Here is a 241435-nt window from a genome sequence, read left to right as displayed (position 1 = left end):
GGCAGTTTGAACTTTCCTAAACTAGTGACCAGGCTTCACAGCAACTGGGGTCCCCAGGCGGCACATGCCACCCCCACGCAGGGCCATGCGCTGAGTAATGGGATGGCGTGTGCCAAGGCAAGCTCCCGCACTGGAGGAAGCGGCCCATGACTCAGGCTCTGACTCAGTGCCCAACCTGGTGGGCACAGGCTGTGCTGGTCAGGGGCGCACTCCAAGGAGGTGGGGGAGCCTGAGCATGGGCTGCAGGGCCTAGTGTGGGGCCCCTCCCACCTGTGCAGCTTCCAGCATGGCTTTACAGAGCACCCCCTGGGCTTTTGCCATTTCGCTTGGTCCTGGTAAAGCCCTGCGAGGCAGGAACTCGTTCTCCCCATTTGGCAAAGGAGAGGGCCGAGAGCAGGAGAGGTACCGGTTTGACCCCTGACTTCCGCCTCGCCGGAGGTTATGTCTTGCTCTGTCATTAGTTATGACGCTGAGCCAATTGCTCCACGGCTCCCAGCCTCTCCCCAGAAAAGGAGGTGGGACATGATACCCACTCCCATGAGGGTCCAGGGAGCTAAAGGTCCAGCCTGGCCCTCAGTAGGTGCTCATTTATGCCCCCTGCCTTCTGAGGACCAGCATGGGTCATTTCCGTGGGTCCTGCTGAGGTCATTGGCCTGTAAAACAGGGATGTCCTCCTCATGCAAAATGGCTTTCCAGGGTCGGTCCTTATGGGGCCCGCACCCTGCCACAGCTTTCTTTGACCTCTGTCTCCCTGGATAGTCTGATCTAGCCTCCTGGACTTGGTCCGGGAAGTCCTGCCCACCTCCAGGCCCCACCCAGCCCAGCAACCAGCGCACTGTCCCCTCCCTCCCTGTCTTCCCCTCCCCCTCCTGGCCTGCCACTTGGGAACAATCTTGCTGTTGTCTTTGCAACCTTCTCACTGGCAGAGAGCAGCGTTTGGAACACAAACTATTGTGTTTGTGGGATTTTTATTCACCTGTGAAACTCGGTGCTCGACAGACAGGCAGGCGTGAACTCTGCCTCCAGTGCAGAGCCCCAGGTGAGTGGTACCCCGCCTCAGCCCTGGGTTCCTGGGCAGCTCTGTCTGTGAGTCTGGAGTTACAGCACTTGGCAGCATAGCTGATGAGAACACTAAGTCCCCTCCACCCCCATAAATTTGTATTCAGGCAAGGCTTTGGGGGAAAGTAATAAAAATGGGGGAAAGGTAGCTCAGCACGTCCAAACGAGATTTCTCATTACTTTGAAAGATGAACTAGGACCTGGGTCTGTAACAAAGAGAATGGATCGTGTCCTGATTAAGATGTCTGGAACTTGGAAAGGGCACTGCAGCCTCAGTCCTGACCTTCACAGAGGTCCCCAAATACACCAGGCTCAAGCCCAAAGCGGCCTGCCCAGTCTGGGGTGGCTTTCAGATCCCCCATTAGCCTTGCCCATTAAAGAGCAGGCCCCGGGCCTCCCGGCCTCGGGAAAGGAGGGGAGGGTGCTGGGAAGGGGAGAGTCTGCTGCAGGGGCTGCAACCAGCCTTGGGGCCGGTGACTCCTCTCTGGACCTCGGCATCCTCTCTGTTGGAAGGCGAGCATCATTCTGCCTACACAGTAACCCTGAGCATCCTCAGCGAGACGGGGCAGGCAGCCCGGCCCCAAACCCGCTCCCAATAAGTGTCCCTTCCCCTCCTGCCCCTGCCACACCCCGCCTGGTCATCTGGTGAGTGAGGCTGGCTGCCGGCTGAGCTGCTGATTGAGTCCAGGATGCCCGCTTCCTGCCTGTGGGGGCGTGGTGCTCAGACTTGCCCTGCGGTTTTCTCTGGAGGTGTGAGCGTCTCTCCTGGGTCCGGTGGAATCAGACCATGTTTAACAAGGAGTCATTTCTCAGCCTGGATGCGTCTTCTTCCCGGAGAAAGGTCTTGAAGTGCCTGGTAAACAAGGTACAGAAGCAGCTCAGGTCGTTCCACGCGCAGCTTTGGCGGTGACACCAGCTACATAAAAACGATAAGGGCCATTTATCTTCCGTCGTCGGAACTTGAAAGCAGATTCTTAGGACTGTGACTATAATGTGTTAATGGAATTTCTGTTACCTGCAGCGACAAGCAGCACCCTGCCTTCCAGAAGCAAGGCCTCTGGGGACCACAGTCTGTAGTGATCATCAGAGAAGCTTCTCCAGGCTCTTACCTCAGTGACCAGGCTGAACAGCCGTGGGGGCCCTCCCTCCCCGGGGCTCCAAGTGTAGTGGCCTGCCTGGCTGCCCGTCTGCCTCCCCCAGGCCTCCTGTCCCTGACGGGCTCACTGCTGCTCCATTGCCATCTGCAGGCTGAAGCCCACCTCGTTCTGGGACAGTCCAGGCCTCCCGTTCTCTGTGCTCAGGCCCTGAGCCAAAGAGAACTGAGCTTCAAGTCCTGAGAACTCTGCCTCCTAAATGTGTCTGGTGTCCTTCCTCTGCCACCAAGACCACTGTGCCAAGTCCCCTCATCATCTCTGCCCTAGGTACCCCCCCGCCCCCACACTGACACCACAGGATGACGTTAAGTGAAAATGAATCTGACCACATCAGCCTCTCACCGGTGGCGGCTCCCTAGTGCTCTCAGAATAAGGCTCCCTCTCCCTCATGTCAGCTGCCCTCTGCCCGCTCTTCCAGCCTTCTCTCCGTTCCCTGTCTCAAAAATCCATGCTCGCTGCAGTACCCCACACGTCTCACGGTGTCCCCTCCCCACCTTTGCACATGCTGGTCCCTCGGCATGCGCTCTCCTCCCCAACTCCCTGGGCTTTCCTGGAGAGCGCCTACTAGTTTTATAAGATTTATCCGTGGCATTTCCCCCTCCAGGAACTGCAAAACCCCACCCGCTCTCAGCACACTGTGTCATGTCATTGCCAGTTTTGTATCCATCTGTCCCCAATGTCCCAGGAACACTAGCTCTGCCCCAAATCCCAGCCTATGAGGCCACCTGGCTGATTCGCCCAGGGCCCCTGTTGGGGGGTGCAAACGGACTTCCACCTAATGGAGCCCCCCAACCAGTGAGAGACGTCTGCCCGGCAATGCCTGAGGCTGTGGCACCCGCAGCAGCTGGGACCCTGAAGGAAGGAGACAGCCTGGAGGGCTCCCAGGTCCCCGAGCCCCCTGCTCATGGTCCTGCTTTGCTGCCTCCCCCTTGGAGACAGGCCGCCCCCGAGGGGATGAGGAGCGGCGCTGGGCTCCCTGCTCAAGGCACAGAGGTTTGAAGCACATCTCCTTGGCCAGCAGCCTCTTCTCCCAGATCCCACTCGGTGACAGGCGCTCTCAGTTAGCATCTTCTTATCCACTGGAGAGGGCCACTCAGCTCCCAGAGTCCCCATCCCCTCAGCTCGCCCACCCGAGAGTCACATCATTTTGGTTTTCATCACTTTCCCATCAGGAGGGCCTGGGGGAGGACCAAGTGGCGCCAGGATGCAGATCCAACTGGAAACCCCTCAAGTCTTCGGGCAAGTGGGCCCCAGATTCTCAGGGCCCATGAGGGGGCGATGACGAGGTCCCAGATGGGGTACCTGAGGACAAGGGTCGCATGTGTCTTGAATGCTCCCATCTTCCCTGGAAGTGTCCCTGCACTTGTCATGATGATGGGCGGGGGCGGGGAGTGGTCACACTGGGAGAAAACTTTTTTATTTTCTAACTTACATAAGCCCTGGCCACAAAGTGCCCCTGTGAGACACGATGTCCTCTGTTCCCACACTGCAGAGCCTCAGAAGGACAATCAGCCATGCGCCTTCCAGAGCGAGGCTGGTCTCGTCGCCTCTTCCTCATTACCCTTTGGCCTCAAGGGCCCAGCAAAGAACTGTGGGTGCGGCAGCGGAGGTGCTCAGAGCCCTGGGGGGCTCTCAGGGGTCAGGGCACTGCCAGGCTCCAACGACCCAGGGACACTCGGGGCCACCCCGGGGCGACACTATGCTGTACAACCTGGTCCTTTTGAGCGAGAGCACCTGCCTTGTGACCTGTTCTGTGATCCTTCCTTGTCTCAGAATGCTACTGTGCAGCTCTGGCCCTCCCCAGTGATAAGAAGACAGAGGGATCTAGGGCCACACCGAGGATGGGGGGCTGGACCCGAGCTTCGAGGAAACCTGGTAAAAGTGTGTGTGGGGGGACACAGGATTTGAGTCCGTAACATCGCGTTGGAAGCAGCCACGGTCCGGTGATTAACAAGTAGACTTGCAGCAGAGACTGGAGCTGAAACCCTGACTCTGTCATTTCTTGGCAAATGACGGCCCCTCTTGGCCTCAGAGTCCTGATATCAAAGGGGCACGGATCGTAGTGACCCCTCACAGGGCCTGGGGAGGACTGGGTGACACTCCCAGCACAGCGCCCGGTGTGGCGAGTGCCCCTGAAGGCTGCTGTCAGCGTGGTTCTGAGGATGGAGAAGGGGACAGCTGGTCTCTGCTCCAGAGCTGACAGTCGGATGAGGGAAGATTTTAGTCAGCGTTTGTTGGATTGGAAGGAGCAAACTTCTCTCGAATTAGTTTAAATAAAGTGAATTTGTTGTCAGGACCCAGGGGGCCCTCCCCGGGAGGGAGGGAGTCTCTCCTGGCCTCCCTCTGGGGCGTTTGCCCTCAGCCGCGCACCTCTCTGTGCCCCGGCTCCATTCTCCATGCTGCAGGCAGTGCTGTTTCCTCTCTCCATGACTTTGCCTCGAATGTGGCTTTAGATTGTTTCTCAGCTCCACCTCCAGACTCCCAAGGCCGGTGCCATCTGCCCGACATCTCAGCGTCTCCAGATTCTCAGGACAGAAATCCGATCAGCCCTTGTCTGATCGGGGTGGACAGGGGCCGGTCTCCTGGGATGGAGGGAGGAGTCCCTTTGCCACTGGGAGCAGAATGAGATCTCTTTGGAAGGTGTGTGCATGCGTCTCTATTACAGACAGCAAGATACGCAAACTGTTCCTAACGGCTGTGGGAGCCCAGAGGAGGGGCGGAGGCCCTGCCTGGGGGTCCCAGGAGATTTCGCAGAAGAGGAGGATGTAGACCCGAGTCTACAAGCTTCCAAAGGCTGGGCCAGGCCTTGTGTGAATCCCCAGCATCCAGCACAAGGCCTGGCCAGAGAAGATAATGAACGAATGAGTGAATGAATGACTGTCAAGACAGGGGTGAGCTTGGCTGTGAGGCCTGCATTGGAGCTTGTGGGCAGGGGAGGGGAGAGGCTGGGCAGGGCCAGCACCGGACACCCAGCAGGCTGCAGGGCTCACCCTGTGGGGAGCAGAGAGCCAATTTGTGGTGTCCATGGAGGCCTTGTGACCTTCGAAACAGAAATTCCACTTCCAGGAATTTATTCCATGGAGTTACACAAATACACCAAGTTATTTACTGTAGTGTGAAAGCAACCTAAATTTCCATCAAAATGGAATTGAAACACTGTACCCCGTGTAACACTCAGACAATAGGATTCCAGAAGCCATTAGAGAGAGTAAAGTCCATCTGCACGGCCTGATGTGAAAAGAGCTGCAAGAGGTATTGTGAAATGAAAAACTGCCTGGGCGGAATCATTTGTGTAAGAAACAAGGGGGGGTGGGGGTCGGGGGCGTGACCTCGCACAGGTGTAGAATGTTCCAGGGCAAGGGGCTGGAAGCTGGCAGGGAAGTCTAGTTTCCTGAAAATCCTTTTGTTTTTGCCCTTTGTATTTCTGTCTCAGTTTAAAAAGCAGTTATTAAAAATGGAAAATAACAACAAACAAAACTGATTTAGCACCTTTCTGGCAGGAAGGAGCAGGTTGCTTGCTAATATTGTGATGAATCTTAAAAAAATTGCCCTCCAACATAGAGGTAGGTGACCTTGGTCTAGACGAGGCCCAGGCTGAGTTGGGGCGGTGGGGGGTTGGCCCCCACAGGTGGGTCCAGGAGGGAGTGGGCGACGGGCTCAGGGCAGTGGCTGGGGGAGGGCGGGAGACAGATACGCTGAGCCACGGAGGTCTAGCAGGGCCTCGGGAGCATAGATCAGAGGACTGCAGCAGAAACAGCCGCACAACATGGGCGGTCAGAATAGAATCACATCAAGATAACAGTTGCTGTAATGTGCGGCAATCCATCCTGAGCCTTGTGAGGAGCTGGGCCCTTTACACATGTTGTCTCCTGGACTCTGAAGGTGGTGGGCCCTGAGCTCTGTTAGGATCCGCACTGTACAGACAAAGAAGCTGAGGTTCGAGCCAGCGGAGCAAGTGCTCCAGGTGACACAAGCAGCAGGCAGAAGAGGGGAATCTGAACCCGGGACTGTCTGGTGCAGTCTGTGCTAGTCTCAGAGATGTGGAGGGCCCAGACTCACAGCGGACACCAGGGTGAGTAGGTGCAGGCAGCGTCTTGTCTCAGGTCGCACATAGGGGCTGGAGCCAGCTGCGGCCTGCCACCTTGGCCAGCCTGGTTCTGGGCCTGGGCCGTGTAGGACCCCGGAGCTGGCAGCAAGGGGCCTGGGGGCTTCTGGGACCAAGAGCTTTTGTTTGCCTCACCTGGTGGGTCCTCAGGGGCCCACAGGAACACACCCCCACCCCACCACCTCCAGACCTCTGTGACTAAGCAGCACGGAGCTGATAACTGACACCCCCCTGAGGCCTGCTTAGCAGGGTCTGTGTCCTGCTCCATCTGGAGGCCTGAGACCTAAGGCAATGCCCTGCCTGCGTGTGGCCTGGGAGGTGGCGGCTTTGCTGAAAAGGTTTGTTGTTTCCTCTCAAGATGTCTTCACCAAGCAGAGGCATGGGACGTTATGAACTTGACCTCTAGGTGCCCTTGAGCAAGGAAGGATCCAAAGGAAGCGAGGGAAGGGTTTGGGGAGAAGGCCTAGCTGTTCTCTGCCTGTGAAACACTCACCCTTCCCTACCCCAGGGCCACTGGGGGACGGTGGACATGTCCTCACGTGTCCAGCAAACACGACTGCAAAGGCGGACTTGGGAACTGCACACTTGAGCTGGGCATTTGCTATGGAATAGGGTCAGAGCACAAGCTGGCCAGAATTTGGTGAATTCATGATTTTTAATAAAAGTAACTGTAAAGCAGGATAAGCCAGAGTCCTTTTTATTCTTTAGGGCTTTAGTGAGTTTCCTGCACAAACGTGTGGGACCATCTGCCCACTCCCCTGCCCGTGGCCACCCCACCCCGTGCGAGGCCTGGGCATGGTCCAGCAGGGATACTTAGTATCATTTATTCTTGTTGGGGGGGTTGGCTGAACTTAACATATTCAACCAATATTTCTTGAGCACCTATTGCGTTTCCATCCGTCCTAAAACTCCACCTGGTGTTTTACACACATCACTTCTCATAATCCAAATAAGAAGCCTGTGAGGTCATCACCCCATTGTATGGGTGAGGAAATGGAGGCTCAGAGAGCTCAGGAGATTTGCCTAGGGTCTCAGGCAGGCATGCGGCCCCGCCGGGGTGTTGGGCACACCTTTGGGCCTCACCTGGCTCTGCCACGCCTTGAATTCCTCCCAAGGTTTGGCTGCCTTCTCTCTGGTGAGTCCCCCGGGGCTGACCCAGACAAGACACAGCCGGGAAGTCCTGTGGGCCGGATGCTGCCACACCAGCCTCTCTGTGCTGTCCCAGCACCCAGGGCCGTCCAGACCTCTGCTGCACACAGCAGCCCTGCCTTCCCCAGAGCATCCAGCTCCTAGATGGAAGAAATAGGTTCAGATCCTGAGCCTGGGACTTGCTAGCTAGGTGAACCTGGAAAGGCGCCCCCCCCACCCCTGCCTCAGTTTCCTCATCTGTCAAATGTGGGAAAGAACAGTCAACAATTGAGTGAAATAACAGAGTTAAAGTGCTCAGCATTACGCCTGGCACCTGGAAGTGCTCAGGAAACACTGAGTCCTTGTCACTGTTAGGACCCTTCTTGCTGGAAACAGAGCGGAGCAGCCCACGAGCCAAGACCCCCAGGGGCAGGCAGATCGACATGACAATGGCTTCCCCAAACCTTTGAATTTCTGGCAGAGACGTGACTAACCTCCTGGTCCCCAGGTCCTGGTCACATCCATCCTTCCCCGCCTGTCCTCCCTCATCCTGTCAGGTGCCAAGCCCTGGGGCACTGTGTCCACATACCACCCGACGTCCCACCTTCCTTATGGGCCCAGTTCCATGGCAGTGGCTTCGGGGAACTGTGCCTGTCCCTGACTCAGGGACTCCTCGCCTGGCCTTTTGGATAAATGAGTGTGAATGCACACTGTGAGCGGCCTGGCTAGCAGGCAGGCAGGCGTCCCTTTTGCAGCTCTTGGGACTGGCTTGAGGATGCAGAGTCAGTCTGGGGCAGCTTCTTGACTAAATACCCTTGTTCAACAGCCAGCTGGTATATTTTGCACACCAGCTCCTGTCCTCAACGCTGGGGAGCAGACAGCAATGAGCAGGGAGAGGAGGCCCCGCTGTGCGGCTCTGCGGCACGCACCATGTGCAACCTGGCACCGGCTGCCGGGCACGTTTGCGTTCCAGTGGGCTGGAAGGCCGAGGAAGGCAGGGATGGTGTGGTGGACATTTGTCATTCACTTTGGCCACCTAGACCCTGTCAGTGCTAGGTCAGTGTGGCCGTGGCAGTAGGAACCAGGGAGCCATCCCCAGGTGAACTGTGGGAACTGTCCCATCTCCCCCAGAAGCGTCCCTTAGCTGCCAACCTTAGAGGAACTAGATTTTATCATTGTTAAGGAAAGTGGTAAATTCCTTCTAGAAACCAAGGCTCAGAGAGCTGAAGGTGCTTGCCTAAGATCACACAGCTAACAAGAAGGGCCAAGTTGATGCACCTCTAAAGCTCGGTGCTTGGGAAGGAAACACCTACTGTCAGAGGAACAAGCCTCTAACCAGGACATTTCAGGCTCCTCTGCAGCCTGCGGGGAGAGAATGGCTCTCCATCCCTCAAATGACACCCTAGAGCTCTCTTGGCAGGCTGGGCCAGCCAGCCAGGCTTTCTGCTTCATTGGAAAGCCTCCGCATTCCCCACTGTACCTGCTCTGTGGGCCCGAAGCCTCTGAGAACACATCTGTTCCCAGGAAGCGCTCTGTGACAATCCTCCATCTCCACTCGCCCTCTCTGCCCTGAGGGAGGGAGGTGACTGAATGTTCCCATTCTTCCTGGCCGCTGCCCTTAGCTTCATCCTCTTCCCCACTCCCCTGGGTCTGTCGTCAGGATCTCACACGCTTCTTGACTCTCCCCCCTCACAGACATTTCCTGGCTCCTTATTGCCTGCAAGAGAAAGTCCAAACTCCCGTGTTTATCTCTTTCAGGGTCTCACAGATGGTGCACCTGCCTGCTTTCCAGAACATCTCCTGTCACTCACCAGCTGGCCCTTCCCTGCAGACATTCTGCTCATTGATGCATAACCTGGGCCCTCTATGGAGTGTGCCGGCCCACTTCTCCACGGGGTGAGCTCAGCCCTGAAGACTCAGCTCAAACAGCACCTCTTCTGTGATGTCTTCCAGGATTTCGCATTGTCTCCCCATCCTGGCAGAATTAGTCATTCCACCCCAGCACAGCACAGCTGCCTCTAGAACAGTCCATTGTATGGTAACAGGGTGGACCTGTCTCTAGTCCGCCCCTCAAGGTCACAGACAAGGTCACCTTCCTCATGGTGTCCTTGGTGCCTCGCCTTGAGCCTGGCACTTAGCAGAGGCCCTCAGGAAATGTCACAGTTTATTTAAATTCAGTGAAGAAATATCTTGGCGCTCAGGACTATTGTCAGTACTTTCCTATCTGAAAGCGGTCCAGGAGAATACAGGGTGGGCCAACATTCAGAGTCCTGTCTCCAAGGAGGGGTCCCAGCCCTCCCAGGGAGGCAGCAGCAGCAGGAGCCGGAGTCTGAGCTTTGTCCCAGGTCCCAGCCGCACTTGACCCTACCCTGTGGCTGGACTTCTAGAGTGCTCTCCTTTCTCGTCCTCCATCCCACCCCTCCAGCTGGGCTGTGGAGCAGCATCGTGATGAGGCAGGACTTCATGGGGTCGCTTTCTGCCTGTGCGACTCAGCCAACAACGGCTACTGTCACATCGCTGGCTTTCTCCGGCCCAGGCCTGGTGTGGTTCTGCTCCAGCCTCGACGCGGTCCCACCTGAAAGGTTTTAAATGCCAACAAGAGATTCCCTTCTGTTATGTTTTCCTCGGGATCATTCCAGTCTTGTCCTAGAAAAGGCCTGGAAGGAGTTAGACTCGGCGGTTCACAGTCGGGGGACTGGGATTGTGGTGGGATGTTTTCCTCCTTCTTTCTCAAGGTGTTTTTGAAACGAGACCATATTACCCTCACCTCATCCGAGCCCCTGCTGGAACCCTGATGAATGGATAGCGGTGGGGAGTGAAATAAAACAGAAAAGGAAACATCAGCCTTAACAAACAGGAAGTTCTGCCTTTACCATCCAAGACTGGGTGCCGTGGGGTGGAGGCAGCAGGGGGCCTGGCTCAGGGGAGGCCCTGGGTCCGAGTCCTGCTCCTCCCCTCCGAGAGTGGCCCAGGGCAGTGCCTCAGCTGCTCAGAGACTCGATCCCTCACATGTGAGATGGGGTCATCACGTTTATCTCCAAACCTCGTTGCGGATCAAATGAAATAATGTGCGGAGAAAACACTTTCTAAATAAAAAATAGTGTATAACAACTAGCCATTGAGGATCTTTTACCACTAAAAAAATGTGTGAGATAGTCATACAGTGGAATATCACTCAGCCTTAAGAAGAAGGAAATTCTGACACATGCTATAACATGGATGAACCTTGGAGACATTATGCCAAGTGAAGTCAGTCAGTCACAAAAGGACAAATACTGTATAATTCCACTTATACGAGGTCCCTAGAGGAATCAGATTCATAGACAGAAAGTGGAACAGTGGTTGCTGGGGCTGGGGGAGGGCAAAATGGGGAGTTAGTGTCTAATAGTCACAGAGGTTTAGTTTGGGAAGAAGAAAAAGTTCTGGAGACAGATGGGAGTGATGGTTGCACAACGATGTGAATGTACTTAATGTCACTGAACTGCACACATAAGAACGGTTAAAATGGGGCCGGCCCAGAGGCGTAGCGGTTAGGTTCATTCACTCCACTTCGGTGGCCCGGGGTTCGCAGGTTTAGATCCCTGGCGTGGACCTACGCAGCGCTTGTCAAGCCATGCTGTGGCAGGCGTCCCACATATAAAATAGACGAAGATGGGCACAGATGTTAGTTCAGGGCCAATCTTCCTCACCAAAAAAAAAAAAAAGGGGGTAAAATTTATGTTATGTATATTTTACCACAATAAAAAAAAATATCTGACAGCCACTTTGGAAATGGAAAATGGAGGGATGGAAACCTACACCTCATTTCCAGAAACAAAAGGGGTGTGTATGGATTTCCTTTATACGGGTGACAAGTAAAACAAAGGGAAGTGAGAGAAAACTTTAAAAGGCAGGTTGCCAGCCCACGAGGCTGTGGTTTTAATAGCCTCCAGGTCCGTGTCCTTCACTTCGGAGAAAAGCTGACATCGCGTGTGACATTTCTAAAGGTCAAAACCAAGCAGAACGTCAGCCCACTGCCTAAATGTGTGATAATAGCAAATTTAAAAATTAATTACAGGGTCTCTCCTGCTGACACCAGGTGCCGCTCAGTCGGTGTGGAGCCGGGCAGGGCCACTCAGAGGTGCCACCGTTCTCGGAAAGCCTTTCACTGTCTCCTTCTATTCTCAGGAGCAGCTCAGCTCGGCTTCGTGCCATTGTCCCTGGACCACAATAAGTTTTGAAATGAAAAATGTTCTAATTGGACACAAAGGAGACACCTTCCGGATTCCGAGCCCAGACAGGACTAAAAACTCCACTTAGCTGAGGGCAGAAGGAACAGCAATTTGGCGAGAGTGTCTGGGGAACCGTGAATCTTCTTCAAACTCGGTAAGCTACACGAGCACCTCCGAGACACAGCAGCGGTGAAACAGGTAGCGGGCAGGGCCGAGGGCAAAGAGCACCATGGAGCACGGATTGTAGCCTCTGGTTTCCATCTGTCATCTGACTTACACGTTCTCCCAACCACCCTGTGGGTTGTTGTCATTATCTCTGTTTTCCAGATAAGTGATGAAATACCTACAGAGGCTAGAATAGCCTGCCTGAGGTCGTCAGCTATAACAGGTTCTCCTAGCTGCAGTCAATCCTCGCTCTGCCTGACGGTAAGGAGCAGACGGCCTAGGTTCCCTTCCAAGCTTATGTCTAGGAGGCCTTAGGTTAGTGCGTGTCTCCATTCGCTCATTTCGAAAATGGGGATAATTTCTGTATCAGTCAGTACGGCTGATCAATGTATGCCAATCAACGCACACTCACACTACGTGTCTCTGCTAGTTATCCGGGGACTCTGCTCCGTGTCTCCTCCCTCTGGGACCCAGGCCATTCCACGGCAGAGAGCCTGTGACTTGTAACATAAAGGCTTCAGCCACATGTTTAAAGTGACGTGGCCACATCTAACCTCCAGGCGCTGGGAGGTGCAGTTTTGCCTTGTGCTGGGGTGGGGCGGGGGGAGGGGAACCAGGCATATTTGGTTACCACAGTATTTCCCCTGCTTGCTTTCCTAGGTTGTTGTCAGGATGGAGAGAGGGAATTGTCTGTGACACACTTTGTAAAATATCAAGTCCTCTACAGATGTAAGTTACACATGTAAAATACAAATGTAAATTACAAATGTAAAATACTACTGTATTATTTTTGCTGTTGTTACTGATATTAATAATCCTTCCCGTCTTTCACACTGTCCAAAAATCAGCCGCGACCATCAACCCAAAGGCATGGGAGGCGTTCTCTTCCCATTGGATAGAAGATGCTGGGCAGACCGGCACTGTGGGCATGCTGGCTGCCTTTGACTTCTGGGGTACCGACTGTCATTAGACTTTTTTCCTCCTCTGCTGAAGTTTCTATCATTATCCAATCCCAAAGCCACAGAAGCATCAGAATTTTAATAGACTTGGGCCCCAGAGCCTGATAGCAACACTTTATGAGGCACAGCTACAGATGGAAAGTGCTGGGTCTTTACACCATGACATGAACACTGTGGCTTTTAAACCATTCGTGGGTCCTCAGGGCCCTGCAGGGGAGGTTGGGAAGTTTCTGGAAAAACCTTCAGTGGTGGGGTGCCTGTTTAATGGGTTCTGTTTTGCTGCCCCTGATCCAAAATTATGCCATAGGTTGGATATCAGAGCTTTAGAAGAAACTCATCAAGAAAGATTCCGACAACCTTGAAAAGTTTCCAAATGTCTGTCCTTGGGCTTTATGCTTGCAATGCGTTCATTTTTTCCCTCAGCCCGGGGCCCATCCCTCTGCAGCATTTTCTTTTCCTTCTCCTTCCTAGCTGGTGATCTCTTCTGATCTTTCTCACTGCTCTCCCCTAGCCCTACCCCCACCACACACACGTACACACACACACACACACACACACACACACACACACAGAGCCCTAGGTTCCTTCTCTTTGCACTTCTTCTCTGATAGGAGGTGTAGTGGAATGCAGTTGCAAGAACACGCCTTTGGTTTCAGGCAGACCCATGTCTACCTGCCTCTGACTCGTACTGGCTGTGAGCTCTTGGGCAGTTCCTTAACCTCTCCGAGCCTAACTTCCTCACCACAGTGTGGGGAAGACAACACCTCGTTTACAGAGCTTGGTGTGCGACTATGATGAACGTCTGCCTTTCTGCCCTCCCTCTCCCCCTCCCACTGGCCACCCTCCTTCAGGGCCCGCACCACCTTCCTCTGCCCTGGCAGCTCACCACACGGGGCCCTGGCTCCGCCCAGCACCAGGAGGGTCTTGCTCCCTAAAGTCTCAGCTCTTCAGGAGCCAGGCAGCACCTTTCTTGGCTTTCTCGATCCAACTCCATCAAGGAGGACGAGGGAATGAGCTGGAGCTTGGGGCTGGGGTGGAGCGTGGAGAGTCGGCAGAGGAGCAGCCCAGGAGCAGCGTGAGGAAGGAGGAAAAAGGGGATCCCAACAGTCCAGCTCAGGGTACAGGCTGTGTCAGCTTTAAGAGAGTAAAGGCGAAAACAGAGTCCCTGGTTATTACTTTCCGTCGTTTGGGTTGGGCTTCCTGCCTGGGGCTCCACTCAGAGGGTGGACCGTGTGGGTCCACAACTGAAAGAATGACCCTCAGGTTGATGTTCAGTCCACTGTGTGCAGCTCCGTCCCCGGCATGGGTTCCTCCACGGGCTCTGCACGTGCTGGGCACTCAGGAAACCCTGGTTGTCTCTCAGCCCCCTGGCTGCTGGCTCCTCGCTCACAGCTCCCTGTGGCTGTCCACTCAGGAGGGTACCGGGCTCCCTTTCCTCCAGGGGCTTCCGGCTTTCTCTGATGTCACCTCCCAGGCCCGCCTTGCTCAGTCGTGCCCAGACCCCCTCCCAGCCTTCCTGGAAGCATTGGAAATCTGGACTTGGTGTGCTTGGACCGAACTTGCAGCCTCTTCAGGGTGCCATTTCTGCCTCTCCCTCATCTTCCCCCGCCGGCTCCCAATAGACCCCTTGCCCTGAGACCTCTGGCAGGAGGGACCACGCCCCATCCTGACCCGAGATTTGAGACTCTCTCTAATTAGACCTGCTGGGCCCTGGTCCTGCTCCCCCCAAATTTCTGGCCTCCTCAGCTCATCCTTTTGCTGTCTCTAGGACATCTGATGCTAAGAGGCCCCTGGTAAGGAGATGCTCTGGGACCAGGAGGTGGCTGACTCGCATCACCTGGCTGGTTCTTGGGGCATGGCCCCTCTCGAAGGGGTTCCAGAACAGGCTGATTCCTTCCTGGGTGGGTGCTAAATCCTCCAGTCTGGCTTAGGAGGGCTCAATGGGCGTCTTCTCCATGGCTCCTTTGACCCAGAGGTGGTCTCCACCCGCTATCCATCCCCAGAAGGATTCGCTTCCCTTCTCTACATCCCATAGCAGGCCCTCCCTGTGGAATCACGGAAATGTCAGAGTTGGGAGAGGCCGCCGAGACCATCCACCCTAAGGCCCTCATTTCACAGCTGGGGAACTGCGTCCAAGGCCACACAGCTCAGTGGTCAGTCAGGGCCAGAATCTTCCGATTCTGATTCCCAGCCAAGGACACAGGCCTCCTCCAGCACCGTGTCTGCATAAGTGGCTCAGTGGTTTGCTCTGCAGTGAGCCCACGTAGAGGACTTGCCCCTAGTGTTGGCTCCCCACCCTGCTGCCCACCCGGAATCCCCTGGAAGGCCTCACCTTGAAACTGTCGTGCTGGCTCACAGTAGGCCAGCCCACCTGGCATCCTCCACGCTGGCACAGAGGACTGCCTCTTTGAAGGAGCCAGGTGTCTTCAAACCTCCCAGATCTTTAAACTCTAGAATCTCTCGGACCACAGAAGAAAAGATGCTCTCATCAGGAGAGGCATGAGGGCGCTGAGGGAACCACTGAGCCTTGTCTCCTATTTCAGCTCAATCTGAGCCTAAGCTCATTGTGTTACTTAGATGATCGTCTCCCTCTCTTCCGCACGCAGGTGTGGCTGAAGTTAGATGTGCACACTATGTGACTCCACTGTTTGCAGGTGGTGAGATCCAGGTCCCCAGAGTGAAAGTCACCCTGAAAGCCAGGCCAAGGTCAGCGGCTGCCATGCTTTGGAGGCAGAGCTGACAGCACTCAGTGTACATGAACGGGATGAGTTTTAGCCCCTCCCACACTGTGATCTGGGGAGAGCTTATTTCTAAGAGTGAAGCACATCTCCAGGTCATCAGAAAGCGGCCGCTGTGAAATGTAATAGAAAATTGGGTGTAATTCTGGAAATTGTAACACGTCATGGAGTGACGCTGCACTGCGAGAAGTTTCTGGGAGCCAATGAGGAATCAAAAAGGAGACTCAGAAAGAAAGATGGGGTGGAGCTTCTGCAGCCCCTCCAGGGGACGGGGAGCTCAGCCTCTGGTCTGGCTTTTGTCCTATCCCGATGGTTACTCTTTCTTTCTAGAACAGCTGTGTCCTAGACTCCTGCCGTGCCCTAGACACCATGCTAGGTTCTGGCGACACTGAAAGCAAGAGACTAGAAAAGGGGCGAGGGTCCCTGATTCTTCTCCAGCTTCCTTCTACCTGGGTGCGTTCAGGACACCCTGGCCTGATGGACTTTCCTTCTGTTCCTTAAATATCAAGCTCATCCCTGCCTCAGGGCCTTAGTACACACCATCCTCTTTCTGCCCAGGATGCCACCTCCTTATATCTTTTCATGACTGGCTCCTTCTCATCATACAAGTCTCAGCTCAAAGTTACCTCTTTGAAGGGGTCTTTCTTGATTAGTCTCCTGCACTCTCCTGTTTTTATTTACTCTGTTTTATGTTCTTTACAGCTCTTACCTCTCTCTGGAACTCTTATTCAGTTGTTTATTGTCTGCACCGCACCAACTGGAACGTAAGGTCCATGAGAACAGGAATCTTGCCTGTCTTATTCTCCACTAGATCCTAAAAGCTATCCCAGAATAGCTCCTGGCACATAGTTGGTACCCAGTAAATATTCATTGATGAAGAAAGTTCCACAGACTTCTATTGAGCAACTACTCTATGCCAGTCACTTACTGCCAGGCACTACAAAATAGTAAGTAAACTGACAATTTACTGTGCTGCCATACACACTTATTTCATTCAATCTTTACCAGTGCCTCATTAAGAGGCAACTGCTATTATTTCCATATTATAAACTAGAAAAGGGAGACCACAAATGTAGATAACCTGCGATCATAGATTATATTACTGCTGCCAGTTATTTGCTGCCAGAGTTCCTACTTCCCCGCCCACATGACAGCAGGCTTGGCCATGTGGCTCAAGTAACACCTGCCAGAAGTTTTGAAGGTCATCGTGTGAGCCACCATTGTTCCTTCCCCTCTGCCACGAGAGCAGGTCCCCAAGGGGCCGCTCCTTCAGCTTGGATCCCAGAAGGAAGACAGCTGAATCAGAGTCTCGGCCAACCCGCAGCTGATGTTTAACCTCAGTGAGAAATACCCCACGGTGTGTGTAAGCCACTGAGGACCGGGGTTGTTTGTGACCACAGCATACCTTAGCGAGCACTGATTCATACACCAGTTACAAGAATTCCGAGAAGGGAAAGCTTTCTGGGGAGGGCACAGATGTGGTTAGCTACAGGTGCCCTAAAGAAGAGGCAGGAAGATGCTGGGCAGCAGTGTGCTCAGGCAAGTGTCTGGCCACACACGATTTCCCCTGTGTGGGTTTAGAATCACCAAGAGGCTGGTGTATTGTTTTCCTGAACGGACACCCCCCAGGTGTACAATCGGACCCCAACCTGCCTCTCCAGCCTCGGCTCCCCCCTGCTTTTCTCTCTAGTCTCCCGCGTCTTTCCTGTCTCTGTGCTGTGCCCACCACGAGAGCAGGCTTCTGGGAAAATGATCTCACCTTTCCAAACCTCAGTTTCCCCATCTGTAAGAGGGAGGATAATGAGGCCTCTTGGGATTATTTTAAGGATTAAAGAGTTAACATGGGAAAGTCCCTTGTCCTCCATAGATGTTTGTTGAATGAATAAACAAAAGAATAAATAAACACTTGAAGTCTGGTGCCAAAGAATGATCTGGATTATAAAACAGTCTCTTTTGATTTGGGTTATTACAAATCAGTCTCCTCCAGCTTGAGCACATCTGGAAAGCTGATAAAGCCAGCATTTCCGAACCTACAAAAGACAGGCAGCGGCCACCCCGGCAAGGGGCAGCCCTCCCAGGAGCGCCATTTTGCAGCAGGCTACAGCCTTGCCTGACTGAGGCAGGGATGGGCAGAGAGTGTCAGCTGGAGCCCGGGAGCAGAGAGATGCCTGCGCCGCTGCAGCTGCTGTCCTCTGAATGCTGCTCCTCGGGACGTGGCTCCCAGGAACAGGGCAATTGATTTCTGCATGGCAGACACAAAGGCCCACGCAACGTGGGGCCTGGAGAGACACTGTGACAGTCAATCCATGCCAGGCATGGCGTTCGACCTGTGTCCTTTTCAAAGAAGGCAGCCCACCGGTTGGCTTGGTACCCCTTGGTGGATTCTGAAAACCCAGGCACTGAAAAATGCTTCTCCTTGTCAACTAATTAGGCCACAAATTCAGCTCGAGAAGCACATATTTGTTGCAGAATTGTTTATATAACAATGTGGGGTCAACAGAAAATCCCAGGACTATTAAGATATGTGGGAGATGGGAGAAGGGAGCTAATATCTAAGGGAGCATCTACTATGTGCAGGGCATCTGTAGACATGTTCTCATTCAATTCTCACAATAACCAGGCAGGGCGGGTGCTATTAACTTACAAGGCAGGTGAAGGAACAGAGGCTCGGGAAGGCTGAGTAGTAGGCCGAGGGCTGCAGAGTCCAGAAGGGGCAGAGTCTGGACTCGGATCAGCACTGACCCCCAAAACCATGCATTTCCCATGCTGCCTCCCACAACTCCGCACAGCCTCCGAACAGTTGAAAGGTAAATATGCAGAGAGCTGGCCTTGGCTTATGGTCTGTTCTCTTAAGATCAGGACTGGATTGAGCCAGGTGGGTGCCTGGGGAAGCACCTGCTTTTATTGGAATGTTTGTTCCCATGTGAGTAGAGAAGAGGCTGTGTGTGGGAAAGGGGACTGTTACGGGCTGAACTGCGTCCCCTAAAAAATATATGTTGGAATCCTAACCCCAGTACCTCAGAATGTGACCTTATTTAGAAACAGGGTCTTTACAGAGGTAATCAAGTTAAAAGGAGATCATTAGGGTGGGCCCTAATCCAGTATGATGGGTGTCCTTATAAAAAGGGGGAATCTGGACACGGAGACAGGCACACAGAGGGCAGACATGTGAAGACACAGGGAGGACGCCACGTCAAGGTGGAGGACTGGAGGGAGGCATCTCTAAGCTAAAGAATACCACAGATGGCCAGCAACTACCAGAAGCCAGGAGGGCAGCCTGGTACAGACTTTTCCCTCATAGCCCTCAGAAGGAACTTTGATCCTGGACTTCTGGCTTCTAGAACGGTGAGGCAATAAATTTCCGCCATAAAGCCACCAAGCTTCTGGTGCTTTCTTCTGGCAGCCCTAGGACACTAATATAGGGACCACGGTGGTGGCTTCAGCCTCCCCACTCTTGTTGGAGCATTCAGCTCTGGCCCCCGGCTGGGACAGACCACTTCCTCAGCAAAAACAGCTCCACTTCTGTTGGAGGGCTTTGGTGATGTCTCCATTTACACCAGTATTCCCACTGAAAGTCACATCACAGCCACCACCCCATCCCAAGGGAGCTGTGGGAAAGACACTGTTCTCATCTCAACCCGTCTCATTTCCAGCACTGCCATGCTGCCCCAGGGGCAGAATGATGCTCCATGTAGACAGAGGGTAGGGTGCATGGCAGCAGGCTCTGCACGGGCCAGCTGCAGAGAAAGAGGGAAATCACAGAGAGGCACACCCTCACTCCCAACCCTGTCCCATCCCCAGGATTATTTTAAAATTCTTGAAAATTCAGAATTTTAATTAATGGATCAATTGCTTATTAATATTCAAGCATCTCTATTTTATTTTCCCATGTGGTGAAGGTGATGGGCTAAGAAGCTGGCACATACTGCTTCTGTTCTAGTGTTAAACAGCAGAAGAGCTCCTGCTGCAAAGCTCGGCAGATTAGTCATTGAAATTCACCCTCTTAACGCATGTCATTTAGGCGTCTAGATAAAATCAGAGAGACCACCACCCTCTCCCCGCTGCAGCTCATCTCAAGACTGTGAGATGTTCTGGTCTTTGTGTAATATTGTTTCTAATAACTTTGGCTTTTTAGGGGAAGAAGCGGAGATTAATGAGCCACATGAAAACACTAATTTCCATGTATTACAGATGATGAAATATGTTAATGGCTTAAACAAAGCTAATCTACAAGAGTAAGAATATAAAAGACAGGGGCTGGCCCGGTTGCGCAAGCGATTAAGTGCGCGCGCTCCGCTGCGGCGGCCCCAGGTTCACCAGTTGGGATCCCGGGCGTGCACCGACGTACCGCTTGTCAAGCCATGCTGTGGCGGCGTCCCATATAAAGTAGAGGAAGATGGGCATGGATGTTAGCCCCGGGCCAGTCTTCCTCAGCAAAAAAAAAGAGAAGGATTGGCAGATGTTAGCTCAGGGCTGATCTCCTCACACACACAAAAATAAATATATAGAAGACAATGTTAAGGGCAGAGACTCCGTACTGAGTTTTTGACAGCTGATTAGAATCCCGACACTTCCCTGTGCCTTAGGAGAGAGACTGGAGGCAGCACAGCCAGCCAGAGGAGGCCTCTGGCGTCAGAAACCTGGGGGAGGCTGCTCAGAGCTGTGTGACCTTGAGCCAGTGACTCAGCCTCTCTGAGGCCCCAATCCCTCATCTGCCTAGCTCTCCAAAGAGCCATGAGACTAAATAGAGGTGTGTTCAAGCCTTCGCCAACTGTAAAGTGCTCCACAGACATCAGGAACATTCTGGGATAAATAACCAGTAAGCACAGCGAATTTGTGTGCTGAGTTTTTCCCTTTGCAGCTTCCCGAAATACTTTAAAAGAGGAAAGCTACAGGCCCTGGGATGAGGCTTCTCAGCCAACCCCTGCCTACCAGGCAGGTAAAAGAGCCTTCGGACCTTTTGTTCCTAAGCCGCATGCTATTGTCATCCCTAATGAGGACAGCGGAAGGCAGCTAATGCAGCCCTCCCCTTTAATAGCGCAGTGACAGTTTAGAGGCCGAGGCCGCAGGGCCATGCTCAGCAGTGGTTCCCAGCAAACAAGTGACTGAGCTGGTGCGGCTCTGCCCACACAGACCACATCGCCTCTGACGGCTGTGCTCAGCCGAGGAGCGCAGCTCACAGAAGGCCGCCTCCAGCTAGTCCCCTCTGAGCTTTTGCGGAGAGGGCTGGGAAAGCCCATCCTCCCCGTGGGGTCTCGTGGTCTCCAGAGGCTTCTGTGCATTTGGGGGCACACACGTGGATCTTGACGGAGAGGGTGGAAGGCGCAGCTCGTGCATCTTCGGTAAGGGCCTCTTGCCTCATGAACATAAGGAAGTTTTGGTTTCATGTGTCCTGACAGCCCTGAGGGACTGTGCCCTCTTTCATGGTCCCCAGACGGGAAAGTGTGCCTACTGGTCCCCGCCTGCAGGCCCTGCTGTGCTCCCACTGAGGTGGAGGCCACACCTCCCCGCCTTCCCTCGCAGACCCCCTCCCACCTCTCTCAGCCTCGAGTCAGCTTCTCAGTTACGTCCTTTCCACCTTTCCCCAAAGGCTTTCCAAGTGCCAGCTGACGCTGGCTACAGTGGGTCTGTTACTGACTTGCTGTTCTGCCCTGTGACAGGCAGAACTCTGAGCGGGGGCTTTTCCCACCTCCCGCTCTACTGGGCCCCCAGCATCAGGTGCGTCCCATTTGTTTCCCTATCTTTTCCTAGTTCTCTTTATCTTTGGAATTCGCGCTTTTCAAGCTGTGTATTTATTCTCACATTTGGCTTAATCTAGTGTGTTACTGTTTCTAGTCTGCTCCTTTCTCTGTTTTCTGTGTTTTTTTGTGGGGGGATACAGGCGGAACAGACAGATTTAGGGTTAATAAAAACCAGCTCCCCTGAGGTTGGTGGCTGCTCCCTGGGACTTATACACAGGGGTGTGGAAGTAAAGCAGACATCCATCATTCCCGCCAGGGATAATGAAACTAACCGCTAAGAGACAGCACTGAGTAAGTGCTCCCCATCCTTTTTTTTATGAAGCAGGAACATGTTACTGTTATATGTAACTGAATTCAAAATGAATTTTTTCTTTAGTTTCTGTCGGCTGTTTCTGGGTGGTGCTGTGTAGTTCTCAAGTGCATATTATATACTCCAGAGGCAGAGACTCTCCACGGCTAGGGTGAACCAGTGAAAACAGTCCCCAATTAAAATGGTGTATGTGTGGCTACATGACATTTCCCAGGTTTAATTAGGTGGGAGAAAGAAAAATTGGGACAGTCTCTTCATCTCCAAACCAGTGCTTAATACGCTCTAGCTGTGCCCCAGCCTCTGCTAATTGGGGTCTATACATGAAAGAGGGCAAGGAAGGGCAGGGAGTGTGGGTGGAGGCAGACAGCTCTTCAGAAACAGGGCGACCAAAAGAAGAAGATCCAGAGGGTCTGGGGTGGCAGCTTCAGCCAAGCGGTCCTAGGAGTAGGGGGTGACAGGCTGGAGAGCAGGATGGACCTGCCCATCTTCCCCACTTTTTTTTTTTCCCAGAAAGATTAGTTATTTATTTATTTATTTATTTTTGTGAGGAAGATCAGCCCTGAGCTAACATCCATGCTAATCCTCCTCTTTTTGCTGAGGAAGACTGGCCCTGAGCTAACATCTATTGCCAATCCTCCTCCTTTTTTTTTCCCCTTTTTCTCCCCAAAGCCCCAGTAGATAGTTCTATGTCATAGCTGCACATCCTTCTAGTTGCTGTATGTGGGACGCGGCCTCAGCATGGCTGGACAAGCAGTGCATCGGTGCGTGCCCGGGAGCCGAACCCGGGCCGCCAGTAGCAGAGCACACGCACTTAACCGCTAAGCCACGGGGCCGGCCCCCTCTTCCCCACTTGCTTATCTCAGCCAACCGCACTACCGCCCACCTGGCTACCTTCATCTTGAATTGTGAGGCAGTGGTTACAAGCACAAGCTCTACACCAAGATACACCAGGTTCAAGGGCTGGCTTTGACCCTTCCTACTACGTCTGTGACCCTGGACAGGTTCCTTAACTTTTCTTAGCCTCTGTTTTCTCATGTGCAACATGACAATACTAGGCTCTTCCTGGTAGGGTTGTTGAGAGCGTTAAAAAGTGCTTAGAACATTATTAGCATTCAATAACTGTCCACCATGATTATTATATTATTGTTACTAGTAATAATAAACCAAAATTCTGGAGCTCATCTTTGACTCATTCCTCTCTCTCACCCCCCCATTTTTAATAAATCACCAGGTCCTAGAACTTCTCTGTTTTGCATTTGGCTCGTGGTGTTCTGTGTTAGGATAAGAATGGTGTGGCATACACTATAGGGGACGGGCTCTCCACTGCAGCACAACTGAACACAGAGATCGTGGTAGTTTATCATGGAATTTTATTGTCTGAATAGCTACCAATGCCTACAGCCATCCTTCTGCAATAACTACCATATCTTTCAGAACTTTCTGCACCATCAGCAAAAAAACAGAATTTGAAATTACCAAACAAAATCATCTTGCAAACCTAATTTCTTCTGAGCCAATTTACTCTTTTCTAAGCCTGCCTGCTGATAAAAGGTGGCACATATATTCTGGCATAACAATAATATGCTTGGCTTCCTCAAATTACATGGTGTTCTGCAAGAAATAAAAATTTCTCAGTTCCACATATCTAAACCCTTTTATCACATCTCAGAATCCACTCTTCTAAAAATAAAGTGAAACCTAGAAAAACAGTCCCCAGTACACTGAATATGTAACTGATTCATAAGGCTGTTCTCAGGGCTCCCTTTCTCTGTAAAATGAAGACACACAAAAGAAGGGACTCCTTGCAGAGAAACCACTGTCACAACCAACTCATTTGGTGGGAAGATGAGTCGCCAAGGTCTCCAAAAACTCTTTTTAAAGTCTATTTTTATCAGTTTGTGAATGGATTTTGGAAACCCTTTAACCTCCAAATTTCTATGACACTTTATTTTCAATGTGCTCCATTTACGTGTCGCTCAGCCTTTTTCTTTTATTCAGTCTATAAATGCTGCCAACCGTCACCTGCTGTGTCACCGCATCAAGCGCTCACATTTCTGACCCAGAGTTTTGCACATCCTGTCCTCAAACTCACCTATTTCTCTCTTGCTCCCAGCTTTCTGTACATGCTGTTCTCTCTGCCCAGAAAATTCCCTCTACTTGCTTGACTGACTCCTGCTTATCCTTCAGGATTCAGTTTGGACTCTATTTCCTCCAGGAAGTGTTCCCTGACCCCCAAATCACAGCTAGTCATCACTCTTCACCAGGCCCTCCCATGCCATCCTGTGCTCCCCAAATTCAGAGACTCTCCAATTACCCATTTCTCTACCTGATCTCCATTAAACTGTGACTCTGAAGACAGCACTGCATCCATCTTGTTCGCCACCGTGTTCCCAATGTCTAGCAAATTGCCTCCTCGTAATGGGTGCTTAACAAATATTTAAAGAATGAACACATGAGTAATTTGACAGTCAGTAAACTGTACAATATTTTTATAACTGCCTTATAATAAGATCTTCAAGTTCCAAGAAAAATACTTAAGAGAATAACATCTAATGAAGTATTTTTATTCTGAGATAATTACAAAGTCAGTCAGAATATACCCACTCTTAATTTAAGCCAAGTTTGTTCTATTCATTTAATGGAGTTGGCTAAATAGAAACTCAAATAAGTGCTTGTTAATTATGCTAATTAACAAATGGCTGAATTAAAATATATGAGCTATGTAAGACCCAGTTACAATCTGTGGTTCCTACGTGCGTGGAAGCAGCACAGAGAAAGTGAGGTAGCTTCTCAAAGGGGTGGTTTTTGTTGCCTCAGTTATTAATGGGGTTTCTCTGAGCAAATTTCCAGACACCTAGTTCAGAACCTTCTTGTGAAGGGGCGGGGGGAGGCAGCCGTCTCCTCTGGAGGTTTTTGCTTTTCCACTCTTAGCAATGTATGGCTAAGAAACGTTATAGCCAGTACAACAAGGAGATATTGCATCCTACCATCCCCTAAGGGTCCATTGGTGGATCTCCCAGATGTATGAAGAAAGCCAACAGATGACGTCTTCAGATTTCATCCTTATTTTACGCTCTATTTTATTTCATAAAGAGGTTTACTTGCCCAATAGGTCATTAGTGGCATCACTTCAGTAATCCTGGAATTCATATTTTAGCTTAAGTTACTTCCTTAGATAAATCCTCCCTGAACTCCTTCACCAGGTCAAATCCTACATACCCTTTGCCAGAACCACTAGCCTTTTACATTAAAAAAAAAAAAAAAAAAAAGAATTGGATTAATCTATCAAATTTCTCCAGAACTCTAGAACTCAAGCTCTGTGAGGACAGGAACTGTATCTGGTTTTGCTCACCATTGGATCCCCAGGGCCTGGTACAGTCTTTTGAATAACAAGTACTCAAGATAGAGACCTGATAGGTAAAAGATCACAGAAGCCATTTTTCTCTAAGGGCATTTGTTGGGTTCAACAAATTCCAACTTTCATTTTGATGACCTTGAAAGGTGATAGGAACAGAAATCACCTCACACAAGGTGGGAAGTCTAACAAGAGATGCTCCTTCCACCAAGTGGAACCCCAATGGCTACCCAGTAAGAATGAATTGGAGATGAACCTTTATGAGGAATTTAAGTCTGGGATAATGTGCATATTCTAGAAAACTTCAAGCCATGACCTTGATTTATCTAGCCAGTATGGTGGTGCACGAGCACCAGACACTTGGCAGAAGCAAAAAAACAAATTCTTGTATTAATCATACAAATAAATTTTCAAGTGTCATGACCAGCACGTAGTCAAAGATAATGAGGTACACAAGGAAACCTAACATCACGAGCACAAATCAGCAAGACAACAGATAACAAAAATAGACCCACAAAAACTCTAGATGTTAGAATTATCAGAGAGTCTAATACACTTGGAAATTAAGAAATATACTTCTGAACTTCTTCATGATAGGAATTAGAATATATTTTGAGCCAAAGGACAATGAAAATATTACATACCAAAATTTCTGGTAAAATGATGCAGGCACTTCAGAAAATAGTTTGGCAATTCCTCAAAAAGTTAAACATAACACTTATCATATGACCCAGCAATTCCACTCCCAAGTATATGCCAAGAGAACTGAAAACATACATTCACACAAATGTTCATAGCAGCATTATTCCTAACAGCCCAGAAGTGTAAACAACCCAAATGTCTATTAATTGATGAATGGATAAACAAAATGTGGTATATCCATATAATGCAATATTATTCAATTATAAAAAGGAATGAAGTACTGATACTACAACATGGATGAACCTCAAAAACAGTATGCTAAGTGAAAGAAGCCAGATGCTAAAAGTCACATATGATTCCATTTATATGAAATATCCAGAATAGGCAAATTCATGGAGAGAGAAAGTAGATTAGTGGTTTCCAGGGGCTTGTAGGATGGGGAATAGGATGTAGCTACTAACAAGTATGGGATGCCTTTTTGTGGTGATGAGAATGTTCTAGAATTAGATAGTGGTGATGGCTGTACAACCTTATGAATATACTAAAACTACTGAATTGTACACCCTAAAAGGGTAAATCTTATAGTATGTGAATTATATCTCAATTTTTAAAAATTTGTGGGTTGCAGCTATATAAAAAACTTATAGCCTTAAATGCATATATTAAACCATTCTTAATAATTTGCTAGCAAGAATACTCTCTAATTTACTTACTATTTTTACTAGTAAGAATTTTATACTAGTTTGCTTGCTATTTTTACTAGTAAAGACATGCCTGAGACTATCTGCAAGAAGCATTAAATTATAAAAAGTAATATAACAGATTTTTAAAAAACCAAGTAGAATTCTAGAAATAAAAAATACAATAATTGTATGAAAAACCTGATAGGAAGGTTTAACAACAGATTAGACACAGCTGAAGAGAGAATTGGTTAACTGTGTGCCTGTCTGTCTGTCTGTCTGTCTATCTATCTATCCTATCTACATAATGTGTATATTGACATAAACATGTTTAGCAAGAGAGGGAGATAAGAAAATATGGCAAAATGTTGAGAACTGGTGATTGTAGGTAAAGGGCATATGCATGTGCAATGTACAACTGTACATTTGAACATTTCTTTCAACTGTTCTGTCCTAAAACTTAAAAACTGGTAAAAAGGGTAGCATTTACAACAGCATAAAAATATCAAGAATGAAGGATTAAATCTTTAAAAAAGAATAGAAGTCCTCCGTGGGGGAAATTATGAGTTTATTGAGAAACATTAAGAGAAGACCTATATGAACACAGAGATATACTAAGTTCATGGACTGGATGGCTAAACTTATAAAATTTATAAGAATAGACCTATTTAAATGTAGAGATATACTGTTCTCATGGATTGGAAGATTAAATTTGTAAAAATGTCCCCAAATTGATTAACAGATTTAAAGCAACTTTGATCAAAATCTAATAGGGCTTTAGAAAGAACTTGACAAGGTGCTTCTGAAATCATATGGAAGAGAAAAGTGCTAAGAACAGAAAAACACTCTTGGCTTCCAAACACCACACACTATTGTTTTGTTCTTACCTCAGTGGTGGCTCCTTCTCAGCCTCCTTCATTGGTTCCTCAATTTCTTCCTGGTCTCTTTATATTAGAATGCCTCAGGGCTTAGGCCTTCAACTTCTCTCTACTATTACACTCATTCCCTTGGTGATTTTGTCCAGTCTCATAGCTTTAAATAACAACCAATTACTAACTCCCAGCCTCCACTCCAATCTAGACCTCTCTCTCAAACTGAACTCTTATATCCAACTGCCTACTTGGCATCTCCACATGAATATCTAACAGACATCTGAAATTTAACCTATCCAAAAATGAATGCCTCAAAATTTTCTCTATCTGTAACCGTCCTCATCTTGAAGTTGATGGCAACTTCATCTTGAAGTTCAGTTGCTCAGTCCAATATCTTGAATTCATTTTTGACTCCTCTCTTTCTCTCATATATTTTATCTAATCCATCAGCAAATCCCCAAACTAATGACTTCTCACTTACCTTCACTATGCCCACCCTGGTTTGAGCCACCATCAGCTCTTATCTGGATAACCGCAGTAGCCCTCTAACTGGCTTACCTGCCTCACCCCACTCCCGGCATCCCTTGCCCCACCAAGCCAAAGTGATCATTTAGAATATAAGTCACATCATGTCATTTCTCACCCTAAACTCCTGTCATCATTTTTATTTCACAGAGGAAAAGCCAAAATCTCTAACAACGGTTTTCAAGAGCCCATATCATCTGGCACTGCTCCCTGCTTTTTCCTCCATGACCTCAAATCTCCTACTCCTCTCCCCTTTCCTCACTGCACACTGGTCTCGTTGACATTCCTCGACACATCAAATATCCTCCTACTTTAGGGTCTTTGCACTGACAGTTCCCTCTTGTTCTTAACCCAGTTTGTGTGATGAAAATCAGTTTTGGATTAGGAGTGACACCCAGGCATTAGAATATTTTTTAAATGTCCCATATTTCTTCAAAATAATCAGGCTAAATACATAATTTAGCCTTTAGTTGGTAATTATTGAAATTGAGTGATGGGAACATGGACCCCCTTACACCATTCTCTCAAATAAATATAAAACAAAATAGAATCTTCTCTGGTGATTCTATGTGCAGCAGGGCTGAGAAGCCCTGTTCTATCATCCCCAAACTAGATCACTTGGCCCATAAATATAATAATTGAGACATTTCTATTTGAAGGGCTGTCTCAGTAAATTAAAAAGATACACATACAATGAAAAATATCAAATTTATTTTCTGAAATACAAGAAAAAAACAGTATGCATTTGAATTCACTTTGCAATATACATTAACAATAAAAACATCTGTTTCATATCCTACTTGTCTCAACTTAACTCCCAACCAGCTGTGGCATCCACAAGAAGAGAAAGAAGATTTCTGGCCCTTGGTTTGCAGAACCTGAAACTTGACATGAGAACATGTGACATGTATACCCCAGACTCAACCCATCTCAGTCAAGGCAAAGGCTTGTTAACAATGAAGCTCCATAGAGTTGAAAAATAAAGGGCTTTTTACTGCCTACTTATCCAAAAGATCTAGAATAGTCACTTGCAGTTTGAGGTCTTACCACAAATTTCACTAATGTTTAACGTACTTTGAGGTAAAGTACAGAGAATGAAAAAATAAATTCTCTTCAGTTTCAAATGAACTAATATTTAAATATGAAGATATTATCAAAGGGGAGACTTTTTCTCTTTAAAAAATAAACTACCCAAATGAATTTATTGGTTTGAAAGGTACTTGTTAATAAACCTGACAAGGAAAAAATCAAACCATCACTGTATTTTTGCCATAGTAATGAGAATCTATACAAGGTTAACTTCTTAGTCTTTGGGAAGTGGCATCTCATGAGTTCTATCAAAAATAGCTATTGAGATGATTAGATTGGATCTGAGTTCCCCTCAGAAGACTGGGGAACCTGCAAAGACTTGCTTATTTGAGGACTAGTCCCATTTATGCTTACCAGATGGCTATTGATGGCGTTAAGTTCTTGTAACACCATGCTCAGATCTTCGTGTAATTTGACTATCGCATTTTTTACCTCCCCTAGAAGAACTTCAATGGAATTGTTTGCTTCAGGCTCCCTAGGCAGGCCTTTGGTTGTCTGAAAACCAGAATAGGACACAGAGGTGAAGTGGCCTACATTTTGGGTGGAAAACTCTATCCAATTATTGCTGGAAATAAGACTTGTCTTCTTTTGTGCAGAATCAGAATTATCTGGAAGAATTTCCAGTACATTGAGGTTGTTGTTTTCTTCTTCATCAGAAGACACTGGGCCCCTAGGAGCAAAGGGGTGATGAGCCCTGGCTGTCTTATCTTTATCTTTAAAGGAGGCAGAAGAAGATTGTTGATGGGACAAAGTCCAGAAGGAAGGTTCGGCCAAAATCGGGGGTAAGAGATGAACTGATTTCTCTGGTGAGGCTGAACCAGGAGATGACAAGGATAAAGCAGAAAAAGAGGATGTTCTCTCAGAGGTCGTTGAAACTGAAACATATAAATGAGAGAGAAAGATTATGCAACACACAAAGGAGAGTAATAGCTAAAATAATTTTACAATGTAAAATCCTGGGGGCCGGCCTGTGGCTTAGCGGTGAAGTGCGCGTGCTCCGCTACTCGCAGCCCGGGTTTGGATCCCAGCGCGCACCGACGCACCGCTTCTCTGGCCACGCTGAGGCTGCATCCCGCATACAGCAACTAGAAGGATGTGCAACTATGACATACAACTATCTACTGGGCCTTTGGGGGGAGGAAAAAAAAGGAGGAGCGTTGGCAATAGATGTTAGCTCAGAGCCAGTCTTCCTCAGCAAAAAGAGGAGGATTGGCATGGATGTTAGCTCAGGGCTGATCTTTCTCACAAAAAAAAAAAAAAAAAATCCTGTCTGGAAGGTCTCAACATAAAACAACTACTCAGAATTTCATACATTAAATATTCATAATAAGCCTAAAAAAACCCCAAAGCAGGAAATAGATAAAATCTAAAGATGTATTATATGTCAATAACACCATGGAAATGAAACTAAAATAGAATTATCAATATTTATCTTGACTTGCAAACTTTGCCCAACATATTTTTACACTACACTTACCAGAGAAAGAAGAAAAGTAAAGTATTATACCCTATTCTACTGACCGCCAGCATTTTAAGTTGGCATTTAAAGTAGAAAGTCTGAAAAACCCGTAACTTAGATTCCTTCATCTTTTTTTTTCTACAGAGAATATTATGACAAAATGAACATCCAACTACAAGTACCCAAAAGTTGTGAAACAAATCTTTTTCTCTCCATGGTCAGATATAGTCAAGACTGAAGTGCAACCCATCTGAGATCCAGAACACTTTAGCACATGTACAGATATAATTATTTTTTTCACCAAGAAACTATAAGTAAAATAAAAAGCATTCTAAACCTGTTTTCCATCAAATTAAAGATTTGATAACATTTTAACTTCCTTTCAGGCAAAATCATATTAAATCTCTTCTTTCACACTTCATTCTAAATCATTACATTCCAAACTGTGTTCCTTAAGATGTAAAAAGATGTTTTGTGAAAACAGGGCTCTGAAGTCAAATAAGACTGGGCAATTGCATATGTGCTTCCCATTAGGAGATTAACAATGTTCATTAGCACATTTAAAGCTCTAAGAAATCTATAGTAATTTATTCAAGTGTTTTCCAAACTTTCTTGGACACAGAACTTTTTCTTGTCTCCTTGGAATATCTATTTACGTTTGTTTACGTATTAGGTGGTACAAACTGGCAAAATCCAGTTCTAAAGTCTTTGCAACTAACTCTGGACTTGCCACTAAAAAAAAAAAAACATTCATTATAAGTCAAAACAGGGAAATTAATGCTTAGCACTCAGCACATATGACTTACCTGTCTGTACTATTTTATTTGTTTCACATATTCATGTCCCTCTAAACTAAACTGGACCTCCTGTAACCATGGTTGGCAGCTTCTATTTTCTGCCTCAAAGCTCTCTGAGGCCTATCTCCAGTTCTCAGGAAAAATTCTAATCATAAACCTTTTTTGGGGTGAAATGAGTATTCTCAGCTGATGCAGCAGCAGGACACAGAAAGGAAAATAGGAACTTCATCAGCACATGGTCAAGGCAAGACACATACACTTAAGAATCTAGTTCAGGCTCATCCAGGCTGTGCTTGGATTAAAAGAGGTCTGACTGTCACGGGCAGCCAATGACGACAGCCTCAACGTATCTGTGTCCCGAGTAACACTGCCACACTCTGAGCTGGGAGTGCCATTTGGACCACAGCTGTCGTCTGACAGGTCCCTTCACCATCCTCCTTGGTTTACTCTCATTTTGGAGTAGCCCATTCTCCAGTAGTGCATTGAAAAAGGATACATGAGAAGTTTTGAGAACTTGCGTGTCTGAAATGTCTGTATCCTACTTTTAGGCTTAATAATAGTTTGGTTAGATAAAGAATTCTAGGTCGGGAATCCTTTTCTTTCAGAATTTTGAAGGCAAAATTCCACTGTCTTTTTGCTCCCTGTTTTGTTGCTCAGGAATTGGAGCCATTCTAATTCTTATTCATTGTATATAACCTGCTTTATCTCTGAAGTATTACAGAATTTCCTCTTTGTCCCCAGTACTCTATAGCTTCTCCACGTGCCCTGAGGGGGACTATTTTCATTCACTGAGGTCAACTGACTGTCAACTGACTTTTTTTTTTGCTGGGAAAGATTCACCCTGAGCTAACATCTGTTGCCAGTCTTCCTCTTTTTTTTTCCCTCCCCAAAGCCCCAGTACATAGTAGTATATTCTAGTTGTAAGTCCTTCTAGTTCTTCTATGTGAGCTGCTGCCACAGCATGGCTACTGACAGACGAGTGGTGTGGTTCCGTGACTGGGAACTGAACCGGGGCTGCCGAAGTGGAGCACACTGAACTTTAACCACTAAGCCATCAGGGCTGGCTCAAAAGTCAACTGACTTAATCAGACAACTTGTTTCCTTCAGCTTTAGAACATTTTCTTGAATTCTTTCATCAATTATTTTCTCCTCTCTGTTTTCTCTGTTCTCCCTTCTGAACCTCCTCTTGTTCAGATGTTAGATCTCTGGGGCTAGTCCTCTAATCTTCCTATTTTTCTCTCCATTTTCCCTACCTTTGTTTTTGTGCTCTACTTCCTTAGAGATTTCGTCAACTTTAGCTTCCAATCCTACCACTGAGTTGTTAATTTCTGCTATTATAATTATATAGTCATTTGGGTGGGTCATTTGTTGGGGAACCACTAATGTCAATATCTTTAATTCCTTCCTCTGAGGGGGTTAGGTTCTGGTGAGAACAGTTTTCCTATCTCCTGCTGAGAAGGTAAGGATCTGGCTCCATTGCGCTGGGAGACTAGTAGGGAGTGGGGCCTGGAGCTCTCAGCAGTCAGTATTTGGTTTGCATGTGGTCATTAATCCTATAGTGATTGTTACAGGACCCACATGCTCAACTATACCTAGCACCTCTCATTTCAGAGACCATCCATCTAACTTCTCCAGAAAACAGATCTCCAGACTTCTGCCAGAGGTTGTGGGAGTGGGTGGGTATTCAGGGCAATTGTTCATGTGTTTGGCAAGGAGGAGAAGTCTAAGGATTTAACTGCTTTTCAAATAGCTGTTCTCTAGTTCTCTTTATTTAGCACCACCCTCCAATAATAACATGTGGAGTAGGTTTTATACCCTATTTTAAACAAGAGGCAAAGGAATCTCAAACAGGCTCAAAAATTTTCCCAACATCACAAGGCTAAAAAGCGGCAGAGATGAGACTCAAATTCAATCTCTGATGTCACAGCATATCATCTAAACCACCACGCTATACTGTCCACACCATTCCACTATATTATCATTATTTCTACTCTATTACAGAATTGTTAAATTCTCGGTATAAAATTTAGAAGGCAGGCAAGCAGGATGGTGAGGGGACTTGACATCTTATCTATAAGGAATAGCTGATGAATATGCAAATATTTACCCAAAAAGGGAGAGTGGGAGAAAGGGTGAGAGGCTCTATTTAATTATTTGAAGATAGTCACAAAATCTTAATAATATTTATCTTACATTTCATATACTGTGCATGAGTTAGAACTGGGGTCAACAGGTGCAAGTTATAGGAAAACAGATTTTAGCCCAATTAAAAAAAGAAAATTTCCAATAGTCATGGTTTTCCACACACGAAATGAGCTGCTTTGGGAAATGGTGAGTTTCTTGATACTCATGGAGCTGATGCACAGCCTGAAGGACCATTTGGCAGGAATGTTTCAGGCAAGATCTATGCATCAGGTGACGGAACTATATGTCTTTAATGAGAGTCTAAGATTCTAGGACCCAAAATATATCTGTTAGAGTACTAAGAAACTATTCTAGGAATAGTTCACTCTGGGTCTAATGATTTAGTAAGATTGATTTAATAAGATGATTTAATAAGAAACACTTAAGTAGGCCAGGAGGAAAATATTATTTGAGACAAATATTAATACAGTGTTATCTTACATATTTAAAGATAACACAGTTATGTTAGTCACGTATATATGATATGATTAAAATACCTGGTATTTAACTTGATGCTCGTGGTTCTCAAAGTGTGGTTCCTGAACCAGCAGCAGCAGCAGCATCTGGGAATTTGTTAGAAATGGAGTTCTTGGGCCCCACCCCAGAACAAATGAATCAGAAACTGGGGGGTAGGCTCTGAAAACTGAGTTCTGAGAAGCCTCCAGATGTTTCTGAAGCATGCTAATGTTTGGGACGCTGCTTTCTACTGTATGTCCACCTATCTTTGCTTTGTAGCTACAACTGCTGACTAAATAGCTTATCATTGTTTACAGTTGTGCAGCTTTGATTCCTAGGCTCCATGATGCTTTTGCTCATAAAAGCCACTTCATCTCTAATCGCTGCACGCCAATTTACTCTTGTTTCCAAACACGCCACAGCTGTACCAGACACTTCAGGCTGCACTGCAGGGCGCCTCTCCCTGCCTGTTCAGTTACCCGTCTCCGGCTCACTTCAGAAGTTATTTGGGCATCTTGTTAACATTCATCTCCGTCATGCAGTCTACCCACCAGAGCTGAGATGCAGCAAATACTGCAAACAGGCTGCAATAAATGGCTGTATTTTAAAATTTCCTTGTGTGATACATGCATGCCAATTAATGCTGCACTTGTTTGAAGATAGCACTCATAAAATTATTCCAAACGCTGATGTGTTATCTCTAACATTTTATATTCATGAATAACACTGGACCAGTTAATTACTGTATTACAACTTTAAACTTAAAAAGCATTTAGAAGAACTGTGCTGCAAAAATAAAATGACAAATACATTTCTAGAAATATTTTAAAACTCTCTTTAGCTGTAGCTGTAGATGTAAATTCTTTGTGAGCAGCAGGTCTTTGGTCAACTAAACACTTTTAACAGTTCATTGTAAAACAGAGATTTTTTTTCATTCTCTGATTCATCTCTTTTCAGTCTTCCTAGCTGATATATAATGACTGTCAAGTTAACTATACATATGAATTAAAATATTCTGATTTTGTTCTGTGGTTTAAAAATGGTACAACTGACACAAATATTCATAGCAGAATTATTCTTAATAGCCAAAAGTGAAAAGAACTCAAATGCCCATCAACCAATGAATGGATAAATAAAATGTGTTTATCTATACAATGGAATACTATTCGGCCACTAAAAGGAATGATGTACTGATACATGCTACAACATGGATGAACCTTGAAAACATTATGCTAAGTGAAAGAAGCCAGACACAAAAGCCACATATTGTATGAGTTCATTACATGAAATGTCCAAAACAGGCAAATCCATAGATTTGCAGATTTGCAGAATCTGCAGAAAGCAGATTAGCGGTTGCAGGAGTTAGGGGGAGAGAGTAATGGGGAGTGACTGCTAATGGGCACACGACTTTTTGGGGTGATGAAATGTTCTGGAATTAGTGGTGGTGGTTGCACAACTCAGAGAATATACTAAAACTCATTAAATTGTACAGATTTTAAAAGCATGCATTTTACAGTACATGAATTAGATCTCAATTTTAAAAAAATGATATTTGCAAATTTATTTATTTATTTATTTTGGTGAGGAATATTGGCCCTGAGCTAACATCTGCTGCCAATCCTCCTCTTTTTGCTGAGGAAGACTGGCTCTGAGCTAACATCTGTGCTCATCTTCCTCTATTTTGTATGTGGGACGCCGCTACAGCATGGCTTGATGAGTGGTGCATTGGTCTGTGCCTGGGATTCAAACCTGTGAACCCCAGGCTGCTGAAGCAGAATGTGCGAACTTAACCACTACGCCACCTGGCTGGCCTCGAAAATTTATTTTTAATGTCATTATTATAAATAAGCTACATAAAAGAAACAGATTTAGGAATAACATAAGGTTAGAAAGAAATGCTAATGAGTCTGCCTCTAAATCACTTTTGCTATATTTTTAATGGGAAAATTGGATTAATGGACTAAAGATGAGTTTTCTCACTTACCTATGAGGCATAAACTTGGTTCACTGAATTTAAAAAATCAAATCAGTGTGTCTTTTTGCCTGCACAACAGCAGGCAGGAGCTGTACAGCGAGAAGAGTTGCCAGGGGCGGGGCGGCACCTTGGCTGTGACTTCCCTGACAATGCTCTGCTCTGCACAGTGCTCTGAACCAGCCTGACCAGCAGCTCAGGGTTAGCTGAGACGCTTTGCAGAACTGTTTTCTATCATTTTCCCCATATCTTTTAGGAAAACTGTTAATTGTTCTGGCTCTAAAGCCTTTTGTAGAAAAAAAGGAAAAAGGCATGGTTAATGAGTCTTTTGCGTGTGTGTCACGTTTGGTTTCTTGCCCTGGCAAAGGTGAACTGAAAAACAGCTGTTCAGAACAGCTACTGCCGAGGGTCAGAGTGAGAAAATGGAACCAATGAGACCGGGACAAAGGATGGAGCCATTGAGGATGCCACCACTATCCCAACATGAGAAAGCAGAGAGTAGATGTTTTTCCTCCAAAAAAATAGAAAGTCTAGTCCAGTGCAGTCTAATACCCTTACTATAACTGTGGCTTATGAGAATATAATGAAAACTGCCAGCCACCAGATCTGGCTTCTAAGCATCTACTAGCTCCTTTTTTCTTTTCAGTGTGCATGATAAACTATATAATGACCTAAAAGAATAGTTTGAGCTACAGATAAGTAATTTAAAATTTAAACGGAGGAGCAGAAGGAATGGGCTGTTCTCGGGACAGGGTGATTTGGCATCAAAAGGTCAAAGGAGGTTGCTGCATTAAATCCATTCCTCTCATTCACTAAAAATATTAAGGTGTATTAAGATGGCTACCTTAGACAGCCTCCCTGATATTTGAGATCTGCTAAGATATGAGTGTGCAAGTATTTTTTAATTTGCCCAGCTCATTATCTCCAGACTTTATAACATCAAACCTTGATCCTTCCTACAAACAAATACTTCTTAAAACAAAACTAGGAAATAGATACTATCTTCTCTATCCTCCATCATCCAGCATCCATGGAGACGAGCCATCCATCCCAGCCTCATTTCTTAAATTCCTCAACCACAATGACCTTCAGCCATTCCTCTGAGGACTCCGTAGAAGACATCATCACCCACAACGGCCCTCCTCTGAACTCTTGTTTTCCAAGATGACTTTCCTTCTCGATTACTTCCAGCCCTCCCATTCCTTTGAATACATCTACATTTTAGCCTCATTAAGACCATAGATCCAATGATCCTTTTATTTCCTCTCACTCTATCAATGCCCACCTGGCGCTGCCTCCTTTCTTGTCCAGTCTAGAATCCCAGTATCCATCACTTGAACCACTTTCTTGACACCTCCTTGCTGCTGTGTTTTCTGCTTTACCTGTTGCTAATTCCTAATCCAGGAGTCAGCAAACCTGTTCTGAAAAGGACCAGATAGTAAATATTTTAGGCTTTGTGGGACATACAGTCTTGTTGCAACTACTCAGCTCTGCTGTTGTATCACAAAAGCAGCCAAAGAAAATATGCAAAGCAATTAGTGTGGTTGTATTCCAATAACACTTTTTATTTACAAAAACAGGCAGTGGGCCAGATTTAGCCGAGGCTGCAGTATGCCAATCTCTGTCCTAATCCTATTTCAATGCAAATATCTATCTTTTTCATTCCCGTCCCCAGGCTGCTCAGCACCACTGGAGGAAGTACAGGACCCTGCAAATCAGGACCACGACAAATGATCGCGATTTCCTCTTCTGGTCCTCTTGGTGTCTCATCAGCTCCTTCTTCCACTCTCTAGAGTGACTATTCTAAATCTTTGCCAGTCTCTTCACAGCCCTTATACCACTCTAAACCCTCAGTCTTGGCAGGTGACCTCAGACAGTAAGATACTGAGGCTGTGATGTATGCATCGTGTGTCACACACAAAGGCTCAATACATTTAAATTATTAAAAACAACAAAACCCTTCCCTCACATTTGATACATCCTCTCTCCTCCTTCCTTAGAGACAGGCCTTCTTTCTGTTCTGGATTCTAGTCCGCCTTCCCCAGATCATGCTCCATCTTGGGCTATCTCCTTCTACCTCGCCCTCTCTTGTCTCCTATCTCTCACCTAGTTTTCTTTCCTACCACGCCTCTGAAGTGCTCCCTGTCTCCAGTTTCACCCCACCCCCTAAATCAATCCTCCACATTCCCTGACAGAGTAATTTTTCTAAAACACATTTATACAGCCACTTACCTGGCTTAAAACCTTCAGTGACTTGCACTGTCTTCAAAATAAAGTCCATACTTCATAACCTGGCACACATGGCTCCTCACCACCTGGCCTGGCTTAATTTTCCAGTGTTTTCTTCTATTCCTTCTTCATGCATACTTCCCATTCCTGCTTTACTAAGCTGCTTTTAGTTCACTTATTAAATGTTGAGTACCCACTATGTGCTGGGCACTGTGGTTGGGGCTGGGGTTACAATAATAAACAGGGCAGATACGGTCCCTTCCTCATGAAGTTGACATTCCACTAAGGGGGGGGGGCATTAAACAACTTAATGAATATGTAATTATATTTAATTAGAATGACAATAAGTACCAGGAAGGATAATTATAGGATACCAAGATAGCATACAGTTGGGGGAGATTTGAAATAATCGAGGGAGCCAGAAAATCTTGAAGAAGGGATGTTTGAGCCGACCTCTGAAGGATGAGTAGGTGTGAACTAGGGAAGGGGTGGATCAGAGTGTTCTGGTCAGAGAGAACAAGAGTACAAAGGTGGTCAGGCAACTTGGTTTATTTGACAAACGGAAAGAACACCAGGCTGCTGAGAGAGGCAGAAGGGAGACTGAGCAGGATCTTGAGGAACAGGGCGAGCAGTCCTCCGTTTAAGTGGGGAGTAGCAGCCATCAGCCCACTCTGGCTGCTCTAGGGAGAATGAAGTGGAGCTCCCCAGAATCTCTTTGGTCAGTCACAACTCCATATTATTGCTCGGCCTGGATGCCCTTTCTGGAAGGACAGGAGTTTACTTGTTCCTGAGAATAAATGAGAAACTCCGGGGTTCTTTTGGAAATAACCAGAGGGGATTTTGAGGGTTAGGAGGGGGCTGAGGTCCTACAGTTCTGAAAGTGGAACTAAATATATGGGCATTAGAGTAATAATAGCAAACTGTTATATGGCACTTACTGAGTACCAGATCCCACTCTAAGCACTTTATGTTTGTCAGTTCATGGAGTCCCCACAGCAGCTCTAGGTGGCAGTGCCACCACTCTCTCTGTTCTATAGATGGAGACACTGACATGCAGAGGGTCAGGGGCCTGGCCTAAGGTCACACAAGTAGTGGCTGCGCTGAGATTATCAACCCAGGCAGTGTGACTCCAGAACCTGTGCCCTTAACAACTGTGCAATTCAGCCATTCTCTGTGCTATGTTGTAATATGTATTACAGCTGCATATGTTTTAAAACCCAAAATACAGTATTAAAATTTTTGCTTTTAACAGTCATATGTATTTTTAAAATTAGAATAAAAAATAAAATATATAGTATTTTATATTTACCCACATATTTATAATTTCCAGTGCTCTTCATTTTTTTTTTTTTTTTTGCACCAGACTCACCAGGGTCTTCCCCTCTATGTATAGTTTAGTAGTCAGTCAAGAACTTGGGAAAAGTTTATAAACAGAATATGGGATTCACCCCTTCTGAGTCTCCCTCTCTTTTAGGATTTCCCTCATAACTTTCTAGCTTCTCTGCCAGCACTGAACTCTCTCTTTTGACATCTCAGGCCATGTGGACTGAATAGTACCTTCAGGGTCTTAATTGCAGCTACTATATTTTTCAGCTCTGGAATTTTCATTTGATTCTTTTTTTTTATAGATACTAGTATTTTGATGAAATTCTCCAGCTTTTCCTCTGTTTTCTTGATCATATAAATTATAATTATTTTAAAGTACCTCTCTTATAACTTCAATATCTAGATTATCTGTGGGTCTATTTCTGTTGTCTGTTGTTCTCCTGTATTTCTGGCCATTTATTCATTTCCTGGTATGCCTGGTAATTTTTTGTTGAATGCCAAAAACTTTGCATGAAAAATTGTAGTGGCTCTCAAGAGGATTTCATTGTCTTCTAGAAGACAGATGTAATACACGGCAACCACTTGGCTCTAGTTGAAGCTGGGTTTCAGCATTTGTGAGGACTGTCCTATTTCTGGTTTGTCTTTACTCCTAGAGTGCAGTTCTGATGCTTAGGGTGTAGCCTGTCAGAGGTCCCAACTGAAAGTATGGAGTATTTACCAGAGCCCCTACAATCTGGCATCTCCTGAACTCCAACCTCTGTCTCCTAGCATCACAAGATCATCAGCATCTCTTCCTAGTATGTTGGCCCCTTAGAAGCTGCCTCCCATTTAGTTTCTTGGCATCTCATCCAGAACATGTGCAGCTCAGCAGTAGGCAAGTGTTTCAGTAAGAAATTACACAAAGACTTTAGGACTTTCTTCTCTGTGATTCCCTCACTCTGGAGTGTTGGCTCCTTGAGTCCCTGCCACCTTGGAAGCCTCACACTCCAAGCCTATCCCCCAAGCTCAGTGAAACTGTGGAAAGCCCAGCCCTCTGATTTTCCCTCAGCTTCTATCATCCTGCTCTGCTAACAGGCAAATGATCCAAGGTGGGAAAACTGAGGTGAATGTGGGACCAACAAAAAGTAAACTAGTTTTCTACTCTCCTCACATCACTCCTGACACCAAATGTGTGTGTTTCCCACACCAAGGACTTCTCCCATTCTCTGTGGACACCAACTGGGTATCCTACAGTTTAACTTGATTCTGATGCTAACTACCTGGAGTTAGTGCAGACCCCAGAGATTAAGGGCTTAATCCCTCAAGATTGCCCCCCCTTCAGACACCAACCACAAATCCAGGCCTCCTGTATTTCTGACCTGCTGGCTATAAATCGAGGGATCCCATGGTCCTCTTCTTGGGTTCGATAATTTGCTACAATAGCTCACAGAACTCAGGAAAGTGCTTTACTTACTCTTACTGACTTATCATAAAGGATACAATTTAGGAACAGCCTAATGAAAGAGATGCATAGGGAAGGTATGGGGAAGAGGCACAGGGCTTCCATGCCTTCTCTGGGAGTGCCATCCTCCTAGAACCTTCATGCGTTCACCAACCTGGAAGCTCTCTACACCCCACTGTTTAGGGTTTCTATGGTGGTTCTATTACACAGGCGTGATTGATCAAACTATTGGCCGTTGGTGATTAACTCAACCTCCAGCCCCTCTCTCCTCCCTGGAGGTCAGGGGGTGGGGCTGAAAGTTCCAACCCTCTAATTACCTGGTTGGTTACTCTGGCACCAGCCCCCACCTCATTAGCATAAACTCATCTCATTAGCATAAACTCAGGTATGGTCGGAAGAGGCTTATTATGAATAACAAAAAGGCACTCCTCTCACCCCAATCACTCAGGAAATTATGAGAGTTTTAGAAGCTTTGGCCAGGAACCAGGGATGAAGACCAAATATAGATTTCTTATTATATCACATTACCACAGTCCTTTTCCCTAGGATCTTGAGCTATCATGCGTTTTCTACCTTGGTTGTCTTACAATGACTTCAAACCAGCTTTTAATGGTTTTCCAGCTTTAACCAGTATTTTTGGTGGGAGAGTTAGACCAATACTATCTACTTCATTATAAGTCGAAGCAAAAGTCCTCCTTGCTAACCGGTTTTAGAGGAATTTCTTGCCAATTTTTATAAATAAGCATATTTGGTACACAGGCAGTGGCCATAAACTATTTTATTTATCTTTTTGTGATATTTGTGAAAGAAATGAACTAAAAGTAACAACTTCCCAGGGGTCAGCCATGCACATAAGCCATCAGAGTCATCATAACCAGTACTAATTGGTTTATACATCAGCAGTCTCAGCAGAAAAGTTAATTTGGTAACAAAACTAAGAATCAGTTTTAGTTTTAGGCTATTCAATTCCCCAAAACTCTGGAAAGGGCAGTAAGGAGAATCTTATTATTCACTGACCTTACTAGCACCAAGGTAAATTTCTTTAACCTCAACATGTTGGCTTCCATTGTTTGTAGTTATATGGTAATTTTGACCTGAGTTTGAGGCAGTTTAAAAGATTTATATTAAAAACTTTATATTTATATGAGCTAGTAAGCACTATTATACATAAGAACCAATAAAACTACTTAGTCTTTGAAAAATGCATGAGCAAACAAATTATTCTTTTACTAATTAACTTTACAGAAGAAAGCATAATTATAAAATGTAGAATTTAATAACTGACAGATAACAATCTGGAATCTCAACTGGCTTTATCTTTTACCATCCAGTCTAAACAATATTGCAACGCTCTTAATGTTTTATAAGACAGAAAAAGGAAGAGATTCTCCAACCCAATCAGTACACAGCCCTTTTAAAAAAAGGCACACACACACACATATATATTGTGTGTGTATACATGTAACCACGGGCCCTCTAGGACCAGTTCAAACTGACCCCATCTTATCAACAGAAGGTTAAGGTTATTTTTCAGGGGCAAGCCAAAAATGCAAGTCATGTAGCGAGAGCATACAGAGGAGAAAATCTTGATCTGAAATAACACCCAGAACCAAAGATTCTCCCCCTACTGGAACCAAAGATTCTCCCCGCATTGACCAGAACTTGAAACTCAGACTCTCATCAGAAGCGAGTGGTCTGTTGTCTAGGAAGATCTGGTGTTAAAGCCCCTTCCACACCTTACCATAAATGTTTAAAGCCCTCCAATCAAAACCTTCCCCGCCAGTGATTCCACATACCAGCCTGTTCCCCCTAACCTCTTAAATTTCGCCCCAAACCCTGGGTCAGGGAGACAGATTTGAGAGCCTTGCTTCCTGTCTCCTTGGTTATTGACCTCACAATAAAGCCTTTTCTTTCCTCAAAAGCCGGTGCCATGGTGCTGGCTCCTGTGCGCATCAGCTGGCAAGCCCTTGCTCAGTAATATACACACCAATATACATAATAACCAATTCTTTTTCACATACAGTAGTGTAACCTAGATGTCTAACAGGAAGCTCTTATTTAATGCTAGTTCTTTCTAATTTGTTCTGCATCAAAAGTGCTCAGAACTTGTGCTTCAATCAAGCACTCGTAACTTACAGTGATGAACTGTCTATTAGCCCTTTAATAAGGGGGGCACTTTCCCAACCAAGAAGTACCTCTATGGCATGGACATTTTAATATCACTAGATGGAGAGTGAAAGGAGGGGGGAAAAAAAAAAGCAGACAGAAAGCAGAGGAAAGTAAAAGAAGAATGCTTCAAAACAGGCTTTTAGGTTGTGATTTTTTTTGGTAGACTCACCCCATGTGGTTAAGGTCTTGAGGCTTTCCTCCTCCATCTGAACGGCGCTGGACTGTGTTGGTTTCTGATCGTCCTTATTGATGGCCATCTCCTTCACTGGGTCAAATGTTTTGAATGAGGGAGAGACATAGAGTGTCTCTACAGAGCCCTGGTTATAGAAGGTAGAATCTGACTTTGATAGCCTTAAATTAGGGCTGATCAACTCTTCTTGATTTGATGGCCAAAATGCTGGTAAAGTTGTCAATGTTTCAAAACTTTTTGCAGCTGACTGTTTTGCTAGAGGTGTTTGCAAAGGGTTTTCCATTACAGTATTTGTAATGGTACTGTCTGATTTCTTGTCGAAACTCGCATTTGTCTGCAGAGATGGGCTTTTTTCTGAGAGAAAAAAGGAGGGAGGAGGCACAGCATCCATAAAATAACAAATAAGAACTATAATCAAACACTAAAACTGAAAATACTCTATTTCAAACCTGTTGCAATTTTAATAAATCAGATTTTTTTATGCCATAACAGAATCCTCTCCTATTTAGTCATTTCTACTTTCTTCCTATGTTTCTATTCTGTCTATTTAAAGCATTCCCAAGCTATAACTCATGCACTAATCATTTGGTGGCTGCCTTCTCTCTCTCTCCTCACTGAAGCACAAGGCAAGGAAAGCTTCAAATAACTGGTCTTTAAATATTTCTTCCTTTACCCACTTATCTGTCTCTGAAACCACTATATTTTTAGTACCTTCAAACTTTCATTTTCCACAAGGTAAACTAGAGAAAATATGCCACATCATACTGGTCTATCCTTACAGAACCCCCAGCTATAAAAAAGTCTCTTTCCCCTGAAATAAAAAATGTCTTCTTGCCCTAGTGTCTATACCATGCTTATGAAAGAAAATCACGACTATAGGTAGCAGCCTAATTCTAAGAAATCCTTTGTCTACATGGGAGAAAAGAAGCAATCTTTCAGGGCCATTGTGATGATTACTAAAATGTAAGTTCCATCAGGTCGAGGATTGCGATATTGTGATTTATAAGAAAAATACATATTGGTCTGGACCAAATATATATGAGAAACATATTTTGGTCTTCCTCCACAATTCCTGACTCACAGCTCCCAAAACCCTTAGAATTTCTTAAGTGTTCAGAGTGACAAAGGTGTCTCCTGTTACATTAATGAGGTGATTTTTGAACCCACCTAAGGATGGTGGTGATTAGAGGATTGGAACTTTCAGTCCCACCCCCAATCTCCAGGAAGGGGAGAGGGCCTGGAGGCTGAATTAGTCGCCAATGGCCAGTGATTTAATCAATCATGACTATATAATGAAGTCTCCAGAAAAACCTAAGAGGACAGGATTTGGAGAACATCCAGGCTGGTGAACAGGTGGAGGTGCTGGGAGAGGGGCCAGCCTGGAGAGAGCATAGAAGCTCCGTGCCCTTTCACCACGCCTTGCCCTATGCATCTCTTCCATATGGTTGTTCCTGAGTTGGATCCTTTTATAATAAACCAGTACTCTAGTATGTAAAATGTTTCTCTGAGTTCTGTGAACCACTCTAGCAAGTTAATCAAACCCAACGAGCTGGTCTTGGGAACCTCTGATCTTACAGCCAGTTGGTCAGAAGTACAACCTGGGCTTGTGAATGCTGTCTGAAGTAGAGGGGTGGGTTGTCTTGTAGGACTGAACCCTTAACCTGTGGAAACTGATGCTATCTTCAGGTAGATAGTGTCAGAACTGAGTTGAGTTGTAGAATACCCAGCTCGTGTCTGAGAATTGTTGGAGGTGTGGGGAAATCCCCCCACACATTGGAAATTAAGTCTCAGAACACCCAATTTAGGGATCTTTGTTCATTTTATTCATTAATATCACCACGGTACCTAGACAAAGTACCTGGAATATAACACACAAATAATATTTATTAAAATAGAAGGAATTGAAAGAATTGTAAGGGATTGAAATTTAAGGCGAGTCTGATATAGGAATATCTATTGAATCTATAAATTATGAGCCTGGTCCAAATTTCTAGATGCAAATTGTTATCAGCACTCTCAGTGCTAGGGCTTGCTCTCAAATAGTTTCATCTGAAGTTTGATATGGAAGGAAAGAAAATTATTTTTAAAGAGATAGAAGAAGTCATGAAATTAGAAGCATAACTAGGTGAGAGAGGGCAAAAGTAATTATATCATTTGAAGCTCCCCAAAGAGAAGCTGATACAGGAATTGTGTAATTCGCTATCAAGTGTTTATGTATCACAATGTACATCATGACACACCTCCTAAGGCACACTTACATGTTATCATCATCACTTTCAGGCTCTGAGTTATTAAAGAAAAGCAAATTTTCTTTGACTCTAAAAACCTTCCTTTCCATTTCCATCCACAGTTGGAGGCTAGCCTGGGCAAAAAAGCTGCTGGTATATCACAGAATTCAAAAGTTCAAGAAACTTACATCACTATCTCTACCAGGAGTTCCATTTTTTTCCAACCCTCTCATCTCCAAACTTTTTTGTCTTTTACAACTCAATTCAAGTATCACTTCCTCTACAAAGCTTGCCCTGATCCTTTTCTTTCCTCAACCTACCCTATTGTCTATCTTACCATATCCTGTTTGGAGGCCTGGGAGTAATTACGACACTTCATCATTTATTACAAGTCTGGCCCCTCCTGAAAACAGCCTCCTTGAGGAGACCGTCCTTGGAGTCATCTCTGTATCCCAGCATCTCCCAGGGCGATTCCCATAGGCTGTGTTCAACAAATGCTTGTTGAGCACAAGGACGAACCAAAGCACAGGATAAAGAAGTAATGCCTTTGTTTTTTTTAATTGAATATAGTTTAATACTTATAACGATTAAAGGAAACAGAAAATTAGTAGATGAAAGTAACTTCTAAAATATTCCTAATTTGTATAAATCAAGTTATATCTCGTCGGTAAAGGTTCTGTTAAAAATAGTAATACATTCGCAGTAGCATACTAGACGGATGGTATTCCAAAGCGCATGTGTACATCGCCATATTCACATAAAAGCATTCCTTACAAGTGGATTTCAGTCAAGTATTTTTCCATTGACTTTCATTTTTGTGTGTGTGTGTGTGAGGAAGATCAGCCCTGAGCTAACATCTGCCCATCCTCCTCTTTTATTGCTGAGGAAGACTGGCCCTGGGCTAACATCCATGCCCATCTTCCTCCACTTTATATAGGACGCCACCACAGCATGGCCCAACAAGCGGTGCATTGGTGCACGCCCGGAATCTGAACGGGCGAACCCCGGGCCACCGCAGCGGAGCGCGGCGCGCGCACTTAACCGCTTGCACCACTGGGCCGGCCCCAACTTTCATTTTTTATGTGAGAAAAATGGGGAAAAAGTCTTTCTATAAGAAATGAAATTGTCTCAAAATTTAGCAATATGTAAACTAAGATAATTCAGAATGATAATGACTTTCTCATGAAAGTATTCATAACACTCACTAAATCTCAAAATTGGGATTTATAAAGTCATCGGTATAGCCATCATTTTAATGTTTAGTAGAAAGCTTAAAATTACAAAAGAACATTGGGCCGGCCCCGTGGCTTAGCGGTTAAGCGCGCATGCTCTGCTACTGGCGGCCCGGGTTCAGATCCCGGGCGTGCACCAACGCACTGCTTCTCTGGCCATGCTGAGGCTGCGTCCCACATACAGCAACTAGAAGGATGTGCAACTATGACATACAACTATCTACTGGGGCTTTGGGGAGGAAAAAAGGAGGAGGATTGGCAATAGATGTTAGCTCAGAGCTGGTCTTCCTCAGCAAAAAAAAGAGGAGGATTAGCACGGATGTTAGCTCAGGGCTGATGTTCCTCACACAAAAAAAAAAAATTACAAAAGAACAAAAACAACTTAAAATTCAATGAAACGAACCAGACTGAAGTCACCCTGTTTCTATCGACCCCCTTTCCCAGTAGTCCCAGGAAGAACAGAATGCAATTGTCTGGTTGCTTAGACTTTTTTTTTAAACTGATAATCTTTTTAATGAATAAAACACTATGATCTAAAAGAAGAAAGCACAACAATGAATCAAAATTGATTCTAAAGGCACAGTAGGATTATCTAAAAGAGAAAAATGCTTACTTAAACAGAAAGCTGAAGAAGACTGAAGATTTGAGAAAGCAAGGTGTACTGGGTCTCTATGCCATCAGCCTTGCTCCACCTTGCTCTTTCTATGCAACATGCTAAACGAATCCTCTTCAACTCAATCTCTACTTTAGTTATTATAGTTCATGTTCAAAAATCCTTCAAGAACTCCCTCTTGTTTCAGTGACAAAGTCTAAATTCCTTGGGTTTTAAAGGCCCTCCATTGTTTATTTCCTATCCACTACTCAACAGGAAACTAACCATCAGTCAGGCCATCTCATCATTCCTCATATACCCCATGTTCATTCAGGTCCCTTTATTTTCATTCTCCACGTTATATCATGTTTCTTTATCTTTATTACCACTGATTTCTCACTCTGCACTCCACCACTGCAACACCGTCCCCATTCTCTACTTATTTAAATCCTACCAATTCCTCAAGGCCCATCTCAAATAATTACTACTTCTAGAAGCTATTTCCAATCATGTCTTTCACTCAATCCTAATCCTTCCCTCCTCTGAAATAATAAATATTTATTTCTTGAACTCATTTTTTTCACCTAATTTTTGCTGTATAGAACCTATCACACATCATGTTAAGTTCCTGCATTCTGATTTCATAGCCTCCACCATGCTTTTGCATATAGGAGGTATGCAAATATTTGTTAAATTTAGTAATTCCTTAATATGAAAATTATCTAATATCAATTTTATGTGTTGACTTTGTATATAACAATGTATACTGTATTTGAAGCTTAAGAATAAGAATGCTTAATCAAGAAACACTTGTTGAGCACCTACTGTTTGCACTGGACTGCATTAGACTCGGGAGAAATACATAAGTGGAAGTCATAGTTCCTAGTGTCAATGAATTTAAGAGCAAGGGTGGATTTTATATAGATAGATAGGTAGGAAGGAAGGAAGGAAGGAAGAAAGAAAGAATATATATACATACTTGCATATACAAATATATAACACAAAAATATATGTACGATAAACACATAAAAATAACTAATAATACAAGTTACCAGTTCAATTTTACAATGTCTAGGAGACCGTAGGTTCTCAAGAAATGAGTGAACATAAAGAATATATTTGTTAAGCAAATAGGTCTTTTTCACAGGAAAAAAAATGTGTGTATTTCTGTACAAATTTGTATAACATGTAAATTGGACATGTTTCAGTTTGGGTTCCCCCTAAAGCAGACTCTGAGAAAAGACTTGGATGCAGGTAGCTGATGTGGTTGCTGATCCCAAGAGCACAAGTGAGGGAGTGGGAAAGGTAAGAGAGAAAAGGGACAAAAGCCAAGAGAGTGCACTAATGACCAGATTACTAATGTGGGCAAACGAGATTCAATCCTGCTGAGTGCCTCAGAATTGTCCCCCTTTCAGGAACGGGGAGGTGGAATATTTATTCAATGACTCTTGCTTTCACTGGTTGAGAGTTGCCCCTACAAGCACTAAATCTTTGGCACTTCTAGGCTGCCCCGCACCTGGGCTGAACAAGTCTCAGGGCTCCAGAGAAAACTCTCAAGTAGAGAAGCAGAGAGACACAGGCACTCTCAGCATACATGGGAACTGGTCACCAGGACTGCAGCTGTCCTCAGAGGTAGGCCAAGAGAATATGGGGTGGGGCATTAACAGCATTTGCTAAAGGATATATTAATTTATTTCCTCTCCTTCCCAAAACCCCTGAAATGACAGAAGTGGAATAAAAAAAGTATAAACATAGAAGGGCAAATAGAACAGGAGAGAAGAGAGGACAACAAAAGATAAGAGATGTCAACAAATTGTTAGAAAAGAAAAAGTCGATGGAATGAAGAAGCAAAACCCTAAATACCTGCAGAGGGAAAGCGAATGTGAAAGAAACCGATTCTCATCACGGAACTCCAAAAAGTCTCAGGAATGAGAGGATGAGGTACTTTGGAAGACTGGGAACTTTATGGATCGTTATTTTGGGGAAAAGATCTCCATTTGTACAAAAAATAATTAGAAACATTTTTGTTGCTTGGCCGTTCAAATACACGTAAAAGAATGTGTATGGATGCTGAGTAGCCAATGGATGGGCTGTATCCATTATTAAGCTAATGTCTGTTAGCTTTGTGATCCTGGGCTGGGACACCACAAACCACATTTCTGCTTTACCGGCTAACTTTTTGTTAGGTTCTGCCAACAGGAGGTATTACAGAGAGATTGGAAGGAAGGTTGGAATAGGAAGAAAGGACTTGCACCTTCCTGTTGGCTTCCTACTCCTGATGAGCACCACACTTGCAATGCTTCTTCACTCCATCAGCAACATTCTTTCTAGTCTGCATTTTTCCCAACTCTTGTAGAAGCAGCCTTATTATGTCCCCTTAATAACATTAGTACCAGCCAGCCAGAACCCTCTTCTAAGAGGCCCAGGTCACAGAGTTTTGGGCCACCACCCCACAGAGCCTTTCCCCCAAGCTGCTAAATTTTATAATTCCAACCTCTTCCCTTTGCTCCTCCAGCCCTAGGGCTGGTAGTTTATCCCTGCAGTTGCTACCTCCATGATATCTTGGTTATCACTTTTTAATATCTAATCAACATCCTTTATATTAAATTCTCTCTATTGTTTTATATTTTTGTAGTAATGGCAGAGTAGTTCCTATCAGACCAATTCTCCTGTAGACAGCTAGAAACTCTAGATAATATATGAAATACCAACTACCTGAAGGTATAGGAGAGTGACCAAAAGCAGGCAGAAATGGAGGGGGTCAACACCTGGAAGAAAGGAAGAGCGCTGGGTGAGTCTCCTGTTTTTCCAACTCATCACCTGAGTTCCAGTCAGCTCTACACTAGGTGCTAAAATTTGGCTAAACCTACAGTCTCACTGGCTTAAAGATCCAGAGGATGGGGTTTGGAGCTACCACAGCACTGGAAAGTAGGTTGGGAAACCCAGTAAAAAGAAAGCCACAGAGGAAACCACACCTACTACCATCATAGTCAAACTGCTGATAACCAAACATAAAAAAGAAAATATTCAAAGTATCCACAGAAAGATGATACATTGCACAGAAGGGACGAATGATATGAATGACAGCTGACTTTTCCTCAGAAACAACAGAGGCCAGAAGACAGTGGAATATATATACATATTTTAATGCTGAAACGAAAAGAAAACAGTCAATGTAGAATTCTATATCCAGCAATGATATCCTTCAAAATTGAAGGCAAAATAAAAATATGTTCAGATGAACAAAAGGTAAGAGAATTAACTGCTGCAGGCCTTTATAACATGAAATTCCAAAGGAAGTACTTCAGGTTGAAGAGAAATTATACCAGATGGAAAGTTGGATCTTTGAGAAGGAATGAAGAGTTACTAGAAATGAGAAATATGAAGGTAAATATAAAACATGATTTTTCTTCATAATTTCTTTAAAATATATGTGACTTTAAAATTATATAAACTGTGTATAAAATTATAACACTGTGTATAAAGTATTACAACAAATGTATATATAATTTATACTACAACTATAGCATAAATGATGGGGTGGTAAATTAGACCTATACAGTTCCAAGATTCTTACACTTTATGTGAAGTGGTGATACAATGGGACTCCAAAAAGTTAACAATATACAATTTAATCCCTAGAGAAACCACCAAATTAATGCAAGGAGATATAACTAAGAAGCCAATTGATAAATTAAAATGGAATTCTAAAAAATATTGAATTAGCCCAAAAGAAGGCAGTAAAGAAAGAAAAGAGGAACAAAACACAGATGGGACAAGCAGAAAGTAAAACAGTAGACCTAAATCCAACCATATCAGTAATTATACTAAATGCAAATTACAAAGCATAAACTTTCTGACTGCATAAAAAACAAGATCCAATTACATGCTATATATAAAAGACAGATTAAAAACAAAGTCACAGATAAGTTGAAAGTAAAAAGATTTAAAAAGATATACCATGAAACAATAAGCATAAAAAAGCTGAGTGGCTATATTAATATCAGATAAAATAGGCTTTAAGACAAGGGGTATGACTAGAGAATAAAAGGGGCATTTCATAATGACAAAAGATGCAAGTCATCTAGAAGATATAAACATTATGTGTGTGTATATGCCTAATAACAGAGTTTCAAAATGTATGGAGCAAAAACTGATAGAATTAAATTAGACATTGGACAAATCCAACTAAATCACAGTTGGCAATTTTGATACCCCTCTCTCAGCTACTGATAGAATAGACAAAATATCAGGAAGGATATAGAAGACTTGAACAACACTATCAACTATCTTGACTTAATCATCTGTAAAGCACCACACCCAGCCACGGCAGAATACAGATTTTTTTGCAAGTTTGTAAGTACACATGGTATGTTTACCAGGATAGACCACGTGCTGAGCCATAAAACAAGTCTCAATAGACTTTAAAAGCTTGAAATCTTATATTAAGTTCTCTGGTTACAATTCACACTTGGAATTGAATTAGAAATAAATAACAATAATATACCTAGAAAAAAACCCCAAATATTTGGAGATTTAAAAACACAATTCAAATACCCATGGGTCAAAGAAGAAGTTCTCTAGGTTAAAATAAATGGTGTTGATTAGACTTCCTCTTCTGGCAAAGACGGAACAGGGACTGGATTTACCCTACTGCTCGAAACAACTGAAAAACAGGACAAAATGAATGAAATGGCATTTCCAGACATTGCATATTAGGCAATGCAGGACAGTGAATCCCAAAAGAGGGAAATAAACAAAGCGAGCCCTAGGGTTGTCCCAGTGTACTGCCTGAAGAGAGTTTTCGGGCTACAGAGGAGGAAGTGGGAACCCAGGCAGAGCGCAGTGGTGTCCCTGAGTTGAGGAGCTGAAGCTGGCAGTCTGTGGAGGCCAAGGTGACTGGAGTTTGCAGGGCAGAGTACCAGAGAGACCTCTGGAGATCTGCTGACCAGTGCATGCAGGTAAGGAACTCCCTGAAGCCAGGGCAAGCACCTCCCAAAAGGAACAGTAGGCGTGATGCTCTGAGCTCACATGGGTTGGAGTTCACGCTCCCACCAGCCAGAAGAACACTCGTCATTCACAGGACACCAGTTAGAGTAACACACTTTGCTGATGGGAACATAAGATGGTGCAGCTGCTTTGGGAAACAGCTGGGCTGACCCAGCCATTCCACTCTTAGGTATTTGCCTAAGAGAAAACAAAGTGTAAGTCCTCACAAAGACTTCTTCATGAATGTTTATAGTAGCTTTATTTGTAATAGCCAAAATCTGAAAACAAACCAAATGTCCATCAACAGGTGAATGGATAAACAAACTACAGTATATCCACATAATGAAACAGTGCTCAGCAATAAAAATGAATGAACTATTGATACGTACAACAATATGCATGAATTTCAAAATAATTATGCCAGACAGTGAAAGAAGCCAAACAAAAAAGTACCAACCATATAATTCCATTTACAGAAAATTCTAGAAAATGCAAACTAATCTATAATAACAGGAAGTAGATCAGTGGTTACATAGGGACAGGGATGGGACAAGGCAGGGAAGGGCAGGTGGGAAGGATTACCAAGAGCATAAAGAAACTTTTGGGGATGATGAATATGTTCATTATCTTGATTGTGGTTGTCATTTCATGGGTATATACACAAGTCAACTTATCAAATTATACAATTTAAATATGTGCATTTATTGTATGATAATTATTATCTCAATAAAGCTGCTAGAACCATAACTGGTGAATTTCTTTGTCTCTTTACTGGACTCTGGCTGATACAGTGTTTTAGGAAAATTATTGCTATATCTTTAAATTAAATGATCTGGGGATGGGAAAGAATAGAAATAAAGAAACCAATCAGGAGACCAGTGAAATAATTCAGATTCTAAGGTTAATTTAATACCAAAACAAGTACCAAGAAACTACACATCCAGGCACTGTGTTAGGTTTGGAGGTACAAAGATGTAAAAGAGGTTCAAGGAAGTCTTCTGAAAGGTAATGTTTGAGCCAAGCTAAAAGGATGAGAAAAAGTCAGCCAAGACTTTTTCTTGAAAGAAAGATGGGAAGGGCGTCCAAGTAGATGGAACAACCCCAGCAGAGGAACAAAGGCTATAGACAGCGTGGTGTGGGGTAAGGGTAGGGCAGATAGAAACCATTCAGTGTTACTAGTACAAAGTGTGTGGCAGAGAGGGGAGGAGCTAACTCTGGAGAGAAAAGAGGAAGCCAGGTCTGGTGGACCTCTTGAGTGACAGGCGGTGCGATGAGGAAGAATGAAATTGAAATCTTAAGACACTCTCCTTGAAACTCATTCCTCTATAGAGGCTTCAACTGAACTTTGCTGGCTCTCCTCCACCTCTCTAAGCAATCTTTTCAATATTCTTCCCTGGCTCTATTTCCTCTAAAATATAGACAGTCTGGCTTTGACCCTTTTTTCTTCTGCCTCTACAATCTCCCAGAGTGATGTCATCTATTACTGTACTTAAAGTAGGACTAGATCTGTCACGTGTATGTAAGTAATTCATACATTTTAATCCTCAACTCTGACTTCTGCTGAGTTCTAGCCCCAAATATACACCTATCCCTCTGTGCAGGGAGGTCTTACTACCCTCCAGCCTCCTCATTTTTGGGTGTTTGTTTTACCTCTATTAATACGACCATCAACTTCCCAGTCACTCAGGTTATTTTGGAGCTGTAGTTGCTACCCTGCCTCTAAGAGGTCTCCTTGCCTGTCCCCTCAGTTCATTCTGCACAGCACAGCCAGAGCGACCTTTCTAAAATGAAAATCAGAGCATGTTACTTCTCTCCAACACTTCTTCAAACTACTTAACATAGTTTAAAGGCTCTTCAAAAATTAGTCCCCATTTACCTCTCTTGCCTCATTTTGTACTATTTTTCCTAAAACTGCATGATCTTGCTATACTTAACTTTTTTCTGTTCTTCAAATTTACCATGCTCCCTCTATGCACTTATACTGTTCCTTTTGCCAGAAATGCTCATCTCCCTCTTTATATCTAACTAACCGATTTCCAACTTCCAGAGTGATGTCCATTAGGTGGATATACATTTTCACATCTCCGTGTTTTCGCTCATGCTGTTTCCTCAGCTAGAATATCCTTCATCCCTACCATTCTTCTCTACCAAAAATTGTTTCATTCTTCAAAACTCAATTCAAATACTATCTCCTTTGTGAAACCTTTCTTTATCCTCCAAGTTAAAATGAATCCCTCTTTTCTTTACTTTTGCATAATACAATGTGACTATTCATATTTTTCACTTCATTATTTCAAATACTATTCATTCATTTGACAAATATTTATTGAGTGCAAGGATGTGGTAGGCACTATTCTAAGCTCTGGTAACAGCAGTAAACAAATTTGTTGTTTATGGCTTGTTATAACTTTTTGTTTATAGATCTGTCACCTCCAGCAGACTGCAAACCCCCTCAGAGCACACGTCTTGTTCACATGTTCAACCCGTAGACGACTAGCAGAGGACCGGACAGTCATTTGATAAACGTCTGTTCAATGAATCACTGTCTGGATGATCTAGTCATGAAAATAAACTCGACTGCAGGAAAGAAGTCTTAGAGGATGTCCTAATTCAGTCCCTTTGTGATACACACGAGAACCTGAGACTTCCAGGAGCACACAATGATGAAAGGGCAGAAACAGGACTAGAACCCCAGATTCCTGAATTCTAAATCAATGCTCTTTTTACTAGAGGAATAAAAAGTGTAGTAGAACCAGCTGTACCAAGTACTTCTTTACTAATAATTGTTCTAACGGTTCATAACTGTGAGGTGACAGACGTTTACCTTAGGGTCACCCCATTTGTCCCTGGTGCTGCTCTTAGTGATGCAGGGCCACGGAAGGGGCACCGAGTTAAGTACACAGCTGGCCTACATATCTGTGCCCGTTTATATTCTCCCAGGAAGGGCTTGGGGTAGATATTTTCTTGGATTCATATAAAGAAAGGACAGCATTTATGGAGAATCTTCTGAAGCCCACGAGAACTTGCGAGGATTTGACGGAGAACAGCAACAAATCTGTCTTTTTGTGTTTGGACACAAAGCTCATAAATGTAGACTCTGTAAACATGAAAGTAATTGTTTCACGAGGGCTTCCCAACTTCCTCTGGGAGAGAATTTCTCTGAATTCCACTGAAAAGGCAGAGGAGTACAGAGTGAATTAATTTGGTTGGCTTGCTTTATCTGGTTTCTCATTTTCTTTCAATTTAAACCTGAATGTCAAAGAGCTCTGTTCTCAAGTATCTATCCAGCAGGCTCCTGGATGGGAGGTCGCTATTAAATCATGAGACTGCACCCAGCTTTTTTCATTGTACAATGATGTACGCCTGCTAGTACACTTTATTAATGCAAAATAGGACCTTGAAATGTCGGTCATATTCAAGCTGGTGTGATTATTCTTGCTAGTTATCTTTAGGAAGAAGCTTATTCCCCGTGTAAGACATCAGACAGCAAATTTAAATACAGACTATTACTAAAAGCCCGAAGTAAGGAAAAAAATCAACACACCTCCATGCTTTGAGACTAGGGACAAAAGAGAACAGCTATGCTGTCGAAGGTAGTGAAAAATGTTCTTGCTAGTTTGGAGACGACGATGAAATCATTCTTGAAAGAGAACTTCACATTGAATTCTAAGTTAAGAGACTTTGCCTAAAGATAGGAAGATTCCATACTGGTAACTCTTTTTCATTTTTCAATAATTCCATTGCCTTATTTCAGGTACTATAATTATTGCAAATTATTTTGTATTCCATTATATTGTGAATCTAATAATCAGTGTTATATTCCAACAGAGCTATTGCTGTGGTCAATTCTCCTGTTGGTTTGATACATAGTATCCAATTACAGCTACAAAGCAGAGAGCTGGCAAGCAGGACAAAAGATGGATGCCAAAATATGTCTTTCTGTAGCTTAAAATGTATAACTGAAGGAGCTTCTACCTCAGTAATTATGTTAATCAAAGGAAACAGGATCTGAAGATAATAAGGCCAATTTGCTAAGAGGCCACAGTTATAAATTATTAATATAGAGGGGTGATTTGAATTGCTCATTAATATATTAGTTTAAAGTAGACAAGTCATGAATCTAGGATGAATATTTAATATGAAATTTAAATAACATGTTTGACATGAAAATCTTAATATATTTGCCTTATAGTATATACATGAAACCCCAAATAATCATAAGTTAGAATAGCTATAATCTCCCCATGATCTGTGTTGTGTGTGTGTGTACATATGTGTGTACACACAGTTGTACGCTTTGAGAGATTTTTATCAGATATGGTTATATTTAACTGCAGTATATATTATATCCAAGTATTAAAATAAGAAAACATTTAGAAAACGTAGCTATGAAATATGCCACGTATATTTACCACTTCTTTCAATATAAATTTGAGATAATGGTTTAACTTCTCAGAGGAAAACAGAGATATGGACACATTTAAAGTTGCTTTTCTTTAAAAATCTCTTCAGGTGGGACAGCTGAAGATCCAGGCCATGAAAATGGATCATAAAACAGGTATAGGATGCTCATTATTAAATTTTACACCAGAGTTATGGTTCCACCGATAACTAAAATCATAATTTCCCTCAGTAGATTATCATAATAAAAACTCAACCTGAAAATGTCTTTGGGAAGCTGATGATCAATACCTATCTCAATGTTTTCTGTCTTTTTGGCTAGAGTTTAAATGGAATCTGGTCTCTGGCATGCTAAGGTCTTCGTGCTTAACAAACTGCAGGCTAGACGAGACGAGTGGGTGCCTGAGGCACAAGTGTTTGTGACCATCAGATCAATCCTCATAATGACAATAAAACCCTACAAATGAGGCTAAGAGAGTAAAAAGGTAAGCTAAATTGGGGGCTGGCCTGGTGGCATAGTGGTTAAGTTTGCGTGCTCTGCTTCGGCGGCCTGGGGTCCGTTGGTTCGGATCCTGGGCACGGACCTACACCCCCCTCATCAAGCCATGCTGTGGCGGCATCCCACATACAGAAAATAGAGGAAGACTGGCACAGATGTTAGCTAAGTGACAATCTTCCTCAAGCAAAAAGAGGAAGATTGGCAACAGATGTTAGCTCAGGGCCAATCTTCCTCACCAGAAAAAAAAAAAAAATTAAGCTAAATTGGACCAGAGGTTTAATGCTGAAATGAATTAAATATATGAAATGTTTGAAATGGTTCCTGGCACACAGTAAATGTTATACAGTTACCGGGTATTGTTATCAGGGAACAGTCTGAAGAAGTGAATTACGAGGGACTTCTCGCCATGGCCCTGACTTCACGTGGACGGGAACCTGAACACACCAGGTATACTCCTTTCCCCCCAGAAATCTCTGTATTTATAGACAAGCATGATGCCTGCCCTTTGTGCCCATGGGTTCTTGTATTTAAGACCAAGAGAACTGGTGTGCTGTGGAAAGATGACAATGAGATGAAGAAATATAAGTCTCAAACACTTTCCCCATTAGACGTATGGACTAATAATAAACTTTTTTACTTTAATACTGAGTAAAAATCATGTCTTTAAATATAATTTACATTGTGAATTTAGATGAAATGCTGTTTCTCATGCAGAATGAGTGTTCTATTACTCAAAATAAGCAAAAAACAAAATGGAACAAAAACCCATCTATTAAAACTTCATATATTATATAATATATGTCCCTTTGAAAAACACCTTCCTGAAAAATACCTATGATGACACATACCATTTCTCCTCCCCAGCAGAGGCAGTACGGTCTTTGTTCTTATGGCTCTTTGCTTATATTTTTATAATATGACTTACAGTACTATATTGTAATTTATTAATGTTTCATTTGCTCTTTTTATTCTAGCACCTTCCACATATTTTTATTCATTCATTTATGCAACAAATATATTGAGGATGGATCATGTACTATGTACTGTGCTGGAAAATACAAAAGCCAGCAGAATTAGACCAGCAAAGCCTTTAGACATTGTAATTCATTGGAAATTATAAAACACAGGAGATAAAATAACCCCAGATATATTCAATATGTTTAAAGAAATAAAAGCTTGAAAATACGAGTGAGGAATAAGAGATTATGAAAATAAAACCAAGTAGACTTGACAAAGATCAAAGTAGACTTCTAAAAATGAAAAACAAAATAAGTGAAATTAAAAAAAAACTGGTTGATTTAAACAGCAGATTAACTCCAGTTGAAGAGAAAACTGGGAACTGGAAGATAGGTACAAAGAAGTCATTCAAAAATACAGCACAGAGATCAAAGAGGAAGAGAACATGGATGTGAGGAGTGAGAAGGTCTAACACCACACGTAATCCGAGTTCCAGCTCTCCTTCCAGTCTCTAACTACCTGCCCCATGACACACCAGCCATTCTGAATTACTCGAAAGATCCCCCAATACGCCAGGTGCTGTCACACCTCTGTGCTTCTGCGCTGGCTGCTCCCTCCTACTAGCCTGCTCTTCTACTTTCCTTCCCCCTCCCTTTTCTGAGGTTGACTTATGGGAAAAAGCAGCTTATGGGTCAAAGCTCCCTCCTCTGAGTGCAGCTCTTCTCCATGTTAGAACAGAGGCAGGGGAATGGGAGACAAGTGTCTTTCTCTTCCTTATCTGGCCACTGCTATGGTCACTCACCTGTTGGTTGTTGTTGTTTCTTTGGCTAACGTGGCCATCCATGCCCTCTGCTTGACAGGTACCCAAATGCTGGCTCTCTTCTGGGGTGAATGTGAGTGTACCTTGGGGATCCCCTAACTACCCCCTTCTACAATGTGGGACATCCAGGTCTGGTTCAACTTACTCCAACCACTTCCCCGCTACCCTCTTCCCCCATGACTTTCAAGCTTTGCATCTAGCACCTTGGGCCAGACACATATTAGAATCCCCTCCTTCCTTCCTCTCCCCAGTGACTGACGACTGCTGGAGAAAATTCACGACTGTAAATCCACGGTCTCCAAGTCACCTGGGTCCTCAGGAGTGCCCACAAATCCTTTTGCTTGTTCTCAGCTCTCCCATTTCCCTCAAAGACAATGCCAAACCTTCACTGCTCTCCTCAAACACCCCGTTAACTTGACCTTTTCTCTCTCACTTTTAGTAGATGGTCTTCTCCCCTATTCGAAAAGAAAAGAGAGGCTTTTAAGCTGATCTGTTTCAGGTTCTCACCCTCCTGCTTACCAACCGAACTACATCCACAACTATTTCTCACACCCTTCCCTTCAATCTTGAAGCTCAGAAACCCTCTCACGTCCATTTGGGCCTGTCCTGCCATCTGTGTCACTGAAACACCCACCCAAGTCCCTTCCTCTCTTCCCCATCTTCAACTTCTTTTTTATTAGCTTTCTCCTCTCAGCTCACAGCGATGCCTAGTCTCTTCTATTTGAAATACTTCTTCTCTGGGCCTCTCTGGTTGTCGTTTCTTTCTCCTGCTCCCCTCACCCAAACATACCGAAAAATGATTTTTTTCCCCACTGAATTCACTTCCTTCTTTCCTGTTTAACTCCTCAAAACACTATAATCTGGCTTCTATTCCTACCTCTCAACTGAAGCTGTCCTCTATGAGGCCACCACTGACCTTTTGATTGCTAAATCCAATGGAAATTTTTCAGTCCTTAGTCACAAGACTTCTCTGGCATTTAAGATTGATTAGTCTCTCCTCCCTCTGCATCCTTCATTTCATACATTCATTCATTCAGAAGATATTTATTAGACAATGTGTCACACACTGTTCTAGGTACTAAAAATACAACAGTGAACAAAAACACAAGGTCTTTGCCCTTTTGGAGCTCACATTATGGTGGGGGAAGACGAAATTAACAATTAAACAAGTATAAGTCAAACGGCGGTCAATTCTATGGAGGACAATGAAGCAGTTAAGGGGTATAGAGAGTGCCAGGGAATGAGCAGGCTGGTGGGGGAGGGGGAAGGGGACAGGCCTCACTGTTAAGGTGACATCTGAACAGAAAACTGAGGGAGATGAGAGAGAAAAGCATGTGTACTAACGGAGGACAGAGTGTCCCCATCGGAGGGAAAACCACGGTAGAGACCCAGAGGCAGGAGGGTGCCTGATGTGCCCTAGGAACACCAATGGGTCGAGGATGGCTGTGGCAGAAGGAGCAAGGAGGAGAAGTGGTGGGAGAGGACGTTGGGGAGGAAGCTGGGAGTCAGATCAGAGCCGTGGTGTGAGATGAGAAGTCCCTGGAGGGTTTTTAAGCAAAGGAATGATATGATATGACTCCTTTCTTATAAAATTACTTTGGCTTTTATGTGAAGAAAGACTCTGGGGGGCAAAGAGAGAAACACAAGTCAGGAGATTACTGCAATAACCCACATACGCGATAACGGGAGACAGGACCAGGACAAGCGGTGGAAGTGATCTATCCTAGATATATTTTGAAGGTAGAGCTGATATAAGAGAAAGAAAAAAGCCAGGGATGATTCTAAGGTTTGGGTTGGACGCATCTCTATTCCAGCTACCTGTTTGTGACACTGTCATCACGGACCTCTAGCCTCTTTCTGCTGAGGTCTTTCTGCCCTCCAGGCAGCCCTACCGGATAAGAACCAAGATGACCGTGATGGCTCTCTCCTGCGCAGCCCTTGCTCTGATCAACTGTGGGGCCCAGGCCAATCTCAATTCCCCAGGCCTCTGTGGCTTTACCACCAAAGCTATTGGTCAGCTTTTCTCTCTCCCAGGTCAGAGTCAGATGCTGACTACAATTCTAGACACATCAGGCACCTGTTCTCCAATTTCAAGGAACATGTTTCAAAGCCCCTCTCACTGAGGTTGGGGTTTGCAAGTAGCAGTCTTCCCACTGCTCCCCCAAAGGGGGTTGGGTGGAGATGCACAGCATGGCAATAGATCCCTCCCAAGAAACTTCCTTACCAGATCATTCCTCTTCCAGCACACTGTCCCCTTACAATATCCCAAACTCTCTCTCTCACTCTCCCCCTGTGTGTGTGTGGGGGGGGGAGGGGGGCTCAAGAGTCACAGAGCAGGTTTTCATCCATTTCCTTTAAAAATCTCCATATATGGATTTGATATCTGATATCTATTTTATTATTAGCACTTAAAGCAACAGAGAGTCAGACGGAGTCCCATTTTAACATCCTAATACACGTATGTAGCCTGGCAGAGTCTGGGTTAACATATAACCCCCCTCCTGAGTTACTATTCAGACACTTTAGAACCCTGTAACTCTAACTTACCCCTCCTCGGTCACATGCTACTGTTACCCACCATTTTAGTTCTTTTTCTAACACCAAAAACTAGACGTTAGAATTATTGTTTTAAAACTACATTTGTTTAGATTGACCTACATGTTTACCAATTTCTTTGCTCACCATTCTTTTTTATACCTCAGACCTTCTTTCTGGAATCATTTCCTTCTTCCTGAAATAAAGTTCCCTTACTGAAGGTCTGTGGTAGTAAACTCAGTTTTTCTTTATTTGAAGTGTCTTTTTTTTTTTAAATGACTTTATTTCACTCTTGTTCTTAAATGATTACACACTTTAGGTTGACAGATACTTTCTCTGAGAACACAGAAGGTACCATTCTCTGGCTTCTAATGTTGCTGTTGAGATGTCTGCTCTGTTCTTTCATAGATAATGTGCCTTTTTCTCTGTCTTTGGTGTTCTATAGGTTCACTGTGATATGTGAGTTTACAAATTTTTTTAGTTATTTATCCTATTTGGTATACATTGTGCTTCCTGTATCTTTGGATTCATGCATTCATCCATTCTGGAAAAATTACCTCCCATCATCTTATCAAATATTGCCTCTTTCTACATATACATTCTCTTCTTCTGGGACTCTAATTGGCTATATTCAACTTCCTTTATCGTTTGTATCCCAACTTTTCTTTAATATTTTCCATCTTCTTGGCCTCTTTGCTGCATTCTGGGGAATTTCTTCTGATACACATTCCTATTCACTAACTGTCTCCTCAGTTTTATCTAATCTCTTGTTTCATCCATCCACATCCACTGAGTTTTCACTTTCAAACAATTTTATTTGTCCTTTCTAAAGTTTTATTCGGTGATTTTTGAAATCTGTCTAGTCATCTGTTGCTTATTCATTCTCTTTTTTTCCTTAAACATTTCATACTCAGCTGTTGAATGTTCTGTGCTAATAGTTCACATCTGAAATCCTCGGAGGCTGAATCTGCGGTTCGCATCTCTGTAGACTCTTAGTCATGCAGGCTTATTCTCATGCGTTTTGGGCCATTACTGAGGGGGACATCACGTTTGGCTGAGGTTGCTCTGTAAGAGTCCTGGGGTCGACACTGGGCCTGCTTTCCTCTGGAACAGATCTACGTTTGCGTCAGGAGTGGGGACCACAGACCTAGAGCCAGTTCAGCCCCTTGGGTGCCCCACCAAATGCAGAGTCCAAGGCTCCACGTCCTCCAGCGCTGCTGGCTCAGGCCTTGGCTTCCTGACTGTGATGCTGGGATCAGCATCTGCCTTCAAGGGGACCTGCCTTTTGATTCCTTTACACCCACAGCTCCCTGCTCCAATCGGGTTTCAGTTCTCCGGTTTATTTGGTTTGTGCGTTTTTGTTCTGTTCTGCCATTAGAGAGTTCTTTTAGCTCTCGTGAACTCAACAATGCATTAAAAGATATCTTTTATCCAGAATCTAGTTTTTTTTTAATAGCATGAGGACCTTCAGAGTGTCTAGTCCACTACACTGCTAAAAATGAAAGAAGCAGGAGTATAGTTTTTATTCTGCAGATAATGAAAAGCCATTAAAGGCTGTTTTGAAGATTGATGTGTTGTACAGATCACCGTGGAGATTCCGTGGCAGATGGAAAGGAGTGAGGCTCAGGCAAAGAGATCACTGACAAAGGCATTCTAACAGTGCAGGCAGCGGATGACAAAGGCCCACAAAGTAGGGATAGAGATGACAGTTAAGACACGGTTATCATAGAATTGTCACAATTTAGTGATTGAATATTTCTGAATAAGTAAGATTTTCCAAGTTTATAGGTAGCATAGGACTGGTAACTATCACTATCAAAGTATTAAGCACTCCTTTCTGGGTTTTTCTTTCCTAAGTTAAATAAGGCAAATACCTCCAAAGAAGCAAAACACATTTTTTTTTTTTTTTTTGCCGAGGAAGATTCATTCTGAGCTAACATCTGTTGCCAATCTCCCTCTACTTTGCATATGTGATGCCACCACAGCATGGCTGACAAGTGGTGTAGGTCCACACCCAGGATCTGAACCCACAAACCTGGGCCACTGAAACGGAGTGCACCAAACTTAACCACACGCCATGGGGCTGGCCCCCTGCAAAACACCTTTTTAATCTATATTTATTCAAAACATTTGCCCTTGGCGTGAGCCACATCTGAGCTATCAAGAGTTGTACCTGCTGTAGCCCTTTGTTTATCTTGTGTCAAGGCCACAGTGTATGCTGATCCAAAGGAACACCTGCTGCAGAACTCTAAGGCACTTTCAGAGACCCTTTAGTGCAATAGTGCTATCATATTACACACACACAGACACATACAGACACTATAAAGTGTTTAGAAAGGAAAAAAGAACATTTGCAGGAGTCTAATTAACCTATCAGAAACTAGGTCACCTACTGTCTCCTTTGCCCAGTGTCCACACTCTGCTGTTTGGAAGACAGTAACATGAAGAGGAAGAAATCAAGTACACATTTTGCTAAAACTACCAACTTCTGGGAAATGAAGCTGTAGTCTGAACATGCTGGACATGTTGAACTGCGGTCAACAACAAGGGCAAAAAGATGAACTACTAGATTTCTCTCTGAATCTTATTAAGGGACTGGGCATGTTTAGTGACGACCTACATTCCGGGTTTGTTGTGCTTTTCTTTTGCACAGTAATGGAATGCTCAGATCTCTGAAATGCTCAACAGATGTACAATCACCATTGAGAAAGCAGTTAGAATTTTTTTTAATTAGGTGTCTCAAGGAAAGAGAGACTGATTAAAGAAATAGGAAAAACAATGGTCTAAGTTCCAATTTAGTTATTTTAGTGTACTGATATTCAATATTTCCAGAATAAATACAGGATTTTAAATGGATGTCTCATGGGCACCTCAAATGTAACACATCCAAAATGCAGCTCTTTTTTTTTTTTTTTTTTTGGTGAGGAAGATCAGCCCTGAGCTAACATCTGTTGCCAATCCTCCTCTTTTTGCTGAGGAAGATTGGCCCTGGGCTAACATCCATGCCCATCTTCCTCTACTTTATATGTGGGACGCCTGCCACAGCATGGCTTGATAAGCAGTGTATAGGTGCATGCCCAGGATGTGAACCCTGGGCCCCTCAAGCGGAGCACACGAACTTAATCACTATGCCACCGGGCCAGCCCCCAAAATGCAGCTCTTAATATATGCCCCAAACCTGTTCTTTTCCCTGTCTCCCCCTTCTCAGGAAATGGCACCATCACACACTCACTTCTAAGACAGAAAACTAGGAATCATCCTTGTTTCCATTCTTTTCCCCACTCTGATAGCCAATCATCAAGAGATCCTGAGGGCTGAACTCCAAAACGTATCTCAATTCTGCCCACTTGTCTCCACAGCCACTGCCTCTGCCCTCAGCCGTGGTCACCTGGACAGTCTATATAGCTTCTCCATTCATCTTTCTGCTTCTGCTTTCCCCCATAAGTCATTCTCCCCTGGTTTATATCTAAGTAAATATAAATCAGATTATACCACTCCTCTGCTTCAAATGTTCCCACTGTACTCAGAATTCAGTCCGAAACTCCCCCGTCATGACTTACACGGTCCCACATGATATGGCACCCGCTACCTTTCTCTGATCTCCTCATACCACCCTCCCCTCATTTGCCACATTCCAGCCTCACTGGCCTCCTTGCAATTCTAGGAGCAAGTTAACCACTTTTTTCCACCTCTGGGATTTGAACTTGCTGTTCCCTCTGCTTGGAATGTTCCTTTCCAGGCTTCTTCATCCTTCTCATCTCATACCATATCATCTCTGCATAGGGGCCTTCTCTACTTAGTCTTTACCTTAACTAAAGTTAACACTCCACCATCACTTTATGGAAGCTCCCTGATTATTTCCTTCAAAGCATGTGTTACAATCTATAATTATTTTATTTGTTTAGTATCGGATACCTTCACCAGAACAGAAGCTCCTTGAGGGCTGACAGGGCCTGCCATGCTCACTGCCCATATCTCCATGCCTACCACCATGCCTGACACAGGGTAGAAACTCGATCAGTGTCTGTTGAACTAAAACCAAATTTCTCAATCTTCTCTTCTAGAATTTTACTACTATTCAGCAATTGATATCTAGTTGTTGACAGCTATTCCAGTTTACACTTATGAAGCTGAACAATCTCTGGGTTTTGACCCTAATTTAGAGAACTAATTTACTAAATTGGGATCTAGAGAGAGACCACGTACCATTATAATCAATAAAAATAATAGCAACACTCCTCATTAGTATCAAAATTGACAAGTAATGTGGCTTTATTGAATAGAATTCTGTTGCAACAAAGAACCAACAACATTGAGCATTCCTTCTCTATCTCACTCCATCTTTACCCTGAGGACCTTCCCAAGTTTCTACTCTTCTCTCTTCAGTATCTTATGGGTTTCTGACTCATCCAATATTCAATTCAAAAAAGGTTAACTGAGAGCCTAACGCGTGCCAGGAAGGAGGGATACAAGGGTAGAAGGATGACGAGAGAAGTATTAACAGACATAGGCTCACTCCCCACAACTCCCACACATACTGAATCCCCAAGGCCCTTTCTCCAAGCACAGTCACCTAAATATGGAGCCACTGTTGTCCAAGAGGAAGTTTCATGATGGGTCCAGAGATGAAAACTCAAAAACAAACAAACAAACAAAAGCCAGATTAACTTGTAACAGAGGGAATTTGGGAAGAATATTGGTTTAGCTCACCCCTCCCCCTCCCAATTCTAAGTGTCTACCTCAGACTGAAGATCCTCTGAGGAAGAAGATAAACAGAAGATGTAAGAGTTAAGTACTGGTAAGGGAGGTCTTGTACCCAAGCCTGTCGGGGCCCAGGCCTGGGAGTTGGGGAGACCAGGAAGGGGCTAGTCACCCATGAACACAACAAGTATTTCTTGAGCACCTACTGTTAGCTAGCCACTCCTCTAGGCACTGAGCATTCAGCAGTGAACAAACAGAGAAAAATTCTTTCCCTCATGCTGCTTTCATTCTGAGAGTAAAGAGGATTTCTGCTTGTCCCCCAGGTGGAGCCTGGAAGAGTGAGCAACATTTCAGAATTCCCCCACCCCTCTTTACCTCACACCAGTAAAATGCGATGGAAGCAGCAGAACAGAGATGCAAGTAGGTGGGTCTGGAAAGAGAGCATCTCAGTCAGCCACTCAGAGGCCCCTACTATGCGAGAGAGAACTGCTGGATGAGGGAGAGCAAGCAGCTTGCTGAATTGGCTGAGACAGTGGCAGGGCTTAAAGGCCTCCTAATCGGGGCAGGAAGAATGCAGAGGGCATGGCCTCACAACTTAACACCAGGGCAGTGCTATTAACATATCAGTGGACACAGGCAGAAAGAGATGTGGATAATTAAAGAACCATGGGATAAGTTTCCTCTCAGCAAAAGTCAGTGTGAAGAGACGCCCAGCAGCCAGGGACCAAATATTTCTCCCACCCCTAAAGCCATGATGCCAAGCCAGTCCCTGAAACTTTGACGCCATCTTCAATAGGAGGAGGGAGAGAAGGAAATCCTGAATCGATTGAGTTTAAACTAGAAATGACTGAGAAAACAGAATAACCAAGGTTCTATCTTCTGCCATCAGGAAATTTAAGATTATCTTGAATTACAGAAAAATATAGCTACCCCATTTGGCACATTTGAGGTCATGGCTTGAAAATACCATGCTGATGACTCAAGCATGAGTAAGATACCACCTCTGCCTTTGAGGGGCTCTTTTATCTCTCCAACAGCCCTTTGTCTCTCTTCACCCACCTCTTCTAATTCACCACTAAGATAGCCTCTCAGTCCTCTCTGCCCTCCAGAGTTTCCTCCCTCTAAAACCCACTAAGTTGAATGACAATATCTAAAAACTAGGGAGAAATCATCCACGGTGTGTCTCTGGGCTCCTGCCACACCAGAGACAGATCTTGGTTTCAGACCAGACTTGAAGCGATTTGAAAGGAAAAGCTAAATAAATAATATATGGGCCAACACCAATGGGATAAGATCCTTGACATTGGTCTTGGCAAGGATTTGTTGCATTTGATGCCAAAAACAAAGACAACAAAAGCAAAACTAAAAAGCTTCTGCACGGCAAAGGAAACCATCAACAATATGAAAAGGCAACCTACTGAATGAGAAAAAATATTTGCAAACCATATATCTGATTAGGAGTTAATATCCAAAATATATAAAGAACTCATATAACTAAAGAGTAAAAAAACTATCCAACTAAAGAACAGGCAGAGGATCTGAAGAGACATTTTTCCAAAGACAACATACAGATGGCCAACAGGTACATGAAAAGGCGCTCAACATCACTAATCATCAGGGAAATACAAATCAAAACCACAATGAGATATTACCTCAAACCTGTTAGAATGGCTATTATCAACAAGACAAGAAATAACAAGTGTTGGTGAGGATGGGGAGAAAAGGGTACCCTTGTGCACTGTTGGTGGGAATGTAAATTGGTGCAGCCACTATGAAAAATAGTATGGAAGTTCCTCAAAAAATTAAAAATAGAACTACCATATGATCCAGCAATTCCATCTCTGAGTACTTATCTGAAGAAAATGAAAGCACTAATTTGAAAAGATATCTGCACCCCCATATTCATTGAAGCATTATTTGTAATAGCCAAGATATGGAAACAACCTGTGTCCACCGATGGATGAATGGATAAAGAAAATGTGGTATATATGTACAATGGAATATTATTCAGCCATAAAAAAGAAGGAAATCTAGGGGCTGGCCTGGTGGTGTAGTGGTTAAGTTCACACGCTCCGCTTCGGCAGCCCAGGGTTCACAGGTTCAGATCCCAGGCGCGGAGCAATGCACCGCTTATCAAGCCATGCTGTGGCAGGCGTCCCACATATAAAGTAGAGAAAGATCGGCACGGATGTTAGCCCAGGGCCAATCTTCCTCAGCAAAAAGAAGAGAACTGGCAAGAGATGTTAGCTCAGGGCTAATCTTCTTTACCAAAAAGAAAAAGAAAAAAAAAGAAAGAAGCAAATCTTGCCATTTGCAACAACGTGGACAGATCTTGAGGGCATTATGCTAAGTGAAATAAGTCATACAGAGAAAGACAAATACTGTAACATCTCACTTATATATGGAATCTTAAAAAAAAAAACCCAAAACAAAACAAAACAAAAACCCAAACAAAACCAAGCTCATGGATACAGAGAACAGATTGATGGTTGCCAGAGGTGGGGGGAGTGGGAGTGGGTGAAAATGGGTGAAGGGAGTTAAAAAGTACAAACTCCCAGCTATAAAATAAATAAGTCATGGGGATGTAATGTGCAGCACGGGGACTTTAGTTAATAATACTGTATTGTATATTTGAAAGTTGCTAAGAGAGTAAATCTTAAAAGTTTTCATCACAAGAAAAAAAATTTTGTAACTGCGTGGTGATGGATGTTAACTAGACTTATTGTGATGATCATTTCACAATATATACAAATATCAAATCATGTTGTACATCTGAAACTAATAAAATGCTATATGTCAATTATATCTAAATTTAAAAAAATCACAGTCTAGTTGGTTTGACAGCGGGGGAAATAACAGGCAATGATAAGACAGCAGAATCGGCACCAGACCTGGAGCATGCACAGAGCACCCTGAGAGCCCAGAGACGAGCAGTAACCCCTGCCTTGAAGTCAAGAAAGGCTTCCTGGGAGAAACAACATATTAGTTGAATCCTAAGGATTCCAATAAATGAATAGGAATGGAGGATAGAGGCAAGGGGAGGGCTTCCCAGCTGAGGAAGTGGCATGTGCAAAGCATGAGAGAGAACATGGCGATTAAGGCAAGTAGTTCAGCATCCATAGCTAGACCCGACCCTCACATGTGAAGGGGGTGGGGAGGTGGTTGGGGAGGAAGTTGGTGAAAGATAAGGAGCCTATCCACTATCCACCATGCTAAGGTGTTGGGACTTTATCCTAAGGGGAGCCTCTCAGAGCTGTGACCTGATCAGAGTTGCATTTTAGAAACGTTTGAAGTCTCTAATTCTGTTTTGACCCCTGGCTGCTCTTCCTCATTTGCCCTCCTCCAATCCTTTCTTTACACTGCATCACAGTCATCCTCCGAAAGCAAGGATCCGCTTACATCATGTCCTTGCTTAAAACACTTCAAAGGCTCCCCATCGTTATTCAGACACAATTGAACCTCCTCAACATGGCTTATCAGGAGACTGGGCTTACACACCTGTCTTAGTCCGTTAGGGCTGCTGTAACAAAATACCATAGACTGGGTGGGTTATAAACAACAGAAATTTGTTTCTCACAGTTCTGGAGGCTGAAGTCTGAGATCGAGGTGCCAGCTAGCCAGGTTCTGGCAAAGGCCCTCTTCCTGGTAGCAGACTGCCAACTTCCCACTGTGTCCTCACATGGTGGGAGGGGCTAGGGAGCTCTGTGGGGTCTCTTGCATAAATCACTAATTCCATTCATGAAGGCTCCACCCTCATGATCTAATCCTCTCCCAAAGGCTCCATCTCCTAATACCATCACCTTGGGCATTAGGTTTTCAACATGTGAATTTTGGCGACACAAACACTCAGACCAAAAGCAATGCCACTTTGTCCAGGAAGCTCCAGGTTTACATCTGTCATCCTGGCATAATTATTAATTGTGTCCCCCTCACTTCAAAAGTGTCCTGGCATAGACAATAAATTATAAGGCCACCTTCACTGGTATGCCTTGACTTACTTTTCTGGCTTCATCTGGTGCCTCGCCTGCCATCCACTTAATCCTGAGGCCCCTGCTAAACTTCTGTCAGTTCTTCAAACCTGCCACGCTTCCTCGTGCTCTGCCCTCCTGGCCTCCCACACACTGTTCACTCTACCTACCATATTCTCTTCTCTCCTCACTTGGTCTGCTCATCCTATATAACAGGCAAAACAGTGTAGTGCACTGTTTTCAACCTGTGGGTTGTGACCCATTAGTGGGTTGTGAAATTAATGTTGTGGGTCACATGCACTATTTAAAAAAACTGTCTAGAATAAAATAGAATAGATCAGAATACACTGCGAATAAATATTGTTTTGTGAAGCTATTGCTTCAGGTATGTGCGTGAGTGTGTGTGTAACGGGTCATGACGTAAAAGGCATTTCTGACTGAATCATGGTCAAAAGGTTTGAAACATGTTGGCAGAGGCTCAGGGATCAGACTATTTTGGTCTAAATCCTGACTCTGCCACTTCCTAGCTCTGCGACCTTGGGCAAGTAATTTAAACTCTCTGTGTGGATTTTCCTCATCTATCTGATAAGATTGTTAGGAAGATTAAATGAATTAAAGTGCTGAAAAGAATACCAAGCACACAAAGTACAAGTGTTGGCCATTTTATCATTATCATTATCATTCAGGGGCTAGTTTGGCATCACCTTCTCCAGAGAGCCTCCCCTAACATTTGAGGTCAGGGTTAGGTGCTCTCCTGTGCTCCGTGTCCTGTCCCCGTCCCCGTCCTGACACTTAGCTCCTCTATCTGGTGAGACCTGATCGGGGCTGATTAGACCACCGGACTGGAAACCACATAATGGCAGGGATCTCGTTCATCATCGGATGTCTAGCAGTTAGCACAGTGCCTCGCACATAAGACGTATTCAGGAAATTTCTGTAGGAAGAATAATTTACTCACTCTTGGAAATAGATATACAGCCATTTGTTCCACTCAAATAAAGTCAACTTGGGACTTACACACCTGAGAAGTCACAGTCATTTTGATGAAGAACCTGTCACTTGAGTTCAGATTATGTTTGATTCTCCTAATTTAAAATGTCAGAGGGGTTATACGACATTTTTATAATACACATACTCGTTAGTAATGTAGAAAAGGATTTAGGTTAGAAGGTTTCTTGACCTAAAATTCATAAGTAATTCAGAAGTCAGTATCTCTTAATATTTCTTTTAATCATCACAATGATGAACAAAGTCAGCCACTGCATGACAAATAAAAGGTGGCATCTTTAAATGTAGTTACCATCCTTCTAGTCTTTTAATTCTTTAATTGACTTCTACTGCAAATGATTGTGGCTTTGCTCTATTCATTCATTTCAATGAAACCCTTTAATAGTTTCATTTATGTCTGGTTTTCATGCGTGAATCATGTTTTCCCATATTTTTGAAGTAAAAAAGAGGGAACAATTAAGTTAAAAAAGGTTTTAATTGGATTTCTTAATACCAACCGTATAATACACTGTTACTATGTTGATAACCTCTCAAATTGCTACAGTCAGTTTGGTAATTTGAAGCGTGCTTTGAAATGCTCTGATGATCGATATAAAGACTTTCATGGAAATGTGAAAGCAGACAGCAACTGCTCTCAAAAAGGAAGACATCATTAGTGCAATGCACCCAATTCGTGAGCAACATACAAAAATCGTACGGACCTGCTGGAAAAGCATCATATATACCTAGAAGTGGCAAAGAGCAGAGCCCAGAGTTGGTGCTGTGCTAATGGCAGATTCACTGTGGTACCTGTGGGTGGTCTGGGGAACTCGGGCATCAGACTATTCTCTTACTAAATCAAATAGATATGTGCAGCAGATGATAAGTGCTACAGAGAAAATAAAGCAGGGAAGTGGGACAGAGAGTGCTAGTGGTGGTGGTGGGATGCCAATTTTTAATAAAATGTTCAGGAGAGCCTCCCTAGACTGTAACATTTCAGTAGGACCTGAAAAGAGAAAGAGCGAGAGAGTGAGAGAACACCATGTGTACAGGACTCAAGAGCAGCCTTCAGAAAAAAAGGCACTTCTCTAGCACATTGTAAAGGAAGATTTAAAGGCTCCAGAAGATGGGACTACTGGGATGGATCTATTATGTGCGACATGCTCAGCCCCCTTCTAATTGCCCCAGAGGATATTCCCCTCACCAGGGCCTTAAAAAATGTACTGTGACGGGGCACCAGCCTCACTGAAGAGCCTTGGGGTGGTTGGCATCTGTAGGTTGGAGATGACCATAGGGATGATGCAATGGAATTGGGTGTCCTGATGTCAGTGAGAATAATGGCATCCTGGAGTGGTAAAAGCCAGATGGTAGTGCTTAACTCCTGGAGACAAGCTAGGCAAAGTAACCATAGTAAGCCACAGGGCCATATGGTAATGGATAACAAATCACAAGGTCTATAGGAAATAGATGGGCAGCCTACTAAGTGCTGCTTGACTTAGGTGGAAAACTTAACTACTGTCATCACGGGGGGATTCATGGCCTCTTACCCAATTCCTAAACCTGAGCCAGAACCTCCTGATTGAGGGGAAGTCAGATCGCTCTGAGGAAGAGTCCTGCAATGCCACCACAGGTGGAAATAGTAAATCATCCCCTAAGCCTTCCCTAGGCGTACCTGAAGCTATTTACACAATGACTATACTTGAAAGGGAAACACAGAATTTCCGGGCCTTGTTAGACACTGGCTCCTAAGTGACACAATCTCTGGAGATCCAACAACGCCACTATAGAAATTTCCATTTATGGAAATCAGGCGACACATGAAGTCTTGGCCTAGGCTCCACCTCACAAAGGGTCCTGTAAAACCGAAGACCTACCTCTGGTTATTTCCGTGGTTTCAGAATGTATAATGCGAATAGATACACTTAGTAACTGGTAGAATCCCCACACTGGTTCCAAGACCCATGGAGTTCAGGCTATTATGGTTAGAAGGACCAGGCAGAAACCCCTAAAATTACACCCCCTCACCCAAACAAATCTTTCTGGGGAAATTGCAGAGATCAGCGCCATCATCAAAGACCTGAAAGTTGTAGGTGTGGTGATTCTCACCACATTCCATATAACTCACCTGTTTTTCTGAAAAGCCAGATGGCTTGTGGAGAATGACTATGGATTATAGCAAATATAATCAGCTGGTGATGCCAATCATAGCTGTAGTTCCAGCTGTGGTAGCTTTACTAGAGCAAATCAACACAGCCCCTGGCATCTAATGTACAGCTATTGGCCTTGAAATGTTTCTTCTTAAATCTCTATTAATAAAGATAATTAGAATCAGTTAGCCTTCATGTCACTATATCTTTACTGTCTTGCCTCATAGCTTTGTCAACCCTGCTGCTGTCTCTTTTAACTGAGACCAGAGGGACCTGGATATTCTTGATCTCCCACAGAATATTACACTGGTGCATTACACTGACCATACAATGCTCACTGGACTTAGTGAGCAGGAAGTAGCAAGCCCTCTTGGTGCTACATGCATGCAGATGGTAGGAGATAAGTCCTGGGAAGGTTCAAGGGCCTGCCACATCTGTGCAGTTTTTAGAGTATTCAGTGGTCTGCAGCATGTCAAAATATCTGCTCTAAAGTGACAGACAAGTTGTTGCACCTTGAACTGCCCAACACAAAGAAAAAAATCACAGTAATCACATGCCTCTTGGAATTTTGGAGGCAATCTATACCACATTTGGGTGTGCTGCTCTGACCACTCACTACCAGTTCTGAGTGGGGATCAGAGCCAAAAAAGGTCCTGCAGGAGGCTCAGGCCACTGTACAGGTCCTGACAGCTGGACCATGTAACCTAGAACCAATGCAAGTGCCTGAGGCAGAGAAAGATGCTAAATGGAGCCCCTAATAAGCCCTGGTAAGAAAATCACAAAGCTGACCTCTAGGGCTTTCAAGTAAGGCCATGCCTTCTTTTGCCTACACCACAAGACATCAAATGACCATGTGCCCATCATATAATGGGGGTTATCTGGTTCACAGAACATAAAATTGAACGTGAACAGCAGCGTTCCACAGCAAAATCAAAATGGCATATATGAGACCAGACCAAACCGATCCAGAAGTAAACTACACAAGTAGGTGGCTCAGGCTCCAAGGAACCTGCTCCCCCTCTTTCACTGCCTCCCCCTCAACCTACACCTATAGTGAAATGGAGAATTGCCAGTTAAGAGAGAAAAGTACAGGCTTGGTTTACAGATGAACCTGTAAGGTATGCCAGCACTAGCCAGAAGTGGATAACTGCCAAATTACAGCCCCACTCAGAAGTGCCCCTGACAGACAGGAGGAATATCCTGCTGTTAAACAGAACTGCAAGTCCGTCTGGATGCACACTTCACATGGAAGGCAAGATGCAATTCATGGACAGTGGCTGATGGGTCCCGTCAGGGACTTGGAAAGAATAAGATTGGAAGACTGGTGACAAAGAACTATGTGGATGGACCTCTCAGGATGTATGTGCACACTATTTGAAGATATTCATGTCCCATATAAATGCCTGCCAGGCGACATTCACTGTGGAAGAGGCTCTCAATCACATGGGCAAGATGCTCTGTTTAATGGCCATCAATCATCCTCTTTCCCTCCTTAGTCACTCCAGTGGTTGTTCAGTGGGCTTTGGCCAGGGCAGGGGTAGAGGCTATGCATGGGCTCAACAACACAAGGTGACCTGGTTCCCACAAACGCTGAATGCCAAGCCTGCCAAGAGTAGAGGTTAATGCTACAGCCCTAGCATGGCACCAATCTCTAGGGAAAACAGCCAGTTACCTGGTGCCAGGTTGACAATACGGGACCTCTCCATTGTAAAGGGAGCAGTGCTTTGTCTTCACAGGGAGACACACACATTCTGGGCGCAGACCTGCCTTCCCCACCTGCAGCCCTTCTGCCAGCACCATTAGTGAACTTACAGAACACCTTATCTACTTTCACATCATCCCACAAACAAACCTACACAAACTATTCCAGAGGACAAAAAAAGAGCAAATACTTTCAAACTCTTTTTATGAGGCTAGCAAAATCTCAGTATCAAAACATGACAAAGAGAATATGAGAAAAGACAATCTTGGTTAATTTCATTCACAGATATAGATGCAAAACTCCTAAACAAAACATTAGCCAATCAAACTCAACAATATATACAAAAGATAATATATCATGGCCAAATTGAGTTTATTCCAAGAATTCAAGGTTGTTTTAATATTTGGAAATCAACTAATTTACAAAATTAGCAGCCCAAAGGAGAAAAACTTATAACCATCAATATAGATGCTAAAAATGGAGAAGATTCAACATATATTCACGATAAAGCTGTTAACAAAGTAGGAATTGAGATCTGCAAAAATACATACAGTAAACCTGTCTTAATGGCAAAGTGTTGAAATCATTCCCTTCAAGATACAGACCAAGTCTAGGAAGCCCACAATCACACTTTCATTCAGCACCATCTGAGTGCTTCTATCTAGCATGGTGAGGTGAGAAAATGAAATACAACATACAGTTTACAAACGAAGAAACAAATCTGCCATATTCACAGAAGATATGATTTTCAACATAAGAAACCCACAAGGATCTACAGATAAATTAGGAAAATTGGTAAGAGTTAATTAAGCAAGGTTACTGGTTACAAAATCAATATACAAAAATTAATTCCACTCATTTTCACCATCAACAAATGGTTAGAAAGTGCAATTTATAAAATGGTATTTTTATAATACCATAGCCACAAAAATACATAAAGTACCTAGGACTAAATCTAACACAGGATATATAAGACCTGTGTGGAAAAAAATCATAAGCTATAATACATTAAAGAAGACTTAAATTAACGGAAAAATTTGATATTATAAAGATGCCACTTCTCCAAATTGATTTCAAGATTGGCAGTGCCAGTCAAAACCCTAACAGGCTTTTTTCAAGGAACATAACAAGCTTTTATGTGGGTAAGCAAAGGGTCAAAAATAGACAAAACACTCCTGATGAAGTAAAAGTTATCAAGAATTACTACAAAGGTAGAGTAATTAAAACTATTTGTTGGTGCAGGGTTAGGCAAATAACTTAGGGTTCAGAAGAGAGAGCCCAGAGACAAGTCCATGCACATGTGTAAACTTACTTTAGGATACAGATGGCATTGCAGTTCAGTGGGGAAAGGATAAACTTTTCAACAAACGATGCTAGGACAGCTGGTTATCCATTTAGAAGTAAAACTGGATTCCTGCTTCAACACAAAAACCAATTCCAGTTGCATTAAAATTTTAATTGTGGAAAGCAAAACTATAAATATTTTAGCCCACATACAAGTATGTTTACGGTCTTGAGACAAGAAAAATTTTTTAAAATAAAATACAAAAAGTACAAACCATAAAGAATAAAAATCTACCTAATTAAAATTGAGAGCTTCTGTTATTCAAAAGACTCCTTACAAAGTGAAAAGACAGGTCACAAACTGGAAAAATGTATTTACAAAATGAAATGTTTAGCCTTCAGAATAAAGAATGCCTACAAATCAATTAAGAAAAAGACAAACAACCAAACAGAAAAATGTCCAAAAGAGATGAACAGATATTTCACAGATGAGGAAACATGAATGAGCCATACACATATGAAAATATGCTCAATTTCATTATAAAAAATTACATTTTAGAACAAATGACATACCAATTCTCACCCAACAGATTGGCTATTTTTTTTGAATGACAACGTCAAGGGTTGGTGAGGACATGGAGCAACTAGAACTTTGGAAAACAATTTGGCATTATGTAGTAAATTTGAAGATGCTCACATTGAACCAGCAACAATTTCACTCCCAAATATATGCCCTAGAGAAACTCTGTCCATGAGAACCAGGAGACTTGTACAAGTATGTTCATAAACAGCACTCTTTGCAATATAAAAAACTTGACACACAGTACTGACGATAGTATTCCAGAGTAGAATAAATAAATACTTTCTAACATATGTGTACAATGAAATACTATACAACAGTGAAAACAAACACAACCATATATACACAGAAATGAATCTTAAGAACATATCATTGAATGATAAAAGGAAGTCACAGAAAAATAAAGTCCGAATGACTCCATTTAAAGTTTAAACGTCTGTAAAACTAAATAATATATTGTTTAGCAAATAAACATATGTAGTAAAACTATAAAGAAAAGCAAGGAATGATGAGCACAAAATTCAAGAGAATGGTCACTCAGAGAGTGAAGGAAAGGAATGGGATCCATGAGGCGAAGATGGAGGGTCGGGCAGGGTGTGAGGAAGTGCTCCCATGTACCGCAGGCCAGAGTGGAAACAGCAGATCACTGTGTGCCCAAGGAGGAGGAAGGCGAGGAAGAAAAGGAGAAGAACTGAGGATGCTGGACCAGAATGACTTTCCTACTTTATTTTTGCCTTGGGCCGAAGTTGCCAAAACCGTAACATGGAAATTAGAGCCATCTGTTGACAGGATAAGTTAGTGAACTGGACAGAATTTACCAACAGAAATTCAGAATAATGTATTTTAGAATCGCTTCAAATTATAGAAAAATATAAATAAAAAGCCTACTTTATTTGAGAGAGGAGAAAGATGTCATTTCATCATTATTTATAACAGTAAAAATATGGAAATAACTTAAGTGACCATTAACACAATACTGGTTAAATAAAATAAGATACATTCATAATATGGCATATTATTATAATAGTTACAAAAAATTAAACACACCAGGAATAGAAAAATGGATCAATGGAACAGAATAGAGTTGTTAGATACTATTTAGTTCAGGTTAAAGAGTAATTTCAAAACAGTAGAGAAAAATGAACTAGTCAATAAATGTTGAGATAACTGGCTGCCTACTGACTCTATCTAAAACTTTTCATAAATACTTTAAACCCAAATGGATTAAAGAACTAAAACCACTAAAATAAAACACGGGTGAATATGTACTATGAACTTGGCATAAAGAAAGCCTTCTTAAAAACACAAAAAACAGAAGCTCTGAAGGAAAAGAGGAATAAATATGACTACACAAAATGCAACACTTCTATAAACACATCAACAAAACAAAAAACTTCTATTAAGAAAGTTTAAAGACAATTCACAGCCTGGAAGATGATGTTTGCAACATAAATAACAGAAAGGATTAGTAACACATATATAAAAATGCTACAAAATCAATTTAAATGAACAACAACACACAATCCAAAAGAAACACAGGTTAAGGATAGAAGCAGGCAATCCACAGAAGAGGAAATGGAAGTATTCAGTTAATACATGGGAACACGCAAATTATACCTACTATGCCACACAACCTTTAGCTAAGTGATAAAAATAGAAGACTTGAAAAATATCAAGCACTGGTGAGGGTGTGAGTAAATAGGTACTATTATATACTACAAGCCAGTGTAAATTGGTATTGATATTTTGAGGGGCTATTTGGCAGTACTAATGAAAATGAAAATGGGCATACATTCTAACCCAGGAATTCTATTTCTAGGAATCCACCCTAAAGAAACACTCACATATGTGCACAAAGCTATTCACTGAAGCACTATTTGTAATAGTGAAAAATATAAAACACCAAAATGTCTATCAGCAAAGAAATAAACTATAATATCCAGGCAATACAACAGTTAAAAAAATATATAGTAAATTTCTAAATATTGACATACACTGAAGGATTGCCAAGTGATATTGTTTAAAAGAAAAATACAGAACAGTGTTCTAAAACAAAGTAAAGTTAATTCTACATAATTCTAAAGGTACATGTACATATGTAAATGCTCAGAGAAAAGTCTGGAGAGTAACCAACAGATTGATAATAACAGTAAACTCCGGGAAAGGGATTGTGTTGGGGTAAGGGACAATCAAGGGGGATTTTAACTCTATATTGCTTGAATTTTTAAAAATGAGTATATCCACTTATTACTTATGTAATTTAAAAATAAATAAAACATAAACTAATGATGATACAAAACTATAAACTCTATACTAGGGGTATGGGCAAAGTTCTGTGGGCACACAGTAAAAGGAGAAATTAGTTTAGTGTGGAGAAAGATTTATAGCAGTAGTGACATTCCAGCTGAGCCCTGCTGTTTGAATAGGATTTAGTTAAGTGGTCATATTTGGTGGCGGATTGTGGCAGATTGTGTTTTCCAAAGACGATTATACTAACACACATCCCATCCCATGTGCTTTTCTTTCAATATGACATTGGTGCTTGTCCATGGAGAGGTGGAGTCCACATCCCCTCCCCTTGAACTTGGGTAAGACGTTGTGATTGCCTTGATGAACTGATGGGAAGGAAGTACCACAGCATGACTTTCGAGATTATTCCGCTTCTGCCTGGTCCTTTCTTTCACAGGATGCTTCCCCCTTGGAACCCAGCCACCACGCTGTGAGGGAGCCCAAACCAGCCCACATGGAGAGACCACATGAAGAGGCTCATGTAGAGAGAAACTGAGGCCCCCCGCCGATAGCGAGCATCAACTACCAGACACATGAGTGAATGAACCTTCAGATGATTCCCGTCTCCAGCCTTTGTGCTCTTGGGCTCAGGCCCGAATATACGTCATGGCACAGAGAAAAGTCATCCCCACTGTGCCCTGTCCTAATTCTTGACCCAGAGAATCCATGAAGAGAATAAATGGTTATTTTATGCCACAAAGTTTTAGAGCAATGTGTTACACAGCCGAAGTAACTAGAACAAAGATCTTCTAAGAAGAAGAAACTACACAAGTAATAGGATGTCATAGAGCACTGTGAATATTGACAGTATTGGGTGATGAGGCGAAACAGGTTGGCTGCAACCAGACTATGAAAAGTGTTACATGATAGCATAAAAAAATTAGATATCTTATTGGCAGTGGAGAACTCCTGAAAGTTTTTAAGCTGGGAAGAGAAATGCTGAGATCTGCATTTTAGCAAGATATCTCTGAGATCAGTGTGAAGGCAAGACTGGAGAAAAGAAAGACTTAAAAATAGGAAAAGCTCCTCCAATTAAGATGCATCCTAACCAAGTAAAATGGTGGAATCATCCCTCACGTGACATATTTTATGACATTTTTCTTTTTAAGGGTTGCCTCTGATGCTCATTTATACTCAATTTCACTTGAATTAAAATGTGGCAAGGGGAAACTTACGTCCACACAAAAACCCCCACACAGATATTTACAGCAGCTTTATTCATAATTGCCAGAACTTGGATGCAACCAAGATGTTCTTCAGTAGGTGAACGGATAAATACCCTAGTGTATCCTATTTTGCACTAAAAACAAATGAGCTATCGAGCCATGAAAAGACATGGAGGAACCTTAAATGCATATTATTAAATGAAAGAAGTCAGTCTGAAAAGGCTACATACTGTATGATTCCAACTATATGACTTTCCAGAAAAGGCAAAACTATGGAGATAGCTAAAATATCAGCGGTTGCCATGGGTAGAGGCAGGGAGGACTGAATAGGCAGAGCATAGAGGATTTTTAGAGCAGAGGAAAACTCTGTATGATACTATAATGGTGGATACATGTCATTATCCATTTGTCAAAACCCACAGAATATACAACACCAAGAGTGAACCCTAATGTAAACCACAGTCTTTGGGTGATGATGTGTTGATGTAGGTTCATTGATTGCAACAAAGGTACCACTCTGGTGCGGGATGTTGAGAGTGGGGGAAGCTCTGTTTGTTTGGGGACAGGGGGTATACGGGAAGATCTCTGTACGTTCCACTCAATTTTGCTGTGAACCTAAAACTACTCTAAAAAATAAACTCTATTTTAAAAAGTGTTAGGGGAGAGGAATGTTTAAGGGGATAACACAACACAAAAATGTTTTCCTTACTGTTCTTCTTTCACGCTCCTGGATCCGGATCAGTTTAGATATAGTGTACTCTAAGAATACAAAGCAAGCTGTTTAAAAAATTGTCACTGCTTATAACTAATTATCCATGTGAATAACGCCATCCTTGAACTACCAATATCACCATAACCCACAACTTCTTGTTTTTCTGTCTTTGAAAATAACCTCATCATTCTCATAACTGGTTTTATAAGAAAACTGTATAAACGTGAACTTGTAAATAAATCTATATTAATAAACTACACTTCTTATATTTTGGACATTGAGGATCTATGTAAGGGGAAAATTGAGGTGCATCGTTCAAAGATGAGGGAGAAGAAGAAACTCAGAACACAAGAAGCCACCTCTGTGATAAGGCAAAGGAAGCCCGGAAGAATATAAAAACAAAGATGTATGAGGGGATGAAAGATACTAATGAGAATGCTTCATTCTCATCTCGGCAGATCTTTCATCCTATTTTTTGAGAAAATCAAGAGGAAGAATGTAAAGAAAATTGAGAGTTCATGGAGAACAGAGACAGGGTAGAGGGGCTCAACAGGAAATCACTCAGATCTTGAGAAGCAGTAGAGCCCAGTTGGAATTTGACAGTGTAATTTATGGGAGGCCAGTTTTGTATAATTTTATACTGTGCCTTTCACTAACGTCAATTATTCAAGAGGTGATTAACCAATTTGTGAGATACCATACATCTTGCTTTTTCACATTTTCGTCTGATGCTTTCTTCTAAAAAGTGTCATCATTTAAACTCTGTATGAAGGAGAAGTTAATACAAACGAGAAAAGGAACTAAAATTAATTTTTTCTGCCTTTTTTAACCATTCATAAAAGATTTAAGGTTTGTAGTTAATAATATTTTAAACAAAACAATGAAAAAGAAAAATAGAGAAAAAAACATTGAAACAAATGGTAAAATAATTGATTATAGGATCACGTGTGGGTTGAATTTATCCATGCCAGTCCTGTCCGTCATTATCAGAGTTAAATTAGTCCTTATTCCTATATTTCACAAAATAAAATCTGATGAAAAACATTTCCTGCCCAGTGTTTCTTATTCATGTTTCTGAGTAAACTTCCTATTCTTTAAGCAATTTACCTGCATCCCAGAGATTACAAACGTCTGCTTGCCCTTCTGACAGCCATGTAGTTGGAGAGATAACAGCAGGGGGAACTGTCGGCAAAAGCGGCTGTGAATCCTCCTCACAAAATAACATCAGGTCCTTAGAGAAAACAAGAGAGCACACGAAAAGTTGAAAAAAAATTAGTCCCACTGCCTCAATTTGTCACAATGGATGGACAATTCATGGAGATACAATGTGTCTATGTGTGCTAACATCATCATAAACGCAGTTTGATTGCAAGAACTCACACATAAGTCACCTACACACTTGGTGTCCCCTTAGTGTAGGGTGGTTTTCTACTTGGGCCCACTCCTTGCTGAAGACACCTGGTGTAGACAAGCAATGATTTTGTTTGGGCATTAACTTTCTCTACCACACCTTGAGCATCCTTAGAGCATACTATCTCAGAGGCCAGCTCTTCTGTTTTATTGGTAATAATAAAGCTACCTGTGTGTATCTTTTACTCATATTTTAAAATTTTAACTTTTTATCATGGAGTCAAAAGTAGACGATAATCAACCTAACCATGCAAGTCAAACAACAATCAACTCAGGGCCAGTCTTGTTTCACATATATCTTACCACTCCTCATCTGCTTTATTTTGAAGCAAATCCTAGATATATCACTTATTTCAATATGTCTCTCTGATAAGAACTCTTTAACATAGTAATAATTATTTTATACTTATAAACTTCACAACTCCTTAATGTCATCAATAAACTGTTCAGATTTTCCATTTCTCAAAAGTGTCATAAATATGTTTTTCTATAGCTTTTGTGAAAGAGGGTCCAAGTAAAGTCTATACAGTTGGACTGGTTGATATGTCTTTGTTTCCCCCATGAATGGGGAATTTTTTTTTGACTGTACTTTATTAAGGTATAATTAACATACAGTAAAATGCATAAAGCTTAAGTGTAGAGCTCAGTAACTTCTAACATTATGTGTAACCACGTTTCTTTCACTCCAGAAAGTTCCCTCAAGCTCCTTTCCAGTTGATACCATCCCCCCACCACCTGTAAATAGTATTCTACCTTCTATCACCATCAATGAGTTTGCTTATTCTTGACCTTCAGATAAACGTATTCTTTTGTATCTGATTCCCATTGTTCAATATAGCGTTTGGGAGATTTGCTTATATTTTGTGTGTATCGGTAGTTCCTTGGGGGAGGTGGGTAAGAAATATTCCATTGTATAAATATATCACAATTTCTTTATCCATTCTCCTGCATATGGACATTTCGGTTTTTTCCAAATTTCAGCTTAAGAATGAAGCTACTATGAACATTCTTGTACAAATCTTTTTGTGGACAAATGCACTCATTACTCCTGGATATTTATACAGGAGTAGAATGGCTAGGTCATAGAATAGGTTTATTTTTAACTTCATTAGAAACTGCCAAACCATTTTCCAAGTGATCTGCCACTTTTTATAATTCAACTTTTATTTTGAAATCATTGTAGATTCACATTCAGCAGTAAGAAATAATACTGAGAGATCCTGTGTATCCTTTACCTAGTTTCCCCTAAAGGTAACACTGTGCAAAATTATAGTACAATATCGCATCCAGGACATTGACACTGACATGGAACATTTCCATCACTATAAGGATCCTTCCTGATGCCTTTTTATTACCATACCCTGCCCCCACACAAGTAATAATCTCTTCTCCATTTCTAAAATTCTGACATTTGAAGAATGTTACATAAATGTAATTATATAGGATGTAATCTTTTGGGATTGGCTTTCTTCACTTGGCATAATTCCTGGAGATTCATCCAAATTGTTACATGTATCCATAGTTTGTTCCTTTTTATTGCCAAGTAGTATCCACGGTATAGATGTATCACAGTTTGTTTAACCAGTTAAAGGACATCTGGATTGTTTCCAGATTTGGTTATTACAAATAAAGTTGCTATGAACACCGTGTACAGGTTATTATATGAATATAAGTTTTCATATCTCTGAGATAAATGTCTAAGAGTGTAATTGCTGGGGTGCATGGTAGTTGTGTGTTTAGTTTTATATGAAACTGCCAAATTGTTTTCCAGACTAGCTGTACCATTTTACATTCCTACCAATAATATATGAGTGATCCAATTTCTCTGCATGTTCGCCAGCATTTGATGGTGTCACTATTTTTTATTTAAGCCATTTTTGTATTTCATTGTGAGTTTAAATTACAAACTCCTAATGGCTAATAATGTAGAACATCTTTTCATGTGCTTATTGCCACCTGTATCTGCTGAAGTGATTGTTCATATCATTTGCTCATTTTCTAACTGGATTGTTTGGTTTTTAACTGTCGAGTTTTGAGAGTTCTTTATATGCTCCAGATATTAGTCCTTTGCTGGATATGTGGTTTGCAAATATTTTCTCTCAGTTTGTAGCTTGTCTTTTCATCTTCTTAAACGGGATTGTTCGCAGAACGAAAGTTTTTAGTTGTGATGAGGTCTGATATCATTTTTTTTCTTTTAGGGATCATGTTTTCAGCCAGCCCTAGATCCCAAAGATTTTTCTCCAATATTTTTTGAAAGTTTTATAGTTTTACATTTAAGTCCATGATCCATTTGGAGTGAATTTCTGTATAAGATTTAAGTTGAGATTCATGGTTTTGTCCAGTTGCTCCAACATCATTTGTTCAAAAACTTACCCTTCCTTCATTGAATTTCTTTTTCATCTTTGTCAAGAATCAGTCAGCCATATTTGTGTGGGTCTATTTCTTGCTTCTCCATTCTGTTCCACTGACCTAAGTGTCTCTCTCTCCACCAATACCACACTCTCTTGATTATGGTAGCTATGCAACAGGCTTTAATAACAGGCAGAGTGATTACTCCCATTTTTTCCTTCTTTTTCAAGATGGTTTTAGCTATTCTAGGGCCTGTGCCTTTCCATATAAATTTTAGAATAAGTTTATATTATATATGTATCAAAAAAACTTTGCTGGAATTTTGATAGGAATTGCATTAAACCTAGAGAGCAATTAGGGACATCTTTACTATGATATCTTTATTATGTTGAGTCTTCCAATCCATGAATGTGCTATGTATTTAATTGAGTGGTCTTTAATTTCTTTCATTATTATTTTATAATTTTCAGCGTACTGATCCTATACATGTTTTGTTACAATTACACGTAAGGATTTCACTTTGGGTTAGTGATTATAAATGGTGTATGTCTTAATTTTAGTTTCTGCATGTTCACTGTTAGTATATAGAGATGCAATTGATTTATGTATGTTAATCTTATATCCTACAACCTTGCCAAATTAACTTACCATTTCTATCACGTTTGTTTTTGTCATTTCCTTGAGATTTTCTATGCAGACAATAGTGTCGTCTGTAAATCAGGACAGGTTTATTTCTTCCTTTACATTTTGCATGCTTTTTCTTTCTTTTTCTTGCCTTATTGCAGTGGCTAGATCTTCCAGTACTATGTGGAATAAGAGTCCTTGCCTTGTTCTTGATCATAGAAGGAAAGCATTCACCATTAAGTATGATGCTGCTGTATGTTTTGTGTAGATGATCTTTACCAATTTAAGGAAATTCCCTTCTATTTCTAGTTTGCTGGGAGTTTTAATCATAAATGGATATTGACTTTTGAAAATGCTTTTCTGCATCAATTGACATAATCCTACTATTTTTTTCTTCTTTAATTTGTTGATATGATGATTGATTTTCAAACGTTGAACCAGCCTTCCATACCTGAATTAAATCCCACTTCGTCCTGGTGTATAATTCTTTTTATACATTTCTGGATTCAACCAGATGGGTTTTTTTTTTTTTTTTGAGGATTTTTGCATCTAATTTCATGAGAAACAATAGTCTGTATTTTCTTTTTTTGTACTGTCTTTGTCTGGTATTGGTAGCAGGGTGATACTTGCCTCATAAAATGAATTGAGGTGTTCCATCCTATTTTCTGGAAGACATTGTGTAAAACTGGTGTTAATTTGTCTTTAAATGTATGGTAGCATTCTCCAGTAAAACTATCTGGACCCGGTGATTTATTTTTCAGGAGACTTATATTACACATTCAATTTTTTCAATGGTTATAGGAGTATTCAGGTTCTATTTTATCTTGTTTGCATGTTGGTAGTTTGTCCTTTCTGAGAAATTGTTCTATTTCTTCTAAATTGTCAAATTTATGAGCACAAAGTTGTTGGTAGCAATTCTTTATTGTCCTTTTATGGCTACAGGAACTGCTGTGATATCCCATTTCATCCTGATATTGGTGATTTGGGTCTTCTCTCTTTATATTTGTCAGTCTTGCTAGAGGTTTATCAATTTTATATTTTTCAAAGAACTGGCTTTTTGTGTCATTCATTTTCTCTGTTAACTGTTTTCCTGTTTTCAATTTCATTGATTTCTGCTTTTTATTATTTCCTTTTTCCTGTTTCCTATACGTTTATTTTGTTTTTCTTAGTTTTTAAGAAGGAACTTAGATTATTGATTTTAGACCTTTCCTCTTTTCTAATGTAAGCATTTAGTGCTATAAATTTCCCTCTCACCCCTACTTTAGCTATGTCTCATATATTTTTGATATGTTGTGTTGCCTTCTTATTCAGTTCTGTATTTTTAAATTTCCTCTGAGACTTCCTCTTTGACCTATGGTTAATTTAGAAGTTTATTTCCAAAAAAAATTTAAGGTAAAATTCATCATGAGTTTACACCGATATACTTCCAATTTAATTCATGTCTATTGGGTTATGACAGCCTCTTCTATCTTACATTCGTATCTCCTTTCTCCCATGCTGAGAATCCCAGTTCTCAAGGATACCAAAGATGATACAAATAGAGTATCACGTGATTATTCATTTGATTCATCCCACATTATACTCACAATAGTCTCAAATAAAAAATACCAACACCTCAGAATAGAAAGACTAACTGAATGCAAGGTACATTTGCTTAACTTTATTTTACATTTTTCACTTTAGTTTAATTTTGTTTTATAATTATGCAAAATATTCCCAGGATTCCAATGACAAGTCTAAAAACAAGGTATAATCAAAGATCTCTAGCTTCTATTCCTCCTTTGCACCTTATTCCTTCTGTCCCCTTACAGGTAACCTTTCTTTCTTTCTTTTTTTTAACATTATGGCTTATCTTTACATATTAGTGCTTTATTATAAACAAATGGAAAATCCAGGAATGGACCCAAACATAAATGGGAATTTATTATGTGACAGAAGCCCCAATCAAATCAATGAGGAAAAGATGGATTATTCAACAAATGACATTGAGACAACTGATTATCATTTGTAAAAATAAAATTTAAAAGGTGGATCTCTAATGCTCTCCACTCATCAAAACAAATCCTTGATAACATTTAAATATATTTTTAAAAATTAAAGCATAACAAGAGCTAGAGTAGTTTCTTATAAAACTAAACATGCTGTTACCACACAACCCAGCAAATGCACTCCTTGGTATTTACTGAAAGGAGCTGAAAACTCCACACAAAAACTCACGCATGATTGTTTATAGTAGCTTTATTCATAATTGCTAAAAGTTGGAAGCAACCAAAATGTCTTCAGTAGGTTAATGGATTAATAAACTGTGGTACATCCAGACAATAGCATATTATTCAGTGTTAAAAAGAAATGAGTTGTCAAGCCATGAAAAGACATGGAGAAATCTTAAATGCATATTACTAATGAAAGAAGCCAGTCTGAAAAAGCTACATACTGTATGATTACAACTTTACAACATTCTGGAAAAGGCAAAACTAGAGAGACAGTAAAAGCATCAGTGGTTGCCAGGGGTTAGCAGGGACAGAGGACTGAATAGGTGGAGCACAGAGGATTTTTAGTGTAGTGAAACTATTCTCTACTATACTATAATGGTAGATACATATCATTACACATTTATCAAACCCATAGAATATACAACACCAAGAGTGAACTCTAATGTAAACTGTGGTCTTTGGGTGATAATGAAGTGTTAATTTAGGTTCATTGATTTTAACAAATGTACCACTCTGGTGTGGATATTGATAGTCAGGGGAGCTGTATAGGGTAGAGGCAGGGGGCACACATGGGGACTATGGGGAAATCTCTTACCTTCCACTCAATTTTGCTGTGAACCTAAAACTGATCTAAAAAATAGTCTGTTAAAATAAAAAGCCAGGGTGAGATTTTAGAGTCTTAGACTAGGGAAGGTCTTTCCAACAATGACTTAAAATCTAGAAGCCATAAAGGAAACACAGGCAAATTTGACTACATAAAAATTAAAGACTTCCATAAGGCTATGATATTGTGATTTATAATAAGAAATATATATTTGGTCTTTGTCCATGGTTCCTGGCAAAACTGAAACGCTTGTAATTTCCTAAGTGTTATGAACACTAGGAGCATCTTTTGTTCTAATAGATTTCTTAGACTTTGACTCCATTTTCTCAACACAGAGCTCCTAAATCCTTTGGAATTTCCTGGGTGATAGGAGCGTCTTTTGCTCTAACGAGGTGACTCTGGGTGGGCTCCTGGATAGCTTCAGGATGGGGCTGGTCACCAGAAAGATCAAGCCATGATTAGAAGCTTGAAACTTTTAGCCCTCCCCCTCATCCCCCAGCAAGGGGAGACAGGGTGGAGATTCAGTCAATGATCAATCATGCCTACATGATGAAGCCTCCATAAAAATCCCAAAAGTACAGGGTCTGAAGAGCTTCTGGGTTGGTCAATACATCTATATGCCAGGAGGGTGGCATACTCCAACTTCATGGGGACAGAAGCTCCTGCACTTGGGACCCTTCTGGACCTCACCCTATGTATTTCCTCATCTGGCTGTTCATCTGTATCCTTTACCATATCCTTTAGTATGTAATAAACCAGTAAATGTAAGTAAGTGTTTCCATGAGTCCTGTGAGCTGTTCTAGCAAATGATCAAACCCAAGGAGGGGGTCATGGGAACCGTGATTTATAGCGGGTGGTCACAAGTACAGATGACAACCTGGGATTTGCAATTGGCATCTGAAGTGGGGGCAGGGGGTGGGGAGTTGTGTGGACTAAACCCTTAACCAGTGGGGCTGATGCTATCTCCAGGTAGACAGTGTCAGAATGGACACCCAGCTGGTGTCAGAGAATTGCTTAATGTGCGGAAAACCCTCACCTCTGGGGTCAGCAGTGAAGTGTGGTTGTAGTGTGAGAGTCAAGAAGAAACACAGGAGGAGGAGTGTGTTTTTCCTTTATGAAGGCAAAAGAAAAAGCCACAAATAAAATTAAAAATCAAATGAAAAACTGAAATGGATAGATAAAGAACCAGACAATGGGCTCATTAGTTAACAGACACATAGCTCTTAGAAACAGATAAGAAAAAGATGGGAAACCAAATAGAAAAATGAGCGAAGGACATAAATAGTGTTAATAATAAAAAGAAACACAAATTCCCAATAAACATATGAAAAGTTGCCCAATCTTACATACAATTACAATAAAACAAATTAAAATTTTTCTCTCTCTCAGACTGGCAAAAATGTAAAGATTTGACAATATTCAGTATTTGCAAAGATGAGGCATACACTTTTGGTGGATATAAATTGGTGCAAGCTTTGGGAGGACAATCTGGCAGTACTTTTCAAAACTAAAAATAAATACAACCTTTCACCAATTCTACTTCCAGGACAGCATCATAAAAATACATGTACAAGGGTGGTTATTGCAACATTGCTTTTAATAGACAAAAATATGAAAAATCCCTAAATGATTACCAATAGGAAATGGTTAAATAAATTAAGATTCATTTATACATCAAGAATATGGCACAGCTAAATGTATTGCTATAGAAGTATGTCCATAATATATAGTTTAGTGAAAAAAGCATATTTTGGAACAATATACATTGAATGATTGCATTTTTTATATAGAAACATGTTCAAGATCTATTGCTTAGTTCAAAGTACGCTGCAAAGCAGTATACATTGTATACCTTGAATGAATCCATTTAGATAAAAGAAATGTATGGACACAGAAAATTTCCCCCGAAAATTCATAAAACACTGTTGGCAATAGTTGCCTCTGAGGAAAGGAACTGAAGGAGTAGAGAGAAGTCAGAAGAAACTTAGTTTCTCACCTTTTACCCTCTCGTATTGTTTAAACTTTTTTCAATAAATCTTCTTCAATTTAAAAAGAATCAGGGAGAAGTCAAGATGGTGGCGTAAGCAGACTCTGAACTCACCTCCTCCCATGGACATAGCCAATTTACAACTACTCGTGGAAAAATTACCCTGAGACAGAACTGAAAACTGGATAAGAGGAACTCCTGCAACAACGGACAATCCTAACTGAGGTAGAAGAGGCAGAAACTCCCTTCTGGAGAGGAAAAACGCTGCCTTCACAAGCCGCCAGCTTCACGGCCGCCAGGGAGCAGCCCACAGGTACGCAGCCCTCCCTGGAGCCCCGGGGCCCTGAGCCGGGGAGCGCCCCCGCTGTGGGCATTTTGTGGACTCAGCACAATCGAGACGAGTGGCATAATATCTGATTTGCCTGCTACTAAAACATTGGGGAATACCCCCAGAAAACTCGGTTCACAAAGAAACTAAAACCGGCTCTTAAAGAGCCCGTGCGCAAACTCACCCGTCTCAGAAAACATCCTAAAATCACCAGAAAGAAAGGTGCACAGTGCTGTGGTGAAAGAGACTCACCTAATAGGCCCTGAGTGCATCTCGGTGAGAGGAGAGACCTCTCCAGGGACTGGGACATTGGCGGCGGCCATTGTTGTGGCCCGGTGTGGGCGTGCTGACACAGACGCCATTGGAGTTCTCCCTGGGGCCTGCTAGCCCAGGTCTGCCCCACCCACTAGAGCACTGATTTAATCCAGCTCAGCCAGGGCAGGCAGCCCACCCTAGAGACTGGCCCCACCCAACAACAAGCCCTCAGGTAACTTGTGGGCCTGCATAGATTGGTGACTGGATTCTCTGCAGCCTGGCAACTGAGCCGAACTCAGTGGGGCAGGGCGTGCACAAGGAGCGGGTGGGGAGTGTGGGGTGGTGGTGGAGCGTGTGGGGCTCCCGCCGTGGAGAGACTGGGTCCGCTTCGGGAGGTCGGGGCACGCACACGGGGCAGGACTGTGTTGACTGTGTGTGTGGACCTGTGGGCAGCAGGGCTTGTCAGCTGCAGAAGACTTGTGCTTCTCAAAGACCCACATAGGGGGTTTGCCCCACCTTCCAAAGCCTGAAACAATTGGGTGCTCCTGTGCCTGAGGCCAGCCCCACCCAGCTGCAATCCTCAGAGAGTTGACAAGAGACCTAAAGGCTGGAGGCTTATAGCAATTGTAAGCCCCTGAGCCTAACAACCTGCCACGCTGGGGGCCTACTCACTTAAAAGAAATACTGCACCACAAATGTGGTATTAGAACTTGCAGCCAACTGTGCTGGGGATCCCCACACCTGATAAAGAGACTGAAAGGCCCACAACAACTACAAGCAGCTGAGCATTACAACAGCTGGCCAGGAGCATAACTCGGCCTCCCTGGGCACCTACAGGGAGAGCAAACAGGCCACAACAGGAGGACACACGTAGCCCACATAGGGGTCTCCCCTGGAACACTGAGAACTGAGGGAAGCACATTGGAAGCCTCCTAAGGCATCACTTATATAAGGTCACCTATCCAAGAGCAGGAGATGTAGCTGACCTACCTAATACGTAGACACAAGCACAGGGAAAGAGGCAAAATGAGGAGGCAAAAGAATACATTCCAAGTAAGGGAATAGGACAAAACCCCAGAAAAGGAACTAAGTGAAACAGAAATGAGCAACCTACCCGGCAGAGAGTTCAAACTAAGAGTGTTAAGGATGCTCACTGATCTGGGGAGAAGAATAGATGAACTAAGTGAGAATGTCAACAAAGAAATGGAAGATATAAAAAAGAACCAATCAGAAATGAAGAATACAATACTGGAAATGAAAAATTCACTAGAGGGACTCAAAAGCAGAGTAGAGGATACAGAAGAACAGATCTGTGAGCTGGACGAAAGACTAGAAGAAATTACCCAAGCTGAACAGGTAAAAGAAAAAAGAATTAAAAAGAGTGAGGACAGTCTAAGGGACCTCTGGGACAACATCAAGCGCACTAACATCCGTGTTATAGGTGTCCTGGAAGGAGAAGAGCAAGACAAAGGGGCAGAGAATCTATTTCAAGAAATAATAGATGAAAACTTCCCTAACCTAAAGAAGGAAACAGACATCCAGGTACAGGAAGCACAGAGAGCCCCAAACAAGATAAACCCAAAGAGGCCCACACCAAGACACATCATAATCAAAATGTACAGAATTAAAGAGAGAATCCTAAAAGCCAAAAGAGAATGTCAAGTTACACACAAAGGAAACCCCATAAGGCTATCAGCTGACTTCTCAGCAGAAACCTTACAGGCTAGAAGAGAATGGCATGATATATTTAAAGTGCTAAAAGGAAAAAAACTTACAGCCAAGAATACTCTACCCAGCAAGGTTATCATTCAAAATGGAAGGAGAGATTAAAAATTTCCCAGACAAGCAAAAATTAAAGGAGTTTGTTAACAAGAAACCAGTGCTACAAGAAATGTTAAAGGGACTGATTTAAGGGGAAAAGAGAAGACCACAAATAGGAAAAATTATCTATTTCCATGATAAGAACGTAATGGATACAAATGCACAAAAAAGAGGTTAGATATGATATCAAAAACATAAAAGGAGGGAGGAGGGGAATTAAAGAGTAGAGCTTTCAGACAGAGGTCAAACTAAAGAGACCATCAATTCTGTATAGAAGAAAAAAGGATCCGAGAAGGACTACTAAAACACTGAGAAAAAAAAAAGTTAAAAAATGGCAGTAAGTACATACTTATCAATAGCTACTTTAAACGTCAATGGACTAAATGCTCCAATTAAAAGGCATAGGGTGGCTGATTGGATAAAAAAACAAGACCCATATATATGCTGCATACAAGAGATACACTTCAGACCTAAAGACACTCACAAACTGAAAGTGAAGGGATGGAAAAAGACACTCCACGCAAATGGCAATGAAAAGAAAGCTGGGGTAGCAGTACTCATATCAGACAAAATAGACTTTAAAACAAAAACTGTAAAAAGAGATAAAGAAGGGCATTACATAATGATCAAGGGAACAATCCAACAAGAGGATATAACACTTGTAAATATCTACGCACCCAATGTAGGGGAACCTAAATATATAAAGCAATTATTAACAGACATAAAAACAGAAATAGTAACACAATAATAGTAGGGGACTTTAACACTCCACTTACACCAACGGATAGATCATCCAAACAGAAGATCAATAAGGAAACACTGGCCTTAAATGACACACTAGAACAGATGGACCTAGTAGATATATACAGAGCATTCCATCCAAAAACCAAAGAATACACGTTCTTTTCAAATGCACATGGAACATTCTCCAGGATTGATCACATATTAGGCCACAAAACGAGCCTCCATAGATTTAAGAAGATTGAAATAATACCAAGCATCTTTTCTGACCACAACGGTATGAAACTAGAAATCAACTATAGGAAGAAAATCAGAAAAGCCACAAATACGTGGAGATTAAACAAAATGCTACTGAACAATGACTGGGTCAACAAAGAAATCAAAGAAGAAATCAAAAAATACCTGGAGACAAATGAAAATGAAAATATGACATGCCAGAATTTATGGGATACAGCAAAAGCGGTTCTAAGAGGGAAGTTTATAGGAATACAGGCCTATCTCAACAAACAAGAAAAATCTCAAATAAACAATCTAACAATGCACCTAAAGGAACTGGAAAAAGAAGAACAAACCAAGCCCAAAATCAGTAGAAGAAGGGAAATAATAAAAATCAGAGCAGAAATAAATGAAATAGAGACCAAAAAAACAATAGAAAAAATTAATCAAGAGCTGGTTCTTTGAAAAGATCAACAAAATTGAGAAACCTTTAGTTAGACTCACCAAGAAAAAAAGAGAGAAGGCACAAATAAGTAAAATCAGAGATGAAAGAGGAGAAATTACAACAGACACCTCAGAAATACAAAAGATTATAAGAGAATACTATGAAAAGCTATATACCAACCAGTTCGACAATCTGGAAGAAATGGAAAAATTCTTAGAATCATACAACCTGCCAAAATTGGATCAAGAAGAAGTAGAGAATTTCAATAGACCAATCACCAGTAAGGAGATCGAAACAGTAATCACAAACCTCCCCAAAAATAAAAGTCCAGGACCAGACGGCTTCCCTGGTGAATTCTACCAAACATTCAAAGAAGACTTAATACCTATTCTTCTCAAACTCTTCCAAAAAATTGAGGAAGGGGGGAAGCTCCCTAACTCATTCTACGAAGCTGACATTACCCTGATACCAAAACCAGACAAGGACAACACAAAAAAAGAAAATTACAGGCCAATATCACTGATGAACATAGATGCAAAAATCCTCAACAAAATACTAGCAAATCGCATACAACAATACGTTAAAAAGATTATACACCATGATCAAGTGGGATTTATTCCAGGCATGCAGGGATGGTTTAACATTCGCAAATCAATCAACGTAATACACCACATTAATAAAATGAAGAATAAAAATCACAGGATCATCTCAATAGATGCAGAGAAAGCATCTGACAAGATAGAGCATCCACTTATGATAAAAACTCTGAATAAAATGGGTATAGAAGGAAAGTACCTCAACATAATAAAGGCCATATATGACAAACCCACAGCTAATATCATCCTCAATGGTGAAAAACTGAAAGCTATCCCTCTAAGAACAGGAACCAGACAAGGATGCCCACTGTCACCACTCCTATTTAACATAGTACTGCAAGTCCTAGCCAGAGCAATCAGGCAAGAGAAAGAAATAAAAGGGATCCAAATTGGAAAGGAAGAAGTGAAACTGTCACTATTTGCAGATGACATGATTATATATATAGAAAACCCTAAAGAATCCACCAGAAAACTCTTAGAAGTAATAAACGAATATGGTAAAGTTGCAGGATACAAAATCAACATACAAAAATCAGTTGCATTTCTATACACTAACAACAAAGTAGCAGAAAGAGAAATTAAGAATACAATCCCATTTACAATTGCAACAAAAAGAATAAAAAACCTAGGAATAAACTTAACCAAAGAGGTGAAAGATCTGTACACTGAAAACTATAAAACATTGCTGAAAGAAATTGAAGAAGACACAAAGAAATGGAAAGATATTCCGTGCTCTTGGATTGGAAGAATTAACATAGTTAAGATGTCCATACTTCCTAAAGCAATCTATAGATTCAATGCAATCCCTATCAAAGTTCCAACAACATTTTTCACAGAAATAGAGCAAAGAATCCTAAAATTTATATGGAACAACAAAAGACCCCGAATAGCTAAAGGAATCCTGAGAAAAAAAGAACAAAGCTGGAGGTATCACACTCCCTCATTTCAAAATATACTACAAAGCTATAGTAACCAAAACCGCATGGTACTGGCACAAAAACAGACACACAGATCAATGGAATAGAATCGAAAGCCCAGAAATAAACCCACACATCTATGGACAGCTAATCTTTGACAAAGGAGCCAAGAACATATGATGGGGAAAAGAAAGTCTCTTCAACAAATGGTGTTGGGAAAACTGGATAGCCACATGCAAAAAAATGAAAGTAGACCCTTACCTTACACCACACACAAAAATTAACTCCAAATGGATTAAAGACTTGAATGTAAGGCCTAAACTATGAAACTTCTAGAAGAAAATACAGGCAGTACGCTCTTCGACATCGGTCTTAGCAACATATTTTCAAGCACCATGTCTGACCGGGCAAGAGAAACAATAGAAAAAATAAACAAATGGGACTACATCAAACTAAAAAGCTTCTGCACAGCAAAGGAAACCATCAACAAAACGAAAAGACAACCTAACAATTGGGAGAAGATATTTGCAAACCATATATCTGATAAGGGCTTAATTTCCAAAATATATAAAGAACTCATGCATCTCAACAACAAAAAAACTAATAACCCAATAAAAAAAAATGGGCAAATGACCTGAACAGACATTTCTCCAAAGAAGATATACAGATGGCCAACAGACACATGAAAAGATGTTCAAAATCATTAACTATCAGGGAAATGCAAATCAAAACTACAATGAAATATCACCTCACGCCCATCAGAATGGCTATAATTAACAAGACAGGAAACAACATGTGTTGGAGAGGATGTAGAGAGAAGGGAACTCTCATACACTGCTGGTGGGAGTGCAAACTGGTGCAGCCACTATGGAAAACAGTATGGAGATTCCTCAAAAAATCAAGGATAGAACTACCATATGATCCAGCTATTCCACTGCTGGGTATTTATCCAAAGAACTTGAAAACACCAATGCGTAAAGATACATGCACCCCTGTGTTCATTGCAGTGTTATTCCCAATAGCCAAGACTTGGAAGCAACCTAAGTGCCCATCAAGGGACGAATGGATAAAGAAGATGTGGTATATATACACAATGGAATACTACTCAGCCATAAGAAACAACGAAATCCAGCCATTTGTGACAACATGGAAGGACATTGAGGGTATTATGCAAAGTGAAATAAGTCAGAGGGAGAAGGTCAAATACCATATGATTTCCTTCATTAAGTAGTAGATAATAACAACAATAAACAAACACATAGAGACAGAGATTGGATTGGTGGTTACCAGAGGGGAAGGCGGGAGGGAGGAGGGTGAAAGGGATAATTCAGCATATGTGTGTGGTGATGGGTTGTAATTAGTATTTGGGTGGTGAACATGATGTAATCTATGCAGAAATAGAAGTATAATGATGTACACCTGAAATTTATACAATGTTATAAACCAATGTTACTGCAATAAACAAAAAATTAAAATAAATAAATAAATAAAAAGAATCAAAGTACAAACATGAAAATAAAAAAGGACTTTTAAGCATAAAGTAATGATGCAGAAAAGAGGTAAAGGGATGATGAATTAACATAATTAGAATAAGGATAATTTCCATTTCTCTAACAGCTTTGATGGGTTCAAATTTTTGCAAATATAATAAATGATATGCTAATAAACCCAAGGATAAAAATTGTTTACTCTTCATTTAGCAAAATAATAAACGGAGGCAGCAGGAAATAAACATTTATCTTCTATCACGAGCAATTTAGTAACTCACAACTAGACTGAAGGCTCCGGTCAGCTTTAATTTTGTGTGAACCAATTCACAGCATCCCTATCTGTTGCTATGGAAACAACTGGGACTAAAAAAATCATAACCTTGCTGTTGAATTTCCTCAAATAGGAAAAGAGGAAAGTCTTTTGAGGCGGTGAAAAGCTACAAACCGCCTTATTAATTAGCAAATTTAATAATAATTCTGGACAGGATGCAGAGAGAAAACTCATCCAGGTCTAAGTGTCATAAATTTACAGGCTTTCCGAAGTTTTGAAAGTACCACAGGCAAGCACTGTTCTGCTTCTGAAAGCCCTATTCTGTTAAGAATATTATTTACTGCTTTTAGATAATTCTTTCATTTGTAGAAAGAGAATAAAGAGGTTTCTATTTAAAGTTTTTAAAAGACATTTTTAAGCACCCCTCATTCTGCCTAAGCAATCAAGAGTATCATTTCTCTCTCATTCTGTATTAAGAACATGAGAATTTTAATGCAGATGCAGTACATTTGGCAACAACAATTAGATTTACTGTTCAACTTGGTAGGTTTTGTCTTCTGCTACAAACGCAGATTACTAAAGAGGACATATTAGATTGTGTCAAATGTTCCTGACAGTAGTAAGAGGAGACGCTTGTCAATAGCATGATGGAATCGTGTTATGATGCAGTAATGCTTTGAGAAAGGAAAATTCAGCTTTCAACTTCTTTTGAGAGAAGGGTGCCATTTTTTGCTCACTGACATAAGATGTGGAATGATGTAAATCAATTACAACGGGTTCCTCTAAAGTAAGAAAAAGCAATAATAATAAGGAATTTAAAGACTGATGCAAAAAAACCGAGGTGGCATTTTATGTCTTTGGTCGTCTCCAAAGTATGTAAGATTATTCAAGTCTACTTTCTCCCTTAAAAGCCATCAGCAGCAAATAAATTGATAGCAAATTTAAAAATCATTTTGACTTAAACTTTTATCTTTAAAAACAATCTACGTATTTTCGGTCTGTGGGCTATTATGCAATTAAGGAATAGTGAAATTTAAATTTTAAGTACTTTTCTGAGCTGCTAGGAAATCAGGTAAATTCAAGACCTGGGTTGGGGAAAGGGGTTGGGAACAGAAGGTCAAGAAATAATTCCAACCTCCCTCATAGGAACTGTGGCAGGGAATACTAAACACAGCCCTCTGAACAGGAGACCAAGTAAGCCTCTTTCTTGGAAAAAGAAGAGAAGGAAGTTAATATTGAGTGTCTACCATTCATTCATTGCTTCATTAACAAAAATTTGGCAGCTGAAGATTCAGGAATGAATATGACTAAAAAGATCCCTACTCTCAAAGAGATTTCCTTCTAGTAGGAGAAATACACATAAAACAGAATACAAATGGGTGAACAAGATAATTTCATGTAGTCTTGAGTGGCACAGATTTCTAGTCAAGATGGTTCTAAAAGGTCATACTTTGGGGATACTTTCCTTCTCCAAACACATAGCAATGAAAGAAAAGATACAAATATGAAAATTAAAGACATGGTCATGCTCAAACACAGATGGACATCCTCGTGGATGACAGTATGAACAGAAACACATAATGGAAAGGAAGTTGAAGCTATGGGGCTTTAGGACCAGAAAAGGCAGGAAAAACGAGGAGCTCACCTCCTGAGGGGTAAAATCAGATTTAAAGTGTCCATCCAAGATAGGAGTGATGAATATGGGCTCACTGCTTGAAATGATACCCAGGCAGTGGCATCTCCTGCTTATAAAGGAAGCTGAAATAACCTGCATCAATCATAGCCTGGGACTATGGCTTCTAAAAGTACTATACCCGGGTAGGTGAGAGGATGCAAACTAAACTCCACCAGCAACTAAATCGTGGCATCTGTTGGTCTGGGGACCAGATCTGTAATCTCTCTGCTATGAGAAAAAGAAAGGAGCCCCACGCTACCGGTGCGGGTCCTGAATGTGGATATGTGGTCCCGGGAGTCAGGAGGAGGCAAATGAAAAACTGTTAGGCAGGAAAGGGTAAGGACACTCAGAGAGAAGGAAAGATAAAAAACTTGAGCCAGTCAGGAGGAGCTTACAAAGCAATATTCCAAAAGACAGAAAGAAAACTGAATTCACTCCTGACAAAATAAACTAAGAAATCTAAAAAGTATTTAAAACTAAGACCTGAACAGACATTTCTCCAAAAGAAGATATACAGATGGCCAACAGACACATGAAAAGATGTTCAAAATCATTAACTGTCAGGGAAATGCAAATCAAAACTACAATGAGATATCACCTCACGCCTGTCAGAATGGCTATAATTAACAAGACAGGAAACAACATGTGTTGGAGGGGATGTAGAGAGAAGGGAACTCTCATACACTGCTGGTGGGAGTGCAAACTGGTGCAGCCACTATGGAAAACAGTATGGAGATTCCTCAAAAAATCAAGGATAGAACTACCATATGATCCAGCTATTCCACTGCTGGGTATTTATCCAAAGAACTTGAAAACATCAATGCGTAAAGATACATGCACCCCTGTGTTCATTGCTGTGTTATTCCCAATAGCCAAGACTTGGAAGCAACCTAAGTGCCCATCAAGGGACAAATGGATAAAGAAGATGTGGTATAGATGCACAATGGAATACTACTCAGCCATAAGAAACGATGAAATCCAGCCATTTGTGACAACATGGATGGACATTGAGGGTATTACGCAAAGTGAAATAAGTCAGAGGGAGAAGGTCAAATACCATATGATTTCCTTCATTAAGTAGTAGATAATAACAACAATAAACAAACACACAGAGACAGAGATTGGATTGGTGGTTACCAGAGGGGAAGGGGGGAGGGAGGAGGGCGAAAGGGATAATTCAGCACATGTGTGTGGTGATGGGTTGTAATTAGTATTTGGGTAGTGAACATGATGTACTCTATGCAGAAATAGAAGTATAATGATGTACACCTGAAATTTATACAATGTTATAAACCAATGTTACTGCAATAAACAAAAAATTTTTAAAAATAAATAAATAAATAAAATAAAACTAAGTAGGTTTAGAGTCCTCAAAAAGATAATGGAAAGGATAACATCAATTTAAAGGAATAAGAAAACAAGAAACAAAAATAGGCCGAGATGAAATAAGTACAAATGGATACAAACAAGCAATGGGAAATCTTGGAAATGAAAAATATAGCTATTAAAATAAAACACTCAATGGACAGGAAAAATTCTAGAGTCGGTGCAGATGAAAGAAAAAATGAACTGGAAGATGGTTTTGATTAATTACCTAAAATGCAGCATGGAAATATAATGAGACAAAAAATTATTTTTAAAAGCACTTGAAAGACATGGAAGATGAGAGATTAAGTGGCCCAATGTCTATCTAATGGAAATTAAGAAGAAAAAATATTTCAAGAAAAAGTAATATTTGAAGGGCCGTATACGCCAGAATTAAAGATGCGTGTTCTTATGTGAAAATGCAAACAGGAGTAAGTAGGTATATGTCTGAGGTCAGAGAACACTGAAGAAGAGAGCAGGTTCTGGTGGCACCCTCCATCAGGATCAACTCGAGATACCATAAAGGGACGACACATCAAGACGAGAAGAAAACTGTGAGAGGCCACTGGGGAGATAGAGGGGCTGTTCTGAACTGGTACGTCTGGGTGTGAGTGGGGCAGGAGGAGGCTGGTGTTGGCTTTTGCTAGGGGCAGAGGTGGCCTGTGCAGGGGTAGGACAAAATAAAAGAAGAAGCTGGTAGAATTACCCCCATTTCATTGCCATGGCACCTGCCTGCACACGTGCTGTGACTCAGACAGCTGGACTCAGGAGCACTTCTGGTCAGTGCAGAAGCCCTGAGTGGGCAGGAGATGAAAACAATAAAGGGGACTGATTAGGTAGACTTGGGAAGATGCTTCTTCATCCTTCCTCTTCCAATCCCTTAGTGCAGGTGGTTTACAATTTAAGCAGTGTCTCCCCCCAAAGCTGCTTCTTCTTTGGGTGCTAAGAATGAAAACCTAACTTGAGGCGTTGATCCATACAGTGAGGAATGATTAACTCTGGCATTTTTGGAGGGAGTGGGAGGGGATAGAAGTGCTCTCCACCCTGGAGTCCATTGACCCTGCCTCCCACTCAGGCTGATCGGGCTGACACAGACTGAGGTCTGACCTTTAGCAATCCTAGACAGAGCAGCCACAGCCCCTAAGGGTAACCAGTCATTTGAGGATCAAAAACTATTTCAAAAGAAAAATAAAAAACTAATTACAGGTTTCATCAGAAGCACAGATATTAGAAAAGATGGACCAAGAATTTAAAATAAGCTTAAAAAACATACTAAAATAAGGCAAGATATAAACAATATGAAACAGGAAGAAACACAACAAAAAGAATGAAATACAAATATTAAATATCAAATGTAAAAAGAGAATGTTGAAACAGAGAACACAGATGGGATAAATAGTGGTATGGATATAGCTGAGAACAAATTATTAAATTGGAAGACCAGATTGAGAAACTCTAGAAGAAAAAAGAAAACAATAAAGAAATAGAAACTATAAAGAAAAGTTGAGATATGAAGATAGAGAATTACCAATATCTAGATAAGAAGAGCCCAAGAAAAAGAGAAAAATGAAAATAAATGGTAGGAAATATTTGAACCAGAGACAACTTTCTCAGAATTAAATAGAGATGAAAGACCTCCCACTGGAAAGTCTCATAGGGTTACAAAGAAGAGAGAGAAGGAAAACCCACACTTACACATATTACAGTAAAATTTAAGTCTTTTCAACAAATGGTGTTGAAACAACTGGACAAGTGTAAGCAAAAAAAAATTTTTTTTAAGAATTTTGACCTATACTTCACACCTTATACAAAAATTAATTCAAAATAGATCATAGAACTAAATGTAAAACATAAAACTATAAAACTCTTAGAAGAAAACATAGGAGAAAACCTATGTGACCATGGGTTAGGGAAAGAGTTCTTAGATATGACACCAAAAGGATGATCCATAAAATAAAAAATTGATAAACTATGGGCTGGCCCCGTGGCATAGCAGGTAAGTTCGGTGTGCTCTGCTTTGGCGGCCTGGGTTCGTGGGTTTGGATTCCAGGTGTGGACCTACACCACTCGTCAGCCATGCTGAGGCGGTGACCCACACACAAAATAGAGGAAGACTGGCACAGATGTTAGCTCAGGGCTAATTTTCCTCACCAAGAAAAAAAGAAAGATAAACTGGACTTCATCAAAATTTAAAACTTTCGCTCTGTGAAAGATATTGTAAAAAGAAAAGACAAGCCACGTATCGGAAGAAAATATATGCAGATCACACCTCTGACAAAGGACTTGTATCCAGAATATATGAAGAACTCTCAAAACTCAATGGTAAAAAACAAAGAATCCTGGGCTGGCCCGTGGAATAGCGGTTAAGCATGCGCACTCCACTGCTGGCGGCCCGGGTTGGGATCCCGGGCACACACCAACGTTCTGCTTGTCAGGCCATGCTGTAGCGGCATCCCACATAAAGTGGAGGAAGATGGGCATGGATGTTAGCTCAGGGCCAGTCTTCCTCAGCAAAAAGAGGAGGATTGGCATGGATGTTAGCTCAGGGCTGATCTTCCTCACAAAAAAAAAAAAAAAGAAAGAAAGAAAAAAAACCCAAAGAATCCAATTAGAAAATAGGCAAAAAATATGAACATATATTTCACCAGAGAGAAGGCATGATGGCACAAATAAGCACATAAAAAGATGTTCAACATCATTAGCCATTTGGGAAACACAAATTAAAATCACAATGAGATATCACTACAACCTATTAAAATAGCTAAAATAAAAACAGTGGCAATACCAAAAGTTGCTGAGGATGCAGAGAAATTGGATCTTTCCTTTTTACACTGCCGGTGGGAATGAAATGCAATTTGTAATGTAATTGTAAAAAATGTAATGCAATTTGACAGTTTCTTACAAAAAGTAGTATGAACTTACCATACAAACCAGCAATCGCACTCTTGGACATTTGTCCCAGAGATATGAAAACTTAACACACAAAAACCTGTATACAAACATTCACAGCAGCTTTACTCATAAATAGCCCCAAACTGAAAACACTCAAATATCCTTCAATGGGTGAACTGAATGGCTGAATAAATTTTGGTACATCTATACAATGGGATGCCATTCAACAATAAAAAGGAACGCATTGTTGATACACGCAACCACCTGAATGGATCTCAAGAGCATTATGCTGAGTGAAAAAAAATCTATCTCGAAAGGTTACATATGGTCTGAGTCCATTTACATAACATTCTAGAAATAACAAAACTATAGAGATGGAGGAAAGATTAGTGGTTACCAGGAGATGGGGTTGTGGGGGATGAGATGGGATGGATAGCACAAGGGACTTCTTTTGTAGAGACAGAACAGTTCTGTATCTGGACTTTGGTGTTGGTTACACAAATCTATACTTGAGATAAAACTGCATAGAACCCACACACATATACACACTCAAATACAGGTTAAAAAACTGAATTGAAAATTTGAAAACTGAATAAGGTCTGTAGTCTAGTTAGCAGTAACATATCAAGGTCCATTTCCCGGTTTTGATATGGTACTATAGCTATAGAAGAAGTCAACACTGGGGGAAGCTGGGTAAAGGATACATGGGACTCTGTACTATTCCTGCAACTTCCTATAAGTCTATAATTATTTCATAATGAAATGTTTTTAAAAACAAGTAGAGAAAGATGGACTGTTCAATAAATTAAATATTGCTTATCCACAGGGGTACCAAATAAAATAAGACCCCTATTTTACACTATATAGTAAAATTCTAGAGGGCATAAGGATTTCAACATTTAGAAGAAAAAATACGAGGCCTTTATTACATTAGGATAAAAAAGAATTTCTTAAGTAAGATTTTCTAAAAAGCACAAACCATAAAGGAAAACTTTGATAATTTAACCTTACTCTTATTTAAAACTCTGTATAACAAAAGACACCAAAAACAAAGTTAAAATACAAGCACAGTTTCTCTTAGAACACATGGCACAGGAAAGGCAAGAAAACAAATTCTCCCCGAGGGCCTCCAGAAAGGACTGCAGCCCTGCAGACACCTGGGTTTAGCCAGGTGAGACCTGTGTCCGACTTCTAACCCACAGAACTGTAAGGTGACACATCTGTGCTGATGTAAGGCACTAAGTTGGTGGTAATCTGTAAGAGCAGCAATAGGAAACTACGACAGTGACTTACCTCCATCGATTTCCAAGCATTAATCTTGAATGGTAGTGTTTCCTGGGACAACACAGTTTCACTAGGCAACTGAACGTCTTGGCACTGCTCTTGTTTCAATCCTGCCTTGGAAGCATTTTCTGTCAACAACATAAAGCTAAGATTTTACTTTGGCAAAAATAGAAATGCTCACTATTTTTAAGTTAATCGCTTCTGAAGATCCATTTTATCTACAAAATAAACATCATCTGCCAATGGTTACCTATGAATATTAATCATTTTAATATAATGATTTAATATAATATAATAATATATCATTTTAATATAATCATTTAATAATCATTTTAATATATCTCTTTATAATAATTGACAAGTTCAGACATTTTAAGAATACAACTTCAATTCTAGCCTTCTCTCCCATCAACAATTCTATTTTATAGCTATATTATTTGAAACATCTTCTTAAAAATAAGGTGTAATATAGTGTAGAAAATAGAGTGTGAAAATTACTCAAATGAAATTTTAGCAAAGCAAGAATGACAACTATAATTATTCTAATTAATATCTAAAAGAACTTTATTACTGCAGTGTGAATTTCATGTGTTCAAAGGGAAACTAATCAGAAATGTATAGATTCTTTGATAAGAACTTTTAAACAAAATTTTAAAAAATTTAAACATAAAAGAATATGCCAACGAAAATAAACTGATATTTCTGCTTATATACTTTTGCTGAATTTAATGTTTTTGCAGCCTTAATATCATTTTCCTTCCTATGTTAATTACCGTGTAGACAAAGGTATTAGTACCAACTATATTTCAGCACATTATTGGGTACAATAAGAAGTATAAGAAATCTATCTTCAAACTAGTGTATGCATACCACTGGGGGAACTTAAAGACTTCCCTAGGTCTAAGTAGACATAGATAGTTTTAAAGGACTCAATTTCCAGATCCACAAGTTCTATATATGTTCTTTCCAAAAACTGATCTGCCTGAGAATACAACTGTGTAAAAGCATCTTGCTAGTTCTCTCCCTCTTTGCTTTCATAATGCATTTTCTCCCACTTTAAGAAGAAAGACATATTCTTTACTCATCTTATTATGGTGCATCTTCCCTTGAGGTGCAAGCATAAGAACCTCTAAGGTACCAAACAATAGTAAAAAAGACTGGTATGGGGAAGCCTCCTTTAATCAAGGCATGGAAAATCCAAAGTAGAGCTTCAAAGTTTGTCCTGTCTTACACATATTTCTTTTCATGGCAAAGCACGCATAAGTAACGGGGTATTTTGGTCCATATCGGGATGTTTGGTATTCAGACATATTACAGTACGGAGGAGAAGGATATTTGACAAGTTTCATTTAATGTCCTTGTGCTTTTCATCCCCCAACTATTGTCAAAGAATGCCTCATTCCTGAGGAAGAGTCCCATGACAGGAAAGCAAAGAAAGCAAGGGAGACATGTACCTTATTTCATGAGTGAAACAAACTTATGACAGGGTTCCATGCCTTAGCTATCTGTCTTAGGAAAGGAATTCAGGAGTGTGAATACAAGCCGAGTGATGTTTGTTTACATGTTTGTTTGAATAAATAAAGGGTAAGATATTTTTTAAAAGAAAGTTTAAATCTGATTTGGCTGGCTGTTTTGACAATGAGGGCTGGCTTTGCCAGCTAGGTAAATATGGTAAATATTTTCCAAAAATTGAATGAACCAAATCTGCAGAGTTGATGAAAATATATTTAAAGCATATGACACAATAAAATCATTTTCTCAAAAAATTATTGTATTGACAGGTATTTGCAATTAATGTTTTCATTTTTCCCACACTTTCTGAGTATACTGGTTAAAGTGTAACAAGTATAATTAATAGTCATCTGATAAATTTTAGTAAAGGTTTTTTGGTATTATTCTCAGAAATTGAGAAAGTAAATTATTCCTAATGACTGTTTAACAAATCTTTTTCTAAGTAGGGTGTTTCCAATCCTTTGCTTGCAATGACATTGAAAAAAGACCTAACCAAGTTAACAGTTGATATGAGATGAAAAACATTTTTATAATAAATCACTATATAATTTTTAGCATATCACTTGGAAGGAATTCATAGAATTGACTGACATTTCTATAATAAAACACCTTCTATTCCCACCTACAATTTTATGTGAACAAGTCTTCTCAGCATTTACATCTATAAAAATGTAAAACAGAAACAGAATTTGTGCTGAATGCTGCTTATTTCTAGCAATAAGTAATATTCATATGTGGGTAAATGATCAGTTCCATGTATCTTATAAAAACATGTATTTCCAACAAATTGTATTCTTTATGTTTAATAAGTATTTATAAAAATTTATAATACATTTATGTGGTTTTGGTTTTGATCACTCTATAGTACTAAAAATAATTGTAATGATAAGTCAGTCTAGAAGGAAGATTTTATCACTTAAAGCCACTGGTCACAGAAAATTTAGAAAAATAACTTCAATTTATATACATATTTGACATACAGAAGATTTCAAGCATAAAAACCCTTTCTATTAGGATAAAATTCTCTGAGGAATGTGGAATAGAAATATGGCTTCAAGGAGAAAAGGCAATGGTGTAAAATTTCCAACAGTTAAAGACACTTCACGTACTTTTTTCAAATAAATGACTACGGGTGTCCATCACAACAGTTATTTAGATTCCTGTAGATACACTTAAAAGACTCATATAACAGTTTTGTTTTTGTTTTCCTTTATCTTTAATGTGAATATTTTGCATTATATCCTTTACAGTTATTTATATTTATGATAAAATTTCACATGTCAACTTAAAAATGTGTAGGAAGGTATAAATTTTTCAAAATCATTTTAGGAGTTACGCAAGAAAAATAGCTTGAAAAGCAATTTTATAAGACATGGTCCTTGCCTTCACAAAGTTTATAGCCTGACTAGGGAGCTAGGCTAACCTACAGACTTATAGGAAACAATGAGAGGAGAATAATTACATGCCAATCTTTCTTAAATTAACTAACTTTAGGAACAGACATTCTAAGGAGGAAAAAACCAATGTGCACCAGTGTAATCAGAAACAGCCTCAAATGGGAAGTAAAATCTGAACAAGGCTTTGAAGGATGGCTAGGATCCTGATAAACACAGGCTGAGAAATTATTCCAAGCAGAAGGAACTATACGGGCAAAAGGAGAAAGCATGGGATATGCTAAAGATATCGAAGAAAGAATAAGAACTTTGCATTTATGGTTCTAACTTTTCATTTTTTTGTAACTTCACATGAAAATGAATAATTAAAATGAGCTTATTTTGGACTTGGAGATTTTATAATTAATACTGGCAAACAGTCGTGGTTTCAGGCTTAGATCATCTACGTACTTTCATGTGATTTAATCTGGAACTATCTTTATTATCACTCTGAGCATTCAGCAAAAAATTATACTTGAAATGATATGGACTTGGGCTTTAGACATCACAGAAGTAGATTAATTAAAATTTCAGGAAGTCAATTTTGAAGTAAAGTGTGAGGAAAACTGAAGAATAGCAAGAATTGTGGAAGAAAAAATATCTCGCATATTTGGAGATGCATTTTAGCCTAGAATAGCTAAAATGTTATAAACCTATATTAAATAATCTTATATGGGCAAGAAGGAAGGCAGTGAGAATACAATGAGTCTATGGAAAATCATTTAGAAATTTTTTTAGTATCAGACAGCACAACACTGGAAGTGAGGTGTGCTTAATTAAATTAGATGATAACCCAACATTTATTTCTGGATTTTCATAAGCAAGTGGAGGAGAGAACACACATTTAGTTCCTTGGTGGAAAGCCCTTTGGTATCATAAGCTATTGATCAACTGAGACTGTGAAGTCACAGGCCAAGGAGGACTAGCATGTAGAAACCTCAGAGGAAAAAGTGAAGATGCTGCAGGAAGTGATGCTCTTGAGTAATTCGATGAGTGCTCAGATACCGAGGCTGTAGGACTTTGTAGAAACTATCTGGAGAGAAGCTGTAGATCTCCTTGAGCCTGTACCCCTCAGATAATACCACAAAGCAGAACTGGTGAGCCCTGTGACAGTTCTTAGATGAGATATCAAATTGACATTCAAACTATCAGACATTAACAACGCAACAGCATGTTACAGAACTAAAATGCTCCGTAAATTGAACAAGTTCCCAAATTGTTCTGTCTACTATTTAGCATCTAATAAACACTGTTGTTATGTATTGACAGTGTCCTTTCAGGTGTAATTTAAGTAAATTAAGTGTTTTCTTTAACAAAATTGATTTTTAAAAATAAACAAATGTATCCATCATAGAATATATTCAGTGGACTAATGAAGAACTGATCAGATAAAGTCTCATGGTGATTAAGTTTATATCTAACTTTTGCAGAATTATGAGTTTGGAATCTTAACGATTTCACTGTCTTGGAGCATAGTTACACTTAAGCATCTTCAAGTAATTGATATTTGTCCTAATTTTTTAAACTTTCATTTTATAATAATTTCAAACTTACAGAATAGTTGCAAAAATAGTACAAAGAACTCCCATATACTCTTTCTTTTTTAAATTTTTTGTTTATTGCAGTAACATTGGTTTATAACATTGTATAAATTTCAGGTGTACATCATTATACTTCTGTTTCTGCATAGATTACATCATGTTCACCACCCAAATACTAATTACAACCCATCACCACACACATGTGCCAAATTATCCCTTTCGCCCTCCTCCCTCCCCTCTTCCCCTCTGGTAACCACCAATCCAATCTCTGTCTCTATGGGTTTGTTTATTGTTGTTATTATCTACTACTTAATGAAGGAAATCATATGGTATTTGACCTTCTCCCTCTGACTTATTTCACTTTGCATAATACCCTCAATGTCCATCCATGTTGTCACAAATGGCTGGATTTCATCGTTTCTTATGGCTGAGTAGTATTCCATTGTGTATATATACCACATCTTCTTTATCCATTCGTCCCTTGATGGGCACTTAGGTTGCTTCCAAGTCTTGGCTATTGTGAATAATGCTGCAATGAACACAGGGGTGCATGTATCTTTATGCATTGATGTTTTCAAGTTCTTTGGATAAATACCCAGCAGTGGAATAGCTGGATCATATGGTAGTTCTATCCTTGATTTTTTGAGGAATCTCCATACTGTTTTCCATAGTGGCTGCACCAGTTTGCACTCCCACCAGCAGTGTATGAGAGTTCCCTTCTCTCCACATCCTCTCCAACACATGTTGTTTCCTGTCTTGTTAATTATAGCCATTCTGACGGGCGTGAGGTGATATCTCATTGTAGTTTTGATTTGCATTTCCCTGATAGTTAATGATTTTGAACATCTTTTCATGTGTCTGTTGGCCATCTGTATATCTTCTTTGGAGAAATATACTCTTCATCCAGATTCAACAATTGTTAACATTTTGCCCCATTTGCTTTATAATTCTCTTTCTTCATTTAAACACATATCATAATAGTCCTATATTTTAAATCTTGAGGAAAAGCCATTGTCATAGGTTGGGTTCCCCAGGACACAGACCCCAGGGCTCATATTTGTATGAGGGAGATTCATTAGGGAGAGTTCTCAGAAACAATGTCTGTGAGGAGTGTGGGAGGCAGGACTGGGCCAAGGGAGAAACTGAACTGTAATGTGGTTGCAACAGAGGCCTCAGCAAATCCTATTAGGAACTTTGGAGCTGGGATGGCTCTTCACGGTTGTTCTGCCTTGGAGCAAGGGAGCTGGCCCATGCCCCAGGCTGGATGTAGGTTCCCTCAGGAAGGGGCATGACCTTGGGCAAAGAGGCTCTCCTCAGCTGTTAGGAATTCCCAGAGAAGGACTCAGCCGACACCCTCAGGTGCCAACCCTCCCAGCAGCCGAGGGAATGAGTGCCTTGATCTGGAAGAGGGGATCTGGGGGACACCACAGCATCCACCACAGACACAACTTTTACGTTCCTATTGACTTCTGAGAAATGCTTCAGAGGGACAGGAGATAGAGTGTGAGTACTGTAAGTCTTTTTTGAAAGGTGAATTTTGAGATTAGTGGGGAAAAGATGAGTTTTTTAAAAAAATGAAAACAGAAAAAGGACAAAGAAGAAGAAAGTAGAGACGTCTGAGCAGATGTTTAAAATTAAATTTTAAGTAAGTAGATAAGAAAAAGTGACTAACGACAAACTTTTGTTGCTTGAGATCTTAAAAAGGGAGTTAAGGCAATTTTATTTCAGCATTTTGCTAACAATAGCATCCAAACTTTAAGACAGTGCCAGTAGTTCTTACTTAAGAATAATGGGAAACAGGAAAACCCACAAACTGTGTTAAATGGTCAGCTACAGGGGCAAGGAGAAATAAACAGTCACTACAAAAGCAGGTTTAAGTATCCAGTGGCTGACTCCTGGTTCAAGAGAGCAGAGTGAAACTGCGACATAGAATTTCCATCACCTAATACTTAATGAGATGTTTTTTTAAAGTAAAAACTTATATAAAAATTTTACAACAGCACTCTAACATGGAAACTGATATAATCAAAAGTAATTTTTAAAAGAAAAAAAAATGAAAATAACTGGTGGCCAAGAAAAGAAACAAGATCTAGGACATGCCCTCTCCCCCAAAGGTGGTACTGATGAGTTGACAAGAATCTGAGATTTCTCATCAATATCCTCATGTCTGGAAAAAAAGGAAACTGAGTGGACAACGCTTTTTTCCTTCCTATGACTGAGAAGAGGTGGAAAGAGCTAAAGAAAAAAAAAGTGTAATGGAGTGAGTAAATAAAGATGCTGACACTTCAATGGAAGTGAACGCCAGTTTACCACTGAAGTGGGTGGAGGATCTGAAGCTCAAGGGTCTGTCTCCACCCCACAGGAACAGGATACATTTCCCAACTACTTAGAATGAGCAGGATCTTGTACAAAAGACACAGAAGACAGAGCACAGTCCAGGTATCTAGAGCAGAGACCAGGTATCTAAACAGGATTGCATATGGCCTAACGAGAGCTTCCATTCCTCCTTACTGCAGAAAAGTGGGTAAAATACGAAATAGCCCACAAACTGCAACTTGGTGGAGAAAACAAGATCTCAGATATGGTGGGAAGAGTCAAGAAATCACTAAGTGTATCTGAGCAAATATGCATCGCAGTTTATTGTGCTATACTTATATTAACCCACTTACTTCCTACAACTCTATAATAGGGAGTATATTATCCCCATTTTACAGAAGCCAAAATTGCAGCACAAAGATTTAAGTAACATGTCCAAGGTCACACAAGTTGAATCAGTATTCAATCCAGGCAGAATGGCTCCAGAACCTAAGGGTTCTACCATACTATATCCACTGCCTTCAAAATTGAGTGCTTAGTCTGAGCTGCCTAAGCATCAGCAAGATGTAAAGAAATGAAGTGGCAACTAAACAAACACTCTAGTAGAAAAAAAGGAAAAGAGGAGAGGACGAGGAAGGGAGGGAGAAGCGAGAGAGACGAAGATGGCATACAAAAAGATCCCAAATGAACAAAATGTAGCTCAAGGAACAGAAGGAAATTCCTCACAATATGGCATTAGATGGTTTTTGAAGTTATTGTAAATTATATATTTTCATATATTTCATTTTATAATTGTTTGTTGCTGCTATATAACAATATAAGGTTGAGCATTTTGAAAAATATGTTTCTTGGCCTCACATGCTTCCTCCTCTTTTTTAGGAAATACTTTCCATTATCTCCTCCCTGTTTTTCAGTTGAGCTGTCCTTTTCTTACTGATTTGTAGGAATTCTTTACATATTCTGGAGACTAATCCTTTGTCAGTTATATGTGTTGGAAATTTTTCTCCTAGTTTGTGACTGTCTTTTTTACTTTTTGTATGGTGTTTTTGATGAAGAGAAAATTCTTAAATTTAATATAGTTTTATTAGTTGTCTATTGCTGCTGAAAATAACCACAAACTTAATGGCTTAAAACAACACTCATTTATTATGTCACAGTTCCACAGGTCAGAAGTCCAGGCAGGCTTGACTGGGTTCTCTGCTTCAGGTCTCACAAGACCAGAAACCAAAGTGTCAGCGAAGCTGAACTCTTATCTGGAGACCCTGGGAAAGAATCCACATCGAAGATCATTTGGGTTCTTGGCAGAATTCAGTTCCTTGTAGTTGTAGGACTGAGGTCCCCATTTCCTTGCTGGCTGGCAACCAGGGGTCACTCTCAGCTTCTAGAAGCCACTTACATTCCTTATCACTCCATCTTCAAGCCAGTAAAGGTGTGTCAAATCCTTCTCATACTTGAAATCTCTGACTTCCTTTTCTGCCATCAGCTGGAGAAAACTCTGCTTTTAAAGGATTCATATGATTAGATTAAGCCAATCTGGATACTCCCTTTTTCACATATAATGTAACATAATCATGGGAGTGATAATTCATTATATTCACAGGTTATAGCCACATTCAAAGGGGAGGGGATTGTATAAAGGCAAGGGTCCTTGGGGCTTATTCTCAGAATTCTGCCTACCACAATAGTCAAATTTATAAATGCTTTTTTAAATAGTTTGCACTTGTTCAGTTATGTTTAATAAATCTTTCCTTATCCCAATGTAAAAAAGATATTCTCCTATATTTTCTTCTAAACATTTTGAAGTTTTGTTTTTTCACCTTTAAGTCCTTAATTCATCTAGAATTTGTTTTTGTGCATGACATGAGGTGGAGACCTAATTTCATTTTTCTCATATGGATAAATAATTGCCCCAGTATTATTAAGCAGTTCATCTCTTCCCCACCAAGTGTGAAATGCCACCTCTGTCATATACTAAGAGAACACAATTGCCCAGGTCTGTTTTCTGGGCTCTACAGTTTGTTCCACTGGTCCGTGCACCTGTCCCTGCATCAATACCATACAGTCATGATCACTAGTGTTTTAGTCTTGTTATCTATCTAGAAAGGCAAGCCCTCCACCTTATTCTTCTTCAGAAATGTTTCAGGTATTCTTGACCTTTTGATTCTTCCAGATAAATTTTGGAATCAGCCTATCAAATTCAATTTTAAAAATCCTCTTTGGATTTTGATTGTAATTGCACTGAGTCAGTGCAATTCTCAGTCTCAGTTGGGGGCAATTTTGGCCCCCAGGGGACACTTGGCAATGCCTGCGGACATTTTTGGTTCTCACAACAGGAAGGGATGTATGCTGATAGCATCTAGTGGGTAGAGGCCAGGGACAATGCTAAACATCCTACACTGCACGGGACAGCCCGACAACAAAGGATTATCTGGCTTAAAATGTCAATACTACCAAGGTTGAGAAACTCTCCACTAAGTCTATGCAATTTCAAAAGAATAGATATTTACATTATTGAGATTTCAATAAACAAACATAGAATGTCTTTTCATTTATACAGATCTTCTTTAATGTATTTCAATTAAGTGTTACAATTTTCAGTGTACAGATCTTGCACATCTTTTGCAAGATTTATTCCTAACTAGTGATTTTTTGCTATTATAAATGGTATTTTTTAAAAAGTTATGTTTACTGTTTCTTGCTGATATATAGAAGTATAACTTGATTTTTATATTTTGATCTTATAGCCAGCCATCTTCCTAAAACTCTCTTATTATTTCTAATATGTCTGTAGATGTTTTCACGTTTTCTATATGAAAATCTTATCATTTGCAAATAAATTTGTTTCTTCGATTTCAATACTTATGCTTTTAAGTTCTCTTACTTGTTTTATTGTGATGGCTAGGACCTCCAGTTCAAAGTGGAATAGAAGCAAGGAGAATGGGAACCTTTTCTTCCACCTGATTCTAAAAAGAATACTTCTGATGTCAGCATCATGGCAGAGTGAGTCATTCCCTTTGTCTCTCCCCTCTAAGTTACAACCAGTCAGACATCCACTGGACAATAAAGGACTCCCTGCACAGCACAACAGAATGCCTGAGTGATCATCCATCTATACATCTGAAGCTGGGTGGACTGGATCTCCAGGAGGCAGTGGAACTAGGGAAGCAGCCCCCTCTCTCTCCTCCCTGGCAGTGGTGCCAGTTTTTCCAGCAGTGGGGACGACTTCCAAGGCATAAACTTCCCTGGCAGGGGCGGGGTGCCCTGATCTGAGGTTTCAGAGCAGGCCACCAGTGCACACACCAGCACTGACAACAAGAGGCTGTGGTCCCTGCCCCTCCCAGCAGTAGCAGGTAGTGCACACATCCTGAGGCTTTGGGGCACAGAGCGGAGCCAGCGACTTGGCCCCCTTCCCCGGAAGTGGTGCTGGTCTCTCTAGCAGTAGGGACAGCAAACAAAAAGTTGATTTCATTGGGAGGAGCAGGGTTCCCTGAGCTGAGGTCTCAAAAAACACATCGGTGGGTGCCAGTGACCAGAGGCTGCAGGGCAAGCAACGATACTCGCCGCTTAGCCCCTACTCCTCCCCAACAGTGGCAGGTGGCACCTGTGACCTGAGGCTTCAGGAACCACAGCAGAACCTGACAGCCAGCCCCCAGTGGCAGCATTCCCAACACCAGCTCTACCAGCAGTGGTGGCTGCATACAAGAACCTGGGCCCCCAACACCAACAGCGACACCTGTGAATGCAGCACACCTGGCAGTGGTGTTGCCGGCACCCCCAGATAACCCAGGAGCAGCAGTGCAGGTGGCGCATGAGGCAGCAGCACCCACGCCTGTGGAGAGCCCACAGAGAGCAAGCAGGGGAACACGAGACCTAGGCAACCCCAGAAGCAGCAGAAGAGCTCACAGCCTGGTGACCAGGGTGGCAACACCTGAGACTGCAATGACATTGTAAGCAGCAAGGCACCAGCAACCTCAGAGGCACAAGCAGCACAAAGAGGGCACTGACAGTTCCTCTAGCAGAGGCAGTGGAGGGTGGAAAGTGCAAGCTCTCAAACACAACCAGAAGCAGCTCAGAACCAAAGTAACCAAAGCCATACCCAAATAACAAAGGTGGTTACTACCACAAATATGCCAGTAGAAGACCAATTCATCAAACACCATGAAGAACTATAGTAACACAGCAGAACAGAAGGAGAAAGACAGCTCTCCAGAAACCCAACTTGAAGTCAAAGAAGATTACAATAGATTGACAGAGAATTCAAAATAGCTGTCCTGAAAAAACTCAACAAGTTATAAGAAAACTCAGAAAGACAGTTCAATGAGCTCAGAAATAAAATTAATGAACATAAGGAACACTTCACCAAAGAGATTGAAGCTGTGAAAAAAAAAAACGCAGCAATTCTGGATATGAAGAACACAATTAGTGAGATAAAAAAAATAATGTCAAAAGCATAAAAAACAGAGCAGACCTTATAGAGGAGAGAATCAATTTAGTTTGAAGATAGAAACCTAGAAATGACCCACGTGGAGGAGGAGAGAGAATTAAGATTTTAAAAAATGGAAAAATTCTTTGAGAAATATCTGACTTATTAGGAAAAGTAACATAAGGATTATAGGTATCCCAGAGGGAGAAGAGGAGGAGAAAGGAGCAGAGAGCTTATTCAAAGAAATAACAGCTGAGAACTTCCCAAACCTGGGGAAGGAACTGGACATGCAAGTACATGAAGCTAGTAGAACTTCTAATTACATCAACGCAAAAAGACCTTCTCCAAGGTATATACTAAAACTATCAAAAGTCAATGAGAAATAAAAAATATTAAGGGCAGCAAGAGGGAAGAAAATAACCTACAAATGAACCCCCATTTGGCTTTCAGCGGATTTCTCAGCAGAAACTTTACAGGCTAGGAGAGAGTGGAATGATGTATTCAAAATACTGAAAGACAAAAACTATCAGCCAAGAATACTCTATCTAGTGAAATTATCCTTCAGATATGATGGAGAAATAAATGCTTTCCCAGATAAACAAAAGCTGAGAGAGTTCATTGCCACTAGACCTGTCTTACAAGAAATGAAGGGAGCCCTCCTACCCGAAACAAAAAGGCAAAGGTTTACAAAGCTTTGAGCAAGGAAATAAAGAGACAAAATCAGAAAACTGCAGCTCTAAATCAGAATAGGTTAGCAAACACTTAACTATAAAATAAGGGATAAAGGGAAAGAAAGCATCAAAAATAACTATAACCACTTCAATTTGTTCACAAACTCACAACACAAAAAAGAATAATTTGTTACAACAAAAACACAGAAGGGGAAGAAGAAAGGGATGGAACCTGCTTAGGCTAATGGAGATAAGAGGCAATCAGAAAATGGACTATCTCATCTATGAGATCTTTTATACAATCCTCATGGTAACCACAAAACAAAAAAATCAGAGCAGAGTCACAAATCATAAATAAAGAGAAAACTGAGAAAACCATCACAGAAAACCACCAAACTGAAATGGCAGTCAGAAATACAAGGGAGGCCTGCCCTGTGGCGTAGCGGTTAAGTGTGCGCGCTCTGCTGCTGGCAGCCCGGGTTCGGATCCCAGGCACACACCTAGGCACCGCTTGTCAGGCCATGCTGTGGTGGCATCCCACATAAAGTGGAGGAAGATCAGCACGGATGTTAGCTCAGGGCTGATCTTCCTCACAAAAAAAAAAAAAAAAGAAAGAAAGAAATACAAGGGAAAAGAAACAATGGAAATATAGAACCACTGGAAAACAAAAGATAAAATGGCAGTATTAAGCCCTCATTTATCAATAATCACTCTAAATGTAAACGGATTTACAGTTAAAAGACACGGAGTGGATGGATTAAAAAACAAGACCCAACAATATGCTGCCCTCAGAAAACACATCTCAGCTCTAAAGAAAAACATAGGTTCAGAGTGGAGGGATGGAAGGTGGTACTCCAGGCAAATGGCAAGCAAAAGAAAGTGAGTGTAGCCATACTTATAACAGACAAAGCAGACTTCCAGATAAAAAAGATAACACAGAGAAAGACAGCCATTATACAGTGATAAAAAGGACATTCCACCAAGAAGACATAACACTTATTAATATGTATGCACTAACACAGGAGCACAAATATATATAAAGCCACTATTAACAGACCTAAAGGGAGAAAGTGACAGCAACAAAATAATAATAGGGGACTTTAACACCCCACTTATGTCAATGGATAGATCATTCAGACAGAAAGTCAACAAGGAAACAGTGGTATCAAATGAAACACTAGACCAGACGGACTTAATAGATATATATAGAACATTCCATCCAAAAACAGTAGAAAACACATTCTTCTCAAGTGCACATGGAACATTCTCAAAGACAGACCATATGTTGGGAAACAAAACAAGCCTCAATAAATTTAAGAAGATTGAAATCATATCAAGCATCTTTTCCAACCACAATGCTATGAAACTAGAAATCAACTACAAGAAAAAAGCTGGGAAAGCCACAAATATGTGGAGACCAAGCAACATGCTACTGAACAACTGTTGGATCAATGAAGAAATCAAAGGAGAAATAAAAAAATACGTAGAGACAAATGAAAATGAAAACACAACATACCAAAACTTACGGGATGCAGCAAAAGCACTACTAAGAGGGAAATTTACAGCAATATAGGCCTACTTTAACAAACAAGAAAAACCTCAAATAATTAATCTTAAACTACACCCAAAAGAACTAGAAAAAGAAGAACAGACAAAGCCTAAACTCAGTAGAAGGAAGGAAATAATAAAAATCAGAGCAGAAATAAATGAAATAGAGACTAAAAAGAAATAGAAACGATCAATGAAACTAAAACCTGGTTCTTTGAGAAGATAAAAAAAATTGACAAATCTTAGCCAGACTCACCAAGAAAAAAAGAGAGAAGACTCAAATAAATAAAATCAGAAGTGAAAGAGGAGACATTACAACAGACACCACAGAAATACAAAAGACTATAAGAGAATACTATGAAAAGCTATACACCAACAAACTGGATAACCTAGAAGAAATGGATAAATTCTGAGAATCATACAACCTCCCAAAACTGAATCAAGAAGAAATAGAGAATCTGAATAGACCAATCACAAGCAAAGAGATTGACAGAGTACTCAAAAACCTCCCAGGCGAGTGATGTCAGTGTCATGGTGGAGTGAGCTTTCCTGTAAACTCTTCCCCTGATAAGATACAACAAAAGGAACAGTCACAGACCAACTACGGACTCCTAGACAGCAAAAAGGAAGATAGAAAAGATCCACACTGCCGCACATCTGAGAGTGGAACATGCTGGAGCCCCCAGAGGAAGTGGGGAGAGGTAAGGAGAACTCCTCTCCCTCCCCATCAGATCAGCGATCCCAGTCCACATGGCTCCCAGAGAGGGGGGAGGGGTGGCCCTCTGTGGGGAAACCATAGTTCTTCGGGCTCTCTCAGCCAGTGGGAAACTCCCACACAGAGGGCTCAGAACTGCTACAGGGGTACCATCAACATCTGAGCACCCAGGGGAGCAAATAACAAGGGGCGAGCGAGAAGCCCCCCATGCCAGGGGCCCAGCGGGCAAAAGAGAGAGCCCCCCCCCACACATGCTGGACACTGCAGCTCAGCTGACCAGACCAGACCAAGTGGCTGGCCGATCGCAGCGAGCAGCCGGGGCAGAGCACAGGGGGCTCAGATTACACAGCCCTTAACCCCTACATGGTGGCGGCAGGTGGAAATTGCAACCAGATATTTCCAGGATGAGGAAAAACAAAGCGAACACAAGAACCGCAATGCAAAGGTACATGAAATCACCAGACCAGAAGGAAAATGACAAACACCCAGAAACCAACCCTGAAGACACAGAAATCCATAACCTAAACGACAGAGATTTCAAAATAGCTATCATAAAAAAACTCAACAAAATACGAGATAACAAACAATTCAATGAGATTAGGAGTTTCTTCACAAAAATGAGATTAGGAGTTTCTTCACAAAAAAGATCGAAATCATAAAAACCAATCAGTACTGATGGAGATGAAGAACACAATGGAGGAGATAAAGGAGAATCTGGAATCTTTAAAGAACGGAGCTGACAATATGAAGGAAAGAATTAGCATTATAGAGGATAGGAATACAGATATGCTCCAGATGGAAGAGGAGAGAGAACTAAGACTAAAAAGAAATGAAGAAAGTCTCTGAGAAATATCTGACTCTATTAGGAAATGTAACATAAGAATTATACGTATTCCTGAGGGAGAAGAGAGGGAAAGAGGAACAGAGAGCCTATTCAAGGAAATAATAGCAGAGAACTTCCCAAATCTGGGGAAGGAGCAGGAAATACCAGTAAGTGAAGCCAACAGGTCGCCTAAATACGTCAACAGGCAAAGGCCCACACCACAACATATAGTGGTAAGGCTGGCTAAAGTCGATGACAAAGAAATAATATTAAGGGCAGCTAGACAAAAACAAAAAATAACATACAAAGGAACTCCCATTTCCTTGCGGATTTCTCAACAGAAACTTTACAGACTAGGAGAGACTGGAATGATATATTCAAAATACTGAAAGACAAAAACTTTCAGCCAAGAATACTCTATCCAGCAAAAATATCCTTCACATATGATGGAGAAATAGTAAACTTCCCAGATAAACAAAAGCTAAGGGAGTTCATGGCCACGAGACCCCCACTACAAGAAATAGTCAAGAAGGCCCTCAGGCCTGAAAAAAAGAAGAGAAAGGGAATACAAAGCTTGGAGCAAGGAGAAAAATAGGTAGACAAAATCAGAAAAATAGTAGATCTTTACCGGAATAGGTTAGCAACCACTTAAATACCAAAATCAAAGATCAAAGGAAGGAATTCACCAAAAATAAATATAACCTCATCACTGTAAACACACACCCACAACACAAGACAGAATAAGGTATAACAAGAATGACTTAGAAGGGGAAGAGGAAAGAGACTGAACTGACTTAGTATAAGGAAATAAGAGGCCATTAGATAATGGACTATCTCATATACAAGATTTTTTTATACAAACCTCAAGGTAACCACTAAACAAATAATCAAAACAAAATCACATATGATAAACAAAGAGAAAACTAGAAGAGTCATAAGACAGAACAACCAAACTGAACTGGCAGTCCGAAACAAATGGGACAAGAAACAAAGGAAATGCAAAAGAACCGGAAAATAAGCGACAAAACAGCAACATTAAGCCCTCATATATCAATAATTACCCTAAATGTAAATGGATTGAACTCTCCAATCAAAAATACAGAGTGGCAGGATGGATTAAAAAGCAAGACCCAACAATATGCTGCCTCCAGGAAACACATCTCAGCTCTAAAGACAAGCAGAGGCTCACAGTGAAAGGATGGAAGACAATACTCCAAGCTAATGGCAAACAAAAGAAAGCAGGTGTTGCCATACTCATATCAGACAAAGTAGACTTCAAGATAAAACAGGTTAAGAGAGACAAAGAAGGGAAATATATAATGATAAAAGGGACACTCCACCAAGAAGACATATCAGTTATAAATATATATGCACCCAACATAGGAGCACCAAAGTACATAAAGCAACTATTAACAAACCTAAAAGGAGATATTAACAACAACACAATAATAGTAGGGGATCTTAATACCCCATTTACATCAATGGATAGATCATCCAGACAAAAAGTCAATAAACAGTGGACATAAATGAAAAACTGGATGAGATGGACCTAATAGACATATTCAGAGCACTCCATCCAAAAACAGCTGACTACACATTCTTCTCAAGCGCGCATGGAACATTCTCAAGGATAGACCGTATGCTGGGAAACAAAGCAAGCCTCAATAAATTTAAGAAGATTGAAATCATAACAAGCATCTTTTCAGACCATAATGCTATGAAACTGGAAATCAACCACAAAAAAAAAAAAACCTGGCAAAGTGACAAAAATGTGGAGCTTAAACAACATGCTACTGAACAACCAATGGATCACTGATGAAATTAAAGGAGAAATCAAAAAATATCTGGAAGAAAATGAAAACATGCCATACCAAATCATATAGGATGCAGCAAAAGCAGTCCTGAGAGGGAAATTCATAGCGATACAAGCCCAGCTTAACAAACAAGAAAAAGCCCAAATAAGCAACCTTAAATTACACCTAACAGAACTAGAAAAGTAGAACAAAGCCCAAAGTCAGCAGAAGGAGAGAAATAATAAAAATCAGAGTAGAAATAAATGAAATTGAGACCAAAAAAACAGTAGAAAGGATTAATGAAACAAAGAATTGATTCTTTGAGAAGATAAACAAAATTGACAAACCCTTACCCAGACTTACTAAGAAAAAAAGAGAAAAGGCCCAAGTAAATAAAATTAGAAATGAAAGAGGGGAAATTACAACGGATACCATGGAAATACCAAGGATTATAAGAGAATACTATGAGAAATTATATGCCAACAAATTGGACAATCTAGAAGAAATGGATAAATTCTTAGACTCATACAACCTCCCAAAACTGAACCAAGAAGAAATGAAGAATCTGAATAGACCAATCACAAGTAAAGAGATTGAAATAGTAATCAAAAACCTCCCAAAAAATAAAAGTCCAGGACCACATGGCTTCTCCAGTGAATTTTACCAAACATTCAAAGAAGATTTAATACCCATCCCTCTCAAACTATTCCAAAAAATAGAGGAAGATGGAACACTTCCTAACTCATTCTACGAGGCCAACATCACCCTGATACCAAAGCCAGACAAAGACAATACAAAGAAGGAAAATTACAGGCCAATATTGCTGATGAACATAGAAGCAAAAATCCTCAAGAAAATATTGGCAAACTGAATACAGCAATACATTAAAAAGATCATACACCATGATCAAGTGGGATTTATACCAGGGACGCAGGGATGGTTCAACATCCGCAAATCAATCAATGTGATACACCACATCAACAAAACAAAGAATAAAAACCACATGGTCATCTCAATAGATGCAGAGAAGGCATTTGACAAGATACAACATCCATTTATGATAAAAACTCTCAACAAAATGGGTATAGAAGGAAAGTACCTCAACATAATAAAGGCTATTTATGACAAACCTACAGCCACCATCTTACCCAATGGGGAAAGACTGAAAGCCATTCCTCTGAGAACAGGAATGAGGCAGGGCTGCCCACTCTCACCACTCTTATTCAACATAGTACTGGAGGTTTTGGCCAGAGCAATTAGGCAAGAAAAAGGAATAAAAGGAATCTAAATAGGCAACGAAGAAGTGAAACTCTCACTATTTGCAGATGACATGATTTTATATATAGAAAACCCTAAAGAATCCATTGGAAAACTATTAGACATAATCAACAACTACAGCAAGGTTGTAGGGTACAAAATCAATCTACAAAAATCAATTGCATTTCTGTATGCTAATAACGAACTAACAGAAAGAGAGCTCAAAAAGATAATACCATTTACAATTGCATCAAAAACAATAAAATATCTAGGAATAAATCTTACCAAAGAGGTAAAAGACCTATACAATAAAAACTACAAGACATTATTGAAAGAAATCGATGATGACATAAAGAAATGGAAAGACATCCCATGCACATGGATTGGAAGAATAAACATAGTTAAAATGTCTATATTACCTAAAGCACTCTACAAATTCAATGCAATCCCAGTCAGAATCCCAATGACCTTCTCCATGGAAATAGAAAAAAGAATACTAAAATTCATATGGGGCAACAAAAGACCCCGAATAGCTAAAGCAATCCTAAGAAAAAAGAACAAAGCTGGAGGCATCACAATCCCTGACTTCAAAACATACTACAAAGCAATAGTAATCAAAACAGCATGGTACTGGTACAAAAACAGACACACAGATCAATGGAACAGAATTGAAAACCCAGAAATAAAACCACACATATATGGACAGCTAATTTTCAACAAAGGAGCTGAGAACATACAATGGAAAACGAAAGTCTCTTCAACAAATGGTGCCGGGAAAACTGGACAGCCACATGCAAAAGAATGAAAGTGGACCATCTGCTATCGCCATTCACAAAAACTAACTCAAAATGGATCAAAGACCTGAAAGTGAGACCTGAAACTATAAAACTCATAGAAGAAAATATAGGCAACACACTATTTGACATTGGTCATAAAGGAATCTTTTCGGATGACATGCCTACCCAGACTAGGAAAACTAAAGAAAAAATAAGCAAGTGGGACTTGATCAGATTAAAGAGCTTCCACAAGACAAAGGAAACCAGAATCAAGATGAACAGACAACCCACCAGCTGGGAGAAAATATTTGCAAAACATGTATCTGACAAGGGGTTAATCTCCATAATATATAAAGAACTCACACAACTGAACAACAAAAAAACAAACAACCCGATCAAAAAATGGGCAGAGGAAATGAACGGACACTTCTCCAAAGAAGATATACAGATGGCCAATAGGCACATGAAAAGATGTTCAACATCACTAATCATCGGGGAAATGCAAATCAAAACAACACGAAGATATCACCTCACGCCCGTTAGAATGGCTATAATCACCAAGACAAAAAACAACAAATGTTGGAGAGGATGTGGAGAAACACAAACCCTCATACACAGCTGGTGGGAATGCAAACTGGTGCAGCCTCTATGGAAAACGGTATGGAGATTCCTCAAAGAACTAAAAATAGAAATACCCTATGATCCAGCTATCCCACTACTGGGAATCTATCTAACAAACCTGAAATCAACAATCCAAAGAGGCTTATGCACCCCTATGTTCATTGCAGCATTATTCACTATAGCCAAGAAGTGGAAGCAACCTAAGTGTCCCTCGACTGATGATTGGATCAAGAAGATGTGGTATATCTATACAATGGAATACTACTCAGCCATAAAAAAAGACAAAATCATCCCATTTGCAACAACATGGATGGGCCTGGAGGGTATTACGTTAAGTGAAATAAGCCAGAAAGAGAAAGACAAACACTGTATGATCTCACTCATATGTGGAACATAAACCAACACATGGACAGAGAAAACTGTATTGTGGTTACCAGGGGCAATGGGGGTAGGGGGTGGGCACAAGGGGTGAAAGGAAACATATATATGGTGATGGACAAACAAAAATGTACAACCAAAATTTCACAATGTTATAAACTATTAAAACATCAATTAAAAAAAAAAAAAAACCTCCCAAAAAAAACAAAGTCCAGGACCAGACAGCTTCTCTGGTGAATTCTATCAAACATTCAAAGAAGGTTTAATTCCTACCCCTCTCAAACTATTCCAAAAAATTGAAGAGGATGGGACACTTCCTAACTCATTTTACAAGACCAACATTAACCTGATACCAAAACCAGACAGGGACAATACAAAAAAGGAAAATTACAGGCCAATATCGCTGGTGAACATAGATGCAAAAACCCTCAACAAAACATTAGCAAATAAAATACAATAATACATTAAAAGGAGCACACACTATGATCAAGTGGGATTTATGCCAGGGATGTAGGGATGGTTCAACATCTGCAAATCTACCAATGCGATATACCACATTAACAAAATGAAGAACAAAAATCACATGATCATCTCAATAGATGCAGAGAAAGAGTCTGACAAGATCCAACATCCATTTATGAAAAAAAACTCTAAACACAATTGGTATAGAAGGAAAGTACCTCAACATAATAAAGGCCATATATGACAAATCCACAGCCAACATCATACTCAGCAGAGAAAACTGAAAGCCACTCCCCTGAGAACAGGAAGAAGACAAGGATGCCCACTCCTGCCACTCTTATTCAACATAGTACTGGAAGTTTTAGCTAGAGCAATTAGGGAAGAAAAAGAAACAGAAGGTATCCAAATTGGAAAGGAAGAAGTGAAACTCTCACTATTTGCAGATGACATGATTCTATACATAGAAAATCCTAAAGAATCCACCAAAAAACTATTAGAAATAATCAACAAATACAGTAAAGTTGCAGGATACAAAATCAACACACAAAAATCAATTGCATTTCTATACACTAATAATGAACTAGCAGAAAGAGAAGTCAAGAAAACAATCCGATTTACAATCACAATGAAAACAATAAAACACCTAGGAATAAATTTAACCAAGGAGGTGAAAGACCTATACACTGAAAACTATAAGACATGATGGAAAGAAATCGAAGAAGACATAAAGAAATGGAAAAATATTCCATGTTCATGGTTTGGGAGAATAAACATAGTTAAAATATCCATACTACCTAAGGCAATCTACAGATTCAATGCAATCCCAATCAGAATCCCAATGAGATTCTTCATGGAAATAGCACAAACAATCCTAAAATTTATATGCAACAACAAAAGACCCCAAATAACCAAAGCAATCCTGAGGAAAAAAAACAAAGTTGGAAGAGTCACACTCCCTGAATTCAAATTATACTGCAAAGCTAAAGTAATCAAAACTGCATGGTACTGGCAGAAAAACAGACACACAGATCAATGGAACAGAATTGAGAGCCCAGAAATAAAACCACACATCTATGGACAGCTAATCTTTGACAAATGAACCAAGAACATACAATGGAGAAAGAAAAGTCACTTCAACAAATGGTGTTGGGAAAACTGGACAGCCATATACAAAAAAAAAAAAAAAATGGAAGTAGACCATTATCTTACACCATACACAAAGATTAACTCAAAATGGATTAAAGGGGCTGGCCCGGTGGCATAGCGGTTAAGTTCGCATACTCTGCTTCAGGGGCCCAGGGTTCGTGGGTTCAGATCCTGGGCGCAGACTGACGCACCACTTGTCAAGCCATGCTGTGGCGGCGTCCCATACAAAGTAGAGGACAATGGGCATGGATGTTAGCTCAGGGCCAATCTTCCTCAGCAAAAAGAGGAGGATTGGCATCTCATGTTAGCTCAGGGCTAATCTTCCTCACAAAAAAAAAAAAAAAGGATTAAAGACTTGAATGTAAGACCTGAAAGCATAAAACTCTTAGAAGAAAACATAGGCAGTACCCTTTTTGACATGGGTCTTAGCAGTATCTTCTTGAATACCACATATACTCAGGCAAGAGAAAAAAAAAGAAAAAATAAACAATGGGACTACATCAGATTGAAAAGCTTCTGCAAAGCAAAGGAAACCACCAACAAAATGATAAGATAACCCACCAACTGTGGGAAAATATTTGCAAATCATATATCCAACAAGGGGTTAATTTCCAAAATATATAAAGAACTCATACAACTCAACAACAAAAAAATGAACAACCCAATCAAAAAATGGGTAGAGGATATGAACAGATATTTTTCCAAAGAAGATATATCTCCCCACCCTCACTCCTGACAACCACTGATCTTTTTACTGCCTCCATAGTTTTGCCTTTTCCATAATGTCATACAGTTGGAATTACAGGCACATGACAAGATGTCCAATATCACTAATTATTAGGGAAATGAAAATCAAAACTGCAATGAGATATCACCTTACGGCCGTCAGAATGGCTATAATTAACAAGACAAGAAATAATAAGAGTTGGAGAAGTTGTGGAGAAAAGGGAACCCTCGTACACTGCTGTTGGAGGTGCAAACTGGTACAGCCCCGATGGAAAACAGTACAGAGATTTCTTAAAAAACTAAAAATAGAAATACCATATGATCCAGCTATTCTACTAGTGGGTATTTATCCAAAGAATATGAAATCAACAATTCAAAAAGATTTATGCACCCTTATGTTCACTGCAGCATTATTCACAATAGCCAAGACATAGAAACAACCCAAGTGCCCATCGACAGATGAATGGATAAAGAAGATGTGGTATAGAGACACAATTTAATATTACTTATCCATAAAACAAAGACAAAATCATGCCATTTTCAACAACACGGATGAATGAGGGTATTCACATTTCGAAATGTTAAGTCTTCCTGGGGAATTAAACTTTTATCATTGTCCTTAATAATGCTCTTGGCTTTAAATTCTACTCTGTCTGATATTAATATAGCTACACCAGGTTTATTTTAGTTAGTATATGCCTGGTTTATCTTTTTCCATCCATTTGCTTTCAACCTTTATGTGAACATATGCTTGTAGCATATGTCTGGATTTCTTTTTTCCCCAATTTGGTAATCTCTGCCATTTAACAGATGAGTTTAATTCATTGATATTTGTTGCGATTATTAATATATTTGGACTTATTCCTACCATTTTATTTTTTTATTTCCATTTGTCCCACATTATCTATGATTCTTGACTTTTATATAATTATTTTCCTCATTCTGTTTTTTCTCGCTTCTTTGAAATTTACACACTCTACTTCTCTTCTTTTAGCGTTTACCCTTGAAAGTTTATCATGCACATTTACCTTAAAAAGTTTATGGTCAAATAATATCCTTACCTTTCTCTTAAAAAATACAAAGACTTTAGAATACTATAACTCTGTAGACCCACTCACAACTTACATACCATGGCTATCCATTATTTTCGTTGTCTTTTTTTTAAACTCAAAAGTTAGACATTATTGTTTTACACAGAAAGTGTTTATTTTATTTTATATACGTGTTTACTATTTGTTAATTACTCTCTCACACATGTCCCACCATTTATCTAGAATAATTTTCCCTCTTTTTGAGGTATAACCTTTACTGTAGGTCTCATGGTGGTAAACTCTCAGTTTTTGTATTTATCTGTAAATGATCATTTCACCCTCACCCTTGAATGATAGTTTTGCTCCATAGACAATTATAGGCTATTATTTTCTCTCGGCACTTCGAAAACACTGTATCACTGTTATCTGGCCTCCACTGCAGCTGATGAGGAGAGTTTACTGGCACAGTAATTCGTCATTCCTCTGTAGATGTATTCTCTATGTCTTAACATTGCTGTCATATTTTCCACATACTTTAGACATATCTTCTAGTTCACTAAATTAAGTTTTTTATTTCAATGGTATTTCTCATTTCTGTAAGCTCTTTTTTCAAATTCATACATGCATTCCTAATAATCTTTTTTTTCAAAGTAAAACGGTTTTAATTTTTAACAGTTTGGTTCAGCCCAAGGAGCCAGGCTGTGATGGGTATAACTGCCATTAGAATAACTGGATTAATTTAGAGAAGGGCAAATGTGGTTTTGGTGGTTGTGCCCGTATGTACGTCTTTTTTTTAATACTTTATTTTTTAGAGCAGTTTTAGGTTTACAACAAAATTGAGAGAGAGGTAGAGATTTCTCATGCACACCCTGCCCCCACACACACATAGCCTCCCTCATTATCAACATCATGGACAAGAATGGTACATTTTTTATCAAAGATGAACCTACATTGACACATCATTATCACCCAAAGACCACGTTTTACCTTAAGGTTCACTCTTGGTGTTCTACATTCTATGGGTTTGGAAAACATATAATGACATGTATCCATCATTATAGCATCATACAGAGTATTTCATTGCCCTAAAAATGTGCTCCACGTATTCATCTCTCCCCACCCTCACTCCTGACAACCACTGCTCTTTTTATTGCCTCCAAAGTTTTGCCTTTTCCATAATGTCATATAGTTGGAATTACACTGTATGTAGCCTTTTCATATTGGCTTCTTTCACTTAGTAATATGCATTTAAGTTTCCTCCATGTCTTTTCATGGCTTGATAGCTCATTTCTTTTTAGCACTGAATAACACTGCATTGCCTGGACGTACCACAGTTTAATTATCCATTCACCTACTAAAAGACATCTTGGTTGCTTCCAAGTTTTGGCAATTATGAATAAAGCTGCTATCAACATCCTTGTACAAGTTTTTGTGCAGACATAAGTTTTAAACTCCTTAGGGTAAATACCAAGGAGCACAATTGCTGGAGCATATGGTAAGATTATGTTTAGTTTTGTAAGAAATCACCAAACTGTCTTCCACAGTGGCTGTACCATTTTGCATTCCCACCAGCAAATATGAGACTTCCTGTCACTCTGCATCCTCACCAGCATTTGGTGTTCTCAGCGTCCCAGATTTTTTGGCCATTTTAATAGATATGTGGTGGTATCTCGTTGTTTTAATTTGCATTTCCCTGATGATATACGATATGCAGCATCTTTTCATACGCTTATTTGCTATCTGTATATCTTCTCTGGTGAGGTGTTTGTTAAGGTTGGTGGCCCATTTTTTAACTGGGTTGTTTATTTTCTTATTGTTGAGTTTTAAGAGTTCTTTGTTTATTTTGGATAACAGTCCTTTATTAGATATGACTTTTTCAAATATTCACTCCCAGTCTGTGGCTTGTCTTCTAATTCTCTTCATATTGTCTTTTGAAGAGCAGAAGTTTTTAATTTTAATGAAATCTAGCTTATCAATTACTTCTTTCATGGATCATAACTTTGGTGTTGTATCCAAAAAGGAATTACCATACCCACAGTCATCTAGGTTTTCACCTATGTTATCTTCTAGAAGTTTTATAGTTTAAAATTTTACATTTAGGTCTGTGATCCATTTTGAGTTCTCTTTTTTGAAAAGTGTAAGGTCTGTGTCTAATTTTTTTTGCATGTGGGGGGTCCAGTTGTTCTAGCACTTTTTGTTGAAGAGACTATCTTTGTTCCACTGTATTGCCTTTGCTCCTCTGTCAAAGATCAGTTGACTATATTAATAGGAGTCTATTTCTTGGCTCTTTATTCTGTTCTATTATCTAGTTGTCTATTCTTTCACCAATATCATATTGTCTTGATTACTGTAGCTCTATAGTAAGTCTTGAAGTCAGGTAGCATCAGTGCTCCGACTTTGTTCTTCTCCTTCAATACTGTGTTTGCTATTCTGGGTCTTTTCTCTCTCCATATAAACTTCAGAATCGGTTTGTCAATACCCATAAAATAAGCTGCTAGAATTTTGAATGAGATTGCATTGAATCTACAGATCAAAGTTGGGAAGAACTGACATCTTGACAATATTGAGTCTTCCTAACCGTGAATATGGACTATCTCTCCATTTACTTAATTCTTCTTTGATTTTCTTCATCAGCATTTTGTAGTTTTCCTCATATAGATCTTGTGAACAATTTGTTAGAATTATACCTAAGTATTTCATTTTGAAGGGTGCTAGTGTAAATGGTATGGTGTTTTTAATTTCAAATTTCACTTGCTCATTGCTGGTATAGGAAAGCAACTGACTTTTGTATATTAACCCTGTATCCTGCAACCTTGCTATAATCACTATTCTAGGAGTTGTCAGTTCTTTCAAATTTTCTACACAGATGATCATATTATCTGAGAACAAAGAGAGTTTTGTGTCTTCCTTCCCAATGTGTATACTTTTTATTTCCTTTTCTTGTCTTATTACATTAGTAAGTATTTCCAGTACAATGTTGAAAAGGAATGATGAGGGGGACATCCTCGCCTTGTACCTGATCTTAGTGGGAAAACTTTGAGCTTCTCACCATTAAGTATGATGTTACAGTAGGTATTTTGTAGATAGTCTTTATCAAGTTGAGAAAGTTCCCCTCTATTCCTAGTTTACTGAGAGTTTTTATCATGAATGAGTGTTGGGTTTTGTCAAATGCTTTTTCTACACCTACTGATATAATCATGTGATTTTTCTTTTTTAGTATTTTGATTTGAGGGATTACATTAAGTGATTTTTGAATGTTGAACCAGCCTTGCATACCTGGGATAAATCCCATTTGGTCATGGTGTATAACTTTTTATGCTTTTTTGGATTTGATCTGCTAATATCTTGTTGTGCATTTTTGCATCTATGTACATGATAGATATAAGTCTGTAGTTTTCTTTTCTTATAATATCTTCGTCTGGTTTTGGTAGTAGGGTAATGCTAGCCTCACAGAATGAGTTAGGAAGTATTCCCTCTGCTTCTATCATCTGAAAGAGATTGTAGAGAATTGGTATAATTTCTTCCTTAAATGTTTGGTAGAATTCACCAGTGAACCCATCTGGGCCTGATGCTTTCTGTTTTGTAAGGCTATTAATTATTAATTCAATTTCTTTGATAGATAGAGGCCTATCCAGATTGTCTATTTCTCCTTTTGTGAGTTTTGGGAAATTGTGTCTTGCAAGAAATTGGTCCATTTCATCTAGGTCATCAAATTTGTGGGCAGAGTTGTTCATAGTATTCCTTTATCATCCTTTTAATGTCCATAGGATCTGTAGCGATAGCCCGTCTTTCATTTCTGATATTAGTAGTTTGTGTCCTCTCTTTTTCCCTTAATTAACCTGGCTAGAGGCTTATCAATTTTATTGATCTTTTCAAACAAAAAACTTTTGGTTTCATTGATTTCCTGTTTTCAATTTCATTGATTTCTGCTCTAATTATTATTTCTTTTCTTCTGCTTACTTTGGGTTTAATTTGCTCTTCTTTTTCTAGTTTCCTAAGGTGGAAACTTAGACAATTGATTTTAAATCTTTCTTCTTTTCCAATATATGCATTCAAGGCTACAAATTTCCCTCTAAGTACTATGATTACATCCTTTATTTATTTAAATATTTAAATACATAGCTGTTCTACATCATACATATGATCTTTCTAATATCTACTATCTTTGAGGGACTAAATATGTTCTTTGCTAATTATTTTCTCCTGTGCTTGGTGATACTGGATTGTGAGCTCATTGCCTGATTTTAATTGGTAGGAATCCTATGGGCCTAATCTGTGAATTGAGCCAGCTTTCTTCTTGCAGAGAGAACTACCTAGAATCACTTGAGACCCCCTTGAGTGTCTGGGTTCAGCATAGTAATCCCAGGCGTTCCTTCCCAATGCTCAAGGCAGGCCCAAAACTTGTTTTATTAACTACCGACAGCTGCCCTTACATCACCTGCAGTGTCCCACAGGCACCAGCTCCAAGTCACCCCAGCTCACATGCTCTGTTCTAATTCTGTTTATTTAATCTAATTTATTTATTTAAATTTTTGAAAGGAGAGATCCTTGGAGACTTCCCATACCTCTGGTGAAGCCAGATATGTCTCAAACAGTGTGTCATTTCCAGTCCTTGGTTATTGTGTGATAAATGAGTTTCTTAGAGCTCCTAATAAGTATTATTGCCAGAAGTAGACCTGAAATATTTTTTAGTAAAAAATAGCATCTAGTACAATTCCACTTTTATAAAAAAAAATTTATCTCTAGTTATCCACCTTTCTATATGTATGTATGGATAGAAATATGTCTAGAATTCATGTTCTTCTGATATTAATTAGGGCTATTTCTGAGTAATGGGATTGGAAGTGATTGATTCTTTATAATGAGGCTGTGTTGTTTTTACAAGAAGAGAGTGATTTTTCTGAAACAAAAACAAAAGAAGAAAAATAAACAGACTGGGAGCAAATATTCTAAGATGTTAATAGTGGTTAGTTTGGGGTGGTAGGGATACAAGTTATTGTTATTTACTTTTTCATACATTTGTTTATTTTTAAATTAAAAAAATAACTGCTTGACATTCATCAATGCACATATTTTATGAGCAACCACCATTTTCACCACAAGCCCCGCCACCTAGACTATATGTGATAAGGCAACCAAGTATGACTCTATATCAACTGTCTGTTAGTACAAAGTTTACTGTAGGAAGTGACATCAATACTGGTGTTTTTACTTATAAAAGCATGACAACTACTTTGAAGTATAACTTTTGGTTTAATAGGAATCATGCACAATTTTTAGGAAAATATTTCCATGATATAGAATGCTATTACATTTAATATAGACCAGAGTAATCCTTCTCTAACACAGGTAAAGTTCTATTGCAAAGAATACTACTACTAAAGAGCTCTTTATGGAAGACTGGATGACCAACAGAGGTAATGCTTTGCTAGTACGGTTGTAAGCAACATCTCTGGTGATAGTTTTTATAATTATTACCTCTAAGGAAAGGACCTAACTCTGATGCTTATAGCTGAGAGAAGCTGAGTTATAACTATGCTTTATATAGTTTCTGTCTTGCCATCAAAGAGCAATTATCCTTCAGTTCATCTCTTCCTTCAAGCATAAAAATCATCTAAACAGAAACTACCCAAGCTATCTACCAGAATTAAAACTTGGGGAAAACATCCAGGAACAGAAAAAAAGGAGTAGAAGTAGTGATGTGTGCACAACACTTTCTCTAAAGTACCTTTTTTCCCTTGCAAATTTACCACAAAGAGCTAGACACAGCTGTTTCAGCTCTGATCCTAAAGCCTGGGAATCAGATTTCAAGCAATGCATTCAATTTTACATTTCCTTATAACTAAATAATTTAGAGACATCTTTAAATCCTTCTGATGGAAATTTACCTGTACGGTATCATCACTTGCCTCCATTTTCTCTAACTCAAATGTTAGAGTCATTTTCAATTTCTCTCTTTCTTCTCCCACACATCATGTACTTGCCCACCTCCTTTCTATCTTCTGTCTTTAAACATTACCTTTTCCTCATTTCAACAACCCTAGAGCAGGTCCTGGATGCCTGGATTGAAACAACTATCTCTTACAAAGCTACCCTCCATTTTGTATCTCCTTCATTTCTACACAAAGTGCTAAGAATTATCTTCCACCAACAGCTGTTTTCAGTAATAAGAAAGCTAAGTTCTGTGACTAAGCTAAACATCCCTTCTGTTCTGCAAGACCCACAATGGTTCCTAGTTGCTAGTCGTATCAAATTGAAATTTCCAAATATCGTTTATTATGTCCTTTATGAACGGCACTAAGCACTCTCAACCACATTTTTCTACATATTTAAATTTATATTATCTATTCCATTTAGTCTGACAACCATGTATTACCATGATTAATTCATTTTCTGTTTGTATTCTTTCCCACTATGGTAGGGACTATTTGTTGTCCCCGCTATTTATTCTCTCCTTCCTCCTTAACAATAGAGTCTCTAACTTTAATCTGGGCACATGGCTGCCTAATAAATAGACTACATTTCTCAGTCTCTCTTGCAGCTACAAGTGTCCATGTGACTAAGTGCTTACCAATAATATGTAAGCCAAAATGTTATAAGCAACTTAAAGTGTCCTTAAAGGGAAGGGGCATTCATATTTTCAACCTCTCTTCCTTCCTACTGGCTAGAATGCAAATGTTTTGGCTGGAGCTCAAGCAGCTATCTTGGATCATGAAGTGGAAGTTACATGCGAGTTTGGTGGAGCAACAAAACAGACAGAGGCCTGGGTCCCCGACATCATGAAGAGCCATATCAGTCCTAGAATACTTAGTTCTGGATTATTTTTAGAAAAGAGAAAGAAATTCCTATTATGTTTAAGCCGCTACCATTTTTATGGCCCCTACTATTATCACTTATGGGTGCACCGAATTATAACTGATCCACCCTTCACCAAGTTTTCATTTGCTACATCTCCTGTCACACTAAGAATGCCCCCCTACAAGCTATTTTCCTATGCCCCCCACCAAATTGTTAGTTTTCATTCTTCCTTTAAAATTCAGCTTCAGATTCAAATGCCTACATGGAAATGGTTAGTATCGCTAACTTTACTTAATCCAATTACTCTTTTTTGAACACAAACACACACATCTATATATCTAGAATCTATGTGTATATAGAGAAATGGACAAACGAAATTTAAAGCTAATGTAACAGATTTTTAACAAATTTACTACAGCTTTTACATCCAAACATTCACTATTCACTTTAAATAATACTCTTACTACAGATTCACTCCAATGACGCCATCACTCACCAAAACTCTTTTTGAACATCTTTTTGTGAAGCAGACTGAAAACTCATCACTAGATATAACCTCCATGAGAGCAGAAATATACCCAATTTGCTTACAAGGCCTAGAAAAAAGCAGGTACTCAATGTATGTTTATGGTACAAAAAGAAATAAATTGTAGCAAAACTTCCTCATTTGAAGGTATATTGATATTTTTTAATAGTCAAAAGTCATTCAGAGCTCAGTCTAGTGAATAAGATATGTCATAAAGCTGAGGAATATCATTTTGGGTTAAAAAAAAAAAGCACTGACTATAAAGCAATAAACTAGATTTCCTTGTATGAATCATAAAAATGGCTCAGAGTTGAGCTACTTCTGTAGCAATTTAGGGACTCATTTCCTAAGCTTACAGTTAAACATGCCAAGCTTGCTCCAGTTTCAGAGCATTTGCACCTGCTGTTCCCTCTGCCTGGAACGGATTGCTCCCTCCCTTCATTCAGGTCTCTATTTAAATATTCACCTCCTTCAAAAGGCCTTCCCTCACTACCGGACCTAAAATAAAGCCAGCCCTGTCACTCTCTGTCCCTTGACACCGCTTTCCTTTTCTTTATGGGACTTGTCACTATCTGACATAATCTTTTGTATCTGTTTTGTTTATGTGTGTTTAGTATCTGTCTCTGTCACTAGACTATTTGCTCCAGGATGAAAGGGACTTTGTCTTAATCACTGCTATAGCTCTAAATATCTGCTGGATATCCAGATTTCAAATAATAAACTCAATAAACATATGTCTATAATGAAAGAGAAAAGAAATTGAGGCAGGAAGAGCAAGAAAGATAACAGAGAAGTAGTAAAAGGGGCAAAGAAACTCTGGATGAGTCAGAATTGGTTATTTTACTGTTACTCCTTTTTTGTGTCAGCTTGAATTTAAAGCTTTCGTGAGAAATTTCAGAATGGGTCTGTGTCTCTTTTGGAGCTTTATTTCAAAGGAATGGGAACCCTAAAGACAGAGGTTCCATTACTTTTAGAAGCATCTGTGTGGTATTTACTATTATAATTACAACGGCTACCTCCTTTACTGTTTTTCTATCTCCCAGTGCACACAAGTACAAACTGAGCGAACATTTGAGAACTCTTGACTGAGTCAGAAAAGTACTTTAATGATTTTTCACAGTTTAGTTAGTTTGTGTAGGTGTTACTACTAACATTTTTAAATTTCCATACTTAACTGACATTTGCGATATCTATTCATAATGAATACCCGCAGCTCTTGCAGGATCTTGATTAATAGATTTACAGGATAAGGCTAGGAGGCAAGCCTCTGAAAATACTTGTAGCTGTATGTTACTCCTTCTATGCCCCTCACTTATGGCACAAAGTTTAGCTCCTTTCAAGAGACAATTATCTAAGTCACATTTCATTAATGTTTTTGCTTCCTCCAACTGTCCATTCCTTAACACAACTTATCAACAGGGTGTGTCCTGGAGAAGTTTGGGCAAAATGACATTTCTTTATGTTTTAGCGAATTTGTAGAAAAGATCATTTCATTTGCTTGCTGATTTCTATTGTAACATTACAAATAAAACCCTTTTTTAAAAGTTCAGTAGTCCAGACTTAAAGTTTTAGGCAAAGGAAAGGGTTACATAACACAAAGTATTGTCCTGGAAGAGTTTTAGAGCACTTTCAGAATTTTGAGGCACATATAAGAAAATGTCAGTTTCTTGATTTGTAGGATCGAATAGCACAAACGCACACTTAGACCCTAGTCTCAGAAAACAGTTCCCCTTCACATTCCAGTTATGATTAAAATCTTAAAACTGAATCATGATGCTAGTTTGATACCTTTAAAGCTCAAAAACAGTTTATTTGAATCCCAGATAATTGCATTCAGAAAATAAGCATAAAATTTTCTACTATTATTCTTCATCTTTCTTTTCCATAGTATGAGGTCTAATATAGTAATAGTAGTACTAATATAGTATTAATACTTTAGTACTAAAACCTAATGTTTTATATTTTTCAGTTGTTCTTAAATGATGCCTACTGCATTTTAGGCCAATGTTCATTATACATACTTTTATTACGTAGCCTTGAGACCTTAAGAAGCTTATGCTTCTTCTCTGAAGCAGGAATTTCTGGTGTGGGGGCAGAAGCACATGCTGTTGGTGAGTTACCTGTACCAGGTAATCTTTTAGGAAATGTCATAGAGTAGCAGGTACGCTGTCTTGTCCGACATGCTACTTCCCTCTCTTTATGCAGTAATTGCTCATCCATCAGCAATGTTATGACTTGCTTAGACTTTTCCCGGATATAATAACCTGAAAAATACATCAAATTTGCTTAGTAAAGAAAATATTAATTAGGCTACAACTGATTTTTACTCTAAAGAAAATTAGGAAAAAATGAAAATGTGAGCAAAGTGAAAAAACCTGTAGGAAATATAGAGGGAAACCTAAATTTCATTAGAATTGTCAATAACTGTACTGCTTTTCTTATACTTTAAGAAGTAAATAATAATATGATGAAATCACATCATATATTGGCATTATATTTTTCACTTAAAATATGCTATTGTATTTTCCTATTAAAAGCAATACACACCATGCAATAAATCAAACAATATAGGCACACAAAGAAGAGTAATGAATTAGAGCTAGATGTACTGACCTAGATGAATGACCGTGGCATATGACTAAAGATTTAAAGTGATAAGCACAGCATGATTCAAATCTGTGAAGCACGGGAAATAAACTGCTATATATGTATACAGAAGAGAGAAGTAGAGAAATACAAGGATGGATGATGGATGCATGCAGGTATGCATGAATGGATGCATGAATGGATGGATGGGCAGGCACACAGCCAGCTGTGTACCCACAAGATTGTCATTATCTGTTACCTTAGAGAGGTACAATTGAGTTGGAACAAGAGAAGGGAGGGCAATTGGCTTTTCTTTGACATAACATCCTATCATAACAACTTGATGCCATTAGTAGAGTACCAGAGTACAGTCTAAGATCTGAATTCTAGCCATGGTGCTGCCCTTAACCATCTGCGTGACTCTGAGCCAGTCAGGTGGTCTGTCTGGGCCTGGGTTTCCTGTCTGAAAACCAGTATAAGCATATCTGTTCAGTCTAATTCATAGATATAAAAGTATACTCATTCAAATATATGGTAGTATTATTACGCTTAATCCTCTCCCAAGAGAAATTATAAAGGAAATCCCTTACCTCTCCACATCTGGGGACCAATTCACATTAACATCTTATTTATTCCCAAGGCTGCTTCTAGAAGTAAACTGAAAAGTCCCTAAAGATCCTCTACCATGTTCATTTTGAACTCCAAGTGTGATGAATTAAAGTGTTAATGTTTCCAACCATAATTTACTAGTAGTAGAAGGAATGAGAAATGGCCAAATTCAGGGTATATTTAGACGAGGGGGGCCAACAATGTTCTCTAGCTGCCAGTCGATTGAGATGGACAGTGCCAGAAACCTTTGCTCAAGCTGCTATCTCTTCCAAGATTATTTTATCTAACCTTACTGCTTAATCATTTCTTCCTTCCAAACTTCTTTTATAACTGCTTCAAACCTTCTCATTCTAAACACTCTTAATTTCCTATGATTAGCTTATAGTCTACAACCAAAAAATTCCAGTGTTTTGGGCTACCACTCAGTGTCACACAACACAAGCCTGCTGTGACTATCAGCCTTTGGGGACAACATGCCAGATAGTACCTTCCTCTGGATAACTGACACAGCTTGTTTTCAGGGCAAAGGGTGTGCAGCGGGGATGGTGAAAAACTTGTTTTCCCATTCTTAACTTCAGGAGCTCCTTTGCTTCCACTTTCTGCCTCACTCCTCTTCTCCACCCACCCTGGCCTCCTTATTCTGCAATCCCACCACACTCTTTACCTCCTTAGAGCTGTGTGCTGGCTTTTGTTTCTGCCAGTAACTCTTTTGCATGGCTAGATCCCTGATTCATTCAGGTCTCTACTCAAATGTCACCTCCTCAGAGAAGCCTGCCTTCTGCCCACTCTCTATGAAATAGCCCCACCCCCATCACTCTCTATTCCCTTGTCCTGCTTTATTTTTCACCTCAGCATTTATCACACCTAATATTGTATTATATATTTATTTGTTTACTTGTTTATTTCCTCACCTAGAATATAAGCTCCTTGAAGGCAGAGACTCTCATTCACCCAGTATCTTTGGTGTCTAGAAGAGTGATGGGCACACAGTACATGCTCAATCACTATTTACTGAGTGAATGAATCGATAAAAGGAGCAGATTACTGAAAAGTCTCAATTTTCTCCTTGACACAATACAAGTGGAACCAGATGGATGAAAGATACTGAATGCCAATTTACAAGTTAGCTGCCTGAGAAAGCTGCTTGACCTAAAACATTTACTGCAATACCCCTAATTAGAAAAGGTTAGAACTAGAAATTATGGGATAGATGTGGAATATTAATATTCTACTTGGAGTCTACATGGATTGATGGGATTTGAGGGCAGCTGCAACAATTCAAAGGGACCAGCAGGTACATCAAGCAGAAAGCCAGCTGCAATGATGGAGGACTTCTCCCTGAAACATGCGGGCTCCTCCCTGAGGTGGCAGTCTGCAGCATCAGGAAGGTCAGGCCACAGCAGTTTACAGAAAGTAGGGAGATGAACTTCCCACCCAAGGCTGCCCACAGCCCTGGCTACCCCATTACCACCCTTCAGATGCTGGAGCGGAGGAACCTGGCTGTTCTAAAGCATCCAAGTTGAAAGTGAAAAAATCCAAGAACCCAATAAATCTGCTTCAAGAATAAGCAATAATAAGATGGCATCTACTCACTTCTAACCAATATGTTTCTGAAAAGAAAGGAAGGAGGACTAAAATAGAATAGTACTGGAAATAGGATAAACTTAGGCAGCAACTGCTTTGTGTCTGAAAAAGAGAAAGCAAGAAAAAAGGGGGAGGCAGAAGGGGGAGGTAGAGAGAGGGAGGGAGAAAACATGGATTCTCTGAAATAAGAAATTAAACTATGGAACAGATCAATATCCAAAGATATTATATAAAACACACCAAGATGAAAAGCTTGTTAGCTGAGTTGAAGGTCAAAGTAAAAATAAAGCTATATACTGTTTTAATTAGGAATCTTTGGGTTATAAGTGACAGAAACTCGATTTGAACTGGCGAAGGCGAAGGCCATGAGAAAACCAGGAGTTGCAATTGGGCCTCAGGTACAAAAGAAGCAGAGACCGGAAAACTCCCAGGACTCTTTTCCCTCTCCCATCTCTGCTTCTCTCTGTGTAATGCTTTTATTTCCTCCTCTTGCAGCTGGCTTCTTCAATCTGATGTGAATATGGCCACAGACAGCTCCAGATTCACATCTCACACTCTGCCACCTGAGAAGTTTCCCTCTTCCTTCGTTAAAATTTGAAAAATCCAGGAGAATGACTGTGATTGGCCCAGCTTGAAAGTCACTTGCTCATCACTATGGCCAGAGGGTAGGACGCTACCACTGGCAACACCCATTAGAAAGACACAGCAAGGCCGCCCCGTGGCTTAGCGGTTAAGTGCGCGTGCTCCGCTACTGGCAGCCCGGGTTCGGATCCCAGGCACGCACCAACGCACTGCTTCTCCGGCCATGCTGAGGCCGCGTCGCACACACAGCAACTAGAAGGCTGTGCAACTATGACATACAACTATCTACTGGGGCTTTAGGGGGGTAAAAAAAGGAGGAGGATTGGCAATAGATGTTAGCTCAGAGCCGGTCGTCCTCAGCAAAAAGAGGAGGATTAGCACGGATGTTAGCTCAGGGCTGATCTTCCTCACAAAAAAAAAAAAAAGAAAGACACAGCAGAGTGAGGGGAGGATCAACAGGATAGAAAAATGAACGAGTAGAAGGCCAGCTCGAGGAGTCCTCCCAAACTCAAGGCAAAGCACAAGGACATACAAATCACTAGAGCAACTCTGCACAGACGACCGCCCAGGGATGTTCACTCATGCAGTCATTTCATCGTTTCCTGAACACAAGTTTCAGGAACTGCTCTAAGCAGTAGGGGCAAAGGTGAGGAAAAAAAGAGACTAGGTCCCTAAACAAGATAATTTCAGATAAAAATAAACGCTCTAAAGGAAATAAAGAAGAACAACACGATAAACATTAATTTGGGGTGTGGTTAAGGAAAGTCTTACTGAGGAAGTAACCTATCAGCTGAGTCTTAACAGCAAGAAGCCAGCTCTGCAGACATACAGGCAGAGCGCCAGGCAGAGGGAGGAGCAAAGATTCACTTCTTCAGGAAAGCCTTCTACTGAGAGCTAACAACCCCCTTCCACCTCGTCCCACACATACATCAGGGCCTCAGACTTGGTCAGGCCCCACTGTCACACCCTCGCATAGCACCTACACTTGCCTTTCATAGGATTTCCACAGTTTGTAACTGTCTGTTTATTTGATAAATGTCTTTTTCCTCCATTAGACTATAATATTCCTGAAGGCCAGAACTATACTTGTTTGCTTAAGAGATACTTAAGAAACGTTTGTTAAATAAATGAATGAATACCCTGAGGAAAAATTTCCCAAATGCAGGGGAGGAGTCCATATAAGTTCACAACTGAACATCAAGTAAAGAGATTTGGAAATATAATAAATTCAAAGATCTTGGACACTGAGGTGTACCAGCAGGGAAGACATATACAGACTTTTAGAAAAGCAGGTATTAGGCTTCAAACAGCAGTTATAAAACATCTTAATACTCCTCTCTCCATTCCCCACCCACTGACCCACCAAAATCTACTCGTCTTCCTATATTCCTTTCTCAGTGAATTTTACCTCCATTCTAAGCCAGAAATATGAACATTCACCTCCTCAAAGTCAGTAATCTATGTCTATAGATCGTACCTACTAAACATCTTCTAAATCCATTCTCTCCTCTCCATTTCTCTTAGTTCAGGCCCTGATCATTTGTTGCCTGTGGTGTTCAAAATTTTTTACTTATCTTTAGTCTCCCTTCCAATCTACCCTCCACAATGTCTCCAGGGAGGGAGGGGAGAAGTATCCCAACCAGTATATCTGATTAAGTCATTTTCAAGTTAAAAAACCTTCAGTCAAGTTGGCACAGTAAGTTCACGCTTCAAAGTACTCCTCTGTTCTGCTCCAAATGCACAGCAATAATAGACATCGCCAGTCTCAAAAACAAGACAAAAACCTCCATGAACCAGAAATATAAGAGAAAAAAAGCAGGGAGCAGAGCTGAAGCCACAGGGCTGCTGAGCTCTTGATCCGGCAGCCAGGAGTTCGGCAACTCAGGTGTTAGAGAACCAGAGCTGGTCTCACTCTTTAATGTGAGGGGATATCCATGTTTGTGAGAGAAGGCTGGGAAGAAAAGAAAAAGAAAACAAAAACAGCTGCTAATTGCTTCCTGGGCTGTAACTTATTTGTAGCTGTGGGTCTAGAAGCAAGAGGGCACACATGCAGCTTGAACTAAACTAAGCCACCTGCCAGCTCAGTGACTGGATCTATGATACCCCCGTATTATCACAGGGCGTGAGCCCTGAGCTACTTTATAAGGGCTGTACTGGAGGCTCTCAGGGAACTGGGTGGCAGGAACTGAAAAACCAACATAAAGGGAAAAGTGAACACAGGTAATCGGGGAAGAACCTCTCGCTCAAAATAAGTCTGAAAACTAAAATTCCAAAATAGATTTTTAAAAAACTGAATGCTTAAGAAAGATGGCCAATAAAAGCAGCAATCAAAACATAAATTCACTCCAAATGAAATCAGTGTTCTATAGGATTCTATAGGATCTTCTATAAATCAATATTCTATATTGTTACAGGATTTTAAAATCCTATAACAGATTTTAAAATAAATATAATTAAGAGTGATTAATACAGGAATCATATCGACAACAAGGAATACGAGATTATAAAAGAAAACAAAAATAGGCAGAAACGAAACAAGAACAGATGGATATGAAAAGAGCCAATTAAAAATCCTAGAAATGAAAACTATAGTCACTGGGATTAAAAACAAAAAACCTGAGGCCAGCCCCGTGGCATAGTGGTTAAGTTCGGCGCATTCCCACTTCGGCGGCCTGGGGTTCTCGGGTTCGGATCCCAGGCATGGACCTACACCACTCGTCAGCCACGCCATGGTGGCGACCCATATATAAAGTAGAGGAAGACTGGCACAGACGTTAGCTCAGGGCTAATCTTCAGCAAATAAAAAACCCTCAACATCCAAGGTAAACTCCAGAATCTAACAGTTGAAGAGAGAATTGGTAAGTGAAGAATAGTACTAGGGAACTCTGCCAAAATACAGCACAGAGAAATAAGATTAAAAAGATTAATTAAAAGTCATGAAGGACAGATCACAAGGCACCAATATTCACTTAGAAGGTTTCAAAAAAAGAAAATTAAAGTAATCACAAAAAAGCAATATTCAGGGAGACAAGAGCTGGGAATTTTAGAGAAAAGACATGAATCCTCACATCAAAAATGCTCTCCAGAGACCAAGCAGGATAAGTAAAAATAAATCTATACCTAGAAACATGGTAGAAAAACAGAAGAACATTTAGGACGAAGAGAAACTCTTAAAAGCTACCAATCCCTTCTTTGGGCCTACAACAATTCACTAGCTATTCAGCTGGCAAGCATTTATTGGACATCTCCACCTAACTAAGTGAAGAAACAGAGATACAACTCAAATCATCTCAGCACTCCAAACTCCTGCAGTCTAGGATGGAGACTGTCATGTAGAGAACTCCTTACAGCTGTGTGATACATGCTGCAATGGACCACGGACAGGTGGAGACTGCTGAACTCTACAGGGCAGTGGGAAAGACCTTCCTAGTGAACATGTGCAGCGAGCTTTATCTGAACATGAATACACATTGCAGGAAATAAAAATGATAAAAGTGAAAATATGTCAAGGACTAATGGTATTAGCTAACATTGACCAATGACTTATTATGTGCCTGACTTTCAGACATTATCTCCAATCCTCACAATAACCCTCAGAGTTCATGAAGTCCATTTTACAGATGAGAAAAGTAAGTTTAGGGTAAGAAACTTTCCCAAAGTCATAAAGTTAATAAGCTAGAAAGTAGAGTTTGTTTCTATAAAAATACCAAAATATAGACTTCAATTTCTTTGACTGACTTCAGTATACAAATGTAAGCTACTGTATTTGATGAGAACCTTGAGAAGAGATGGATTCTGTTGACGTAGCACTGAAATGCTAAACTGGTTACTCTCCTTTTTGTTTACTGTACTCTGTTGTCCATATGAGCACAGTAATAAATGGCACCATGGGAAGACTGGCTGGACCAGCACATTTAAGCTGAAATAAATTCATGATTTGCTTCTTGCTACCATGATTATCAATGCGACTATGTTTGCTGAAAAGGAGCAAAAGGCAATCCAAAATATTGAACTGTTTTAAGTATACAGGTTTTGTTTAAATTCACAGTATTATAACTTTTAACAACAACAGAACAGGCTACAATAACCAGAAGCCTATAATATACATTTGTTAAATGAAATTCATTTGTTCATCAAGACTATAAAAACGTTTGTTACAAGAAATCACATTTGCTCCCATGAACCATAAATGAACTCAGCAGCCTCGTGTTAATGAACTCACATCTCTGTACATGAGCACATCTACATTGCAATAATTAACCAGTCCACCACCACCTATCACGTAGGTTTGCTGGTTAGAGAATTTTGACCACTGCTGTCTGACACCTGTAGGAAAAAATATTAAGTTTGATGCACTTTGAAGCTAGATATTTTTCCCACAGTGCTTAACCACTATACCGTACTGCCCAGGAACCGTCTGCCTCACACCACCCCACATCCAGCCCCTTCTGTAAAAGTAATGCCCCCAAACTGTAGTTCTTCAGCTTTTAGAGCCTTAATATGGCTAAACAACCTCTAAAGTAATTTTTTTAGATTTTTTTAATATTTTTGTTTTCTTGAACTTACTCACTCTTTCCAGATATCTTGGCTCTATTCAATTCACTACAGTCACCTTGAAAAGGAAAATCCCAATTATTCCTTTTTTTCTCCTACTTGCCTAGGCTCCCTCCTTCTCTAAACCTTCTCAGGTATTTCAGGGTCCAAATACCTGGTGTTTTCTCCCCTTCTATGAGAACCTGAACTCAAAAACCAACTCCCTCTCAAAAAAAATTGATTTCAGTAATTTATAAACTAGTGTAAATATAAATAAATATATTACATCTTCCAGAGTATTTGCATTTTACATTTTAATTTGTATCTCTTAACTATGGCTTAAAAGTCTTAGTTCTTACTCCAAGACATTCAAACTTTGGTGAACAAACAGGTAGGTGACTGGTAAGGGCCCATCCTCAAGTTTTGGAGGACACACAGAGAGGCGGCCTACACAAAATTTGCCATGCATATAAATGTAAAGTGTCTAATTTCCTAAATTAGATGACTGAGAATGATAGTGGAAAACTAAGATGGCAGTAATGTCACCAATGCATGCTACTTCTAGTAAAATAGCTTAACATAACTTTTTAACAACACTGAAGATTTGTCTTTTTAAAATATATTTTTTAAAAAATCTACCTTTAATTTAAATATACGTGTGTATGCATATATTAAATGGCCCATTTAAACGAAATTAAGCACAATTTCATGACTTACATAATTGAAAATAAAATAGTACAAAAATCTATAATGCAAACATTTCTGAGAAACTAAATTGGTTTTATAAAAAGAATACCATAATTTTGTAAATAAACAATCTGATGGTATGAAACATTCAACTGGGTATTTTTCAGACAATTTTAATTAAGTTCATTCTAGTAGTTCAGTGAAACTTCGTGAGGATATTTTTAAGAACTCAATTAGGAGAGGCTGTATAGCATAATAATAGAATAGGACTAAACAGTATTAGGATATATGAGTTTTAATCATGTTCAGCCATTAATTAGCTGTGCAACCTTATTTAAATAACTTACTCTGTCTGAGTGTTAGCTCTTCATCTCTGCAAGAGAGATAATACATATCCTTCATTCCTCACAAGATGTTGTAAGGATCAAATGAGATACCATACACAGAAATGCTCTATTATTAAAATCCAGTAACGTGCAAACAACTAGATACCATATAGAAAAGAATAAACTTTATCTCTACCTCACAATATACACAAAAGTTAATTCTAGATGAATTACAGACCTAGCTAAAACTATAAAATGTCTAGGAGAAAACATAGGAGAAACAAGGCCTTCATGGCCTTGGGGTAGGCAACTTTCTCAGACAAGGCACAAAAGGCATTAACCACAAAAGAAAAAACAAACTGGACTTCATTAAAAGACCACATTAAGTAAGTAAAAAGACAAGCCACACTTGGAGAAAATGTTTAATACATGTATCTGACAAAGGATTCATATCCAGAATGTATAAGGAACTCCTATAAATCAATGATTAAAAGACAAAAAAAAATTAAAAATAAGCAAAATACTTGAATAGCCAAAAGATGTCCATATGGCCAAAAATCATATAAAAAGGTGCTGAACAACTTTCAGGGAAATGCAAATTGAAACAACACTATACACCCATCAGAATGGCTAAGTTAAAAAGAATAACAATATTTAAGTATTGACAAGGATGTGGAACAACAAACTCTCAAACACTGAAGGCAGGAGTATAAAATGGTAAAAACCACTTTAGAAAATTTTCATTAAATATACACCTGCCCCAAGACCCAGAAATTCCACCCGTTAAGTATATGCCTAAGAGAACTGAATATGTATGGCCACAAAAAGACTTACACAAGAGTGTCCATAACAGTTTTATTCATAATAGCCAAGAATTATACACAACCCAAACATCTACCAACAGAAGATGGATAAACAAACTATGGTATATTCACATAATGGAATATGACTCAAAAATAAACAGGGATGATACTACTGATAGATGCAACAAGGATGAGTCTCAAAAACACCAAGTTGAGAGAAAGGAGCCATAAACAAAAGAATACATACTGTATGCTTCCATTTATATGAATTTCAAGAATAAATGAAACTAATTTATATGGCGAGAGAAATCAGAATAGTTGTAGCCTCTGTGGAGGCGGGAGGATTGACTGGAAAGGGAGATGAAGGAATTTTCTGGGATGATGGAAATGCTCTGTTATCTTGATATTGGTGATGGTCACACTTACCAACATTCATCAAACTGCACACTTAAGATCTGTGCATTTAAAATATATAAATTACATCCCAATAAGGTACTGTAAGTATTAAAAATCTATTTTAAAAAGTAATTTATAGTAAAAAAAAAATGGAACAGTATGTTGTTATTAAAGGAGTCAACTCGGACATTTACATTTTTTATATTCCTAAAAGAAAGTTAATTTCTATAAATTTTCTAAAAGTATAAAAATATTAAGATATTAATCATCAATTCATCAAATATCTACTGAGTGATTCTACTCTCAGGCAATATACTAAGTGCTAGGGACACTGTTCTTGCCCTTTAGAAACCGGACCTAAAATAACTAAAATAAATAAAAAACACTTAAAAAATAGAGAGGATATACACCATGACCAAGTAGGATTTATGCTAGGAATGAAAGGTTGGTTCACATATGGAAATCAATCAATGTAATACACCACATTAATAGAATAAAGGGGGGAAACACATAATCATCTCAAGAGATGCAGAAAAAGCATTTGACAAAAGTCAACCCCCTTTCTTGGTAAACGTAGGAATAGAAGAGAACTTGTCAACCTGATCAAGAGCACCTATGAAAAACCCACACCTAACATCATACTTAATGGTGAAAGACTGAAAGCTTTCCTCCAAGATCAGGAACAAGACAAGGATGTCTGCTTTCACTGCTTCTATTCAACATTGTACAGGAGGTTTTAGCCAGGGCAATTAAGCAAGAAAAAGAAATGAGAGGCATCCAGATTAGAAAGGAAGAAGTAAAACTATCTCTGTCTGCAGATGACATAACCTTGTATGTAGAAAATCCTAAGGAATCTACAAAAAAAAAAAAAAAAAAAAACCTATTACGGCTAATAAACAAGTTCAGCAAAGTAGGAAGATACAAGATCAATATACAAAAATCAGTTGATTTGTATTTCTACACATTAGCAATGAACCATCTGAAAATGAAATTAAGAAAACAATTTCATTTACAATAACATCAAAAAGAATAAAATACTTAGGAATAAATGAACAAAATGAGTGTAAGATTTGTATACTGAAAACTACAAAACATATATGAAAGAAGACCTAAATAAAAGGAAAGACATCTGTGTTCATGGATTGGAGGAATTGATACTAAGATGGCAATATTCCCAAAATTGATCTATAGACTCAATGCAATCTTGATCAAAATTCTAGCTGCCTTTTTTGCAGAAATTGACAAGCCAATGCTAAATTTGATATGTAAATACAAGGGACTTAGAATAGCCAAAACAATATTGAAAAAGAACAAAGTTGGAGGACTCACACTCCTTTATTTCAAAACTTACCACAAAGCTACAGTAATCAAAACAGTGTGGCAATGGCATAGAGATAGACATATAAATCAATGGAACAGGACTGAGAGTACAGAAATAAACCCCTACATCTATGGTCAATTGATTTTTGTAAGAGTGCCAATACAAGTCAATAAGGAAAGAAGAGTCTTTTCAACAAACAGTAGTGGGACAACTGGATATCCACATGAAAATCAATGAGGTCGGACTTTTACCTCACACTATATACAAAAATTAACTCAAAATGGATACAAGATCTAAATGTAAGAGCTAAAACTATAAAACTCTTAGAAGAAAACATAGGTATAAATCTTCGTGACTTTAGATTAGGCAATGATTTCTTACACATGACACCCAAAGCATAAGCAACCAAAGGAAAAATAGGTAAAATTGGACTTCATCAAAATTGAACCAGGAAAGTAAAAAGATAACCTATAGAGAATGGGAGAAGATATTTGCAAATCATCTATCTAATAAGGGTCTTGTATCCAGAATATATAAAGATCTCTTAAAACTCAACAATAAAAAAAATAACCCAGTTAAAAATGGACAAAGGATTTGAATAGACATTTCTCCAAAGAAGATACATAAATGGCTAACAAGGACATGAAAAGATGCTCAATATCATTAGTCTTTAGGGAAATGTAAGTCAAAACCACAATGAGATACTACTTCACACCCAGTTGGATGGCTATAATCAAAAAGAAGGACAATAACAAGTGTTGGCAAGGATGTGGAGAAATAGGAACCCTCATACACTGCTGGTGGGAATGTAAAATGGTGCAGCTGCTAAGGAAAACAGTTTAGCGGTTCCTCAAAAAGCCAAACATTGAATTACCATATGATCCAGCAATTCCACTCCTAAGTATATACCCAAAAGAATTGAAAGCAGGCACTTGAACTCATACTTGTACACTAATGTTCATTGCAACATTATTCACAATAGTTAAAAGGTGGAAACAACCCAAGAATCCATCAACAGATGAATAGGTAAACAAAATGTGGTATGTACACACAATGGAATACTACTCAGCTATAAAAAAATGAAGTTCTGATACATCCTATAACATGGATGAACCTGGAGGACATTATGGTAAGTAAAATAAGCCAGACACAAAAGGACAAATACTATATGATCTCATTTATATGAGGTACCCAGAATAGGCAAATTTACAGAGACAGAAAGTAGATTAGAGGTTAGCAGAGGAGTTATTGCTTAATGGTTACAGAGTTTCTGTTTGCGGTGATGAAAATGTTTTGGAAATAGATAGTGGTGATAGTTGTGCAACATTGTGAATGTAATTAATGTCACTGAATTGTACACTTAAAATGGCAAATTTTATGTTATATATATTTTATCAATTAAAAAAACTAATAATATACCAAAAACCATAGGATTGTGCACTTTAGTTTTTTTATTTTTTAATTTTTTGTGAGGAAGATTGGCCCTGAGCTAACATCTGTTGCCCTCCTCCTCTTTTTGCTTGAGGAAGATGGTCCCTGAGCTAACATCTGTGCCAACCTTCCTCTACTTTGTATAGGGGATGCCACCACAGCATGGCTTGATGAGTGGTGTCCAGGTCCATGCCCAGGATCCAAACCTGCAAACCCCGGGCCGCCAAACAGGAGCGCGCAAACTTAACCACTATGCCACCGGGCCAGCCCTGTGAACTATGCACTTTAAATAGGTGAATTGTATGGTATGGGAATTACATCTCAATAAAGCTGTTTTACAAAAAGTGAAGGGAAAAAAAAAGGAAATGAGCTCTCAAGCTATAAAAAGACATGGAAGAATCTTAAATGCGTATTGCTAACTGCAAGAAACCAGTTTGAAAAAGCGACATACTGAATGATTTCAACTATATGACATTCTGTAAAAGGCAAAACTACGGAGACAAAAAGATCAGTGGTTGCCAAAGGTTTGGAGAAGGGGGAAAAAGATGAATAGGTGAAGCACAGGGCATTTTCAAGGCAGTGAAACTATTCTGTACCATCCTGAAATGGAAGATACATGACATTATGCATTTTTCAAAACCCCTAACTGTAGAACACAAAGAATGGACCCTAATGCAAACTAAGGACTTTATAGTTAATAATATGTATCAACACTGGTTCATCAATTGTAATAAATGTACCACACTACTGCAAGATGCTAACAGGAGAAATCGTGTGTGGGTAGGCAAGGGTATGTGAGAACTCTGTACTTGCTGCATAATTTCTCTGTAAACCTAAAACTGCTCTAAAAAAAAACAGTCTATTTTAAAAATGTATACGTAACAGAGACTGCACTGAATTTTATCCTCTTCTCATGATTCATAAGACTATTCACTTATAAATACAAATTATAATCTTACATTAGATGGGGAGGGAGTGCTGATTAGGCTCCACTGAATCATCTCCGTTCAGTGTTCTATACAGCCTTTCTCTACTTCACCTCCTGCTCCACCCCCGACAAAATCATTTTATGACCTAAATTTTTATATTCATATAACTACTTCCATCTAGATAGTCTGAAGATTCCATAGTCTTTGGAAACACTTCCTTACATTTGTGACTAAATTCCAGTCTAATTATAATTATGAATTACAGTGATATTATTATACCAAATTGCAATGCCTCCTGTTTTATTTACTTTGTTCATTTTCTATGAGGTATCCTTTTATCAGGAATCTAAGTGATTCCTGGATTTACAAAAAAGGATTTACACATCCTTTTGAAAAAAAAATCTTGTTCTCTAAGGCATTCAAGAGTCAACAAAAAGGATGAAACTGGAAACCTCAACTGTCCCAGAGGAAAGGTAGCTAACACATTTAAGGACAACTCTTCCCCAGCTCCCAGTTTCATATAATCCCCTCCCAAACTCATCTTCATTGGCACATTGTATAAACGTCCACATCTGTTACCTTGGTCTTTTCCAGCTTCATCTATGTGTTGAAAATCTTTTAGAGTCTGAAGGTTACAGAACCCTTCTCTGCAATGCTGAATAACTTTCTTTGATCCATTCTTGATGAGATAATCCATTAGTGTAAGGGACTTATACACATGGCGCCAGTTTTTCCCATGGTCTTTGAGTCTCTGCCATAGCATATTCATAATTTCTGAGAGAGAAATCGTGTTGAAAGTCAGGTCACTGATATCTAACATCAGAGAACTAGAAGGACCCCAAGGGTCATTAGAAGTTGCTTCCCTGACTTTTATTTCAGCATCTGAGTAATTTTTCACGAAGTTTTTCACTTGCCTCCTGAATGCCATAGGTGAGACAAGTTTGAAGGTAAGATGGGGGATGAGAGCAATGGGACAGGAGTTTATGTGATTAGTTTAAAAAACTCTTGAGAAGTAACTGGCCCCCAGTTCTGCTGCTCTCAAATACAAATGATTAATCTCCATCTTGACGAGCCATCAATTTCCTGCAAAGAAAAGCACAAAAAACATGTAAGTTAAGTATTTGTTTAGTGTCTACAGAAGACCAAGTCAGTCTAAAAAACTCTAGCTTTAGTGTCTAAATCAGCCCCTCACATCAGCTAGAATTGAGGGTACCATATAAATGTGCTTAGGATCAGTATGGGAAAATCTCTCATAAGGGAGTGGCTTGTGTTATTTAAAGAAATATAGGTGGTCTCTCTAGACTGAAAAGTTTCCACAGAAAATATCATTGAACCTCTTTGGCCAGAAATAAAATTATTATAAAGCATTACATGGACTGTGGAGAAGTCAGTATAAAGAAATGGAATTTGTGCTCTCACATCTCTTGCTTAAGATTTGCTGTCATGTATAAAAATATTATGTCCCGAAAGTAATTAAGATAAAAATCGAGTCTTAGAATCACCAAGTGACCCTATGGTTGTACTCTTTTTAGAACTACAAGTCATTAGAACCTGATCTAACTACAGTCTGCTTTCTTGTTAATCTAAAAGGAGGGAGGGTCATCAACTATTAAGACAAACAGCTGTACTTCAGTGGACTCCACATTTAACTCATGGTACCCTAGACCAACATTTTAGTCCTGCGAAGGCTGGCAAGTTCAAGGAAAAGGTTACTTTCTTTACTCAGCTTTAGAAAAAGAAGTATGAGTTTAGGATTAAACAAGGTCTACAGTATGATTCAAATGGTGTAAGGGTTTCCCTAAAAGCTGGAGTGATCAGCATGCATCTGTCAGATCTCAAAACAAGTATACACAAAGAGAGACTCATTTAGGTTGATACAAAAATACGTTAAAAATTAAAAGGGGTATGCAGCCACCAAACCGTAAATGACGCTTGTGAATGATCAGTTCACGGTTTATATGAAACCATTCCCTTTCTGCTCTTTCATTACTTTGCACTAACGTGGGTCAGCTACTTTGCAATCTCCCTAGTGAGTCACCACTGATGGCCACCAAGATAGTGTATCAAATTGATTTCAGGCCCTGACAAACATCCAGACCTCGACAACCTATAATCAGATTTTACTAGAGAAACTGCACACATAAAGAAGAAAAATGTTACAATCTATAACAAATGTGTTTGTTATTTTTGGGTTTGTTTCTCTTCTTTGCCCTCCTCAATTCCTAGCTCAGGCTTGATTAATTTCTCTGTGTTTAAGGAAGACATAAATTTTCAGAAGCATCCTAAATGAACTATCACTTCTTTTTTTAAAAATAAGAGAAGAGGATAATTAATGGGTTCTTTTTTGTTTTTTGGTAAAAGTACAACACATCCTCAAATAAGCAAGATAGAAAAAGTATTCGTTTAACTAAGACTTCTCAGAAAGAGACTATCATCAACTCTGGGAAGAAAAAGAGAAGTTGTGTGTTTTTACATTTTTCTGATTTTCTCTCTTGTTTGTATTTCAAATACAGGCGTTTTTATCTGACTTACTCCTGCAGCGAAAACTCGATGTATAATGTGCTTCAATAAGCTATTAAAATTTCCAATCATGAGGGTTTTCTTTTTACATTGTCCTTTTTTCCCCTCTACTAAGCTCACTCAAGTCAGAGATGCACTGTGACATCAGCTTAGAGCAGCAAATATTGATGTTTCCTCACGTCTATTAAAAAAAAAAAAACCTGTTAGAATTATAACCTGCTGGAGTTGAACAACAGCTGTTAAAACCCTCTTTTTCAGATAGCTGCCTATTTATATTTTGGAGGGACAAAATCCTAATTTTTAGGTTTTCCTATATTCTCTAACCTGCATTTTTAAATTTTTAAAAAATGTTTTCTTAAATGAATTTTCTGCCCCAGAAAAGAATCTAAAAATAGCCTTCAATCCAACAGAGTAGTTTAAAATGAATGTGCTGCACATCATAGCAAAATTAAATACAATCCTAACCATAGGAAAAACCACAAAGAAAAAAGTCTGGATAAGTGAATTAGTATCATTTACTAATGTATAGTACTTCATGACATGAACATAGAATATGTAACACACCATTGTACTATTGATATCCTTCCAGACTAACAAGGAGTTCAATTAATTGGTGTTAGTTGCAAATTATATGTTGGTTTATTATGTGTTTTAGACACCTGACTACAAGCAGATGCTCAGTTTACTCATATCATCAAACACTCGAGACTGTAACTACAGTGATATGACAAAAGTAGTGCCTAAGAGAGTCAATTTTCACACCTGAATTTTGCTTGTCTGGCTACCCAAATCCCTATAATATTTGGAAATGGAAGAAAGTAAGATATTTCATGTCATAAATCTGGGTTTCCTCCTCTGAGAGGCCTTCACCTACCACACTAACTACTTAAGTCTCCCCATCATACTCTTCAGCACCCAGTTTATTTCCTTTATGGCACTTGTCATGATCTGTACTTATGTATTTGTTATTTGCTTTTTGGCTTTCTCCACCACCCGACTGGAAGTTTCTTGAGAATAGGAGTGTTCTTATTTACTAGCGTAATCCTATTGCCTAACAGGCACCTAGCACATAGTAGGTACTCAAAAAACAGGTGTTGAGTGAATGACGAAATGGTTGAATGACTCTGCTTTGGGATAAACCTGAATTGATTCTACAGCTTTGGATTATAAACATGACATTTAAAAAATATAATCCAGCTCTTGTAATTGTCAAGTAAAATTCTGGAGTTTTGAGCAAATGTTTTCAAATCAATCAACAAATATTTCTTGAGTACCTATGATTTATACAGCTTTTGGAGGATATAAGAAATGTAAAACATGATCCCTACATTCAAATAACATTGTTTAGTTCAGGAGCTTTCTCCCTTAAATAATTCCAAAATAAACAAATGATGAGGTAGAAAAGGTCTCTTAGTTTTCTTTTTAGATTTGCCCGCTTCCACAATGCTTTGGCAAAGGCTATTTCCTCCCCCAACTTTACCTGAATCATAACAGGAAATCATATAAGTTATCAAGCGACATTAAACTACTGCTCCACAATCTGTTATTTGAATCCTCTGAGGCCAGATGAGTTATGGAATTTAAACTCAATTCTTTTTTTGCCTTCCGAAGCGTAACGCTGTGCCTACACCATATTATGTGGGCCAGTCTGAACAATCAAACACATTAACAGGACTGCAACGCAAACCTGTAAATATTTGAAATAGCTAAAGACACGTGGCTCATTTCAGTTCGGGTCTTGCTGCCAAGCAAGTTAGGGGGAAAAATTGGTTTTCAACACTTTCTGGATGCCAGAATGGAGAATAAGGGACTGAGGAGCTGAACGGACTTTATCCAAAGACTCAGGACAATAATGACAACAATAAGACAAGCATCTGAGAGGCTGAGTGGCCAGAGGCATCTCTGGAAAGATGCATTTAGGGTAGTGCTATGAGGAGACACAGTTCTCCTGTTTGTACATGTGCTGCTTAAAGACACGAGTTAACTCCCGAGGAAACAAGCTCTGGCCAAGACTGTGACAGGAGAACGATTCCAGAGAAACCACGGCATGAAGAGGCGTTACTGTTCTGACGGAAAGAACACCACAAGAGGCAGAGAAGCCAACTTTTTTGAGCCCCTTCTGTGCATTCATTAATTCATTCAACTACTAATTTTACAGAGTTTACCTTGTGACAGGCTCCATTCTAGGAAATGGCCAACAGGCCCACAAGTCACAGTCCTTGCCCTCGGGAGAAAATGGCTCCTCTTCACTGAACACTCACAATGTGCTCACACCTAGGCACTCACGTACCTCATCTCATTACCTGAATTAGGATTCCAAAGGGGTGGATTTGAGGGCCCGCTTTGCCATTTCCTCATTAAGGGTTAACAACTTCTCTGGGCCTCAGTAACCCCATCCGCAGCATAAGGACTTGTCACCCACAGGGAGGACTGTGGAGAGGAAGAAATGAGATGCGTGGGAAAGAATTTTGAACATAGGGGTGGAGGCCCAGAGAAAATCAGCTTCCGGTAGACTGGGTCTTTCCCCGGCATCCGTTTCTTCATTCATTCAACAACCGTTTCAGAATGACCACTGCGCACCAGGCAGGCCCTGTGGCGGCGCTGGGTGGCACTGACGAATCAGACCGGAGACTGCCCTCAGAGAGCGCAGTTTACTCGCAGGTTGAGGCTGGGCCTCAGAGAAGTTTCTAGAAGGAGGGAGTGACGTGATGGCGTCACACAGCAGGGACCTTCCCTCACGCAGCTTGTGCGGCCTCGTCTCCCTCCCGCCCACACCGGAAGAGCAGACAGCGCAGGGAGCCGCACGGGATGGGGGGCGGGATAGCCGCCCCTCCAGGCCCCCTTCATCCGCGTCGCCACTCCAAACCAGCCTCTACTACCTGAGGGGCAGGTCCAACCGCTGGCGTCGGGGACTTTTCCCGCTCAAATTCAAGGCCCCTTGTCCCCAGGCCCATCTGCCTCCTCCAAGCAGTCCACAGCGCCCAGGCCGTCCCCACTTCCGGCCCCTCACTTCCGGCCCCTCACTTCCGGCCTCCCCTAGGTCTGGTGCCCGCTGTTCCCAGGGCTTCAAGCAAGAGGAATGCGGATGGTTAAAACACCGCAGCTTGGGGTTATCAAGTGGAGTGAAGGCACATGTCTTCATTTCACAATCCGTTGGGCTGTGGCGCTGCCTTAATCCTTTCAAAGAATAAATTTTGCAATTCGTGTTACTAGCGTAATTTTGACTGACTAGAAACGCCCCCCGCTGCTGATTTCCACCTCAAGGGACAAAGAGTGTAAAAGTAGACTCTAGAGATGAAAAGAGCAGTGTGTGTGATGGGCAGTGACCGAGTGCCTCCAATGAGGGCCTTGGGTACCACTGACAGGTAGTTGTTGAAATAGTCAACAGATCTTCAGTGAGCACCCACTATGTGCCTGGCACCGCACCAAGCAGTAAGAACCCAGAGATAAAATAGAGTCCGATGCTGGATGAGTACAGGCTAGTGGAGGTGACAGGCACCGTCACAGAAGATTGTGACAAGATATGTATAGCGTAATGAGAGAGGAGAGAGCATCTGATTCTGCCAAGAAGTATTTAAGGGCAGGTTTCACAGAAGAGTTTACATCTGAATTGAATCTTAAAGGATGACAGGGAGTTCACTGGATAGACAAAGTAGAGGAGGACATCAGAGGCAAAGGGCACATCATGTGTAAAGGCTTGAAAGCTGAGAGCCTGTTATCTTGGTAAAGCAGCAAGTACTGTAGTTACTACGGCTGTCACAAAGACTATTAGCAGAACAGCAGAGAGAGATGGAAGTGGCAGAGGAAAGTCAGATGGTGAAGAACCTTGTCCATCCTACCAGTTGATTTTATCCAGTAGGCATTGAGAATGTAATCAAACCCATGTTTTAAAGCACATTGATAGCTGAGTGGAATATTGACTAGAATGGAGGGAAAAGACTTAGAGAATAGGAAGATGCTTAGGAGACGACAGTAACATTTCTTTTTAGTTCCTACTACTTTGATCATAATTATAACAACAGCCCACATTATTGATACTGACACGTAGATAGGTAAGTATAATATAAAATGATAGGAGATATGAAAGAAGTTGGTGTGTTATAACCAACTTAGCTGGCTAAAATATAGAGTAGTGAGGGCAGTAGCCAGAGGGAAATTGAGAAGGTGGCCTGGAAATGGATTGTTCAGGGCCTTGAATGCCATGGTAAGGTACTGGACTTCATAAAGTAGTAAGGGATAAACAACAAGTATTTTATACATTGAGTTATGAAGTTTTTTATATGCATGTCTTATGTAAATTTCAAAGGAACTCTGAAAAGTAGGTATTATTATTCCATTTTACAGATGAGGAAACTGAGTTTGGGGAACATGCATTCCTCCTACATTATTAAGCACCTGCTATGTGCCAGGCATTATGCTGAGCCATAGGAATACAAGGAAGATATAGTCTAATAGAAGAGACAGGAATAAATTAGTAAATATAATGTTACCATGATAAAGGAAAGCATAGAGTGTAATGGGAGTAAAAAGGGGATTCGTCTAAACTACATAGTTGGGGAAGGCTTCCTGGAGGGGTTGAACCTGAGCTGAGTTTTCAGGAACAAATAGGTTACATGAATTGCCCAGAAATATTAAACTAGCAAATGATTTAGCTGAAACTTGAACCCAAATCTCCCGCATACAATTCTATGCCCTTTCCCCTACCCTAAGGACCAATCTTTGGTGCTTGATGTTGAGCTCCATTGACATGCTCAGTCATAAGTCTACTTGTTGTATTTTGAGGAGGTCAGAGATCCCACTTTTTCTTTTTGAACCCATTCATTTTCTCCATTTAGAATGAATCTCTGGGTGCCTTTGAAAAATAGATTGGAAGCAGAACAGATGGAGTGGAAGAAGAACAGACTGTCATAATAGTTCTGGCAATAAGTGCTGAAGGCCGTCATTAAAGCAGAAGCAAAGAGCATGGCACAATACTCCACTCTGCTCACTCTCCTTCTCTTACACATAGACTTTTACATATAATGTTAAAGCATAGAAGTTACTGGACTTGGCTCCAAATATATGTGAGAGTGAGGGAGAAGGAAGAGTCTATAGTGACTCTCAAGTTTCTTTTTTTGGGTCAGCATGTAAATGGCTGTTACTAGTACACCAAGATGAGGAACACAGTCTAAGGAGCAGGTTTGGCAGGAAAGATGATGAATTCTGTTTTGGACATTTTGAATGTGGGGAGCTTGTGGGGCGACCAGGTGAACATGCCCAGGAGACAGTTGAGTAGGAAGAACTGGAATAAAAAAGAGGGTTCTGGGCTAGGTTCACAGACTTGAGAGTAGTCAGCATATAGGTAACTGAAGAAGCAGATGGAAATAGGAGAAGAGAGCAAGCTCCAAGACTACAGTCTCAATAAGGATGGAGAGGCCAGTAGCAGTGAGGGAGTTGATTGGGCTAGGCAAAGAGTGAAATGTTACCAACCTAGTAGAATTAACTCTATTAAAGTGGCTTATGTAAGAGGTCCTTCTTATCTGCCTTCCTCCATTTGGGGGCACCATAATTTAGTTGCAGTACTGTAGCATTCACCAAATACAGACATCGTGTTACAATAATAACTTGACATGGTTTTTTTTCCTGAACTCAGAGTTTTATAAAAGTGAACCTAGTTTTCTTCACTTGGTTTCCAGGACATCACTGCTCCTTCTCATCTCTTTGGCTGGTTTCTTCTCATTTCTCTGACCTCTCAACTTTGGAGGGATCTATTCTCTATCTATATTCAGTCCCTAGGTGGTTTTATCCGGTTTCATAGCTTTAAACCACCTTCTCTCTCTCAACGACTCACATGGTTTTATTTTCAGCCCTAACCTCTTTTGACCTCCAGACTCACAGGTCTAACTACCTTGACATCCCCACTGGTATGTCTCATAAACATCTCAAATTTAATATGTCCAAAACCAAACTCCTGATCTTCCAAACCTGCTCCCCCAGTCTCTCCTGTCTCGGTCCCCAGTCTCTCCTGTCTCGGTAAATGGGACATCCTTGCTTCTAGTTTCTCAGGCCAAGAACCTTGGTGTCATCATTGAATCCTCTCTTTGTCTCTCACACTGCACATCATATCCATCAGCTCACCTTCAAATACACGGTGGTTGCCTAGTCTGGGTAGTTTGTGGTTGGTAGGTAACATATGGTTTATGGATGCCACATTTCAATACATGAAATAATAATATCTATGTTTCCACACTTTATGGTCACCCTGTATATTCAGAATTCAACCACTTCCCATCACCCATCCTAAGTCACCATCATCTCTTGCTAGGACTATTGCAGCAGCCTCCTAACTGATCTCTCTGCTTTTTCTCTCGCTCCCTTACAATCTAATTGCAACACAACAATCAGAGGGATCCTTTTAAAACTTAAAATCCAAGTCAGATTATCACTCTCCAATTCAAAATCCTCCATCGGCCCCCGTCTCACTCAGAGTAAAATCCGAAGACTGCCATAGCCAGCAAGGCCCTATGTATTCTGGCCTCTGCTTCCTCTCTGACCTCCATCCCAACACCCGTCCCAAGGTCCCTTGACCTCACTCACTGTGTTAAGCTTGCTCCCACCTTAGGCTTTGCACCTGCTAGTCCCTATACCTGTAAAAGCTATTTCTCCAGAGAATTATCAGTCTGGCTCCCTCACTTTATTCTGGACTTTGCTCAAATGTCCTTTGATCTTCCAATAAAATCGCAACCCCACCCCACCCCACGCCCCGCTCAGCCACACTCCCTATGACTCTTGCCCCATTTTATGATCCTCCGTGGTAGTACAACCATCTGACATATTAATTGTTTCTTCCTCTACCAGAATGTAAGATCCAGGGGGCAGAGACTATGTTTTGTTCACTGATACGTTCCCAGCACCCAGAAAAAGCCTAACACAGAATAGGTGTTTAAACATTATTTATTGAATGAAGGGAAAGAGAATGTCTGAAGCCACACTATTGGATGAGAAGTACATATTTTACTGTAAAGTTAAATTAAACATAATTATATACAAGAAGTTCTAATGTTAACAATGACCTCTCTAAAGGAATTGCTGAAAATTTTTAAACAAATATGGTTTTAAAAGAAAATTTTTCCATTGTGGATAAGTCCAGATTTCACATATCCTGAATCCTCCCAATTCTGCTGATATTTTTCCGAGTGTCCCATGATGGTGAGGACTGAAAGGCTGGCATGCTCACATTAGAGTCTTTATTCTTGGGTTCTGCCTGTGCACTCATTCAATTACAAAGCTGGTATGAAATAAACCACCAAAATGGCCTTGCTTCCCTCCCAATATGCTCTGTAACATGTCTGCTGATCGTTACTTACTACCAAAATAACTTCTCTTTGAGATTTTCCTGTTCTGCCCTCTGTCTCGTACTTGTAAGAGGGTGGGGTTGTATTCTGCACCCTGGGGGGCAGTGTCTTGTGGAAAAGTAGCTTCCTCAGTAGGGTGCAAGCTGAAAACACCAGATACTTCCTATACGGCACCTTCAACTGTCCCCCTTCCTTCCCACTCTCCAGCCACTGAAGTCTAGGGACTCACTGTTTAACTACTTCAAGACCACCGATGTGGGATAAGGGCTGTGGCCAGAAGATTTCAGTGTTTGAACACCAGGCTGTGGAGCTGTTGAGTGTAGTAATGGGATCCAAGAAGGTCCTTAGACCATGAAGACAAGAACGCTGAGGCCAACATTGAGATGTTATTATTTTCAAATCAGCAACAAGTTGTTATCTTGAATATTCCATCTATATAACATATAGAAAGAATGGAGACCCTGTTTAGATGCAACTGGGATTTAAGAAAATTTGACCAACTTACATTAATAAAAGGAAAGTCCATTATTAAGGACGTAGGAGTAACAAATGACTTCCTTTAACTCATTCAACAAATGTTTACCGAGCACCTACTATGACCAAGGTACTCTGCTGATTCCACACCAAATTCTTCTTTTCTAGTTCAATAAAAATACCGAGCAGTTATAACCAAAGAAAAAGTCAAAAAAAAAAAAGAGGTAAATCTTGAACAATGTTGAAGGGCAAAGAGAAAAGGATACCATTTCACAATGTAGAATAAGTTTAAATTTCAGAACCCCAAATTGAGTCTTATATGATACCCCCCTTCTTAGCCTTTCAGAAATTAATGCTAGGAACATCCTGTGAGCCAACATTTGTCTCTTTATCTTGTGTCCAGTCCCCAAACTCTGAATGGGGCCTCTCAGCAAGTAGTAATGTTTCTAGTTTTGTGCAAAAGATGCAACGTTGGCAATTCGTTTTCTAGCCAGAGCAAAGAGAGAGGAAGAGGCCTTCACAAGTTGTACTTGGTATGGGAGGATGGAACGTAAAGAAATGGTGAGTTATGAATTTGAAGGTGAAAACTAAGGAAGTTGAAGGTGACAAAAATTTTAGATCAATGAAAAATCTTAAAATCCCAGAAATCCTTTAGTCCAATCAACTCAAGAGAAAGTGAAATCCCTAAAATCTAACCAGTCTCAGCTCCTGCCTGACTATGGCAAAACTGGCGTTAGAACTCATCCTGGCTCAGCGCTTTTCCTCCTTTTTTCATTAAGGGTAATATTATGGGCTAAGAATAATATTGTGGGCTGAGTGCACTTAGAAAGCATTTTCTCTAGGATTTTAATGTTGGCAGTGACCCAGGGTGGTATTAAATAAGATCCCCTAAGAAGTCTTAACGTTTCTCTGGATACACGGATATATTAAGAGAAAATAAGAGTTCTCCTTAAGACCAGCAGCAGCTTGCTGATGGACCATTTCCAGGATTAGAAATTTTCTTATGTGAACATAATCGTTCAGGGGGGAAATCGTTAAAACTGAAACCAAGCATAAAGAAGCAAAAGTGTTTCACTGAACCTCCTGCATTTTAGTTTAACTCTGGCAGCAAGAAAACAAAACCACATAATCTAAGGCTCACACCCAACTCTCCGAAGCCCCGTATCTGCTAGTTCCTGTGTGGTTTGCCTACAGACTGCAGGGCTGACTGGGGGTAGATTGGAGGAGGGAGTCAGAAGTAGGGAGGAGGAGGCACTATTAATGGATCTGTGTGTGTGTACCCTCTTTGAGTGTGGTACTTGGAAGACAGCGCAAGGTGGATCTGTACTCTAAAATGCAGTAATTTTGATGTTTGAATTCATCTTCCTTCTTGCAAGAGAGGATTCTAATAACTCGGGGTCAAAGCCAAGACATAGACTCAACCTCTTCTCTTCTAAAAGGTATGTCATTATACAACGGCGGTCCACATACTCTAGAGATCTTGAACAGTTTTATAATTTGCAGAATGTCCTCTATGAGTCAAATCTAATTAAAATGGATCCCATGGGCTTTCTAAACATTGCTTTTAATATTTTGTTCCATCAGCTAAGGTCTCTAAATTTTTTGCTATAACAGTGTCGGTGGTGATAGTATTCGACTGCTGGCAAATGAACTAGGAGAAGGCTTATTCCTTACCCAGCCCATTACACAACAAACTCTGCTAACTAGCTTCTGACCCATCTCAGGGAAATACTTTAGACCCTGGGATTACAGAAGTGAAATTCCATCTCACCATAGTCAGCATTTAAGCCAAATTAGGAGATGGGAGTGAGGGCTGAGCAGCAATGAATGAACGCTGTGAAGTCTGGATTTCTCTCGTTGCTTTCATTTCTACTTCTGTTAGTATTTATGTTACCTTTACAAAGAACACGTTTGGGTTCCTTTACAAGAAGAAAACTTTGTGTTGAAATAGATTTTGAGAGGGTATTGTCTCTTTATTAATAGTTAACGCTACATCCTAAGACTTTGTCTCTTTATCAATAGTTAATGCTACATCCTAAGACTGTCTCCAGTTCAGGCTCTGAGTCTGAGGACAATTCCCTCATGCTCTTTGCTCTATCTGTTCCTGAACATGAGGATTGAATACACCCACCAAAGATTTCAGTAACTTAAAAATAGCATATTTACATACAGGGGATTAGGCCTTGTTAATAAAGTATATGGCACTTAATTTGCACATTACTGAACACATACATCCCCTGATAAATTAAGAGGAGGGAAAATGTTTAGGATCTAAAAATCCAGTGGAAAAGATTGCATGTATTCATGTTATGTCATCTGAGGATGGGAAAAGTCAAGTTGAAGAATCTTTAGTTCTATACAACTACATTTATCATAAACTGTTTAGTTCTTTAGTGGGCTCCTCTTATTTTTCCTTTCTTATTTTTGGTTTCAGAAAGAACATTTAGTCTGAGTACACTCTGCTTTAAAACCCAGTATTGTTTATAAAACTTCACATTTATAAAATAATTTTAAAGTGATCCTCTTTACAAAAGGATCCACTATTAAATAAGGAACACTATGTAAATAGAGGACCATCTAAGTGCATTTAAATTTCAACTTATTAAAATTCTGATTCGCATCCTTTTCAAGAACTTTTTTTGTTTTTTTGGTAAAGAGAGACAGCCCTATAGCCTTGAACAAAACTACCTTTTTAGATTGAACACTGAGTGTCTCACCTGTAGTAAACTGTAATCTTATTTTCCCTAAATTGTAATCGATTTTATCTTTTTAAATGACTTCACTGAAGCAGAGGGAAAGGAGGTGATCGATTTGTTCAATGTGAAGAAATATCTCTATTGCTAATGTAATATCCTTTTGAATATCTTCTGCATCTTAGGCCCTGATGAATATCCCTTTTATTTTTTTTATTTCAATTGTAAGTCTAAGTCTATCTCATAGGGATAATGCGAGAATAAATGAGTTAACATACATATGAAATGCCTTAGGAAAAAGGCACTATGAAAATGTAAGATGATATCATTATAAATTATTTCTTTGAATTTTGATCATTTTCTTCCCACCTCTTATACCAAATATATCTCACTTACTTCCTGAAGCCATCTCTTTTAGAACCATTACCTTCTGGAAGAGCTGATAATGACCCTAGTGCCCACAAATTTATCAATTCCCAGAGAATAACACCTGCTGGTGTTGACTTGTAGGGTTCATGTGTAAACTTGAGCAGAACTTGCCTCTTTTCTCGGATCAAGAAAAGTCGACAATTGTAAAAAATGTTTCGTTAAGTGTGATACCTCAGGATTTCTTAAACAAGTAACAGTTGCTGCTGGATTGGTCCTAGGGGCAGATTCTTCATTTTCGTGCCTTCATAAAACAAACTCAAGACTTGATCAAGCATCTTCATGGCCTAAGTTATTTGAATCAAAGGATCCAGTTGATTGGTTCCCATTTTGTCCATCTCAAGTATTTGCCCAGCATGTCTTGATCCGTAAAGCAATGACACAGCCTCATGTGTCTCTTTTGTTTTTTTTTTTTTTTTGGCACTTTACGATTCTCCGGAAAGCATATGCTCATTTAACAGATAAACATTTACAAGCATTTACTGTGTGTCAGGCCCTGTGTTAGATGCTAAGTTCTCTTCAACAATGTTAATATTAGGTTTCAGTAAGCTTGAGCCAATAGGAATTCAGTAAATAATTTTTTAAAACAGTTTTCTTTTTAAATATGCACTCACAGGCCACCATTTTAGAGAATTAAAAGAAACTAAGCACATGAAGATAAAAGTCTTCCGTGCTCTCCAAAGAAGATGTAAGACATATATCTTATGAAGGAAGTGAAGAAAATGCCCAAATATAAAGAAAAGTTGAAATGTTGGTACAATGAATACCTCAATACTCAATAATTGCTAACTTTTCACCATATTTGTTCCATCTATCTGTATTTCTTTCTGAACTACTTGTAAGTTACAGACAAAATGACACTTCACCCCTAAATAATTCAGTACACATCTAAGTATAAGGACATTCTCCTATATAACCACAATACCATCATTATACCTAAGAAGATGAACAGTAATTCCTTAATATCACCTAACATCTAGGCCATATCCAACCTTCACCATTTGTCCCTCAAATGTCTTCCATACTTTAAAAAAAAAAAAAAAACAACAACTAGGATCTAAGTTTTAAAAAAAGAAAAGCATATTTGCATATTTTTGCATTTGAGTTTTATGTCTTTTTATTCAACATTGGATTTTTTTTAAAGGTTAGGCCAATTATCTTGTAGAATGTTCCACAGTCTGAATTTGTTGCTGCCTCATGGTGTCATTTAATTGTTCCTGTACCCCCTATATTTCCTGTAGACTCCAGGTTAGGACTAAAGCATTGATTCAATTTCGATTGAACATTTTTTACGAGGTGCTCTATATTGCATTGCGTCAGGAGGAAGATAATGCCAAATTGTCTCTATTTGTGATGCTCAGTTTGATCATGGCTCAAGGGATGATCTCACTCCAGGGATCTCTCTGCTGTAAAGGTACTTTTTTCCCCTTTGCAATTAACAAGTAATTGGAGGGGGTGACACTTTGACACTGTAGTTATATCCTATTTCCCAACAACTTCACCCAACGGCTTTAGGTGATAAGCCTTGCCTAAATCGAGTACTCCGTTGGGGGACATATACATTTTAGTACACTTTGAAGAAGGATTAGATATACAAATTCATCATGATCACCAGCAACAGCAGATATTTATTGAGTGTATAAGTTCAGGTAATAATAATAACAACAACAACAACAACAATAGTAATAATAATAAGTAACATTTACTGAGTGCTTGCTGTGGAGCCAGACAGTCTGGGTTTGAGGCCAATCCTCCAGTTACCAACTGGGCCAAAGGGGGCAAGTTACTTAGTCTTTCTGTGCTTTAGTTTCTTAAGCTATAAAATGAGAATAATAATGGTACCTATCTCATTGGATTGTTTTGAGAATTACATGATTGATACATGTCAAGTTCCTAAAACAGTGTCTGTTACTATTAGTGCCAAGCACTGGTCTAACACTTTACAAGTATTAACTCATCGGCTTCTCATAATGGCACAGTGAAATAAGTGCTAACATTATCCTTCTTTCAAAAGTAAGGAAACTGGGGCCAGTCCAGTGGAGTAGCGGTTAAGTTCGTGTGCTCCGCTTTAGCGGCCCGCGGTTCACGGGTTCAGATCCCGGGCACGGACGGATGCACCGTTTGTCAAGCCATGCTGTGGTGGCGTCCCATATAAAGTAGAGGAAGATGGGCACGGATGTTAGCCCAGGGCCAGTTTTCCTCAGCATTGGCAACAGATGTTAGCTCAGGGCTGATCTTCCTCACACACGCACACAAAAGTAAGGAAACTGAGGCGCAGAGACTTGCACAAGATCACTTAATTAGCATGCAGTAGAGCCCGGATTTGAACCTAGGCAGTCTGGTTCCAGAGCATTCTCTCTGAAGACTGGCACTGTCATGAGTAGTAACACAAATGGAACTGAATGGAAATCAGTAACAGGACCCCCTCCCCCCCCCAGTCAGGTTTTAACTTATTGAAAATCTGGGAGCGTTGCTACCAAAATATATTTTAGGTTCCGTTTATCTGAATAATAGCATTTTATTAAGCATAAATGAGTATACTTATTACATTTATATAGCTTAAGGCTCTGTATAAGAAACTTTAAGCATAAAAGATAATACTAGGAGTTGAAAAAAGTAGAACTATGAAGGAATAAGAAAGAAAAAACCTGAAAGGAATAATACAAAAGGGGAGTTATGAGACATCGGAGCCTTGGGGCAGAAGATGATATTTTGATATAGTCAAGGGGGAAAATTCCCTCTCATTTTTCACATTCCTGCGCTGTATAAGATTTTACCACTAAAACACTAGAGTATAGCCATTGTCAGATTTATAAAAGATCACATGGGATTTCTTTACAGAACGATGGATGGGGCTTATTAGTAGGTAACTTCCCTGGTTGGATTATCTCATACCCTCAGATATTCTTTAAGTCAGTCTATGGCTCCTGAAACACACAACTGCATACAGAAAAGGCCTTACAAACCAGGTATTGATCCCTACTCCTCATTAGCATTAAAATAGGGTTCTAGTGCTTTCTTATTCGCTCCTTCAATTGCCACTACAGAAAGCTCTCAAGTATAATTTTCTAAAGAGAACTAAAAATAAATGAGAGAAAAAAATCCAACATTAATAATATTTTCTGCATTTCTATCACAGTCATTGCTAAATTGGTTCTGCCTTTTTATGTTTTTTAATGAAAAGCAGCTTAATTGATCAATTGGTCATGAATAGTACTTTTTCATTTGTTTTTCGCCACGCCTCTCAGCCTTCCAGAACCACAGGCTTCATGCAGCAGCCTACAAATGGCTTATGATTTGTGTGTTTTGTCTAGAGCTCTATGGGAAAATACTGGAAACAAACTGCTGAGAACTCAGTAGGAACTCAGTAAATAATAAGTAGATAGTTCTCTTGTTAAATATGATTTCAAAGAAAAATCTTTTAAAATAACTAGGAAATAATACTAGGGAAGTACACAAGTAGCAAGAAAACCTGGTTGATTTGTAATTTGAATTTTCTAGTTATCATTTTATCGGTCATAGATTTTTAGCACTTTATGGAGCAAAACGTGAGGTTGGATTAGCTTCCCCCCAAAACAGATTTATATTCTAAAAATATGGATTATTGAATCAGTGAGGCTAGTGGGAAGATCTCAGCCATACATTAAATCTAAGAAAGCTGTCATATTTTAATATATTACATCAACCCTTTAAGTTGATATGTTGATATCCACAGCACATAGAATCTTACCAGTGGTGAGGTGCAGGGTGGGGAGGGGTGTCAGAGACACATTTAGAAAGCTATAGAAATTCTCCCCAGAAAAAACAATGTGCCTAGCGCTCATCCATGCACACCTTTACCCAGAATTTTCAGTGGTCCATGGATCCCCTGGAGTCCGTCCATCTACCCTCGATAGGAAAAATTTCCTTTATCTGGAGTTATTTTACCCTGAGCCTTATAAAGCTTTAAAAAGAGTTTCACACATTATCTCATTTGATCTGCCTGCAATCTTTGAGGTAGACAGACCACATAGTTTACCTTTCATGTTGCAGAGTGGGAAAAGCAAAGCTCATGAGTTTGGTGACTTGCTCAAGGTGATTTTGCTAACGTCTGCCAAGACTTGATACCAAGGCTGTTAAGTTGTAACCCAGAGCTCCTTCTGCTACACTGGTCTGGGCACAGCATTCTGGAGATGCGGGAACCCTCGATGGGGCTTCTGGAAATCTGAATCCTGGCTCTACTGGAAACTACCTGCGTGACTTTGAACAAGACATTGTAACATCTCTGGGCCTCAGTTTCCTTCTCGGTCAAGTGAGAGATTAGACCACGTGTTCTCTGAAGCCCCTTCCATTCTCTGTTGCAAAATACCTAATGGGTTTGAGAACAGAGGGATAGATGGCAAGACCTTTCAACACTTCTGTGTAGGTCATAAGAGCTGGCGCCCAATTCATGATGGGTTCCTTTGCAAGGTCCAAATCCTGTTAGAAATGATAAACATCAGCAGTGCTTTTGCGGGCTGCCTGTGTGCCCTTCTGCTGGTTGCCTCATTTCCCTGCAGGGCTGACTGTCTCACAGCGATTTTGTTCTGACTCTGTGCTCTGCATCAGATAGACATACCACGATATTTTGTTATCCCTCTCAGGTAGTTCAGAGTGTATTATAGAAATAAATAATGCTGATGGACTTATTTTGGGCTGATTAGACTTTATCCTTCTAAAAAGGTTATTCCTCTTGAAGCACCCAACCTTCCACCTGGTTTGTCATTATTAAGAGTTATTTCCTTTAATGTCCCTGAAATGCGCTTGGAAATTGGAGGATCGTGGGAGGGCCTGCAGCACTGATTGCAGAAGCCTGAGACAAGAAAGGATGTAACCAAGCCCTGTACTTTTGAAAGTATTTGGAGAATCCTTGGGTCAGTATAATTAGGACAAACTTGCATGTTAGCGTTTGTTTCAGATTTATAAAAAGTGTCCACAGCATATGTTGCCAAGTACACAAAATCCATGGTATAGTCCCAGTTTAATTCTGAGTCTCTCTGGGAAGCTAAAACAAGCAGAAAATTCTCATGCTCCATGTGTCAGTAAAGTAGGGTTTTACAACATCACTTGTCAATCAGTGGAACCTCAGGACCAAAAGTCCACTACCCATAGCAGGAACCAACCTGCTCTCTGCCTCTGGACTAATCTGAGCCGAGTACTATTAGCATGGACAGGCCGGCTACCTCAACAACCAGGGAGGGGGCGATCTCTATTTGTGATTAACAGCCTATGATAGGAAATTGGGGGCCCTGTTTCTCAGCCTTTTTGCTCTTTGAATTTTCTAAATGAACATCAGGCTGGTAAGTGGAGTTATATCAAATTCTTACAAAGAAGTGTATCATTTGCTCCGTACCATGGCAGGTCGTTGGGCTGTGGGAGGTAACACTGTCCAGTGATGAGAGTGAAGGAGCGTGAACTCAGCTCCTGTGTTCTATGTTCTGCTCAGCCTTGTGGATAACTCAGTGTGCCCCATCCACTCCTCTGTCCTTGAGGGAAGTGATACCGTTCTTTAACGTGCTACAGAAGAGACTCAGGACGAGACATGCATTGTTACCCCAAAAGCACTTTTATATCTTTGATATAATATAAATATGCAATATCTCATATGTAAAATGCATAACAAGGTGCTTTCTCATTTAAGCAAACGCATTTTGTGGAATTCCTATCTCCTAGACCAATATTGTTAAACAGACTACTAATCCATTTTATAAACCAGATACTGTGTGATGGTGTGACTTGACACTTGGTACTCTGTAAATATCCTAATACACAAAGACGGAGAAAGCGTGAAGTCAAAGAATCCCCTAGCTGGAGAGTAATTCTCAAGACCTGGGACAAGGAAGATGGAGCTCTTAGATAGTAAACTTCATTTTTCTCCAGCATGGATACACAACTTTTATTTTAAAATGCAAGAAGGAGGGAAAAGTAAGATTTACTACGCAGCCAACTTTGTCAGCTCATATTATTTCATAAAAGTGAAGGGTCAGTTAGGTGTTATTATTGTCAAGAGAGCAAGCTGTAATACTTTGCCATGTAGACGCTATAAAAAATTACCTGTCTGAGGCCGGCCCCGTGGCTTAGTGGTTAGGTGCGGGTGCTCCGCTACCGGCAGCCCTGGTTCGGATCCCGGGCGTGCACTGACACACCACTTCTCCGGCCATGCTGAGGCCGCGTCCCACATACAGCAACTAGAAGGATGTGCAACTATGACATACAACTATCTACTGGGGCTTTGGGGAAAAAAAAGGAGGAGGATTGGCAATAGATGTTAGCTCAGAGCCGGTCTTCCTCAGCAAAAAGAGGAGGATTAGCATGGATGTTAGCTCATGGCTGATCTTCCTCATAAAAAAAAAAAAAATTACCTATCTGGTTACTTTAATTTATCTTTTGGCTGCAGTCAGCAGACAATCCCTCAGTCCCTAATTCACGGTACCCAGATGTACTGAGAACATTTAGGATAATAAAAACAAAAACACAATAGGGTCCTTTTCTGTAAGGAACTAACAAGCTATTAGGGGAACTAAGACAAAGGAAAGATGCTAATGCAGTGCAAAACTCATGACGAGGAGATAAGGGAGCAAGTGGCTCAGGGAGGGGCTTTGTGGAGAGGGCTTCCTGAAGGAGGGATGCCTGCAGGCAGGGGGGGATGGTGTGGCAAGGAGGCATAAATGCATCCACGAATTTGCACACTTCAAGGAAATCATAGGAAGAACAGGGTCTTCTTCACTGAAGACCTTTGCAAATGACAGAGATGAGAAGGCTGTCATGAACTGTTTTCCTTGGAGATCCAGAAGTCAAACTTCTGCCACCAGAAATTGTACCTCAAGCTCTTTTTCCCAGATAGCCTGCTCTTCTCTCAGTTCCAATTATGTCCCTCTCTAAGTCTTTTTCAAGCATAAATATCCTTGGATCTTTTAGCTACTCTCCTATGATGTGGTTTTGCATGAACATTTTAAGTGTTCACCTCTGATGGACTCAGTTTAAGGCCCCTCCTAAATCATGGTGCCCAGAATGGGACAGAGCTCTCCAAGACTGGGCTGCCAAATGCAGAACACCATGGAGTAGTTGCCTCCCTTGATCTATACATTATACTTCTATTAATATGACCCAAGATTATATTAGCCTTTCTGGCATTCATGTCACACTGCTGACTCATATTGAAATTGTGGTCAGCTAAAACCCATGAGTTCCCATGCGCTACTATTAAGCCAGATCTTCCTTATTCTGTACTTATGCTATTGATTAAAAAAAAAAAGCCTAGACACAGAGGTTTAGATGTAGAGAAATTTATCCCTATTATACTAGATCATATTGATAACAATCTATCAAAATATTTCAGAGCTAGCATATTAATTTTCCCTCCCCGCAGGTGAGTACTTATTTGCCGATGAGGGCATAGCTGCGGCCCTGGAAGAGGCCTCCACAGGGTCAGGACTTTATTATAATAATCTCCTTCCTATCAATAAATTGTCAGCAACCCTGGACAAATCTATATCTGCAGACAAACTAGCAAGCCTCAATCTTCCAAATCATAAAATAGAAACAAATGTGAACGGCCATTCCCTTCCCAAGGATACCCAACGAGGCAGAGGTCTGCAGAACTCTAAGTAAAAGTTACTCAGAGGCAGTATTATATGAAAGAAGGAAGATTTTATTTCAGGCTCTCAGCAGCTTTCAGAAGATTTGATTATCCTTATCACTATATATTACAGTAAATAACATTCATTTTTGCGACTGTTTAAAGCTACATTATCTGATTCGGGGTTGTAGTAACATCATATGAAGTCAGTGTAATTTCAGTGCATGATTATTTGTAATTTGAGTAAACACCCTGAGGCATCTCTGTTTCACTGCAAGGCCCCCGGGTACAGTGATTCTCCTCTCTCGCTCCCCTCCCCCAGCCCCATCCTCCCCCCACCCTCTTCCGTTAGTAAAACGAGGACTACAAAGATCTTGAAGTTCAGGTTTCTGTCAGACTTTTGGAAACCTCTGAAAGTCTTGCCAAACCAGTTTAGCAGTTCATAGGTTTTCATTCCTGGCCAAGGCAGAGAACTCACAGGTAACGTGTATAATATTTGTAATTTTAAGTTAGCAGAAATGTCACATTTTGAAACACATCGCTGTGAGCAGTTTCGTTCATTATAGAAAGGTGCAAGGAACGTCCACATTTTTGTAATCTGTCATTCTAATGCAAATTTTAATGTTGCTCTCACAACCTTGTAAATATTGATTCAAAGAGCCCTCCCCCACCCTTTATCAATGATTTTGATATAGGGCCGTGCTACGCAAGGTGAGGTGCCAAGTAGCCTTGACACCACCTTGGAGCTTGTTAGAAACGAGGATCTCAGACTCTGCCTCAAACCTACTGAACCGGAATCTGAACTTTAAAAGACTCCCCTGGTAATTCTTATGTACAATAAAATCTGAGAAGAACTGACTAAGAGTGAAGAGATTTCGCCCTACTTTACCCATCATCTACTTTGTGTCATAATACAAAACTTGCAAAATTTCATTTGGTGTTTATTAAGAGTTTAGAGTTAGTTAAAATTTTACCAGATTTAAACATTCTGTGTATATCCAGCTATTTCTCGAAGTATATATAACTGGCTTTAAAATACCCCTGCCTTTCTGGGTCCTTGTAGAGCAAGCGTTCTCAAAGTGAGTGATTTTTGACACCCCTCCCCTCCAGGGACATTTGGCAATGCCTGAAGACATTTGGGGTTGTCACAATTTGAGACGGGTGGGTGCTACTGGCATCTGGTGGGTGGAGCCGGCAAAGCTGCTAAGGATCCTACAATGCACAGGACAGCCCCTAAGCAAGATTTAACCAACCCAAAATGTCAGTAAAGTGATGAGGTTGAGAAACCCTGTTATAGAGGTATGTGGTCTGTAGAGAAAGATTCAGATGTGCAGCCATACATAACAAGATGCCGTAGGAAAGTGGAGCCATGCGGCATGTCATGAAATTTCCAGGAAAGGAATAAAGACACTGTTAGCAGCCTGACTGATGATGGGGGGGGCATGTGAGGCAGGACGTGGAGAATCCAGCCACAGGCAAGAAGAGGAATCTAGGACAGATAGTCGCCAGTGCTGTGTGCGCAAAGACAGTCAGCTCCAGGTAACGAGGCTGGATTCAGAGACTGGACCCCAGATATGAGTGGGGGAGGTGTGGGCTGAGAAGACACAAAGCTTCAGTCCTAGAGTGGATACCAGATACAACCTCAAAACTGTGTTAGACCTGGAAAACAAGACAGGATTTCAGGTGTTAGCACAGGAGTACATGGCGGATTTAGGTCAATCCAGTAAAACGTGGACTTAGGAGCAAGGCAGAATCCCACGTGCTAGAACTGGGACACCTCAGAGCCAGGCCAGCAGCAGGGGATGATGTGATGCAGCGTTAGCTGGGCTTTCAGCTGGAATGATCTTCTGACATCCCTCCCAACTGAGAAAAGGCTTAGTTAGTGCTGAGTACAGTATGGCTGACTTGCAGGAAGGGGCCAAGTGCTCCCAGCTATGGAGAAAGATGGGCAAGAAGCAAGTGGGGTCCTGACCCTGGCTGCTGAAAAACCGTGGGCTAACTGGAACAGAACTCAAGAGCTCCTCTGGGTCATTTCCCTACTGCATGGCCCCTAAATCATTTCAGAAAGAGTATCTACTCTTCAACTGTAAAATTTCCAAAGAAAGACTTCTTAAAGACCTGTGTTGAGGCCTTCTAATCCATCTAAGTCAAACCTTCTTCCCCGTTTGTAACTCTAAATCCCCTTACTGGGCTGTAAATCGACTTAATTTCATCCTACTCTGCACACAATGTGCCTTCTAACATTCTGTAGTGGCGAATAACACAGCCTACCCCCACAACTGCCAAGCCCAGCCTTCCCTTCTCTAGGCCAAAGAATCTCAGTTTCGTTAGCGTGTCACCCTGAGTTTCTGCCCAACCTCTTAATCCCTTTGTTACGCTCTGGACCCTCTCCAAGTCTTGCCTGCTTGTGATCGTCACCACCAAAATGTGTTTGTTAAATATACACTGTGTGTAGACTGCCCTTTTGACCATGGAAAGCAAAGAAGGGAGAAAATAAAAGAATATGCGTGGTTTTGTTGGGTTTTATTAGTCTCTCTCTTCTCATTCCAAGGAGTCATCAGTCTTTGCCGAGTTCATAGTCTAGTTGGAGCAATAGTCCTCAGGCTAAACTCCATTGTAACATTTTGGTTGTCCTGCAAATGCTTTCCCTGTGACCCTGGCCTAAGGACAATAGAGCACATTATCATATAAAACAGCTCTGATGTGAATTTAGCTGTAAATAAAACTGGGATAAATGCATTTGGTCAGTTCCAGAGAAGGCATCATACTGCCATGGATTTTGTTTCAAATGAGCTGCAAAACAGAAGTTCTTTTCCCCGGAAAGGGATTTAGTTGACTGAATTCACTCACTTTGCTGCAGCTGGATTAATTTCATTTCACATCATGTCTCTAAGCAGAAAAGTAAATTGATTTGCAGCCGGTTTAATGGATATGTTGATGCCTCCAACGTCAGGCAGATTTATTCCAACTAGATTACAACCATCCTGGTGTCCTGATTGTTTTAGCTTCTAGAAAGTCATTGCAAACATGCACCACTTCAGTATGTGGGTTGAAAAACAGTTTATCAAAGTTACAATAGAAGGAAAGTTTGCAGCACTAGAAATAACACAGATGTATAAAATGAGATGAGCATTCCTCCCTTTCTTCAAGCTTAAACTACTCTTTTGCTCCCTAATGTTATAAAAAATATTCATTTTATTCTATAGCTGTGTTCTAAAAGCCACCATTTTAGATTTTTGAATTGTGTTTCACACGGCACTGCTCAAGATATATACCCAAACCCCACCAGTGGTTGAACAGGTATTGACTATGAGCTTGCTGTGTGCCCAGCACTGTGCTGCGTACCATTGCCCACCCAGGACTGGACCGCTACCCTCTCCTCACTCCATCCTCTACTTACTGCCGCACACTCATCCCTTCTGCATCAGTCTCCATTTCCAAAGCCACCATCTCATCATTCCCCCGAATTGCTGCCTTTATCCCGGTTTGCGCTTCTAACACAGTAAGGCTGCTAGTGGAAATTTTTCTGATTTCTATAGCTAGTAGTTTCTGTAATTAGTAGTTACTTTCAAAGGAAATAGCTTGTGGAGATGAGCCTCTGGTGTCACAGGGCTGTTATATGGATCAAATGTAATAATGTGTATAAAAAAGCCATTCGTAAACTGTAACATGCTCTCCAAAAGTAAATTATTACTGTATTATGTGATTTTAGGGTTTAAAAAGCAGCTGGATGATATATAAAACTTCAATTAGATTTGGTAGCACAGTTGGAAAAGAAAATCAGAGAATTTGGGGCATTGACCCTCCATCAATAAGCTAGAAGCCATTTTCACAGCCAGCGCACACCCATTTCATTGAGAACATACGCTCGGTTCCAAAGACCATGTCTGCTCACCATTCTGGAAAGAGGCCTTCACTCTTGCTTGAGCTCCCACATCACCCACATAGTCACTTTTCAAAATCCCAGCTAACCTTCAAGGGCTAGCCCCAAACCTACCCCTTCTCCCCGGCTCTTCCTCAGACAGAATTAATCTCTTTCTCCCCAGCACTCATGTCAGCCTTCTGTTGGAATTATTTATATGGGTACCAATCTCCTTGAATCGACTATGACCTGCTGGAGGGTGGGGGCCATCTTAGCATCTGCCAAGCCCTTGCCCTCCCTTACCAGTAACAGCTCAAAGTAGAGTAGCCAGAGGATAAAGGAGAGAATTCCACGGGCCAAAAATATCCTACCGAAAGGCTTTATCTCCATAGGCTGGTCTCAGATATGGAAACGTCCTAACTTGAGCAACTTTTGGACCCCTCTGAAATGGAACAGGGCGTATTAAATAGACTCATAAAAACCCTGTGAGTAGTGGGTACATGGAGGCTTTTTATTATTCTTCTCTGTACTTTTCTGAACATTTCAAATGTTTTATATTTAAAAATGAACATAAAAAGACCCCACTCTATTTAAAAGTTAGTGAGTTGACTAACTTTCCTTGTAACTTGATTTTCCGCCTAAAAGTTTTCCTGTAGTTTAAATTATACAAGTCATTTGTCATGTCCCAGCTTAGCTGGTACTTTTATCTACTGACAATGGTACCCCTTGAAATCGTTAGTTCTTAGACTGTGTTTCACACAATGCCACGTTGCGTTGCATCCTTATTGAAAGGAAGTCCTTATGCAGAGTGTGGGGCTCTTGGAGGATGAAAAGTACCACTTTTCAGCACATTCAAAAAAAACCCCTTGAGCTGTTTTACTATTTTAATACTTTACCTTTGGCAGAGCAGAAAGTCTTTTTCAGGAATCATTACTAAAATGATGAGCCATATAACTATTGCCAAGTACGTAACAGGTGCTCAATAAATATTTCTAAAATAAAGTAAAATACTCTGCACTTCTAAACAAAAGAGGACTTCAGTCATTTCAAACAGACAGCAATGGCTATAGTTTCCCGTTGCTGTTCTTTTGTGTTCATTAGAAATCATAGAAACATGAGAAGTTAGGGAAAAGGTCAGACACAGTTATAGAGCCTGCATTAATGAGAGCAGATTGTAATTTTGTTTATAGTGATTTGAGACACAGTGAATTGAGGGATTTATGGTTATCAGAGATTTAAGTATGTTGTTACTATAATAGCACATTGGCCCAGAGCCCTCACCCAGTGCCAGACTCTCCAGTATCGCCTCTGCTCCTTCCTCAGCGACCCAGGCCCCCTCTCCCACCCTGTGCAATGCAGTCCTGGCACAGACCCCTAACCCACAACTCCAGCCAGTCTCCTTAACAACACACTGTCTTCCCTTCACCTGCCAGACGCTTCTTGTTCTCAGCCACTGCACCCTGAAATAGGGGGTATTCAGTGAGTTAAAAAGGGAAATATAGAATTACCTTGCTCTATCAGTATTTTAAGTATTCCTGTAGACATAAATGAGAGCTCTTGTACAAAACCACTTGAACTCTCTCTTAAGATATGCTAATTTTTTTCTCTCTTTGATTGAACTGTTGGCCTTCTGGATATATGACTAGTTATTACCTCAAGTATGTTTGGTACTATTCTTGCCCTAACCATTCTGGAATGTAATTAGCATGAAGACATTATTGTAGGAGCACGTCACCTTGGGCTGGGAACTCATTAGACAGTGCAAATCGAGCAGAATTGTTCACGCTCCATGTTCAAAAAAATCTCTAGGAAAAATCTATGGCGTTAGGGGGAAAGTTACTTCGTGAGCCCTCTCTTGCTCATATATTTGATTTGTATAAGGATTCAAAAATAGAGAGGATTGTGGTTCTTCTGTTTGAAAAATGAAAGCAACTCTGTTTTCTCAGAACTCTACTTATACAATGTGGCAGCTCTCAGAGTTCTGGGTCAACCAAAACCAAAATAATAAATTTTAGAGCTCTAGCTTTCCCCCCTAAGAAATGCATAGTATTTTAAGACATAATCCCATTTATCCTTGCAACAACAGATGCTGTAAAGAATGAATATTCTCTAGCAGGTAATTAACTAATACGGGAAAACTGAGGCCCCAGAAGGTGCAATAATTCATGGGTTATTCATGCTCCTCCTTGAACATTCCCCATCTCTTCCACCGTACAAGGAACTCTTTATTCTCTGAATTGAAAACCATTTCATGCCGCCTGCTCAGTTATTTCAGTACGCACTCCTATGTTTGGGACCAATCCCAACTGTTATGAAACCTTATGTGAACCTTCATTCCCAGGACCCCGAAGATTATCGTTTCTAGTTCACTGCAGGGCATTTTAGATGCCCCAGTGGGGTGCTCAATGATTGGAAACTTCGGGAGAAGGCTTGCCTGATTCTGCCATTCACCTCGTTTCTAAGTCTACAGTGTGTTTTAGTGCGCAGAGATGTGTCATATAAACAATAATTTCTCATTATTATAATAACATTTTTCCTTAATTGCAAAAATATCTCTGACCTGAATTTATTCTTGTCATGGCTGTGTGAGCAAGCAGAGTCCTGTTTGCCTCCACGACATATTAATAATATATTAATTAGCTTCCCAGGGCTGCCCAAATGAGGAAGAGAAAGGATTTATCTAAATCACGAAACATGAAATGAAGCTAACACTTTGTTAATTATATTTTAAGGGCAGTCTCAGTATTAGGTAGTGTTGTGAAATTTAGGCCTAATTTTTGAGAGATAATAACAGAAAACACTATTCAATTAACAAAACACTTGTCTAGCACCTACAGTGCACAAACTCTGAGAGGCAAAAGAGGCCAAGCCAAATAAAATTAGCCAATTTAGTTTTATAGTAAAAGTTAAAAGGCAATAAAGGGCAAGGTAACAGAAGTGTTTTGACTTAGTATCAATTAGCTTAAATATATTTGATTAAACCGTATGAAGTTAACAACGTCTGGCCGTTTTTTCCCAAAAGCAGCAGCAATTTCATATGATTCAACCTAATATTAAGGTACTCTTGTCATCCTGTACCAGTACCTAAAACATTATACCATTCACCTTCTATTTTTTTAATTAAATGACTCATTTCACGTTGAAGCTATCTTATCAGAAAATCAATAGGAGGTAAATTCAGATCAGAGATTTGACTCTTGTTTTTCATATTCATTTATTTTTATAGACTCAGAAATCACATATATTTTGTAGTTTTAAAGTTTTTGATTCTATTCGATACTTCTGTTGATTTGACTGAGAATTGTGGACCCTGCTACCTGTTCTTCAAGTGTGATATCCCCCAACGCAATTCTTCATGTCATTTCCTCTACGATCTTTATGCAAAACTGTCACCTCTGTTCCTTTCTTTTATGCAGAGATGTTTGATTGCAGAACACTCCACCTTTTTGAAATATTTCTCTATAGGAGATTAAATCTTAACATCCAGTTCTGCTGGTCTGTCCCTGAACTAGAGGTTACCGGGCAGTCAGAACAGGTTACCATACTCATATTCCACTAGATCCATTCTTTAGGTTCCTTCAACATTTAACAAATATTTACCAAGCACCTATTTTGTGCAAGTAGTGGAGTTGGTCCTCTGCCAAATATGAAGGTTGTATAAACAAACATGTATGCCTTAATAAAAATACAAATTTAGTGCTGACTATATACCAGGCATTGCTCTAAGCACTTGACATGTATTAATCTATTTAATCCTATCAAGGGGGTTGGTTCTATTCTGTTATCCATTTTAAAGATGAGGAAACTGAGGCCAGAGAGGTTAAGTGAGCTTCTAGAACCCAAACATTTAACCAAGGCACCAACAATTTATCTGGTTATTGTGGGGGACCCGGTGCAGGAAAGCAAGTGCTTTTCCCAGACTGTGAACTCAAAGTGTGATGAACTAGCTGTGCCTCCTGAGGCCCTAAAATAGCAAATATCAACCCAGGCCGAAGTGTGCATTATGTCAGAAAACACTTGCGCCTGTCACTTTGGGGTTCCTCCCAGCTTGGGACACTAAGATGTGCCCCCGAGGGGTCCCTAGCGCACACTGGGACGCACACCACCGGCGCTGACCAGCACATTCTTGCAGAGTCACATCTCACCTCCAATCTTATCACAACCCTGCCCAAGGCCAGGCACTATCGAGAAATGTTCCCTCATCTTCTTCCCGTTATGGCCAATGTGTGAACACTGATAACACATCTAAATTCGAAGAAAATCAACAGAGTCATCTCAGTCAACCTGAAAAGTCTAGTGACTCATTCATACCCTTCTCATGGGGCTCCTGCTGGGCCGCCCCGGTTCTGAACCAGCCTGCAGGCCTCGTGCAGCCCAAGTGCAGCTCAGGGCTCGATCACTCTCTGCTCCGCGGATCAGAGGAGCACGGACTTCCTTTCGCACGGGCGTTTGAGCTGCTTAGCAAGCTGCCTCTGTTCTTTGCCGACAGTGACCCCACTGCTTACGTCCCTGAGGCAGGCTAAACAAGGTCGCCTTGGAAAACATAGCAGGGAAGAAGATGCTGGCTTTTCAGCCCCAAGAGTAAATTCTACCATTCTAGAGGTAAAATCACAATATCTAAATTTGACTCCATTTACGTCAGGTCTCATAAATGCATGCACACATGTGGATGCTTAAACCATGGATGCTGACTGCCGAAAACAATACAAAATGACTTACTGTCTCATTAGAAAGACAACAGCTGGTAGGTCAACCCACCAGGAGAAAGGAAAGGAAAATGGGTACTCTAACTTCTACACACACACACACATGCACACATACGCACACACGTACCCATACACACACGTTGGTGTAGTGAACACGCAAGACAGCTAGTTGCCCTGGCAATGAAAAACAATCAATACATTCAAGGATTTTCTTATTTAGAGTTAAACTAGCCACACGAACTCATTGAGCTTTTGTGAGCTCGGCTTTAGGCCTCCGTCCTCAGATGGAGGTCTGGCATCTCTTTTCGCCTCTGGTAAGACAGTAAGCAGAGTCGGCAAGAACAAGGGCTCAGAGCCAGACAGCCCAGGCTGGAATTTCAGCTCTACCATTTTCCAGCTGTGCCACCCAGGTAAGTTACTTAACCATCCTGTGCCTCCATTTCCTCACCTGTAAAACTGTAATAATGTAAGTAAAACTAACTCACAGGGGTTTGCTGTGAAGATTAGATGAAATAATACATGGTAAAGCATTTAGAACAATGCCTGGTTCAGAGTAAGCCCTCGATATATGTGAGTTATTTGTAATAATAACTTGAAATGGGTTCACACATCCCAGTCGGAAACCACTGAGTTCTTTTTTTGTTTGTTTTTCACTTTAATCTTTGTAGGATTTTAATCTCATTTATTCTTCTTGTGTGTACGTGCAGAAGGATGATGTTTAGTCGTGCTTGGAATACAATCTTTCCTTTCATTAAAAACCATTAAGTCTCTTCAAGTGTCTCTTCTGCAGTAAATGATCCAGATTACTCAATTGTTCTGTTTTACATGCTTTTCTCACTTATTGGAACTTCTTAACCATCTCCAGATTTAGTACACACAGAAATATTGTCTAGGAAAACTTGGTTTTGAAATTCCTTATCATCTGCGGTCCATTAACTCAAATGTTTAGAATCTGTTGTTCATAAGAGCAAAGTCAAATTCTTTGCCATATTGGTCAGTTGGTTTTACTCTGTTATTTTGCCATAGTCACCTAATTCTCAAATGCACAGTTCAGCACAAGCCAAACCAGAAGAGACCATAGATCACTCCTTCATTCATTCATTCATCAAATATTTATTGAGGGCCTACTATGTGCCAGGCGCTGCACTGTGCTCTAAGATTACAAATGTGACCCTCCCTACTTGGATGAGCTTACAGCTTGGCAGGGAAGACACAGAAGTAAATAAGCCATTGCAAAAGTCTTCCATTAGGGGCAGGCTCCGTGGCATAGCGGTTAAGTGCGCATGCTCCGCTGCTGACAGCCCGGGTTCGGATCCCGGGCGCTCACCGAGGCACCGCTTGTCAGGCCATGGTGTGGCGGAGTCCCATATAAAGTGGAGGAAGATAGGCATGGAGGTTAGCCCAGGGCCAGTCTTCCTCAGCAAAAAAAAAAAAAAAAAAAAAAGAGGAGGATTGGCATGGATGTTAGCTCAGGGCTGCTCTTCCTCACACACACAAAAAAGTGTTCCATTAGATGCTGTACTTGAAGTGAGAAGGGGCCAGAATACCCTTGGGTTAGAAGGGAGGGGAAATGCAGCTCTATTTGGTGGGTCTGTGAAGGCTACACAGAGAAGGTGACTTCTGAGCCACGTTAAAGGATGGCAAGGAGTGAGGGAAGAGGAGAAGAGTGTTCAAGGAAGAAGAAGCACATACAATTTGCATGTCACATCACCAGGGAGCCTTCCGTGGTGCTGGTACCACTGGGGCCCAGGATCTAGGAAAGATGCAGAGACACAAAGCTGCCCAGGTTGGGTGGGGCCAGGCATGCAGGGACCAGGCCAAGAGGCCTGAGCTCCATCCTGCAGGCGTGGAGAGCCAGGGGACGGCATGATTTACATGCATCACTCTGAGAACAATGAGGAGGGGAGACTGGAGGCATTTGACCCCGGAGTCAGGGAGGAGAAGTAGGACGCCGGGGTCGTGGAGAGAGATTATAAAGCCTGCACTAAGGAGAGGGTGATGGAAAGAAGGGAGTCGATTTAAGGTACATTTAAAACACAGGGTTTAAAGACCCATTAGAGACAGGTGCCAGATTTGGGAAAGAAGGAAGAGAGAAGGTGGAGTCCAGCAGGAACCCCAGGTTTCCAGCATAGGGCATAGTGGGGGCCATCACGCCATATAGTGCCGTAATGGAGCGAACACAAGTAGGCACAAATCCTTTTCCTAAAAATGCTCCTCAAAGACGTGCCCTGTTGAAAGTGGGGAAGGTGAACATCACATGCAAAGAGCAGTAGATGTATCCTTTACTAGTTATCCTTTCCCTTAATACATGTGACATATATGAGCTAAGATAATTTTCATGTAGGAGTCTTAATTTTTTATGTTCTGGAAACTGATTTTCCAAATACAATAAGATATTGGCATTATTTCAGTTACCTATGCCCGACATAGCATACGTCTACTTATCTGTTTACTTATTTATTCTCTCTCTCCCCCCACTAGAAGCCAGGCTCCATGAGGTCAGGGGCTTTGCCTCTTTTGTTCACATCCACGTCCCCAGCACCTAAAACAGTGTTTGACTTGAGATAGATGCTCAGTAAATATTTGTTGAGTAAATGAGTGAATTTCCACATGGGTAAAAGAAACAGTCATATTCTTTACTAATGAGGAAAGAAAAGAAAAAAAAACCTGGACTTAAAACATGAACAGATCCAGTTTGCAAAAACGGAACTGAAGTTTAAAAGCTATTTTTCTTCCTTAAGCTCTACTTCTGGGAAAATCACAGCTGCCAGCTTCGATGGTGGTTTTAACTGCCCAGTTACAAATTCTGCACAGTTGTACATGTTGGCAGAGCTCAGCTTCCTTAAATGCTGTTGGATCAGGAAGGAAGTGGTGATTTTCTTTATTGATTTAATGCCAGTTCCTCTTCTGTGACAAATCCCATGTGCTACTCAATGGAACATGTACAATAAAAACTCAACACGGAGGCCAGTAATTCAGTCAGTCACTCTTGTTCCTCCCTGGTCATGTGATAGTAAACCATCTCTACTTTCAGGCTGGAGCATTCAATCGGTTTCCCCTTTTAACTTAGCAGAGTGATTATTCCTTCTGGTGGATTGCACAAATGCTCCTTTTGATCTGTGAAATAGCTCATTCGTCGATGAACTTTAAGCTCTGAGGTAACGCACGTAAAATACTGTTTATGAATTGTGGGAGAAACATTTCACATTCTCATTACTCCAAAATGGTTGCACCAAACCACTCTCTCCAAGGTTCCTTTTTTCTAAGAAGAGGGAAAAAGAGCTTCAGGCCACAGTACTATGATAACAGTAATAATAATAATCAGACTTCCCATGGCTTTTACTCAATAGTCTCATAGAGGCTACAATGTAGGAAACCCATCATCAGCCAGTATTTACCATGAGCGGGATACTGTGCTAGGTCCATAGACTACAAAGAGGGGTGAGTCTTGGTTCCTATACCCCGGGGCTTACAAAGTAGCTGGGGAGGTAAGACACAAACCACAAAGTGAAATTAACAGTCACTAATGAACCACATGATCAGTAAGTGCTACACAGGATTCAGAAGAGGCCAGGCAGGGGTAACCAGACAGCATTCCTAGAGGAGATGGACTTGAATCTGAGTTGTACCTTTAGTGAGAAGCTGGAGTGAGAAGAGTCAGAGCTGTAGGAACATTCACAGACGCCATTGCTAGAGGGCCCACATGGCTGAGGGGGGGTTGTGGCAGGTAGGGTAGGGGATAGACTGGACATGGTCTTAAATGTCACTCTAAGGACTTTGGCTTGATTCTGTAAGTAAAGTGGAATCATTGGGACTTTTTGAGCAGAAAGGATGTGAGCTAAGCATTGCTTTAGAGAGACTAAATCAGGCAGGGATCTGTGCTATGAATTTAACTGGGGGTCTTGAAGCATTGAGATGATGAGACCCTGACGCAGGCTGGAGACAGTAGGATTTCTCCATCATACAGCACATTCCTGTGAATGCTTCTTAGGGATTTCTGTAAAATTGCACTCAATGTGCCTAGCTGTCTCCCTATCGTAAGATGGTGATACTGCGTTATTGTGTGCTGCTTGAAGTAGCCCCATTCCTTTAGAGCCTCACAACTTGTACACGGAATAGGCCCAGCTGTGGTCTACATGCAAACCTCAGAGAATCTAGGTGACTTACAGTGTAAAGGCTGGGAGGAATCTTGGAGCCCACAAAGTCCACCTCCTCAGCTTACCTGTACGGAAGCCGGCCTTGCTCAGGTTCACATGGCTCGTTAAGGAGGGATTCAGGGTGTGACAGGATCTCCCAACTGCCCTCCAGCAAGGCTTCCAAAGCCCATCCAAATTCTGCTTTGAGGTGTGTGTTTACAAATTCTGTCAGAATCCAAAAGAATTTTGGCCCTAACTGAGATAACTGAAGCTCCTTCCCTTATTCCCCTCTAAGGACCCCCCAGATCCAGTCCCTGTCTGAGCCCCCACTTCATTTCTATCAACTCCTTGCCTCAAGGCTTTCCCACAGCACCCTCCGCCTTCTAGTTCTCTGCTCACATCCTGTTGCTTCTTGTGTTCCGCCATTGATTGTGATGTCCTCTTTGTCTGGAACCCTTTAAGGCCCCAGCTTAGGCCTCACCACCTTCAGGAGCCCCCCCCCCCCCCGTCATGGCTTCAGTCACTCCCCTAGGTGGACTAAAGTCTCCCCCCACCTTGGAGGTCCATGATAGCAGGGTAAGAGTCCATGACATCTTATAATTGCCTATTCATGTGCCTGCCTCCTGTCCTTCAACTGTGAGCTCCCTGAGGGCAGGGACTGTGGGTATGCATCACTGAACACCCAGCATCTAGCCCAGTGTCTGGCACATTGTAGGCATTCCAATGTCTGGTGAATGAATGAATGGCATTTGCCTTCTTGGTGCATTCATTACTTAATACATATTTATTGAGCAATTACTTATGATCAGCACTGTAGTCACACTTAAATGTCAAAATTTACCAATGCATTCAAGCTCCACACTACGCATGCATAAATTATGCATATGGAGTGTTAACATGCGCACGCAGCAGAGATCCCGTATGTATCTACAAATACCAGAGGTAGCAAATGCAGTCAACTGTGTGCCAGATGTCCCCGAAATTTACAAAGAACCAAGAAGAACCAAAACTGACAGTTAGCTCCATGAACGCTATAAAAGAAAAAAGAAAAATGCAAAAGAACAAAAGAACCTCACACAGAAGGAAGTGGCTATGGGTTTTTTCTATGCACTCAAGCCGGGGGTGGGGAAGATTTATAAAAGCATTCTATGCTGGGCAGGTTTGTGTAAGTCTGAGTTCCTCCAGGCTTGCCTCTTAGGAGCTGTTAGGAAAATTCATTGCCATGCACGAATCGGGGGCTTGTTTTTCATTCCGCTGGAAATTGTTCATGGGAATTGCATTAGCGGCCCTTTATCGCTTTGCCTGATAGAGAGACAGCAGGTTCACCCAAGCAATTCTGGAACCCTGATCACTGCCAATTAAGGGAGCATTGTCTGGCTGACATAATCAAGTGAGTATAAATATATTTATCGTGATTGGAATGGGGAAGGGAGACAGCAGAAAGATTGAGGCAGAAGCTGCCGCTCCTTGCCTGGCTCCAGCCTGGATCAAACTCAGTGTCTCTGTCACCTGGTGCTCAGTAAAAGCGGTCACTGGCTTTCTGAGGTGGAATGCACAGTTGAAAATGCAGGACTAGAATTGTTTTTCCCAGAAGGGGCCCTGTCTCTTCTTATTTTTCCTCCTCGCTTCTTCCCTTTTTTTCGCATTCACTTCTGTGAAAGCTGAATAGAGAAGAGAAACCAGATGCCACATTGATCACAGTTTAATTCTGCCCCGTCAGCCGTGCTGCCCCCACTTAACTTATTTGTAGTTCAAAGTGATCGCACAGAATATTGCTGTGACAGGTCTCACTGCCCCGTCTGCCTGCCCTGGTGTGCAAGTCTGTCTGGCACGCAGTTTATTTCATTCTCGACTTGTGGAACTTTGGTGGGAATATCTGTGATGTGTCTCAGAGCTGGAGTTGAAAGATCCTGATAAATAAAGCTCCCTGCAGTGGACGAGATAAGGGAGGAATTTCTCACATTTTAAATAGCTGAAAAAAGAGGTGCGTTTAAGTCACATCTGGTGGTGTTCTTGTTGTCTGGTCAGAAAGCAGGGTCTGTTTAAGCATCTGCACAGATTCCAAAATGCAGGCTGCATTTATTCACCCCCTAAACACATGTTTGGCATTGGTACAAATGGCCGAATCACATTGTTATGGGAGAGGTCCACAACAGAACCAATCTCACGGCTGAATTTCAACTGGTCAACACAGGGCCAGTCCATCAAACATATGACTTCTTTTTCTCACCCTTGATGATTTGATAACAGCATTTATGGAGCTGAGTTTATTTCAGCTATTTTCCTGAGCCCTCCTCATGTCTATGCTGCTCTGTCTCAGCTCTGGAGGGCTGAAGACCTTTACGGATGGCTACATCAGAGTAAGGAACCCTTCCCTGTGTCATGTCTCCTTCAGCCTATAGTTTGTCTTCACAATGGCAAATTGCTCTCAGCCTGTCTTCTTGAAATTGACAAAAACTATTTTATTACTGGTAGATATACAGATATAATACACTACACAGATATAATACAGATATAATACGCTACAATATAGGGGAAGTTGTAGGTACACGAAATAAATAAAGAGCTGGCATCAAAGAAATGTCATTTATAGAGATTACTCAGCCTATAGGCATCTGACCACCCTTATCCAGCCTATTTCTGCTAAATTTTTCCTTCTTCGGCAGCTCAGAAATTGTCAAGGCCAAACTCTTTTCACCTAGCTACCAGAAATATGTATTTCCTCTGCTTTTCAGATCTTAATGGATGAAACACTTCTTTTTTCTGTTTTCTACTTCTTGCCAGATATATTGTTTTTATATCTCCAAGGGAGAAAGAAAGTCATTCCATATTTATCCCTTAACAAATGACCACTTATAGTGAAATACGGAGGAACTCTCTCACTCCCTGTTAATAAATGGGTTATTCGCCCCGGCCAAACCCCAGCTGATGGACAGGCTCTGTTCCCTTCAAGTTGGCTTAATTTTCTCCTGTTGATTTTCGTTTCCTGGAAGTAACGAGATTTCTTGGTTCTTTCTTTGTTTGATTCTGCTTTTGAGGAATGTGCCTGTCTCTTTTGGATCTGTTTGTTTCGTGAGCTGGTTCTATTAAACCCCTACCATTTATTGAGGAGCCATTGTGTTGGGTGCTATGGGTTCCTCTAAAATCCTTCCCACTTGAAACTTGGATGGAGTCACTCATCTGAATGCTAACTCCCTCGTAATCTATCGATTTTCTGCCGTGTAGATGGGGGCATGAAACAGCTATCCACCAAGAGATAGCACAGTGTCATAAACTGAGCTTGAGTTCTGTAGTCAGCGAGACCTGGGTTGTGCGGCAATGCAACCTTGGGCACTTTGCTTCTCTCTCCTGTGTCACACATTCCTCATTATAGACGTTGATGGGAATAACAGGACAGTCTGTTCTTTGCTGTTCTGCATAATAGGATAAAGCCAAACAGACAGTGAAGAGCCTGGGCTAACCACATAACGTTGGTGCAAATTACATATGGCTGTAAGAAAGTATTTTTGACCTGAGCATTTAGGTGGCATTTCGTTTTGTATTCGATGCATGTCGTTTAGTTACAGGGATAAAACTTCTTGAACACACAAACGCTCTTAACCTGGTTGTACATTACATCTTACATCATTTTGATTCTTTTTACTCGGAGTACTTCTTGCTAGGAAGTGGTAAAAGAGAAGATAGAAGTCCAGCGGATAGTATTGTACCACTGTCAGTTTCCTGGCTTTGATACTGTACTATGGTGAGATAAGATATCACCATTGGGGGAAGCAGGATGGAGAATACAAGGAAATTCTCTCTACTATTTTTGCAATTTCCTACAGGTCTATGATTATTTCAAAATAAAAATTTTAATGAGCGAGAGAGAGAGAAAGTGAATGTGGTGACAATAGGAGAAATGAGTGCTCATCTTGGTTTTAGTCCCTGGCTAGACAAATATTTACATTTTGTTTGACTCTTCCTCCCCTTTTTGAGTACAGACTTTTGTGAGCAGTCAGATACCAAAGCTAGGGCTCATTTTTCTATAGAAGAGAAAAAAGAAACAGGATGAGCCAAGAGAACCTCTGCCAACATCAGGTTAGAAGGCCTGCTCCCCGCCTCTCCTCAACCCCTTTCCCTACACAAGCTTACCTTCTGCATCCACACTCACCTGTCTGCCTTCCTTCCCACTCCATGGGAGATGCCTTGCCTGTTGCCACAAATGAACTCCTCCACCTGCACAGGGCATCCCTCCCTTCCAGTGGTTTCCAAAGGCTCTGTCCTTCTACACCATCTCCCCATGTAAGTTCCTTCTACCTGGGGTCTTAACAACCATCTATATGGGAATAGCTCCCAAATTTATATATCTACTCCGACCTTTTTGCTGAGATCTACACCTACATAGCCAACCCCTGAGAATCTCTACCTAGATGCTTCACAAGCATTTCAAACTCCTTCCAAATTATCTTTTCTTCCTCTACTCCCTTATCTCTGAAAATGTTATTGCCGTCTACCATATTGTCCACGGCAGAAAGATGAGAGCCATTCTAGATCCATGCTGCCCAATATGGTAGCCACTAGCCACATTAAGCTACTGGTATTTACTTGGAATATTAATATTAGCTATTAAGTATTTCAAATATGGCTGGTCCAAATTGAGATGAGCTGTAAGTGTAAAATACACAGCAGAACTTAGTTCAGAAAAAAGAATGAAAAATATTTCAATAACATTTTATACTAATTTCATGTTGAAATGATAATATTTGGCATATATTGAGTTTAATAATATAAATTATTAAAAATAATTTCCTTTTATTTTTTAACGTGCTACTAGGATATTTAAAATTACATGTGTGGCTTGCACTATATTTCTATTCTACAGCACTGCTCTAGACTCTTCTCTGCCTTTTAGTCACTCCCAATTTGTCAAAAAGACACAGTGATTCTCTTGAGTCAAGACAGGGACAATATTAGTTAAGTGCACAAGCTGAATTTGAACCCTGGTTCCACCATTTTTGGATACATGTGAACCTGGGCAATTATTTAATCTCTTTGAGCCTCAGTTTCCTCATCCATCAGGTGGATATAATAATAGTTCTTACTCTCAGGTTCTTGCAGGTGTTAAATGAGATGATATGTGTAAAGCACTTGCTATGGAGATAACAGCATGTGCAAAAGCCCAATGTCAAGAGAAAGAGCATGGCCTCTCACTGTCATATTTCAGGCCCTCATCATTTCTGGCCAAGACTGCTGCAATAGTTTCTCCATCTCCAGTTCAGCTTGCCTCCAATCCTTCATACTGCCACCAGGTTAAAGATTTCCTAATGCAAATATCAGCATTTTTAGCGATTCCACATCACCCTTGGGATAAAAATCCAACATCCTTGGCATGCTCTGCAAGGCCGTCCGTGACCTGCCCCCACCCAAATCACCAATCCCATCTCCTGCCTCCACAATGGCCATCATGAGCCAATCAGCCTCCCTAACTGCTATGTGCATGTACCACTCTCTATCTGTGATGTACGTACCCTCTACTTGTCCACAAGACTCAGTTTATTTGTCACCTCATTTGGGAAGCCTCCCCTGGTCCCTACTGCACCTGTCCCCATCCCAGGCTGGATTAGGAACCATCCCTTTGGGCTCCTCAACCACTTGAGGTCTGGTTCCATTATCACACTGCTCTCACTTGTTTGGTCGACTTGTCTGTCTTTCCCACAAGACTGCTGAGGCCTAGGATGGGCTCTCTAGTCTACTCTGGATCTCCACGCTGAGCACAGTGCCTGGCACAAAGTGGGACCCAGTAAATCTTTGTTGAGCAAATGCATAAAGCATAGGAGTTACTCCTGAGAGACATAAGGAGAGTGAGAGCCCAGTGAGACCAAGCAGCAGAAAATCTGAAGACTAGCCCTAGGAGCAATCGCTGCTTCTTGGCCATGCAGACAGCGTCAGGGGGGAGAGAAAAGAATCAGGGCAAGGAGTCAGCAATGGAGGATTTGAAATGAAAGAGCGGAGAAAAGAGAAGATCGTGAAAAGAATAGAACCACATTTGGTAGTCTTGGTGGTTTAGTAACTTCCTCTGCAGTGGTTCCAGGAAGAGACCAGGCTCTAGGAAGGCACAAATCACATAAAGAAAGGATGAGGTATCAGCAACCGATTCAAGGATTATTTGTCATCAGGACTAGATACGTGGGTGATACAAGTAAATGTCAACCTGGAGACTACGTGATGGGACTACTAATAAGTTACTGGGGCCGGTGCCCAGGAATTTTTTACTGCGGTGCAAGTGCCAAGCATGGAAAGATTTGACAAGTTGTAGATATGAGAAAGCAGATAGTGAATTTGAGAATAACGATGTGAAATGCCAGAATAATCACAAGAGAAATATCTGAATATGCAAGAGGTCTTAGAGGATTCCTGCTTTACCACAAATGTGGATTACAAGAAAATTCACTTACAGAAACAGAAATTCCAATATGTAAAACCCATTTATCAAACCATACAGTATTCCAGAATGCATCATGGTAAAAGCATGCCTTTTGACTCACACTATATTAAAAGTAGCAAATAACACAAGGAAGGTAGAGAAAGTAGGAAGCATGACATTATGTGGCTCACAGGATACAGGAATGAGAAAACATATACTTCTACACGCAAACTACCACCTTCGCAAGAACACCTAAAGGCTTCATTCCAAGACCTCAGATCTCATCCTGCAGGATAGCCCACTCCCCAATTTTCACGTAAGAGATCTTGTGGGGCAGGCATTGCGTGAGAGGAAGGGGCAGCAGGGAGAATCAAGACGAGAGGGTGAAAAGATCAAAGGATTCCTTGCCATTATTCTTAACGATGCGCCAGTCTACCACTTTCTGTGGAGAAGGTAAACATTTGGGATATACTTATAGTAGAACACTATTTGTTGTTTATCTGAAACTCACATTGGACTGGGCACTCTGCATTTTATCTAGCAGCCCTGCTTAAGGAGGTAGACATTGATTCAAACTTCCTGTGAGCCACAACATGTCTCGATGGGTGTTAGCTATTGAGGAATATGCATAAAGTAGCAATAACTAACAACTATTGAGTGCCAACTATGTGCCAGGCACCATACTAAGTGCTTTAGGATGAATATTTCAAATATTCTTCACAAGAACACGATGAGGCAGGCATTATTATTATTCCTGGTTTAAAGATGAGGAAACTGAGGGTCAGAGAGATTAAATAATTTGCTCAGATCACCCAGGTACCTAGCAGTAGAGCCGGGATTTGAACTCTAGCAGCCTGACTCCAAAAGCCCACGTGCTTGCCCACCTCACTCGAAGTGGCGGCAGCAGCAAGGAAGCGGCAGATACAGTGAGTCCCCCAGAAGAATAAGAGAGAGCGGGATGTGACAGGGGCAGGCTCTGAGTGAGGCCTTGAAGGAGCAGTTGAAATTAGACCAGGTGCCTTTGTTTAAGTTAGAAAAGTGTGCCCCTAACTTTAGGCAGATGCAGCCCCACACCAGGACTCATAGCTTGAGAGAGGAGCACTGGATGGATTTTAGCCCCCACTGCAGCCTCAGCCAGGGGCCTTTGTGCAGTGAACAACCTGCACAACTGTACATAACAGCCTGAGTTAGATGGCAGAAGGAGGAACAGTGCAGAGGCAAGGATGCAGATGGTGTGCTCATAGAATAATGAGAAGCCATTTACTAAAGCACGTTTGCATGCAGTATGTGGTTTTCTGAAGCCAGTTTAGAGAGATGAGATGGAGAAAGGCTGCTGAAGGCCTGAAATGACAACAGGAGAGTCTTGAGTGGATCTGAGCGGTATCGTGACAACATGACATCGATGAATTCTGAATGGGAAAATGACCCTCAGAAACTGTGTCAGAAAGTTTCAACACGCAGGGGTCTTTGCTCCATCAAGCAGGCAGGATAGAATAGAGGGAGAACGGGGGCACTGTAGGTAAGGTGACAGCAGCCTGTTTAAAAGACTGGAAACTCAACAGACTGGAAAAGAGGACAAGGAGCAGGGAACAGAAAACACAAAAGAGGGAAAGTGAGTGAGTGAGTGAGAAGATGAATTCCTTCCGCTTTGCATTTCCCCAAGTATGGCCCTGAATGGGAGTTGACCCTGTTCTGGTGTATTTTCCTTTCCTGTAGGGTTATTAGACTGGCATGTAAGGAAAGGGCCACAGGCACAGCACCACTGGATTTCAGCAAGGCATTTGGTTGCATTTTTCATGACACCCTTGAGAACAAAATGAAGAAAGACAGGGCATATGGTAACTACTTAATCTGGTGGGTTTGGAGTTGATACTCAAAGAGTGTTGATTAATAGGTTAATGTCACCCTGGAGGGAGTCTTTAGGTAAGAAACCGAGTTCAGAGATAACCAATTTGCCCATGATCCCACAGCTGGTGAATGAAGGAGCCAGAATTCAAACCAGCTCTGCCTGACTGCAAAGCCCATGTTCCATTCAGGATGGAATAAAGACCAGAAAGGCATTAAGTTTGTTTATGAAAAAGGAGTTGGAAGAGATAAGCAGAGGGTAGGAATACAAATTCACGCCCAAATGAACTGTGATGAACTAAAGAACTGGCCGAGGGGGGAGGACAAAAACAAGATGAAAGTCAAAAAGATTCAACTTAAACCTCACATTTTGGTTCCAAAAAACCCCTTGCAGAAGTGAAGTGGAAAGGCCTGGCTTGACCCCTCTTCGTGCTGGGAAACACTTGGGGTTTTTTCAGTGACGGTTAGCCAACAGTGTAATACATCATTAAAACTCTACTGTACAGAGAGAATAATTAAATAGTCCTACTCCACCTAGCCCAGCTCAGACCATTTCTTGAATACTGGGTTCAATTCCAGGTAACACGTTTTGAGAAGAACATTGAAAAACTTCGACGTGATTTAAGGAAAATGACCAGGGGAGCAAGGAGTCTGAATCCTGACACACGGAGGGTGGTGAAAGACATAGAGGATGTTCAGCTTAGAAACAAGACTTTGGGACTTGTGAGCATCATCTTCACATATTCAATTTTTTTTCTTTTGGGGGCATAATTCAACTAAAAATTAGGCGAGACATTTTGGCTCAGTATAACTAATTCACCAATCTATTAGTTCACTCCTTCCAATTCCCCCGTCCCTATGCCCATTCTCTAGCATCTCAATAAATTGGGTAATGACAGGACCAACTTTCTGGGTCACTTCCAACATTGAGAATCTAAGATTTAGAGCCCTACTTGATCAAAACTGGCAATTAAAAAAGGAGAATCAGGGCCGGCCTGGTGGCGCCAGCGGTTAAGTGCGTGTGCTTCGCTTTGGTGGCCCGGGGTTCGCAGGTTCGGATCCCGGGCGCGCACCAATGCACCGCTTGTCAAGCCATGCTGTGGCGGCGTCCCATATAAAGTGGAGGAAGATGGCCAAGGATGTGAGCCCAGGGCCAATCTTCCGCAGCAAAAAAGGAGGACTGGCATCGGATGTTAGCTCAGGACCAATCTTCCTCACAAAAGAAAGAGAACCATTTTAAACAAGGCAAATACGGGTGTTCCTCAGCTCAGGCAAACTCGAATGAAGACCTAAATTTCCAAATAATAAGAATATATAATTATTCATTTGATGGAAGTAATTCTTAGAATCATCCCTTCTATTGGCAGCTTTTTAGTACTTTTATGGGGTGACTTGTTATATAAAAATGTAATCACCTCCAACTTTTCAGGGATAGACATCGAATGAAGCAAGGTAAGCTGTTTTATGGGGTAACCTCCACTTTTGAAAGCTTTCAGAACAAGGAACTAAAAAATGACCCCCATTCCAATAATAAATGGAGGCTTGGGAATATAAGTAAAGGTGACAAGAAGACTAAAGTAGTTGTGGTCACGGAGTCACCTTCTCTGTGCTTTGCCCAAGTACAAATTAAGGTAGCACAGAGAGCAGATGGTGAGGGAAAGGAGCAAGGATGCTGAGCACATTTGTAGCATTTGTGAAAGATATTACAGCCCTGGTAACGACACAGCGAGAAGATGGAGGCTTTCAAACATATGATAAATGAGCCAAGCTTTCCAAGCCCCAATCAATAAAAACAAACATGAAGTGAACAGAAGGTAAGAGAAGGAAAAGAGAACACGAAGGCACCATAAAAATCCCAGTGATAAATCTGAGGGGAAATCATGATGTGAATAGGAAACAGGAAGTGGAAAAAAAAGGAAGCCTGGAGATTTGTAAAATGTCTGTCTGTCTCTCTTTCTTGCCTTCCATTCACATCCATCACCATTCTATTTTTTTTTTTTTTTGGTGAGGAAGATCGGCCCTGAGCTAACATCTGCCAATCCTTCTCTTTTTTGCCCAGGAAGACTGGCCCTGGGCTAACGTCCACGCCCATCTTCCTCCACTTTATATGGGACGCCGCCACAGCATGGCTTGACAAGCGGTGCGTCGGTGCGTGCCCGTTCGTGCGAACCGGCGAACCCCGGGCCACCGCAGGGGAGCGCACGCATTTAACCGCTTGTACCCCCGGGCTGGCCCCGGGCCGGCCCCCCACCACCCTTCCTATAGGGTTCATGAAATAATTTCTGACTCTGGGTGGGTATTTTTAATGTTCACTCGTGGTCGCGTTTTACCAGCAGGATTCATGGTGTTTCTGTAGACAACTGTTCTTGCTCTAGGCAACAATCAGGATTAAATGAGGAGATAGCAAGCAGTACACCACTCTCGCAGCAGAGTGGGCTGGAAGGAACACCTGCAGCCAGGTTGGTGGGCTCTTCCTGTTTCGTTTTTGTTGTTGTTTTGGAGTGATGTTTCCATGGTGTTATTCAAATAAGCAAAGTGTCAGAGATTTGTAAGCAAAAGCATTTCTAGATACACTTTTCCTAACTAGATTCATGGTAAGGTGCTAATGTTTCGAGAATAAAGAAAAAGAACTTGATAAAAACAGAATATACTGTGGAGAAAGTTGATGGCAGAAAAGATTAGGAAACCGTGACATCAAGAGAGAGACAGAGACAGAGAGAGAACAGGAGGTAAGGGAAAAGAACAGTAGCCTGTAAGTTTATTAACTGAGATTGTTTCCATTTCTGCTATTGCCTGAAAGCCCACAATTACTTGGTCTGAGGTCAGCAGGTTTATTGCAGACCTTGCCTCTTTGACCAAAGAGTAAGGGCCCTAAATTTTGTGGGTATGTGAGAATCGTTCCCATCAATTTCTTGGCTGAAGGACAGCCTCCCAGGAAGGTTCAGGGAGCCCTAAGCTAGTCAGTGATTATCCTGAACTGGTGCAAGACTTGCATTATTTTGCTAGGACGGCAGAGGCAGCGTGGTGAAGAGAGCACAGCCTCAGGAGCCAGCAGACGGGCACTCTATCATCTCTTGCCTCAGTTTCCCGTCTATAAAATGTGAACGATAATAATCATGATACCGTTGCCAAGCGTGACTGTTTGTGAAGCCTCTGGCACATGACAGGCCATATCAATAAATGGAACTTAGTCTCAGCTGGTTCTTGTTTCTAGACTTAGTGAGGCTTGGTCCCCATGCTCTCCCTACAAGGCTGTCCTGGGGCTTCCTGTTTGAAGATAGGAACGCGGTGACTGAGTTCAGGGGGGACAGCAAGGTTTAGAAGCCCGATCAGTGTTCTCTTTCTCAACCTTCTATTTCCTCACTTCCCTTTGGTTAGCGCTATCTTTTCTCCTTACTTACTAGATTGTCTTGATTACAATGCTTTGTGCCTTCTGATAACACTTCAGCCAGGGCTCCATAGTAAGTAGAGAGAAGCCAGCACTTGCCCAGGGTAAGTGGGGAAAAACGAGGACTTGAGAAGCTGTAAAGGAGTATATGCTTGGTGGATACACACTTTTAAACAATGGTTTTGAAATTTTTTCTCTATAAGAAAGGATGGTAGATAGCTGAGATACAAAAATGCTTTGAGAAAGAGACACTGAACTGTTGAACACCAACGATGAGCCGAGCATTCTATGTCCTCTTCCCTGCAACACTGTGGGGTGAGGATTATTATCTGAATTCCAATGAAGAGACAGAGAAGTTAAGGTTCCCCAGCTACCAAGTAAGCAACAGACCTGAGATTTGAAACCAGGTCTCTCTGACACCCAGGACCCATGAATCTCCACTGTTGCTAGCAACCTCGCCTTGCAGAAAGCAGCAAGTTAGGAAAAAAAAATAGAATTTGCTTGAGTTACATAGAACATATACATTAGGCTTAAAGACAAACATAATTTTCTTACAAAAAGTTTGAGGACAAATGAGATTTTATGTGATGTGCTTTGAACTAAAAAAAAGTTACATTTTATAAGCCAGACTGGTGTTGATTCAAGAAGAGTCAGGTAATAAATAATCAGAAGGAAGAGCGAATGACCCTTTGTCTTGGGCTTCACTCAATTTATAAGGCAGAGGAGTGGAGGGGACCTGCCCAGAGACCGTCTCCTGATTTCTCTCCTCCCTCTTCTACTTCTCTCTGCTTGCCATCCCTCCCACCAAAAATAAAAAAACCTTAAGCAGGAAAAGAGGAGCTAATTAAAAAGAGGGAAGCATCCTTGAGACCAATGAAATCTACCTAATCCACGGTGACAAACAGGGACCTGCAGAACAGCGATTTGATTAAATAAGGATCCAAGGGATTTAGAGGGACTCTCCAGTTGTGTAAAGTTTGTCTGCAAGTCTTCGAAATATATTTATTTGGCTTCCAAACCTGGAAACCAAGTGCCTTCTAGCTGAGGAGATGGTTCCCATTTGAAAAATAGGAAAAAATCTCAAGGCATGGCCCAAGGGTGGGGCTGGGGATCCCAGGTCAGACTGACCAACCCTACCAGGTTGGCAGAAGGTCTGCAGGAGACATACTGGTAAAGAGAGCGTCAGAAGGTCAGGGTGAGTGAAGCCAGCCTCACTGAGGGTAGTTATGGGTTGGGCCTGAGGCCGGTTCCAGACCGGGAGGCGAGAACCACACACCTGTCCTGCCCACGTTTCGTATCTCACTCAAGCAGCTGTGGCCCATTAGTTAGCTGTCATCAGAGACATCTTTGTTACTGCTTTCCACAGAAGTGAAGCAACCGGAGGGTGAATCGTTAGGTGAGAAACACATCTGTACAGGGAGATGTGGAACGCCCTGACGGCTTCTTTCATAAGCCACTTCCTTCTTGTCTCCAAGACTGGCGTCAGCAGATCAGTCATCAAGGAATTATTGTTCTTGGACAAGCTGTGGAAGACCCCTCTAGTTCCACAGGTTCACCTCTGCCAGTCATGCCGGGGGATTTATGCTTTCCTGGGGTTTAAGGGGGAAATAATGAGTCACCTAGGGACAAGAGGAAAATAAGAATGTCCTGTGTGTGCAAAATCGTTTAACATGGAGGCTTTTAGAGGGTACTAAAATCTCAGCCAACTGGTCAGAAATGGTTTGGTGGAGTATATTTTGCTTGTCTGTGCTTACTTTGGTTGCAATAAAATCAGAAAGGTTTATATCCAGTGGAGAGAGCACCTGTGGAAACAGGCCAGGTCCTCCTGAGAAGGCTGTTAATTTATTCCCCTGGGATCCTGAACCTAAAAAGAGATGGTCCTGCATCTCTGACTTGGGAGGTCCAGACAACCACAGGAACTGTTGGTTGTAGGTATTTCAAGGCAGAGGCCCCTGATGGCCACTCCCAAGTACATGGCTATCTGCAAACTCGGTTGTAGCCACCGTGATTCAACCTCCACTCTACTGTCCGCACTGGATGAAGATCTGAGCCTCCGCAGAAACCAGAAGGAGGATCTTACTAGAATAGGATTTGAGGGTCTCTATTTTAAAGGCTCCAGAGAACGAATTAGAGGTAATTTGAGAGGAAGCACAGTAAAAAAACACGTAAGCCTTGTTAGGCATTCAGGGAGAAGGTTAACATTTCCGACATGGCCAGCTGATTAGGAGGCATCCTGTAAGCAGGGATTCTGCTGGTTAAGAATAGAGCAAAAATGTTGTCGTTTGACAGCCCAAAATGGGAAAAGGCCAACACTTTATCTCTTGGCCATGCCCAGCTTTTTTTTTTTCCATTTTCTTTTCCAGAATAGATTGGTTTGGGTCTCTAGGAGAGTATTTAAGCAGCAACTGACAGGCGAGCTGTAGGTAGTTGTCCATCCTACGCTTATGAATTTTCAAGGACTATCTATGCCCTTTCTTAGTGTCCTGTTCCTATGTCCAATACCCAGTGAGAGGTAATAAACCAAGACAGAAAGCTTGGTTTATCACCCCAACCTTAGCTGTAGAGAGGGTCTACAGCTAAGGTTGGGGTCTAAAGCTTAGACCTCAACCACAGCTGTAAGGTTCAGATAAAAGAAAAACACACAGCAGGGGTTTCAACACAAATCGTTAACCTCGAATCAAAAGCAGGAGTAAGGGACTAGTCACTTTGAGATGAGCAGGGACCACCTTTCCAGGATACTCGGAGGGAACTTAAACATCAGAAAATCTGCAGAAACAGATGACTTCCAATTCTTTTCCAACTAAGCAATTCTGTATTTTATGGGTTTTAGACTCTTTGAAATGGTTAAACTTTATATGCTTTTAAATGCACAAGAGACATGAGAGCAATCGCCAAAGCTGTCTAGATAAAGGTTGTGGGGACTCAAGATGAGAAGAAAAGTTACAAGGTGGAATTGATGGTTTGGGGTGCACCATTGCCCTCTATTGGATTAAATAAATCAGGCCTTTAGTGTGGGTGTGTGTTTCATTATCTCTGGCTGAGTTTGCCGAGAAGTCAGGGCACCTTTGAGTGGGAAATTAATTTATGCTTGTAAATAGGTCCTGCTGTCTGCTGCCCCTTCCCTGAGGAAATCAATTACAGTTGTAACTCTGATAGCAGGTTGTTTATCATGTTTTTAGTCACTCAGCACATTTACTAAGAGCCTACTAAGCACTGGCTAGGTACTGTAGGGAATCTAAGAATAAATAACAACTACTACTACTATTACCATTTATTGGATGCCTACTATGTGCCAGAGTCTTTAACACATTAACACCCAACACCCCCATGAAGTAGGTGTGGTTACTCCCATCTTATGGATGAAGAAACAGACACTTGGGAAGTAAGCTGCACGTTGCAGATTTAAATCCAGGTCCATCAACCCCTAAGCCCACACTCTGTTCCCTAAGCCACAACCCTTCTCCTCAAGAAATTTACAAACTATTAGGGCAGATAAGACGTAGATATAAACTTCTATACCAGGGATTGGCAAACTATGGCCAGTAGGCCAACTTCGACCCGTCACATTATTTTGGCCACGAGCTAAGACGGTTTTTATATTTTTAAATGGTTGGGGGGAAAAAATCAGAAAAATAATAATACTGTGTACATGTAAAAATCATACGAAATTCAAATTTCAGTGTCCATAAACACAGTCTTATTGGAACCTGGCCATGCCTGTCCATCCACTATTCTCTCAGGCTCTCTTCCCGACACAACAGCACAGATGAGCAGTTGTGGCAGAGACTGCGTGCCCCACAAAGCCAAAAATATTGACCCTCTGGCCCTCACAGAAAAGATTTGACAACTCCTAGTCTACAGTCCAAGGTGGAATGTGATGCATCAATAGGAGAGGTTTTTAAAAAGGGTTTTGAGAGTTAAGAAGAGAGGAAACTAACATTTATTTAACTCACGGTGTCAGGTGCTAGAAAGGATATACAGGTGTGCTCTGTTTTAAGACTCAATGCATGAAAACCCAGACTTTAAAACAGATAAATTAAAAGATAGTTATTTGCATAACAAATTTTCCTTTTCACTTTGTAAAGGGATTCACCATGGGGTTCCTTTATAGAATGAGCCTCCACAATGCATGCTAATATGATTCCACTTACAAATATTCTATTCAAAATAACTTTTCAAGAACCTATCTATTGTGCACAGGTAGGCTTAGCTATAACCATTTTTCCTGGCAGTGTAAGGTTTTCTACTCTGAAAAGTAACTGAGCTGACCTAGCGGATTTGAGGGAGGCGTAAGTGCTTTACCTTCTCCTTCTCTCCGAGAGGGGATCTGCCTGACAAATTGCAAGGCTGTGGGTTCCAGGTCCCTGCATTACGTGAAGTTAGAGAGCTGATGTGGCACCACATTTTTAGCTGAGCTCCTCCGGTAGCTGCGACCAAAGTCCAAAAATCTAAACTCCCCTGTATTCTATGACTTCACATCATTTGCAAGATAAATTAATAAAAATTACGGTTGTTGCTAATGTCCTGATAAATATGCTACAAGCAATCCTTATAAAGAGCAATGTTTCTCTTTTTTTTCCCCCAGGACATTATCTTAACTGAATTACAACATAAACTGGGGCAAGTCATATAATATTTAAATTAGAGCTCTCCCCAGCAGAATAGGAAGTGGTGTCACCGAGTCAGTTTAGGACTCGGCTCCCTCTTTCGATGGGTCCGGAGCCTGAATCTTCCAACAGCTTCATGCTGTTACACAATTGCTCTTTTTAAGAGATGCATAAAACAGAAACCTGGGCTATTCCTAGCCAACTTAGGAGGAGCTGAAATGGTTCAAGAAGTTTCTTGCTGGTACCATTTTGATGGTAACTGTGTTTCAGAACACATCCACTTAATCTGGCTTTCAAATGGAGGCTATATTAAAGAGCTGTCTCCTGGCTTTTTGTTTTCATCCTCTGTGGTGACTATATTTTAGAAGTAGATAAACATTATTGGTACATGGCCTGAATATTTTTCAGGTTTTTTGGTGGTAAAAGAAGCTTAAATGGAAATGGAAGGGCAGAGAAAATCGTGCCTGGGGAAGTCCTGGGTGGCGTTGCCTTGTGGCAAAGCAGATCTCTCCCAGGGCTGCGAATGGATATTATGTGCAATTCGTAAACCGGGGAAGTGAAAGTGAGAGAGGGGCAGAGGGCTGGCGAACAGCAGAGCCAGCATTAGGGGCAGGAGCCCTGCATTGTTCTGAGGCAGGATTTCTGGACAGATGGCAGCGTCGACAGGGTTGGGATGGGTAGGAGAAGGCTGCTGCTGGTGGCTTGGCACCTGGCTGCTGTCACTTCTCCTTCGCACTCTATGGCAGGTAGCATTTCAGCCATTTCTAAAGCTGATAACTGGCAGGGAAAGCACATTCAATCCCTCTGTGAGGTTCTCTGAAGAGGTGTTTCTGTCTCCATCTCCCCCTGAGGTCAGGAGCACTGTAACTGCAAATAGCAGTGAGAAGGCTCCACTGCATGCTTGAGCCTGCTCTCTCTCTCTCTCTTCTCTTTTCTCTCTTGGAATTGTTGCTACCACGTTTTTGTCTCCTTCACATATATTTGTTGTTTCCCAGATGCAGTATGCAGTGGTGGTGGGTACAGATTACAAAACAAATGAATACTGAATAATAGTTCAGTTTTCTTTTTACCTGGTGGTAATTTAAAACTTTTTAAAATTAAAACTAATGGATATAAAGGAATGGGATATAAATTTCATGCATTTTTATGATCAAACAGAACACTGACACCCGGGGATGGCACATGCACCATTCTCCGCTATTAGGGACCATTCAAAGGAAGAATTTGCAAAGCCCTACGATTTGAATGAAAACAGAGCATACCCCACTCCACTCCAACTGTCTCCCTCCTTCCAAAGAGCATCGGAACAGATTTCATTTCACAAATGGAAATGGGATGCAAACAAATTTTTTTAAAGTGATTTCATGAAGAGTGGGCCTGTTTAATTGGGTTTTTTGAGCCAGGATTAATATTATAAGCTGGGGAGCTCTGTGATGTTCCTATGTCCTTGGCTTTGTCAAACCACCTGCCTCTTGGGGGAAGGCAGAGAAAAGTGCCACGAATCAGAAGCAATTGTACTTCTGCCTGGGCCTTCTCACTGAAGTGACTTACAGCCAGCCTGGACCGAGCACCCAGGCCTGATCTGAGTTATATGTAATGTAGGAAAGATCTTCCCAAACTCAAGGTCATATGTAGAGCATGCCTCAGATATTTTTTTCATCTCTAATTTATGTGACTTTCTAATATGTTTAGCATTTGCCCTCTCCTTGTCTCCATCCTGCTTATTAAGGCAAATTTGCATAGAAATGGAATCTTGGTTTTCAGGACCATTCACCTGACACTCGTGACCAGTGTCTACTTTAGATACCATGAGGGTGACCCACAGACGCCACATCTCCCTGCAAACTAGAGGCAAGACCTTAATTAGGGGTAGCTTTGCATGTTAAAGTAATGGGGTGAATCAAATCAGCAAATGCATTTAGCTTTCACTAAGGAGGGCAGAATACTCCTTCCCGTGGAGTGGGCCATCCTAGGTCACAGAAACTTTAATTTGCCTTAGATGGACAGATCTTGAAGAAAGTATCCAAAAAGTATATATTTGTATATATTTTTTTGTTTGGAAATAAGTTTTGGCTGGCAATAAAGCTCAGACAGTTAACTGTGACATTTTACTTTGGCTCCTGAAATATTTTTTGCTTAATACCTATCTTTGGGAGTGGTAATATTCATCTCCACAAATTGCTGTCAGGAGACGAAGCAAATGTGGAAAATCAGAGAAACGAGCCCTTTGCTATCAAGACCACTGCAGTTGGCGTTAATCCTCAGATCTCCGCGTGGTACACCCTCCCACCGATAGCCACTTTCCTTATTTACCCAAATCTTGTCACTTGGGCAGAATTTCCCACTGAGAGGACAATTGTGGTCCTAGTTTACCGTTCCCTGAAAGTCAATTAGGTTTCAGGGTTACCAACCTAAAGGGTTTCAGACTTAGGCAAATTTTGCAAAACTTAAGTGCTTAGTAACAGTGTCAAGATTGTGTCCTGACAGTAAGCTGTCTTATCAGAGAACCAAAGGATTTGATGGTCATGGAGAATAAGCATCAAATTTCCCCCATGAGAAGTTTCTAGGAGATGGGAGAAATCAGAAGAACACTTGGGCTGTTTTTGGCCGGGACACCTTTGCTGAGGATAAGTTCACTCCATAAAATTATTTTAAAATGTAAATACTACTTAGCTTTATCTTGTGTAACATTTTGCATCTATTATTTAATCTCACATCCTTATTAGTTGAATATTATGATCCCCATTTTATAGGTGAGGAAACTGAGACTCCAAGAGGTTTAGTTACTTGTACAAGATCATATAGCATTCACCAGCAAAACTCGGACTCTGCTCTCTTTCTATTACATCCCTACTGTCTCCTAAAAAACCCAACCATATTTCATTTGTAGGCTAACTTATTTATCTTCATACAGGTCTCATGTATTATTAGAAGGGGCCAATATTTTAACTCAATTCAGAAATATTAAAATAAAAATTCACAAAATGTATATGGCTTACACTATAATAATAAAATGAGGAATTTGAGTCTCCCAACTCTAAAACCGGAATGCTCTCTACTCTCAAACCATGTGGAAGGACGCTAAGTTCCCCACTGGCCAACGCTGTCTAATTCTCTTAAATGATTCAGATGTAAAAGAGTAAATGGCATCTGTCTAATTAACACTGCCTGGTTAAGTATAGCTGCCAAGGGACAGCCTCGGCGACAGTGTTTAGAGAACAGTCTTTCCAGCCCCTCGGGGGTCAAGTTAGAGATGAGAGCAAGTCTCTGTCCTTATCAACCAGAAACAGAGATGCCCCAGAAATGGTGACAGGCCAGGACAAGCGAAAGGAGATGATAGGAGAGAGGAGAGGCCATCGCTGGCCTTCATTTCCTGTTCCTGGCTTTTGGGGATCCAGAGAATGATGAGGGAACCAGATCCTAAAGGCGCTGGCAGGTCTTCCCGAAAACAAGAGCCCTCACTGTGCGCCTGTGCCTCCCTCTCCGGCCCGGAGACATTCAGCCCCTGGCCTACCAACAGCTAAGACTGCTACACGGCCAGCATCTGCTCTGCTGCCCTTCTCCTGGCAGGAAGGCACAATGACCACATTCTGTGTCTTCCAGCTTCACAGGACAACATGGAAGCCATCGCCAAGTTTGACTTCACCGCCTCAGGGGAGGATGAACTGAGCTTTCACACTGGAGATGTTCTGAAGGTAGGTGATGTGGGGGCCAGGAGAACCAGGAGGGTTTAGGTTACTCTGGTCTGGTCCCTGAGTCAATCTAACAATCCACGCCTTTCTTTCTTAAGAGCTACACACAATTCCTTTCAAATAGAGAAGCTCACCTCAATCAAAAGCGTTCCTTCTGAGTAGCCCTGTGTGCTAGCCACCAGGCCAGGTGATGGAAATCCAGTTGGCATAAGCCATCATCCTTGTCCTGAGACGCTTGTGGTCTGGAGGGGGAAAGAAATTCAGCCAAAGGGCTGTCACAGATGTTCTTATTTAAGTGCTTAGGGCACACAGGTGAGGGAGGAATTGATCCCACCCTGAAAGATGGGGTTGTAGGAAGGTGTGGCAACATCAGCTGTTAGGGAATGCAGTGAAGGTGCGTTGGGCTTTTAGCTAAAGCTCAGAGATGAGCAAGCCCACGCGGTGAGCACTGTGAGGTTCAGCACGGCTGGAGCTTACAAGAGGAGGGTGCGGGTGGAGACAGCCTGGGAAAGGCAGCTAGAGGAGACGTGGCTCAACAAAGGCGTGCATACTCGGCCACTCAGGGGCTTCTTAAAACTTGTCTTCCGCCCGCACTTGTGTTGTAGTGGCGACTTGCTGAGCTGAAGAGGCCTTGGACTTCTTCCACATTTCATGCACCACACTTATAGACTCTGCATCTTAGGCCCTGCTTTGTGCATAAGAGCACAAGCCCTTCAAGAGGCCATTGGGGAGTCTGTGATGCCAATGCCCCCCTGCCTGGCCTCAAGCACCCTCAGATATCCTCATCCCTGGTCCTCAGCAGCCCAGATGGGCCTTCTTACACTGCCCAGCGGCACTGAGGCCACCATTGTCTCACCACTGAGAATTCCACTTGCTACAGAAAGACCTTTGTTGGTATGTGAGAGGGTGACTCAGAAAGTGTCCATGGAGCACAAACCAGGTGGGATGACTTGGTTTGGAATCTGAACACCCCCACTATTTAGGCTTCTAACTGTTCTCACCTTACAAGATCTAGTAATGTGGTTGCAAAGAGTACGCCTTCAATGTTGGAGCTTCTCAAGGGCAAAATATTGCTTGGGCTGCTGACCCAGGAAAAGGGGACCTTCACTTCTTTGGGATCATACCAAGGTCACAGAAGGATCTGCCACACAGTGGGCAGTCCCTCCCTTCTCTATGGGGTATTGTGACCATGTAATTATCAACCACTCTAGAGCATCCTCCCTCAAAAGAGGCCCAGGGACCAACTCCCACCCCTCATCTCCCATTGCAAACAGAACCTTATACCTTGCTTAAGTTTTCCCTATTCCCTAGAAAAGTAAAAAGTTAAAAAAAGAACTTTCCTCATCTCTGCTTCTCAATACAGCTCCTAATTTCTTTCTTCTCCTTAGCTGCCAATACTAGGAAGAATTCTCTATGCTGGGTGCCTCCACTTCCTCTCTTCTCATTCATTCCCCTGGAACCCTCTGGAATCTGCCTTTTACCCTCAATGCTCCCTTAAAGTCCATCAGTGATCTCCTTAATGTAGAATATAAGGACCCTACTAAAATGCCTGTAGAATTTGACACGGCTAACTGCCGCTCTCTTGGATCTGAATAGAGTTCCGTCTGACTCCTAAACAACTGTACTCTGCTCTGAATATTTTTCTTTCATGATACCTCTCAAGCAATCCCCGTCTTCACTAGAGAGGAGTCTGATGCAGTAAAAAGGAGCATGGGCTTTGGAGCCAGATAAATCTGAGTTTGAATCCTAGCATACTAACTGTGTGGTCTTGGACCAGTCACTGGACCCCTCTGAGCTTCAGTGTCTTCCTCTCTAAGTGAGGCCATATCTATCTTGTGGGGTTGTGGAAAGGATTAGAGGTAATGGTCCCAGCCCAAAGCAGATGCTCAATAAACGGGCACCATATTATCAGTATTACCCATTCCTGCTGCCTCTGACTGTTCAGACTATACCACAGCGCCTTGACTGAACTCATTGCCTCCTGTCTATTCCACCTTCAATCATTCTACATACTAGTCCCAGGGGGATCTTTCTAGAAGACAAATCAGATCATATCACTTCCTTACTCAAAAGCATTCAGTGGTTCCCCATTACCAATTGATTGAAATCTAATTCCTCTGGCCCCAACTCACTGCCCAACTTCATCATGCTCACATGGATGAACATACACACACGTGCATGCACACACACACACCTTTGTGTATGTAATGCCCCAGGTCACGCTGCAATATATACACCATCCTTTCTCAGGCTTTCCCCCATACTCTGAATGCCCTTCTCCCACACACACATAGTTGACCACATCTGCCATGGAACCCTCACTAATCTTCCCTCCTCCCCACCTCCCCAGCGAAATCAATCACTCCCTCTTCAGCTCTTCCACAGCATTTCACAGCCACTTATGATCTTGCCTCATATGACAGTTATTTATGAGCAGGCCAAGCCTCCACGCTCTCATGCCCCCTGTACATCCATCTCTCCTTGCTGCCCTTACCCAGTGGGATCCTGATTGTCCATTTACGTGTTGGCTACTCCAGTCACCAAAGCTCTGGAAGGGCAAGGCCAGGTCTGCCTCAGTGTCTAGAACAGCAGAAAGGTGAGCCTCCCTAATATTTGATGAATGATTGACTCCTCCACTGACCTGTGAGCTCCCTGAGAGCAGAGCCATGCCGGGTTCGTCTTTGTATCTTCCCAGCATTTAACACATGTCACCGCCCCAAATAGGCTCTCAGTATACATTTCTTGAATTGTGAAATTACATTTCTGTATGCTCATTTAGAATTCCATCAGAAGGCCAGTCCTCTCCTTCTTTTCAAATTCTATCCATTGCAGCTGTAGCAGTGAAGACAAAAGTGGAGAGGGGCTTGTTGGCCGAGCCTCACAGAATGTCTGTGTCATGGCGGTTACTGGCCCTGCCTGTGGGTCTCTACGTACAACTGCAATGCCTGCCCCTCTCCTCCAGAGATGAGTAACACGTCCCAGGATCTTCACAATTGTTTTCAAAGCCAGCTCTTGACAGCCCCAGGAATTCGCTCCTGGGATGTTCTTTCATATTTGACCTTAAAGGCTAAACGACTAAACAGACTTTTCCACTACAAGGTACCAAAAATGTCTGACCAGCTCACCACCAACCCACCCCCTCCAGACTGTGAGTTCCCCAGGACGAAAGCTCCAGCTTATTCATCTCTGTATTCCCAGCACCTAAGTGCAAACAGTAGGTGCTCACTAGATGCTGATCACAGAAAGGTGAGCAAGATGGTGGACAGAGAACTTCTGCCAAGTGACTTGATTCCACCTCTTTTGTGAGAGAAACATTTGAAAAGTCAGGAGTCGATGTTTCGCCTTCATATCTCAAACCTCCGGACCTGCAGCCACACGCAGCACCAGACTTACATTTCCCACTTGAATTTGTCAATCATTTTAAAAACGTGTCTTGACCCAGTCCACTTCTATCTGCTTCTGTAATGTGTCTAACTTTACCCTATTTCTTTCTACTAAAACAGCGGCCTAAAAGCACTAAGAGTTAATCCTACGTAATTAACTTCTTCAGTACTTCAGATTTCTCCTATGCCTCTAAGAGCTATAATTCCACCCAATTTTAAAATTCTTCCAACTGTACATTTTGTCCTCTTCCCACATCTACCTTATTCTCAGGCCATGTAACCCAGAAAACTATTCTCATAGACAGCATTATAAGAATTAAGATACAGTAAAGTGTAAAACCTCATGTGTTTCGGCTGAACTCCTTACTCAGGTTTACATGATGGGTACGAGAGATAGGGGGAACCGAAGAGATGGAGAGATGAGAAGAACAGGAAGTATGGGGCCCAGGGCCAACAACGGCAGGAGGAAACCACCTCCCCCCAAGTACTCTTCTTTGCAGAAAATGAGATTTTTTAAAACCTTGCCTTCAATACACCATAAAAAGCCTGTAAATAGACCTCTCTGGGAACACGATCTCGGGCAGACCAAGCACCAGGTGGCGGGGAAAAATGGCCGGCATTGTGGGATAATCTTTCAGTTGCTACAGGAGGTAGATGGGCGTGAGCCTCGATTACTAAAATTACAGCTGGTTTCAGGTCAGACAGCTAAGTACAAAGTGTGGTTCTTACCATGATGAGCCAATTTCCAAATGGCCTCTTTTACCTCATCCCTGCTCACTTTCGTATTTGCCCTTAGCTACCCAGGCCAAACACCGCATTCCCATGTGATGGGAGAAAGGAATTCCAACGCCATGAACTGGGGGGAGATGGCATGGAGTGAAATGTCCCTGTGTTCTTTATGCGACTGCCAGGCACTGGAGTTTCCTGGTTCTTCTTTTGACCTAGATTTTCTGCTCCCCCCACCACCCCCCTCAGCATACACATACCCACACGTCCTTAGTGATACCAACAGTCACATTTGATGTCAGAAACTATGAAGTTTTCTGTTCTCAGCAATTCTAGAACTCAAATATGGGACACACTTTTATTTCCTCAGAACAAATGATTAAACTCAAAACATACACCTATAATACTTTAAAGAACATGTAAACCCTTCCATGTCCTTCAGAGCTGGAGTCCTCCCTTATAAGAACATCACGTTTTACAGAATTGTATTTTAGAAAAGAGCCTACACTTTCTGAAGGACTTTCAGGCTCCAGGGCTCATTTGATCCTCACATCAGCTCCATGAGGTGCTAGCTGGTTATTATTGTCCCTACTTTTCAGATGGCTAATTGACTTGCTGAAGGTCACACAGCTAGTGACAGGGCCAAGCTAGAAGCCAGGTCTTCTCATTCCACACTCAAAGTGCTATCTCCTTTCTTCCACCTAGGGAGTGATATTAGAAATAGGCCATTGTTGCTTCTCAATACCCAACTCCCTTTGTTTCTCTTCCCACCTCTGGGAGAGAGAAACCCATGGGACCCAGGACTTCAGCTCCACCCACTCTCTGATGATTCTGAAATCTCAACCTCTCTGCTGAGTCCGGACACACATCTCCAACTGCCCACTGAGCTTTTCTTCTCAGACGGTCCTAGGGGCAACTGGGATTCACCCACACGCAATCTGAAGTCCATGAGTTTTTCCTCAGACCCGCTCCTCCTCCTGTATTTTCTATTTTAGTAAAGGCATCACCACCCACTCAGTCTCCCCAGCCAGAAATCCGGAGCCATCCCAGAATCCCCCTTCTCCCCTAGTTGTGCGAACAGTCACGAAATCCCGCCCATTTTGCTTCCTGAATTCCTCTAAAATATGTCCTCACTTCTCAGCCCAGATCCCCTTCCTTTCTCGCCTGGATGGCTACACTCTTCCTACAGTTTCTCCCCAGCTTTACCCCTCCAATCCATCTTCACGCTATGATACAGCACTCTTTTCTTAACTCTAGTTCTTCCTGTGTTATTTCCCCACTTAAATTCCTTTAATGGCTCCCCATAAATTTCAATATAAAAATACAAACTTTTCCACACGGGCCGCAAGGTTCTGTCCTCCGTTCCTTTCTCTTTACTGCTGGGGTCGCGATCTCAACTCCCCTCCAGGCTGAGGCCTTTGTTCCCAGAATGCACTGCACTGCCTCCTATCCCGGAAGTAGTTCTTTCGCCGTCGGACTTCGCATGGGTAACTCCACTTATCGCCTGAGCAGCCTGATGGCCTCTCCTCTGGGTAATCTTTCCTATCCTTCCTCTGGTTTCCCATTTATTGGAGTAGTTCTCTCAGTTAAGACATTTTCAGCTACAAGAAACAGAAACTAAAAATGACAAACGATAATGAAGATTTATCAGTTCTCACACAAAGTCCAGAAGTAGGGGGGCTCCTGGGTAGCTAATTCAGCGGCTCAATGACATCATGAAGGTTCTTTCCCTCTTTTTGCTCTGCCATGCTCGTTTGGAATTATTGTTTGACACACTTTAGACACATTCTCAGTGAGGGGTGGGAGGCAAATAGTTGTCTTTTAACAGTGAAACTCACTTTCTGAAATAACCAGAAGCCACACAGAGCCAAGTCTGGAGAGTCATATGAGTAATCAAGGTAGGTAATAACATTTGGGGTCAAGGTCAAGGTAGGACCATATAGTAAGAGACAGAACTTCTGGTTTTGCCTGTGATCTGGCTCTAAAAGCAAGTTTAGAAAAGGCACTCCAGATATCTTGAGTTATGTCCAAATTGTGAAACACATGGAGTGTGAACACAAAGAGTTACTGTTTCCAAAGCTGTCCCCATTTGGATGTTTGAGTTTTAATCTGCTGGTTTAAAAAAATAAGAACAAATTCAATTTTTAAAAGGTTCCTGGTTGTCTAGCAGAGAAGAAAAAACCATGGAGTAGCTGCTTTTGCCTTCCTACCATCTTCCCAGATGAGGAGCTTAAGGTGCTGAGATCTGGGACACATGAATTTCCAAAATAAAAGGAGAAAGGGGTTCAGGGTAGCCCCTGAGTACTGAGTCTGGGAGGCCATGCCACAGTGGGGTAACATGAATGGGTGGTACAAGTGGACAGAAATAGCTTGGGGTCAAGAGAAGCCAAACTCCAAAAATGAACCTGCTGCTGCCCCACTAGAGCATCATGTGGTTTCTTTGGCTTATTTTCCTCTAAGTCCAAAAGGGCATTCTTTGCCCTGCAACCTCTTTCTCTTGTTTCTTGGTGTCCTCTCTGCAGTGTCTTTGTCCTTCCTTCTCTTTCATGTAGATCTTAAGTAACCAAGAGGAGTGGTTCAAGGCGGAGCTTGGGAGCCAAGAAGGATATGTGCCCAAGAATTTTATAGACATCCAGTTTCCTGAGTAAGTATTTCCAGCCTGCTGAGATGGGCCTACCCACACACACTCTCCTTACTTTTTCAGTAGTCGCTAAAATTATCCATGCACACCCAAGATACTGTCAAAAATGGTTGTCTCTGGAGAGGGAACCACTCAGCTGAAGGCCAGGAGTGGGAGAGAGATTTGCATTTCACTGCATTCCCTTTTGAATTTCATACCACGTGCATGTATTGCCTATTTTAAGTTTATAAGCTAAAATCATCTATAATTGTAATCACAGGGTTTCCAAGAATTCCAGGGGGGGCGCTGTTGGCCTCCCTACTTCAAGAGCCGCCACTCTCCCAGCCTACCTTCCATCCTAACCAAGGATCCCAGACAGCTCTGGGCCCTAATCAGGGTGTGAATACTCCTTGCCTTCCTTACACCCTGCTCACAGCAGTGCAAGAAGTCCGTGGGAGAAAAGGGGAAATTCCCTTTATAAAGAGGAAACTGAAAATTTGAGATTGGGTCTCGTTTGTCTCAAGAATTGACCACAAGGGTTAGATAGAAATCTAATCTTGTCTGAAAGTCAGGGTGTAGCTCAAATAGCATAGGTTTGTTAGAAAACCAAAGAGGTGTTGGCGACCCTGGTGAGGAGCAGCAGCACCACTCATAATGAACCAGTCCTGACCACTGAACTGTAGACTGGCCACTGACCTCAGCTGGCCCTTGCTGCTGCCCTGTGACCTTCCAAATGACCACGTGGGGTCTGTCATCCCTTCCTCGCTCCCCAAACCTCCAGCCCCTCCCCCACTGCACTCTCAGTGGAGGGCCTTGCTTCCAGGTTCACTGGGACAATGGAAGCCACCAGAGAAGCCCCTCTACCCCACTTACCACCTGACTCACTGCCTCCACCCACCCCCTGCAACTGCACTCAGACACTGCCTTTCCTGCAGCTGTTTGGAAAGAACTGTCTGTGCTTCTAGCAGAAATTCTCCCTTTTCTCTTCCATGTCGACTTTCTTTCCCTCTCTGCTGGATCATTCCCATTAGCAAACAAAGATGCTGCAATTCTCCCGTCTTACCAGAAAACAAAAGGAAACTTAAAAGCTCTTGATCCCAAATCCCCTTCCAGCTACCACTATACTTCTTCAAAAGAATTATTTATATTCGCTGTCTCTAACTCCTGTCCTTCCATTCTCTCTGGAACCCCCACAACTCCTTCGAAATCTTTCTGTCAAGGTCACAGTGAACTACCAGTCCCAGTGGTTGATTCTCGGCCATCATCTCAGCATGATTTGATGTGGGAGATCTTTGCCTCCTGTTGAAACACTTTCTTCATTTGGCTTCTGAGACATCCTTCCTCCTGGTTCTCCCACCACCTGGCTGCTCCTCCTCCCTCTCCTTTGCTGGTTTCTCCTCATCTCCCCAATCTCCTTTAGGCTTAGAATTTCCCCCTCCCAGTGAGGTTCCTCCCCATCACCACATTTTAAATTACTCCCCCACTCCCCATTCCTCCTTTTTGTTTGCATTTTCTCTATGGCACTTATCATCATGTGACATACTATAGAGTTTAATTATTTTGTTGTTTATTGTGTGCCCCCACCCCACTAGAATGTAAGTTTGATGAGAGCAGGAGTTCTTGTCTGTTCTGCTCACCACTACATGCCCAGTGCCCAGCAGAGGGCCCAGTACACTGTAGATGTTTAATAAAAGCTATTAAATGAATGAATAAATGATTTTGGAAGATATGTAATATTGAAGCCCTGGCCACTCATTTAATATGTAGAGTGTGGACATTTTTTCACATCTTGAAAGAAGTCACTTATCAAATTCCAGTTGGAGGACAAATGTGTATTTTCTAAACAATCCCCTCACTGCTTGCTGCCTCTTCTGAAATATTTCCTTTGAGGTATGGCTGGCTTGGAGCACATCCCATTCTTGTTCCCATCCCCTTTATGTTTCCTGCACAAGGCCATGCTGTGGGGGTCGCTTGTTCACCCAGAGGGTTGGTTGGCAAATACTCTGGCAGGATCTCCAGGCAGATGACCGACCACCAGAAACCCCCTGCTTCCAGTCCCTCAGAACCCAACAAGCCTTCCCCTGCAGTTCCAGTTCTGGAATAAGGACATCCTTCCTGCCGCCCCTGTCTGGAGTTCAGATCCTAAATTCTAAACAGCACAGGGATGGGCCGGCCCCGTGGCTTAGCGGCTAAGTGCGTGCGATCCGCTGCTGGTGGCCCGGGTTCGGATCCCAGGCGTGCACCGACACACCGCTTGTCCGGCCATGCTGAGGCCGCATCCCACATACAGCAACTAGAAGCATGTGCAGCTATGACATACAACTATCTACTGGGGCTTTGGGGGAAAAATAAATAAATAAATAAAAATTATAGAGAGCACAGGAAATTGCTCACAAAGGAATCCAAAGCTGTGGCCTGCTGGACCTTCACTTGAAAGGGACGCACATCCTAGCCTTGCAGCGGCAGCAATTAGAGCAGCCACCTTGAAGAAGTGGGACACGGTCCCACCTTTGGCTGCTGAGTGATTGCAAACACTCTGCTTTTCTCTGGTTGAGAGCGGCTTCCGGCCTGCTGCCCTGAGGCTGGAGCCCCTGGCTGCCTTGCTGCTGTGGAAGAGCTTGGCCTTTTTCACACATGCCGAGCTGCCGCAGCAACAATTCCAGAGGCTGCCACTCTGCCTGCTCCCCTGAAAGAGTAGTTTCTACTTTTCCGCAGTAAAGATGATTTTCCAGCCTGGATTTTCAGGGAGGGCCCAGGAGCTGGCTGTGTAGACTCTGCTTTCTGGCTGCAGCCAGCCTCGCTCATGTCCACGTGTGCGTGTGTAGGGCTCCCTGGGTGCCTTGCAGCCTCTGCCGGGCACACTGAGCAAACTCCCATAAGCTCCATGCCACCCAGGTCGCATGGGCCCCTGAGCTGTAACTCTCCTTCTGGGCCCCTGAGGTCTCAGCCCGGGAACAAGTGCCCAGGACCCTTCCCAGTTCCACCCAGTGGCCCCAGTGCCTGAAGCCGTCCTTTCCTTCCTGTCCCTGCAGTTCTTTCCTAGCGACATCCCTCACACAGCTGCCAGCAGGCGGCTGCTTCCCGCAGTGAGTCACTCCCACACTGTCCCATTTTGGTGCAGTGGCACATTTCCATGATTCAGGCTCTCCAAGCTGGAGAGACACCTCTCCTAGAGAGAAGGAACAAAGAGGATGCGTCAAGGGGAACACTCACTGGCCTTGCCTGAAAACTGCCTGGAGCATTTGTTTGGTTTCAGAAGCTCCTGGCCCCCTTTCGCCTCTCTCTGCTCTCTGTGACCAGTCCCCTGCCTCTCTTCCTTTGTGTCTTCTCTCCTCCGCTTCCCCCTCCTGGCACTCTGGTGTCTCACTAAGATCCTCTGGTTTTATCTCACCCAATAGATGGTTTCACGAAGGCCTCTCGAGACACCAGGCAGAGAACTTACTCATGGGCAAGGAGGTTGGTTTCTTCATCATCCGGGCCAGCCAGAGCTCCCCAGGGGACTTCTCTATCTCCGTCAGGTACTGTCCGTTCCAACACTGTCCTGACCCAGACTGCTAAAGCTGTGAGGTGACTTCTTGAACGTGATCTATTGCTCAGGAGCTTGGCTCATCAACTATGTTGCCATCAATTTCCTTCCCACATGTACATAACTCCTTGGTACATTGGTTTGTGGCCAAAATTATGTGTACATTCATCTGCCTCCCCCTCTAGCCCAGGTGCTTCTACTTCACCTTTGTGCCTTGTACCCAGTAGGTACTCAATGAGTGTTTATGGAAGGAAGTGAGGAGGGAGAGGGAAAGGAGAACTCCCAATCGTCCACTTCTGTCTTGGGGTTTAAATCTTAACCTTTTCTTTTACTACTGGTGCATGTCTGAAGAAGGGTCAGAGAAAAATGAAAACCCCAAATCCTTGTGGTAGGACACATATGCAGTTGTAGGGGGCCGCACAAAAAGAAGGGCTACCTCAACCCACTGTAATACACCAAAGCTGAGAGCAACAGAGCAGAGCGGGGAGGGCTGGGGGGCGGGGGTGGGGACCGTAACAGCAAAGTCTTGCTAATGTGCAGCCCTCAGGAGGAAGTGACTCAGTCCAGGCATAAACATGACAGAGCCCCACACTTGGAAGCCCCAAGTCTGAACACACTGCATGTGGTCAGCGTGTCGGGGAATGCAAGTCATGTAGCCGACTTGGTGACCGCACGTGAAAGTGCAAGAATTAATGCTGTATAGGTGACAATCTGGACAGTGAAACCTTACTGTCAAGTTAATTGACAGGAAATGCTGGTCTGGATTATTCAGCATATTTTGTAAGGCAAGCAGCTTTAGTGCTTTAAGTACATAAATCCAATCTCGGATAATAAGCTGAGGCCACTTTACTATTCAGAAAGAATAGATATTTTAAGGAATAGGTCAGAAGGACCTACAAATAATGGGTCAACCATTTGTATGCACATGTGCCTCTAATGTACTCAAAAATAGCTTGGTCTCCTTAGCATTGCTCTCGCAATTTTGCTTAAACTCTTAATTTTCTTTAACTAAAACTTTCTTTTTCACAGCTTGGGTGATAGCAAATTTTCGCTCAGGCCAATATTGACATACCACAAATTCTAAACTTGTCAGGTCTTAATTAATGATATTTTGCTCTATTAATAAATCTTACAAGTCAAATCTATTTCTTAAGGGCCTGGATTATAGACTGCACAAAGTTAATTGTTACATGGAAGGACATCTCTTGGTGCCTTTGGTTTGCATGAAGTTGACTCTGGTTTTTTTCAGCTAGGAATTATGGTTTATATTTTCTTGATTAGGGTGAATTCTACGAAATGCCAGCCTTGACTTCTGCCACAGTCTTCCCCTGCTATTGAGGCAATGCAGCTTCTTGTTATGGTGGTTATTACCATAATCATTATTACATCTTCTGCAGAAATGTAGTATAATATATTCCAAAGCAAAATCGTTTGTATTTATTTATACATCTGCTTTCTGTCATGGGCAGATAATTAAGAGCTAATTGTAGTACTATCACTTAGCATTTGTTAAGGGTCTGAGTCACTAGACTTTAGAGTCTGGAACCCTGAGTCACATCTTTTTCTCTGCCCCTCTCAGAACAGTGGCCCAGATGACCAACTGCAACCCTGACATCCATCCTCTCAGCTCATGAGAGTGCCAGGTTTAATGTTTCTCACTCTGAGTTCTTTAAGAGGTGGTGGATGAATAATTATATCACAAGAATATTTCCTCCTCCTCACCCAGATGTGAGGAGTAATGACTATGAGTTGAGCCATATGTCATTGTTGGTGTTAGAGCGAAGAAAGCACTTGTTAGTGACCAAAACCAAGGGGAAAACCATGCAATGATTGCCAAGTATTGGTTACCACCCCAAAGCAGCCAAGCAGAGGTCACTGCATGGGTTCACCTGGCTATGAGCAGAGCCTAGCACATAAGATGAGACTGAAGATCAGAATTCCTGTCCCCTCTGAACACAGACCACTAAATCCATCCCTGAGAAACCTCCACTAACCTTCAGAGGTATCTTTACTCTCCAACACTCTTTACATTCTTGACCTTTCTGCTGAATCACGTAATCGGCATTATTAGTGCCAGTTTATTTTTAGATATAAATGTATGTCCATTTGACAAATAAACTTGACATCTAAAAGAGAATGACTTGGTCATGGAGAAAGACAGGAGCTATTAGTAAAGGCCCAGTCTCCTTGTTCCCAGTGAATAAAATCCAGTTTCTCCTCCCCGGTATAAATGTGCCCCATCACCTGTGAGTCCAGCTATGTCAAAAGGTGCCAATCTAAAAGAAGTTAGCATGTGTACATGGTGTGACAGGCCCAGCTCACTAGACAGGAGTCAGAGAGCTGGGGGTCTTGTCTCAGCTCTGCCACTCACTCACGGCAACCTTGACCAAGCCCCTCCATCTCTCCAAGCCTCAGTGTCCTCATCTGTAACATGGAAACTTAAGGTTAAATAATCTCTGAGGTCCTTTCCAATAAAACTCTACAATTCTGTATAACACTTTTTCCCCAAAAAGCTCAAAATATTTTGTAACCTTATTTATGCAAAACATAAACCAAGACCAAGAGATCTCCACTATGTAGAGAACAAAGCATGACAAATTTCTCAAGGCAGTCTCTTACTGTCCAGAGCTGGTTTATGGCTAAAAGGAGCTGGTTCAAAGTTTTCTGATAACAAAAAGATAATGGGGGCTTGAAAACCTCTCCCCTCTGAGTCTTGGCAGAGTCCTTAGCATTGTACAGGACTCAGGAGTTGCCATGTTTCACATAAACGTTGTAAAAAGGCCCTTGACCTCATAGTCTTTAAAGCACTTCAAACGTTTTTTTCCTTGTAAAAGGTCGGCTCCAGTGTCAGAAGACAGATTACCTTCTGCTGATGTAAAAATCACTTCTAATGCAGCCTGTCCTGAGTGCTCCCTTCCACAAATCTCCCCCTCAGCTTGACTGTGCCAGCCACCTGCCCAGCGATATCTCATATCTCCATTTCCTGCCCAAACAGAACTCCAGCATCTCTGCATGCAGTCGGCCCTGGAGGCAGGGATATTGTCACCATGTAATATATAATTTGGATTTGCCTTGATCTCTAGGCATGAGGATGATGTTCAGCACTTCAAGGTCATGAGAGACAACAAGGGTAATTACTTCCTGTGGACAGAGAAGTTTCCATCCCTAAATAAACTGGTGGACTACTACAGGACGACTTCCATCTCCAAACAGAAGCAGATCTTTCTGAGGGATAGAACCCGAGAGGATCAGGTACGCTGCAGGTCCCAATCAGCCCCAATCTAGAGATCTTAGGCAGCTTGAGTGCTACAGGAACCATCAAGACAATGCATTTGGTGGGTATGTCCTCTACGTATTCTGAAAGACAGAATAGCTCTGAAGTCAGGTCTCAGTTTAAATTCTAGCTTAGCACTGCCTAGCTATGTGACTTTGGAAAGTTCTCCAATCCTCAGTTTCCTCATCCATGAACTAGGAATGATGGTGATATCTCCCTCATAGGATGGTTATGAAGGTTAGAGAATATGATGTATCCCCTTCCCTTACATCATTGCTAATAACACTACAGCACTCAATATACATTAGCTCTTAATTGTAGATGCTGTTATTTTGTTATTCATAGACATTACTACATCTCAGTTTTCAGCCTATCTCAGGAGTTGCCCAAGGATGAAGGAGCCAGGGGGTTACATACAGAGATACTAGAGAGCAGCCTGGAGTCTAGGACTAAAGAAGCAGGTAGACCTTTGTGACAGAACTGGGGGAGAGGAGGGATTGGAGAAGAAATTGGGCCTGGAATTCTTGCTCTTGGAACAGTTTGGAATATAGATATTGTTTTAATAGAAAATGCATCAGACAGACCTGGCTTTAAATCCTGATTTCATCGCTCACTATCCTTATTACCTAGCCAAGTTAAGAAACCTTTCTGAGTATCAGTTTTCTCATCTGTAGAATAGAGAGAATGTAATACCTCCCTCACTGGACTGTCGTGAGGATTAAAGGAGATAATATAATTATAGCACTTGCCACAGGGTCTGGACGATCGTTGGCTCTAAGGAAATGTTAACTTGCTTCCCATAAGTAAATTCACACACAGACAATTTATAAAATATTTTTCAAAGGAAATATCATGGTTATAAGAGATGGATATTACAAGAAGAAGCATTGGCTGGACTAAAATCCCGGGAAGAGGTTATTTGAAGGCATTGAGACTTTCAAAGCAACATGCGCTTAGGGGAAGTAAAGAAAGCCATCCCTTTCGAGGAATCGGTTGATTTTAAGCCTGAGAAATTACAGTCAAATGAGAAAAGGGTGTTCCCAGCAAGTGCACACAAAAGTTGAGAAAGAAAAACAACGGTTAACCAAGACCTTGTGAATTGTTCTAACCAGGAAATGGACAGAGGTATTAATTTACCAGGATGTGCATGCAGAGATGAGAGGCAACAGAAAACTGCGTTAATTTGGAATAAATGAGTTCATATTCGTAAAGTGCTTAGAACAGTGCCTAGCAGATACTAAGCCCAGGGCCCTGTGTAATTGTTTGGTAAATAAAAATAACAAGAAAGTATCTCTGAGTCACGAGGTCGTGGTGGCATTAAGGAGAAAGGCCTTGCTCCTTCCCAGCATGCCCTGCGGCTGGCCTGGTTTCCATGGTGCTGCACGTGTTGCTGTTTGAGTCTCTGTCACCAGGCTATAAATGACAGTTCAGAATCATGCAAAGTCAATAGCAGAGCTTATCTGGAGAGTAGGATGTCCAGCAGTGTGGCAACATGCGATAAGGAGGGGTGGCATTGTGTCAGTAAAATAGAATATTTAAGCTTGATTATACAGAGAAAAACAAGCCTGCTAGGAATGGGCTAAATGGTACGAGGTGGAAAGTGTCAGTCTGTGAACCAAAGACCCAGAATCCCCAAACTGGGAGAATCTGAGAATGCGGAGGCCACCTTTGAAATTGTGAGAATCTGAACCATCGGTTCTCTTTCAGCTGCCCCCACCCCATCAGCTGTCTCCTGGAGCTGTCGTAAACAAAGTCTAGGAACAGCGGCCTGAAGGGTAGGGTAAGGCAAGGAGATGCAGGAGGAAGATGGGTCTGCATCATCTCTGTTCTCTCCCAGGGTCGCCGGGGCAACAGCCTGGACCGGAGGCTCCAGGGAGGCCCACACCTCAGTGGGGCTGTGGGAGAGGAAATCCGGCCCTCAATGAACCGGAAGCTGTCAGATCACCCACCACCCGCTCCCTTGCAGTATCCCCCGGGACCGCCACCACAGCAGCAGCGGTATCTGCAGCATCACCATCTTCATCAGGTATCTTGAAAGAATGAAGTGGGCCACAGTGAGGTGGGGAAGAGGACCTGCTTTCGCCCCAGGCTCAGGCCACCTTGTCCCCACTGCCACTTAGTGTGTGAAAATGCCCCGCAACGCTGGAAACAACCACAGCAAATAAATGCTGGGTCTGTTGTGGTCCCAGAACTGTTGGCCAGGAGAGGAATATCCCAGGCCTGGCCCAGCCTCATCAGGTCTCACAGAGTTCATAAAGAAGATCTGGGCCCCTCAAGTGGCAGAAATATGATATGGAAACTGCTCTTGGCTAAGAAGCCTCTGTGAATTAAATGGCTCCATGCCTGAACACACACATACATTCTGACCCTGGGGACTCAGTGAACAATTGCTTCGTTTTCCTATCAGCACAATTCCAAATCTATTCATGCCCCTTAACCCATCTGGCTGTCAAGATCCACAAGAAAAACGGATTAATACCTGCAATGGAGCTTTGCTTATTTATTTATTTATCCCCCCCTTTGTTCCAGATGGGATTTGAGGTGGCTTACCAAAATGGACAATACAGCCAGATAACATCGTTCCTAAATTCCTTAGCAGGGCATACAAAGTCCTCTGTAGCTGCCCATATCTGTTTCCCCAACCTCATCTCCCGCTACCCCCGGCTACTCCCCACGCAAACACATTCCAGCAATGCTGCACCACTTTTAGTTACCCGAATGGTCCATTGCATTTTCTCTCGTGCCTTTGAGGCTTTTTACTGCCTTCACCTCTTCCTGAACTGCCCTTTCCTGGCCCATCCTACTCCTCCATTAAGCTGGAGTTCAAGAATCACTCCTCTGTGAAGCCTTCCGTGATTACCCAGGCAGACTTAGACACTCTTCTCTCTGCTCACTTATCACTCAAATGTGTATGATTCCCCCTCTAAACTAATGCTCCATGAAGACAGGGACTTTCTCTTTCCAGCTACATATCCCCAGTACTTAGGACAGTACTAGACATATGGTAGGTGCCTGATAAATATTCCTTGACTGAAATGAAATCTGGCATCATCTTCACAATCTAAGACCCCTTTGTCATCCTTCCCCATCTCTCCATCATCTAGGGCTTATTATCATCATCAGTAAGTATTCTTGGAACAGTGGCTGTGTCCATGACATCAAGCGAGGCACTGGGGGAGCCTGTGTGGGATGCTTCTGGCAGTGTGGTGACGGATACTCTGTTGCATCTGTTTCCAGGAACGCCGTGGAGGCAGCCTTGACATAAACGACGGACACTGTGGCTTGGGCATGGGTGGCGAAATGAATGCCGCCCTCATGCACCGGAGACACACAGACCCGGTGCAACTCCAAGTGGCTGGGGTATGTGAACTCCCCTCTCTGGGCTCGATGGAGGAGGCAAGAGGGCCGATTAGAGAAATGGTTAGTCCTCCAGGAGAGATGTCAAACTGCGCGGAGCTCAGATAGAAGTGGTGGGAACCCAGCAAGTGACAGTCGGGGGAGAGTTCCGGGACGGAGCTGATCCCAGCCTAGCACCATCCAGTCTGTCGTTCTCAGTTTGGCCGTCCGGCCTTGCCTGTCCTCATATTTCTTGGCTCAGATTATAGTGGAGGGAGATCTGTTACCTTTATCACTGAGATCCATCTTGACTCAGTTGCACTAGCACCAAGAGCTGTTAGTTTGGGCACGCTGCCGTTCTGTTTGTCACTTGAAGAAATTAAAAAGACCACCTATTGTTGTAGGAGAGTAGTTCTCAAGGATTCTCTTCGAACCTTGGAGAATAACATCTTTGTCGGTGAAAGTCCTGAGTCTCAAGAATCACTCTGATGAGTTCTGATAACTTCATGCTCAGGGCTGTGCATCCGGGGTCTGCTTCCAGTGGCAGCAGGGTTTGAAATGTCTCTGGAAAGCCATCCATCAGCCTTCTGGGTGGGCTGCTCAGGGAGGACTTCATCTTGGTGTCGGAGCCAGCAGATCCTCTTCTGTGTGACAGTGGCTCTCAAGGCCAGTCCACGGGCTCAGCAGGACCCCTCTGTGTTTTACCCCAACAGCGAGTGCGGTGGGCCCGGGCGCTGTACGACTTTGAGGCCCTCGAGGATGACGAGCTGGGATTCCGCTGCGGAGAGGTGGTGGAGGTTCTGGATAGTTCCAACCCGTCCTGGTGGACTGGCCGCCTGCACAACAAACTGGGCCTCTTCCCTGCCAACTACGTGGCCCCCATGACCCGATGAAGCCCTTCTGAAGCAGTCAGAGGCTTTCGTCTGAAGCTGCCTTCAAGAGAGGGGGCAAGGAAGAAAAGCTGGGACTATATACACGTATATATATGTGCGTGTATATGTGTATTTACACATACACGCACATATATATATGCCTGTGTATACACACATTTTATAATAGTAATTTATTGGCAATTTAGTTGGATAATTAGTTGATATGAAAGGAACTCAGGTGGGGAATTATATTCATACTTGTTTTTCTACTCCCCTCAGCGGGTGTGCGGAAGGCAGTAGGGAGCTGGGAAGTGCGGGGCAGGGAAATGAAATTGAAATTCCTCCTGTCCTTAAGATGGCACCGCTTCCTCATTGTTTGGGGAATTTTCACAGAGAGGAGCTATGCAGAGATCCACACCCTGGCGTTGGACCAGAACCACAGGGCGGAGTTGAACCTGGACATGGTGGGGCATGTTCTGGCTCACCTTCAGGCCCTACTCACCTCCAGGGTTTGCAGGGCGGCTTCCCTCCTGTTCTCCAAGGGTGGGCACCGCTGGATTGAGAATTAAGGTGCAGCCACACAAGTCTGAGCTGGGAGCGGGAAGGGGTGTGAAGGCAGGACTGGAGCAACCCGTGTCCCGAGGCCTGGGCAAGGCTGGCCTCCTGGTCGCTGCTCAGCTGAGACCTTCATCGCCCTCAAAGGAATGTTCCTCGGCTAATCCTCTTCCTTGTGGCTAACATGGAGAAACAGAGACAGTGAGGAGCCAAGACTGGGAAATGGAGGGGTTTTTCACAAACCTCCCAGTGGCTTACTTGAGTGGAACCTCCATTTCCCTGGCTTTCAGGAAAGCAGCATCCTAGATTCTGTCAAGTGCCTGGAGAAGCCCTGCCTGAGAATGCGGATTTTAGAGCCATTGTTTTATGTTACGAGGGTGTCTCTTTGGGGCTCTGTTTGTTTTCCCTCTTGATTTTCTGTGTTTTGAAGATGCTTTGCCGAGTGGCACAGAGAGAAGCCCACTCCATCTGAGCATTGACCAGCAATTGGTTGATTGACTGATTGAACAGGACCCTGGGAGGGAGCTGGCTTTGAAATGAACTTCCTGTTCCATCTGACTGTTGGACCACTGCTGCCCCCCAACCCGGGTCTGCACCTGGGGAGAGCAACCCCACTGCCACTGTCTGTCCTGGTCACCTCAGAATAGAATTGTGTTTCCTAGTGCTCACCCTGGGGGCGTGAAGCCACACCAGCCTGGCTGGGGAGAAGGAAGCTCAGTGTTTTAGTGGAGCCTGGGAGCAAATATGCCTGCACGGAGGGCACTTAGAAGGGTGTGTGTGTGCGTGTGTGGGTGTGTGTGTGTACTGAGACGTGAAAGCAAGGGTTGGGGTGAAAGTGTTGGTGAGGGAGCATGTGGGTGAGTGGGGGCCTGTTCCTTTGTCTTCTTCCCCAGTCCTTCCAGCTCTAAGGAGGGTCGGGGGCAGCCATTATCGAAGGTAAAATAAGAAGAAAGAGTTTCTGACTCAGAAGTAACAGTCAGTGTAACGTAGGCTGTGTCCCTTTGACTCTGAATCCTACGATTCTCTGATCCCCACGTTGCCTTTAGAGAAAAAGGGAACAAGAAGGGCCTCTGTGGTGGGTCTTGGGAGGGAAGAGAAAATAGCCTGAGAGAGGTGGGGGGAGTCGAGCGTGAGTGCGGAGCCTCTCGCAGCCTTTGGAAATGAAAGCATGGAGAGGAAGAGGGAGCGCAGACATTTCAAAAGATCAAGGAGCAGCGTGAGAGACACAAAGGGAGGGGAAGGGAGCAGGAGGTTAAGTAGGACAAGCGAAGACGTTGGAGTATGGCGTCCGCGGCCGACCACGCACCGAAGGGGGGGCCCAGGCAGGTGGGGAAGGAGGAATTAGAGCAGAGAAATGAGCACCGAGGAAGGCAGAGGGCAAAGACACCACAGGGATGAAGACAAAAGAATAGGGAGGGAGAGAACAAAGACGAAGAAGACCTATAAGCTATTTTGGTGCTAGGTAACGTGAACGTGTTACAGTAAATAAAAGCCAAAAGTAATGTTTGATTTTACAGTATTTAGAAAGCATATGCTTTAAGCAGCCCACAAACTTCATCCACTTGTCTGACTATGTGGGAGGACCAGCCCCAGTGCAGGCAGAGGGAAACGATTTGGTTCCAGCCTGGATTTTGTGCCTTGAAACACTTCTCAAGAAGCAATAATAAAACAAGTGCCCTCGTTTGCTGGGCTGTGTCTGGTGTCTGTGTCACACACCTCTCTGGTGGGAGGCAGGGGTCATTGGCCTGGAGGGGCTGACCACACAGTGTGGGCACAGCTTTCAGAATCCCTGGAACTGGGCGCTCTGTTCCACTAGAGGCCATTGTGGGAGTATTTTTAATTGAGGTGCGAGAATAGCCTTGCCCCCGCTCATCACGTGGCCCGATTCCGAGGGAAGCAAGAGTCACCCTGACCGCCCACAGAGAACAAGGGCCCTTAGGGACCAAGCCAAGAGGACAAAGACCGCACTGTCTGCACTGTGGGGGAGGGGATGCTGACTCTCCTTGGCCTCTGGTGCTGCCTGGGGGAGCATGTGGCGTTGCTTTCCACCTGACAGCATTTCAGCACCAGGGGCGAGTCCACCTAGGGCCCTCACCAGCCACACAACCAGCAAACAGCACCTTGTCTCTGAATTCTGCTGAAATGCTCTGCTGTGATTTGGGAGCAGGGAACTTCCAGAGAAAATCCAGTTCCTGTTGGACCAGTTCAGTTTTCCTAACCGCTTGCTGAGGCTCGCTGCAACTCAAATATCTGGCACCTGCCATGGCCTTAGGGTGATCTGAGGCCGGTGCTTCTCACCACTACTGTGCCTACGAATTGCCTGGGGAGTATGTTAAAACGCAGATTCTGATCCAACCCTGTATTTCTACCAACCTCTGAGGCGATGTTGCTGGGCCCACAGACCACACTTAGTAGCGAGGGCAAAGAACTTGGCAGTAGCTACACAAACCTAATTGGATCTCTTTTCTGGGGATATTCAGGCATTTTTCTTCATTGCTAACAGGTAAGTCGTTTTGGCTGTGCGATAGATATGATTCAGAACTGTCATTATGACATCATTCATATTTGGCAGCACAGGTGACTTATTATTTTAGCATCTTCATCTCCATCAAAAATCTAGAAACTTTAGGGCGAGAGGCATTCAGATGAAATACAAGCAGAGATTTCCTAATAGTAATTCTTTTAAACATGAGCAGAGGTTACAGAAGAAGTTGTGAAAGCTTTCTCAGGAAATTTTGAAACATAAAATTGACTCCTATCAGGTGTGGTCCTGGTTGAAGGCAGGGGAACGGCCCATGTGACATCATTAGACCTCCGCTAACCCAAAGCAGGAGAGGCCACATGGGACAGATTGGCATGGTCAAAATATTTGCTGTTTGCCAACATTTCAGCCCGTCTATACCAAGGCAAGGACATGAGAAAAGCATATTGTTTCAACTCTTCTTTTAAATACTTCTCAGATTCCTCCACTTTTCTCCATCAGCTCGGCCATGCCACCATCATCTCTCTCTTAGGCAGCAGGATGAGCCTCCACGCTTTTCTCCCTGCATGCTCTCTTGTCCCCAATCCGGTCTCCACACAGACGCCGAGCAATCTTTGTAAGACATGAATCTGATCATGTCGCTCCCCTGCCCATTGCGCTTAGGTTTAAATCCAAAGTCCTAGGTCTGGACTGTGAGGTCGGACCCCTGCCAACCTCTCCAGCCTCCTCTTGTGCCTCTTCCTCCTTGCTTTCATGCCCCTGCCCCACTGGCCTTCTTTCAGCCTCCAGGTGGCCAAGGATTTGTCCCCAAATCCTTCACACTTGCTGTTCCCTCTGCCTGGAATGCACATCCGCTGCTCTTAACTGGGCTAACTCCTATGCATCTCCAGGTCTCGGTTTAAATGTCACTTTCTCAAATCGTGCTTTCCTGACCCCTAATCTAAAGTAATCCTTCCCATTAGACCGTCTCAGGGCTCCCAGTGCTTTTCCTGAGTAGCACAGACACAGCGGGTGGCACTAGACTGACCTGTATAGACTGTTAGATGTAAGCTCTCTTCAGGCAGGGATCGTCTCTGTTTTGTAAACCGTTGTGTGCCCAGCATCTGGCACTATGCATGACACGCGGAGGCTCAGTAAATATTTGTTTAATGGATGAACAAGTGCAACTTGCCTCCTCTTACCTATCATTCATTCTGTAACCCAATGTCCTGGCCTTACAGATCCGTAGGTGCAAAGAAGGTGATATTAACATTGATGCCTAAGTTGCAGTAGCTTTTAGTGACCTCCCCTCAAAATCTCCAGTTACTCCTGAGAGTCCAAGAGAGGGAGGCTGGTATTTCTCGTGTGTTTAAGCACCGGTCTGCTATGTCTCCTCCTCTGGCCATGTCCAGTTGCCCCTGAACATCCTCTGCTGACAACGGCTTCCTGATGCTGCGGATTTACTGTGCATTGCATCTGCCTGCTGGTGAAATGGCCCAATCCTTCAGGAAACCAAATCTGCCCTGCAGTCCATGTGGCAAAGGGGTTGGGGAAGGGGTGGGTGGAGAATGGCCTCACAAATTCTGAGTAGCCCTTGTCCCAGTCCCAGAGAGGCACTGCTTGGGTCCAGGGTCCTTGTTCCCTCCTCACTGGAGTCCTCTCTCCATCAGACAGGTCAAGGGATGCCACCTTCCCCTCCATGTCTCATCTGTCTATCTCCCTATTGCCCCTCTCTCCTTCAGCTGAAAAGGAGTGCCCTTGTACCTCTTCATTTGTGCGATAGATACCACCTAGGGTCCCAGTTGTATAAGCTGCACTCAGCTATAATTCATTCATTGAATCAACAAATATTTACAAAGTACCCCCTAGGGGCCAGAGACAATCAGCCAGCAGGTCCTTCACATCTCTCGACTGCCCTTCTCTGCATCTGTGCCACTGTCACCACCTCATTTCAGACTTCTCTCACTTCTGTCCCGACTGCAATAGTCTCAGAACTGGTCTCCCTGCCTCCTGGCTGGCCCCCTCTCATCCAGCCTCCACTGACTGCCAGAGAGATCTTATTAACATGCAAAGCTGATGACATCAGGCTTCTGTTCAAAAGCCTTCGGGGCTCCCTATGGCTTTCAGGCTGGAGTTTAAACTCCTTGGCTTCCCACTAAAGACATTTTGTGATCTGACTGCTGTCTGTTTGTTCAGCCACAACTCCCATCTCTCCTCACTATGAGTCATGTTGTCTCAGACCTCTGAGTCTTCCCATTTTGTTCCTTCTGCCTGGAACGCCTTTCTCCCACTTTTTTATCTAGACCAGTGCTGCCCAATAGGACATTCTGCCGTGATGATGGAAAAGTTCTATAAAGGCTCTGTCCAATGTGGTAGCCTGAGGCCACGTGTGGCTATTGAGTACTTGCAATGTCACTAGTGCGAGTGAGTTAAATAGCCGTATGTGGCAAGTGACTACCTTATTGGGCAGACTAGGTCCAGATAACTGCTACTCACTTTGAAATACTTAGCTCAGGGTTCAAGTTCTCCACTGGGAAGCCATCTCAACTTCCTGGCTGATGTAGATGCCCCTCCTTTATGTTCCTGTAGCATCCTTGTTCTGCTTCTGTCCTGATAACTCAGAACTCTGTATTAGTCGTTGACCTGCCTCCCCCACTGGACTGAATATTTTTGAGGGCAAACAGTTCACCCAATAAATGGTTGATGCATGAATGCACTGGTGTGCTGATAAAGGTTTAACAACTGGCTCTCTAAGGGAAAGCCCTGATTTATTATGTTTGCCAATTCTGTGGTGTAAATATTCTTACCATGTGTCGAGAGCATGAAAAGACAAGCCACAGACTGGGAGAAAATATTTGCAAAAGACATATCTGATAAAGGACTGTTATCCAAAATATACAAAGAATTCTTAAAACCCAACAATGAGAAAATGCACAACCTGATTAAAAAACAGGCAGAAGAGGGCTGGCCCCGTGGCCTGGTGTTTAAGTTCAGCGTGCTCTGTTTCAGTGGCCCAGGTTCTCAGGTTCAGATCCCAGGCGCAGACCTATACCACTCGTCTGCCATGCTGTGGTGGCAACCCACATACAAGATAGAGGAAGATTGGCACAGATGTTAGCTCAGGGCAAATCTTCCTCAGCAAAAAAAAAAAAAAAAAAAAAAGGCAAAAGACCTGAACAGAAGCCTCATTGAAAAAGGTAAAAGATCGTAAGCTTATGAAAAAATGCTCAATATCATATATCATTAGGGAAATGCAAATTAAAACAATGAGATACCAGTACACACCTCTTAGAAAATCCAGGATTCAAAACACTGACAACACCAAATGTTGGCAAGGATGTGGAGCAACAGGAACTCTCATTAACTGCTAGTGGGAATGCAACATGGTACAGCCACTCTGAAAGACAGTTTGGCAGTTTCTTACAAAACTAAACATAGTCTTAACATATGATCCAACAATCATGCTCTTTGGCATTTACTCAAAGGAGCTGAAAACTTATTTCCACACAAAAACCTCACATGGATGTTTATAGCAGGTTTATTCATAATTGCCAACACTTGGAAGCAACCAAGAAGTCCTTCAGGAGGTGAATGGATAAATAAACTGTGGTCCATCCAGGCAATGGAAAATTATTCAGTGCCAAAAAGAAATGAGCTATCAAGCTATGAAAAGACATGGAGGAAACTTAAATACATATTACTCAGTGAAAGAAGCCAATCTGAAAAGGCTGTACGTACTATATGATTCCAACTATATGACATTCTGGAAAAGGCAAAACTATGGAGACAGAAAAAGATCAAAGGTTGCCAAAGGTGAGGGGGCAGAAGGGATGAACAGGTGGAGCACAGAGGATTTTTAGGGCAGTGAAACTATTCTATGTGATCCTATAATGGTGGATACATGTCATTATCCATTTGTCAAAACCCGTAGAATGTACAACACCAAGAATGAACCCCAGTGTAAACTATGGACTTTGGGTGATAATGAAGTGTCGATGTAGGTTCATCAGATGTAACAAATGTACCACTCTTTGGGGATGTTGATAATGGGGGAGGATATGCACATGTGGGGACAGGGAGTATAAGGAAAGTCTCCATCTTCTGCTCAATTTTGCTGTCAACCTAAAACTGTTCTAAAAAAATTGTCTATTAAAAACCAAAACAGGAGTCAGCCCAGTGGAGTAGCTGTTGGGTTTGCGCACTCTGCTTCAGCGGCCTGGGGTTGGCAGGTTTGGACCCCAGGTGCGGATCTATGCACTAGTCATCAGGCCATGCTGTGGTGGCGTCCATGTAGAAAATAGATGAAGATGGGCACGGATGTTAGCTCAGGGCTAATCTTCCTCAGCAAAAAGAGGAAGATTGGCAACGGATGTTAGCTCAAGGCTGATCTTTCTCACTAAAAAAAAGCAAAAACAAAAACAAAAATCTCCCACCATGGCTGATTTCAAGCTACCAACATGACATCATTGAACTCAGAGGGGGGAAGAGATGTGCACAATTGGCTCTCATGAGCAGGTGGAAGCCAGCCCCAGCACACCACTGCACAAATGAATGAATGAATGAATGAAATGTGCTAGCACTGGGAATATAAGAGAAGCCTTCAGGCTCTTCAGGAAGAAGCCTATTCAGACCTGCAAGAAGCTGGGCATGCAGCTGCAGGTCCAATTTCATTTCCAACCCAGGAGATAAAGGATCCAGGAGTCACATCTTTGACTTATTCAGGAAGAGGGACATTTGTTTCCTTTAATACCAAGCCTTGTCCAGGCGTCTACTGAGCGCCCCACTCAGACTAGTGGAAAGTGAGTGAGCCTGAGGCCGTGAAGGCAAGGGTACCAGTCAGGAGGATTTTGCCTGCAGGAAAATGGAACCCCAACCAGAAGTATCTTAAACAACAAGGGATTTATGATATCCCATACAAGAAGTCCAGAGGGAGGGCAGTTCCCGGCTTATAGAATTCAATGGGTCAACAATGCCATCCTCTGAGCATCAGTGGTGTCTCCCCTTAGTGGCTGGTGCAGTTCCAGATATCACACGCAGGCTGACAGTGTGCAATGAAGAAGAGGAACATTCCCTCCCAATTTTAATTAGTGAGCAAAACCTTTCCCAGTTGTCCCTCAGCAGCCTTTCCCTCAGATCCCATTGGCAATGACTAGATGACATGCCATTGCTAAACCAACCATTCCCAAGAGAATGAGACCACCGTGCTTGGCTTAGACCAATTCGTGGGACTCCATAGGAGGCAGAAACTGGGAACCAGGCAGGGCTTTGCCCACAAGGAAGACGCAGGTGGGAGTAGGGTGGCTGTCGGCAATGGCTGTCAAGAACCAACCTACAGGGAATATTAGAAGAAGATTCACATATTTTATGGCCAAGTCATTCCATAAACATTTCTTGAGGTAATTAAGGAACAAGAGGGCAGCATGAGGGAGCACAGCTCTTTCCCCCTCTAAACTGAAATGGACACACAAACCCTTCCATCATTCCTTCTCTATGGATTCCCATGTGCAGACTAAGCCAGCATGTCAATGGGGACAGGTTCCATGCTATTCACAGAAACCAGAACTGTACATGTACATAGTGAGGCCCTGTGTCTGCTGCAGGGACAGAGGCCCCAGCGAGCTGGATCTGTGCCATAGTCCCAGCAATTCACTGATCCTGGCGTGAGACTCCCGCACGCAGGTGCTACAGGCATGGCTCTATCCAGGGTCATTTGTGGCCACGTTCTGACGTGGGCCATCCCATCTTGACAGGTGAATTCCCCAGGGTGGGCAGCTCGTGGTGCCTCCCTCCCCCTGCTCTGACCTGGTTATGGGGAGTTGCTAGGTAACTGCTCCGCAGCCCCTGCTTCCCACGCTGGAGGAGGCTGGGTTACCATGGCAAGTCCAGATGAGGTGGGGGATGCAGAGCAAAGGGAGCACTGGCCAGGGGGTCTGCAGCCTGGACGCTGCCCTCACTCTCTCTGGGCCACCAGACCTTCGGGAAGTCTCTTCACTCCTCTGGACTTCAGTTTCCTTATCAGTAAAATGAAGGAGCTGGGTCTCTTCTTGCTCTAAACCGCTGATGTATGCAGATGGCAAAAACTAAATAAACACTGATCCTTAGACTCCTTTTAGGTGACAATGACTCAAGATGGGTGCAGAAAAGGAATGGATTGAGTTATTTGTCTTTAAAATAAAATAGAGAATCTAGCAAGCATGTGTCTCTATTAGGACAAATAAAAGTTATGGAGATTCTCCCTTCTGTTGACAGAAATTGAGCTTCCGGAATCCATATTCATGAGTCCCTGGGGCTCCCTAGGTCCTTTTCCAAAGCTAGACTTCCTAAGGAAGTCCCCTTAGGGTGTGTTGCCTTAGGGACCCCGGCTTGCTCAAGTGTGATGTCCTATCAGACAGGGTATACCCATTCCTGGGCTGTACTGGCCCTTCTGTCCCCACCGGAGCCACATCACCTTCCCAGGTGGCTGGGGCCAACTCCCGACTTGTGGGGCTCTGCACAAGCCTCTGAGATTCCCTGTTTGATCCTGCCTTTGTTCTGAGACCCAGCCCCACCCCCTTCCCTCATTCCTTCAATGAGATCCCTGCCCAGGCCCAGATACTGGGACTGCTGCAGTATCCAGCTCCTCCCCTCCCTGTCTTGTTCATGCTAATCCCTTTCCCAGAATCCAGATTCCTGCTGCTGAGGTTTCCTAACACTGGGGCTGCCATCCTGCCTGCCTGCTCGCCTGATTCTCCAGACACTGTAGGCTGCTGCTTCCCTGCCGGCCTGTGCCGCACCCCTCCACACTCCAGTGACCTTCTGCTGGTGCTCCTGAGGCTGCCGGCTGCACGGCACCACCACCACCATCTGATGCCCCCGTGAACCCAGAAAAGAGGCTGGGCCCCATCCCACCCCCAGCAGCTGGTCTGTCTTTCCCCTTCCTTCTGGGACTCTGGCTCCAGGGTCCAGTCCGAAGTCTTGGCCACTCCTGATCTGTCCCTACTGCCATAGACACATGGCGAACACCGTTATGTCCACATGTGGCCCAGGAGGCTGGAGTCACATCAGAGAACATTCTCCATCCCCCCTCAACAGCCAAGTTTCCCCCTGATTGTGGGTAGAAGGAGGAATTCATATCTTGTACCTAGGAAGTGAGAGCCACTGGGGTGTCAGGATAAGCAGCCTTTCAGCTGCCGACTGTGCTCTGGGGCACTCTAGAGCCTCCCAGCCCTGTAGAGAAAGCCCCATCCTAGAGCTGTGCACCCCAGTCCCCCCTCTTTCCTAATCGTCCACTACTTTCCCCTGCAGGAGATATGGAAAAGTAGAGAAGGCACAAGCTTTGAGTCAGACAGACCTGGGTCCAGTCCAGACTCCGCCACGACTATGTGAGCCTGGCCACGTTACTTGACCTCTCTGAGCTGATCTAGGGAACCAGAGATGATAGCACTGAGTTGTCATGAGAAGTAAACAGAATTATAGGAGCTGCTTGGTGAGGGCCCAGCAAATGGTGGGCAGCCCCACCACACATTCTATCTTGTCAGAAACAGCCCTCTTCACCCCACCCCACCCCTAGTGACATGTTGCTGCAAAGGCCTCCTCTCCTTTGAAACCTGCCTGTCCTGTATTCAGTGCTCCTCGGGCTAAGTCTCTCTGCGCCCATCAAACTGATAGCTTGCTGACGTAGTAAATCGACTCTGGGAGAGCTCCCTTCCCTGGGCCCCACCCATACTCGTCCAGGTGATGGCTGCCCTGTAATGGTGGCCCACAAGAGACAAAGTGCTTAGGGTGTTGGCCAAATAAAAGAGTGATTCTTGAAGGGAGAACAGCCTGGCCAGGCAGAGGGGTCAGCAGCATCCCAGAGGTGTCAGCAGCCACCATTACTGCCCCTGGCCAGTCTGCCTGCCTCCGGGCTCTCCACTACCTTACACATCACCCCACCCAGATCAGGCACTTTCTCTACTAGAAAATCTCTCCCCTGCCATCCCCAGCTTGGGGTTCAAGCAGCCTCCAGATGGGGGGTGAGTAGAGGCAGGACTTCTGGGCTACTCTCTGCCCTGAATCTTGTCCTGCATTTTCTTTCCTTGGTGACTGTACTCATGCAGGTCCCTCCACCTGGAGTGTGCCTTTCTTTCTATTGACTTCTGTCCACATGCCAGCCAGCCTGCAAGGCCAAGGAAAATGCCACCTTCTCCACAAAGTCTCCCTTGATTCCACCCTCAGCCTAGGGCAACTCTCCCTCTGCTGAACCATCTCCTGACATTGCTCCTCTGGCCTTGCCGTGGAGGGGTGTGTGTGCTCAGGGCCTGTGTCCTGTGACATTAGGGTTCCAGTTCCCAAACACAGGGATGAGAAGACACTAAGTAAGTAAATAATTCCGGCCCAGGTCCCTTGGTTGGGGTCAGAGCTGTTTTAACATTTGTCTACAAATGTTTCAGACACACCCCAGTTCCCAGCACTGCCCGCAATCCAGAGAAGGAGGTGCAGCAGCACTCTGCCCTACAGGGGTGAAAACTGTTCATGCCGCCCCAACGGCCTACAGGGTGCGCGGCTCCCGGAACTCCCGTTTCTGTGCTGCTGCCAAGAGAAAGTGAGAGAACACTCTGGCCCTTCCTGTGGCTTCCCTCCTAATGCCTCCCCGGCCTCAAACTGGAGCAGCCTTCTTTCTCCACCTCTCACGGGTCCTGTGCTCTCTGCCAGGCACGTCCATCTCAACCATTTGCATCCTGCCCTTTCCCAGCTCATACACCATCCATGGCTCCCAACTGCCAACAGAGTTAAGCTCAAACTCACCCTGGAATCAAGGATTCAGGAACTTGCATGGAGCAACCTATATTTCCGGCCCAATCCTCTCCCTGTCCTTCCCCCATCCCTGAAACACCCACATGTGTATGTATTCACATACATGTAATCACATACACATGTACACACACAAATGCACACTTATACACACATATACATGTACATATATATACACATACACATGTACACACACATACACAAATGCACACTTATACATACACACATATATATGCACATATGTATTCCCACATACACCATGACCCAAACTAATTTGTTAGTTTAGCCTGTATTTGCCTTGAGTATCACATTCGTTCACTCATTCATCCATCCATTCATTCATCCACTCAACATTCCCTCAGTGCCATGTCCCTGTTAGACCTGGGGATGCAAATAGGACGGGCACAATTTTCCTGCTTCTCCTAGAAGTTGCCAGTACCCAGAATGCTCTCCCACCTCCTTTCTGAGTTTCTAAGTCCTTGAAGCCCAGCTTGAGGTCCACCTCCCTGGAAAAGCCTTCCCAGCTTCTCAGCCCTCGGGTACCTGCTCCTGCTTTTTGGTTCCTGTAGCAGCGCTGTCTAAAAGAACTTTCTGAGATGAAGGAAATGTTCTAAAGCAGCACTATCCAATATGATAGCCATCAGCCCACTGGTTATTCAAATGTGTCCGGTGTGACTGAGGAACTGAATTTCTTACCTTTATTTAATTTTGATTAGTTTAAATTTAAATAATAGCAACCATACTGGAGAGTGCAGTTCTATTGTATAACCCATCTGGGCCCTTAGGTCCCACAGACTTGGTGGCAAGTGGACTTGGGTTTGAATCCTTAGCTGTGTGACCCTGATCAGATTGCTAAACCTCTCTGAGCCTCAGCTTTATCAGTCATATCATGAGTGGGTTGTAATGCATAATGTGAGGATGAAATGAGCAAATGTATGCCTGGTGCCTAGGAAATGCTCAGAAAACTTGTTGAATCTGAGTTTTTATCTCTAGAAATTGAATAATTATTTGTGGATGATGATCCCTAACATACCCTGAACCTGAAGTTAATATTGTTAAAGGTTTTAGAATATGTTCAGTTGGCCTGAAACAATGTAGAATTTCTGCCTCCCGTGCAGCTTCAAGGGAGAGTAGACAGCGGGGGAGATAGGAGGCTTCAGAAATCCCTTTGTTTTCTGCCCCTTTTGAGCCGGGAGCAGGTCCGTGTTTTTTCTTAAACCCCCTACAACATAGTGCTTCATGTATGTTTGCTGATTCAGGATTGTTTTCACTGAGAATAATACTCAGAATTCAGTCTAATGAATATTTATGAAGCACTACTCTGGTGAGATTCTACGGGAAACATGGCAGCAAACCACGCTAGTTCCTCACCTTAGAAACTTAATCTAACGGTGGAGGCAAGAAGTATGCTCGTGATCGTGCTGCCCTCTGACTCTGGGCGTGAAGCTCTTGGGATGGGCCGTTCTGGTCAGGCACAGTGCCTCTGCCGCAGCGGCAAGAGATGAGAGGCATCTGAGGTTGTCTTGGTCCATCTCCTTCATGGTCGGGAATCTTCTTCTGATCCTAAGCCAGCAGAAACAGAGCAAGAGGCACTGAAGACCAGAGGGCAGAAACTCAAGCTAATCGGCCACGGTCGCCTCTCTGTGACCAGCTCCCACTCTGGGGCACTGCACCCCCAAAACACACAAGGGGCTGACTCTGCAAAGGGACCGCTGCAGCTGCAGCTGGGTGGGGTGCGGGGGTAGGGGAGGAGTCTCCAGGTGAGGGCCTCTTCCTAGGCAGGCCTCCAGCTGAACTCTGCCCTCTGCCCCCTTCCTGATCCTGGTCCCCGCCCCCATCTGCCCTGTGGTCTGTGCCTCCTAGGACCATGTGGATGCCAAAATCCTTCTTTACTTTTAAAGATGATCAAAAATGTCCCCCGTGTCGTGTACCCTACGCCACACATCCTGTTTTCTCTCTGTCTCCCCCACCCCTCTCACACATACACAGCCACACTGTATAACTGAATGGCTGAAAGAACTCATGTTCAATTGAGTTGCCTTTTGCATTCCAGGTTCTTATTCTTTTTTGGGGGAGGGTTGAGGAAGACTGGCTCTGAGCAAACAGCCATTGCCAATCCTCTTCCTTTTGCTGAGGAAGACTGGCTCTGAGCCAAGATCTGTGCCCATCTTCCTCCACTTTATGTGGGACGCCGCCACAGCATGGCTCGATAAGTGGTGCCGCGCCCAGGATCCGAACCTGCGAGCCCCGGGCTGCCAAAGTGCGGTGCACAAACTCAACTACTGTGCCACTGGGCCGGCCCCCCAGGTTCTTATTCTTATATTCTTACTTTTTCCAGGGGAAGAGAGAAAATCCTAGCCAGTTTTAAAAAGGAATTCCCAGTCAGTTTAAAGTAAAATGAGGGTAGAGGAGAGGGGAACCGGGGTGAAAGTCCAGTGTTTAGGGTATAATGCCTGGGAACACCATGATGAATAAGACAGCCCTGCCCTCAAGGCACCTGCCACCTGTTGGGGGAGACAAACCATTACCCACAGAACTTCAGCGCTAAACTGGGATTAAGCGTGAAGTGAGGGCACCTAACCCAGACTTGGAGGGCAGGAAAGATGCCAGGGAGAAAGTGACCAAGCTGAAGACTGAAGGATTCGGAAGAGTAGCTGGTGGACTGAAGAGAAAAGCATTTCAGCAGCAGGAGCTCCCTCAGCCAAGACGGGACATGTCAAGGAAGGGGGAGAGGAGACGGAAGGAACCTAACAGGTTTGGATCATAAATGGTCACAAGGTGCTTGGGCTTTAGCAATCACCTTGGGGAACCTTGGAAGAGTTTTACGCAGGGAAATGACATAATATATTTGCATTTTAGAAGGGATTTGAGGGGAGAAGATCAAGTTAGGAAGACCAGCTGGGAGGCTTTTGCAACAATGCAGGGTTTGGAGGGAGATGGGAGGGGGGTAGCAGCAGGGATGGAGGGAAGACGGCTAATGAGAGACAGACATCACAGAAGAAGCCACTTCTGGCCTGGTGGCCAAGAGAGAGGAGAAGAGTCCAAATGCATACATGTTTCCCACTCGGGCAGCCAGGCAGACGGTGGTGTCATTCTGGAGGAGAGAAACTCAGAAGGAACAGCAGTCGGGGGCGGGTAGAGGAGAAAGGGGAGGATGGGTTCCTTTTGAGACATGGACTTGGAGGTGCCTGTAAGATGTCCGAGTAGAGGTGACCAGCAGGCAGCCTGGTAAACTGGTATGGAGTTGAGGAGCAAATTGAGGAGTCAAGATAGAAGTGCGAGAGCCATTTGAGCCACAGGGAAGTGAGACTGCCCATGGAGCGTGTGAGGTCTCAAAGACAAGGCCAAAGAGGAGCCGTGAGGAACACCAACATTTAAGGCATGGACGAAGGAGACTGACAAGGAGTGGCAGGGAGGTGCAGAAAAACCAGGGAATCGGGGTGTCAGGGAAGCAGGGGCAGTTCAAAGTGGTTGGGGAGAGGAGCCTATAGGCTTCCAAGGTTGCAGATAGAACAAAGTCCCTGAGTCTGGAAGGCCTGGGAGGGCAGGAACTTGCCTAGTTCCTAATCAGTGCTCAGTAAATCACTCATGGCTGAAGAGATGGAAACCTCAGTTGAGTCGTGAAGGGGCAGGGGAGAGGCCTCAGTGTGTCCATTTCTCCAGGCCAGCAGAGCGGGTCAGAGGTGAGTTGCTCAACTAGTTCAGTTCTAGGATCTACACCCTTCCTCCCCATGGTATCCGCTATGACCACCTCCTCTTCTTCTCTCACCCTCTCTGGGAACAGGCAGCAAGCACAAACTTTACAGAGGCGTGAGAGCCCTCAAAGTTTTATAGCAGGTGCTCATGAAACAAATTGCCACAGAGGAAAAAAAAGTCAGCCCTGGGAAGCTTATCCAAGAATATATCATGAGGTGGGCTATTTTGGGACTCTTATTACACAGGAGAGCCTGGGAAAATAGACGTGCAGGGATGAACACAGCTACAACTAATGTTAACTGCAAGGTGTCATATCTTGACTGCACACACGGCCGGCAACGTGCGTTAGGCGAGAGGAAGGGGAACCAGAGCCAAGTAGCCAGGCGGGAGGGGGGAGGCGTCTGCCGGAAAAGGAGGTGGGAGGGAAATTTCTTGAAGGAAGCACGATTTCTCAGAAAGGCACAGTCACCTTGGGCGAGGTGGCCTCTGAAGTTGGAAACGCAACCCTGATGGGCCCCCCCCAGCTCAGGTGAACTCCAGACCCAGGACTGGAGGGACCAGTAGAGGACCAGAGGCTTTCCTAGGGTGTCACCGCCTCATGGAGTGTCCCCAGTCTCGAAGCAGATAGAGCCTGTGCCTAAAAGAAATCATTTTCCCAGTTGGTAAGGCTTTTTTAAAATCCCACTAATAATGCACAGCGTATTTAGCTGTGTGGTAGGGTGGAAGGCCTGGGGATCAGGCTGCGTGGATGTGTGTCCCAGCATTTCCACTTGCTAGCTTATAACCTTGAACGGGCCATCTCACCTCCCAGAGCTTCAGTTTATTCATCTGTAACACTTCACAGTAATCCCTTTCACAGTCTATTTTATCAGATTGGGGGCAAAGGGGGGGAATCAAAATAGGTAATTGTACATTAAAATGCCTCCATAGCCTGCAATCGATCTGTGAATGCCATTGTGTCACTTATCACCCTGCCTTGTAAAGGTGGCTGTGGGTATCTGACTCCCAGCTAAACTAAGGGAGCCACCAGGGCAGCTAGCTCGCAGGCCTGATTCCTCTTTTTTATTCTCGGTGGCAAGCGTGTTACCTAGTACACAGTAACTGCTCAAAGATATTCATTGCATAAGTAAGTCATCGGTATGTAAAGAGAAATACTACGAAAAGGCCACAGTGTGTTTCACAACTAGTGTTTCCTGTTAGATCTAGCAAAGATCTTTTCCAATGTTACTAAAATATTCTGCTGTGATTCTAACCTTCTGTCCAATTCCAGCTCATGTCACATAACATTTGTGCTCCTTGAAAGCAAACACCATGTCTTAATCATTCCACTTCAGTGTAAGCGCCACGTGGTAAAGACTTGGTTTTGTTCAAGGCTGCACCCCCAGCACCTAGAACAGGGCCTGGTGCTTAGCAAGACTCAAGAAGGATTTGGTAAATGAGTGAATGGTTTCTAACCCTCAGCGCAAGGCTAGGCATTCAGCAAATGTTTGTTGAATGAATCAATTATTAAACAAGGGGAACACTATCTCTTTATACTGTCCCTTTCTAGCATCCTTAACTGAGGCATTATGGCAAGGTGAGTAGATAGGCAAGTATTGGAGTCAGTTGCTCTGGGTTTGAATCCTGGCTCTTCTACTTACTAGTTGGGTAACCTAGAGTGAGCTGCTGAACCTCTCTGTGCTTCAGGATTCTCACCTGTAAAATGGGGATAATAATTTTCTAATAGGATTACATGAATTTATTGGAAATATACAGAAAATATTTAACACAGTGCCTGGCACGTAATTTCTGCTATTTTTTAATGACCATATCAGTCTCTTAATAACCGTCAGTGGTCTCCCTCTAGCTACAGAATAAGATCTAATGTCAAAGTCCCCACAATTTGACCCCAACATCCCTCTTTCCAGTCCTGTCTTCCCACGCTTATATCACTAACTAAACTTTACCAGCTGTTACGCTGTGCCAGACACTCTGCTAAGTGGTGTATATCCATTAACTTGTTTCCCTTCTCACACGGCCCTGTTAGGGAGGACGTATTATTACCCATACTTCACTGATGTGACCAAGGCTCAGAAAGAAGAAGTCACTTTCCCAGGGATACACAGGAAAGTGGGATTCCATATCAGGACTCTGACGCGAAAGTTCACGCTCTTATTCACTGGCCTCTGAAATCCTTGCTATGCAAAGCGTGGTCTATGGACCCGCACCACCATTACCTGGGAGCTTGCTAGAAATGCAGAACCTCTGGCATCACCTCAGACCTACTGAATCAGAATCTGCATTTTAGCAAGAGTTCTGCCCCCGACACAGGTGATTACTATGCACAGTAAAGTTTAGAAGCACTGTTGTAAACTACTTTCTACCAGTCAGACACGGGATCTCATTTAATCCCTACAACAACCTGGGAGGTCATAGGAGGTCAGCATTGTTATCCCATTTTACAGATGAGGACACTAAGGCTCTGAGGATTAAGTATCCTGAACTGTGCCTGCTGCCAGCGTGATGCTTTGACCATACCGTCTCAACTCGTCTGCCCGGAATCTCTTCACTCCCTCTCTCCTCCTTGATTTCTTCTCATCCTTTTAGGCTCCACTCAAAATCCCTTCCTGCCAGGTGAAGTCCTTCTCATCCACATCCCATTGGGCAGATTAATTTCTTCCTCCTTCATAGTCCCCACAGCTCCCTGCATATACCTTTCTCTTGGCCATAATTCATTCTTTTTAAAAGAAATATGTACTGAGCACATACTGCATGCCAGGCACATCGTAGGCATTGAGTAAATGTGGGCCGGCCACGTGGCTTAGCGGTTGAGTGCGCGCCCTCCGCTGCTGGCGGCCCCGGGTTCGGATCCCTGGCGCGCACCTACGTACCGCTTCTCCGGCCATGTTGAGGCCGCGTCCCACATACAGCAACTAGAAGGATGTGCAACTATGACATACAACTATCTACTGGGGCTTTGGGGGAAAAAATAAAATAAATAAAATTAAAAGAAATATGTACTGAGCACATACTGCATGCCAGGCACATCGTAGGCATTGAGTAAATGTTTGCTCCCAAAGCACTGCTGATTGAGTTTATTAAAGCACTTTCATCACACTTGTGTTTTTCTCCTGTGTGTTTGTTTGTCTGTTTCTCTCACTGCCCTCAGCTCCCCTGTGTCCCCAGGGCGCAGAGTCTGGCATCTTGTAGGGCCTCAAGTCATTAGGAAACAAACTAAATGCTCTCCCATCTAAAGACGAAATTTGTCTATTCTGTACTTAAGAGTGGAGTGTTATTAGAAGTGAGGCCTTCCGGCTTCCAAGGGTAGCAGAGGACACAGGTGACATGATGGGCACCACTCTGTTCACCATCCCTGATCTGACACAGGATGCCAGAACAGACTATTGTCACAAAACTTGCAGATATTTGAAGATCTAACCCTCATTTTTCCAGACCATCAAAGGAAGGCCCAGAAATAGCAGGCAACCTCTTCAAATTCCCGGGGATTAAAACCAGGTCCCCAATAACCTTCTGTCATTTCACAAGAGAAGTAGAAAAGGCAAAGGTGGCTGTGATGTAGGGCAAAGGTCTCTGAGACATAGAGAATCTAGGAGCCCCCATGAGCTACCTCCCCTTTACAGGGTGACCTGGGCAACCACATGTTTCTAGGCCTCAATTTCCTCATCTATAAAACGAGGGGGTTGGACTAGTTTCTAAAGCTTCTTCCAGCTCTAAGATGCTGTGCTATAAAATGAGAGAAATGTGAATCTTTGGTTGCTATGATCTGAAAATATTTTGAATGTGGAGAATCAAATTGTACAGCAGTGCATGAACAAAATAATATGTTAATGACTAAGAAGATTGTATATAATCCAATGGGAAACAGCAGAGCTGCTGCTGCTGGTGATGCGTGTGTGTGTGTGTGTGTGTGTGTGTGTGGCTTCCTTCCTTGAGCTCAAACATATATTTTGAATCACTAATATAGTAATCAGGCCTCTGGCAGCCTATCTTGCCCAAACACACACACACACACACACACAC

At 42.1% G+C, this 241435-nt stretch overlaps 2 protein-coding genes across 3 annotated transcripts; one reads left to right on the top strand and one right to left on the bottom strand.

Moving 5' to 3' along the window:
• Window positions 1-28333: 28333 nt before the first annotated feature.
• ENTHD1 (ENTH domain containing 1) lies at window positions 28334-214451 on the bottom strand. The gene is made up of 7 exons (XM_004438027.3): window positions 214366-214451; window positions 151091-151594; window positions 136746-136988; window positions 104238-104356; window positions 81853-81976; window positions 42936-43364; window positions 28334-29608 (listed from the first exon to the last, which is right to left on the bottom strand). The coding sequence occupies exons 2-7, from the start codon at window positions 151437-151439 to the stop codon at window positions 29004-29006; spliced, it is 1869 nt and encodes a 622-aa protein (XP_004438084.1). The 5' UTR covers window positions 151440-151594; window positions 214366-214451; the 3' UTR covers window positions 28334-29003.
• Window positions 162017-224175, top strand: GRAP2 (GRB2 related adaptor protein 2). 2 transcript variants are annotated; one of them, XM_087448896.1, is made up of 8 exons: window positions 162017-162278; window positions 204106-204197; window positions 210856-210947; window positions 214322-214441; window positions 217533-217701; window positions 219561-219749; window positions 220961-221083; window positions 221773-224175. In XM_087448896.1, exons 2-8 carry the CDS (start codon window positions 204120-204122, stop codon window positions 221950-221952), a joined length of 951 nt encoding a protein of 316 aa, XP_087305022.1. In that variant the 5' UTR covers window positions 162017-162278; window positions 204106-204119; the 3' UTR covers window positions 221953-224175. The 2 variants fall into 2 exon arrangements, with proteins under 2 accessions (XP_087305022.1, XP_004437938.1); XM_004437881.3 differs by lacking the exon at window positions 162017-162278 and adding an exon at window positions 185570-185649.
• Window positions 224176-241435: the final 17260 nt, after the last annotated feature.

This window comes from Ceratotherium simum, chromosome 25, assembly GCF_057802395.1.
Source record: "Ceratotherium simum simum isolate JZ-2026a chromosome 25, ASM5780239v1, whole genome shotgun sequence".
Classification (NCBI taxonomy): Eukaryota; Metazoa; Chordata; class Mammalia; order Perissodactyla; family Rhinocerotidae; genus Ceratotherium; species Ceratotherium simum.
This window is presented reverse-complemented; position numbering and strand designations above follow the sequence as displayed.

Coding starts and splice junctions, on each gene's coding strand:
- GRAP2 (XM_087448896.1), top strand. CDS start 204,120: ATGGAAGCCATCGCCAAGTTTGACTTCACCGCCTCAGGGGAGGATGAA. Junction 204,198..210,855: donor ACACTGGAGATGTTCTGAAG/GTAGGTGATGTG, acceptor TCTTTCATGTAG/ATCTTAAGTAACCAAGAGGA. Junction 221,084..221,772: donor TGCAACTCCAAGTGGCTGGG/GTATGTGAACTC, acceptor TTACCCCAACAG/CGAGTGCGGTGGGCCCGGGC.
- ENTHD1 (XM_004438027.3), bottom strand. CDS start 151,439: ATGGCATTCAGGAGGCAAGTGAAAAACTTCGTGAAAAATTACTCAGAT. Junction 81,977..104,237: donor ATGCTTGGAAATCGATGGAG/GTAAGTCACTGT, acceptor GTTTTCTCTAAG/GACCTGATGTTATTTTGTGA. Junction 29,609..42,935: donor CAAGACCTTAACCACATGGG/GTGAGTCTACCA, acceptor TATATGTTTCAG/TTTCAACGACCTCTGAGAGA.